This window comes from Mytilus californianus, unplaced genomic scaffold (genome assembly GCF_021869535.1).
Source record: "Mytilus californianus isolate M0D057914Y unplaced genomic scaffold, xbMytCali1.0.p SCAF_25, whole genome shotgun sequence".
Taxonomy (NCBI): Eukaryota; Metazoa; Mollusca; class Bivalvia; order Mytilida; family Mytilidae; genus Mytilus; species Mytilus californianus.
In genome coordinates, this window is record NW_026262674.1 from 4,603,350 (window position 1) to 4,878,121 (window position 274,772).

Genomic DNA, 274,772 nt, shown 5'->3' on the forward strand with positions numbered 1-274,772 from the left:
ATGTGTTTACGCAGTTTGAAAAGCGCGCTTTATTTATAAACCGGAAGTATACATATACTATAACCAGTATTGAGCTCTTTTAAAATACAAGGTAAGAAAATTAAAGAACTCTCTCAAAAACTGCAAAGGAACTTAAAATTTTTAATCAATATTCGACAGTCAAACTTAGGAATTGAAATCTGAACATTCGAAAATGATATTGTATGTATCGAATACAGTAAATTGTAAGCCTTTCACGGATACTGTGGTTCCACTGTAGTGACATGCGCAAACAGATTTATGGATATCAACAACGATAAAATTATACTGAGGAAGGATAAAATCTAGGACGCCTTACTTTCCATTAACTCACTGAGAAAGACTTTGTCGGACGGGACAGTTGCATCGAAGAAAATAAATTCTTTGATTTTTCACAGTCCCAAATCAGCAAGAATATGTGATTAATAAAAACAACTCCTTATCAGATATCCTATAAATAGTACGGGAAAATCCAAGTCAGTAAACTTATAAATATATTATGAACTTTAATTTTCCTCTCTATTGGCACGAGAACATACAATAGATTAAAAAAAATCACACCAGTGCTGCTCTATCACAAAATAAAGTTTTTACAGCGTAAAACACTAATTCAGTTGGAACAAGTGGCGTATCCAAGGGGTAAGGGGAGGGGTGAACCCCCTTTTTTGACGGTCAATACCTCTGAATGGGTACATAAGGTTGGACACCCCTTTTGAAAATGGTTAGATCCCCCCTCGGCCCTTGGGACAAATTATATCAAAATTACAGAAAAATCTAGCCCAGCTATATCTAAATATATGGACAATTCTATATTAAAAAAAGGGGGTGTCTTTTATGCTAAGTTGTATTAGGTATTTTCAAACTTTTGTTAACTGTTATTTTGAATAAATATGTGCTGTAAACTGTTATTGACTAATTAGCTGTCATCTTGATTTTTTCAATTGACATTCTTGTAAACTGTTATCTTTAAAAACAAATACCCCTGTTCACTGTCTTTTCAGTCATTTTGGATTCATTGTTTTCTGTTTTCTTGTTTAAAGATCGATTAAATTGCTGCTTGTGGTTATCAGTATTTTAAATTTACTGTTACATGTTAATTATGAGAAAAATCTAAAAGTGATAGACAGCTTCAGACATTCTAAACGTTTACATGTAATTTCATTCCACTACGTAATGTTTCATGCATAAGAAATGAATTAAGTGTAGAAAATGACAACTGTTTGTTTGTGGAAGTTTTGTTTACTTACTTAGCTATATGTTATGTTCTGTTTTTGGGGGTATTTTTTTGCTTTAGAATAAGAAATACTATTTTGTTTAGACTTTAGTAACATGATTTTTTTCTCCCCTGTAATTTCCAAGAAAAAGCTATTTTTAGATTTTATTTTTCAAAACACTTTTTTCCAGGACACAAAGATTCAAAACATCAATTAACAATTTTAGTAAGAATTTCAGGTTAAGGAATTTTTGTCAATTCTCGATCTCCGTGTTTTTTTCCCTTCGATACATAGTGAAATGTTTTGCCCCATATCACCCCCTTTTCTTTTCATACAAGACGATTATTCATAAAAGGAGTCTCAATTTCTTTTGAGACCCAAATAATGTCAATGCTAAATATAAGGCAAAATACCGAGTTAGCCTTTTCCCGCCCTTTTTCAATAAAATATTTCGAAAAAGAGTTCAATAACCTATGAACTTTTTTTATCTCCTTTTGTTTCAGAACTAATGCTCTTCTGATGTTTTTAATAACATCAATTTTAATATCCAGTTTAAAAAAAAAATTAATTGACGTCATCTTTAAGCAAGAATAATTTAGGTATAGCACGACCATACAAATCCTTGCATTTAGGTGAAAATCATTAAACAATTACAATACGTTGTATTGAGGTTTCTTTCGTCACATCTGGCACCCTAACCCAGTCTTACATTTCGTCAGCGTTAGCTAATACTCCGTCGATCTATCGTCGAGCAGTGGTTCAGGATCACAGGCTTAACAATCTAGCGAGGTAGCAGGGTAGCGAATTCTGCCGAGGTTTCCCGCTTGTTTGAGGTTTAAATTGTTGCACCTTCTATGCAGGATCGAAAGTCATATTGTTTGCAATTACAATTAATTTTGATCATTGCCAATAACATTTTAATACGACGGCAAAATTTTTGTTTGTGTCGCATAATACTATGATGTCGTCGTCGTCGGCTTAGGCGTCTTCCGAAGACACATTTGGTTTCCGGACAATAACTTAAGTTTAAGTGAATGGATCTCTATGAAGTTTTACCAGAAGGTTCAATACCACAAAAGCAAGGTTAGGATTTTGGGGTTATGGTACCAACAGACTCAGTTTATAAATAAGGGGCCAAAAACAAGCATTTTTCTAGTTTCCGGACAATAACTTGTGTTTAAGTGTATGGATCCCTCTGAAATGGTACCACAAGGTTCCATATCACAAAGGGAAGGCTGGGATTGAGTTTGGAGGTAATTGCCCCAAACGTTCAGGAAAAAGGGGCAAAAAACAAGCACTTTTTTAGTTTCCAGACAATAACTTGTGTTTAAGTGTATGGATCTATCTAAAATTGTACTGCAAGGTACCATACCACAAAGGGATGGCTGGGATTGAGTTTGAGGTTAATTACTCCAAGGGTGTTAAAAAAAATTGCGGAGGAGAGAAGTTTTTTCAAATTTTTTTTTTTTACCTTATTAATAATATTTTCCATTTTTACATTGATTATTTCTGATTTATATATAAAAGAAAAAAATACTGATATGGCAGGGAATACACACCAAACCGGACGTGTAAATTATTATATATAACAGATTAACTTAGTATTGTGCAACAGCACAGTATTGCGCAATTGCAAGAAATCTTCAACTACAAAGAAGATCACTTCTAACCTCTCATCAAATCTGTCAGAATCTGTCAGGAGAACTGTTCTAGGACAGTATGTAGATCTGTCATCCTGACACGTTTTAGACAGTTCTAGCTAGAACCGTTCTAACCTAGAACTGATTTAGACAGTTCTACCGAGAACTGATCCTGACAGTTCTACCCTAGAACAGTTTCAGACAGTTTGTGTGGCTTTATCAACGATAATAATAACACTGAATGGTGACCAGTGAGATGCTCTAACTGCAGTGACGTCATTAATTATAAAAAAGAAGATGTGGTATGATTGCCAATGAGACAACTCTCCACAAGAGACCAAATGACACAGAAATTAACAACTATAGGTCACCGTACGGCCTTCAACAATGAACAAAGCCCATACCACATAGTCAGCGATAAAAGGCCCCGAAATAACAATGTAAAACAATTCAAACGAGAAAACTAACGGCCTAATTTATGTACAAAAAATGAGCGAAAAACAAATATGTAACACATAAACAAACGACAACTACTGAATTACAGGCTCCTGACTTGGGACAGGCACATACATACAGAATGTGGCGGGGTTAAACATGTTAGCGGGATCCTAACCCTCCCCTAACCTGGGACAGTGGTGTAACAGTACAACATAAGAACGAACTATAAAAATCAGTTGAAAGAGGCTTAACTCATCAGATAGATAAAAATATAAATACTACAAATACATTAAGAACTGTTCTACAATCCTGACAGGTTTGGTCTGTTCTACGGCTAGAACTGATTTGGTCAGTTCTGCTGACAATTCTACGACAGTTTTAAACAGTTCTACCCTAGAACTGATCCTGACAGTTCTACCTAGAACTGATTCTGACAGTTCTACTTAGAACTGTTCTAGGACAGTTTAGAACAGTTCTATGACAGATTATTCTGACAGTTCTAATGAGAGGTTAGAAGTGATCTCCACTGTACATATTATTGCACAATTGCAAGAAATCTCCAATTGCACAGTATTAAATCTTCAATTTCACAGTATTGTGAAACAGCACAGTATTGCACAATATCAAGAAATCTTCAATTGTACATGCGCAATAGCACAGTATTGCATAATATCGCAGTATTGCGCAATAGCCAGAAATCTTCAATTGAAAATTAATACATATATTCTAACCCATTTCAAATTTTTATGATCTTTCACTGGCCACATAATTTATTTTGTGTCAGAAACCTATATTATGTCAAAAATGTGATCAAATCCAGACTTGAATATTGTGTCCAAACTTGCACCAAGTGTTCTTAGAGCGGTCGTATCAGGCTGCGCTCGGCAAAGCATTTCATTGTTATTTTATTATTTTAATAAATATTTGAATGATTGAAAATTGTGACTTCAGTTTACAACACTATAACATTTATCATTGCAATTTTCATTGATGCAAATGCATTTCCGGAATTTCCGATACTATGCAATAAATAGAATAATGTCCTTATGTTTTATTTAAACCGGACTTGAACCAAATGCCTTTGATTTGTGTTAACAAAAAAACAGTGACATGCATCCCTACTGTCTCTGTCGAAAAAACAAACCTGAACCAATTGTGTACGTGTGATAAATGTTTTGATAATTTGCAAACACAGATTTTAGTTCTACGGTCTACATCTCGAGTCTTTTAAAGCATAAGTGGGATAGAAATTTTATTTTTTTGGGGGAAAGGGGCTAGAAAATTTATGATTTCACCTGATAAAACCATTTCGTACCTCATGGAAGATATTTATGTCCGTCATCTCCAATCGTATGAAAGATTAATTATATACGTATGCAATGGAAGATTATTTTCAGAAAATTATCAATAAGTTCCCTGTTATTTCGAGTTCTTTGATTGGTTACATCCAGAGTTGCAAGTTTTTATGCAAACATGCGTTCCTTCCTGAGTGAATGTCAAAGTATTGGTGCGGCTTGTGTAGATTTTGAATCGCCTGTGACGAAAGTCGTAGTATCCGAGGCATAGGTACATGTATTACAAGAATAGATTAACAAAGGCCAGATGGGAAAGGCGCAAAATTGTGGCAGGGATAAACATGTTTTGTGTGATCTCAACCCGCCCCCTATACCTCTAACCAATGTAGAATAAACAAACACACAGCGAAACGCACAGTAAAACTCAGTTCAAAAGAAGTCCGATTCCGATGTTAAAATATGTAACAAAAGAATATAAGCAAGATGACAAATGAACAGCGTTATAGGTTGATTGTGAACTGTACAGACAAGTTTTATAGATTTTTTAAAGACATTGTATTTATAATAAATGATATTTTGGATTTTTTTTCTTTTCTTTGGTCAGTAAATTGTTTGAAGAATTTTATGGTTCATTTCTTATTTTTTTAAGCCAAACGTCAACTATATTTCATGTAAAGTGTACCACCTCAAAACAACCTATCCAAATTATACTCATTTTAAAGATTTATTTTGCTTGATTTTAATAAGTAATAATAATGAACGTCTAGATATTCATATTTAAAGATAAATAGTGTCTTTATAGTCGTTAAAGATAAACTATATAAGAATTAACAAATAAAAATGACATAAAATTTTAAAGAACCGATTTCTTTGCAGGTAGAACAAGCTTTATGAGCAATGGACTACTTAGAGAAGTTAAGACTGGCAACTGAGGATAATAATGATATAGAGGTCCAGAAAATAAGAGTGGAAAAAATTAAAGAAATCACAGTTACAGGGTTTTATAAAAATTGCCCTCTTGATCATTATGAAAAAGACAGTTCATCACAAGCATTGCTACCAACCGATCTGGACCCAGCCATAGCTAACTGTTTTGCTATCAAAGCTACTGGTAATGGAATTGTCTATACCCTTATGTTTCTAAAATGAACATGTTGCTGATAGAATATGCCTTCTATTAGCATTAGAGTTATACCAGAAGATAAAACTATATGCCAACCTTACACCGCTTGAAGAAGTAGCAAGGCATCCTGAAACAGTCAATAGGAATCTTGACCATCTGTTTACCGGTTTACCACAAGATAAATTATTGAAAATCTATGACGTGGCTAAAACCATGGAAGATACCATAATGTACGAAGCACTACCAACATGCCATACTGGAAATTTGGCAGGGAAGATAAACATAATGGCCCAGCAAATGTTTTTAACGTCTCAATTCATTCTGTTTTCACAGATGCCTGTAGAAGTACTCGACCACTTCTGCATAGGAAAATAGATCCAATCAACATGACCAACCAAACCTGCATCAGCGAAACTGACTATGTAGAAGTAGATACTCTTGGAACAAGAGATGGAGATTTAGTTGCATGGTGGTAGATAGTTGTTTGTTTACAGTTTAGTGTTTTTATTTATTCATTTTGGTGTATACATCCTATCAAGACATTGTAGGATGTTTAATTGTAATATTCCTGAGTGACAGGTCGAAAGAGTGGAAGCTTAAATTACATACAAACTTTATTGCAAATAGGAACTACTACACACAATTATTGAATTTTGATATTAGTATATATAAATATATGTGACTGAATTCAGTCATAGACTTAAATTTAAAATTTGTTTTGTATATTGTATAGATATTTCTACTGTACAAACCCATGTACCTTTTGAATTATGGTACCGGTGACTGAATTCAGTCAAGATTTTCATTATTAACATTAATATGTGTATTTAAAACCAATTTGGAATAAATTATCTATACTAAAATCTATTTTTGAAAAAAGAATATGATTCTTGATGTTTGTAAATTGACTGAATTCAGTCAACAGTTTTCCAATGTACTACTTTCAAAACTGTACCCCTTAGAGCATTTAATTGTTGTGTGGGGTATTACACACACCCAACTACTACCAATCTCTAATTTTAAACGTATTATCCATTGAATATTGCAAAGGTATTTCATTTAATTAAGATGGAAGTTCCAGTGCATGTTTGATATATAAATAGACAAGATGACTGAATTCAGTCATCACTTCGGTGTCACATATGCAGTTTTTATTCATACAGATGACTTGGACAAAAAGAGTTTCATCAAAAATTAATCATTATTTTGAAAGTTCGAATAAAAAGTTATACTGTTCATATGTATATGCTTATTCTCATTTATTTTGTTTTTGAACATGCTAAATAAATTATTGTTGAAATGTTTTCTCTGGCTTATTTCATATGTTGCTAGTCCTATTTGAATAAAATAGTATATTCAGCATGTGGAAGCAAGTACCCAATGTGATTGTATTTTGCCAAAAAGGGACCGAAATCTTCATGTTTTCCTATAGACTAAAAAAATTGTATATTTACATTTGTCATCTTGCACTTCTTACAAAATAGCTGCATATACCTAAGGATACACTTTGTATCAACAGCTGTCAAATTCTTTTAAGATGTGGAGAAAAATCAGTTGTCTAAATTTTAAGGAGATGTTATTAAGCAGAATCTTGCTAACTCTCCATATTTGACAAATCAGAATATTGACAAGTTGAATCAGAAGGTGTTGTTGGTATATTGCTACTAATGTGGAGGAAATTGATAATTTCAAAATTAAAATCGTCTCGTTTGTCATAGATTCTGGTACTGAGATGATTGTGTATGTCAAATTCGAGGTATAAGTCTAAGAATGAGGCGGAGGAAGCCGTGTCTGTAGTTTCTTTAATTTCTAGTTCTGGGGGATATATTAATGGAACCCAATCAGAAAAGTTCGGATTGTTAATGGAAAGAACATCATCAATATATCTGAAAGTGAAATTAAATAATCTGGCTTCTTTGATCTTCTTGTTTTTGACAAGTGTCTGAAGGAACTCCAATTCATATGAAAATAAGAAGAGGTCGGCAAGGAGAGGCGCACAGTTCGTTCCCATAGGAATGCCGACAATGTGTTGAAAAAGTCTACCTCCAAATTCAACAAATATGTTGTCGATAAGAAACTCCAGCATACTGATCACTTGTTCCTCTGTGTAACATGTTTTACCCTTTTGTTCACTATTAACAAAATATGCCTTATGATATCCCAAAGTAATAAATTTATAGCATATGCTACCATTGTTATGTTGAAAGACATTGTAGATTATTTGTATCAGGCAATTTTTAAATTTCGCATTGGGAATGGTGGTATACAGGGTTGAAAAATCAAAAGTTTTGATAGAAATAATTTCAGAAAAAACCGAGATTTAAAATTATCCAGAAGTTCTTTAGAATTTTTAAGAATCCACATATGGTTAATACCACTACGCGAGTAAACAGTTTCACAGTATTTCTGAAATTTACTCCTAAATCACAATGTTAACAGCAACACAGTTCGCATTCAACACAAATATTCTTATTGCAACGAATCATTCTAAATGCAAGCCTTTAGTTTGTTTGTTTATATATTTATATTAGTATACTAAGGGTAGAAGGATGTGAATTGAAAAGAACGTTAAACATAGAAATAGTCATAAAAAAGTTTCTTGTAGTCGAAGTTTTCGCAGATTTGTTTTGTCATTCATTCATTCCAATTCAATTTTGTTGAAGAACTTATCTTTCTCAAATTGCCCGTTTATAAATTTAGAAATTATAAAGAAACTAAGGTTTCAACTCCCTCAGGCAAAGTTGGCTTTAGATGGATTTGGCTTTTTTTTTCTTTTTTTAGCTCACCTGGCCCAAAGGACCAAGTGGGCTTTTCTCATCACTTGGCTCCGTCGTCCGTTGTCCGTCGTTGTCCGTCGTCGTCTTCGTCTGTTAACTTTTACAAAAATCTTCTCCTCGGAAACTACTGGGCAAAATTTAACTAAACTTGACCACAATCATCATTTAGGTATGTAATTTAAAAAATGTGTCCGATGATCCTGCCCGACAATCAAGATGGCCGCCATGGTTAAAAATAGAACATAGGGGTAAAATGTAGATTTTGGCTTATATCTCTGAAACCAAAGCATTTAGAGCAAATCTGACATGGGGTAAAATTGTTCATCACATCAAGATCTATCTGCCCTGTGATTTTCAAACGACCCTTGTTGGGTTGCTGCCCCTGAATTGGTAATTTTAAGGAAATTTTGCAGTTTTTTGTTATTATCTTGACTATTACAATAGATAGAAATAAACTGTAAACAGCAAAAAATGTTCAGCAAAGTAAGATCTACAAATAAGTCAAGTGACCAAAATTGTCAATTGACCCCTTAAGGAGTTATTGCCCTTTAAAGTCAGTTTTTCACAATTTTTCGTAAAGTTTTGTAATCTTTAACAAAAATCTTCTCCTCTGAAACTGATGGGCCAAGTTTAACCAAACTTGGCTATAATCATTACTAGGGTATTTAGTTTAACAAATGTGTCCGATGACCCGGCCTGCCAACCAGCATGGCCGCCATGGCTATAAAATAGAACATAGGGGTAAAATGCAAGTTTCGTCTACTATTTTGAAAATCGTCATGAATAGAGAAAATCTGACAAGGACAGAAATGTTCAGAATGTTGAGCTCTACCAATTGTCGTTATATTTCAAAACTGTCAGACGATTTCTTATATGAGTTATTGCCCTTTAATGACAAATTTTACCTTTTTTTTCATTTTTGCCTATTATCTGGAAAACTATAATAGATAGAGAGAAACTTTAAATACAAAAATGATCAGCAAGACAATTTCTACAAATAAGTCTGCATTGTCGAAATTGCCAGTTGACGCCTTATTAGAGTTATTGCCCTTTGATGACGATTTTTACCAATTATTTGCGTTTTTGCCTTATATCTTAAAAATTATAATAGATATATAGAAACTTAAATAAGCAAAAATGATCAGCAAATCATGGACTACAATTAAGACAATATACGACTCCTTATTGGAGTTATTGCCCATTAATGACGATTTTCACCATTTTTTTTTTTGCGTTTTTCCTTATATGATAAAGATTATAATAGATAAGTATACACTTTAAATCACAAAAATGAGCAGCAAGTCAAGATCTACTAACAATTAAATTTTGCTGATATAGTTAGTAGACTGTCACTCTTTATAGGAGTGATTGCCCTTAATTTTAAACCCTCTTTTGATTTTTGAGCATAAATTAAAGACGATAGAGAGAAACTAAACAGACTAAATGATCAGCAATACAAAATCAACAAAACAGAGATTTTTGTCATGAATTCTATTCTCGTCTATAATGTTGGAGAGTGTCCTTTGTTGAATATGCACAAAGACCAAGGTGAGTGATACAGGCTCTTTATATCCTCTAGTTTTAGGTCCTTTTTGGTTTTAGCTCTTCAACTTTTTTCGGTCCTTATACATCCTTGGCTTTCAAATATTCGGCTTTGAGCGTTCCTGATGAAGGTAAATCCAGAAAAACGCTTCGAACGAATTGAAATATATAACGTGTTGTTTTCATTTTTTATAGCACTGAGTGGATACCTCTGCTGGTTGACTATCAGCCCCCGAGGTATCATCAGCTCAGTAGTCACAACTTCGGTACTGACATGATTTTTAACAATCTTTCTTAAATTGCCCGTTTATGAATTTAGAAATTATTAAGAAACTAAGGTTTCAACTCCCTCAGGCAAAGTTGGCATTAGATGGATTTTTCTTTTTATTTAGGTCCTTTTTGGTTTTAGCTCTTCAACTTTTTCTGTCCTTATAATCCTTGGCTTTCAAATATTTGACTTTGAGCGTTCCTGATGAAGGTAAATCCAGAAAAGAGCTTCTGACGCATGAAATTTATAATGTGTTGTTTTAATTTTTTACAGAACTGAGTGGATACCTCTGCTGGTGGACTTTCAGTCACCGAGAGCATCAGTAGCTCAGTAGTCAGAACTTTGGTACTGACATGATTTTTAACAATCTTTCTTAAATTGTCCGTTTCTAAATTTATAAATTATAAAGAAACTAAGGTTTTAAATCCCTCAGGCAAAGTTGGCCTAAGATGGATGTTTCTTTTTTTTATGTCCTTTTTGGTTTGACATCTTCAAATTTTTCGGTCCTTCTACATCCATGGCTTTCACATATTCGGCTTTGAGCGTTCCTGATGAAGATAAATCCAGAAAAGAGCTTCTGATGCATGAAATTTATAACGTGTTGTTTTCATTTTTTACAGAACTGAGTGGATACCTCTGCTGGTGGACTATCAGTCACCGAGAGTATCATTAGCTCAGTAGAACTTCGGTACTGACATGATTTTTAACAATCTTTCTAAAATTGCCCGTTTATAAATTTATAAATTATAAAGAAACTAAGGTTTTAAATCCCTCTGGGAAATTTGGCCTCAGATGGATGTTTCTTTTTTTTTTATGTCCTTTTTGGTTTCGCCTCTTCAAATTTTTCGGTCCTTCTTCATCCTTGGCTTTCACATATTCGGCTTTGAGCGTTCCTGATGAAGGTAAATCTGGAAAAGCGCATCGGACGCATGTAATTTTAACGTGTTGTTTTCATTTTTTACAGCACTGAGTGGATACCTCTACTAGTTGACTATCAGTCCCCGAGGTATCATCAGCTCAGTAGTCAGAACGTCGGTACTGACATGTTTTTTAACAATCTTTCTTAAATTGCCCGTTAATAGATTAACAAATTATGCAGAAACCAAGGTTGCAACTCCCTCAGGCAAAGTTGGCCGTAGATGGATTTTTCTTTTTTTTTATGGTCCTTTTTGGTTTTACCTCTTCACCATCTTCGGTCCTTCTACATCCTTGGCTTTCAAATATTCGGCTTTGAGCGTTCCTGATGAAGGTAAATCCAGAAAAGCGCTTCGGACGCATGAAAGATATAACGTGTTGTTTTCATTTTTTTCAGCACTGAGTGGATACCTCTGCTAGTGGACTATCCGTCCGCGAAGGTATCATCAGCTCATTAATCGGAACTTCGGTACTGACATGATTTTTAACAATCTTTCTTAAATTGCCCGTTTATAAATTTAGAAATTATAAAGAAACTAAAGTTGCAACTCCCTCAGGCAAAGTTGGCCTTAGATTGATTTAGCTTTCTTTTTTTGTTTTTTTAGGTCCTTTTTGGTTTTAGCTTTTCAACTTTTTCGGTCCTTATACAGCCTTGGCTTTCAAATATTCGGCTTTGAGCGTTCCTGATGAAGGTAAATTCAGAAAAGCGCTTCGGACGCATGAAATTTATAATGTGTTGTTTTCATTTTTTATCGCTAACTGCAACAGGAAAACTTTAAACATTTAATTCAAAGAAGGTTTAAAGTCTTTCACAAAAATGTTAAAGATTCTTATTAGCCTATGTATACCTCCGTTCAATCGTCACTCCTTTACAATAAATAATTTGAACTATATAAAAACTAGTACTTAGTATCTTCCATATTATGGTGTCTGATATATATATATATACATACGATTGCCAATAGCTGTTGTAAGCACAAGATTCACTACACAATTTAAAATGTTCTACAAAAATAAAACTGTGGATCTGTACCGATTGACATTTTAAAAGGGCATGAGCTGTCAAATTTATGTTCACCGATTTAAACCAAATTCTCAATTTGATTTATAAATTACTAAAACGTATATCCAAATTACAAAAAGTTCAAAAGAAACAATTACAGATGTATGGACTATAATGTATCAGCATTTCGTGGGTATTTTAAACAGGACACCATCTGATTATCCTCTGAAGACTGTCGACGGTCATATAACCCGAATAAAACATAAATGTAAATATAAATAAACAGACAAGCACGTGCAATCGTAAAATGATCATTTTGATTTGTTAAGGTATAATTAGGAAGATGTGGTATGAGTGCTAATGAGACAACTCTCCATCCAAGTCACAATGTGTAAAAAGTAGACAATTAAAGGTTCAAGTACGGTCTTCAACACGGAACCTGGCTCACACCGAACAGCAAGCTATAAAGGGCCCCAACAGGACTAGTGTAAAACAATTCAAACAGGAAAACCAACGGTCTAATCTATATAAAAAACGAGAAACGAGTTAAGGTATGGTTGATTTCATGTTATAGGTTAAAAATATGTTTAAATCATCGTTTTACCTGTATGAAAATGATTTTTTTAAGGAGCAGCACTAGTTAATGAATAAAATATAAAAATAAGAAAATGTGGAATGATTGCCAATGAGACAACTCTCTACAAGAGACCAAATGACACATAAATTAACAACTATAGGCCTTCAAAAATGAGTAAAACCCATACCGCATAGTCAGCTATATTTGCTTTTCGTTATGTTTGTATTTCAAATCAGGCTAAAGTTTTTCACTTTTTAATCGTTTTAATTTGTATATCTGCTATACCTTATGGTGTTTGCTCATTATTAAAGATCATAGGTAACAATAGGAGTTACAAATCCGATATAACACAATTATTTTCCCAGTTTGATTGATTCTGTATCGTTTGTTTCAAATAGGACCACCGTCTGATAAAGAATCCCCAGTTCCGTATCAGGACCACAAGCACAATGCCATGACATACCAGCACAAAATCAGGACATGTTCATCATGAGAAAATGCACAATTTTGATAAATGGCAACGGTTTTTTACGAAATAATTTTGTCGTGATAATTTTGGCATATTAAAAAATGTATCACAAGATAACCGAACTCAAAGGCAAATTCAAAATGATGAAGTCCATAAAAATTGACAAAACGAACAAATGAAAAACATCTGCCATATTCCTAACTTGGTACAGTCATTTTCCGACGAAAGCAGACTCCATGAGCAATTTTATTTATCTATTTTCAGTTCTAGATGTTTTTAAAAAAAAGCCCTTTTGTGTTACGCTTATCGAAACAATTTAGAGGACCAGGTTTTAAATTGCTTGGCTTTCAACCCATAAGAAACAATATTCGAACATCTAAACTATTTTGTTTTATTTCATTTTCGTCTTTGTTTTTTCAATGATTACCGGCACCGGTCATAACCAAATCACCAGCACAGAACATTCTTTGTTGTATTCCATCAACCACTGTCACAATGGCTGAAAAATCTTGTGAAACATGTAGCACACATTTTTACATTGGTTCAGCAAATAAGTGTTTATCCTGGTGGAAGCTGAACTGTGCAGTTGTTTTGTTGAATGGACGCATAAAACTGCTATGACCCCAGCAAATCTTATTTCATTTCGTCCAAAGTATTGTTTATCATATTATTATATACGATACTAAGTGATTTCTGAAGTTAAACGATTCATTTTGGTTGTTTTTAACAGGTGGAGGGACTCATGAAATGGTTTACATTTACGTCATGATTACCTGTATGATTGTAATTGCAATTGGAATATGTGTCCTTTGTCGTAAACGTGCAACTGCTATACTGTACAGGTTAAAAAAGAAAAGAAAAACAACAACTCATAATAATTATCAGCTGCAAGTTGTAGATATAGAAAACGCTCAAAGAGATGAAAGTTCCTATGATGTCATTGATGAACAAAATGATAAAAATGAGTCTAATTTGTACGATTATGAATGGTAGTTTAAAAATCAGCCATACGCATGGTATACTTTTGACCGAGTTGTTTGTACTGTAAGATTGCTCTTTTGTCAAAATGTTTTGGTTCTGAGTTGTCCTTTATTCATATATGTTTACCACTCCAAATGATATGTTCAGTCGTACGAATAAGGATTATTACTGAAATCACCCTGTTTAGGTGTAATACCACCATTGTATTCCCATATTAGTCTTTGTTAAATTTGCACTTTTCCAAAAATTGTGCAGAATTTATCTTCGTTTCAAATAAAGCAATACTTGGTATGAGTAAAGTTTTATCCTATCCAGTACTACAGACAAAATTTCACATAGCATTTCATTGCATATAAGATAATAACCATCACTGGAAGTTAACCAATCCTTATTTCCACCCCTTTCTTTCCTGTTTACAAGCTTTAGTAAACATGTAACCTCAAGTTTTCAAAAATATTTTACAGAAACACCAATCAAAAAAAGAATGGTGCTTTGAAACAAGGAAGGGAATATTTTTTTCGACCCTTTTTCGTATGCAACCTGATGTGACGTACTATGATTTGGTGGTATTACACCTGAACTAGCGTTTCTTTTGTATTTGCTATTTTAAGTATTATTCACTAAGAATCTAAGTACAATGTTGTAATACAGATCTTACTTAATTCTATTCACTCAATTGCTGATAAAATGATACAATATAATAGATATCACTTTTTGGAAATAGATTATTTTTTCGGATGATATGAATATTGCTAATTTCAAATCTGTTCAGAAATATATCAGTGCCACTCATCGTTTTGATTGAAAAATAGTTGTTGACCTAGTTTTTTTTTGCTTTAATTTTCGTTCCTTCTTTTTTCTTAGCATTATTTCATTTAATCTACCAATCAAGCTTAGTGTCTCTTCCAAATCTTATATTTATTGAATAGTTCATATAAAAGGTGTTAACTAATGCATGTCTCAATTTACATGAGTAACTAATGATTAACTGCCGACATACTACACAAATAACATGTAAATATGTAGTTGTTTGTATGTGTTCATAAGTAGTATGCATTTTCCACTGTAGTTATACAATTTGTAATATAGTTGTTAAAATATGATTGATACCTTGTACACGTAATATGGAGAGAGCTTTGATAAGATGTGCCTGTTGCTCAATCCTTTTCATATCTTAATGAATAAACAATGTTTGTAATCAGATGACGACGACATTGCTTTTGGGGTAAAAGTGGAAGGGAGGTTAAGGTGAAAGCTGCTAAGTTTAGAGTAGTTTAGCATTTTAAATTTGTTGACAGAAAACAATGTGATGCAGATGATCATAAAAGATATTTTATTACGGCAGATAATAATTTTACCATGCAACTATTTTCCAAGAAGAGGGTCCCTGTCAGATATAATGTTGCAAATTAAACGATGAATGTATCTTTTTTTCAATTCATGACTTTTGGTGAGGTTGACACGACATTTATCAACCTGAAGGGTGTAATATTTACCGCGTCCAACGGCCAAGGTGAATATTTCATCCCTGAGGTTGAAAAATCCTTTTGTCAACAGAAACTAAAAGTCATGAACTGCTTTATAACTGGCAATATTTTTCTTGTCAATTTTCCAGATATCAATTTATTAATTATAGCAAGAAAAAAGAGTCAACTTTTTAACAACAAAAACAATATCACATTTTCTTTTAAGCAATATCACACGTATTGCTAAACAATATTCAATAATCATTCATTTCATATTGTAGTTAGACCTATAGTTATATTTGAATTGTTATTAAAACTGGAAATTACATTTGTGGCCTCTGAGGAGCAGTGAAGTTCTATGTGCCGTTATATCTACAGTCAATGTGTTTAACAGATTTGTTTTCTGCGTGGAACACTTTCCTTGTTGTCTTTTGGCACATCATAATACAGAATTAATATGAAAACACATATTTCATGACGCTTTTATTAACCAATGACTTCAAAAAACCACAAAAAAAGCTGAATGGGGATAAAGACGATCGAAGGAAGACTAAGGCTTGTGTAAGTTGAGTATACACAAAACTAGATATTAAAACATTGATTTTTACCATGAATATAAATGGGATAAAAGAGGGACGAAAGATACCAGAGGGACAGTCAAAATAAACATTTAGTGACTAATAAAAATTATGAATTAAGTATTTTAAACTTAATTATTCCATATTGGTATTCTTTTAGTACGTTTTCTCTTTATGAATTGGATTTTAAATAAAAAAGCATATTCACCTGGAGAAAAGTGATATTCACCGCGCTGAACGTCACGCACTTTTACATGTAACGTTATGGTAAAATGTTTGATATACAATTGGTTTTTGTAAATATTTGACATCAAATACATTGCTTTATCTCGGAAAATGGAATAAAACAATAAATGTCTTTTGTTTCGGTAAATATGTGGTTTAATTGACTTTTGAAAAACTAATGCTCACTTCGGCAGTCGGCCTCAGTGAATATCAGTTTTTCAAAAGTCAATAAACCGGCATATTTACCTCATCAAAAGAGAGTAATTGTATAATATTTGACGAAAATTAAAATATTGCTGATTAATTTAAAAAAAAAACGTTTAGCTTTATCAAACCAAATTTGAATCAAGGCATAACCATTAACCTGCATTTACACCATTCACTTAAAAAAGTCTTTGAAAATTGAGTGGACGCATACAGAAAAAGGGACTTGATTAAAATTACACCACCACAATGTCAAATATCAAACTTATATGCAAGGAACTTGGAAGAAGTGTGAGGACAGATTCACAGCCTTACATCAGATCAGAAAATGAATTAGAATAATAAGGCCATCAAAGAGATTTGAGCGTCAGTCAAAACTGTCACTTTTTTAATAGTTTTAGATACTTAAGCAAACAATGTACAACTTGTGTTTGATTGACTCGAGAAAGAAATCTTGATCAGAGACCATTATATATCGTTTTAAATAAGTTTTCAAGTCAGTATGCATCGTCCAAAATACATTTGAAATATCTGCAACTGGAAATTACGCCAATAACAATCAATGAATTAAGAAATAAATAAAAAGAGTTCGAGGAATCCGAGTAATAGACAGATTTTACCCAATGATACAATTTGCTTGTAACTCCAGTCAAATACAAATACATCTTAAAATAAACAGCCCGAGTCGAAAGTGGATAGTCACCAAAAAGTAATTACAACCTTTTTCCACTGTTTTGGATACTGATTTCTAGTTCTTGCCACGAGAGAGTCGGTGTTTGTATGCCCCTGCGCGGGAGAAGAGGCATTTAGTTTTACCCTTGTTTCTCCTTACGTCCATACGTCCCAAAATAAGTTTCCATTCTGCATCTCTAGTTTGTCGCAAAATAAAAAAAACTTATACACAATGCTTATTACCAACAAACACAGATCAAGTTTGAATTTGGGTGGCGTTACTTTTACAGTTTTGAGTTATGTCCCTTTATATATGAGTCCATTCCATATTCCATTCACGACGGTACCTGACCTGTTTTTACTTCTGAAGTCTATATCTCCAAAACTTTTGTTAATTCTACGTTTAAAAATATCCTTAACATTTCAATCCTTCGTGTTTGTGTATGACCTGCTGTAGTCTTTGTTTTTTGTTATTTCGTAATCGAGATATCTTTAATAGCAAATTACTCAGAATAAAAAGAAGGGCTTTCATTACTGCTAGAGAAGTTTAATTTAATTCTATGTTATGAACATTTAAATAACATTTAGTTTACTCGTGTGAACAATTCTCATGTACAAGTTATTCAAACCGGTGTATAGATGTGAACACATATAATGTGAAACCAGTAAACTGAATGTAACATGTTTACAATACACGACGTTTGGTGTGAATACAGCCTAATACAGGATCAATATGAACTATTTGGGGTTAATTATAATTTTAATGCAAGGAATGTTGAGTAAAAATTAAGAATGAGCGATGAAGTACCCAATAATGCACCGGTAAATATAACCCTTTGAGCCTCTTGATTTTTAAACCAGTTATCTCTTATCTAAATGACGTCACTAACTTATCTCAACAAAATGGCAACGGCTAGGTTAGAAGTCCTGAAACTGGAGTAAAGAGAAGAAAACAAGTATTTGAAATCCATCTGGTGTCGAGGATAGCTTTAACAAACGGTCCTTTTCAGGGCCACCAATAAAGTCTTCATTTGTTGTACATATGAGCTACATTTAAAGTTACAAAAATAATTCTCTGATGCAAGTGTTTTGACGATTTGTTATTACAGTAAGAGCTTTTTTAATATGTATGTTCAAAGCCTCATCTTCGACTGTACCAAAAGGTTTTTTAACGGCTTCATCTGCGGTGCAGGCCACAGATGCTGCCATCCGCAATTTCTGTGTACTGTTGTCGTCTGCCGGAAGCCGAAGAGCTTTAGCAAAATTAGCTTTGATTGGTTTAAGGTTAAATTTTCATCCAATCAAAACCTAGAATCTAATTAAGGCTTGGTGGGTTTCAATATTTTATATTTGGGTATGAGCTTTACCTTATATGAAATTTGTCTGCCTATCGTGCATAATTGTGCGGTGAATATAATGTTGTCTCAAGGGAAGGGATGTTCACTCTCACCCAACGAAAAGAAAGATATTTTCTTGTCATTTGATAATAGCTATTTAATATTGTGTAGTACTTTTTTTAGCCTTTTGTCAACATAACATCACCGTCTGATCAGTAGTCTTTGGGAATTTTTCGAACGTTTAATAAAACATTAAAAAAATATATTTTAATATTTCATGGAAGGTCAGTCTAGATTTTTTTTAGAGGCTTGATGACTAATTATGAAAAAAAGAAGATGTGGTATGATTGCCAATGAGACATCTCTCCACCAGAGACCAAATGCCATAGAAGTTAAGAACTATAGGCCATCGTACGGCTTCAACAATGAGCAAAACCCATACTGCTAAGTCAGCTATGAAAAAAAAACGATATGACATGTAAAACAATTCAAACGAGAAATCTAACGACCTGATTTATGTACAACAAAATGAACGAAAAACAAATGTATTATACAGCAACAAACTACTGAATTAGCAGTTCAGTGTTTCTGTTGTTCCGTTGTTTTACTCTCATAGTTGATGTGTTCCCTCGGTTTTGTTTTGTGACCCGGATTTGTTTCAATTAAATCGATTTATGACTATTGAACAGGGTATACTACAGTTGCCTTTATTTACAGGCTCCTGACTAGGGATAGGCACATACAGAATAGAGCCAAACCCTCCCCTAACCTGGGACAGTGGTTTAACAATTCAACATGAGAACAAACTATAAAAATCAGTTCAATAGATCTTAACTACTCAGATCGATACAAAGCAGAAAAACATCTAACAAAAACAACAGACCGGACGTAGCAGGGTATTTATACATACCCACAACAAAAAAGACGCTAAGTACTGATCTGAGAGTACGCGCAATTACTGACAGCTAGTTCAAATCCAACAACTAAAAAAATCATAAATCTGAGACTGAAATGTCAATCAGTACACATCCTACATCTAATGGATTTAATATAAAGACGAGAAAAACATGACCTTGGGCAATGTCAAGATACAGGTATCGACAGATTGTAGAACCATGCATGAATGTGCATATATATATATAAATAAAAACAAAATCAACATTTATACCAATAGTAAAGACAATATTCAAAGATCTAATTACAATGTTGAATTGGTAATCTCTTAAAATGTGTTTATTTATAGGATCGATAAGTTAACCCAGGGTCGTATCTAAATTTCCGGTCTCGGTAAACATCTCCGTAAAAATTAGGATATTGTATCCCATTTGAAATAAGTTTTCTACAGGTACAACCATATTTCCAAATCAAATCTTTGTGTATATGGAAGAATTTAGTAAAGGTTTTAAGTAACTTGGGGTAAGATAACGGTCGGTGTCACTGAATTAATCATTTAAATGCAATTCAGACGGATCTTTAATGAGTTTGGTCATAACAGTACAAGAACAAGTCTGCTATTAAAGGGACACAATTGGTGCCCATAAAAAATATCTACAACATTTCGATAAGCTTTATTGCCGTAACATACATAAATGATTTCAAGGAGAAAATTAACAGCTTCAATCATCTTATCACACCTGTAGTAAGTATATCTAGCATATTTGTATTTCCTCATTAGAGAAGAAGGCTTTAAATGAGTTGCAGTAAATTTATCAGCAATCAGATTTATCAAATGACCATTTAATTAAATCGGAAAACTTTTTTTTGATAAAATTGTGTGGAGGTATAGTGTAAAGGGTTGAACATTCAAAACTCTCAACAGAATCAAAAGGACCATCAAAAGTACGTTATTTATCTAAAACATCCAAAGAATTTTTACGCTCCAAAATAGTTAATTCCATTATCTTCATCTGTTATATTACAAATGTTAATGTTCTTTGATTTTAGGAACTAGCCAAAAGCACTGAAATATTAGTTGTAGAACACTTACTAGATGCCGAGTTAAAACGAGATTATTCTGGTTTTTGTGTACTTTAGGTAAACCAATGTTAGGGACTTTAAATGTTCAGAGGAGGCATTAAGCTGCGATGTGGTTTTGACTTACATGAAATGAGTGAACGAAAACAAAAATATAAATTCAAATACGAAATGCACTTTTAGATAACATTTTTTTGAAGCACAAACCTTTTATCTATTTTTTATTCAAACACACCTTCTCTGAATTTATGACTCATTTCAGAGATATTTCAATAGATTCATATATTTCATTTTTTGGTACTGTAATTTCTCAAATTTATAATATCAACACGTGGACTTTTCATATAAAAATAATCGAATCTGAAGCGAGATTTATCTAAAATATTTGTTTTATAAGCTTTCGAGACAAAACAGTCAACAGAAAAGCACCTGAACGTAAAAAGGTGTACTCGACTTTCTCTTTGTCATAAGATAATAAATTGCCAATTTTTAGGATTGTTTCCCAAAATACTGTTGCCGGAGATGTAAATTAACGCTTTTCAAAGATCTACATTTTATTTTTTCGTGGATTTTTTTCGTGAAATTTATGCAAATGTATTAGATTTTAAGGATCAGAAGTATTTGCATCTTTAAGTTTATAAATATCTAGTTGCTTCATACATGTCATACTATAATTCGAGTATAAACACGTATAATAGATGCTAAAAATCTTATATTATATACATGTACTTGCATTTAACTTTAAAAGGCTATATAAACAATCCAAATAAACGAACTGAGTTCATATCTGTCATACTTGTTTTTCGAAAATTGTTTTGTTATAATTTAGGCCAGTAGATTTTTCTTAATTTTATCTTTATTCGTGTTGATTTGTTAATTTCGTTATTTTTCTCACTCGATTCGCTATAAATCGTTCAAACCGTTTTGGTGATACCAACCAGTCCAATACTATATATGCCTCTATCCAACCAGAAATCAACGTGTTTTCATTCATGAGTTTATCTACCTGTTTAAAACAATCAAAATGAATTGTGTAACTTCAAAACTGACTACGTGTCTTATTATAGAAAGAACAAAGGATATGGGGTATCCATCCCTGACACAAAATCAATACACGCACAGCAAAACATACACAAAAAACTAAGGAACAGCACTTGTATTGCTGTTCTTCATCTCAACGTCACAGAGAGGCCTTCAACACGGAAGAAAATAAATCTCTCATCTCACTACAAGTTCAAGATATACCTAGCACCGGTTTGAGCGGAATTCATTGCAAAATGATTCGGATAAACTTTGTAAGATGTATCACCACCAAATCGGGCCCGGTCAAAAAAGAACATACTGGAAAGTAGTAGTTCGAATATATCTTACAGCCAATTTACCAAACATCTGAGAAAAGGGGGAATATTGACGACACATGAGATTGATACCGCGGTGCTTATGTAGATGTTTGATTGCCAAGAATCTTATATTCATTGGAAGTCAAAATAAGAACACAATGAGAATACCAGGAATAAGAGAACTAAGACACTTTCTAGATGACGATGGTCTTGTGAGATGGAATCCAAAATGCACCGATGTCAACGACTACGTAATTTCCGTTTCTTATACCTGCGAATCACCCGCTTACCGAAATGATTGTGATAGATTTATCTAAACACATTCCATGATAGAAAGGTTTAATTTCTTTTACTATCTGTTCTTAGGTGAGATACATAAAATAATGAGAAGGTAAACAATTTTCAAATAGATTATCCCTTTGATTTTTGTTAATTTTACATTTATGGAGGGAATGTTTTTCATCCTCCAGCATGAGGCACAATTTACATATTCTATCCTTTCTAGGAATTTTATATAAGCGACCTTTTTCTAAATCATGGTCACTAATTCTCAAATTAGTGAAGCATGTTCTTATAGCAAAGTCATTGGAAGCTAAATTAAATTCTCTATCCAAGCGAAGTTTTAAATTTTTATAAAGTAACAGTTTCCTATCTATTTTCATCACAGCTATTCATTCTATTTTCAAAAATATTTTTTTATTTTTCTTTTAATTCATTTTTAATCAAGGTCTTTAAAGACTTTACTTTATTCAAGTCCCTACAATTGTTAACTTTATCGAAAAGGTCTGAGTTTTGTGAAATATTCTTGGCATATATATACCAAGAATAAGTACCATGCGAATCCACCAGTTTTGACATAATAAATGCTTCTTTAAATAAATGATCTATATTTTCAAAATTCAGTCTTGCTAATTCCGATAGAAACTGTGAAAAAATTAAATTTTCAGGGGATATTCTTGTTAGTGCTGCTCGGACTGCTATATTTGAAGCTATTGGTCTGATGCCCAGAAAAAAATACAAAATATAATGTGAACCTTTTCACATGGAGTATTATCATTAAACGAAATTTGATCGACGTTTTTTTTTAAATTTCGATCGGCTCTTATCTTAGCTCTGTATCGTGTTAAAAAGCTATCCATAGAGGATATCTCTGAGTTATAAGTTAAAACTGGTTGTTCTTATTTATTAAAAAGATTACTAGAAATTTCTATTGAAGATTTCCCAATGAAGGTACCTTGGCTTTAACCGAAAACATGATTTGTCTTGCTTTTTTCGCTAGTTCTTCCAACCTTTAATAGTAACAACCAATTAACTATCCATAAGCCTGAGTTCAATGACACATTTTTATGAGTTTTCTCATGAAAATAATAAGTGACCTAGCTAACCTTTTTGATCAAAATATATAAAATTACATGCCAGCCACAAAACCAGGTTCAACCCACCATTTGTTACTTAAAATGTCCTATACCAAGTCAGGAAAATGGCCATTGTTATATTATAGTTCGTTTCTGTGTGTGTTACATTTTAATGTTGTGTTTCTGTTGTGTCTTATATATTGATGTGTTTCCCTCAGTTTTAGTTTGTAACCCGGATTTGTTTTTTTTCTCTCACTCGATTTATAAATTTCGACCATCGGTATACTACTGTTGCCTTTATTTAAACCTTTTTATCAAAAGTAAAATAACAAAAATACCGAACTCCATAGAAAATTCCAAATGGCAAAAACAAAAGCCTAAACACATTAAACGAACAGAAAAAAGCTGTCATATTCGTGACTTGATACAGACATTTATTTATATACAAAATGGTTGATTAAACCTCGTTTTATAGCTAGCTAAATCTCTCACTTGTATTACAGTCGCATAGCATTCCATTATATTGACAACAATGTGTGAGCAAAAAAAAACAGCAGTTAACATTGTGTTATAATCTTTAATCACTATGAAAACAAACAACTATATCAACAAGAAAAAAACCAAAGAAAAACAAATGGGCATATAGACACTTCAAAGACACAGCACATAAGCAAATAGGAAAGACAAAAATACAAAAAAAAAATGACAATTGCACAATTACACAATGGCGAGATGTATAAATACCGAGCCACGCCAAAAGGATATTACAAATAAATGGACTATAAGGTAAAGATAAAAAATATACAAAGACAAATAAAAAGAACATTATAACACGTTATTAAGATGATAACCAACTTCAGTACCTAGAATCTATACCATCATGTATTATTTTTGAAGTTGATACGGAATAGTTATCAACAAGGTCTTGGTATCGTCCGATGAACTCTTCTAGAAAAAGGACGAGACGTTCTTTTACATAACCCTGATTCATCAACTTTCTGCTCAGAAATTTCATTTTTGCTCATTCGAATTTATTTTCTAGTATTATAATTATTTCAAAATTGAAACAAATTCTATTAGAACTTAATTATTGAACGTATAACGTGTATATCATGCTGAAACATATAGACAAATCTTCTCTTAGGCTGCACGACAGCTCCGTACAGAACCTTTCTAGTTAGAAAAAGCGATAACAGCTATAATTTTAAGATGGAATACTTGTAGATTCTTACAGATGAAACTTTCATTCGAATGCATGGAAATTGAGAAGATTGTTTGTTGGGTAGACAAATCCTACATCAATTTGTAAGATAATCTTCTTAGCCATCTGGTAATTTCTTTGGTAATATGAAGCAATTATAAATTTCGCTTAAAAAGTGATAAAATTGCTTATTTATCTCTCGTTCAGGAGCTGTGTTTCCGATATTCCTAGATAATTCAACGACCGATATAATGAGCTGTCTTATGTTTTCTACTTCTTCTAAACGAAAAAATGATTCAATGTCATTTGTATCAGCGTTCAACGAAACATGGTTCATATTTTCTTCTTTTTCTGGTATTGTTTTTTGCGGCTGTTTAGGGCTGACAACTGTTTCTTCTCCGTTATTACATACATCGATCATTTTTTTCATGTATGCGTTTTTACCAATACGTTCTACAGCTGAACCATTATTATATACTGTTTGATCTAAAAAATGCATATCAATGACATAAATCACATTTGCAAAAAGAAGTAAAATCAGCATGATTATGTTATCGTTGAATTCTTTAAAAATCTTCTCGCAATTGTATTTAATTTAAGTATTTTGTATGATAATAAAAGGGTTTCCAGTATGTAGATGTTCAATTATGTATGAAGCAATGTACATTCTTACGTCTATTCATGATCATTCGAACCATTCGAACAATAGAACCCTTTTTAATTAGATATTTTTCTAGTTGAACCATTCTTCGACAAATAAACGTTAACATATGATCCAATTAACTAAAAGATTTGATCAATTCAGAACATCTGTATTTTTGTCGAAAAGTATAAACTTCAGTAATGAAAAATTATCCCTCCTTCGCATTAAGGAAACGGAAAATTAAGTAAGACCGGAAACGTCGGTATACCATGAATTGACGGTACACATCGTCAACCTAACTGGTTTCTGAAAATAATTTCACAATGCATATATATGACTCAAATGAATGTGCATATAAATAAGAAGATGTGGTATGAGTACCAATGAGACAACTCTCCATCTAAGTCACAATGTATAAAACGTTCACAATTATAGATCAAAGTACGGCCTTCAACACGGAGCATTGGCTCACACCGAACAACAAGCTATAAAGGACCCAACAATTACTAGTGTAAAACAATTCAAACAGGAAAACCAACGGTCTAATCTATATAAAAACGAGTAACGAGAAACACATAAGAACCACACCAACAAACGACAACCACTGAATAACAGGCTCCTGACTTAGGACAGGTGCATAAAAATGCAGCGGGTTTAAACGTTTTAACAGGCGCCAACCTTCACCCTAAACTGAGACATTAGTGTAACAAAACAACCTAAAAAGACACACTATAAAATATCAATTGAAATGCATATTACTTTCTAAAAGCGTGTCTCTATGCTATAAAAAATGCTGTAATATATTAATAATAACTTACCTGAATATTTCCATTTACATTTTTTAACAGTTCGTCTTCTTCCCACAATATAATACGCAATGGCTATTATACCTAAGATTAAGATGGCACACAAAATATTAGTGCTTTTTTAAAAAGTTAACTTAATAATAGATTATAAAACATAGAGGCAAATAGTGATACGACAAAAAGTGCGACAGAGCAAGGAACATGCTCTTAAAAACGAAAGACGAGGATAATCTATTCTGAGGGTCAGGCATTAGGGACTGTGAAGGGAAAATAAAACATCAATAAAAGCAAAATCATTAACGGTACCAAATTTACTGCAACAATTACACATTACGACAATGAATGTTTCTGCAGTGGTGATAGAGACCAAAATATTTTAAAACCTTATACAAATGTTGACTAGTTAATGAAACAAAAAGGGACAAAAGTAAAGAAAAACAAGGAATCATAGGTTTATATGAAGGAGATACAATAGCAGTAAATGTGTTCGAATATCACAAATCGATGACAAATAAAGATAACAACCAAAAACTGCGAGAATTGCATAAACTCCAAAATGAGCAAAATCAGGTATGTCGACAGGGTAAGCGCTTCATAATTAAAGAGAGACAAAAGATACTAAAGAGAATTCAAATTTAAAGTAAAAAATAAACTGACAATGACGTGGCAAAAAAGGGAAAAGACCAAAAGACAAACATCAGCACATAATACACAACATAGAAAACTAAAGGGTTTGTATGTATGCATCACCCGACTTGCATTTCCATACCAAATAGTTTATATCAAAAAATTATTCCTTAGACCAAGGAAACCTCCTTGATAAGACAGATATGCGATACCATTATTTTTTTAAATATTTTTACTCTTTCTTAGGAATTAAATTGTCTTAGGTAGAAGGTCATTGATATCCTCGATACCGTGTTTCGATGGTGACAAAACATTTCAAAGTTGTATACTTTATAGAAATAAGAAGATGTGGTATGAGTGCCAATGAGACAACTCTCCATCCAAGTCACAATGTGTAAAAAGTAAACAATTATAGGTCAAAGTACAGCCTTCAACACGGAGCTTTGCGAGTATTGTACTTCTTATTGCACGTACTAGACCCTTCCCATCTAAATTGTGTAATACGATTGTTCAACAAATTTCATATAGTAAATATGCATCTCATTGTTTTACATCGGTCATCATTGATTAAAAGCATCAGTGAACAGAGCTATTCGTATCGTATTTCGTATATAATGTTTATCAAACATATGGATAGAGCGAATCCTGTATGATGCAGATTACGCAAAGTACACGCATAATATTACATGTATCAATTTGTACTACCAGCGCTTATCAAAAAGTGTATCCGACGCAATCCTATAGCAACGTATTCAGCGATTGGGTCTCGAATACCCTTTATTTAATTCAATTCGAAGTATTATCTGCAGTATATAATTATAACCACGCTGTCCGGCCTTCCAATCGTATTTCCGTCAGTTTAGAGCTTTCAGAAGTTGTGTTTTAAACTTCATGTGAGCATGATACACCGTTTGATCACGTTCACCTCTAATAAACTTCCTGTGCATCGAATACTTATTGCAGAGGTATCATTTGTGAGCATTAGCTCACAATAACACTTGTTTCGTCTCCTTTCATAATTCTTTAAAACACTCACGCCAAAAGAATTTTATCTCGTTTTAACAAATAGAATCTTCCCCATATCATAGGCAAAGAATCAGAACTAACTTTTGTTAAGTTATAATTACAAGATGGTTTGTATGAATTTAAAGCAATGAAAGATAATACATTACCAATGAACATGATAAGGAACAAAGTGGTATAAACTATGTGCTGTGTGCAGTGAGGATCTGAAAAAAAGAAATATAAAAAAAAGGTTTGAATTTTTCAAACATTTTATTACATGTTCAATATTAATAATAATGAAAATAATAATAATAATAATAATAATAATAGTAATAATAATAATAATAATAATAATAGTGATAATGATGATGTTGATCATGATCATTATAATAATAATAATAATAATAATAATAATAATAATAATAATAATAATCTGTTACTTATAGACACAATCTGCTGGTTATTAAGTTAGCCGTTTGGAGCAACATAAGTTAATGATAAGGTTTTGGTCATATGATCTTCAAAGAACAAGATGATATGTCACAAATTTTAAAGTTGTGCCTAAAGCTCTTACTCCAATTTCAGTTTCAATGAGGAATTAACACGTCAAACATATTTGGTTCGCTAAATAACAACAGTCTGGTCAGTAGTTAACTAGCAAATTATTTGTGTAAAAGACATTTGCCTGTAAATGCACTGCTTAACCGAACATTTATTTATAAGGCATAGAACTGAAGGACAGTAATCGTAAATGGTACCTGCATGAGAGTAAGCATAACTCAACATCTTACTATCTGCTCTATTGTCTGTACTACAGTGTTTAGATTCCTTTATTCTATTCTTTTCTTCGTCTGCACCCCTAAAAGAATTGATATAAACAGAATTTGCAAAAAAACAACCTATTCGTTAAATAAATTTACGTCGAGGACATATATTTACGGTCTTTATTAAATATGTCGACAACTAAAAATGTAGGGTTAACATACATTAGAACCTTGATAACATGTAAAGTGTGGTTTTGAGAACTACATCGGACATTAGAACAAAAGACATGGTTATGCATTTGCAAGTAATAACGAATGTCAACCTGTACATGCATTTTTTTTACTTTCGATCAAGTAATTCTGTAATAGAATGCTAATGAAAATAGCCCAAACCAGCTTAACATAAAACTTGTTTAAATAAACAGCAAACAAAATAGCTAATAGTTCTTGTTACAAGCAAATATCATCAAGTTTCAATTAAAAAACTTTTACCTTTACTGTGGATTCATTATTATTCGTTGGATACCAATTTTCGTGGGTTTCGTGGGTTCAGATGAACCACGAATTCAAATGTTCAACGAATTAAAAATGTTAATTTGGCTTTGTATACAAGATTGGCAAAACCACGAAATCAAATATCCACGTAAATGTAAGTGTTCCTCAATCCACGAAAATTGATACCCACGAAAATAAATGAATCCACAGTATATTTTAACCATCCAATGTAGAGCTTTCTGTCCTGGAGATAAACATGTCCCCCTTTGAGCCTCGTGTATGCAAATGAACATCTGGTCGAATGCAAAACTCAGCATAAGCGTCTAGTTTTATACAAAACATGGAGATTCTTCCTTTCTAAATAATGTATAAAGCTTATACCAAATTTACAACACATTTCACTGTGCCACTTTAAAAACATCAAGTTGGTGTCGTGTCTAAACACAAGATGTTAACACTAGGGATACTTACTAAACATAATACCAAACTCTTTACTGCTTCCAAAATATAAGTTAAAGATTAAAAAAAAGACAAATAAGGAAAATAAGGAAGACAAACAAAATAGACGAAAACAATCAATAAAAGGGAAGCAGTAAATCTCGTAGATTCATGCTGATGTGTACCTACATGACAAACTTGCTTTTTATGTAACTATACCTAAAACTGAAGCTTAAGGCCTTTACTTTGCACTTCGATTGTATTAAAATGCTGACGATCAATTCTAATTCTTCACAACTTAAAAGGGAAGGGTAACGTGTGAACAGATTTTAGATTTAATTTTTTTTTTCTATTTTCATCCGTAGTAAGTTTTTAACTGTAAAACCCATTTGCAGCACATACGCATTCTTTTGAATATTTTGTAAAAAATAATCAATGGCAGATTGTTTACAAGAACTTCTCAAGAAAAATAGGAAAACTATAGGATTATTATTAGTGAATTGCCTCTCTCTGTGTTATATCTTGATTTATGGTCGACTTAGAACTAAACTTTACAAAAAAATAGATTTTTCAATTGTTCGAATTCTTTTGAATTTTCTTCATTTGTATAGCAACATTCCACCAGCAGCTGCATGCAGACTAAACATAACCCTCTGTAAATAAAGAAGTTACAAGTCCTTCTTCAGTTCATACTTTAGATTGTCACCTTTGTGTCTTATTCAATTTATAAACGAAAAAATCGAGTGCTTGCAAATTATGTTACTATATGATACGTTTCCAATGGCAAAAATTTGTGTCGTAATTTATTCTACTATCTTCTTCATAGGGTTAAATCAGCTCAGAAGTACTTTGGTACATACACATTGTTGCTAACATGCCATTCTTAAATTTTCCGCTGATAAAATTACAAATGTTTTGTAACCTAATGTTCCAATTGCCTCAAGCAAAGTGGAACTAATATATATGGAATTTGATATAGCTCATCAATTATTTAAGAATTTAACATCCATTGCTTTCAATATTTTGTTTTAAGCGTTTCATGTGATGGTAAAACCACAAAAACATCGCTACTGTACAGTGTTATTTTCATAACTTGATACACTGTCATTATTAAAAATAATAATGGCACGATACATGCTCCAACTTTTAAGTTAAATGTGAATGTCTTCAAAATTTTATCAAACCTATAAAAAACTATCTCTGAATAATACATTTATCAGTGTCAGCTAGATGTTAATCTGATGTAAGTCGTTAAAAATATTGATGAATTTGAGACCAAGTATGCGTATAAAAGTCGTTCTAATGGAGAACATCGATTCTAATATTATTTTTTCAGATTTTCTGTTTGAAAGTACAGTTCAGAACTATGTTCATGAAAAATATTCTCCTACTTTGACCGTTTAAAAATTATGGTACTTCCGTTTTTTCTCATTTATAAAATTGCATAGCATAAGAATTACCTTTTCAACATTGTTATACAGTTGAAACTTCTATGTAGGTCGTCTTGCCACACGCATTTGTAGTCTGAAATGTAATTTAAAAAAAGAGATAAGCAAGAATTTCCTAAAACTAGTTTCTCACCTTTGCTTGACACATTTAAAAAATAACTGATATTTAGTCAAATTAAATTTATACCGATGCATTTTTAAACTTCAATATTAAATCAATATTGTGTGATATTTGTGAACATCTTCCCTGTATAAAGGTGGTTTTCACTTTGTCATTTGATATAATATTCAATAAATCCTTATCCTAAAAATGAATATGACGGACAGACCAAGCTATCACAAAGTTATATATGAATAAAACGTTTTGGTTTAAGACGTCCTTTAAAGTACAACTTATATTTTTAAAGTATGTTTTTATAAGATATTGTTAAAAAACAAATTGAAGTTTTCTCTCCTCTTATATCTAAAATTAGCTGTATAATGACATAACTCAATAATATATAGTAGAGAACCAGGGTCTTTTGATATGAGGTCCTTGCTCTATGACCTTGGAATTTAGGTCAAGGTCATTATTTAATTTGACGTTATACTTTTTTTCTCTGAACAAATAGTTTTTAATTTCTAATTAGTTCAGTATCTGTCAGTATTATAATTTGGTGAAAATATAATAAACCCACCGAAATGTTTGATTTGTGATGAGTCATTTTCTATATAATCTGGTTTTACCCCCAGTTCGTTAATCAAGGTCTCCAATAATCAATACTTAACCACTGCTTGTCAATATACAGATTTTTTAGTCAATAGAAATAAAATCATTTTGGTTCTGTGTTGAACCAAGTGAAGCATAAAGACAAGTAATGGTGTCATTCTTTTTCGCATTTTGTTAACGTTTTTGTTGTTTGCAATTTACATTTTATTATATATATTTTATCTTAAATAATATACAAAAACACTGGAATTGGTAACACATTCTGATCATGAGGACAATGATCCTGGTACAATGCAAATTGATTGTTTAAGACAAATTAACACTTAAAAGTAAATCTTGCAATGATGAGTTGGTTACGGTTTCCTCTATTTTCCATTATTTTCAAGATAATAGACTAAACCAATAGACAAATGCTGGATATTGTCTTATGCATGCAAGGAAATCAACTCTTATGTTTCAGTAATGTGATTTTTTAAAAATCATGATTGGCAGAATGTTTTGATTAAATTAACACTTTATAAAGTTCGTTCGTCCGAGGCACTTTTCTTGACTTATTTATCATGAGCGCTAAAACGTAAACATCTATACGAACAAAAGGGACCTAAACAGAATAGCCAAATTTATCGTAATTCAATTTGCTTGTGGGAGTTGGAACCTAAGTCTCCTAATAATCTATTATTTATCAATGAGGAAGTTTAGAAAAATATGTTACAAGTTATGTCAGTACCGAAGTACTGAGCTGATGATTGTTTCTGTCTCTGTCTTTTAAAATTTTCTAATCAATGGATAAACAATTTCTAAATTGTCAAATTCGTCATTAAAGGGGCAGTAACTACGAGATATAAAACAAAATAAAATATGATTTTGTTTTGTTCAATCATTAATGAAAGTGAAATAGTGAAATAATAATTCGCTTTTAGCAGCCAGTTTGGTTCAACTTTTTCAAAATAAGCTAAAAAACGTTGCTAATGAATTATTCACTTGCAAGTGAATAATTCTACATCATTGAATCCGTATTCATGTGACCGTCTATTTAACCCCTTAGCTAGAGATGGGTTACACATGAACTAGGCGTGTTCAGCTATCAAAAGGAAAAGAATGTCAACATTGATGGTGAAACAAGGGTAAACTGTTTTGTTTAACTGATTTGATCGACAAAACTCATTCTTATACAGGTAAAAACGATGATTAACATATATCACCTATAGTATGAAATCAAACAGACCTAGAAAATCCAATTGCACGTGTTATCAATTTATTTATATCTATATTTATGTTTATATCGGGTTATATGACAGTCGGCCGTTTTCGGAGGTCAACTCGATGGTTAATTAGATGGCGTCTAGACTAAAATACACACGAAATGCGGATACATATTATCGATTCCATGCATTGTTAATTGTTCATTTTTGACGTTTTGTAAGTTTGATATACGTTTTAGTAGGTTATAAATCAAATATGAGAATTTGAGTCAAATCGGTGAACATGAATTTGACAGCTAATGCCCCTTTAAAAGACATTAACTTCCAAAGAATATTTTAAAAAAAAATTTGTTTCATATGTAGAAAGTTTCATTCTAATCGTTTTTACCTCGGGAATTTTCTTTATCTATTAGCTTATTCAGTATATTTGACATTTACTTGCATTTACCCCTAATGCATTATTGTTAGTAACGACGGTCATGTTGGTTGATCGACAAGAACAAAACATGACAAACTGGGTTAATTGCGACCAAGTTCGGTTTCGATTTGATTGATGGCTTTTGAGGTGAGGTTTTTGCAAAAATTAGTAGACAGACGACGGACACGAAATGATGAGAAAATCTGCATAATACCCAATACTAACTTCTCTACGGAAGAAAGGTAATTCTATACTAAAGTTAAACAGATATGTTGGAGACCAAAACTTAGCAAACCAAAAATATTTAAAACCGCAGAGGTCAAAACGGAGCCTTCCGAGAATGCTAGTCTTCAAAACACCCTGAGATCAGCATTTGTGACCGGGATTTGCAACGTTAGGTTCCGTACAGTTACATGATTTTACAATTAGGTTATTGTACACTTGAAGTGGTTTATCTGTGACATTATTTAGAAAATGGATGATGAGAGGTCAGATGTTTTGTTTTCTATACTCGCTTTTATACTTACCAGGAGATAATTTCTGAAGATAGGGACAATGTTTCAAAAAGCATGAGCAATCCTCATTCGATGGAATGCAGTTACACTTATTTGAAGGTTCAGAAACAAAAGCATATCCCCGTCTGTAATCACATCGGCATCGTCTGTCGGTCCTTGGTGATCCGTCTTCAACTGTTATTTGTCCTTCTTCATTGCAATTGGATTTTTGGAAGATGCAATTACTTCCGTCGAGATTGAAATGACTAATCGGCTGATATCTTTCAGTGTCACAAGTCTGTCCATCAAAGTTCCCACTCCATACAATTTTGTACCCTACAACATGTAGACCATAAAAGCTACTTATTAATCAGAAAAACTACTCCGTTGGAATGCTTAAATAGAATATAAAGAAGGTCTTTTTTTTAAATGAAAACACAAATATTGTCTCTATCGGTACAAAACTGTGTTTGTTTTTTATAATCAAAACAAAGCCAAAAATGTATTGCTATAAACATGATGATATTCGGAACTTTTTTTAAATCATGTTGTTATTTATATGTGGTCATTGCACAAAGTGACGTATATCTATAACTGTTTATACAGTCTATTCACTTAAAAATCCGAGGATGTGTAAAAGAGGACGAAAGATACCAGAGGGACAGTCAAACTCATAGATCGAAAACAAACTGACAACGCCATGGCCAAAAATAAAAAGACAAACAGACAAATAATAGTACAGATGACACAACATAGAAAACTAAAAACTAAGCAACACGAACCCCACTAAAAACTGGGGGTGATCTCAGGTGCTCGGGAAGGGTAAGCAGATCCTGCTCCACATGTGGCAACCGTCGTGTTGCTTATGTTATTACAAATCCGGTAAATAGTCTAATTCGGTAGGTCACATTCGTGAAAAGGGAAGGGTATTGTAGTTACGACATAAGGAACATATCCGATATCATCTGTGAAACTGTTATTCCATAACGGTCAACCAACTCGTGATGGCGTCCGTAAAATTTACGATGGGATGATTTCAAATTCACCATTTGGATCTCTTTGTTTAATAGCTTCCTTGTGAGCAGCAATCCTCTATCAAGGAAATCATGATAGGAAATACAAGCCCGGGAATATCGTATTAATTGGGAGATATATACTCCGTATGCAGGCGCTGCTGGAATGTTACTACATAGAAATGGAAAGTTCACAATTGGGAAGCTGAAATCATCTCTTTTATCGTAAAGTTTTGTTTTCAACCGACCCTCATTGTCAATTTCTAGATGTAAGTCAAGATATGAGGCAGACTTAACTGTATCTGTAGTATCCTTTATCTCTAGTTCGATGGGATAGATTCGTTCAACATAGTCACCAAATTTTGTATTATTTAGTGAGAGAACATCATCTATATAGCGGAACGTAAAGTTAAAGGATATTGCTAACTTTTTATCTTTCTTCCGAAGAAGTTCCTGTATGAAGTCAGCCTCATAATAATAAAAAAAAACAAGTCGGCAAGAAGAGGGGCACAATTGGTTCCCATTGGAATTCCGACAGTCATTTAAAAAACACGTCCTCCAAACGTAACAAATATGTTGTCAATCAAGCATCTTGATAATGTCAGTTTCAGAGAATTTTTTGTTTGAATCAGAGTTATTCAAGATACTTGTAATGTTTGATTATCTAATCTGGGAAACAAGTTTTCCCTATTTATTGAAATTAGTTTTACAACTAGCTTTCATTAACTGTCAGTACTCTAAGATGTCATCAGTCGTTTTGTTCGTTGGTATGTGCTTTTCCCAAGTCAGGAGCGTGTAATTCAGTTCTTGTTGGTTTTTATCTGCCATATTTGTTTTTGTATATTTCTGAGCATAAATCATGTCGTTGTTTTTAGCTTGATTAGCTTTGAATGCCATCTTTGTATCTTTCTTCTTCTTTTTAGGATAACAACAAAATGTGTCTGATAGGTGAAAAACAATGCATTGAGTTCGCTGGCATGATTTCATTCCTTGCAGCGAAGTACGAAGACCTTATTCAGCAGTTAAAATTAAAATAATGACGTCATGAAAGATATATGACTATAAGAAATTCAAAAACAAAGGCATAATTCATACTTTTGGTCAACCTCTTAACCAAGAAAAAGATTTGTTTACGTGTGTTGACTTTGTCTTATAATTTAAACAGAGTTTGAAAGGGATATATTATCAAAGTCAATGAAAAGGTATCCTCACAGCTTGTAAATGAGTATAAGTTCTAAGTCAGGAATCTGATGTACAGTAGTTGTCGTCTGTTTATGTAGTTCATAACTGCTTCTCGTTTCTCGTTTTTATATAGATTAGACCGTTGGTTTTCCCGTTTGAATAGTTTAACACTAGTAATTGTTGGGGCCCTTTATAGCTTGCTGTTCGGTGTGAGCCAATGCTACGTGTTGAAGGCCGTACCTTGACCTATAATGGTTTACTTTTATAAATTGTTACTTGGATGGAGAGTTGTCTCATTGGCACTTATACCAGATCTTCCTATATCTATGAATTAAAAGGGATGAAGGGTAAAGTTTAAAGAATGGAACCCAACGGCATTCAAAACCAAAAGACAACTAGACGTCAATGTACTGAATTGAAAAAAGTGTTTCAGTATTGTCTGTTGTTTATAATTATTTTCACCAAGCACTAGTCTTTATCTTTCAAGTTGCTATGTTGTTCTTCTTTTAGACTTTACAATATCACTTACCAGGCCGTTGAAATTGTATTTTCTTGGAACACAATTCAATATTCTGAACTTTTATTACGTCCCGTAAGCACATGTATTCTTCTCCGGATATGTTGCAAAAGTTATTTGACCTGTGTTGACGCTGCGATGGTACAGAACACTTTAATTCATAACTTTCTCCGGTCAGGAATAGGATACAAAACTACAAAATGTAAAAAGAAATCGGTTTCCTTTCCAGGTTTGATATGAAAGACGAAATTCAAGTGAATGTTTTTCAAATTACGATTTGCAAAACAATAACAATTTGAATTCACTATTTGTTGGACTTTAGGTACATATTCCAAATGTACACAAAAACATGTTTATTTTGTCTCTTTTCTGCTGGTTAAATTTATTACAACTAATAACTATACTATAAATTATGAATTTTGGAACAATCTTTTACCATTTGACGTTTATAAATTTGGAAGTGACTGGAATCAACACAAAATATAGAAGTTTGGATTGTATTGTTCACATAGCTGGCTGTCAGCTTATCTTTTGTATATTTGTTAAGAAATTTTGCTTTATTTATAGTGTTGGTTTCGCTCTTTCTTGTGTGCCTTAATAACACTAAACAGTTGTGAACATTTATGATCTATCATCCTCTCGATGTTTGTATTTTGGCATTGCATAAAGTCATGCTTTTATCAGACTGTTTATACAGTCTTCACACTTAATCCGTTAAATGTGAACCAGGTTGATATTCTTGGTTGGGAAAACTTGATATGTTTATTAGTAGTCATTGCCTTTGAACCAGCTTTTAGCAATTGCAAGTACTCTTATATCGGTACAGTTTCTGTTTTGTCTGTTCTTTAGTTTTTCGTGCGACAAGTTGATCTGATGAGTCGAAGTTTTGCAACTGATTTTTACGGCTTGTTCTTATTTTGTGCTGTAACACCATTGCTCTAGGTTATTGGGAGGGTTGTCAGTTTGTTTTCGATCTATGAGTTTGACTGTCCCTCTGGTATCTTTCGTCCCTCTTTTTTGAGACGTTACGTACGGTATCCTGTTTAGTAATGGTAACATAACGTGACGTCGTTTTTTTTACTTTTGACCGACTGCTGTACCAAACGTCAGATTGTTGAACTTTTTACACAATTAACATTTTGATTACTAACTAGTTTTTTTTTAAAAGAAAATGGCCACTATGGTTGATTATATATTTCTGGCATGAAAAGCATATTTCCTATATAATGTTAACTTATTTAAAATAAATATGTCACATATTTTTCACTGCCCATTATTGCAAAACGAGTATCATCTGGCATGGTCAAGATTCCGTCACCACAAGTATCTAAGTATAGGCATGAACGGAAAATTCCTGTACCAAGTCATTTTTCACTCGTTCAATTGATTGACAGCGTTTGATTTTTTCAGTTTAAATGTACATCCCCTTTTAGAATTTGCCTTTGAGTTCGGTATTTATGTTATACATGTTTTATGGATATCGCGTACGACACCAGGTACCAAAGCTTTTTTTCGCTTCAAGAGTTTAAATGCTATCAACTTGCCTTAATTGTTACGTTGATGTTTACATTGACAAGGCAAGTGCGCCTTTAGTTTCTACCGATAACTTTCTATCTCAAGCGAGTAACAAACTTAAACTAAGTGCGCATGTGCCGCTGTAAATGTAAACATCAAAGACGTCATATGCAAAATAGCGATAAACAGATTATCAATGGTCTTTCAAACTCGAGGAAGTTTTTCTTCCATATCTCATCTCAGGACTGTCGCCCTTCGATGCGATTTTAGTTACACCCTCTCGTTTGAAAACCATCGATAATCTATAAACATCGAACTGATGCTGATAAATTTATGTTTTTAAATTTCAGCTCTACAGAACTTGGAAAATAGCGGCTAGATTTTGAACTGACATGACATGCAACGTGACCGTTTAACAGCATGAATATGATATTATTTACAAGTAGATTGAAATCAATTCAGCCGGGTTTGCGTTTTGTAATTTAGATTTAAATAGTTTGTCCTTTTTGTTACGTCTAACACGGAATCGTCGGATAACTGTATAATAAAACATAACATTAAATTTATTAAAATAAGTTTTTATTTGATTTTAATTGCTGCGATGAATCAAGACAGTTTACCGTTGCTACTGATTTGTTTTTGATGCTTTTTTTTGCACCAAGAAAGGGTAAAATGAAGAACAGACCGATTACCGTGCGTAACGTCTGAGCGCTCATAAACATGTCCACTACATTCTTTTTGTGTCTGTCTCAAGGCAGGGTTTGTAATTCAGTTATTTTCGTTGTCTGGTGAATGTCATTTTTCAATTGTTTTATTTTTTATAGTATTTATCAGGTCAGGTCGTTGGTTTTCTAGTTTGACTTGTGATTCGTAGATTTACACTTGCTTAATTAACGTCATCTCTGGTGGATAGTTATATCAATGGCAATAATACCACACCTCTTTTAATCTTATGGTAGTCATCAGACAGAGAGCTTTTCTATTGCAGAGTTGTACTTACATGCAGAATCAATATATATATATCCTGCGTAAAGGTATTCATCGTAAACAGTTACATTCTGATGGTCTAGAAAAGATAGAAAAAGTGTTTTACAATGCAAGCGACTCTTGTAGATAAAACATCGGTCAAATACAGCAACAAGAAAGTAGACTATCACTGTTATCATATTTTACCAAACAAGAAACAGACATGAAATTTGATAAGACGAAAGAAAGGTTCGAGAATATTTTTCATTGCCATTGTACTTAGGTAAAATATCCGTATCACGTTACGAAACATCTGTTTACGGACGTTTCTTAAACATTTTATATTTTCATTAAAAAAAACATTGCATTGTATTTGCCTATACATTTCATCCATTGTAAAAGAGGGGCGACAGATACCAGAGGGATATTCAAACTCATAAGTCGAAAATAAACTGTCAACGCCATGGCTAAAAATGAAAAAGACAAACAGACAACATCAAGAATTGTCATTGTAACACTAAGAAACTGATACGTTAACGTTAAAAAAATGATTAAAAAGAAAATATGATCTTTTGATTTATAATAAAGTTAGATTCTTTAGCTACCCCGTCGTGAATTAAGGGTCATACTGCCCTGCAAATATAGCATGTAGTTCTCTTTTTTTTACTGGTTTGCTGTCTCATAGTTAAGGTGCCATGTTTGATGTAAATATGAAGGACAATACAAGTATATTTCATATGTCACAGTGAACTGGACATACACCAAATTATCGTTATGGCAATTATCACACAGTGACCTTGGTTCCACTTTTATTAACTGCAAATAAATATTTATTTCAACATATACAAATCTTTCAACAAATTCGGAAAACAATTATATTCGTTCATAACCTAAATATAAAACCACAAACTAAATAGAGACAAGAACTGACGGACTAATGAATTCGACAAAGCACTTAAAAATAACGCCGTGAATAAATACTGCAAATAAGACAATTTATAGCTGTAGTTCAGTAACTTTGAACTTTACTAGAAAACTATGTAAAAAGTACGGAAAAGCAGTATTGTATCTTATTACAGATTTTTACGATAAATCGTTCAGGTGTGTAGTGACATGTATATGAAATTGTGCAGTGACGTGTATTGGAAATGTCGTCAGTCTCAGTCAAACGTCATAATGAGTATGATGAAACAGAAAATGGAATGAATGAAATAAATGAACTGATGAATGACAAATCAACATTTAATTATACACATAAATACGACGGTGACACATATATTAAACGATATGTGTAAATTGCCTGATCTTCATGTGTGCTTTTCAGAGTATTTTTATATTTGTATCACATATTGTAAACATTGTAACATTAAACATATGTGTAAAGTGTGCTTAAATCCTGACAATTGTTTCATTTATAAGTCAATTAAAGGCATGTTGTGCATACCCATGAAATACTACCTGAAATAGGTATATGGCAAATCTATTCATTACGTATAGAAGGAGATACATCGTTCAGACAGCAATCCAACGACAAAAAGAAACCACCCATACAACATATCTAAAGGGCAATTTAAAATAGACAGGTGTCTATACAATATGTCAAGCTCTAAATTGTTTCAAGTTTCAATTGATTAAACAGAGACAATAGAGATATGGTGACAACACCAAAATGTTCATAATAAAATAAAATTGATGTATATTTGCGCGATATCAAGAATGTTCGTCGTTCAAATATGATTGAATATAAATCATTTTTCAACAGAAAAAGTATTAAAAATGATAGCAAGGGACATTTGAATTCAAATAATTACATTACATTACATGCGCACATTTTTAGTATGTAGAACTTCAACGTTTCATACAAAATGTGATTCTGTCAACGTTTTTACATCCGTATGAAATTACAAATAAATAGGGAATGTGTCCATGGGACACATATGATGCCCCCGCTTGCATACAACGTTATATAGGAACATAACTCAAAAACGGTAAAAGTTATGCTACCCAAATTCGTACTTGATGTGAGTTATGTGGTAATAAGCATTGTTTATAAGTTGCATAATATTTGGTTGAGGCAAACTTAAGTTAGAGAACGGAAACAACAAAATTCAGCATTTTTTCCATCTGTAAAGGGGCATCACTATAGAACGGTAAAAGTGACATCACCAAAATTCAAACTTGATCTGTGTTTTGTAATAATAAGCATTGTGTATAAGATTCATAACATTCGGTTGAGGCAAACTTAAGTTAGAGAACGGAAATGAAAAATTTAGCAGTTTTTCCATTTGTAAAGGGGCATAACTCTAGAGAGGTAAAAGTGACGCCACCAAAATTCAAACTTGATCTGTGTTTTGTGTTAATGAGCTTTGTGTATAAGTTTCATAACATTTGGTTAAGGCAAACTAAAGTTACAGAACGGAAACCAATTTCGGGACGTATGGACGTACAGACGGACAAGGGTAAAACTTAATGCCCCCTGCGCTACGGTGGGGGCATAAAAATCATTTAATTCTTAAGTGCCAACGAAGGACAAGACAATAGGAAAAAAGAGGAAGGCTATATTTTCTTACCTACGATAGGGACATAAATATGTGGCAGGGTTAACTTTTAATTTATGCAAAAGAAGAAAATACAAAAACTTCTATTTCCAGCATAGACTAATTAATGAGGAATGAGAATATGTGTAGGAAGATCTTGTTGATATATTTTACTATATTTTACAGTGTATTCAAATTTTTAAAATGACATACTTTTTTATCAAACGGATGTGTTGGAATTGGCTAGATATATAAGATATTAGAAAAACAAATATAAATACATATTTGTTATAGTTACACTATCTGCTGAGTTATTGAACTTTCGATTTTCATTGAAATTATAGCGAAACATAATGATAATTTTTAGCTCACCTGGCCTAAAAAGCCAAGTGAGCTTTACTCATCACTTGGCGTCCGTCGTCCGTCGTCGTCCGTCGTGGTTGATAACTTTTTACATTTTAAACTTTTTATAGAGATCCACTGAATGGAATAAAACCAAACATTGCATGAATATTCCTTATGAGGTGCTGACCAAGTGTTGTTACTTTGTAGCTGATCCATCATCCAAGATGACCGCTAGCGGGGGACTTCCTTTAACATGAGATTCTATGGACAATACATACAAATGTCTTCTTTTAGAGAACCACTGCATGGAATGAAGCCAAACATAGCATGAATGTTCCTTACGAGGTGCTGACCAAATGTTGTTACTTTGTAGCAAAGCCATCAACCAAGATGGCTGCCAACGGGGGACTTTGTTTAACAGAGGACCCGGCCTATGTAAATATATACAAATAGATATAAGAAGATGTGGTATGAGTGCCATCCAAGTCACAATTAGTAAAAGTAAACCATTATAGGTCAAAGCACGGCCTTCAACACGGAGCCTTGGCTCACACCGAACAGCAAGCTATAAAGGGCCCCAAAAATGACTAGTGTAAAACCATTCAAACAGGAAAACCAACGGTCTAATCTATATAAAAAACGAGAAACGAGAAACACTTATAAACCACATCAACAAACGACAACCACTGAACATCAGGTTCCTGACTTAGGACAGGTGCAAACAAATGCAACGGGTTTAAACGCTTTAATAGGCGCCAACCTTCACCCTTACCTGAAACAATAGTGTAACATCACAACATAGAAAATATCAATTGAAATGGCTTAACTCAATCAAAAGACATATTAACAAAAGCAAGTGAACATACACTGAACGAATATATTTGATCTATAACACAATATAAATACAAAATTAATAAAAAAAAAGGGGGAGGGGTGAGATGTCAAACAATATCAGAAAGACAACCATAACCTTGGACAAAATGCCACCAAATAAAATAACGTACACAGGTAAATAAAAATAATTTTGTTGTAAGGTATACATGGAGTACGGAAATATTTTTTACAATGTCTTCTTTTAGAAAATCGCTTAATGGATTGAAACCAAACATGGTATGAATGTTTCTTTTAAGTTGTTGACCAAGTGTTGTTACTTTGTAGCTGATTTGTCACCAACGATGGCTGCCAGCAGGGGGAGTAAGTTTAACATAGGACCATAAGGGAAATACATACACATGTTTTCTTCTAGAGAACCACTGAATAGAATGAAACCAAACATGGCATGAATGTTCCTAATGAGGTGCAAGTGATGTTACTTTGTAGCCGAACCATCATTCAAGATGGCCGCCAGCAGGGGACTAAGTTTAACATAAGACCCTATGGAAAATACATACAAATGCTTCTTCTAGAGGAGCACTGAATGGAATGAATCCAAACATGGCCTCAATCATTATTACGGTATCTGTTATGATTTTAATCATTTTTTACATGATTTCCAAAACCAAAGTAGAATCAGGTGAGCGACATAGGCTCTTGAAAGCCTCTTGTTATGAGTTTTTATCACAATTTGTGTCTAAATTATAAGCAATGTACTTTCTGTTTTAGATATTAACACTGAGCATAAAGATTTTTAAATCAATTGTGACAATCTTGACTTATTGTACGAAATCGAAGTGTTGACGGACAGACAAACAGTGTGATTACTAAAAGGCACCCGCAAAGTATTCAATTGTGCCTTTAAATTCTTTGTTGTATTGAAAGGTCTTAACTTTGCGATTAAGAATGTTTAAACCATTGTCGTGACGTCAGCCTATTTATTTACCGTGGATTCTGTTATATAGATACAATGGATAAGCGTGGATTCTTGAAAAAGAAACCATGAGCCCGGAGGGCGAATGTTTTGTTTTTCATGAATCTACGCTTATCCATTGTATCTATAACTTAAACTATTGTGTTAATTTCTTTTCAAAATTAAAGCCTTTTCCTAATTAGAAGGTATTGTAAGTGAGTTTAAATAACCATGTTATCGTGTCCAACGATGCATTGATAAATCTCAGATCACAATTAATTGGTTAACAAAATACAAGTATAAAACTTCTACCTTTAAAGATCTTTATATTACCAGGCATATGAATATTATCTGTTTATACAAAAAAAGACATATTCGAAATTATTTCTAATTAATTGAAAATGGAAATGGGGACGTGTCAAAGAGACAACAACCCGACCAGAAAGCATATATAAAGTATATATAACAAGTATGTTATCGAAATTTTTCTAGCACTCTAGGCACATCACGATTTTCTCGCATAGGAATTTGCCAACAAACCTTTGTAAAATTATGTAGTAAAACAGATGAAATCATACTATATTTATAAAACAAAAATTGACAAATAGAATGTAATCATTTTTGTTTCAAACATGTGAAATAGCCAATAATAATAAAAAAAAACCGGTAAAACTCGCTATTATTACAAAAATATCCACTATAACATGCAAAATTAGAAAAAAAAACAAAGATCACTTAAGAATTGGAACAACAGAGAGAATACAGGGATTCGAACCTAAACCGACAAATCCCTATCTTTAACTCATTGATTTTAACCATGCTAACCTCGCGGCTACCAACTCATACTATACGACTGCCTATTGTGTCTATATAAAGGTACAAGCCCTGTGTGTCCGATGAACCGATGTATATCAGATGTTCATTTAAATATATAAAATAGACATCTATAGTGTAACCCATTGGTAGCCGAGAGGTTTCGTCGATGTGTTGATGTCAGTCACACATAACAGATTTCAAGGAAGGGTTCGATTCCCAGTTAAAGCATATACAAATTACAAAAAATAAAGGTAAGTTTTTAAATTAATTCCATTAGTGAACAGAAATCAGTTAATTAGCCAATTCAAACTTAATGAAATTAGGCACACAAAGGAAACAATTGAATATAATTTGGTGAGTCAATTTCAGCGGCAGATTTAGGAAGCGTTGATTCTAGAAAAAGAATCCACGGTAAATGAATAGGCTGACGTCACTACAATGGTTTAATTTCCTAGAATCAACGCTTCCTAAATCTGTCGCCGAAATGGACTCACCAAATTATATTCAATTGTTTCCTTTGTGTGCCTAATTAAGTTTGAAATGGCTAACTTACTGATTTCTATTCACTAATGGAACTAGTTTAAAAACTTACCTTTATTTTTGTAATTTCTATATGCCTACGTACGCGTCCTTAAAATCTGTTATTTGTGACTGTCATCAACATATCGACGAAACCTCTCGTCTACCAATGGGTTACAATTTAAATGTCTATTATATTGAACTAAGTGTAAATTGAATAGATCTATTCTTACGAATAACAAAGGATTTTGACCACAGGGTATGACGAGCGGCGGTTTCTGGGAACACCTGCTTCTACATCCCGCAAACAAAGTCCATTGTTATTCGTAACAATAGAAATTGATTATTTTTTAAATAGCATGAACATAAGAAATTACTAATAGTGTTCACTACAAATTGTTTCAAGATATTAAAAAAACACATTTTAGGAAATTCCAATAGCGAAAAAAAATTAAGCATCTATTTTGAATACAAAAATAATCCTTTAAATACTCCTTTGCTTGAAGGTAATTTTTTTTATCCCAGTCATATGTCTCTATTCTAAAGCATTGGTCTTTAGAAAAAATGGGGATTCTAACTCCCGGGACCACCCCCCCCCCCCCCCCCCCCCTCGGTTACCCATTGGCCGATCTGGGGACGGGGGTTCCGCGGTTTGGACCCGACTTTTATTTAAAAGATCAATGCATTTGAATGGATGGACCCCCCCTTTTTTCTCTTGAGTTGGGAACCCCAAGCTGGATCAGCCCCTGTTTGCCCCCAACAAGAGGCTCTCAAGAACCTGAATCGCTCACCTGTATTTCAGAGGAGAAGATTTTTGAATGTTAGCAAACTTGATGAACAAATTGTGTAAAATTGCCTTTAAAGGGCAATAACTCCTTAAGGAGTCAATTGACAATTTTGGTCATATAAAACTTTTTTGTAGATCTTACTTTGCTGAACATTATTGCTGCTTACAGTTTATATATATCTATAATAATATTTAAAATAATAACAAAAAACTGCAAAATTTTGTAAAAACTACCAATTCGGTGGCAGCAACCCAACAATGGGTTGTTCGATTCGTCTGATAATCTCAGGGCCGATAGATCTTGACCAATTAAACAATTTTATCCCATGTCACATTTGCTCTAAAAGATTTAGTTTTTGAGATATAATTCAAAAACTGCATTTGACCCTTATGTTCTATTTTTAGCCATGGCAGCCATGTTTGTTGATGGATACAAACTTTGGATACAATTTATAAACAAGATACCCTAAGGAACATTTAGTTAAACTTTGAAGGTAATTGGCCCAGTAGTTTCAGAGGAGAAGATTTTTAAATGTTAGCAAACTTGATGAACAAATTGTGTAAAATTGTCTTAAAGGACAATAACTCCTTAAGGGGTCAATTGACAATTATAGTCATATTAACTTTTTTGTAGATCTTACTTTGTTGAACATTATTGCTGCTTACAGTTTATATATATCTATAATAATATTTAAAATAATAACAAAAAACTGCAAAATTTTGTAAAAACTACCAATTCGGTGGCAGCAACCCAACAATGGGTTGTTCGATTCGTCTGAAAATTTTAGAGCTGATAGATCTTGACCAATTGAACAATATTACCCCATGTCAGATTTGCTCTAAGAGCTTTAGTTTTTGAGATATAAGCCAAAAACTGCATTTGACCCCTATGTTCTATTTTTAGCCATGGCGGCCGTGTTTGTTGATGGATCAAAACTTTGGATACAATTTATAAACTAGATACCCTAAGGAACATTAAGTTAAAGTTTGAAGGTATTTGGCCCATTAGTTTCAGAGGAGAAGATTTTTGAAATAGTTTACGACGACAGACGACGACAGACGACAACAGACGACGACGACAGACGACGGACGACGACGGACGCCAAGTGATGACATTAGCTCACATGGGGCCCTTCGGGCCCCGGTGAGCTAAAAAGGGAGTTCCTAAATATTAAATCTGTATCTTTGAATGTTGAGCGTGTCTGGTAGTCGGGTCACACCTATCCCTTAGTATGTCCGAATATGAATGTTTGTTTATTCTCGAGAAGAGGGGGGGGATGTAAAACCGTAAGATATAAAATACAGTTATGATTAACTTTATTACACTGATACAGGTAAGTACTTTGGGTTATAATATTGCCTTTATCTTAAGTCTCTTCTACCAAATCCAACGCTCGCCACAAAATGTCGTCCGTCTTATGCCCGTCCATATTGACAACTGCATACAAGGAGCATTATGTATCTTTTGTTTTTAATAAGAATACACGAAACGGTCAACCTTGACCCGCTGATCCATTTGAGCACATGGATTTAACGGGAATATGCAAAACAACTTTGACATTTGTAAAATATAATCACTTGTCAAAGTTTGAACAAAGATACCCTAAGAAAGGTTACTAGTGGGGTTTCATGTAATAAAAAAAAAATCTTATAAATCATGGTTTGATATTGTCAATAAATATGTTATCGGGTTTTTTTTTTTCATTTAATAATCAATGTTCACAAATATAGGGTTTAGAATGGGGTGTAAGTTAGTTATACACCTCGGGATACGGCGTGTCTGGATAAGAAACCCCTCCGGCCTCCGGCCGACGGGGTTACTTATCCAGACACACCTATCCCTCGGTGTATAACTATTACATACACTACAAAAGTCTAAAAGTCTGAAAAGACCAGTTTTTGTCTTAATTTGCATGAACTTTTACTCGACATTCTCCAAAAGTATGACTTGTGTCTTAATTTTTCTTGACAAATTCTCATTTATATTAAATTTGTATGAAATTTACTCGACATATTCTCGACATTCTGAATATGGTCTTAAAATTTCTTGACAAATTCTTGACATTTGAATACTGTCTTGGAATTTCTCGACATATTCTCGACATTCTTATTTTTTCTCAGTATGGCTTGACATATTCTGAACATTTTGAATCGTGTCTTAAATTTACTTGACAGTTCTGAGTTTAACAAATCATGACCAATATTCATGATATAACTTTAATCTTTATTTCTCCGGTCTCTAAAAACACCGCAAAGGACCTCCTTTGTGCACAAAGGAGCACAAAGGACCACAAAGGAGTATGATAAGTGCACAAAGGACCTGAAATTGTTTATTAAATGGGGGGAAAGGCATTTCTCACGAAAAAAAATATTGTTTTTTATTAAAATACGTGAGTTAAATCGGTATAAAGTTGAAGATTTACGAAACCGTGTTCCGTAACCGGTACGGATATGTATAAGAGTACGGCCGTTTTCGATAAGATGTTAGTACACCTATAATTATATATTGAAAAGTATTGAGAAAACATGAACATATAAAAAAGACTGGACATTAAACCGGAGAGAACAAATTAAGCTAACACTGTTTGTAAAGATTTCAATTTCACACAATTAATAAGTTATGTATAACGAGTACTTGATTGCGCTTGGGATGAACAAAGCGTTATATATTCTTACAGTTAATTATCAGTGTTCAAAGACCGTCTTTAAAAACAATAACATTGTTGAAAAAACAATTATATGTATTAATTTATTAAAAAAAACACACAAAAAAGACTTCAGACATATGCAAAATATACAAGTTTTCTAAATATAGATCTTACAAGCGGCGATCAAAGACGTCGTCTATTGAAGTTAAAAAAATGAGAAATATAAACCATTTTACTCAAAATCTTATCAGAAATAAAATAATATAAATAAGAGAGTTCTTCACTGAAACATTCAAAGCTATACAAATTCAACATGAATCACTCTCAATACAACTACGTGTCAAGTCTATCTAGACTTCAACAGGTATACTTTTTCAAGTTTGTTTAAAATTATGTTTAATTTGAAAGCAATTTTTAAATTTTAAATTAAATATTTTATTTTCATCAGCATTGCTTTAAGGAAACTGAACTCCTTCTTTTTTTTATCAATCGTCTCAATATATGATACGGTTCCATGGAGACTTACCACACTTTCTTTTCACACTTCAAAGCTCGGATAGTAACGGAGGTGCAATGTTTCGACGTCAAACTTGGTAGCGACGATGAAGGTGGTTTGACAGTTGCATTAGACAGCGTTTTTTCAAAGCCGGACAGATTACTCTGCACAAAGCACATAAAAGACAATGTGACAGATTACATAAAAAACAAGCTGCCTCTAACATCTAATCAAAGATCGCAGATTATGTCCGACATTTTTAACGACAATGGCATTGCAACAGCTGATGACACCATAGATTTCGACACCAAGTCCAATGAACTTTGTAACAGCTTTCCGTGTTTTGCCAATTATTATGAGATAAGACTTAAAAACCGCTTGTTCAATTATGTTAATCAACCCTATCGCAAATATGACTCTAACAGACTCTGGACAAACAATAACTGTGAGTCCATGAACCACCGGTTTAAGGTAGCACTGAACTGGAAACCACATCAATTACCAGAACTTTAAGACAAAATATACAATGTGATACAACTTCATCACACAGATTTAAGACGCAGTATAGTTGGAAACGGCAATTATGAACTTTTCGGAAATTTCAAAAAACACAGAATACAACATTCCAAATGGCACAGTCTTACCCAAATTGAAAAAGAAGTGCTTTACCGAAAGCTTGCCAGTGACAAAAAGTTTAGTGACAATATGTTAAGAGCAGCAAATGGTTTTGCAATACCAAAAGTTAAACGTCTCGCCAAGAAGCCTGGTCAACGTCACCGGCCAAGGACAGCTGCAGTGAGGACAAAACCGAAATTTTAAATGTTATTGTTAAATCATATGTATTTATTTATCATGTTTATTTAATCTTATTAAATCATAATTGGAAATATAAAGTTTTGACTTTTTTGTTATAATGCAAGTATTCTTACTTCACTTAAAAATATTATCATACGTATAACATGTATAAAGAAAACAAAGTGATGATATATGAGACAAAAAAAAAACAACAACACATTGCTATCCTATATAATTTTCGAAGTTTTGGTAATGCTTTACCCTTGAAAAATTACAACAATAAGATACCAAGAATAATAATTGACGTTTTTATCAGTTATGTTACATTTTAACTATTTAAAAATTCAAATACATGAACTATCACTTAACCCGGATATAAAGTCGGTTCCAAACCGATACCGGTGAAAACTACAAATCGTACATTATTAAAATCGCAATTTTTATTGAAATTGTTTGGTTTTTTTTACATTTTTCTTCATGAATTATAATATTTTTATGTTTTGAAATGAATTTCAGGTCCTTTGTGCTCTTATGAAACTCCTTTGTGGTCCTTTGTGCTCCTTTGTGCACAAAGGAGGTCCTTTGCGGTGTTTTTAGAGACCCTTATTTCTCTTTATATGATATACTGTTGTTTCAAGTTACACTTCTTTACAACAAAAATAAAAGTTGGGCATGTAAAATAATTGAAAATTTGGGTATATAAATATTTTTACAAATGCAAATATGGCTATGAAATCTAAAGTATAAAATAATTCAAATGTGGGTGTGTTGATATAAAACAATTTCAAAATGTGGGTTTTTAAATAATTACAAATTTTGATTCCTAAATCTTATAAATTAAATGATTCAAACCAATCATACTGTAGACATATTTCATTCTACATTCATAATATTCAATGTTGATATGGTAAATAATTATTATACCAAAATGTGGTTTATATAAATAGCAAATTATGATGATATACAAATCATTCATTTAACAGAAGAAAATTTGTGTAATGTCATCTGTTGGATTATATTAAGTATTACACATGGACAGGATGTTCCCCATAAAATTAAGGTATTCCACACCCCAGAGTACACGCAACTGTCAAATAGAAGTTATTGCTTTACCTGTAATCAGCCATACAACTTATCAGTTGACCGACCATGCCACTACAATTTAAAAAGTTTGTTGATAGATGAAAATGAAAATCATCATTTTGATGAAAAAAAATTGAATTGAAATGGATTTTCTTCATCAAAATTATGAAGTTAATTATTTTAACATAAAAACAAATTGAATAATTCCCAAAGATTAAAAAAAAATTATTATCTACTCCAGGAATAATAAAAAAAATGTATTTATAATGGGTCCCATCAATGATTTCTATAGAAATCATCGATCTTATGAAATGGTTCTCAAACAGACATGCATAATATAGATCTAAACATTTTTTTTCTTTTCAGGAAGGAGTTATCACAAATATTTATTTTTAATAAAAAATTATAAAATTCAACACTCAAATTTGAATAAAAAATTTTTCTGGGTTGTTCTAAAAAAATGAATAAGGTTTTTGAATCAAGATGGGAACAAATTCTTTGACCTAAACGAAAGGCCCCCCCCCCCCTCTTTTTTTAGCCACACAAACCCAAAAGATGAATTGTGGGGTCCAAAAGAGATACAAGATACCTATGTTAGTAAAGCAAATTTGACTGGCAGTTTTGCGAACGGCAAAAATCTAAATGCTGTTTGTCAATACCTTCGACTTATATTCCAAGTGAAAACAATTACTTAAATGTTTAATAAAAATAAATCAAAATTAAACTACATGGGGGATTATTCAGGGTATTCCAACTTAGTTGCACCAAAAGGGTATCTTACTATACCAAATTAATCCTTGATTCTTCAAAGTTTAGTTTAGCCATAATAAAAAGGAGTATATAATAGCAATAGGATGTCATAAACAGTGCAGAATAAGTCCGTTCACATTTCAGGCGAAATTTATACTGTTGAGATAGTGTCAAGACATATTTAAGACTGTCAAGAATGTGTCGAGACATATTCAGACATTATTTAGAATGTCAAGAATATGTCAAGACAGATCAAGACAAATTTAAGACAGTCAAGAATTGGTCGAGACTAATCCAGACTCTTATCAGATGATACAGGAAGTGTCGAGAAATTTTAAGACAATGTTCATACTGTCAAGACACTTGTCAAGAAAAATCAAGAACCTTATTAGACAAATTCATACTATGTCAAGAATTTTTAAAAATTATTCAGACAAATTAAGAATGTCGAGTAAAAATTCATGCAAATGCAGACAAAAACTGGTCTTTTCAGACTTTTTGACTTTTGTAGTGATATACATCTGTACACAGGACACACAGGGCTTGTGCCTTTATATATACATAATAGGAAATCGTATTGTATAAGTTGGTAGCCGCGAGGTTAGCATGGTTAAGATCAATGAGTTAAAGATAGGGATTTGTCGGTTTAGGTTCGAATCCCTGTATTTTCTTTGTTGTCTTTATTCTTTAGTTTTTCTGTTGTTTTTTTTTCTTGTTTTGTATGTTATTGTGGATATTTTTGTAACAATAGCGAGTTTTACCGTTTATTTGTGGACTATCATTGGCTGTTTCGCATATTTGAAAAGAAAATGATTACATTCTATTTGTCCATTTTTGTTTTATAAATATAGTATGATTTCATCTGTTTTACTACATAATTATACAAATGTTTGTTAGCAAATTCCTATGCGAGAAAATCGTGATGTGCCTAAAATTAAGGCTTCTTGCTAGAAATTTCGGTAACATACTTATTATGTATACTTTATATATGCTCTTTGGTCGGGTTGTTGTCTCATTGACACATTCCCCATTTCCATCCTCAATTTTATTAGATTTGTCTTATTTTATAAAAACCGATAATATTCAGATGCCTGATAATATAAAGATGTTTAAATGTAGAAGAGTTGTGTTATATTTGTATTTTGTTAACCAATTAATTGTGATCTAAGATATATCATTCAATGCATCGTTGGACATGATAACATGGTTATTTAAACTCACTTACAATACCTTCTAATTAAGAAAAGGCTTTAATTTTGAAAAGAAATTAACACAATAGTTTAAGTTATAGATACAATGGATAAGCGTAGATTCATGAAAAACAAACCATTCGCCTTCCGGGCTCATGGTTTCTTTTTCGAGAATCCACGCTTATCCGTTGTATCTATATAACATAATGTTTGGGGTGGTTTACCCGTGGGTATATGAATTATTTTAAGAAATTTCACGATATGTTACCTGAAGGAGAGGTTTAACCTTTAGTTGCACTGAAAAGGTCTTGCCATGGCAAGCAAGAATATATATGGTTTTTGGGGTGGACATATACAAATCAATAATTACAAAGATTAAAGTCAGAGGTCGTCTTCCATTGTATACGACACATCATATTTAGGTTTTGCACTCATGTGCCAATTATCAAAAGCCTCTGTCAAAGGATTGAAAAGTTATGTTTCAGACAGAAAATATGAAAAAAATCAAGTATTTTTACCTTAAGGTCAAAGGTCAGGGTCAGATGAAGATCACGGCTGTCTTTCAGTAATTTACCTTCACATCAAATATTACAAACCTGTGTCAAAAGATAAAAGAGTGTTCACCCGGACAAGGTTGTATGAGAAGAATCAGAGGAAGAAGAAACACAATTAAAACATATTTTATATCTCTCTCTCTCTTCGTCAAAAGGGAGAAAGAATTACACAAATTTAGATAGTATATATTAATAATATATGATATTTGTGTTAAATAGATAGTGGTTATACTGAGCTATGTCACTATCATTTAATAGTACCTAAAATAGACAAAATTTAACAATCTGTACGATGGACGTGTTACGAACGAATAAGGACTTTTTACGGAGTGAAACCAACTATACGTCCGTAAAACATCCGTTTTATAAGGATGTTTTACAACGTTCATAGCTATTTTGTCTGTGTAAAGTAATTTAAGGACAATATTTCCTATATGGAATCAATTGACGATTTCAATTCTAAAGGACAATAAACTTAACAAATAACTGAATCAAGTAATGCTATAACTTTCTTTTTTTCAAAATTCCTTTAATCGTGTTATTTGTTCTACTTCATGCTATACTAAGTAAAAAGTATGAGTTTGATTAAGAAATTATGTATTAAGGACCTCTACCTTATACAAAGCATTATAGCAGTGAAGTAGTCCATAAAATGACATCATGAATATGATTTCGTCTTACTGTAAAAGAACTTGCACAATTTATTCAAGAGTGATAACATGCTTATGAACACATGCATATCCTTTGTATGTTTTTTTCTGTGTGTTTTGTGTCGATATCATGAGTCAGGCCTTTTTCAACTTTTTTTGATAGTTTGTTGTTATGGTGAGCTGTTACATTACTATCGTGACGTCATTAACGTTCTTTTTTTCATGTTTTACTCCTTAAAAATAGAATTACGAATTTTAAAATAATAAGGAATGACTGTAATATTTTTTCTGTTTATTCGAAATAACCTTTAAACGATCTTGATTTACAGGACAAATTTATTTTCTTAATGTCAAATGATGCAATTCAACCATTTTTAGCAAAAACTTTATATCACATGTTTTATCGAAGGAGGTATTGTGTGTAATAATATTTTAGTACATTAGTTTTAATTGTTTTATAATATGTGTTATATTTTTAAAGTGTCTCAGTCAGTAATTTGGCTGGGTACCAATATTCTAATTGTAATATTTAATTTTTTAATTGCATATTATGTAATTATGTATTCAATGTGTTTTTATATTGGTATGTGACACTATAATAAATTATTCTGATTTTAAAAAATGTGGTGCACCACATTTTTAATGTTATTTCTTCATAGACAGAAAATTAAATAACCTAGTATGTTTAGTGCTAGGGAAGTTTTTGACATTATAAAATTATAATGCAATCAGGCTTATTGCTAATTAAACAGCCAATCATAACAACTCATACAGTTGCCCCAAAATGCTAGCATCTGCGATAAAATAGTTTTAGCTGTTGTATATGGAACGCCTCAGCTGTCTTATGTGGAACTCTGATATTACTTTATGTTGTTTTATTATTACTTGATGATATTTTGTCTTTACTTAATATGGTTTTGACATTACGTAATGATGTTTTGATATAACTCAATATGGAATAGTTATTACTTAATGATATTTCGATATTACACGATATGGTTTCGTATTGACTTGATATAGTTTTGTCATTACTCAATATGGTTTTGTCATTACTCGATGTGGTTTCACCATTATTTAATGTGGTTGTGTCATTAGTCAATGTGGTTTTAACATTACTTGATGTGAATGTGACTTGACTTTATGTAGTTGTTTCATTACATGATGTGGTTTTGTTATTTTGTAATGATGATTTGCCTATTCTTTATATGGTTTTAACATTACGTAATGATGTTTCAAAATTTGACGATTTTACACTACATGATGTGTTTGTTTCATTATTTGATGTGGTCCTGTCATTCTTTGATGTGGTTATCCCATTACTTGATGAGGTAAAATCACGTGACCAATTCGGAAAAAACCTGTTCTATTTTTAGATAGATTTCCATGTTGTATGTGCCTTGGATGAGTGCGGCCATCCATCGAATCAGAGTTCAAATTAAAGTTAGGGTTACTGTTTGAGTAGAACTTTGAGTTAGTCTCCGATTCCGAATTCAAGTCATTATAGAATTAAAATTTTAGTTAGCATTGAGTTTCGAGTTGGACTTCAAGTTTGAGTCACATTTAAAGGTAGAGTTCTAGTTACACCATTAAATTTGAGTCACTTTTTGAGTTTGAGTAAGATTCGAATTTAAGTCTCATTTAGATTAATTAAGATTTTGAGTTGAAATTCGTGCTATCTTATATGAGTTCGTAATTAAATTTTCTATCGCGGAACAAGGACTTTTGCTCGGGATTCCGAAAAGAGGGCTCCGGGGTATGCGTACAAAAGATAAACAATGTTACAGTATACAAAACGCAACATAGAAGTTGAAATAAAGTTAGATGTGGTGTGATTGACAATGAGACAACTATCCACCAGAGTTTAAATGCAGTGGATGTAAGAAATCATATATAGGCAACCGTACAGCCTTCAACACACCATATAGTCAGCTATAAAGGCCACCATGCACCATGTGAAAAAATTCAAACGAAAAAACAAACGATCTTATTTATATTTAAACAATCTACAAAAAAAAAAATGACACACATTTATACAACGACAACAATTGATCTCCGTGCTCCTGACTTGGGGCAGGTACATAAAGAAAGTGCACGTGGCGGAGTTTTACATGTATGTGAGCGCTAAATCCTAACCTTACATCGGACTGTTACACTTGTGTAACAGCACAACACAAGAAAAAAATGTAAACTAGACAAAGTGATGCCCCGCACTCAACTCATTTAACCGCTTATACCCCAAAAATGAAAAAAAAAAAGTTCAATTATCTCCCAAAAGAGCAAAAGATAATAAAAATAAAAACCCTGACCACATGCACACCTTCAATATATGTACAAACAGCCAGCAGAGCGAAAATTTCCTAGCATTCAAACTGTAGGAGGAGTTATCTGGAAACGCTTTTCTTATGCAAGTAAATTTCCCAAAAAATTACAAAGTTCAACTATCTCCCAAAAGAGCAAATATTAATAAACATTAAACCCTGACCACATGCACACCTTCAATATATGTACAAACAGACAGTAAAGAGAAAAATTCCTAGGATTCAAACTGTAGGAGGAGTTATGCGGAATAACTATATACCCATAATGGGACGGACAGACGGACGGACAGGGGTAAAACAATATCCCCCCCAACTTTCAGTTGGGGTGGCATACAAAACAGTTTCAATTGGCTGACTCAATAGATCGGTATGACTGGGTAATATAAATCCATCGGGGTGATCTCGGATGCTCCAGAAAGGCATCCGCCGTGTTATTCGAGAAAGTACAAACCCAGTGATTTGGTTTATTTGGTAGTTCACATTCAAGAAAAAGATGACGGTATTATGGTTACGACCACTGGAACATGTCCGTCGTCACATGTGAAACAGATATTCCAAAAAGTTTATTTTTCAACTAGTGCGAGGTAGATCAGGGAATTCAATTGATTACAAATAAAAGATTGATATTTGTATAAGTTCAAATGATCATTTATGCAAAAAAAAATTCGGAGAATTTTATTTTATAGTATTGATGCTTTGTCGCTAAGTCCAAGCCCCCTCCCCCCGTTTCCCTGTAACTTTAGTGTGAGTTGATTAGAAGCGCTTCATTTGTTAACATTAAAGTTCAAGTCGTTTGATTTGTGTCGAGCCTGCGACATCAATGTAGCGGCAGTGAGACCCAACAAACCTATATTTCGTCGTCGATAGTGGCGTCGGCGTCTCCAACTCAATTCTTTTTTTATTTCTATTGAGTTTAACCTTTCATTATACATGTTACAAAACACGTATGCCATTATAATTTTGTACTTTTAGAATATCATACTGTATTTGTTTACCTCAACTATTGTATCTGTATTTATATTGTATGTTTCTCTGTAAACTTGTAATTAGTTTTTAGAGAATAAAGTATCTATCCATCTATCTATCTATCTATCTATAGATCGTTAGGTTTCTAGTTTTTTACATTTTTCATTTCGGGACCTGTATAGCTTACTATAGGGTATGGGTTTTGTTTATTGTTGAAAACCATACAGTTTTGTTTTAGTTAAATAAAACCGAATTAAACTGTTTTGACATGATAAATTTGTAAACCTCCATGAAGTGTTTTAAAACTTGTACAGGAGTATAGGAGTTATTCTTCAATTGCAAGAAAAAGCATCTACTGAAAAACATTTTTTTTAATTTTGTTTTTACCGATAAATGTATAGAAAAATGTACAGCCTATCAATATGACGCTTTTACACTAACAGCAGCAATATCAGGCGAGACATAGGGTTCCGTGGAATATTTTACAAATTTATTACAAAAATACTGCTTCCGTTTGAGAACTTAGGATAAAAACAACAAGACAAAGTGGTTTGGGGATATCCCAATTATGTAAGAAATACTGTAAACTTTTTAATACTTTTTTTCTTATTATTGTCTGCCGGTTAGGCCAACTAAAATTAATTAGTAGATTTTCATCCAGATTTTTTTTAAAATGGGGCGGGTGGGAGGATTTTATTTTTTATTTTTTATTTCCTTCTATACCCTTTTGTGACGTGTTGTTCATATACAAGGGTAATAATAAGCTTATATCATGTATATATAAGGAATTCTACATTATTTTTCGAATTCTTGAATTAATATTTCTGATTGGCAACCACTGTTTTACATGTACTTGCCGCTTTAGAAACCTATTTTTAGTAATACATTTTGTAGCAAAAACGTGGAGAAATGTTCTCTTTTAGACTATCTAGATCAAATTTATTTTGATTTCTAAGCTATGATTTGTAGTGCCCATAAAATGAAGCATATGCATTTGTATGCAACACAAATATGATGAGTACAGAGTGAAATGAAAACTCAAACTGTGTTGAAAATACTAGGGTTGGTGCTTTTAAGATTCTTATGCAAGGTACAAATTTAATTGCAATGTAAAACATGAATTGAACCAAAAAGAAGTTGTTTAATGACTCTATTGAAGGGCTTTGGACAGAGGGTGTTTGCTGTATGTCTCCAAAAACGACAGCCTTTGGGGTTAAATCTAAGGGCTTGCTATAATACATTTTGTACGTTGGCCGACTCTTTGTACTCAATATACGGTCATAAAGTTCGTGCTTGTGTAAATTATTTTATTCTAGTCATGTTTTTGTACCAATGTGTTCCACGATTCTTGCGCTTTGGATATCATTCACAGTCCAAATTTCCTGACACAAAGTCATTGTATAAATAAAAAATCCATGGTTTTCTAATCACTGAAATTTGTGACATACCGCGATTAGCGTTCTTGGACACCACCTATAACTCGTAACCAGAATAGTTCATGCCCTTCTAGTAATCAATCTATATTCTCAGAAGAAAATGTTGTCATCATTAAGCAGAAGAATATGTCGACTTGTCTTATATTACTCGAAGAAATACGAAACCGAAATTTGACGGAAATGAACAAAATCCAGAAATCGTTAATTTTTAAAAATAAAAAAAATTGGGGCGGGACGATTTCAGAGGGGCGGGCGGGGATGAAAATCTATCAATTAATTTTAATTGGCCTTACCTTTTTCATGCTAAATAACTCTGAACAACCACTCGAGCTTTAATTTGAACTTTAACTCAATGGATAGCGATACCCATCCAAAGCACATTAAACAAATGACATATTGAAATCTGTTTAAAAATAGAACATATTTTTTTCCGAATTGGTCACGTGGTTTTACCTCATCAAGTAATGGGATAACCACATCAAAGAATGACAGGACCACATCAAATAATGAAACAAACACATCATGTAGTGTAAAATCGTCAAATTTTATCGTCATATAAAGAATAGGCAAATCATCATTACGAAATAACAAAACCACATCATGTAATGAAACAACTACATAAAGTCAAGTCACATTCACATCAAGTAATGTTAAAACCACATTGACTAATGACACAACCACATTAAATAATGGTGAAACCACATCGAGTAATGACAAAACCATATTGAGTAATGACAAAACTATATCAAGTCAATACGAAACCATATCGTGTAATATCGAAATATCATTAGGTAATGACTATTCCATATTGAGTTATATCAAAACATGATTACGTAATGTCAAAACCATATTAAGTAAAGTCAAAATATCAAGTAATAATAAAACAACATAAAGTAATATCAGAGTTCCAGATAAGACAGCTGAGGCGTTCCATAGTTGTATGTTTAAAAAAATGGTATGTAGTCAATATCAGGTTGAAGAAACACAAATCTTAAAAATGCAGAAATGTAAAAAGGAAATAGTAAACGCGGGATTCATGCTTTTAGGGAGAATTGTGGGAGCTAGACTTTGATATTTCAATATGCATTAAAATTGCAAGCATGAGAAAAAATCTTCCGTCTTTTCTTGTTATTTTGTTTGTAATTGCATGATTATCATTAAAATGAATAACGAACTTAATATATTTATACACTGAGCTAGCCCCATAAAAATTAGATACATAAATAATTACATAGTTAGTAAATTATTAATGAAAATTTTGATTTAAAATATTTCTCTTATACAAATTAGAAAATTTGCTTTGTTGGTTGCTTCAACTGCTTCGTGCTTTGACAACGGAAGTAAAAACTATTACATGCAAGACACTGAAGATGGTTTTTATGCCTGTCCAAAGTAGGAAACTCCATTAAACTATGTGATAATTGCTTTCTTTAAAAAAAGAAAAGCAAAACGTAAACCTGAGAACGCTGACTGGTCACCAAAAAAATGTTATTGATTTTTTTTTGCTTTTGAAATAATTGACTGTGAATAGAATAAGGTAATTTAAACGATGATGCTACAACACCTTTATAGAAAATATGATGATGATGATAATGATGATGATGATGATGATGATGATGATGATGATGATGATGATGATGATGATGATGATGGAAGGCTGCTTAACGTCTACGCGGCAAATAAATATGCATATTCAGTACGAGAAAATGTTAATGTTATATGAATATTAACCCTGGTTTATACTAGACCGACACGCTGATCCGGATTTTTAACGTGCTAGTTCACAAGGTAACAGTCCGCAGGAAGACATGTCACCTTAGTCTGACTCTGAACCGACCAGTCTATACTCTTACTCATTAAGGTCGCGTGCTTAGCGGAGAAGCAGCAAATACCAATTTTAAAGTTTTTGGTTTGACCTGGGCGGGGTTTGAACCCACAACCTCCCGCCCTCGAGCCGAAAAACGACCACGAGACCACAGTGGCGGTAATACAAATATATGTATATAGAAAATATGTAATTGTGTGTAGATTTTTTGCACAATATAAAAAAGAAGATGTGGTATGGTTGCCAATGAGACAACTCTCCACAAGAGACCAAATGATATAGAACTATAGGTCACTGTATGGCCTTTAAAAATTAACAAAGCATAGTCAGCTATAAAAGGCCCCGAAATGACAAATGTAAAACAATTCAAACTAGAAAGCTAACGGCCTGATTTATGTACAAAACGATGAATGAAAAACAAATATGTAACACAGCAACAAACGACAACCACTGAATTTCAGGCTCCTGACTTGGGACAGGCACATACATACAGAATATGGCGGGGTTAAACATGTTAGCGGGATCCCAAACCTCCCCCTAACCTGGGACTGTGGTGTAACAGTTCAACATAAGAACGAACTATAAAAATCAGTTGAAAAAGGCTTAACTCATCATGCAGATGCATACAAATAGAAATACATCCAACAAAAACACAGAGTGGACGTGGCCGGGTACTTGTACATCCCAACAACGAAAAGATACTAAGTACAGATCTGAGAGTACTCACACTTACTGATAGCCATTTCAAAGCCAATAACAACTAATAAAAAAATCATGCATCTAAGACTTCTGAGCTGATGATACCCTCGAGGACTGATAGTCCACCAGCAGAGGTATCGACCCAGTGCTGTTAAAAATATAAATTTGTTCTATTGGAGGCATGTTCAGGTATTCATTAAATTTCTAAAAACAAGATATTCTTCAAAACTAAGTATTTCCTGTAGAATATTTGGATTGATTTAAGTAACTTCAGGAAATCCTTAAAATTTGAGATGTTTTATGAAACAAAAGTAATTTTCATCATATATAAGAGGTCCTAATGAAGCTGGTGTTTTACTCTGCGAGAACAAAATACGAAATACCAATTTTAAATTCTTTGGTTGGACTCGGGCGGGGTTCGAACCCACAACCTCCCACCATCGAGCTATGATTGATTCGTCTATTCTTTTTATGTATTTTTTTTGTCATAAAGCTCTTCAACTGTTTCGGTACTTATACATCATCGGCTTTTAAATATTAGGCTTTGAGCGTCCGCTTCGGACGCATGAAATTATTTAGTGTGTTGTTTTCATTTTTTACCCATAGCTGTACAACTGAACATATGTGAATGCAACCCGAGTATAAATCTCAATAACCGAAAATTATACCATAGCTATCTATGGTATAATTTTTATAATTTTACCATGGTTTTGATGTATATGGTCTTCGAAAATAAAAAAGAAAGATAGGAAGACCTGGTCGTGGCCTCTTGAATTTTTTGACACAGGAACAACAGTGTCATTGCGGGGCCACAAAGCTAAACTGCCCGCCTTGCACCAGCTGATGAATGCCTAGGGAATCGAACCCACGTACACCAACTCCGTTGTCCTATATTTAAAAAAAAAGTCGCTCTCAGAACAAACAAACAAATAAAGTTTAAAAAATATATAAATGTGTTAAGATTTTTAAATATGAATATATAAATATATTACTGGAAAATATCAGTTGATTTTCAGTTATTGAAATATAAACTTAGATTGTATCCTCATAGGCTCCACTGTACAGCTACATGTATAGGTTTAAATTTGCCGAAGGAGGTTTTTTTAGGGGGAGCAGGGGGTACGCCTATTTGAAGGAGCTGATGGTAAATACATTAGACTTTTTTAAAGTATTGTTCAAAATGTAAGTTTGCTTGATCCCCCCTTTCAAAATCCTGGAACCGCACCAGATTTGTTAAACACTGCTGACACCTAGACTTAACGAGGTTGCTTAAGTAATAACAATAATGTTGAACCGTTAAAATTATATAGCGTCTTGTTACTCTAAATGAAGCTGAACTTTTTGTATAAATTACCCATAGTCAACATGTGATTTTAATTGTGATCATTTTGAAATTCCTTTTAATTAATGTACGACTTTAAAAGCTTCTGGTACAAATCAAAACGTGGAATAATTTATCAATATTCTCAGAAAGATTCTTGTGAAATTAATTTCCTCAGAATTATAAATTAATATTAAAAAAATAAAACATTTCGAACATTTAGATAAAATAAAAAAAAATAACCCTTAATATGGGATTCCAGAAAGCTTCAAAATATCAGAAAATATGTGAATTATCTTGCGTCCTTATCCAGAAAATATAATTCCGTCAACATTTGTTTCGTCTGTCACGTTATCCGTCACCAATGTAAATGTGCATCCATCGCTGCCGAAAAATCAAGTCTAACTGACAGCTGTTTCAGAAGCCCGTGCTTATTTAAGAAAGTAGGCAGAGCTTTGTATGTAAGGCCCGAAAAGGGTTATGTAACTGATTCTTATCAAAATTATTTTTAAAGTAAACAAACAAAAATATATGAAATATACAATTTTAAACAGCAAAAGATGCGATAGGTTAAAACAGATATTTCATATTTTTTGGATAATATTCCGGTGTATCGTATATTATACCATAGGTTTTTGTTGAAACCCCTTGGTAACTTCACTCGACTTCGTCTCGTGAGGTTATTGCCAAAGGTTTCAACAAAAGCTATGGTATAATTTACGAAACACCACAAAACTATCCAAAAGATATGAAATATCTATAACTTATATAAAAAGATATATAGATATAATATAATAGATACAATGCAGGATCACAATGTTGTACTCCAGACGCGCGTTTCTACAAAAGACTCATCAGTGACGCTCGAATCAAAAAGTTAAAAAGACCAAATAAAGTACGAAGTTGAAGCGCATTGAGGAACCAAAATTTCGAAACAAAGGTTTATTTGCCAAATACATCTATGGTAATCTATTTCTGGGGTAGAAAATCCTTATTAAAAATTCAAAGTTTATACATGTATTACATGTAGGACCGTCGCTAAACAAAAAAAAAAAAACGAAAAGAGAAATAGTCTTTTTGTCTCTTTTTTGAATACCTTAAGTCATGAAAGAAATGCGAAAATTAACATTCCGCCATTGAAATTAATATGTATGCATGCATCCGGTTTTTTGTACAAGAAATAGAAAATGGAAAGCATACGAACTGATAATCTGGATTAGAATACGCATTTTCATCATTACGTAAATTTATTCGAATGCAAAATCTAATTAATGTTAGTTGAATTCGGGTGTCAAACTACCTACTTCAAGTGTTTTGACTCCGGATTCATTGCCAATTAAACAGGAATTTATGTGAACGTGTAGGATAACTGGTCAACATAATGAATACAATTTTAAAAATCGCACGATATATTGCATGGTGTTTCGGACCTTAGTTAAATATTTCATAACAGAAATTTCCGTTTTGTTAATTTTCTTCTTGCATTCTGACCTTTTCCCAGGCTATGACTGAAATACAAAAATCATTTAGAAATAATCAATTTATTCGGGGACATAGTATGTTAGTTTACTTTCCAATGTTAATAGTCACAATGCACAATGTACAATATAGCACGTTGTATAAAATACAACTTACACAAAGCGTAAAGGGACCGTCTCAAAACATGAATTATATAACCGTGTTATCATTATACTTGATATTCCATAAACATTCGCATTTTAAAATACACAGATATTTTGTCAAAGGCAAATATGTTCCAAATATAAATGACTTTTTTACTGCAATCTCATCTTTACTAATACTAGCTTATCTTTTTTTATGTTTTGGCATTTACACTTTCTCTCTTTCTATAATAAAAACTATAAAAAATAACTATTTCTGGACAGTAACCCAACAATAAGTTGTCCTATTGGTCTGAAGATTACTTGACAGGTAGATCTAAATGTGTTTAACACTTTCACCTATGTCAGTTTTGCTCTTACTGCTATAGTTTTTGAGATGAAAGCTAAAAACTTCATTTGACCCCTATGTTCTATTTTTAGGAACTGTCGCCATGTTTTTAAATGGATCAAATCCCCGAATACAATCTATAAACTAGATACCCTAAGGAACATTCTATAACAGGTCTTAAGTTTTTGGCCAAGTAGTTTCAGAGAAGAAGATTTTTGAAAAAGTAATTAGACTTTCACATAAATGTAAAAAAAAATAAAAAAAAAAAACGCTTTAAGGGCAATAACTCCTTAAGGGGTCAATTGACTGTTTTTATCATGTTGACTTATTTGTAGATCTTACTTAGCTGGACATTTATTGCCATTTACATTTTCTCTCTATCTATTATTATATTAAAGATAATAACCAAAAACAGTAAAATTTCATAAAAATAACCTATTTCGGACAGTAACCCTACAATGGTTGATCCAATTGGTCTGAAAATTTCATAGCAGATATATTTTGATTTATTTATCACTTTAACTCCATGTCAATTTTGCTCTAACTGCTATAGTTTTTGAGATAAAAGCATAAAACTGTATTTGACACCTATGTTCTATTTTTAGCCATGGCGGCCATGTTTGTTAATGGATCAAAACAATTTATAAACCAGTTACCCTAAGGAACATTCAATTAAAGTTTAGAAGTTTTAATTAGGCCAAGTAGTTTCAGAGGAGAAGATTTTTAAATGTTAGCAAACATGATAAACAAATTGTGTAAAATTGTCTTTAAAGGGCAATAACTCCTTAAGGTGTCAATTGACAATTTTGATCATACTAATTTTTTTGTAGATCTTACTTTGCTGAACATTTTTGCTGTTTACAGTTTATCTTTATCTTCAATAATATTCAAGATAATAACCAAAAACTGCAAAATTTCCTTAAAATTCCCAATTTAGTGGCAGCAACCCAACAATGGGTTATTCGGTTTGTCTTAAATTTCAGGGCTAACAGATCTTGACCTATTGAACATTTTTACCCCGTCAGATTTGCTCTAATTGCTTTATTTTTTGAGCTATTAGCCAAAAATCGCATTTGACCTATATGTTCTATTTTTAGCAATGGCGGCCATGTTTGTTGATGGATCAAAACTTCGGATATAATTTATAAAATGCATACCCTCAGGAACATTCAGTTAAAGTTTGAAGGTATTTTGCCCGGTAGTTTCAGAGGAGAAGATTCTTGAAATAGTTTACGACGACGTCAGACAACGACGACGGACAACGACGAGTCGACAGACGACGGACGACGACGGACTTCAAGTGATGGCATAAGCTCACCTGGCCCTCAAAGGGCCAGGTGAGATAAAAATAACAAGCATTCAGCAAAACAACAAAATGTGTTATAAAATGTCTCTGAGTTACTGAATGCAAGCTCAACCAATTTATAAGCATACTAGCTGTTCTTATTAACTCTATAGACTAATAAAATATGTTAAATTAAAAATGTTGATGTAGACTTAATTAAGATTATATTTGAATTTATAATTATAATTATAAATTATAATTATAATTATTATTATTATTATTATTATTATTATTATTATTATTATTATTATTATTATTATGTATTCTTTTATTTTTCTACATTTATAGTTTGTTTGATTATGCATACTGACACTTACCTTCATATTGAATCAAATAATAGTACGGATTGACTTAATATCAACACACTGATCTATTAATACACAGTAAAAACCGCGTACTATATATATATTCAGGTGTTTAATTAACATTCAACACTCTCTATACATGCTCTATGATAAGAAGAGCGAAACATATGTGCTCCTTTTCATCACATCTTAGAGCGCAAGCCGTGAAATCAACAAGAAGTATGTATATCTGTACACTTATTAATGAACCTTTAAAATTCAGTATACGCAAAAATTAATCTGTCATCTGAAATGCTGTTACATTAAAATAGTTGTTTAGTATTTCATCAATGTTCAAAAAATATAAAAATATATTTTCCCCCTTCAGTTCTTTAATTTGAATTATTGTATAGTCTGCAATTTTTGTATTTTTATATTCCTATATCTATATAATACTAGAAAAAAACCGCGCGAGCGCGGCTTGAAGACTACTTGAAATGTTTATGGTTATACACAGCTAGCTTGGGTTCGTATTTTTCAAACTGTTTTTTTGCACTGATGCGTTATGTTGATAGTTTAAACTTTTGATTAGATATAAGAAGATGTGGTATGAGTGCCATGAGACAACTCTCCATCCAAGTCAAAATTTATAAAAGTAAACCATTATAGGTCAAAGTACTGTCTTCAACACGGAGCCTTGGTTCACACCGAATAGCAAGCTATAAAGGGCCCCAAAAATTACTAGTGTAAAACCATTCAAACGGGAAAACCAACGGTCTAATCTATATAAAAAACGAGAAACGAGAAACACTTATGAACCAATTCAACAAACGACAACTACTGAACATCAGATTCCTGACAGGTGCAAACAATTGCAGCGGGTTTAAACGTTTTAATGGTACCAAACCTTCACCCTTATCTGTCAGTTCTTCTTCCATAAGAGTTTGAATGTCCAATAAGTAGCTTCAGTCTCGGTGTTACACAGGTGCTCCTAGAACGGAGGAAATAACTCAGAGAAGAAGAAGACAACCTAGAACACTGATGATTAAAACATTTCTCAGTGGTGCTAGTTTGTAGTATTTCTTTTTTTTTTTTCGAAAGGTGAGGGTCAGGTTCTGTCTCTGTGTGATACGGGCGCTCCAAGAACGGAGGAAATAACTAAGAGAAGACAATCTAGAACTCTCTGATGATTAAAAACATTTCCTGTCTCTGTGTGACACGGGTGCTCCGAGAAAGGAGGTGCGAGTTTGATAAAGTGATGCAAGTTGTAGTAGTTAGTGAGAGTGTTTGAATGGTGCGAGTTGGCAGTGGGCCGAGTTGTCATAAATTCAAGACAAATTGAATACAAAACCATTTCCGCCTGCTTACAAAACGTAGACGGTAAGGAACCAGCTACGGAACTTTATTTGGGGTTTAATTAATTTAGCTACGCTTATTAAAGCAATTACTATATGAAGTTATAAAGTACATTACATACACTAACTATTTATTATTACATAATACTTCAGACGATCGTCGACTCGGAGACAAACCGGCTAAAAAATTTTGGTCCACAAATTTAATAGTATAGATAAGAAATATGATGATGTAAAGAGACTTCTTATAGAGAAGAAAAGAATGCATAGGTTTGAAGGCTTATATTATATCAAAATTTTACTCTAAATTGACATGTCTGGTGCCAGAATACATTATATAAATAACACATAGCCGAGAGGGTGATGGTCTTGATATAAAAAATTGCAGGCTACACTATAATTATGGGTTTTAAGACATACATAGAATTTAGTTGCACTTGTTGCGTTGACTCTTTGGCTTGATCAGCTATCAAAATAATGACATTAAAATTAGGCTAATTCGGTTGTCTCGATAATTTGTCATAAATATATAGACTCTTACACCTGATTTCATGATGTCCTCTAGTTTGTCTTTTTGTTTATTTTTGTCGTTTGGATGTTGTCTCATTGATTTGTATATGTCACACCTCCTTTACTTCCTAGTATAAAACATATTAAATCATATTAAAACACGCGCATCATATACTCGTATACGTTAAAAGGAAAATGACATAGTGTATTGAAAGGATATTTTTTTATTCCAATTAAAGGGCCTATAAAGAGCAAAGTAATTTATTACAATGATTTTAATAAATGACACAAATAATTTTAGTTGGAAAAAAACTACGCCCGCCAAAAAAAAAAAACTACAACAGAAAAACAGCAGTGCATTTATTGTTGTTATTCATCTCAAAAATACAATTGAGCCATTGTAAACATGTTCTGAATCCAAAAGTTGAAAAAATACAATTTGAGAATAAATGAATGAAATTAACCAGAGATAATAAGTATTTATAATAAAACAATGATAGTGCATGTGGTAACAATAGAAATAATGTTCTGATAACACCGAGGGGTGCAGCATTTGATTGTATTGAACTTTGCAATGACACAAACTTATTTAATTATCATTAAATCTGTTGTTCCAAACATACGAGATAACTAAAAATTTCCGGAGCCTCCCGTTTTTAAATCTGAATGACAGTACAATTAATCATCTTTGGGGTTTTTTATGTCGTTTGGTTGTTTTGGTCTGAAATCTTTATTTATTTGTCCATATTTTAGTGGCTATAGTTAGAGTATTTCAAACACTCTTTTCAAAGGACACAAACAAATGTTCGATATACTCTGAGCATGGAACATTTGCTTTATATCATGGTTTATAAATACATATAGACAAGATTCGTAAATTAAGCTATATTCGGATACAATTAGAGTATACCATAGTTTTGTTATATCTGGACTTCGATAAAAAACAAATAAAGAAGAAAGCAATGCCAGGGGACTTCATTTTTAGACATAGGAACAATGAGGTGACGCGCGGCCAGTAAGCTATTCTGCCTGTTTTGTTCGATGAGTTTCTTAACTCCTTTCCAACAAAAATGCATTAAGATTTAGCTCATTTTATGAGAAGATCGGACATTAAATTAGGAAGTAAGCATTGTGTAAAGTTGAAGTACAAACTTCTGATTGCAATAAACGTTTATTATACCTGTCCATACGGAAGCAGGCAAGACACTCAAGCTGCATTTAAAAAACTCCATCTTAATATAATTTGTATAACCACTATTCTACTTGATATGATTAAAACTACAGTTGCTAACTCAAACTTAGCGGAAGCAAAACTACCAAAAACACGAAACATTCATTCGATAATAACGTTAAGCAAGAAATAATCAGTCCATCAATCAATCGATCATAAAAAAACGACTTTTATATCGATTTAAAAAGGAAATAACTTTGTTCAAAACAGGATATGCAGAAAAACTAAATGTGAATAACGTATAATATGAAAAATGAATAAGAAAATAATATAATATAACTAAAGATGTCTAAATTATAACCGACTAAAACATATAGAAATTTGAGTTGTGGTGAACTAAACTTAAAATTTTATGCCAAAGCCTGGATAAACGAATTATTCTTGTAGGTTTCACGTAATTCTTAACGAAAGGCATAAGACCAAGATTCTTTTTCGTAACTTTGTTGTTGTTGTTGCATGTGGTTTAGGTGATTATCTTCTTATCAAAATTTGATGGCTTATAAAGGAGTATTAATTCTTTTTTGGCTCTAAACGAACATGTTTTTCATTACTGGAAAAATATCGTTTTTCTGCTAGTGTAAAGGCAAATTAAGGTTCCTTAAAGTAACGCTAAAGACTTTCAGGTGAAAATTTGTTATCGAATTGTTGCACGAGTTATTCTGAGTTTATTGCATGAGTTATACATGTATCTGATCGTTTACGATGATTTTTCTCCAGTTCATGCAGCCATGATAGATTTAACAATAAAATGCGTCGACTGGACAGGTGTGAATTTTTGTCAGTTGCGAAATAAAATAGAACTCAAAAGATAAATATCCATACGCAACATGAAGAAATGAATTCACACTTGGTCATCAAAACAGAATACGTGTATTTGAAAAACAAAATAACCTCGTTAAAAAGTTCAAGTTTTAAATTGTATTTTTGTTTTTTTACCCATTCACATCAAAGAAAATCAAGCTATATACAAATTAGGAGATGTGGTATGATTGCCAAACTATCCACCCAAGTTCAAATGAAGTGGGTGTAAGCAATTATAGGCAACCGTACAGCCTTCAACAATCAGAAAAACCCATACGGCATTGTCGGCTATAAAAGGCCCAAAAATATGAAACTAACGGCCTAATTTATAACAAAACAATTTACGAAAAACAAATATGACAGATATGAACCAACGACAACCACTGAACTACAGGCTGATGACTTTGGACAGACACGTATAGATTACTAGTCTTCAAAACAGAATAAGTGTCTTTTAGATAGTGCAAGTCTTATTTGTATTTTTTTTTATACAATATCAATAAGCTATGTTGATAATCTGTTTCATGAAAATTTACTATAAAATTGTCGGGCATACTGTTCATTGTCATCCCTTTAAATTTCTGACAAACACTCTAACGATATACTGTTTTTTTTGGATCTTGCAATGCAAAGTTCGAAAAATTTCGAATGTGTTGGTGTTATCTGTGACTTTTAGTCTTCGGTTTCCAAGTCCTTTCCGGTATTCTGATAGTTTGCTTAGAGTTATATTGATTTTTTGAAGGTTTGCCAAGACAACCAATAAGACAAGTAGTATAAAGACGATATAAAAATTAATTAAAAGTGACAATTAGGTATACAAACATTAGTTCTTTAAGCGACAAACCCCCTTTATGGTCGCAATGATGGACTTTAATAAAATTAACAGTTGTTTAGGGCTTTTACAACTGCGTGTTATCTCTAACGTCTAATACTATATATATTTATGCTTAGGTTATCAAATTGAACGCTTGAAACAATTTCGAATTTATCACCTGTACATATATATAAATGTGTAACAATTCTTAGAGGGATAAAATCCTAAAACCAACTTTAAAGACACTTTTTCAGGTAATAATTCATATTTTTTGTTAATGGGAAATAATATGGTTAATAGGGATAAAATTCTAGCGAAATAGAACCAATTTTGCCGGTGATTGCAGTTTACGGATTAAATACTAAAGCACCCTGTAGAATACCATACTTTTTATGATATTTGCTATGTCTATGTCGTGGTTTTCGTTATTTATGTATGAACCTATGAACCATTCTTATTATAAAATAATACAGTCATTGGATGTGGAATGAACAATATCAGTGAGAAAATAGTTAACTGTGATTGGCTATTATTTTTTATCCTGAGCATGTACACTCAATGATAGTTTTAACATTGCAATAACATCGCTGTACAAGGTTGTATGCTACTTACATTATTGGAGGTTAGACACTGAAAAACTTCAGCCCGTTTGATAATAGTTGACTGAGTCAGTTAATCTAGCTGTAAAAATTTCAGTGATCTAAATCGCACAATTTGTACAAATATCTCCCCAAAAAGCAGATCAAAATCTTTTCTTTACGTTAATATTCTAAGACAACATTCTAAATCATCAATATTTGATTCTTTGTAACATGATCAAATCTGCAAACAGCACATAGTCGGAAATCTAGGGGAATACGTACAGTTAATTGCTTATGTTAGAATATTCAATCTGTGAACAAATTATCTACATGACAAAGTTTCGCTGTTGAGTATATTTTGAAAAGAGTCGTGTCCCTTAGATAAAGTTGCGTTATGCAAAAATGAGGTATCTAAAGAGAGAAAAACACTCTTCAAATACATTTAAATTTGGTTAATTCAGTTATTCATAATACATAATGTTTTTAGTTATAAGTTAGTAATATTTGGAAAATATTGGCTTTCCTTTTATACGTAGATATATCTTCATAAAAATGAATTAAAGTTTTAAAACGTAGAGATCGCAGTTTCCATGATTTCCATAAGGAATAACGTAAAGATTAGATTGTTGTAACGATATTAAATGACACATTAAGTTATTTTTGATGCAATGTACAAGAAAATTTACAGCCATAAAATAAGGAAAAAGTTAAATGAAAACAAAAACAGCATATTACTTTATTTTTTCTTAACTATTATCCTTAAAGCGCCTCTCACTGTTAACTTCTGATGTTCTATTTTTATCGCGGGGAAGTCTATTTAGTATTTTTAGATATGGAAAAGCGTAAAGCTGTATAAAATAAATGCAGCCACGTATTAATAATGATTGTTGAATATATCCTCAGAATATATCAAACCTTAATTCCGAAATGAAACTAAAGTTCTCTATATATTTTATTGAAGCAGAGTAGTAAACATTAGTATAACAGAGTAATGGTGCGCATGTGCGAGAACTGAACGGACGTTTTCAAACAGAGCTAAAGAAAAATTTCACAGAGAAGACGATATCCTTTGAATTTAATCCTTGATTTACTTGATTCAAACCCTAAAATTGTTTACCTACATACGTATTTCACAATTACCGTGAAATATTTCCAGAAAACAGTAAAAATCATCTTGTTTCAATCCGCTATATGGCGGGAAGAAATGTTTACATTGACAACAAAGAAATTTGACATTTCCGGTTTGGAAATAGAATTTGTTTATTATTGCATATTTTCCTAAACCCTTATTTTCAGATGAGCAACAAATTAAAGAAATATATTGCTGAGCAACCCCAAATTCCAAGCGGATTCAGATATAAAACACCGATATTAGTATCTGACAGAAAGGGCTTTACCGTACGGAACGCCTGCCAAGACAGCGAATTCCCACTAGAATCGTGGTGCATCTCCGGAGCAAAAACATCAGAACTGGTTGACTTGATTGAGCACAGAATTCAAAAAGCAATCAAGAGACATTATCACATCATTATTTACTTTTGGTCAGGAACCTGTGATTTTACCATCAAAGAGGGGAAATTTATTAGACTTAGACACCAAAGTTCTAAAACTGTAAATACCATATTAAGAGAATACGAAAGAGCAATACACATTGTTGAGCAACACCCAGGTGCCGAGATAAAGTTTGTGGATTGTCCCATACTGTCGATCAGCAAGTACAATAAGTTCAAAGGACATAAACAACCTGCATCATTTAAAGTTGAAGACTTCCAAGTAACAAAACAGATACAGAAACTTAACTCTGAAATTATAAACCTAAACCAGAAATTAAACAAGAACACCATAAAAGTTAGCAAATTCTTCATCAGGGGCAGAAAAATAAAAAGAGGCGGCTATAGAAAGTCAATCAACATCTCAGTCAACAAAAAAGACGGTCTACACCCAGGAAATTTACTTAGCCTTGCCATCACCAAACAACTATTGCTTGACACCTACAGCGAATGCTACAACGCAATACAAGAATCAGAATTTGTCCAACTACAAGTCGAAGAAGCAGATCTATTGACATTATTCTAGCACCAAGACGAAAATACTGTAGTAAAGGGTTTAGGTGAGTTTATCTTATCAGTCTTTACTACACCGTATCAATACAGAGTCAAACTAGAATATATTCAGTAAATAACACCTGCATTAAATATCAACTTCAACTTTCAAAATGAGGTTTATCACAATTTTTATCATCATTGCCAGCACCATCATGAACATGAAAAATGCAGCTATGGCAAACATTGAAGATACAGAGGTTCAAATAAAACAGGACACAACAGTATATAGCTTGTTAACAACAGTAAATAGACTAAAATCACCAAGAGCTTATCCTTATAAATGTAAATCAGTATCATCATATTTACTGCTCATACTATTAGCAAATGCAAATGATGTAAATCCAAACCCAGGACCAACACATAACGACAGCACTATATACCCATGTGGAACTTGTGACCAGCCTGTGACATGGGACGACAGAGCCATAAGATGCGATACCTGTGACCAATGGTTTCATATCAACTGCCAAGATATTCACAGTAAACCTATAGCTACCTTGTGGATGATAAAAACATCTCTGTGCGATGGGATTGTATCATTTGTGATAATCCAAACTACAATTCCTTATGCTATGGTTCAACAGCTATCTCAACAAACAATAGCTTTAACTTATTACTAGATGGTACATTTGATATGAGTACAGCATCCCAACAAGAATGTGTAAAACCAAAACACACATCAACTCCAAAGAGAGAAAAACAAGAAACTAGGAATAAACCATTTATACCATTAAGGATCCTAAATGTGAATTGTCAGTCCATCAGAAACAAACAACACCAAGTCCAAAATCTTATAGATAGTACAAAGCCAGACGTAATGATAATGACAGAAACTTGGTTGGATTCATCAATCACCAACAGCCAAATATTCCCTCCAGAATATAACATCTATCGCAAGGACAGAAAGGAAAATAAAACTGGGGGTGGAGTCCTTATCGCCATACACAACAAGTTTCTAAGCACTGAAATACCAGAACTAGACACTAACTGTGAAATAATATGGGCACGAATACAACAAAAAGGCACAAAAGACCTCTACATATGCTCATATTATAATCCAAAAACATCTAACAAAGAGAGCCTCTCAGAATTTGAAACAGCTGTAACTAGAGCCTCACAAAACAATGCATGCTTAATGATTGGGGGTGACTTCAACCTACCAGGATGGAACTGGACAAACAAAACAGTCCGCCAAGGAACTCAACATGCAGAACAACATTACCAGCTTACAGATATTCTTGATGACAATGGATTAACCCAATTAGTACAAGAGCCAACTAGAAATAAAAACACTTTGGACCTTCTTATAACCAACTGTCCTAGTAAAATGATGAGACTTGATGTCATTCCAGGAATTTCAGACCATGATATTGTGTATGCAGAAATGAACACCAATCCAATGACAAACAAACAAAAGCCAAGAAAAATCCAACTGTATAGAAGAGCTAAATGGGACAGCATAAAAGAGGATATGAATTTGCTTTATATCAAAATTCAAAAAGAAAGCCTGAACAAGAAGACAAACATCAATATACTCTGGAACATGTTCAAAGAAGACCTAGAAAGCAGTACTAACCAGCATATACCTTCCAAAGTATGCAAGACTAAGGACAAAAACCCATGGATAACCCAGGAAATCAAAAAACTTATGAGACGAAGAGACCGAGCTTATAAAAAGAAAAAGAAATCAAACCATGCTACTGATGTTAAAAGATTTAAACAACTGAAACAAACCATCCAAAGAAAATCAAGACAAGCCTATTGGAAGTATATAGAAGACATAATAACTCCAGAAGATAACGAGGACATCCGTTCACCAACAAAAAGATTCTGGACCTATATCAAACACAAGAAAAGTGATAAAAATGGAGTAGCACCACTTAGAAGAAATGGGAAATTAGAAACTGACCCAATAAATAAAGCAAATATTCTAAATGATCAATTTCAATCAGTCTTCTCTGCTGCATGTCCAATCAGTAAACGAGATTTTGAAAAGAAAAAACTCATGTCAGATCTACCAGAGAATTATCCAGACAACGAACAAATAATCATCACAATTAATGGAGTGGAAAAACAGCTGAAAAATCTAAAACCACACAAGGCTGCTGGACCAGACAACATCAAGCCAATGATTCTGAAAGAACTAGCCGGTGAAATTGCTCCAATCTTAACCATCATATACAATTTTTCAATGGAGGAAGGAAAGATACCCGATGACTGGCGAACTGCAAATGTCACTCCGGCATATAAGAAAGGCCAGAAATACATAGCAGCTAACTATAGGCCAATATCCCTAACATGTATTTGCTGCAAAATAATAGAACACATAGTCACCAGTAACATCATGAAACATGCAGAGGTAAATAACATACTATACCCATTACAACACGGCTTCAGAAGTAAAAGATCATGCGAAACACAACTCCTTGAATGTATCGATGACATCACAAAAAACCTGGAAAACGGAAAACAATCAGATCTGCTAATACTTGACTTTTCAAAAGCTTTTGATAAGGTGTCCCACAGCTTACTCCTCCATAAATTACACCATTATGGCATCCGAAGTAAAACAAACAAATGGATAAAGGAATTTCTCACCAATAGAACCCAGGTAGTAGTTGTTGAAGGCGAAACATCTGACAAAGTAAAAGTAGAATCCGGAGTACCGCAAGGATCAGTATTAGGACCCAGTCTTTTTCTGTTCTACATCAACGACCTACCAGAAGGCTTACACTCCACAGTGAGACTGTTTGCGGACGATACTGTGGTCTATTTGACAATTTCATCAGACAGCGACTGCCATAAATACCAAGAAGACCTGGACAAACTGGCAAAATGGGAAGAACTCTGGAAAATGGAGTTCCATCCTGAAAAATGTAGTGTCCTCACTGTTACAAAAAAGAAAAAGCCAACCAAGTGGGACTATAAACTCCACGGCCATACTCTGGTGCATGAAACATCAACAAAATACCTAGGCTGCACCATCGCAAATGATCTAGATTGGGGAGAACATATAAACAACATCACAGGAAAAGCCAGCCGAAGCCTTGGTTTCCTACATCGAAACCTCCACATTAGCTCAAAATCCATCAAAGAGCATGCCTATAAAATATTAGTAAGACCGCAAATGGAATACGCCACGACAGTATGGGACCCGTACCAGCAAAACCACATAGATAAAATTGAAAAGGTACAAAGAAGAGCTGCACGATATGTAACCAGCAGACATAGAAATAGATCAAGTGTCAGCAACATGATAAATGAATTAGGATGGAAAAGCTTACAAACAAGACGAAAAGAAGCACCACTCATCATGTGTTACAAAATAACAAACGACCTTGTAGCCATAGACAAGAATAAATATCTACAAAAACCAACAAGAAGCTCAAACCGGACAGGACAACATACTTACCTATTACAGCCAGCCACCAAAGACTGTAGGAAATGGTCCTTCTTCATAAACACCGCAAAGGATTGGAACAAACTGCCACCAGATACCGCCACAGCAAAGTCTCTTGAGATATTCAAGTCTCAAGTCACCAAAACCACAAACTAAATCAACAGAACAATTTGTTTTTATCCTGTTTTTAACCTGTTTTTAATCATGCGCAACTTGCCAGAATATTCATCATGTTGAATGTGGGCAGTATATGGAAGAAGAAGAAGAAGAAGAAGAAGAAGAAGAAGAAGAAGAAGAAGAGTAACGACACGAAAAAAGCTGTTTATTGAGGTTAAAATATCACGCGTGCGACAACAATTAACACCAATTACCTGCAATGAAAGACAAGCATTACATATGAAAACTACCACTTGAGAGGTACCTGACCAATTTCTTAAGTATATATATACCACCCCCTTAAAACCTCCATTGACGACAAGTGAAATAACTATAATGGTATTCGAAAATTACAAAAATATGTTTATCCATATGAGATAAGATTTCATTTAAAACAAACATTTACATTAGTTCAGTGATTAGGTCAAACATTTAAATATCAACTAGTGGGTGATGTCACATGATTTAATAACTAGAAAGAAGCCTTCATATTTTACCTGCAATGAAAGACAAGCATTACATATGAAAACTACCACTTGAGAGGTACCTGACCAATTTCTTAAGTATATATAAATGAAATCTTATCTCGTATGGATAAACATATTTTTGTAATTTCCGGAAATACCATTATAGTTATTTCACTTGTCGTCAATGGAGGTTTTAAGGGGGTGAAATCTGATGTTCAGTAGTTGTCGTTTGTTGATGTGGTTCATAAGTGTTTCTCGTTTCTCGTTTTTTATATAGATTAGACCGTTGGTTTTCTCGTTTGAATGGTTTTACACTAGTATTTTTTTGGGGCCCTTTATAGCTTACTGTTCGGTGTGAGCCAAGGCTCCGTGTTGAAGACCGTACTGTGACCTATAATGGTTTACATTTATAAATTTTGACTTGGATGGAGAGTTGTCTCATTGGCACTCATACCACATCTTCTTATATCTATTCATATATATATATATATAAGTCTAAATTGAAAAAATATATATAAACAAGTCTAAATTGAAAATAACGTTCAAACCTATGATTGCGTTGGATAAAAACCGCAATTTTTATACGTGTGCATGCAAAACAAATTTCTTGTTAGAGGGGTCTAAATACAGCACAAACAACATTTTCCAAAAGACAAAAAAAGGGAAAAAAGTATATTTTACCAAAACCCAATCGACTAGCAGGTCGAACAACGGATGTTCATATATATATATGCACATGTCCTATGTCAGGAACCTGATGTTCAGTGGTTGTCGTTTGTTGATGTGGTTCATAAGTGTTTCTCGTTTCTCGTTTTGATATAGATTAGGCCGTTTGTTTTCCTGTTTGAATGGTTTTACACTAGTCATTTTTGGGGTCCTTTATAGCTTGCTGTTCGGAGTGAGCCAAAGTGCCGTGTTGAAGACCGGACTTTGACCTGTAATGGTTTACTTTTCAAATTGTGATTTAAAAAAATTGGATGGAGAGTTGTATCATTGGCACTCATACCACATCTTCTTATATCTATATAAATAAAAATTTAGAATTACATCATGTTGATGTGAACACGGTGTAATTATGTCGAAAATGTTTGTTCTCAATAGACCCTCATTGTCAATTTCTAGTTGTAAGTCAAGATATAAGGCAGCCATAACTGTATCTGTGGTAACCTTTATTTCACGGTCGATTGCATAGCCACCAACTTTGAAACTTTTGTAGATAACAACATCTCTATAGCGGTACGTGCAGTTAAATGAAAATGCTAGCCTCTTCGGCACAATCCTGGTTTAGTCCCAAGTGGGACGGTATTAATGTATGACCTATAATGTACCAGTTGTGCGCCACCATCCGTACCAGGATTTATGAAGGATTTGGGGGGGGGGGGGGGGGGGGGGGGACAAAACCGGTATTATATATATATATATATATATATATATATAAGTGCCTATAAATAGCAGCACATGACATACAAATCTATGGGAGTGTGGATTAATCAGTACAGAGATTAATTCAATTACACAAATAAAATTATAGATTGCCTAACAATGTAATTTTAACACACTATTTAGTATGTAAATATAAGAATGTTTAAAATATTTACAAAATGATGAAAATAAACGCAATATTTCGCTAGACTAACTAGCTTTATCAAGCGTGCATCTATCCAGGTGAAATCGGATGTAGATGATAAGAAACTTTTGCAGCTCAATGTATATTTTGCACTTGAATTTAGCTGGCTTGAAAATAATAAATAATTTGAATGAAGTTCAAGATTTTTACAAAATTGGTAGTTGAAGTTAGAAACGTCCATTGGCCAATATTACAGGATAAAAAGGACGATGCTGTGTACTAAATTATTCTTTATCTTTCCTGTATCTTTTCTCATCTTTTTCGTTAAGACCATCAGGTTCTAAAGTGTGGAGTTGGTGGATCCAAAAATTTTCTCTTCTCCTTCTCGCCGTGGTGTCCCACTCGGTGTTGACTTCTATGATTTGGAAGGTAACATTATCAAAAGAATGTTTCGTTGAAGGAAGATGTCTTGTGAGAGGACAGTTCTTGTTGGTTTTGTACCATGAACGATGGTTATTGAGCCGAATATTAAATTTGTCCATTGTTTCTCCCACATACTGAATGCCACATGTGTCACATGTTAATATATAAATTGAGTTCTCCGTTTTACAGTTGGAATTTGAGTAGATGGTATAATTTTGTTTAGTAACGGAGCTGATGAAAGAACTGCTTGTATTGGCAGCTTTACAACACAAGCAGTTCCTTCGACCACATTGTTTGTAGCAACCGGGAGATGGAGTAGGCTGCTTTGCTAATACAGATGTCACTAATTTGTCATGGATGTTTTTAGGTCTTCTGAAGGCCATGACTGGTGGTGAGGAAAATACTTTTTTAAGATTTGAATCATTTTCTATAATTTTCCAATGCTTCTGAACAATGGAAGACACATTTTTAAAATCAGGATGGTAAGTGAGTACAAGGGGTGTTCTGTTAGCTGCTTTATTCTTATCTTTGTACTCTAGAAGTTCTTGGCGACTAGTTTTGTTTGCTCTTTCGAAAGCGCTATCAATGATGTTGTTATTGTATCCTCGAACAACTAGATGTTTACGTAGTTGTCCAAGTCTAGCATTTTGCGTATTTTCAGTAGAGCATATTCTCTTGATTCGCAATGCCTGGCTGAATGGGATGCCACGGGAGCAGTGTTTAGGATGGCAACTTTTAGGAGAAAGGAATTGATGTTTGTCCGTTTGTTTGGTGTGAAGGTCCGTTATAATGGTTCCGTTCTTGATGTAACTCGTAGTGTCGAGGAAGTTTATTTTCTCCATAGATGATTCATATGTAAATTTTATTGAATGGTGGAAAGAGTTACAGTGTCCTAGAAATTCATTAAGATGTTCTTGTGAATCTGTCCATTTGAAATCAATATCGTCAATGAATCGGAACCATGATAAGGGCTGGTATGGAGCACTAGCCAAGAGGCGTTTTTCAAGTTGGCCCATAAATATGTTGGCATATGACGGGGCCATTTTTGTGCCCATACTAGTACCGTCTATCTGGAGATAATGAAAGAGAAGTTGTTGTTCTCTAGCACTAGTTTCAGAAGTGTAACAAGGCACTCAGTTGGAGGATTTTTTTCACTACGAGTGTTCCATACCTCTTGTCTTGTGGAATGTTGGTATATAAAGAAGACACGTCCATGGATGCAAGAATAGTATTGCTTGGTAGAGGATTGAGGCTTTCCATTTTCTTCAGATAATCAGTCGTATCTTGGATGTAAGAGGGTAGTTCTTTCACATGAGGTCTTAGATGATGGTCTAAAAATTCTGATATCTTTTCAGTTGGATGACTATTTGCTGAAACAATTGGTCGACCTGGATTGCCCGTTTTATGTATTTTAGGCAACATATAGAATCTTCCGGCCTTTGCTTCGTTCTCAAGAGATCGGAGATAATCAAAGGTGTCATTGTCTATATGCTTTTTGTCGAACATCTCTTTAAGGATGGTGTTGATCCTTCGAATATTATTTAGTGTTGGATCTGTGGTTAATTGTTTATAAAAAATGGAGTTTGAAAGTTGGCGATTTCCCTCTGCTATGTAATCTGTTTTATTCATGACAACCACAGCGCCCCCTTTGTCGGCAGGTTTAATTACGATATCCTCTTGATCTTTTAACGCTTTCAAAGCAATGCTTTCTGACTTGGATAAATTATAATTTCTTGTATTTGTTATACAGGACTTTATATCAGACATCACGTAGTTAATGAATAACTCCAAGTTATTATTTTTACTCTTAGGTGGTTTCCATGAACTTTTTTTCTTAAATTTTGGGATGGGCGTGACTTCTTCATTGGTGTCAGTATCTGAATCTGTTAATCCAGCTTCTTCAAGGTTTTTCTTGCCCCTATTGTAGAAAAAATCTTTCAAGCGTAAACGTCTAGCGAATTGGTCTAAGTCCTCGTCTAGCTGAAAGTTATTTACATTTGATGGGATAGGACAGAAGTTTAAACCTTTACTTAAAAGAGATTCTTCAGCACTTGTAAGTTCTTTAGATGACAAATTTACAACAATGCTTTCAGTTTTTTGTTTCCGTCTTTTGAATTTTCTTTTTCTAGGGACCTTATGGTTTGTTGTATTGATATCATTCATATCCTGATTTAAATAGACAGTGTGAATTTTATCTCTTTGAAATTTATTCCTTTGTTTTTCTTTATGTTTGGATAGTTCAATTTTTTCAATATCTGCGAGGCGACGTTTAATTATTGGTAAATCGTCACGTGAAATGTTACTATTGTTGATGATATCTGATATTTCATTTACAATTTGTTTGTAATTTGTGGTTGTAAAAGAAAGTAACAGTAACAGTAACAGTAAATAGTGTGTTAAAATTACATTGTTAGGCAATCTATAATTTTATTTGTGTAATTGAATTAATCTCTGTACTGATTAATCCACACTCCCATAGATTTGTATGTCATGTGCTGCTATTTATAGGCACTTATATTATTATCTTCAGTAGCACGCATTTCACAAATGTTTGTGTAATCCATTTAAATCTATCGCTATCTTTACAACATGGATAGCGCACTGCATTTCAAGAAATTAAGATCTTTAACTAAAAAGAAACTACAAACTGAACATCATTTATCAAACGTAAAAAAATATATTCAAAGTAAAACTGTACCAAAAGGTTTAAACATCAAAGTGAGTCCCCAGGCACCGGGACATAAATCCAAAAGATTCATGAGCCGTTGGAATGAAATTCTGTTAAACTGTTCAATCCAGCTACTTCCACTGTTACTTTCTTTTACAACCACAAATTACAAACAAATTGTAAATGAAATATCAGATATCATCAACAATAGTAACATTTCACGTGACGATTTACCAATAATTAAACGTCGCCTCGCAGATATTGAAAAAATTGAACTATCCAAACCTAAAGAAAAACAAAGGAATAAATTTCAAAGAGATAAAATTCACACTGTCTATTTAAATCAGGATATGAATGATATCAATACAACAAACCATAAGGTCCCTAGAAAAAGAAAATTCAAAAGACGGAAACAAAAAACTGAAAGCATTGTTGTAAATTTGTCATCTAAAGAACTTACAAGTGCTGAAGAATCTCTTTTAAGTAAAGGTTTAAACTTCTGTCCTATCCCATCAAATGTAAATAACTTTCAGCTAGACGAGGACTTAGACCAATTCGCTAGACGTTTACGCTTGAAAGATTTTTTCTACAATAGGGGCAAGAAAAACCTTGAAGAAGCTGGATTAACAGATTCAGATACTGACACCAATGAAGAAGTCACGCCCATCCCAAAATTTAAGAAAAAAAGTTCATGGAAACCACCTAAGAGTAAAAATAATAACTTGGAGTCATTCATTAACTACGTGAGGTCTGATATAAAGTCCTGTATAACAAATACAAGAAATTATAATTTATCCAAGTCAGAAAGCATTGCTTTGAAAGCGTTAAAAGATCAAGAGGATATCGTAATTAAACCTGCCGACAAAGGGGGCGCTGTGGTTGTCATGAATAAAACAGATTACATAGCAGAGGGAAATCGCCAACTTTCAAACTCCATTTTTTATAAACAATTAACCACAGATCCAACACTAAATAATATTCGAAGGATCAACACCATCCTTAAAGAGATGTTCGACAAAAAGCATATAGACAATGACACCTTTGATTATCTCCGATCTCTTGAGAACGAAGCAAAGGCCGGAAGATTCTATATGTTGCCTAAAATACATAAAACGGGCAATCCAGGTCGACCAATTGTTTCAGCAAATAGTCATCCAACTGAAAAGATATCAGAATTTTTAGACCATCATCTAAGACCTCATGTGAAAGAACTACCCTCTTACATCCAAGATACAACTGATTATCTGAAGAAAATGGAAAGCCTCAATCCTCTACCAAGCAATACTATTCTTGCATCCATGGACGTGTCTTCTTTATATACCAACATTCCACAAGACGAAGGAATAGCAGCGTGTGAAGAGGTATGGAACACTCGTAGTGAAAAAAATCCTCCAACTGAGTGCCTTGTTACACTTCTGAAACTAGTGCTAGAGAACAACAACTTCTCTTTCAATGAAAAACATTATCTCCAGATAGACGGTACTAGTATGGGCACAAAAATGGCCCCGTCATATGCCAACATATTTATGGGCCAACTTGAAAAACGCCTCTTGGCTAGTGCTCCATACCAGCCCTTATCATGGTTCCGATTCATTGACGATATTGATTTCAAATGGACAGATTCACAAGAACATCTTAATGAATTTCTAGGACACTGTAACTCTTTCCACCATTCAATAAAATTTACATATGAATCATCTATGGAGAAAATAAACTTCCTCGACACTACGAGTTACATCAAGAACGGAACCATTATAACGGACCTTCACACCAAACAAACGGACAAACATCAATTCCTTTCTCCTAAAAGTTGCCATCCTAAACACTGCTTCCGTGGCATCCCATTCAGCCAGGCATTGCGAATCAAGAGAATATGCTCTACTGAAAATACGCAAAATGCTAGACTTGGACAACTACGTAAACATCTAGTTGTTCGAGTATACAATAACAACATCATTGATAGCGCTTTCGAAAGAGCAAACAAAACTAGTCGCCAAGAACTTCTAGAGTACAAAGATAAGAATAAAGCAGCTAACAGAACACCCCTTGTACTCACTTACCATCCTGATTTTAAAAATGTGTCTTCCATTGTTCAGAAGCATTGGAAAATTATAGAAAATGATTCAAATCTTAAAAAATTATTTTCCTCACCACCAGTCATGGCCTTCAGAAGACCTAAAAACATCCGTGACAAATTAGTGACATCTGTATTAGCAAAGCAGCCTACTCCATCTCCCGGTTGCTACAAACAATGTGGTCGAAGGAACTGCTTGTGTTGTAAAGCTGCCAATTCAAGCAGTTCTGTCATCAGCTCCGTTACTAAACAAAATTATACCATCTACTCAAATTCCAACTGTAAAACGGAGAACTCAATTTATATATTAACATGTGACACATGTGGCATTCAGTATGTGGGAGAAACAATGGACAAATTTAATATTCGGCTCAATAACCATCGTTCATGGTACAAAACCAACAAGAACTGTCCTCTCACAAGACATCTTCGTTCAACGAAACATTCTTTTGATAATGTTACCTTCCAAATCATAGAAGTCAACACCGAGTGGGACACCACGGCGAGAAGGAGAAGAGAAAATTTTTGGATCCACCAACTCCACACTTTAGAACCTGATGGTCTTAACGAAAAAGATGAGAAAAGATACAGGAAAGATAAAGAATAATTTAGTACACAGCATCGTCCTTTTTATCCTGTAATATTGGCCAATGGACGTTGCTAACTTCAACTACCAATTTTGTAAAAATCTTGAACTTCATTCAAATTATTTATTATTTTCAAGGCAGCTAAATTCAAGTGCAACATATACATTGAGCTGCAAAAGTTTCTTATCATCTACATCCGATTTCACCTGGATAGATGCACGCTTGATAAAGCTAGTTAGTCTAGCGAAATATTGCGTTTATTTTCATCATTTTGTAAATATTTTAAACATTCTTATATTTACATACTAAATAGTGTGTTAAAATTACATTGTTAGGCAATTTATATATATATATATATATATAAGTGTCTTATGTATATAAGCCCGGTTTCGTCCCACCTCCATGGAAATTTATCACATTTGACATAGAGGTGGGACTAAACTAGAATTATATATAAGACACTTATCTATATATATACGTGTAATCACGGTTTCGTCCCTGACCCCTACGAAAAACCTTACCGATTTAACATTTAACATAGAGGTGGGACGAAACCGGGATTACATAGATAAGTGTCTTATAAACAATGTATAAGCCCTGTTTTGTCCCATCCCTACGGAGAACCATACTGATTAACATAGAGGTGGAACAAAACCTGGATTACATAGATAAGTGTCTCATATATAATGTAATAGCCCGGTTTTGTTCCATTCCTACGGAAATCCATACTGATTAACATAGAGGTGGAACAAAACCGGGATTATATATAGATAAACGTCTTATATATAATCCCGGTTTCGTCCCACTCCTATATATGAAAGAATAATATATTTGCATGAGGGGGGACGAAACCGGAATTATATATAGGCGCTTATAAAAGTTAAAATGCAAGATATAACTATTTAAACTATATTGAAAGTCTTACCGTAAAGGAAGTCTGTTTTATGATACGATATACGGGTAATCTGGTCTTGGAGGCATTGCTTTTCATAAAAGTAAATTTCGCGTGTTCAGCAATATCACATATTTCATATATTTCACCTAAACCATGTAAGTAAAGCCCATTCATTGTAACCTTCACGCTCAATCATACGACGTAATAACATGTACATTTACGTGACCACTTAATATCATATATGTCTTACTTATGCCAAAAATATGTAAATACGAATTGTAATTTGTTCTTAAAATGGAAATCTTCCAAATTCCTCATAGTATATCATAAAGTTTGATGTGAACGATAAAAACCTCAATATATGTTTACAGAACTGAAAATATTATTTTTCGGTACTATTTCTATTTTCAAAGCCCCATAATTATAATGAGTACGACACATATATCAAAAAAAATTAACTAGGGAATTTCCACATGTACAGTATTGCCATCTAGTAAAGAATTTTCTGTGAATTTAATATGAAAGAAAATCAACATCAAAAAGCGTTCCTCTCAATCAATCTCAAGTGCGCGCAGATATTTTGTGATATACCTGTATACCGGATATCCCTTTTTTCCCTATGCCTCACCATAGAAATAGTATGATCACTATAATAGAGATTCGTATTAGGTATTTGTCAACACTTATTTGTTTGTAAAGTATAAATTAATTCTGGAAAAATGAAATATCTTCCGTGAGACACATTCATTTTCAAGGTCTATGAGACTAACCGACGAAAATCTACCTACCATGATTACGACGACGGGTGTCGGGAGCAGGATCTGCTTACGATTCCGGAGCACCTTGGATCACTCCCAGTTTTAAGTTGGTTTCATTCAACTCAATTTTAAGTTTTTTTATGTATTTGTTTGTGAATTTCTTTGTTTTTTCGTCGTCTTTCGTTTAATTTGCCATGGCGTTTTCAGTTTCTATCAAGTTATGAGTACATTCTGCCTCTTTTTCCATTTCGATAACTTGTAAAATTGTCGCGTTAAATTCCGACCGGTGGACTCATATATGATAGCATAATCCTTGATTACAAATATATGAACGAACAAACCAGGTTAGGGGGAGGGTTTGGTGCCAGCAAACTAGTTTAACCCCGCTACATTCTGTATGTGCCTGTCCCAAGTCAGGGGCCTGTAGTTCAGTTGTTGTAGAAGGTTCATGTCTGTCATACTTGTTTTTTGCAAATTGTTTTGTTATGAATTAGGCCTTTAGTTTTCTCAATTGAATTGTTTCAAATGTTTCATATCGGGCCCTTTTATAGCCAATTATACGGTATTGGTTTTTCTCATTAATTGTTGAAGGCCGTACAGTGGTCTATAATTGCTTACATCCACTTCATTTGAATTTTGGTGGATAAATTTTCTCATTAGCAACCATACCACATCTCCTTATTTTTATTAAGAAAGTTGCCTTATTCATTTAGCCGAAATATTCATAAAAAGATCCTATAATGTGTTTATAATAAGTTGGTATTTAAATGGCGCCATAGTTTCGTTTGGTCATAAAAAACATATATCTATTTGCTAAAAGTCGTTTATATACAATTGGAAGAACAATGGTATTACACACATCTTATTTGCGGTTAATTATACAGTGTGAAATAAAGCTCAAAAAATAATAAAACAATATCCAAAACAACAAACGGTTATGACTAGGAAACTATTGATGTACTAGAAAGACATTTTTGCAGATGAATGTTGTTTCAATCAACTAGATAAATGATTATCTAATGATCGGGGAAAGTGTTCATCGAGTCCAAATTGTTTTGACAAATCAACTGAATCTAAAAGATTCATCATTAACATAGCAGTTTCTGTTTCTGGATCCGAAACACAGTTTATAGATGAAGCATTTTCTGTACAATAGGGAAAACAGTTTTCCGCAGATGTCGAAATAAGATAGGATGATGCTAAAATGTCATTCTGATTTACTTGTGCATCAATGTCACTCTCTTCATTACATTTATCTGTACTGTTTTCTGATTTCAACCTTTTTCTTTCTTTATTTAAATGCTGCAAACGAAAACATGAAAGTCAACTTGGTGATATGTAAATTGGTGGTATGTTTTATGGTTTGTATTTTACGGATGTTTTCTACTACATTTATGAAGTTAACATTTTGTTTATTTAGGTAAAAAAATATGCAATATTAAAAATGAATGAAATTTTGGTATATCATGAGTTGACGGAAAATGTCAGAAGAGTTCAGAGAGTAATTTTTATGTATGAATTAATTTCTGTAATGTGAATATTCTTCTTTCAGTGTAAAATTTAAACTTCCACATTTAAAATAATCGTAAGGAGTTTTTTTTTTAAACATCGAAATTTCAATTGAATTTTTGGTGTACTTAGTCCAGAGAGGAAGATTAAGTAATTAATATATATACCTTGTAGGGTTTTCGTTTGGTAAATTTCTTGACTGTATGTTTTTGTTTCTGGAAAAAATATGAAGCTGGTGATATAAAATTAATAAACATAAATAAAACAAGATGTCGAAAGAGAAATATAAAAACACTTTCATAAGGAATAATAAACGCATTTAAAAAGTTGAATCTTCAATATTGGAAATCAAAAGTTGTGGACCATAGTCAACATAGAAATTCCGAATGTATGTCGTTTAAGGGTTGGGATCTAAACTGATTTCAAGTTATTTATACTTTTAAGAAGAGACCGGAATCGGGGATGACCCATGATGACTCCTCTTTTATTTCATAAAATTTTCCATATCATGTTGGTTTTTGCTTCATTTAAATAATAGTGTTCAAAATAAAAGCTCATAAGTTAAAATTGAAATTTGACCCTTAACTTTCTCAAATGGCAGGGGCGGGAGTGATCCCCGGGGATTGACCCTATATATCATTCAAATCTTCTTGACATGACGAATAGGAATATATATGGTTTAGGGGTGGGGATTTCGACCATTTACAAGATATTAGATCATAGGGGTGGGGGACCCCTGGGGACTGACCCTATATATCATTCGAAACTTTGTGACATGACGAACAAGAATATATATGGTTTAGGGGAGGGGATCTCAACCATTTACATGATATTAGAACTTTCTCAAATGGCAGGGGTTGGGGGTGACCCCTGGGGACTAATACTTTACTTCATTTATTGTGCAGTATCATGACTAACCGGAATAAATTTTGTTAATGGATGGGGATCTCGACCATTTACAAGATATTAGAACTTTCTCAAATGGCAGGGGGTTGGGGTGACCCCTGGGGACTTACCCTTTATTTCATTTGATGTGCTTTATCATGACAAACCAGAATATATATGGTTTAGGGGTGGGGATCTTGACCACTTACAAGATATTAGAACTTTGTCACATGGCAGGGGGTGGGGGTGACCCCTGGGGACGAACCCTTTTATTTCATTTGATTGATTGTATCATGACAAAAAAGAATAAATATGGTTTAGGGGTGGGGATCTCGACAACTTACAAGATATTAGAACTTTCTCAAATGGCATGGGGTGGGGGTGACCCCTAGGGACTTACCCCTTATTTCATTTGATGTGCTTTATCATGACAAACCAGAATATATATGGTTTAGGGGTGGGGATCTTGATCACTCACAAGATATTAGAACTTTGTCAAATGGCAGGGAGTAGGGTTGACCCCTGGGGACTAATACTTTACTTCATTTAATGTGCTGTATCATGACTGACCAGAATATATAATATGGTTTAGGGGTGGGGATCTTGACCATTTACGAGATATTAGAACTTTCTCAAATGACAGGGGGTGGGGGTGACCCCTCGGGATAAATACTTTACTTCATTTCATGTGCTGTATCATGACTAACCAGAATATATATGGTTTAGGGGTGGGGATCTCAACCATTTGCAAGATATTATAACTTTATCAAATGGCAGGGGGTGGGGGTGATCCCTAGGGACCGACCCTATATATCATTCAAATCTTCTTGACATGACGAATAGGAATATATTTGGTGTAGGGGTGGGGATTTCGACCATTTACAAGATATTAGATCATAGGGGGTTGGAGGACCCCTGGGGACTGACCCTATATATCATTCAAATCTTTGTGACATGACGAACAGGAATATATATGGTTTAGGGAGGGGATCTCAACCATTTACAAGATATTAGAACTTTCTCAAATGGCAGGGGTTGGGGGTGACCCCTGGGGACTAATACTTTACTTGATTTATTGTGCAGTATCATGACTAACCGGAATATATATGGTTTAGGGGTGGGGATCTCGACCATTTACAAGATGTTCGAACTTTCTCAAATGGCAGGGGGTTGGGGTGACCCCTGGGGACTTACCCTTTGTTTCATTTGATGTGCTTTATCATGACAAACCAGAATATATATGGTTTAGGGGTGGGGATCTCGACAACTTACAAGATATTAGAACTTTATCAAATGGCAGGGGGTGGGGATGACCCCTAGGGACTTACCCATTATTTCAGTTGATGTGCTTTATCATGACAAACCAAAATATATATGGTTTAGGGATGGGGATCTTGACCGTTTACAAGATATTAGAACTTTGTCAAATGGCAGGGGGTGGGGTGACCACTGGGGACGAACCCTTTATTTCATTTGATGTGCTTTATCATGTAGAACATTTTCAATTATAAAGATTGTGTCTATCACTAACGGTTTTCAAGTTATAATCATTTGAAGAAAAAAAAATTAATAAAATCCCATAGGGTTCTATAGTAAACCCCTCCCTTCTATTGGTCCCTCAAAGAACCCCTTTTTAGACCCAAGTGCACAAACATATTGTGAAACCTTAAGTAAATCTGACCATGCTGACTAGCGGTTTTTGAGAAATGGTGCGGACAAATTTATTAAAAAAAGTGGCGGAAGAGCAAGAATAATAATAATAATAAGAACTGAGCAAAAACAATAAGTCTTCAAACTTCAAACTTCGTTGGTTTGGGAGACTTAAAAAAGTTAAAAGTTCTCCAACAATAAAATGTAAATACATTTGGGTAGCTAGTTTAGAAAGCAATTCTGGGAAGTGTACCGATTTACAGTCTGGCAATAAATTAAGAACTTACAAAAAATTTAAAAATATTTTTATGTTTGAACCATATTTAACAATAAATTCAAAAAAAGACATGAAAATAATTACAGGATTTAGAACTAGCTGTCATGACCTTGAAATTGAAAGAGGGAGGTATATTGGTATAAAAGCTGAAGACAGAAAGTGTAAGCTATGTAAGAACGCAGTTGAAGATGAACTACAGTACATTTTCTTCTAAAATGTCCTGTTCTAAAAGATACAAGATCTCAACATCTATCTAATTTAAATTCTTAATTCAAAAATTTTTCAAATTTATCTGATGAAATGAAATTTGTTTGGACTCTTTATCTGAAGATTTGTTTGTTACTTCAAACTTATCTAATTTATTGCACTCCCTGTTTGAAGAAAAAAAGAAACTCTTAGAAAATATAAATGCAGTTTGGAAAAATAGAAGAAAAAAAAATACAATAAAACCGAATAGGAGTTGTCTCCCATAGGCCTAGGACAATAAACTGATTGAGAAATGTAATTTCTCCACGTCACAGTGGCTTCCAAAATAACTTAATGTTTTGTCAATAACATGGTTTATAATTATGTTACTTTGTTTAAATGTGTATTCATGTTCTTAAAACATTCTAATCATTTAGTGTAGTTTATTTTGTAATTCATTTGATTGTATAGCTCAAATTTTGGGCACCATGATTGGTTAATAAAATTATCTTATCTGTCTCACAGAACTGCTGCAGATAGTAATAAATGAAATAAATATAAATATGTAGCATTTACAAAAAAATGTTTAAAAATGAATATATTCTGAATAGTTCTTTTCTTAAATTTATGCTAAACAACATGCCTCCCCTCAATTTAGCATAACATTTATCATATTTCGAAGAAATGCTACTTACCTCTATTTCATTCATTAATGATTCACATGACGAGAAGTAATTAGGTTCAATCTTCAAAGACACTATAATATCAGAACACTGCAGTTGAACAATTTTACATGTTTCTTCCATCAAGTTGTCATTATCTAATTGTTCAAATATTTTTTTAAGTTTTTCTTCAGAGGTACACAAAACAACATTTGCAATAAGTCTTTCGTCGTCATTTTGACATAAAGCATTCGTTATTTTCTCGTATGGTGTTGGTATATTTATAGCTTTACTTACACAGCAATGTAGTAGAGTTTTTGCAAGCCTTTCATTGTCCCATTTATCACATTTATAATGCCTATTGTAAGGATTTACATATAATAGTTCATCCGGCCAGTCAGTTGGTGGAGTTTTCCAGATGGAATCAGCTTTCTCCTGAGGACGTTTTCCATGATAAAGTTTGCATAACAGACAGGCGACTTTACGCATAGCTTCTGATCGATGGATTATTTTTGTAGTATTTACGTCCTTTAGATTTTGTAGGGTAAATACAAGTTGAAACCTTTTGGTGCAAACTGTTATGGCTTTTTCTGTGGAATAATTACCTAACATGTTCAATTCTGATCCTACTTGTTTTACATATTGCCTAATCGTAAACAGATTTATGAGGCTTTTCTTGTCGTGACTTTTCCATGCTTCGATTTCTTCATTAATGTTGAAATCAATTTGTATCCCTTTAATCTCAACGCATGCAAGCATACTTGTCAGTAATCTTTGTATATCTTTTTTCCCTCTATTTTTTGTATTGTGCGGGTCGAAAAACGAGACATCCTCTGGCCAGTGCTCAGGTTTCTGCTTCCAAATGTCTTTGACTTTAGTGTTTGTGGGATAACCATGGTATAGCTTTAACAAGGTAGATGATATATTACTTAGCCAATTTCTATATTTTTCTGCATCTTTGAAATTCATTGATATTATTAATAATTTTCTATTTCAACACAATTCCATCTTTTCAATTGCATAACCCGCGGGCATTACAGTTTCAAATTGATTGACAATCTTGACCTATAAATAAGGAAAAAGACATTGAAGAAAGACGACATGCATGTTTCGAAATGAAATGTAGAAACACTGCTTGAATGACGTTCGGAAATCCAAGATCACTTTTACTTTACTTAAGTATCTGACCTCTCCCGCGCACATATAATATATAATTCATTTGTTATGTTTGGTAAAAGGGAGATAAACCAAGGGAAGAAAATCAAACAAATAAAACGTTAAAAAACGCGGCGAATTTTCTTATGTTGCATCATTTTTACGATGAAGTTGAAGATAGAAATATAGAATTTCTTATCTTCACACTTCACCTTCAAAACAAACTGGAGAGAATTTAGAGGGAAAATGTACCCTAGTCTTAGGATTGTATAGAAGAGCTAATTACACACGTTACGTACATGAAAAGAAGTACTTAATAACGTTATAATATTTATAATTTAAAGAAAAAAAGGATAATTAAAATCAAATACAATTGGCAAAACGTGTAAGTCGGAACGATGTGATATAGCAATAAAATGGAGATGAATCTTTTAATAAATAAATTGATGTTATTTTCTTAACATACCTGAAATACTTGTAAATTTTTGCTTATTTCTATCCGCTTAAATAACTGCATTAATATCATATTCAATCTGTCTATAGGGCATATAAAACACAAGTATTACCTGAAGTTGAAGTGTTGCAAGAAATAAAGTAAAGAAGTTTGAAGCTCTAAATGTTGCAGGTTCCACTTTTGGTTTCGTTTCTAATAATAACAATTATAAAAACAAATCAAAAATTTAAAATTGTTTATTGGCACAAAGTCGTTAATGTTTTAGAACTATACACACACACACACACACACACACATATATATATATATATAATATATTTAATATTAACAGAAATAATAGAATGAAAAGTTGCACACGTATATATGTAAAACCATTCCCGATATTGAAACTTCTGCGGGTATAAAAGAGGAATAATGCTGAGCTATTGTCTACAAAAGGCGATATTTTCGACAGTAATCTATGTTACGCTGTATTTTAAACAAAGGATTCATTCTTGTTTTGATGTTAACTTACCTTAACCTTTCTGAATGGATGCTTACTTTATATCTAGGCCAACTGTGTATGTGACACTTAACATTAAAAACAAACTTCTATAAATAACTGCGATTGATTTTATTAATGGCGTAAGAGTGCTGTTAAGGATATTTTCATACATTTATTTTATCATGGTTTTTTTAATTGTTCATGTTAGCATACTAATTATTTTCATTTGATGAAGAAACGTATTTATATCCAAATTAGAACATCTTATTTCAGTATGGTATGTAATGAATTTTTGCACATATACTAGTCAACAAAAGAAACGATACATGGCAATGTATTTTCCTTAAATAATGAAATTGGATACACTGTACCAAGGTAAATAATTGTCCAATTGGTCTTATATTTACAGAGTGTTATTTTCTTATCAAAACCATTGATTTTTAAAGGCAAATATGTGAATTTTTTTTTTGCAGTTTTTGTTATTTCAAAAATCGTTTTTTCACCAAAAAATTCAAAAATCATTATTAGAACTTAAAACTTCAAACTTAAACATGGTCTGCTTAAAATTTTGAATGCCTTTGCAGATATTTGAATACTTAATTCTCATCTTCGAAATTAAGTGCCGACTTTTGTCATCAATTTCCGCAACATAAATTTGACCCCTATATATGTGCAATAACACGGTATTTTCTCACTTTCCAATTTGGTCAGATTCTTTTAATCATATGCATTTGCTTTGCAAATGAATGTTTTTCGTTGGATAATTTAACAGTTTCTCCTATTTATTATATTTTATGATAAATTGGACTTCAAACTTGTGTATCGTTACTTTTGTTGACTAGTATATATGTTATGTTAGTCAAAGGAAAAAAAATAGATCTGACGCTATTTTTAGACTTTGCAGCGCCATCTACTGGTAAAGGCTTATTTCCCCCCCCCCCCCCTCCCAAAAAAAAAAATCCACAAAAATGTCACATTTTTGTTGCTCTGAATATGCTAGATATGGTTATGTTCAGCTGGTATTTGAATTGTTTTTTCTAACAAGCATCATTCGTCCGTTGAAACTTGACAAAATGTTATAGTTTGAGTATCGCTATATTATGGGACTTACAGGTCTAAAAGAGCATTTTGCGCAATTTTTTGATACTTGCAAGAAAGATCAACAAAAAGACATGAAATCTTTTGAAATACTTTGATTATCTTAATGTGTTAATTATTTCTATAAAGATTTACATATATGCTACAAGTTTTATGATTTTTGCTGGGGTCTCTAACACCGTTCCCATGGCATCATAATCATAATAAAATATGTAATTTTCACATATTTTTTCTCAATAATCTGTGTATTTAAACATATACACTTTTTTTTATCATTTGACACTGACTCATGATACTTGGTATGAAGTGTACCACTTTGACTGTCAAATGACCTTGAACTTTGACTTCACGGTCATACTACTTGATTTTTTTACATTTTCATGTCCGGAATACATGTTTTTCTCCTTTGACATATGCTTTTAATATTTGAAACACTAGATGTGTAGCGCTTACATATGATGTGTCACATACCATAGACAACTTTGACATTTGACCTTCAAGATCAAATAAAAAGTCATGGTCAAATATTTAATTTTCATATGTCACCCTTAAAACACATATATTCTTCCTTTCCATGTCAATATAAAAATGAGGAGATGTGGAATGATTGCCTATGAGACAACTATCCACCAGAGTTAAAATGAAGTGAAAGTAAGCAATTAAAGGCCACAGAACAGGCAAGACCTTCTTAGTGCAAAGGGTTTGGCCTTGGGGGTCATGCCTCGCCCTTCATATAATAATGTTGTTATTTATCTAAAATATAGTTCAAAACCCCGTCCCTAACGCTTATCTAATCTCAATTGCCTTTCTAAAACCTTTCTAGTTCATCACGGGGACATGCCACGCTCCCTAGGTAATGGTAATGGTAAAGTAGCTTCAAATCTGTTCATATCCCCACATTCATGAATTGTTAAATTTCCTGAAAAACAGTGCATATTACCAAGCACTAACCATATAACGACATATTCTTACTTACAATGCAATACCTTTTCAGTACTAGAATGCTTTTGTTTTATCTCCTTTTTACTTATGACTTCTACAGATGATGGAAAACAATAGTTTTAATCCACTAAACAGGTTCTACCTAGTTGTAACTAAATTCATAGAAAATTAGGTCGAATTCTGACTTTATGCTGAAAAATATAAAAATGCTGTGAATTCAGAACTTAATGTGTGTAATAATATTATTGCGTATTTACAATAACTGCATTAAGTAAACTGATTAAACCAATTAAAAAAAAAATGGCTACTATCCAGAGCAGTGGAACAAATCATATTTAATCTTATTACATAAGTCTGGTAACAAACTTGACCCGTCAAATTACAGAGGTATTCATTAATAAATTGTACGGCGAAGATTGTCAGGGCCATCTTAAACAACAGGTTGAACTTGTTGATGAGAGATAAGTTCTCTAATTCATAATTTGGATTCCGTGAAAACCACAGAACATCTGATAGTTTATTTATATCAAAAACATTCATAAATAAATATCTTCATAAAAATACAAGGAATTTATATGGAGGCTTTGTTGATTTCCAAAAAGCTTCCGACTCAGTGTGGAGAGATGGTTTGCTTTACAAGTTAACTCATACCGGTATAGGGAAATATTTATATAATGCTATTAAAAATATGCTTTCTAAAACAGAAATAGCTCTAAAGATTGACCATAAACACTCAGAATATTATTAAATACTAAGAGTGGTAAAACAAGGGGTTTCCATAAGCCCAACCCTATTTAATATCTTTATTAATGACCTAAGTTCAAGCTTTAACAACGAGGAGTGCAGACCCGCAAAATTATTAAACTGCAGATGACCTTCTAATTATGTCTGAAAGTAAGGAAGGCTTACAAAATAGTCTTGATAAACTTAACAATTTTTGTGATGATTGGCAACTCACCTTAAATATTAAAAAGACAAAAACTAAGGTTATCCAGCAACTCAAAAGTATAGCTCCCTTTTATAGATTTTAAAGGTAACATGATACAGAATGTAACGAATATAAATTTTTAGGATGCCTATTAAAGTGTGGCGGTAACCTCAAACATAGTCTCGAAGATCTGGCTAAAAGGCCAGGAAAGTATTATTTCCTTTAGAGCAAAAAACAGCCTCTATGGGCATTTGACCTATTTCGATTTCAAAAAATCTCTTTGATAAATTGGTCAAACCCATTTTGACGTACAACTTTGAAATTTCCTTTATGGATTATTTTCTTTTGTACCATAGGACAAAGCATAGAGCTGCCCAAAGAAATTGTGACATTGACCATCTCAACTTTATTGATAAAACACCTTTTGAAAAAATCCATCTCACATTTTGTAAATGCCTTCTTGGAACCAAGACGACCTCATCAAATATAGGTGTGAGATTAGAACTAGGTAGACTTCCAGTTGAAAATATTATTACAACCCAATCTATTTTATATCTTAGTAGACTAAACATTGATCCTTTAAACCCATTATTGAAAGAGGCCTTCGAACTTTCAAAACGCCTTGATTTACAAGGTGTATATTCTTGGTATACATATTCCATACCATAACCTTAAAGACAAAGTGGCCAACTGTAAGAATATTACAGATGTAAAACATTTAAAACCAGAAATTAAAAATGAAATAAATGACTATAATAAAGATTTATATAAAAGTAAAATAGAACAAATCGACGAAAGTAGCAAACTGTTTCTGCATGTATAAATAACTAAAACCTTCACTTGAAGCAAATTTTTACTTATTGTTTAATAATTTTTCTATCAGGAACATTTTTACTAAACTTCGTATAAGTTACCATAGTCTTGAAATAGAAAATGGTGGTTAAACTAAAATTCCTCGAGAACAAAGACTGTGCAAAACCTGCAAAGTCATCGTAGATCAGTTTCATTTTATTCTGAATTGCAAGGCAAACCAGAATTATTATATCCGACAAAATATATTTAATGGTATACAATTAGATGATGAACATTTCATTCATTTCCCTGATGAACATAAAAATATTTTATATATTAAACCCCGCTTCCTTTAGAAAAGTTAGAATTATTGGCTTCTTTTTTAAAAGGTCATTAACACTGAGGGCAGAGGTCTCATTGTAACATGGCTATTGAATATTTTAATATTGTAAATTAATCACTTATGGTTTTATTGTATACTGTTTTGTTTTTATTTTGTTGTTATAGTTTGTTTAAATGTGTATTTCCACAAACATACTGTAAATGTTTAATGACAATAATAAAATTGAAAAACAAATTGATATTGATGGTGATCGTCTAAAATGTGAGATTAACTAAAGCAAATTTAAATTATACTGTAATAGAATATTGTACAAAAAATGAAAATGCAGCTAAGGTCATGTCACAGTCTGGGCCATATAGGGCCAACTACTTGGTGAGGGGTTTCCCAGTTTGTTGCAGACCATGTGGCGACCTCTAGGTGTATATTTTGGTTAATTAAGTTCTGAGATGAAATGTTGTCTCCTTGACATTTACTCCATATATGTTATTTTTGTTCCCCTCAGCACCACATTGCGGCCGGGAATATATAAATTCTGTTCGTCTGTCTGTCCGTCAGAGCATCGCTTCGGATTGTAAACGCTCTAACATACTTAATCGTTATCCTATTTGGATCGAATTTATGCAGTAGCTTTCTACAGACAACCGATCAAGGTTGAAATTGAGCCCTGTTCAAAAATATTTGTGAATGTATTATGACATGTATCTGTTGCATCACAATTAAGTAGTAAAATGATTTTCTTCGGTGTTTGATCCTTGGATCCAGCATTCAACTGTACATGCAAGTCTGACATTTGAATTCTAAGTTTGACTACATTTTGACAGCTCTAAGAATCATTTATATATTTTTTTTGTAAACACCAGCTTTGTATCCAATGGAATGGACCAACTATAAAAATGCAGTCTTTGAAATCATTTGCAAAATACACGGAAGGAACAAAGTTTTGCTAGTTTGAGCTTTTCCAATCAATTGGCGTCAGTCGTCTGTTGTCGTCGTCCATTAACTTCCTCTGAAACTATTGGGCCAAATTCGTCATTTTGGGTATTTTTTGGCCAACACGACTAAAAATAGAACTTAGGGGGTAAAATGCAAGTTTTGTCTATTATCTTGAAAACTGCTAAAGACAGAAAAAATCTGACAAGGGCAGAAATTTTCAGAATGTTGAGAAAAAAAAATGAAAACAACACGTTATAAATTTCCTGCGTCCGAAGCGCTTATCTGGAATTAACTTCATTATAGGAACGATTAAAGCCGAATATTTGAAAGCCGAGAATGTATAAGAATCGAAACAGATGAAGAGATATAATACCAAAAAATGGACCTAGAAAAATAGTTAAATCCATATAAGGTCAACTTTGCCTGAAGGAGGTCAAACGTAAGTTTCTAATAATTTCAAAATTTATCAACGGACAACTTTAGAAATGTTTGTTATAAATCATATCACTACCGTAGTACTGACTACAGGGCTGATGATATCCCCGATAGTCCACCAGCAGAGGTATTGAGATCTCCCTACTGTCTATTTAGTTCAAATATGTCAGACGAAGTCGTATTGGAGTTATTGCCTTAAACGACGAAACTTCCCGGCCGGTTTTTGTCATCATATTTGCTTATTATCTTCAAAACTACAATAGATAGATAGACATTTCATATTAAAAAAAATGACCAGCATGACAAGATCTACAAACAAGTCACTACGGCCAAACTCGTCAGTTTACTTCTTATTGGAGTTATGGCCCTTTAATGACGATTTTAAACATCAATTTGCGTTTTTGCCTATTATCTTGAAAACTATAATATATATATAGAAACTTTAGGAGCAAACATGATCAGCAAGAAAAGTCTAAAAATAAGTCAGCACGGCCGAAATCGGCATTCTTCTTAATTAAGTTGTTTCCTTTAAATGATGATTTTCAACATTCCAAAAAACCAGTTTGTACATCTTGGCATGCTGATCATTTTTGCGCCTGTCCCAAGTCAGGAGCCTCTGGCCTTTGTTAGTCTTGTATCATTTTTAATTTTAGTTTCTTGTGTATAATTTGGAGTTTAGTATGACGTCCATTTCCACTGAACTAGTATACATATTTGTTTAGGGGCCAGCCGGGTGCGGGAGTTTCTCGCTGCATTGAAGACCCATTGGTGGCCTTCGGCTGTTGTCTGCTCTATGGTCGGGTCTATGGTCGGGTTGTTGTCTCTTTGACACATTCCCCATTTCCATTCTCAATTTTATTTTGCACTTTTGCCTATTATCTTGAAAACTACAATAGATAGATAGAAACTGAAAAAGCAGGACAAGAACTGGGAATAGGTCAGAATAGGTGATCCGGGTAAACTTATCGATCCTTTAAATAAACTTATTCTAAAAGGTTACCAATTCAACACAGTAATTAGATCTTTGAATACTGTTTTTATTGGTATTAATATTGATTTTGTTATCAGTAAAAAACTAAATATTTTTATTTTATACATAATGCACATTCATGGCTCTACAATCTGTTGAAACCTGTATCTTGGCATTGCACAAGGTCATGTTTTTCTCTGTGTTTATGACGTCTTTACACTAAATCCATTGGAAGTTGGATGTGAACTGATTGATAATTTAGTGTTAGATGCATGATGTTTTTTTATTAGTTGTTATTGGCTTTGAACTAGCTGTCAGTAACTGCGAGTACTCTCAGATCTGTACTTGTTGTTGGGATGTATAAGTACCCGTCCACGTCCGCTCTGTGTTTTTATACGAGCGCAAAAAATATTTGCTGTCGTATATTGGTATGACGTTGGCGTCGTCGTCGTCGTCGTCGTCGTCGTCGCCCGAAGACATTGGTTTTTCGCACTCTAACTTTAGTTTAAGTGAATGGATCTCTATGAAATTTAACCATAAGGTTCAATACCACAAAAGGAAGGTGGGGATTGATTTTGGGGGTTATGGTACCAACAGTTAAGGAATTAGGGGCCAAAAAGGGGCCAAAAATCAGCATTTTTGTATCACAGACATAACTTGTGTGTTAGTGTATGGATCTCTCTGAAATTATACTACAAGGTTCCATATCACAAAGGAAAAGCTGGAATTGAGTTTGGGGGTAGTTGCCCAAAACGTTTAGGAATAAGGGGCCAAAAAGGGGCCAAAATAAGCATTTTTCTAGTTTCCAGACAATAACTTGTGTTCAAGTGTATGAATCTCTCTGAAATTGTACTGCAAGATACCATACCACAAAGGGAAGGCTGGGATTGATTTTGGGGGTAATTGCCTCAAAAGTTTAGGAATTAGGGGCCAAAAAGGGACAAAAAACAAGCATTTTTCTAGTTTCAGGACAATAACTTGAGTGTAAGTGTATGGATCTTTATGAAATTGTACTACAAGGTTCCATATCACAAAGGGAAAGCTGGGTTTGAGTTTGGGGGGTAATTACCCTAAACGTTTAGGAATTTGATGCCAAAAAGGGGCCAAAAAACAAGCATTTTTCTAGTTTCCAGACAATAACTTGGGTTCAAGTGTATGGATCTCTCTGAAATGGTACAGCAAGATACCATATCACAAAGGAGAGGCTGGGATTGAGTTTGGGGTGATGAATCATAAGGGGGTTCAAAAAATTGGGGGGGGGGGGGGGGGGTTCCTTTTTTCCTTTTTTTTTTCTTTAAAATTTTCCATTTTAAATTGGTTATTTCTGATTTATATATAAAAGCAAATAATAATGATATGGTTTGAATAGGTAAATTAAAAATGTTTGAGTTCTAAGTACACATTCATTCTGTGTCAGAAACCTATGTTGTGTTAAATATTTAATCACAATCTAAATTCAGTGCTGTATCAAGCTTGAATGTTTTGTCCATACTTGCCCCAACTGTTCAGGGTTCGACCTCTGCGGTCGTATCAAGCTGCGCCCAGCGGAGCATTTTATTGTTAGATGTATTTCTATGTGTATCCATCTGATGAGTTAAGCGTTTTTCAACTGATTTTTATAGTTTGTTCTTATGTTGTTCTGTAGCACCACTGTCCCATGTTAGGGAGAGGGTTGGCGACTTCAGACTACTAGTTTAACACCGCCATATTCTGTATGTGCCTGTCCCAAGTCAGGAGCCTGAAATTCAGTGGTTGTCGTTTGTTGCTGTTTTACATATTTGTTTTTCGTTCATTATTTTGTATATAAATTAGGCCGCTAGTTTTCTCGTTTGAATTGTTTTGCATTTGTCATTTCGGGGCCTTTTATAGCTGACTATGCGGTATGGGCTTTGCTCATTGTTGAAGGCCGTACGGTGACCTATAGTTGTTAATTTCCGTGTCATTTGGTCTCTTGTAGAGAGTTGTGTCATTGACAATCATACCACATTTTCTTTTTTATAAATAATTAACTATTCCAATTTAAAAAAAACAAAACAAAGGGAGTTGTCTTTAATTTTTTGATTGACCAGAGGCTTCATAGTTTTAAAAATTTGCACTTTTTATTATTTTTTTCTGACGATTATTTTATTGGATTATCTCCCTTGTCAGAATCGGATATGGATACTTAAAAAATCATAATATCTTTTAGAGTACATACAATCTTAGACTCTTTCAACTTGCAATAGTATTAAAACATTTGACTTTTCTACACTTTACACAAGTATTCCCCCATTCCAAACTAAAAAACAAATTGAAAGAGTTGGTCCTGCTTTGTTTCAAAAAAAAATAATGGCCAACGTAGATACAAGTATCTTGTCTAAGGGAGGGATAAATCCTACTTTGTAAAAAATCACACTGATTCAAACAAAAAATTGTCTGAAACTTACATTATCAAGACGCTGAATTTCTTGATTGACAACATATTTGTTGCGTTTGGAGGATGTGTTTTTCAACAAACAATCGGCATTCCACTGGGAACCAACTGTGCCCCTCTTCTTGTCGACTTGTTTCTTTATCCACGTGAGGCTGACTTCATAAGGAACTTCTGAGGAAGAAAAAAAGATGTTAGCAGTATTCTTTAACTTCACTTTCCGCTATATTGATGATGCTCTCTGACTAGATGATTCAAAATTTGGTGACTTTGTTGAACAGATCTATCCTATCAAACTTGAGATAAAGGATACAACAGATACAGATACAGTTAAGTCTGCCTCATATCTTGAAAAAAAATTTGAAAAATTGAAAATGAGGATCATGACAGCTTCCATAACCTTCTGCACTTGTGCTGGGGGTCTACCATAAGACCTGATCTCAGTTATATCATTTTTGTTCAATGAATCAAATGAAGAAAATGAGAGTCGGTTGAAAAAGAAATTTTACGACAAAAGAGATGATATCAGCTTCTCAATTGTGATCTTTCCATTTCTATGTAGCAACATTCTAGCAGCATCTGCATACGGAGTATATATCTCCCAGTTGATACGATATTACAGGGCTTGTATTTCTTACCATAGACAAATAGAGATTTGCTGCTCACAAGGAAGCTATTAAACCAAGAGTTCCAAGCGTTGAAGTTGAAATCATCCCTTCGTAAATTTTACGGACGCCATCACGAGTTGGTTGACCGCTATGGAATATTTGTTTCACAGATGACAACGGATATGTTCCAATTGTCCTCTTCCTCTTTTCTCCGAAAATAACCTAGCGAATTAGACTTATCACCAGGTTTGTACTAACATGAGCAGCACGGCGGGTGCCACATGCGGAGCAGGATCTGCTCACCCTTCTGAAACATGAGATCATTCCTAGTGTTTTGTGGAGTTCGTGTTGCTCAGTCCTTATATATTCTTTGCAGTGTTTTATGTGTTGTTGTTTGTGTGGTTTTTTTTATTCTTTTTTGCCATGGCGTTGTCAGTTTATTTTCGACATGAGTTTGCATGTCTCTTTTATATCTTTCGCCTCTATTTTGTAAATTTGTGTACTGATGAGTTACTAAAGCTTCAAAACATGATTATTCAATAAATCATCATTCTTGATCACATTGTTTTCCTCATCCATAAGTTTTAGAGTAAAGAAATTGGTCATTTTCATAGAAAAATACTGCTTTCAACATTTTGGATACTGGTTCCCGATACATCTCCTTACTTAAAGGGATGGGAACCAGATGACATTTTTTTATGATGAACTTCTTTCAAGCTCAATCAAATCTGATGGCACCCACGTGGACGGTTTTGCATGATTTTATGGCAGACTAGGTGTTTAAAACAACATACTTGCGTTATATCAAAAATCAGAACCATTTAGTCAACCCTGCAGTGTTCACACAGGCACTTGTCTGTAGGGATAAGGAAATCAATGTGATCAAGAATGATGACTTATTGAATAATCATGTTTTGAAGCTTTAGTAACTCAGATTGGAAGTTTAAATCTGCAAATTCCGCAGATAACATCACATTTTCCGTTCTAATGTACACAATTTGTTTTTTGTATTTGTATTTTCAGAACCGTGACTTTTGTTTTGCTCAATATGTACATGGAAATAATTATTAATTGCCGTATTGTCTGTTGAAATTGTGTAGTTGCACTTTTTAGTTGTAAGCGGAAACATTCATGTATATCGCATTTTTGATTAATATATGGAAACATATGACATGATAGATAGCCGAAACTCATGACGTAATCCTAATTGATAGATGAAAACATCTGACGTAATTGTAAAAAAAGACATTATAAAATGATAATTGCTAAACTTGGCTTCAGACGATTGTTAAGTAATCTTAGAAAGGAAAAGCATACCCTACGTATTTGAAATCTTATGCTCGTTCTCATTAGACCCGTTATTCTTAATCATGGTTTATATGTAATTAGTATTGCAAATTTGGTATTTGGAATAGTTCGATTTTAAATCTGTTGACAAACTATGCATTTGCATATTTACACCTTTAAGTATATTAAGAAGTTTTATTTATTCACTTCTCAGTAAATACATAGCACAAGTTTTGTCTCAGTTTGGTTTGATCACCCATTTTTGTCAATATAACGGAACTACAAACAACAGTCATACAAGTGGGACGTTTAGCTAGCTAGCTTTTAAACCAGGTTTAACCTACCATTTTCTTCTGAAAATGCCTGTACCAAGTCAGGAAGATAACAGTTGTTTTTCACTTGTTCAGTTGATATATAAGTTTTGATATCGTCAGTTTTTATGCACTTTCCTTTTTTAATTTACTTAGGAGTTCGGTATATTTGTTACACTTTTTTTGAAGGTGATCCGCACAGCAAGGAAATATTTTGTAAAATTTATTGATAAAATAGGAAATGACCTATTTTGGAAACAATTACACACTTAACATAAATAGAATTGTAAGTTGATATTTCAAATATGAAAAAATGAATAATATGGGGATTGCCGATGAGACATCTATTCAGGTCTTTGATGTTTAGATGTTATACACAGACAAACTGGATACACACTTGACTCTGCAAATGCACTGTTTCTTTATATTCTATCTTTACATTCACATTATATTTGTTGAATGTGTGGAAAATACTGGTGTATGTCAAAGGTAGGTCACCTTTCACAAAAAAATATAAATTCTTCCATCGAGTTTTCGTTTGTTTCAACCAAAATGTTTAAAGACCAGCAGCAACCCTACAGATGATTTTCTTTTTGTAAAAATAAGGATGTGTTTTATTAACAGTACATTTACTAAAAAGGAACGTTTCAATGATATTCCATATTAACATAAAAGTGCTGACTACTGGGCTGGTGATACCCTCAGTACAAAAAATTGTCCAGAGGTTGTAAAACTACATATTCAAACAGCCTTTTTGTTATTGAGTTTGTGCTTTTTATAAGATCCTATTTTTAGTCTAACATATTGAAATTCATTTAAATTTTCAATTCCATTTTCTCCGTTTAAGGTAATGTTCTTCTACCATTTTTCATACAATTTTTAAGTCATTGATTCCTTTTTTCCTAAGGCTTGTTTATCATTAAATGTAGGAGGAATCAAACTGGTGGTGTTGAAGATGGCTGCTGTGATAACTTTGAACCTAAACATGAAGATCAGGGTAAATGTCAAGGTAAACAATGTTTGGCTTTTGTAATTTTTTTCATTATTGATTTATCTATGCGTTTCTAGTGCAGTTAATTTTATTAGTAAAATAATAAATAAATATTTTCTATTGTCGATTTATCAACTTTTTTTGTTTTTTTTTAGAAAACGATCAGTATTATGGCTACTTCATTTTTATATTCAAAGAGGATAATGCTGAAGGACTTTTAATCAATATAGTTCATGAATAAAAGTTTGATTTAATAGGTTAAAAAAGAATTATTCACTTACTGTATATGTTTCAGAATGCCCACCTGGATCAACATCAATGAGAGGCCTTCCATGCAGTGTTTGTCCAGATAATTATTATGGTGCAAAGTGTTCTAATCATTGCGTATGTTTGAGTAGTGATATGTAAGCATAGCGAAGAATGTATGAAATACTTATGTATATTTATATAATTGTAAGTTCGTCTCTCCAAAGATGACTTTAAATTCAAATATGTGTTTACAGACGATTTTAATTTGATAGTGGCAATTACTATGACATGGTTTGATCACAATTTAATTATCCTTGCATCTTTCTTACATCACTTAAGATCCGATTTGTTAGTTGCGGGAACTAGTTATACATTATCATAGGCAAATAATTTAATAGAATTTTAAACAGTGCTGATATCTATATAATTTAATTGTGGATGTAACACGTCTTCTGATTGGCTGAAAGTTTTTTTACTATCAGCTCATAGACATAATTTTGTCATGTGACCGTGACGTCATCAACGTTTTTTTTCATGATTAACTCCTTAAAAATGGCGCAGCGGGTGCACCACATTTTTGATGTTATTTCTTCAAAGACAGAAAACATATTTTAGTCATTTCATAAATAGGAATTCTATTTAGATCCATATGCCTGCAGCGGATTGAAATAATAATGATTAAAGCTTCAAGCACTGTGTATGTAAAGACAAATACTAATTACAAATATTCGTGACAAGCATGGATAACACTGCCCCAGTGAAACTTTCTCTTTGATAATTTGATCTAATGTAGTGGTTCGAATTTCTGTTTTACGCTAGGTGCGTGGTTATCGAACGATGTATAACATGGTTGTAAGTTTGTTTCTCGAGAGGTGACTAAACAGTCAAATCTATGTGTACATATTTCATACAATTAGTCATGCTCTTAATCATACAAAATTGTGAATATATTAAACAGAAGCTATAACGAATATGCCATTAACATCAAATACTAAAAATAACGAAAAACATATAATATGACAAACGAAGAATATTTACGATGATAATGACTTGGGGTAGGCACATGTAAATGTGATGGGGAAACTAGTTGTTTACGTTGACGACCTTCCCTTTTTTCTCTCGTTAATTTGATAAACAAAGCGTATAGAAAATAGCGAAAAATGAATATCCATGCAGGAAAAACCCTTTAACCTAAAGGAACTGTTTGAAAGCTGTGAAATACTGTGTAAACAAATGACTTAGATGTTTTCTTCGCTGGAATGAGAACATAGAATGATATCAGATAAAGCAGACGTCAATATAACAAGTTTGTTTCTGTTAGAAGTATAAAACCACTCATTGGGGCCCGGTCATGAAAGTGGAAAAACAATTTAAACAAAATAGTTCCTATGCAGACCTCAATAAATAAAACAGTTTGGCACTTTTTGTATCGAAGAATCTTAAGGACTTTGGATTACTGATGAATCCGTGTTGAAAGTTTCTTTTATAATGAAACAAATAACTGAAGTTAAGATAGGAAGGAATATTTGCCCTGTTGCTCAGATAAGAATTACCTGTTTTGTTCAACTAAATTTTTGGTAACCAGTGCTCTCTAATAAACAATTTGAAATATGCTGAATTCTTCAGAAAGAGTCAGATTAAGGTATAGTTTGGGTATGGAATTCATTTTTACTTTATTTTTAGTCAACACAAAATAGCTATGAATGTTTAAACTTGAAGAATTAATAAGAGAAAGCTATGGGGCTATGAATTAGGTTTTTTTTTATGCTATTGAAATTAACATATATCCTATCTGTTAGAAATTGAACTGCTAATTTAAATGCTAATTAAAAACACTCATGCTACCATTTTTTCAATACTGAAATGGTATTGCAAATGGAATGCAAACGGTGCCAAAATTGAAAGCAGTTACCTGCGTTTGGTAGCACTTGGTTGACCTTTTCCTGATATCAACGAATTAAAAACAATATTACTACTTTTTTACAAAAAAAAAACCGTGTTAGGCATGTTAAAAAAGTTTAATCTCATTTAATATTTCGAATGAAGAGGATCAATGTTCGAATGAATTCTTTTTTCACCAAGAGTTTTTAAAACACAAATGTTGATCATGGGATATGTAGGAATAGTATTGGTAGTAGTTTTATTAAACATTTAAAGTGTACAATATTAATCACCCTTATCCAAGCTTCTCCAACTCTGATTTGAAATTATACCGTCGGCACGCTATTCATTGAAAAAGTAAAATAACAAAAATACCGAACTCCGAGAAAAGTTCTAAACGAAGAGTCCCTAAGCAAATGGCAAAATCAAAAGCTCAAAGGCACTTATTACAGTGATGCCATCATCTCAGCCATAGCAAATCAAAAAAGAAAACTATTATGTAAAGCATCAAAAAGAATAATGAGCTATGGTTTTGTCATAGAACGTTTTTCAAAACGTAAGTTCATCGGAAAGTACTAAGAATTAATAGATATATATTCACTAAGAATTAAAAGGGAAATATTCAGTGTCTCCTACACAAATAATACACGATGGTGTTGAGTTATAGATTAAAGGTGCTAAAATTGTGTATCTTTTAAAATTCTTTACTTTCCCCGTTATTTGTCTTCGAGCTATTATGTTTCGTTTAATGTATGTCTTTTGATGACTGATTATTTATACATCCAGCCATCAGGCTTTTGACTGTTTGACTTTAGGCATTCCTGGTGCAGATAGGTGCAATTCGGACACAAATCTGTTTTACAGTGTTAACTTGTTTCTATTTTGTTTATTCTATAATATATATTTACTTATTTTTATCTTATCGAGAAAATGTTTACTATAGACGATATGTACCATCAACCACAAAAACCTTTTTGTTGACGTCAATGTCAAATTTACTACCTGGTCCTTTTTTGTAGGCGTCATTATCTGATTAATTTGTTTGAAGAATGTATACACAGTTTTGGCTGCAGGATCCAAATTATGGTCACATTAACCTACTATGTCTGTTTTTGTTGCTAACCTTATTTTGTCAATATGACTGGACTTTTTTTGAAACATATTTTATTAAAGAAATCGTTATTTATAGCTATAAGAGCTAATACAAAACATACAAGTAATTCAATAATTGGGATTAGGAAACAAGAGTAGAGCTCTTATATAACATGTATAAATCCGTTTCCCTTAATTCAAAAATGAAATTACGAAACTATGTTTGCTACGGGACATTAAACGACTGTCATACAAGTGGAAGGGTTAGCTATCTATAAAACTAGGTTTAACTTAGAACTCTTGGTCTAAAGCTACCTTGTGAGCAGCAAACCTCTATCAAGGACATCATAATAGGAAACACAAGCCCTGAAATATCGTATCAACTGCAATGTTCATCATGGGACTAAAACAGATTTTATCGGGTAAATCAACGCTGATCCCCACATAATTGTTTTTTTTTAATTTACAACCTAATTTTTTGACTCGCAATTTGTGAGAGTCAATTTTGGTATAAATATATTAATAATTACATGGATCCGTGACATGTATACATTCTAATTTACATTTAGATGTGACAAGGTAAAAGGTTGTGTGCTAAAGACAAAAATAAATATTGGTAGGTATAAATATACTAGTATCAGTTTTGCCATTATCAAAATAGTTTAAAGTATTTTATCTGCATGTCTGCATGCTAAACAAACTTCAAACATTATTACACTGTGGTCATTATTACTGCTGTTTGACTGTAAGTCCATGAGAGTATCATCAGCTTATTAGTCAGTGCGTCGATACAAACATAATAATAATTAGAATTACCCGTTGAAAAATGAACGAAAATATTACAAAAATAAGGTTCAAACTCCCCACGACAAAAACTGACCTTAGGTTAATTAAGGCTTTCTCATAATGAACTTTTTGGTAATATAGATCTAAACGTTTGTACATATTCATCCCTGGCTTTCAAGTGCTTGTGGTAGAGCACTTTTGAAAAAGGTTAAATCCTTAAAAGCGCTTAGGATGTCAGAAATTATACAGTGTTAATATCAGTTTATATTAATTTCTCTGAATATGTATAACTTATTTTGTGTGGTTATACAAATTTTTGTGAAAACTATAACGCAAAAGTACCAGATGGTATAATTTGTCATATATAAAAAATATCTGGTTTAAACAAAACAACTCATCAGTGTCGCTCAATTAAAGAGAGTTTAAGGGTAAAAATAAGAGATTGAGGAGTACTGAAAAACCTAAAATTCCAAAAAAGCGTAACAATTATGGCTAGTGCCATGTATGCTTTTGGAATAGTTCAACTTTGTACTAACGGCAACTTTACAAAAATTACTATAACAGTGCTATTTAAGAGTGCGAAATACATTAAAGCAATTCAAATACTAATGTGTTGATAAACTTTTTTGATATTATAGTTGGAACATCATCAGCGATGTTGGAAACGAACACTAGAAATAGGGGTTTGAATCATCAAACGACCACTGGAAGTCCACTTACTGATGAAAACAAAGGTATATAAACGTGCTTAGATTTTTGAAAACGATTTCCTGAAGTTTTCAACTTTGCCGATTTTTGTTTGATTTGTTCTGTCCATGAATATATGGTTGGAAATCAACACAGGTTTAAATAATCCACAATGTCTTTCATCATAAAAATGGTAGCATACGCTATAAATTTATTACTTTGGGATATCATAAGGCACATTTTGTTAATAGTGAACAAAAGGGTAAAACATGCTACACAGAAGAACAAGTGATCAGTATGCTGGAGTTTCTTATCGACAACATATTTGTTGAATTTGGAGGTAGACTTTTTCAACAAATTGTCGGCATTCCTATGGGAACGAACTGTGCGCCTCTCCTTGCCGACCTCTTCTTATTTTCATATGAATCGGAGTTCCTTCAGACACTTGTCAAAAACAAGAAGATCAAAGAAGCCAGATTATTTAATTTCACTTTTATATATATTGATGATGTTCTTTCCATTAACAATCCGAACTTTTCTGATTGGGTTCCATTAATATATCCCCCAGAACTAGAAATTAAAGAAACAACAGACACGGCTTCCTCCGCCTCATTTTTAGACTTATATCTCGAATTTGACCTACACAGTCATCTCAGTACCAGAATCTATGACAAACGAGACGATTTTAATTTTAAAATTATAAATTTCCCCCACCTTAGTAGCAATATACCAACTTCACCTGCATATGGGATATACATTTCCCAACTTATTCGATATTCAAGAGCTTGCAGCTCTTACTCAGACTTTGTAAAACGTCACCAGTGTCTGAGCAGAAAGTTGATGAGCCAGGGGTATGTCAAAGAACGTCTCGTCCTTTTTCTAAAAAAGTTCATCGGAAGGTACCAAGACCTTGTTGATAAATATTCCGTGTCAACTTCACAAATAATACATGATGGTCTTGAAATATAGATTCTGCATTCTGACGTTGTTTATCATCTTAACAACGTGTAATATTGTTCTTTCATTTGTCTTTGTTCTATTATTAATATTACTTTTACTGTTTGGTTTGTTTTCTGTGATATCCATCTGACGTGGCTAGGTACTTATACATCCCGTCAATGTGTTTCTATTATCTTTCATTTTTGCTGGTGTGTTTTGTATATGCGACTTTTTGTGTTTCTGTGGTTCTTATAACGTGACTCTGTACTTTAAAAGATCCCGGCATTATGTTATTGTTCTATTATATGTCATTATGTTATTGATCTATTATAAATTTGAAAATACTTTGAACGACAAACGACAAATTTATTTTACTCGCGTAGTGGTATTAACCATATGTGGATTCTTAAAAATTCTAAAAAACTTCTGGACAATTTTAAATCTCGGTCTATTTCTGAAATTAATTCTAACATAACTTTTGATTTTTTAACCCTGTATACCAACTTTCCCCATGTGAAATTATAAAATTGTTTTGAATAAACATTGAATGACAAACTTTTTTCTTATGTGACGTTTACATTTTCTGACGTCAGACACGCGAAGCAATGAATGTGGTTTTTAATTTGATAGATGCTTTTGTGCTTTTTTGTAAATAACTGTTTGTTTTGATATTGTAACACAGTGATGACTGCTGTACCCATATTTTGACTATTATATATAATGTCTGTTTTGTTCACGCATCGATGTAAATATAACGGAATTTGATAAGACTGTCGTACAAGTGAGAGGTTTAGCGCTATAAAACCAGGTTCAATCCACCATTTTCTACATTTGAAAATGCCTGTACCAAGTCAGGAATATGACAGTTGTTGTCCATTCGTTTGATGTGTTTTGTCATTTGATTTTGCCATGTGATTAGGGACTTTCCGATTGAATTTTCCTCGGAGTTCAGTATTTTTGTGATTTTACTTTTTAATGTAATTCATCATATGTAGCTAGTAAATGAGTTATAAATAAACAATTAAACGATTGTTTCGACATTTTGTATACCGTATTTTCATTTGTCAACAATGTTTATGTAATTTATTTATGGACATTTAGTCCAAGGCCTTTATTGTTTTAATGTCCTTTGGACACAGTATGTTAGAAACTAAAGTTCCACATAAATGTTTTCGATTCGGAAGCGCTTGAAGCAAATGAAACCAATAATTCCTTATTAGAAAAAATAGTCAGAAATGATTTGTTGTGACACATGTATTCCTTCCATATTTTGCTGAAGTTAAAACCCGGTTGATATTATTTTCAAACCCCAAAATATACACGTTATTTATGAATTTTAAATGAAGGCTGAATGCAATGTAATATTGGAGGTTTTCTTTTAAATAGTATATAAGTTAGCTGCAGTTGGTGACATACATGATACGAAAATTCATCGTCTTTTTGCAATTGTCTAAAAAAGATTTAATTTAAAAGTTGTAGTATATTCAATTCTTATACAATTTTCTATTTGTCGAAGCCATAACCCCACCCTCTTTTCAACCACTGTGACATTACCAAAATATCTAAATAGATATAAGAAGATGTTGTATGAGTGCCAATGAGACAACTCTCCATCCAAGTCACAATTTGTAAAAGTAAACCATTATAGGTCAAAGTACGGTCTTCAACACGGAGCCTTGGCTCACACTGAACAGCAAGCTATAAAGAGCCCCAAAAATGACTAGTGTAAAACCATTCAAACGGGAAAACCAACGGTCTAATCTATATAAAAAACGAAAAACGAGAAACACTTATGAACCACATCAACAAACGACAACCACTGAACATCAGGTTTCTGACTAAGGACAGGTGCAAACGAATGCAGCGGGCTTATACGTTTTAATAGGTACCAACCTTCACCCTTACCTGAAACAATAGTGTAACATCACAACATAGAAAGACACACTATAAAATATCAATTGAAATGGCTCAACTCAATCAAAAGACATATTAACACAAACAAGTGACTATACACTGAACTAATAAAAATGATTTATGACACACTGTAAATACAAAATCAATAAAATAAGGGGTGAGATGTTAAACAATTTCAGAAAGACAACCTTAACCATGAACAAAATGCCGCCAAATAGAATAATGTACACAGGTAAATGAAAATAATTTTGTTGTAAGGTATACATAATTGAGAACGGAAATGTTTTTTACAAAATAAATAATTGTGTTGTTCATAGTACGAGAACAGAAGTGAAAATTTATAGTCATACCAAGCACTTATCAAAGCTGGTATATATTAAAAAAAGAGAGACGAGATATAACACTAAATAAATAAACATTAAATAACAAAAAAGCACTACAAATTGTATCAACAGGTCAAATTAACACGAAAGTATACCTATTTTTCGATATTTCAACTTTTAGAAAAGAAACTGCTTCCCCATAACTACATCTGAGTTCACACTAGGCTTTATTTTAGTTTAAAGTTCCTCAATCTCTCATTTTATGCGTAAGTTTTTTTTTAATTATCGTACGTTTTTCATCATTATATTCTTTTGGTCATGACATTAAATATTTTCATTTGAAAATTATTATGATTTGACTTTACGCCCTTGCTTTCTTCTTTCCCTTTTTTCTAGAATATATTATTCTATCATACTTCACAACTTCATTGCTTTAATATCGGTATTATCATAATTATTCTTATAAAATATAATGTCATTTCTGCCTGAAAAGTAATACTTTAATTCTAATTGTTTAGCAGGACTGATGACAAAAAAGACGTTATTGATTTATATCATGAGTACTGGCTTGTGTGTAGTTTCCATTGGGTTATTTGTATTTTGCCGAAAACGTGGAACTCAAATATGCTACAGGTTGAAATGGAAACAAAAAACGTCAGATAATAGTAAGTGTCGATTCCAAGCTGTGAATGAAGATAGTCTTTCAAGGAGTGACATCATTTACGACCTCATCGATGATCAACACATGCTTGATGATCCAGAACGTAACGGTTAAAACTAATTTCCTTTGATTTAAGATCATCGATCTTGCATTTAGACACAAATACAGATGTTCCAATGACCTATGTGACAAGAGTTTAATCATCCTGCTTTTATATGATTGAACATTCGTACTTTTTTTAATTTTTTTAATGTCAATTTAAGAGCAATGCATTTTACAATTAGGGCAAATTTCAATAAATATGCACTTGCATTCGAAAAAAATTTAAAAAAAAGGTATCTCGCCTTTTACTTTTATCTTATTATAGATACCAGCAATGCAAGTATATCGCGTTTCATGTATATTTTTTAGTTATTTGTTATAAATGTTTTTTGTTTGTGCATATTACATAATAAAGATTGGTTTACATGGTTTTATCAATTATTAATCAAAACGTAATGGAATATACGCCAATAATTAGGTCAAAAGCATAAAAAACTAATGGACTTCTAGATAAAAATATAAAATAAGCTTGCGCAGGTGTCTGCAATTGTCCCGAATATCATAGATAAACTATCAACAACTAGCACTAACGATACCAAATGTATTTTACCATATATGCATTTTGACAATATTTGTCTCTGAATTGATACCCAATATAAATATAAAACTCCAAGGTAAATTTTAAAAGAGGAAGTCCATAAGAGGTGACAAAATTAATTTCTTAACAAACAGAAGGAGTAAAAACCAACTGCTATATTTTCTACTTAAAACCTGAATTTTCCGAAGACAATGGTTGAATGACAAAATCCAGATCATATTAAAGGGGCATTAGCTACGAGATATATAAATAGATAGTATATGATTTATTTTTTTTCAAATAACAATGAAAATGAAATAGTGCAAATAATGATTCACACTTTAGTCAGCCAGTTTAGTTTAATTTTGTCAAAATAAGATAAGAAACATCACTGATTAATTATTCTGGTTGCATACGAAAAAGGGTTGAAAAAAAATTATTCCCTTGAATTTGACAGTTGTAGGAAATTAATCCTAAACTTCATTGCATTAAAAATTTCTGAGTCATAAACATATGTCTTGGGTGTTTCAAAGCACCATTCTTTTTTTTTTATTTGGTGTTTCTATAGAATGTTTTGGAAACTTGAGGTTCATGGTTACTAAAGCTTGTATACAGGAAAAAAAGGGGCGAAAATTTCATTGGTTAACTTCCAGTGATGGTTATTATCTTATATGCAATGAAATGTTATGTAAAATTTTGTCTGTAGTACTGGACAGGATAAAACTTTACTCATGCCAAGTATTTCTTTATTTGAAACAAAAATAAATTCTGCACAATTTTTTGAAAAGTGCAAATTCAACAAAGACTTATAAGGGAAAACAAAGATTGTATTACACCTCTGCTAGAATAAAGCTTTGAAAAAGGAAAACCAAATAACCAGTATGAGGTCAAATAAACAGGAAATATTTTAGGAAATTAACTTTTTAGTTTCCTGAATCTATGTTTTTTTTAGATATGGAATATGATTATAAATTACATCGCATTTTTAGGGCTTGTATTTCCTATCATGATTTCCTTGATAGAGGATTGCTGCTCACAAGGAAGCTATTAAACCAAGAGTTCCAAATGGTGAAGTTGAAATCATTCCTTCGTAAATTTTACGGACGCCATCACGAGTTGGTTGACCGTTATGGAATAACCGTTTCACAGATGATATCAGATATGTTCCTTATGTCGTAACTACAATACCCTTCCCTTTTCACGAATGTGACCTACCGAATAAGACTATTTACCGGATTTGTAATAAAATAAACAACACGACGGGTGCCACATGTGGAACAGGATCTGCTTACCCTTCCGGAGCACCTGAGATCACCCCAAGTTTTTGGTGGGGTTCGTGTTGCTTAGACTTTAGTTTTCTATGTTGTGTCATCTGTACTATTATTTGTCTGTTTGTCTTTTTATTTTTGGCCTTGTCGTTGTCAGTTTGTTTTCAATCTATGAGTTTGAATGTCCCTCTGGTATCTTTCGTCCCTCTTTTAATCCATTTCAAAGGACGTTTTCAGTTATCTTCTATGGAATAAATAACCCCTTTGACTTAATTCGGCGAAGGTTGTATTTTCTGTTTGGTTTAAATTGTTTTGGCCTGGTTTGAGAAAAAAGATCCAATGAGTGTTGTAAGCTACATGCAATTTTAACATATACTATAGTGACCAATTTCAAAACGTTAGAAGTTAGAACCAATTATTGAAACTGTGAGTACTTCATGCATACACATTTCAACCTAATTTTAGCATTCGAATGGATGTTTTACGTTTCAGTTCGTTTCTTAGCATTGAAGAATGATAGCATGTTAATTATGAAGCATTATATTTTTCAATCTGTTTTGAAATGAAATTAGAAAAATAACTTAACCCTACAGTGGTAACATTATCGATGTTTTCTCATTTTTCCTTGCTCTCAGAGAACCCCGTCATATCATCTTTTCTTTATAATTTACTATTGAATTAATTTTGTCATTGAATATTATTACTATTCCCGTCTCAAAATGAATTAAAGAGTGAACATGATAAACTGTTTGTTGCAAGGCGACTAGGTACAGGTACACCATAGTCATTTAAAAAAAAATCAGTTATTATTTTTTTTTATTTCAGTATTTAGACTTGTTCCGCACTCCAATTTATTCTGAAAGTTTATCATAAATTTACAGTTTCTTATTCTGTTTATGAAACTTAAAAATTCAAGATTCTGAGTATTCTTCATTGAGACAATCTATGAAGACAACATCTAAAAAATACTCAGACGTCACTATTAACTAATAAACGACATATCATCCAAGATAGTGTGCACATCAGTAAAACAAGCTTAGTGAAACATTTTTTTTATATGAAAAATTAATTAGAGGCAACTGTTATTTTATTAGCACATTTATAAGGGTAAGTGAACAATCATATATTTAGTTATCTATCTTTGTATTTAGTCATACCATAAGAACTTAATAGCAATTTGACTGCATCAGACGTGCATAACAACAATTGCTGTCTTTTGTTTTCTATGTTATGTTTTCCATGCTGTTGTTTGTCATTTTGGTCGTTTTTCGTTTTTTGACATGGCATTATCAGTTCGTTTTGGACTGTGAGTTTAAATGTCACTTTGGTATCTTTTGCCTCTCGTTATGTCTCGTCAGTGATGTTCGAGGCCAAAATCTAAAATGTAAAACAGATTTTGATTGGCTGGTATATCCGAAAGTTCAGGCAAACCCAGTCGAGGAATCTGCTTTACACGGGAGAGATAGATATCTAATTTAAATTGAAATGATTTTTCATGATTTATGAGATAAAAATTTAAAAAAAGCATTCGTATTTTCCTGCAAGTACAAATGAATTCAGCGATTTGGTGATGATAAATCAGAGATTTATATCACCAGCAGAGGTATCGACCCAGTGGTAATGACAACATTTACAATACAAATTTAACTGCAGCATATGCGCAATTAGACAATTAATGTCTCTTTAGGGAAGCTGTAGGTCAAAAATAAGAAAATCTCATAAATAAAACAAATTGTCCGGGCTGATAATTCCAAAAAAGATCAAAACGTATAGCAAAAAAGCAACCAGATCTTAAAGATAAATCACCAATTAAAAGAATAATATTTGTACTGCCATGCCAGTTCAGAGTTAATGAGCTGCTGGGCTGACAAAACTGTTTTGTCTAACAACCAAACAGCAGATATTTAGACATAGGGGTAGTTATATAATATTTTCTGTTCAATTTTTATTGCACCAGCTGCACAATTATACATTGAACGTTTCCTCAGTGACGCTCGAAACCAACATATTCGAAAATCCAAAACCTATAACAGTCAATCCTTAAATTGCGGTCGCCTCATTTTAGTGAAACCGCACCTTGCCAGGTCGACCTCTTCTTGTCTAGTAGTAGTAATAACTATGCAGGTTGAACCTGAATTCAAAAGTTACATCTCTTAAAAGCACAGTTTATCTTTTTGAAAGAGAGGGTATCAGGTTTGAGTGTACAAACTTTGAATATCTAAACCGTCCTTTGCGTCTTTTTTTCTCACCTCTTAAGTTGCTCTTATAATCTATATGGTTTTTAATATCATGGTGTTTATGACTCTTTTTATTGGACACATAAATATTATTGAGTATCATGCTTTTGTTTTCTTGATTTGGTCTTTTCTTATTATAATATGTTAGATAACCGTGATTTATTAACAGTGTATTCAATCATAGAAACACATTTAGACTTTTTTCATTTCTTGTATATGCGAAATATATATATATATTTCATTTTGAAATGTAAATGAGACAAGTATGGTGAATGATATTCAAACCATTAGGTTATTGATATTGCATAGCGTTCCTCGAGCTATTTTTTCTTCTATTTATCTGTCATAGATAATTCCTCACGTTTATACACTGTCTATCAAAAGACTTCAAATTTGCGGTCTACCAAACCTTAGAAATATGTCATTTTATCAAACAATTTGGCAAAACTTATCATGGCTCGACAAAAAAGTGTTTTCAAAACATCATTATTTATTTTGTTGTAAAATTTGAGGCTCAGTGTAACTTTCTTGTGGTCGGGTAGTGTAGATTGGGCTGATATCATGATTACACAACTGATATGATAAATATTATTAGTTACATAGTGTGCTAGTGACCTAATACGGTATATATGGGGTCAGTAAATTCCATATGGGGTGCTAGCGAAGCTCGAATCCCCATATGGAATTTACTAACCCCATATATACCGTATTACGTCACTAGCACACTATGTAACGAATTTATCTTACCGACTATCTTAACGTGTGAAATTTAGACTAGTGACCTATCAAAATGAGCAAGTCTTCAATACCGTTAGCATTAAGAAACTACTTCCATTGATCCTACAAAAACAGATGCCAACAATAACAACTTCTTAGGTTTAAATGTGTTTTATGAATTTATTTCAATCTTCATCATCAATTTCTTCGTCTGTTGAAACCTTTAAGATTTTTTCTCAGTACCGTTTTGTTTTTATAAAGGGACGTAACACCACTAACCGTGTATGAAATAAGCCCCGCCTCCCTACTAACCTAATATGGAATATACACGGTCTCCACGCGGACGCTTTTAACCAATCATATTCCTAGAAATGTATAGGAGGTAAGATAAAACGCTATATGCTGACATTATCATATTATTAGAAGAACGAATTTTATCCTAATCATATGTTTTTCTTTATGTGTTCTCGTTCGAACCAAATTATAAAATATTATGTCCTGTCAAAATATTCAAATGAACAGGGTATTTATCGTCAACTATATTTAAATTATCAATTATTCTATCAAATACATCGACACGATATTTTGCAAAACATAAAATTGTACAAGCAAAATGATGTTCGATAGAAATGACAACAGCAATAAGAAAACTTATAACTTCATGAAATTAGTATCAAAAGCTTTCTCCGCGCCTAAGTCTGTTTTTCACTCTAAGACGTTCCTTTAAAGTATCAGTGTCTTCAATAAACCTTCCAAGTTTCTTCGTTTTCTGCTCAATGTTATGCTCATTCTACAAAATGTTAAGAATAGTAAATGAATGTTTACTGTTTCGACATACGTGAAAAAATTGAAATACTAGATCTACAGACCTCTTCTTTCTCCTGGTATAGAACCACTAATTCAGGCCCGGTCGGAAAGAACATACAAGAAAGTAGTACATATTTTAAACAAAATAGTTCCTACGCATAGCTGTATCTTTGTCAATAGTGGGAATATTTGGGTAGTTTTAGTATCAAATGAGAGCTTGGGGACTTGGGGTCACTGTAGAACCCTTGTTGAAAGTTTTATTTGAATAATAAAGAAGTATAGGAAATTTTAATAGGAGGGCTCATTTGGCCTGTTGTTCAGATCAGAAGTTCCTGTTTTTGTACTATCAAACTTCCGGGAACCAGTACGCTCTAATATGCAATTAAAGGTATGTTGATTTTTTCAGCACAAGTCAGCATAAGGTACAGTTTTGACATGAAATAACTGCCACTTTATTTGAACTTAAGATAAAGTAGCCATTTATGCTTGAAATTGCAGAATTTAACATAGAAAGCAATGGGGCTATAAATAAGTGGTTTTATACCTCCTCAGAGGTATAATTCTGCTTTTTGAGATATGATTCTGCTTTCTATTCAGAGATATAATTTCTGTACTACTATACTTTTTATCTCGACTTAAAAGAAGATTTATGTTGTTAAAGGTATGATATATTTAGATTTATCCTCCGATTTAGTGTAAAAGATGCCTGTTTAGTGTTTTTGTTTGATATGGCTAAAGAGCAATTAATTCCGTAATTTGTACTGACACTTTATTGGATGTATATTTTCTTCTTGCACAAGAAGATTACCCTTTACCAAATTTATATCGTTGCAAGAATAAATTTTATACTTTAAGTGGAAAGCATTGTCTGAATGACAAATATCACTATGATTAACAACATTTACTACCCTGTTTCTTTTTTTGGTAATGATATTAGAACACACCTTTTGTTTCTCCAGAATAATTCTACACGGAAGAGACCACCCTCGTTTCTTTCTTTTCTTGACAGGTTTGGTGGCAGAGAAACCCGTCATAATTACATTTCCTGATCTTTTCTTTTTGATGAAATCATGGACAGGCACATTGTTGTTATTCCCCTGCAAAATGAATTGAATGTTTATAGAAAGTTTAATTTTCAACTCTTCGTCATATTTTTGACGCCTAGTTTGTGAAAGGCAGTTTTTGTTATAAGCTGCTGTTTTAATCTAAAATGCTAAAATCTTAATTAAAATGACAGGAAATAAGAAATATAGTGATGCATGAATATTCAAAATTAGCTTTCAGGTCTCGATTGCCCATATTCCGAGATTCGCATCACCAAGCCAGTTAAATCAATCATTAACATATCAGCAATCTTACTTCTTACCTCGAACTTATATAACGGTTGTAATAAACTGTTAACACAGAGATATGTCTCGACTATTTGTTATTTTGATAATGCAAATGTTGAAATTAAAATATCAATACTTTAACTTGCAAGTTATGAAAATATTCATAGTCAATGAACCATAACTGAAGGTACAGGGCTAATCAATCTCCATGGAAATGAGATGTGCCAATGCTAATACAACTGCAAACCGAATACCATCGACATTTCATACGTCGTTCCCTTTAAACAAACCTAAACACAAACAGTAACTTGTAAACTATGTAAAAGTTTTAAAGTCAATGAACAATAATTAGGGGGTGAGGTTATATTATCTCCATGGAAATGAAACTTGCAAATGCCAGTACATTTGCATACTGAATATCATTGACTTAACATTAGTGGTTCATCTTAAACTGACCTAATCACAAACTAATACATGTAAACTCAGCAAAAGTTTCAAAGTCAATAAACCATGACTGAGGAGTAAGGAACAAATATTCTCCATGGAAATGAGTAGTGCTAATGCTTATACAACTGCATACCAGTTATCATTGACCTACCACTAACAGTTCCCCTCAAACAGACCTAATCACAAACTAATACATGAAAACCAAGCAAACTTTTCAAAGTCAATAGACCATGAATAGGGAGCGGGGCCAAATAATCTCCGTGGAAATGAGATATGCCAATGCTTATGCAACTGCATACCAAATATCATTGACCTACCACTAGTGGTTCTCCATAAACTGACCTAATCACAAACTAATACATATAAACTAAGCAAAGTTTTAAAGTCAATAGACCTTGTCTGAGGGGGCGGGGCCAAATTATCTCCATGGTAATAAGATGTGCCAATGCTAATACAACTGCATACCAAATATCATTGACCTACCACTAGTGGTTCCCCATAAACTGACCTAGTCACAAACCAATACATGTCAACTAAACAAAGTTTCAAAGTCAATAGACGTTGACTGAGGGGTGGGGCCAAATAATCCCCATGGAAATGAGATGTGCCAATGTTAATACAACTGCATACCAAATATCATTGACCTACCACTAGTGGTTCACCATGAACTAGACCTAATCACAAATTAATACATTGTTGACGCCGCCGCCGCCGACGCCGACGCCGGAAACAGCATACCTATGTCTCGCTTTTTGACTCCGTCAAGGCAAGACAAAAATATAAATAGACTATCATAATTTAATGACGGGAACACAATTGAATAGCACAAGATATAATTTTAATATTTATTTTCGTAATAGCATTATTATCTTCAAGACATTCACATTACGATTACCTCAACTATAATATGCTTAGTTAAAATATTCCGTCTCCGCAAACAAATTCCGACAGTGAATATAGCCAGTACAACAATAGGGACAGATAACCCTAAAATAATCATTATTGGGTTGCTGGCATGTGGTGTATCTGCTGCTAAGATATTTCTTGCTCTGAAAATGCAATCACTTGTCATTTCATAATATTGTATAACAGTATCTCAATAGTACGAATTAATGATAATACAATCAAATGTAATCTAGGCATTCTAGTTTTTCCAAAGTTGAAAAAGAAGTAGGAAAATGGTGTTGATGAGTTATTATCTGATGGTTAGAAAAAAACATCAAAGAACACCATTACAAACTTAATCCAAATTTTATATTCTATTTTTAGAAATTTACCTGTGACGTCACTTTTGTGGCGTTGATACATTCGTGTGACGCACAGTTCATAATTCTATTGTGCTGTACTTGTGTACTGTCGTAAATTGATTTTAGGTGTTGGTTGTTATTCTGTGGTTTACATGTTGAAATGTACTATTATATTATTTATTTATGTATTGCTCTGTCCTAAGTGTTCTTGCATTTATTTGTACTGTATTCCTGTCACGTAATGTTGTCATTTTAGAGGTATTTTTAACATTTTCATATAAGCGGGAGGTCTGGCTAGCCATAAAAGCAGGTTCAACCTACCAATTTTTCATAAAATGTCCTGTTCCAAGTCAGGAATATGTTATTTGTTATCTAATAGTCCATTTCTATAAATGTTGGCGTTTGTTTTTGTAGCAGTTCAGTGTTTCTGTTGTTCAATAGGTTTCCTCTTATAGTTGATGTGTTTCCCTCAGTTTTGGTTTATGACCCGGATTTGTTTCATTTAATCGATTTATGACTTTTGAACAGCGGTATACTACTATTGCCTTTATCTAGACTGACTACCTCATTTGTTCTTACATGAGCAACACGAGTAGGATCTGCTTACCCTTCCGTAGTACCTGTGAACAACCCCAGTTGTTGATTGGATTTTTTACTGTTGTTTGTCTTTTTGTTCTTTTCTTTGTTTGCCATGGCGTTGTCAAGTTTATTTTCGACTTATGAGTTTGAATATCCCTTTGATATATTTCGCCTCTCTTTGATCCGAATCAACAACACACAATGTCTATTCAAACTTTCTTTTTTCTCTAAGAAGAATCGGCATATCATTAATGCATCCGGGTTTTCATTTTTTGTTTTCACTTGGGTACCTGTAACAAAGAGCACAACAACAATAGAAGTAAAAATCATGAAGGTTTTCCTTCTTCTTGTCTCAGATATGCTGACTTGTCCGACCAACATAAATTTTAACAAAAAAAGGAAAATTACACAATTCTTAAGTTTTTGTCAGAAGTATGTCACAAAGTGATTCTAAAGGATGCTTCTGTTTTTGAGCGACGAAGGAAACATCAGAAAATTTACAACAGACAAACGAACATCCGTTAGAAGCAAGGTAAGTATGCGTAATCTATAAAGTCATATATATCAAAAATGCAGTAAACACGTACACTACTTTGTGATGAGTTTAACATTATGTTAGAAAAGTAAAACCCGTTTTTGTGAAAGAAACATTATAGCTCAAAAATTTAAACAATTTCTTTTAAATATATAAACGATAGACATGTATATAAACATACGTTGTACTTGGAATAATAAACGAACAAAAAACTCCATGTTTGGCTCTTCTTGATGTTTTGCAATTTTGACAAACATCTTTGATAAGATCGCATGGACTCTTGATTTCTTGACTTGCTGGAAAATAAATCAAGTAAATGTCATTAAAGAATGTGTATCTGATTAAACAAACATAATAGGAATCGTCTACATTATATATCACTAAGTAGTGCGCTTGTCACATCCTAGTACCAGAAACTCAATAAAAGCGTAATAACAACATTATTTTACGGTACCAAGTTTTTATGCACCAGATGCGCATTCCGGAAATTAATGTCTCTTCAGTGATGCTCGGGTCAAAATTTGTGAAAATGCAAAACCTAATAACATGTTGGAAGACGTGATCGGATATGACGACAGCTTTTCTGGTATACGTTTCAAAGTTACACAACATTATAGTTCATTAATTAAAACTTAAAGGGAAATAGAAAAAGAGAAAAAAGTAATGTAATAGAATGTGTTATCTATTACTATTATAATATTCTTCATTGACTATCTCAATAATAGAGAGCTATATAAACCCATTTTATTCTTTGGTGGTTAATGTCTTTTGTAGTTAAATGTCTTCCGTTGTCGAGTGAGTGGGGTAGTTCAACATGTACATTGCTAATATTACAAAGACTGCCTTTCGTATTTGATTTGACCTTTGACTATTTTGATTCCAGCGCCATTGATGAGTATTATGTAGATGAAACGGGTTTCTCTTGTACAAAATTATAAACCTGGTATTTTTGATGATATTTTTGACCATTTACAACTAACAGTGTTTTATATCATAGATGCAGTTCTTTTTATAGATTTACTGTTAATAAAATGCAATAATCATTCCAAATACTAATGATTTTCTTCCACAAGGCATAGCTGGCATTACGTTTTGTCTCTACAAATAAACCGGACTGCTAAAAATATGTACCAACAGTAGCAAGAAATTAAATCAAACAAACAGACAATTTCGATACTCAAAAGTGATTTGAATACATTCTTCCTAAACTAACTGAAACTCAGAAAAATCTTTAACATAATGTATATTGTCTTACCAAAGTTTGAACTTTTCCTGAACTTTCTTAAGGATGCTTTGGCTAATGTTAGATTATGATGCCACTCGTGGTTTGTGTTCAACAGTTCGTACAATGTAGTTTGGTTAACATACTGTATCAATTTGAATGTATTGTTTGACTTCAATATGTCCAGCAGATCTATCTTGTTATAAATTACTTTTATTTGTAAAGGAACTATTCCTCGTAGGATTCTGAAAGTAAGTAATAACCGCTAAAATAAGTCATGTTTTATTTTATATGATAATAAAAGGTTAATTTGCAATAAGGTGCAAGTTTATTGATAATTAAAAAGATATATTTTCAGCCACACATATAAAAACCAAACTCTGGTTCATCGGTCAGTAATGCTGATTTTTTTTCATGTATATCAATTTTCTTTAAAAGGAGAAAGCATTTTGAAATATGTTTTGCCTTAAAGGGAACACTTACTTACCTCCATCTGGTGACAACAAGATCTCGGAAAGCATTGGTTTTGTTGAAGAATGGGATCAGCTTGAAATGAGAAAAAGTAAAATAGTTTCATCTATTATAATCATTTATTAATTTTGAATTAGTTTCAAAAGCAAAATAAAGTAGAAAGAAAGTAAAATGAAAATTGACAGCTAGAGAAATAAAGGTATAGAAACATATATTTTATTTCTGCCACAGTAAATATGGTGATGGCAGATACATATTTTCATTCAATTGAAAAATTTAATTTGCCAGTTAAAGAGTTTGTTATTAGTCCGGAATGTGAAAGTCCAGTCGACATTTCCCTGTGTTGTCCGAAACCAAATCATTCAAAACACTTAGGTTTTTATCCTTCTTGATATAGATAGCCTTAGATAGATTGACACAAAGAATAGAGATATTTGGTTTTCAAAGCTCTTCAACTTCATTTATAATTTATTGATTTTGCATTCCAATGTTTTATTCTTTTGCCCTACTGTCGAGTCTTGTGTAGATAAAAAGCGCGTTTGGCATGCTAGATAAAAGCATATTATTTTTAGAAGATAAGTTATAGCTCTAGATCCGAGAGATAAGTACGTTCTGTTCACCGACCCACGTAAAGCTAGCATAAGTTACCTCTGTGCGTAGGTCTTTCACTAATGATTTAGTATCTAAATCAATTTCCGTCGTATAATTAAACATGAACATAAGCATGAGATATACAGGATGGGATGCGTTCACATCTAAAATAACAAAATATTATTATGGAAATAGTTCACGTCAAAAATAAAAGTACAGATCAAGGGACGTATATTAATCTTTGTGTGTTTTGTCTTTTTCGTTTTTTATCAAAATAAAAATAGGAGATGTGGTATTATAGGTAATGAGACAACTATCCACCAAATCTCAAATGAAGTGGATGTAAGCAATTAAAGGCAAGCATACGGCCTTCAATAATGAGAAAAAAACATACAGTATAGTCGGCTATAAAAGGCCCCGACGTTTTCAGTTGGTTTTTTTTCGACTCATGAGTTCAAAGTCCTTTTAGTATCTTTTGCCTCTCTGTTGCATACTTTTTTTGTATTTAAGTTCAATTTAAAAACAAATAATCCTTTATGATTAAGTATTGTGAATGAATTTATCATCAACAATTACACTACATCTCCTTATTTCATATACGATATGATTTTCGCTTTGAGATAATAGTTTGAATACATTATTTTTTTCAGACTTATAGTAAATTTCAGTTTAGTTACTTTATGATACTTTTCTATGCAACATGTGAAGATGTGGAAGAGTGATTGTGTTCCATAGAACCTGTGTCATTCACTACAATAATGCATTTGCCAATTCAGAAATATGACAGTATTTTTTGTCTTTGTACAATAAAGTATCTTTTTGCCAGGATGTACTCTCTTTGTTTGATTTATTTTAATTGTATCAATCTAAACTGATTAAAGATTAAACAGATTATGATGCAAGGGTCGACTGAATTAGCATTTGTACACATAGTATTTACTTGCACAATAGACGACATCGTATTTTACTCACAAATGCGGGGTTCAGAAAACTGTACACCAATTCCTGTAAAACATTTAGTGTATATATCAAAATGGTATATCATATAAATACCAAATTAACAAATACAACATGTTCTTGTTGTTAATCAGGTTTTTGTTGGATTATGACAACAGTAGTAAACCGTTCAATTCAATGTTACAAAACAACTAAGGGAATCCAGTGAACTCCAAAATGACCAAGACCGGATGTGTCGATAGGATACGAGTCTCTTGCAAACCACAACATGCACAATGCAAATACTTACTCAGTCAAAATAGTTTCAGAAGTTATACTACATGTATATGTCATATAACCAAACTCATTCGAAAAGTCAAAATCGTTTCCGTAGTTATATACTTGACAATTTTCTTTTGACTGGTTTGATTTGTCTTTTATGCTGAGTATTGTTTCGGTGTAAATTATATAGTACGTCCGATTGCCATTACTGACGCATGTTACCATTGTCTTCTTTTCTCTCTTTCCAATATCTGTTTACAATTCGTTTGTCATTTTTTTACCGAAAAACAGCGACAAATAAGCTCACTTTTAATGATGATTGAGAATTGTTAAGATATATATTTCATTTTGAATCTTAAGCGTATGTATTTGCTTGCACATTTTTTGTTTTTGTTTTGTGTAAGTAGTTCGGTCTACTCGACTACAAAAGGTTGTTGTCCCGCCTGTTTCATTTATCGAGATTCATTTACACTTGATAACCAGTTCGACGGGTATATTATCGAAACAATTTGCATGTATTAACATGATACATTTTTTTTTAACATTTTTTTTTTTATTTTGTAGATGCATGTTACTGTTCATTTAGGAAGTCAACCGTTTTGGATATAAAAAAGAAGATGTGGTATGATTGCCAATGAGACAACTCTCCACAAGAGACCAAATGACACAGAAATTAACAACTATAGGTCACCGTACGGCCTTCAACAATGAGCAAAGCCCACACCGCACAGTCAGCTATAAAAGGCCCCGAAATGACAATGTAAAACAATTCAAACGAGAAAACTAACGGCCTAATTGATGTACAAAAAAATGAACGAAAAACAAATATGTAACACATAAACAAACGACAACCACTGAATTACAGGCTCCTGACTTGGGACAGGCACATACATACAGAATGTGGCGGGGTTAAACATGTTAGCGGGATCCCAACCCTCCCCCTAACCTGGGACAGTGGTGTAACAATACAACATAAGAACGAACTATAAAAATCAGTTGAAAGAGGCTTAACTCATCAGATGGATAAATATACAAATACTACAAATACAAGTGGACGTGGCCGGGTACTTGTACATCCAAACAACAAAAAGACACTATGTACAGATCTGAGAGTACTCGTAGTTACTGACAGCTAGTTCAAAGCCACTAACAACTAATAAAAAATCATGCATCTAAGACTAAATTATCAATCCGTACACATCCAACATCCAATGGATTTAGTGTAAAGACGTCATAAACAGTCAGAGAAAAACATGACCTTGTGCAATGCCAAGATACAGGTATCGACAGATTGTAGATCCATGAATGTGTATATGTATATAACAATAATATTTAATATGCTTTTAATTTACTGATAACAAAATCAATATAAGTACCAATAAAAACAATATTTAATGATCCAATTACAGTGTTGAATTGGTAACCTTTTAGAATAAGTTTATTTAAAGGATCGATAAGTTTACCAGGATCGTTTCTAAATTTCCGGGCACGGTAAACAATATTGGACTCTTTATTAAAATTCAATGTTAAATATTATATAATTAAATCTGGTTGGTGTGCCATCTCAATCCTTTAGATTTGTTTTTTATTTATTATAGAGAAATTAGAAATGTTGTATATTCGTATGAACGAAGTGAAGTAGAATATAAGCATATTTTAGTTAATTTATATATCTTACCTGTGCTGCTAACTTCTGTAATGCTATTTGCTCGATTTATTGTTGGTGAAATTTCTTTCCCAGGAGTCACAGAATACCTGTTATCTATTATGCTTGTTTCGCTACCTAATGTGCTAGATTCAATTGTTTTATCAAACATGACAGTTGATGAGGATGTGAATCCATGATGTGTTTCATGCGATGTTGTCATATAATGTTCACTTAAATCAGGATTTTGTTCGGATGATGTACTTATTCCAGTTGATAATGTTACAGTATTTGTTGATGACATGTTGAACAATGTGCTGTTTTCGTCTACTGCTGGTGTTAAATCTACATTTTGTGATGAGGTTACCATATTTTGTGTCGACGTTATTCTATTTTGTGATGACGTGATCATACGTTGTGATGATGCGGTGATGATTGACATAAAAGTAGAGGATAATGATTTCGTTGTTGGAAATGTTAATTCCTCTACTGTTGATTCTACTTGATATCCAGAAGTGGTCGATAAAGACGAAGGAATGGTAGACATTGCTGTTCTTTTGTGGTGATAAGGAAAGACAGCTGTTGTTAGTTTTACTGTAAAACAGAAAATAATATAACAACTTTTGAAAAATAAGAAAAACAAACTGTTACTCCTTCTTGAATATGCATGTTTAAATTTTGGTTAGTCATGGGTTGCCATGTGGTGTATTGAGTTTTGTTTGTAATCCCACCTTTTGGTCTCTTCTCGGGACCTTAGAAGTAAAATAGGAACAGATTACACTTCCGAAACACTCGGAGTTCAACGTTTACACTTCCGAAACACTCTGAGTTCAACGCTAATACTTCCGAAACACTCTGAGTTCAACCCGTTGTTGGTGTGGTTTGTACTGCTTATTCTTTAATATTCTGTGTTTCGTTTTGTGGACTGTTGTTTTTTCTATCGTTCTTGTTTTTTGTCCTGTTGTAAAAATCTTTCTTTGTTAATTTGGTTGCCCTTGGTATATTTTACCTTTTCTTATTACATTATAAAATGCATGACATATGTGATGGTAAATATTTGAAATGAACATCTACATAGGTTTCTTGTCTGTTTTGGTTTCTTTATCTCGATTGGGTTTCGTTGATTTATACCATACATAGCTCAACATGTAGACATCTGATACGTTCGGGTATTTCACATCCAATCTTTTATGGTAATATTCTTTACAAAGCACAAAAATGTCAATATTCACCTCAAAAGCTAACAAAACCTTTAAACAGACTTATTAAGAAGGGATATAGTTACGATACTGTTGTCATGTCATTAAAGATTGCATATTTTGGCTTCAATATTGATTCACGTATAGGGTCTTTGCATCGGAATTAACACAATTATTCTTAAACCAGTCGTTGGCATGACACGGGTTATGTTCTTCTCATATATAATTACTAAACTCCAAATTATACACAAGAAACTAAATTTAAAAATGACACAAGACTAACAAAAGCCAGAGGCTCCTGACTTGGGACAGGCGCAAAAATGTATGACGTCCATTATCACTGAACTAATGTACTTATTTGTTTAGGGGCCAGCTGAAGAACGCCTCCGGGTGCGGGAGTTTCTCGCTGCAGGTGTTGGCCTTTGGCTGTTGTCTGCTCTATGGTCGGGTTGTTGTCTCTTTGACACATTCCCCATTTCCATTCTCAATTTTATCTAGTTTTGTATATTCCAATGTAAAGAACGGTAAGAAAGAATGAAGTCAAAACAGTTTTGACACCTTATTTAAAATTGCTATTTTGGACAATGCCATTGAAATTGTTTTTAACTGATAATTGTCATTGTCGATTTTAGGTCAGTGTACACTTTGAGGAAAGTATGCCTGACAGAAAAACTTTTGTGAACACTTTTTTCCCTCGAAAAGGTTGCGGTAATGTTAACAACAAAAACAAACAGGAAGATGTTCATAGTGTTCGCAGGTGTCTGCATTGACTGTACATAAACTCCTAGAACGAACGAGTCTTTCACCGTAACTATATAGGATTAAGAAGTTTGTTTATTGCATTCAAATGCAAGATGAATAATAATGCAGAGGGGTAAATAACCGCTCCATTTACAACCAGTTTTACACATTCTGTACGAGCTTGTTCTAAGACATTAGCGTGCAATCTAGTGGTTGTCGTTGTTTTATGTCTGTCGTATATGTTTTCGTTTATTTCTATGTCATAAATCAGGTCGTTGGTTGTTTTTCGTTTTAATTGCTTCTTATTTTCTCTTGTCGGAGCCTTTTATAGCTGCTCATGGTTGAATGCTTATTGTTTCCTACAGTCGCTTAAATCCACGTCATATGGACTCTTGCAGATAGTTGTTTCATTGGCAACTATACCAATGATCCTTATTTCATATCACCCAAAATTAAACCAGAAAAAATCAGATCAAAAGTCGCTCAAAGCAGTGAATGATAAGAGACATATATTGACTGATTAATTATAGTTCGATCTAAAAGGTATTTCACGCGGAATATAGTTAATACGGGAAAGAATAAATAGACAACAGACAGAATTATGACAGCACTATGCTTATTTTCATTGCCTGCTTTGTTGAGTATGGATATATTGACATACCCGTGTGCTTGCTACCGATGGCTTGAAGTAGAAATCCACGACCTTGAATCGTACTGTCCGAGACAAATGTAACTTCTGCAATCGATTTACTGAAGATCATGGTGGATGAAGACCGAGATGTACCACAGATCCTTTCTATTTTTGTCTCTGTAAATTTAAGGAAATCGCTGTTACATGCTGTGGTGTTCTGTATGTCAATCCAGATACGACGTATCCGTAGCGGAGTTTGGTCCGCAGTTTGTACTGTCCATTGACATATTACGCCGGGAGGATATTTCCTGGAATATCCAGGTGACGTAATATTAATGATTTGTCGTGGATTAACTTTGATCGATTTTGAACATGCTGAAAGAAGATGTAAAGATTATTGTTGATAATGTTTCAGAAGCAAAACATTACTGATGATCAAAACTTTACTTTTATATCAGACTTGCATACATAATATTTAAACCAACGTTTACCAATGTTACAAGCACTGAAATCAACGAATAACAATTGTTATCGCACCGCGGGTAAATTATCATGTTGTGATTGGTTTAACGCCGTCACGTGGTGACCCCCTATTGATCCGTATTACGGTAAGGGGTTAGTAAATTTCATAGGGGGTTCATGACGTCACGTCTACAGTTAATTGTGACGTCATCCATTAATGTTGTTGTATTTCATTAATTATTTTTCTACAAAACGCAGCAGGAAAAGTCCCGCTTGCGATAAATTCGTTATACGGTTCACTACTGACCTCCTACGGACCATAGACGGTGAAAAAAATCCACCATGGATCCGTAGGGGGTCAGTAGCGAACCATATAACTTATAGTGTTTAGGTCAAAACTCTTTATCTTTTCTTTTCTCTCTCTTAATTAAAATAACAACTGTTTATGAAGAAAAAGTAATCTGATATTTATGTAACTTATAAATCAATACTCACAGGCTCTTAAATATTTGTTCGTGGAAAACTCGCTTTCTACGTCACCAATTCGTGCGGTCATAGCTACTAGGAAAAGCTGACCATTATGACCTTGTGTATTTATTATGAAACGGTTGCCACGATTAGCTAAAACGATGATGCAAATCTTCGAATAATGTGGTAATGGTTTATAGCAGAGCTTGTAAGAAGTAATTGGTAGGTGATTCCCCGGCGGCGTTGACCACGTGACTAGTATAACATTTCCAAGATGACTTAATGTTATGTTAGCTGGTGGTTTTGAATTCTTAACTGAAAAGGAATAAATAGTATGTTTCTGATTTTCCAAACATTTGGTTTCAGACAATCTTGCAGTTTAAGTGACGATTATAATTTTCAGTGCTATTCATACATGTCATCTAATTGTTTTTACATATATTCTAAGTATCCTTCACTTTTTCGACTTAAGATTAGAAGTCAATTTTGGAATTTCCATTGTCCTGAATATATATGAAATATGTGTCACTGAAAGCTTAACAAACCACAATCAACTTTTTTTTATTTTTCTTAATACGTGAAATAATATTATAGTACATTTTGATGATCCAATTGCGCTTTTCGATGAATGAAAAAAAAATATTCGATTATTCTTTAGTCAATAATATTGGGTATCAAAAACTTAATAAAACATGATCTAAATGGTTAGAATTTAATAAATACAAAATGAAAATGCCTCAACACTCACTATAGTCTAGCATTCAATAGTACAATAGTAAAAAAAATATGAAGTTGTTCCGGTTTTATGGCCGCTCTGTGACTGTCGTTTTAAATTTATTCTAATTTTTGGGATTCTGTCAGGTTCAGAGCTTGACACATTATATAGGAACCTGCGTATTGTTCATGTTGTTAAAGACCGTATGTTAATCTCTATTTATCTATTGGGTTTTTGTTGTGAAGTAGTTGTCTCATTGGCGTATTCCTTTTTTATTCATTTTCAATCACTTAGTTGAATACGAATTTGACTACGGAACAGCACGAAAATATAGTCAAATGATACAGAAGCAAAGCTTTGAAGTTTCAATAGTCTAAGTGCAGAGTCCATATGTAATGTAATAAAACAAATAAAAATGACCGCAAGTTCCTTCTATTTTTCTCAGAGTTTTAAACTTGTTGAAATGGGCCTAAGATTATTTTAAAATCTTGTATTTATTTTATGACGATATTTCAAAGATAAAACGAACATTTAAAAAAATACTGTTAGCTAGTTTTAACAATTCAAATTCAATATTTTCGGTTTTTTTATTATATCAAAATCAATGTATACCAACTATGCCATAGAATATCTTACCAACAGTTTTAATTAACAGACTAAATCCTTTTCCGATGGTTCCTATTTTGCTTTGGAACACTATCCTGACGTCACTATAGTCCAGTCTTACGTCAGATGTATTCGTGCAGATTTTCTTTTTAATTTTGTCGGATTCGATAAGCAGAAAATGTTTTGCGCACCCAAAATTATTAGTTCCAAAATCAATATCTGTTATATGAATACTTATCGTATGTGTCTTGTTAGTGAAAATGTTCCAGACACATAAAACTCCTTGATGGAATTCATGTGGGTACAAAGGTGATTCCACTCCCTGTGTTCCGTTTACGCCGATATACAGCTGGTTTCCACAACCTTAAAAACAGTTTGTAAGTATAACAACAATAGTGTAAAAACAGCCTGCAATTTGGTCCGGGTACACAGTTATCGTCCTTTGATTACGAATATAGTCCCTAGTGTGGACAGTGTGTTACTTGTCGATTTTTTTTATACCCCTTCCAAATTTATTTCTCCATGTTTTATGACTCAAATAGTAAGTAGGGGGGTGAAATGACACTGTAAAAAATTTTGGGTCATGAATTTTAAAGTAAAGTAGTGATTTGGTCCAGCTGAAAAATGTTAAAAATTAGCACTTCGGAAGCTGTCAAAAGATTTGAAGACCCCCTTAACATGAAATTGTCCATATTTTGAGTTAGAGCCGATGAAGTTTTCTATAATTTTGATATAATTTGTCCCAAAAGTAGTACAACACACTGTAAAAATATTATTGAGAAAGCGCAGGTGGGATTTTTTTAATTTTCTTTATTGTCTAAAAGAAATGCACTACGAAATAACTGTGTACTCGGACCATTTGATATGCGATTAAAGATCACAAAAAGTAGGTTTACCCTCAATCACTCGTTTTCCAGGTTACTTGTGCCCGTAACTGTTTAAGGATGTTCGCTACTCTGTTTCAAGATAACAAGATTTTTAAAAGATTGTTATAAATTGATAGTATATAAGGAACTAAATAAGCAGAAAAAAATGAAGTGTCCGTGTGCTTGTTTTCGAGATATAAGCCATTGAAAATTTGGCGTGAAATGATTCTCTCTAGATTTTTTATACATTTAATATTGGCACCTTTTTTCTTTCAAAAACTATGAAAAAAATAACAAGAATTTTATAAGATTTTCAAATATGGCTTATGAAACTATATTTAATACAATTATGAAAAGAAAAGTAGGGGTTAGCGGGCAAAATTTTTGGATGTCACTACATGGATAAAACCGAAGGATTCCGAATATCTGGCAAAAATTCAAAAACAGGAGGAGCGAACATCCTTAACATGTTTTCATGCGTAATGAAGCCCCAGAAAATAACTCTTTAACAAATAAGCCAAAAAAACAGGTTGTAATGGAGAGCATTGCAATCTATATTAAGATAAAAGTCGTGGTTTTTAAAGTCTAGCACTAGATATGTAAAGTCTAGCGGTGAAGATCTAAAGTTCTGCGATGAAGATGTATAAGTACAGCGCTTAGGATGTAAAAACCATTTATGTAGATATAAAGTCGTCTACTGTAGATATGAGATCAAGCGCTAGAGATGTAAAGTCTACCGCTGGTGATGCAGAGTCCAGCCCTGGAGATGTAAAGCCCAGCACTGTAGATGTAAAGTCTAGCCCTGTGGAATAAAGTTCAGCGCTGGAGATGTAAAGCCCAGTACTGTAGATATAAAGTCTAGCCCTGTGGAATAAAGTTCAGCGCTGGAGATGCAGTCCATTGCTGAAGACATAAAGTATGAGTCTAACGCTGTTGATCTAAAGTGTATATGCTTATGTCACAAATGTTGAATGCAAAAAATAAAATAAAGTTCCCCTGAAACTAGGATTTACATAATACCCCCAACACACATACCACCAACCCCATCCCATCAGTTTTAGTTTGGTTAGAGTTCGAGTTAATCAGTTTTTGGTTACTTGTGTTGAGTTCTGTCTTTTCGTAGGTTTACGTTTTATGCCATGGCCTTGTCATTTTGTTTTCTTTGGTATCAATTGTTACATTGTAGTTGCGGTTTTTATAAACAATTTCTTTGAAAATCGAAGTTCACAGATTTCTTGTTAATTATGGTGATTGTAGATTGTCAGGGGTGGATTTAGTCGGTTTTAGCTTGAAACTTTAATTTCTCGCTAATTTTACCACAAAATATTTCTCACCACGCTTCGCTTGGCTAGATATCTACATTGCACCCACTCTAAAAGAATATTTCGATAATTTACCTCAAATTTTTTCGCCTCGCTCCGATCGGCAAAATTTACGTTTGCACCCCCTAACCTAAAATCCTGGACCCCCACCCCCCTGATAACGAAACTATGACCCCTTTCATTATGTTTTTTTTTGTTATAACCTCATTTTGTTTCTTGGATCGTAGGTTGCGGCATAGTTTTTCTGAAAGCTTGTAGGTCCAAAAAATACATACACTCATCGTATAGAACTGTGCTGACTTTGGCGCCTACAATGTACTCTGAAACGGAAATTTGTTTTACCTTACATCCAGGCTTTAGAAATAGATCAATTTAAGAACTAAAGTATGGCCTTTTTGATTTTTTACGTTTGAACAAAATCAAAGGTTATATTTGGCCGAAAGTGTACATTGTCCTTTAATAGAGATTGTCAGCATCAACTTTCCCTACTGATTGATGATTGATTGATTGTTGGTGTTTAACGTCACTGTCAGCACTATTGGTTATATCGTGGCTGTAGTTTTTACATAAAAGACCTTAAAATCATTGATTAACATACGGGACTTACCTGCTCGTATATATCTTGGAATTGATTGCTTACTAAGTCCATAGTCATTTTCTGCTTGGAGTGAGATGAGAAATAATTGTCCAATATGATCTCCAAACGCTAAAAAAGAAACCCAACATATAAGTAAATAAAGAAGTTTGCTTTCTCTGTTCCATTAACAAATTATTTTTACAGTTCGTTTTTATATTGTGCTGTTACACCAATGTCCAAGGTAAGGTAAGGGTTAAGCGCTCACAAACATGATGACGGAAAAGTTATAAATGAGTATTAGCTCAGACTTATATATTATTCTCTACCATGTGAACTCTGTTCTGAGAAATTAAGACTTGACTTTATATATAAATGCCACTTTTGTATTCGTCTGAATAAAAACGATACCTTTTCCGCCATATTATCAAATCAGTTTAAAAGTTATTTTAACTGGGTTAAGTGACAAACTATTTATGAAAAGTTATTATGTTGAAAAGTAAATTTGTTATAAATCATTTTCATATTACCGACTTTTGACTCCAGACTATATAATTTGTCGACTGGTTACCTTGGACACCATGGTACCAAGTCCGGTAAGAGCAAGCTAAAGAAGTAAAACCAAGCTTTCAATCGGTACAATTTTGGGGGAAAATTACCTGGTTAATATTTTTTTTTTCACTACAAAATCATCGGAAAACAGTAAACTTTCCCCTCAAATTACACCGATTATATGTTTGATTTTACTTATTTTGGTTGCTCTTACTTGACCGAGTACCATGATGTCCAAGGTAAACAGTCGACAAATTATATAATCCGGAGTCAAAAGTCGGTAATATGAAGATAGCAGTCAAAGTAATTATCCTTAATATTTATTTATTTATTTTTATAGAGTTAATTTTTCCTATCATTTAAAACTATGTTTTTTTTGGGTTGGTTTTTTTTTTTGTAATGTTGAGCAGCATACGTACGTATCAATGCAAATGATTGGTTTCCTTTCACAACGATGGTGTACACCTTGAAACTCGGTAAAATATTGTAATTTATCAAGTAACTTAAAATCTCTCCATTCATCAACCCCGGTGGCTGCCATCTTACTAAAAATTCTCTTCCGGTTGACTCAATTCGGATATTCCCGGGTGGAGACGGTGGCAAAGATGCTGGAACTAAATAAAAAAATACATTGATATAAAATTTACCCCGCCAAACGAATAATACTTAACGCAGGCAGATATCAGGTTAGGATACCAGGATAAAGGTCATCTGATTACGTTCGCATTCTGTTTTTTGTGTTGTTGGGTTGATATCTTTTTGACACATACCCTACACTTCCTTTGTTGTATGATGTTTCTCTAAATGTAATAATAAGATTAGGTCCGAGTTCACAAATTTAAATGTCACGCGTCATTGTTCAGCAATTTTCATATTTAATCTGGACCCTTATTTTATTTTATATTGTTATATCTTCTGTTTTCTGTGCAGTTTTTATTGACTGATTTTTTTCTCAGTTTCTGCTCTTTTTTCTTTTTCATTTTAACCTTATTTATTTCTCTGCTTAATATACAATATAATTAATTAAACAAGAAATCATTTAAATAAACAATCCAAAACTCTATAGCATAAAATATTAATTAATTATGATAGTTTGTATAAAATTATGTATTTTTTTATTCTTAAACTTTTATTTCCAAACACACTGTCATATTTCTATGAAAAATGTAATGATGATATGAGCCTTTGATGCCGGACAAGATTTTTCTTTTTTGAGGGGGAGGGGGGGGGGGGGGGGGGGATAAAAAAGGTATAAATAAAACAGCTTTTTCGAATCTCTCTTTAATCGGTACATTGACAAACAATATTGAATAGAAGTATTACTAAGACAATTGAAAAATTAACGGAGAAAAAAGTCTTACCTGTTTTAGGAAAAAAGAATAGAAGGAAAGTTGATTTCATCAGTAGGAGAAATATCTGTTGCATTGTGTCTCATATTGAACAAAATCACGTTTATTTCAAACTAACATGATTAATGAATAATGAAATTTTCCATCAATTTTGTACATTCCAATAAGAATTGAAAAATGTTAAATGGATATCAAAAGTCCCGGATGTTTATCAAGATTAATTGTAACATTTCACCTGTTTAAGTTCGAGCAGGTCAACATACTTGTAACACGATAAGATGAAACAAAGAGATCATGATGGACATACTTCAGAGTTATCGTTCTTGTAACACGATAAGATGAATCCCCAAAGAGATTATGATGGACATACTTCAGAGTTATCGTTCTTATCAGTAGCCAGTAGATACAACCTGTCAGGTTTAAGTTTGAAATTTAAAATTAAATTGTTAATGTAAAATGAATGATCAAAGTATTTCAGTGTCAGCACGATTCCTGTTCTAACATATTATTTGTGGATCTCTACAGGGGCGGATCCAGCCATTTATAAAGGGGGGGAAGGGGGTGTACTAACCCAGGATAAAAAGGGGGGTTCCAACTATATGTCCCCATTCAAATGCATTGATCGTCAAAAAAAAGGGGGTGCCAACCCCCAGAACCCCCCTGGATCCGCCACTGCTCTAAGCATTCTTTGATAAAATCAATGTTTCAATTTAAGATATTGGTAAAAGGAAAGGGGACGTACGTAATAGTAGAAGTGGTAAAAATGTCGCCGAGCGTAGCAAGGCAAAATTGTGTTTGGCGATTTTATGCTCAAATTATTTTTGAAAAGAGGGACGTGGACGTATCGGTCCTGTTATGAATAATACTGTGCGATGAGTACAAATAAAAACAAAGTGAATGAAGAAGAGAGATATATAATCTTACAATGTAGTAAGATCAGCCTGAAATGTCAAAGAAAAAGAGCAGAAAACTTCAACATGGGGGTCATGATAGAATTTTCAGAATAGAGAATAGTTTTTAAAATAGCAAATAAACGACTCAGTAAAATAAACAAAAACAAAAAAGAGAAAAAAAAGAGAAAAAATAATATATAAATGACGACCCGCCTCCAACCAAACCCTCTCAAAGAAAGACCAATTAATTTCTTTTGTAGTAAGACCATAAGATGAAAGCCCGAGTCAGTACTTTCGGCATAAACAATCATTTAAATTATCTTAACATGCTGAAATGTCACAGAGGCTTCAATACTTCAATGTGTCTTACGTCAGGAGCATGTAATGCAGTTGTCGCTGGTTCATGTCTGACTCATTTGTTTTTTATTTCTGTTTGCTGTTCTAGTTTTAATCAGGCCGTTGGTTTTCTCTTTAAATCGTTTCAAATCTCCCACCAAAATGTCGTTAAATAAAATTGAATACCATGCATTTATCATGCTTCTCAATAAAATAATAATGGTCATTACTATACAGAATTGTTTTGTTTATTATTAAGGGCCTTACAGTGTCCAGTGGTAGATAGTTGTCTCAAACGTACTCATATCACGTTACCTTATCCTTACATTACACAGTTATCACAGACCCGACGAATAAAGCTGTTAAATACAACTTTCAAAATATGACAGATGGGTGCAGTCCTAACGTTACATAGAGTTAACGAATCATACATACAAAAGCGGTAGATTTATAAATAATGTGTTTAAATTCCTAAAAAGGATCACACATTGCCACTATCTTCAAATAAAAACAAAAAAATACTTTTATCTTTGACAATCATTCGTATTATTCATGTATTTAATTAATTGGCAGTTTTCGATCAATTGTTTTTTTCAATTAATGTACTGTCAATTGCATATATACGAAATGTTTCTATGCTACTTGTAAATTACCAAGGGGGACAACTTTGTCTGATAAATACATGCGTTACAGGTGTCATTATGCTATGACACTGCCGAAGGCTATTTTCTAAGCCGAAATATTTGTCATTACGATTTCATAACGTCACCTTCGTATATTACCATTTTATATTAGTACCGTTGTGCAAATCTTTAAACTTATACATATTTTCGATAATATCGGCGCAATATCGTCTATTCTAAACAATCCGGTGCATAATAAATTTGCTGGTTGGTCCTTTCTATATACTTACAGGTCCTCTGGCCACAAAAAGGCAGATCTTATTCGACTGACCATTACAATCATAGACCACAACACTGCTGAATCTAGGGAGGATAGACTCGCTTGGGAAAGATTTTGGATGAGAAAATTAAAAACTTTGGCAACAAACGGGATCAATGGAATGTTTAGTTCTCATTCGTGCAGTGCTTTTCATTTTGGGTTATATTTCATATTACTACGCAGTTTCTGTTCCTTTACATTTGTCAACTCTAAAATTCTAGAATAATACCAGTTTAAATCGAAGGGCGCTATTTATTTGGGATGTTTAAGTACGCTGCCACGTTCAATTACTTAACCTGATTCAACATTATTTTTTTATTAATCATTACCAAACTGCTGCTATTTTAGAAATATACCTGTTCATATCGCACATTACTATTTTATTAGTAGCATATCGATCTATGCAGTCTCTTTTGTAAATACCTAACCTACGTCATTTTTGAAATTTTTGAATTAAACAGGCGTACGTTGCTATGTTTGGTTTTAATTGTATAAATTTCAAGATGGTTATAGTTAAATCAAAATAGATTGATATGATCTATTTTGCATCATAATCATACCGATGAAGGATCCGAAATATTTATAAATAATTATATTTAATGTTTCCTTTTTTGAATATTCATTGAAATTTGTTTTTGTACACTTTTTTTATATATATGGACTAAATTTTAGACGAATCATAATATATATATATATATATTAAAAATTAATTGTTCAGAGAACAATTAAAGGTCTTTCCACTTCAATTTTCTGAATTACTGATGAGTAGCTACTTTCGGTTTACTCACAGCATGGAAGTAATATTGAAAGGAATAACATCAACGTCAGTTCATAAGTTTCATCTGCGTTACCGCCTATCTTTCGATTACTCGTTAATCAGTTTACGATATGGAATAGTAGTTGATTCTCCGCATGTGATCGATCAAACCACTGATACTTTTCGGTCGTTTTCGTTTTCACGGAAAATTACGAACAGACAAGTTGTTGTCGTATATAGTGCGAAGTAACCCGAATAGTCCACTAGTTATATTCCGCTGATGTACGCTGCCGAATAGAGTAATTCGTTCAATGTTGATTTTAGTTTAATTTTCCTATTTCTGTTTATCTCGATCTTAAAACTGGAGAACATGGGTGGATCGTTTTCAATTTTAATATCTACAGACAGTTAAGATGCCATTTCTTAAAAATTTAAGAATATGCATGATTGTACAAAAAATATGTTTGGACCCCCTTTTATTAAATATGAATAATCCAAGCCATGCGTGTATACCAGCCAATTAAAATATTCACAAACGTTTCTATTCTTTAAACTAATTCGTATAAATGAATATGCGGTTAGGCAGATAGAATCAAGCTTATTTTAAAATTGAGAATGGAAATGGGGAATGTGTCAAAGAGACAACAACCCGACCATAGAGCAGACAACAGCTGAAGGCCACCAATAGGTCTTCAATGTATGTGGATTTTATTAGAAAGGAGCAAAGACTGGCGTCCAGAATATGAACCAGCACACAATAAATTGAATTATGTGAATATGATAAAACTGTTCGGCTAAAGACGACAAACGCTGTCTGTTTGTTTTTATTTTTGCTGTAGCGTGTTATATTAACTGTATTTAAACACTTTTTTAATATAGATATTTACGAACTTATTATCCCGATTTTATTTGTCCAGTTTCAATAATGTAATCAATGATATTTATTACATATACATAAATTTAAAATAATTGAAAGTAAATATAGGCGTTTCTAGGATATTTGAAATAGGGGCGTAGAACCAAATCTTTGGCCGAGCGGGAGCGAGGCGAAAAAAAATTTGGACCTTTTTTTTTGCTATAAAACATAATATAATTGTGAAATGCACTAATGTAACGGTTCCTGACTTGGAGCATGTATATTTTATTTTTTTTTGTTAAAAGGGGGGGGGGGGGGGGTACGCCCATTACGCCCTCACCTGGACCCGCCCCTGGTAAATATCCTTTTTTAAATCTCGATAAACTTTGCACATTTCAACAGTAAAAAAATCTATGTCTTCATTTGTCGTCATTGTTTTGTTAAACATCATGTGAAACCTGATCGCTTCGTCGGTATTACCTGTTTTACTCGGGATCCGCTTTCAATCGGAAAATACTTTTAAAATCAGTTTAAAACGAACGGGAAAAAAAATATGCAAAAATAAATACAATTTTCCATGTTTAACTGCTGTAGTGTAAACAATTATCGTCCGTTTTTCAAGTTTTTTACATCATTCGATTTCATTTTGAAGGTAGAAGTTTTATTTGATACAGCGCCACCTTGTTAATTAATAAACTAGGATTTCACACAGGTGCTTTATAATTACCGTACTCGATAAAATCACGTGTACGTGATTGATAAGAAATTACAGATGCCATTTAACAACCGCGGTATCACAGATAGTAACCAAAGGGGTCTTGCCGCTGAGACTATAATTGGATAAAATCATATGACTTTAGTACAGAGCTCTGCATGCCATTAATACATGCTAATTAGTCGTTGTTATTCCTTTTAAATATTACTTCCATGCTCTAAGTTAATATTGGCGTCCAAGTATAGGTTTCTGCATACTGATTCAATAAATAAATGTTTCTATTTATTTTTGCCTGAAATAAGGGAGATAATCGTCAACTTCCGGTTTAAACAATGTCACTTCCGGTCTCACATGATAGCTTTATTTACGCTGATTCCTAATATATATGGTTTCTATATACTTTTGCCTGTAATAAGGGAGATATTAGGTACTTCCGGTTTAGTGAAATTCACTCCCGGTCTCAAATAATAGGTTTATGTTGCATATTTAAAAAATATATAGTTTCTAGGGACTTTTCCATGAAATAATTGCAAAGAAAAAGCTACTTTTGGTTTACTCAAGATAACTTTCGGTTGATATTTTTCAAGGTCACATGTCAACCAACAGTTGGGGCTTCAACGCAGCGAGAAAATCCCACACCCGGAGGTGGTCCTCAGCTGGCCCCTAAATAAAATTGTGTACTTGTTCAGTGAAAATGGAAGTCAAACTAAACTCCAAAACATATAAGTGAACTAAAATCAAAAATCTTACAAGACTATTTAGTCTTAGATGCATTTTTTTTTATATTAGTTGTTAGTGGCTTTGAACTAGCTGTCAGTAACTGCGAGTACTCTCAGATCTGTACTGAGTGTCTTTTTGTTGTTTGGATGTACAAGTACCCGGTCACGCCCACTTGTAATTGTAGTATTTGTATTTTTATCCATCTGATGAGTTAAGCCTCTTTCAACTGATTTTTATAGTTCGTTCTTATGTTGTACTGCTACACCACTGTCCCAGGTTAGGGGAGAGTTGGGATCCCGCTAACATGTTTAACCCCGCCACATTCTGTATGTATGTGCCTGTCCCAAGTCAGGAGCCTTTAGTTCAATGGTTGTCGTTTGTTTATAAATGTGTTACATATTTGTTTTTCGTTCATTTTTTTGTACATAAATTAGGCCGTTAGTTTTCTCGTTTGAATTGTTTTACATGATTGGTCATGTACATTGTCATTTCGGGGCCTTTTATAGCTGACTGTGCGGTATGAGCTTTGCTCATTGTTGAAGGCCGTACGTTGACCTATATTTGTTAATTTCTATGTCATTTGGTCTCTTGTCTCATTGGCAATCATACCACATCTTCTTTTTTATAATTAGTGCCAATGTAAACTATATTCAAAGATCTAATTACAACATTGGTAAGATAACCTTTACTAATAAGTTTGTTTAAAGGTTCGATGAGTTTACACGGATCACATAGTGATTTCCGCGCTTTAAGTACAATATATCCGTAAAATTTAGGATGTGAAATACCGTTATAAATCAGTTTTCTACAGGTACAGCCAAATTTAAATTGTATCTATGAAAGAATTTAGTAAAAGTTTTACGTAATTTATGGTAACGAAATCCCTGACTTAATAATTACCAGTGATGCATTGATTACGTTCGTTAAAATCTATGACATCACTACACACACGGGCATAACGAACGAGTTGAGATTTTTCAAAAGACCATTTTATTAAATATGAAAACTTGTTCTTGATAAGATTGTGTGGAAGTGTAGTTTAGAGAGAAGAAAAGACTTGTTTATATTTTTCGTTTGGGCTTGTATTATATTTGCCTTTGGGTTTATATGATCCGTTCATCCTATTTCGACTCTTTCAAAATTCAAAAGTCTATCCTAAATTGAGGTAAATTATATGGCCTTCCAAATACTGTCGATTCCTAAATAATATAACTGAAGAGACATTAATTGTCGAAATCCGGATATGGTGTACAAAATTTTGCACCTCGTGTTTGCGGTATACCATCTCTTCCGCAAGTTTATTGTTTTCTGTTTGGTAATAAATTAATCAGTAGATCCATTTTGTTACATCTTGTGATCCGTTTATTTGGCAATCGCCAATGGCAGTCAGCAGGGTTTTAAGAACATCAGTTGTTCGACCTGTTAGTCAAATTGTTTTTGTTAAAATATACTTTTTCACTTTTTTGGTCTTTTGGAAAATGTTGTTTGTGCTGTATTTAGACCCCTCTTTTAAGAAATTTGTTTTGCATGCACACGTATAAAAATTGCGGTTTTTATCCAACGCAATCATAGGTTTGAGCGTTGTTTTCAATTTAGACTTGTATATATATATATACAAATGTAGCACTAAATTTGAGACGGATTATATATATTTATATAATTTAATTTTGGATGTAAAAACGCGTCTTCCGATTGGCTGACGTTGTTTTGTTTATCAGTTCATAGACATAATTTTGTCATGTGACCTTGACGTTATCAACGTTTTTTCATGTTACTCCGGTTTAAAATGGAATTAAGAATTAAATTATAAGAAATGACTGTAAAATTTTTTCTGTCTATTCGAAATAACATAAAAAATGTGGTGCACACTTTAAAATAACCCGCTACGCTGGTTATTCAGTGTGCACCACATGTTTGATGTTATTTCTTCATTTACAGAAAAAATATTACAGTCATTCCTTAAATGATTACTCTAAATATCAGCACAACAATGTTAAATCTGCGGAGGCAAATTTTTGTTCTTCCCACGCCGGATTCGAACTCATTCTACTGAAATATCGAAACAACACCTCCTGCACTGTGTCCAGCGCTCTAAACCACTCGACTACCAAGACTGAACTAAAAATTCGGTGTCCTAGTGTTACCTTTGTAACACAGTACATGATATATATGTCAAACTGGTTGAAATCAGGATAACTGGATTAAATCACGTTTATAATCAAGGAATTCCGACTTTTCTCTATGTTTACTTATAACGTTTTAGTAGCGACCTATTACGTCATATTTCCAGGTTGTGGCCACATCAAACGAAACTTGGTTAAAAGTTTACCACTATTATTTTTTTATTTAGATTGTGCAAGTAGTCTTCCAGTTTAAGTCTATATTTGAAAGAGCAGAAAACAGCATATATAAGGCAACCAATGGATCTTCAACACACAGAGAAATTCCCAGAACTTTTCATAAAGGGGGGGGGGGGGCACTGGCTGACCTAAGGGAGGGCCCGCTCCAGTCATGCTTCAGTGATTCTCTATATAATCAACCAAATTGTTCACACAAAAGGGGGCGCTGCCCTCCCCCCCCCCCCCCCCCCCCCCCCCCCCCGGATCCGCCTATGATTCCTGTACCCGGCGGTGGGCTATAGCTGGCCCCTAAACAAAATGTATACTACACACTTTAGTGTATACGTCACACTAGACTCCGAAACATTTATATGGACCAAATTTAAAAAAAAAGCATAACAAAGGTCAGATGTTCCTTGTTTGGTACAGGCGCAAAACAATAATGTGGCGGGGTTAAACATGTTTTGTGAGATCTCAACCCTCCCCTTTACATCTAGCTAATGCAGAATAAACAAACACGCCTTTTTTTTTCATATTTCATCCAATAACATATATAGCGTAATAACGAAAAAAAAAAACAAAGATCAATCTTATTATTAATGTAAGAATTACGATTCGGTCCCAGTGCTTAAAATCCCTCGATCCTTTATGGGTTGATTTGGCATACATAAATACAAATGTAAAATACAAAAATAAGTAAGCGATAAATGAACGAGGTTGCTAAATGTGATATATGCTTTTTTTTTTTTTTTTTTTTTGTTAAATATTTGTTTGTTTTGTTATGATTAAGATTGTGACACGTTGTTGACTGCTGTACCCCTATTTTGACATTTTACCTTTTATGTCTGTTTGTTTTATTCATGCATCATTGTCAATATAATGGAATTTGATGCGACTGCCATACAAGTGAGAGGTTTAGCGCTATAAACAAGGTTCAATCCACCATTTTCTACATAAGAAAATGTCTGTACCAAGTCAGGAATATGACAGTTGTTGTCCATTCGTTTGATGTGTTTGTGCTTTTGATTTTGCCATTTTATTAGGGACTTTCCGTTTTGAATTGTCAAAGTCCTTGAAGTTCAGTATTTTTGTGATTTAACTTTTTTCTCTCGTTTCTCCTTTATCAAAAAAAGACAATTTATGTATGTTTCTATATCAATTGATTAATAATTACATTTTTTACGCTAAAATGTATTCTTGTCACTAAATTGTACTTCTTGTCGCTAAATTATTTTCTTGTGGCTAATTTTTTTTTTGTCGCTTCTCGGCGTTTCTTGTCGTTTCTTGTCTCTAATTAGTGAGACCCAGAAATTGTTATCGATTGTCGCCCTTTGTTTTGGTTTTATGAAGACGGGGAAGACGGGACAAACAAGAAAATACTGTCATCTGTGTGTGTGAGTTGATATTTATATTTAAAGATAGTAAATCTGTTAATAGCACTAGTAGTCTCAGGACATCCGGAGAAAAACTATCTCTCGCATCTATACGGATTTTGTGTTTAATTGTTATTTGTCAACACCTAAATAAGTTCTATTTTTATAAGTATAATAATTTTATATATATATAAATATATAATTAGGGAGCTACCATTTGATTTTTTTTGGTGGGGGGGGGGGGGGGGGGGGGGGGGCTAGGATGAAATATTTTGTCCTGCCTATTTATTTTCCCCTCTATTAGTATTATGTCCTGCCTTTTTATTTTTCACTCTTTTCAGTTTTTTTAGTTTATCCTGACTTTTTTTTACATAAATTGTCATCCTGCCTTTTTTTAACTCAAAACTCCTGTCCTGCCTATTTTTTTCAAATTTCATCCATCCTACTGTCCTAGCCCCCCCCCCCCCCCCCCCCCCCCCCTAAAAATCAAATGGTAGCTCCCTTATGTGATTATTATGAGAGGAGAAATTGCATTACGACAATCCAAGATGAGGGGTCAGTAAAAACGAATCCGGGTCCATTCGCGCCCAATCAGGTTCACCCCCATGCACGTTCCCCCCTTTCACTTTCGCACCCTACACGTTCGCGCCCAATTTTTATTGATTTTGTGTTTAATAATTTGTAAACGAGTTTTGGTAAGTGTATCGCTATAAATATATTTTTTTCATTGTTTCTAAATAAATGTAAGCTCCCTTTACATTTTCATAAATTTCTAATATGACTGAGAATTAAGTGAACTTTATTTGTTTATAGTCTGACAACAGATTTACTAAGTATTGCACAACAGTTACAGTGTATTGCACAACAGCAAGAAATCTTTAATTGAATATAACTTCAATTCATATAACCAATTTCAAGTTCTTTGACTACATTTATTCAGAAACCTATAATATGTCAAATATCATGAATATTTAATACAATCCAAATTCAGACCTGTATCAAGCTTGAATATTGTGTCCATTTTTGCCCCAACTGTTCAGGGTTGGACCTCTGCAGGCGTATCCAGCTGCGCTCAGCGAAACAGTTATTATTATAACTATAGCTTGTAATAAAATTTTGCATTTTTTTTTTAAAATTTTGTCCCACAGGGTAATTTCCCTCCTGTTACCACTTGGTTTTTAACGGCCCTTTTACGGGACGTATTATGATATACCGTTGTCCGTCTGTCTGTCCATCGTCAACATGACGGACATTAACTCGAAAACACTTTACCCAATTTGCATAAAACTTTGGTGAATTGTATATATTGACGTGAGCTCCCTTTCATTTTTCTTAAATTTTAGATTTTACGTTTCCGAGAAATGGGGTTTTATTCATTAAAAAAAGGGGGGTTTTCAAGTTTTCGCACAATAACTCAAAAATGCTTTCAGCAGTTCTCATGAAACTTTGGTGAATTGTTTATATCTATTGATGTAAGCTCCCTTTTGATTTTTATAAATTTTAGATGTTAAATTTCAGAGTTATGGGGTTTTATTCATTAATAAAAGGGTGATTTTCCAGTTGTCGGACATTATACCTTTACAGTGCTTTGGGCAGTTTTCATTAAACTTTGGTGTCTGGTTTATATCTTTTAAGATAACCTCCCTTTAGTTTTTCATAAATTTCTGATATGACATTGAGAAGTTATTTAACTTTATTCTTAGAAAACATGACAGGAGTATCATGCGCTCAAGGCACAGCTGTTTATTTCGCCTGTGGGATTAAACGATTGAAAGACCAATATTTGATTTCTTATAATGCAATGAGAAGAGCATCATTTCCTGAATGTATGACTACACATCATGCACATGTATATTAGTTTGAATGGCGACCAGTTTGAAAAATCCGAACTCATCCAAGATGAGAATTAATACATGTTTACAATAGAATACTTTTGTTGTTCTGTCAAGTTACAGTCTTTTTGTGTACCTTCTGCATGTTCTGAGAGTATTTGAATGTCAGCACTTTAACATTAAGTGTGTTTTTATATCATCTTATTAAATTAATATGTAGATGGAGTAGACTTCCATCAAACATGTCTAATTCAAATAAAAGGACAAAAAGTACTGCATAATTCCTTTCTGTTCCGTTCTGTCATGTTACCTGATAAAAAGTAACAGTATAGCCATACTCAGTAACAGGAAGGATTATGAAGACACTTTTACTGATAAAAACAAAGTTAACCTTATATATTCCAAGCAGTTTATGTAATATAAGTTTAAATATCAGCATATTTCATTATCCTTATCATAATATACTGTCTATTGAATGACAAGACAGTGTTTTGACTTTTGATAACAGCAGAGATCATTGTGCAATTCTAGTATAGAAGATGGTAACAGAAAGGAATTAAGTTTTTATTTTTTTTTTATTTCAGACAGATTTTTCATCTAGCAAATGAAACTTTCAAAAGAAAATTTACTTTGTTTGCTGTTTTCGTCTAATTTTGACCAATTTGTAAGGGAGCTGCCATATGATTTTTATGGGGGGAGGCTAGGATGAAAAATTTTGTCCTGCAATTTTTTTTAGTTGTAATATCTGTCCTGCATTTTTTTTAATTGTAATCTCTGTCCTGCCTTTTTTTTTCCTCTATTCAATCCTGCCTTCTTTTTTTTTTTTAGTTTATCCTGACTTTTTTTAACAAAAATTGTCATCCAGCCTTCTTTTTTTTTTTAGTTTATCCTGACTTTTTTTAACATAAATTGTCATCCAGCCTTCTTTTTTTTTTCAAAGTGTCTCATCCTGCCTTTTTTTAAATCAAAACTCCTGTCCTGTCTATTTTTTTTCAAATTTCATCCTAGCCCCCATTGACCCCCACCCCATAGAAATCAAATGGTAGCTTCCTAATGATGTATTTTTCTTAAACTATAGCTCTATGGCTATCAAAAGAAAGGAATTGTGAAAAAAAAATCTTTCCTGTTACTGAAGATTCTTTCATGTTACCTACACATTGGACTATAATTTACTATATTTCTTAACCTTATGTATTGTATTGCTATAAATATCAAATGGCATTTGATAAAATATTGCAGGATGTACTAGTAAACCACAAATAGTATCTCTACTTTATTCCTCATTCACATTAGACACTTTTAAAATTTATTCACTTTGGTAACAGGAAAGAACTGGAATGTTTAGTACCATTATTTACATTGTCATAGTTACCACATTTATCCATTCTTTGAATTACAGACAACTGTTCCTGAATCCTCAATAATTTTGTTTGTTCTTTGTTTTGTGCTATTAAAATACAGCTAGGTTCCAAAGGCATCATTTTTTTCCCATTGCCCAAAAATAGACTGTTTCATTCACCAAGGTTCATCATGATGTTTTGGTAATATGGTTGTTTTATTCATCAAGGTTCATCATAATCTTTTGGTTATATGGTTGTGTTTTATTCATCAAGGTCCATCATAATGTTTTGGTAATATAGTTGTGTTTTATTCATCAAGGTCCATAATAATGTTTTGGTAATCATGGTAATATAGTTGCGTTTTATTCATCAAGGTCCATCATAATGTTTTGGTAATATAGTTGTGTTTTATTCATCAAGGTCCATAATAATGTTTTGGTAATCATGGTAATATGGTTGTGTTTTATTCATCAAGGTCCATCATAATGATTAGGTAATCATGGTAATATGATTGTGTTTAATTCATCAAGGTCCATCATAATGTTTTGGTAATCTTGGTAATATGGTTGTGTTTTATTCATCAAGGTACATCATTATATTTTGGTAATATGGTTCTGTTTTATTCATCAAGGTCCATCATAATGTTTTGGTAATAAGGTTGTTTTTAATTCATCAAGGTTCATCATAATGTTTTGGTAATCATAAATATGGTTGTTTTATTTATCAAGGTTCATCATAATGTTTTGGTAATCATGGTAATATGGTTGTGTTTTATTCATCAAGGTCCATCATAATGTTTTGGTAATATGGTTGTGTTTTATTCATCCAGATCCATCATAATGCTTTGGTAATATGGTTGTGTTTTATTCATCAGGGTTCATCATGATGTTTTGGTAATATGGTTGTGTTTTATTCATCAAGGTCCATCATAATGTTTTGGTAATATGGTTGTGTTTTATTCATTAAGGTCCATCATAATGTTTTTGGTAATATGGTTGTGTTTTATTTATCAGGGTTCATCATAATGTTTTGGTAATATGGTTGTGTTTTATTCATGAAGGTCCATCATATTGTTTTGGTAATCATGGTAATATTGTTGTGTTTTGTTCATCAAGATTCATCATGATGTTTTGGTGATATAGTTGTGTTTTATTCATCAAGGTTCATCATAATGTTTTGGTAATATGATTGTGTTTTATTCATCAAGGTCCATCATAATGTTTTGGTAATCATGGTAATCTGGTTGTGTTTATTCATAAAGGTCCATCATTATGTTTTGGTAATCATAATAATATGGTTGTGTATTATTCACCAAGGTCCCTCATCATGTTTTGATAATATGGTTGTGTTTTGTTCATCAAGGTTCATCATGATGTTTTGGTGATATAGTTGTGGTTTATTCATCAAGGTTCATCATAATGTTGTGGTAATATGATTGTGTTTTATTCATCAAGGTCCATCATAATGTTTTGGTAATCATGGTAATATGGTTGTGTTTTATTCATCAAGGTTCATCATGATGTTTTGTAATAGTGTTGTGTTTTATTCATCAAAGTCCTTCATAATGTTTGGGTACTCATGGTAATATGGTTGTGTTTTATTCATCAAGGTTCAACATGATGTTTTTGTAATATGGTTTTGTTTTATTCATCAAGGTCCATCATAATGTTTTGGTAATCATGGTAATATGGTTGTGTTTTATTCATCAAGGTTCATCATAATGTTTTGGTTATATGGTTGTGTTTTATTCATCAAAGTCCATCATAATGTTTTGGTAATCATGGTAATATGGTTGTGTTTTATTCATCAAGGTTCATAATTATGTTTAGGTAATATAGTTGTGTTTTATTCATCAAGGTCCATCATAATGTTTAGGTAATCATGGTAATATGGTTGTGTTTTATTCATCAAGGTCCATCATAATGTTTTGGTTATCATGGTAATATTGTTGTGTTTTATTCATCAAGGTTCAACATGATGTTTTGGTAATATGGTTGTGTTTTATTCATCAAGGTCCATCATGATGTTTTGGTAATCATGGTAATATGGTTATGTTTTATTCATCAAGGTCCATCATAATGTTTTGGTTATCATGGTAATATTGTTGTGTTTTATTCATCAAGGTCCATCATAATGTTTTGGTTATCATGGTAATATGGTTATGTTTTATTCATCAAGGTCCATCATGATGTTTTGGTAATCATGGTAATATGGTTGTGTTTTATTCATCAAGGTCCATCATAATGTTTTGGTTATCATGGTAATATTGTTGTGTTTTATTCATCAAGGTCAATCATAATGTTTTAGTAATCATGGTAATATGGTTGTGTTTTATTCATCAAAGTCCATCATGATGTTTTGGTAATCATGGTAATATGGTTGTGTTTTATTCATCAAGGTCCATCATAATGTTTAGGTAATCATGGTAATATGGTTGTGTTTTATTCATCAAGGTCCATCATAATGTTTAGGTAATCATGGTAATATGGTTGTGTTTTATTCATCAAGGTTCATCATGATGTTTTGGTAATATGGTTGTGTTTTATTCATCAAGGTCCATCATGATGTTTAGGTAATCATGGTAATATCATTATGGTTGTGTTTTATTCATCAAGGTTCATCATGATGTTTTGGTAATATGGTTGTGTTTTATTCATCAAGGTCCATCATGATGTTTAGGTAATCATGGTTATATGGTTGTGTTTTATTCATCAAGGTTCATCATGATGTTTTGGTAATATGGTTGTGTTTTATTCATCAAGGTCCATCATTATGTTTTGGTTATCATGGTAATATTGTTGTGTTTTATTCATCAAGGTTCATCATAATGTTTGGTACTATTGTTGTGTTTTATCCACCAAGGTTCATCATAATGTTTTGGTAATATGGTTGTGTAGTTTTTGTAGATTCTTAGATATCTTTCTAAACATAGTATTTTTGTATTTCAGCATATTTTTATAGAATTGCTTATCAGGATCAGACTAAATCCAAACAATCAAGATTTTTCTTCAGTCCTGGACAAGCAAGTACATCATAATGTTTGGGTACTCATGGTAATATGGTTGTGTTTTATTTATCAAGGTCCATCAAACACATGTAGTGTTAAGGTAATCATAGTAATATGGTTGTGTTTTATTCATCAAGGTTCAACATGATGTTTTTGTAATATGGTTTTGTTTTATTCATCAAGGTCCATCATAATGTTTTGGTAATCATGGTAATATGGTTGTGTTTTATTCATCAAAGTTCATCATAAAGATTTGGTAATATGGTTGTGTTTTATTCATCAAAGTCCATCATAATGTTTTGGTAATCATGGTAATATGGTTATGTTTTATTCATCAAGGTCCATCATAATGTTTAGGTAATCATGGTAATATGGTTGTGTTTTATTCATCAAGGTCCATCATAATGTTTTGGTTATCATTGTAATATTGTTGTGTTTTATTCATCAAGGTCAATCATAATGTTTTGGTAATCATGGTAATATGGTTGTGTTTTATTCATCAAAGTCCATCATGATGTTTTGGTAATCATGGTAATATGGTTGTGTTTTATTCATCAAGGTCCATCATAATGTTTAGGTAATCATGGTAATATGGTTGTGTTTTATTTATCAAGGTTCATCATGATGTTTTGGTAATATGGTTGTGTTTTATTCATCAAGGTCCATCATGATGTTTAGGTAATCATGGTAATATGGTTGTGTTTTATTCATCAAGGTTCATCATGATGTTTTGGTAATATGGTTGTGTTTTATTCATCAAGGTCCATCATGATGTTTAGGTAATCATGGTTATATGGTTGTGTTTTATTCATCAAGGTTCATCATGATGTTTTGGTAATCATGGTTGTGTTTTATTCATCAAGGTCCATCATGATGTTTAGGTAATCATGGTAATATGGTTGTGTTTTATTCATCAAGGTCCATCATAATGTTTAGGTAATAATGGTAATATGGTTGTGTTTTATTCATCAAGGTCCATCATAATGTTTAGGTAATCATGGTAATATGGTTGTGTTTTATTCATCAAGGTTCATCATGATGTTTTGGTAATATGGTTGTGTTTTATTCATCAAGGTCCATCATAATGTTTAGGTAATCATGGTAATATGGTTGTGTTTTATTCATCAAGGTTCATCATGATGTTTTGGTAATATGGTTGTGTTTTATTCATCAAGGTCCATCATGATGTTTAGGTAATCATGGTTATATGGTTGTGTTTTATTCATCAAAGTCCATCATGATGTTTTGGTAATCATGGTAATATGGTTGTGTTTTATTCATCAAGGTCCATCATAATGTTTAGGTAATAATTGTAATATGGTTGTGTTTTATTCATCAAGGTCCATCATAATGTTTAGGTAATCATGGTAATATGGTTGTGTTTTATTCATCAAGGTTCATCATGATGTTTTGGTAATATGGTTGTGTTTTATTCATCAAGGTCCATCATGATGTTTAGGTAATCATGGTAATATGGTTGTGTTTTATTCATCAAGGTTCATCATGATGTTTTGGTAATATGGTTGTGTTTTATTCATCAAGGTCCATCATGATGTTTAGGTAATCATGGTTATATGGTTGTGTTTTATTCATCAAGGTTCATCATGATGTTTTGGTAATATGGTTGTGTTTTATTCATCAAGGTCCATCATTATGTTTTGGTTATCATGGTAATATTGTTGTGTTTTATTCATCAAGGTTCATCATAATGTTTGGTACTATTGTTGTGTTTTATCCACCAAGGTTCATCATAATGTTTTGGTAATATGGTTGTGTAGTTTTTGTAGATTCTTAGATATCTTTCTAAACATAGTATTTTTGTATTTCAGCATATTTTTATAGAATTGCTTATCAGGATCAGACTAAATCCAAACCATCAAGATTTTTCTTCAGTCCTGGACAAGCAAGTACATCATAATGTTTGGGTACTCATGGTAATATGGTTGTGTTTTATTTATCAAGGTCCATCAAACACATGTAGTGTTTAGGTAATCATAGTAATATGGTTGTGTTTTATTCATCAAGGTTCAACATGATGTTTTTGTAATATGGTTTTGTTTTATTCATCAAGGTCCATCATAATGTTTTGGTAATCATGGTAATATGGTTGTGTTTTATTCATCAAGGTTCATCATAATGTTTTGGTAATATGGTTGTGTTTTATTCATCAAAGTCCATCATAATGTTTTGGTAATCATGGTAATATGGTTGTGTTTTATTCATCAAGGTTCATAATTATGTTTAGGTAATATGGTTGTGTTTTATTCATCAAAGTCCATCATGATGTTTTGGTAATCATGGTAATATGGTTGTGTTTTATTCATCAAGGTCCATCATAATGTTTAGGTAATCATGGTAATATGGTTGTGTTTTATTCATCAAGGTCCATCATAATGTTTTGGTTATCATGGTAATATTTTTGTGTTTTATTCATCCAGGTCAATCATAATGTTTTGGTAATCATGGTAATATGGTTGTGTTTTATTCATCAAAGTCCATCATGATGTTTTGGTAATCATGGTAATATGGTTGTGTTTTATTCATCAAGGTCCATCATGATGTTTAGGTAATCATGGTAATATGGTTGTGTTTTATTCGTCAAGGTTCATCATAATGTTTGGTACTATTGTTGTGTTTTATCCACCAAGGTTCATCATAATGTTTTGGTAATATGGTTGTGTAGTTTTTGTAGATTCTTAGATATCTTTCTAAACATAGTATTTTTGTATTTCAGCATATTTTTATAGAATTGCTTATCAGGATCAGACTAAATCCAAACCATCAAGATTTTTCTTCAGTCCTGGACAAGCAAGTACAGAAATGGATAAGTTTTCTAATAATGAAGATGAAACTGGATCCAAAAGCATCTCAACTGATGAAATTGTAGATAAGATATTACCATACAAACAAGAAAGGACAGAAACTGATGAAATTTCTGATAATGAAAATAAATTTTACACAATTATCTCCCTTGATGAGGCTTCTGGTCACTCATCACAAATACAGATGAATTGCCAATCTGGAGAAAATATTGCTACTGTTTGTACTGTCTGTGGTATAGAGTGTAGTAGTAATGAAAATCTAGTGGGACACATGAGAACACATAGTGGCATCAAACTTTACAAGTATAATGTTCATGGTAGATCTTATAATCCATTTTTTAAATGTGATGTATGTGATAAAGTGTTTAGTAAAAATTGGATTCTTAAGAGACACATGAGAACACATAGTGGAATTAAACTTTACAAATATAATGTATGTGCTAGATCTTATAAATGTGTAAATGATGAAACTGGATCCAAAAGCATCTCAACTGACGAAATTTTAGATGAGGTATTACCATACAAACAAGAAAGGACAGAAACAGATGAAATTTCTGATAATCAAAATAAATCTTACACAATTATCTCCCTTGATGAGGCTACTGGTCACTCACAAATACAGATGAATTGCCAATCAGTAGAAAATATTGATACTGTTTGTACTGCCTGTGGTATAGAGTGTAGTAGTAATGAAAATCTAGTAGCACACATGAGAACACATAGTGGCATTAAACTTTACAAATATAATGTATGTGCTAAATCTTATAAATGTGATGTATGTGATAAAGTGTTTAGTCAGAATCAGACTCTTAAAATACACATGAGAATACATACTGGAGATTAACCTTTTTGATGTGATTTATGTTCTAAAGGGTTGCGACTGACCCAGGATCTTAAGGTACACATGAGAACACATACTGGAGATAAACCTTTTCGATGTGATGTATGCAGCATAGAATTTAAAAATAGAATAGACTTACAGAACCACAGAAGAACACGTACATACTTGTCATGATTGTGATGAACCTCAACAATCCAAGGCATGTGGTAAAGACATGAAAGACCATAAAAGAGTTTAATACCCCTCATAACTCAGAGAGACACAGAATAAAAAAACTTGCAGTAAAACTTATAGACCTGACAAATTTGATGAGGAAATCTTACAGAATAAGAACTTAGGAACACATACTTTGGAAATGCCATTTGAATGTGCTGTATGCATGAATAGAAGCTTTACTAGTTTTATGTTTAGAGGTACATTTGTTTTAATATACATGTATATCCTTATATATATGGTACATGTGATAAAAGAATTTTTGAGAGTACTGACTTAGAAAGACACACGAGCATACACGCTGTTGACAAACTTTTTAAATGTGATGTATGTTCTAAAATATTTCGTCTGAATCAGTCTCTTAAGCTACACATGAAAAGACATACTGGTGAAAAACCTTTTCAATGTGATGTATGTTCTAAAAGATTTCGTGTGCATCAGGCTCTTAAGGTACACATGAGAATACATACTGGTGATAAACCTTTTGGATGTGATTTACGTTCTAAAAGATTTCGTATGCATCAGGCTCTTAGGATACACATGAGAATACATACTGGTGATAAACCTTTTGGATGTGATTTATGTTCTAAAAGATTTCGTATGCATCAGGCTCTTAGGATACACATGAGAATACATACTGGTGATAAACCTTTTCAATGTGATGTATGTTCTAAAAGGTTTTGTCAGCATCAAGCTCTTAAGGTACACATGAGAATACATACTGGTGATAAACCTTTTCGATGTGATGTATAAATGTTCTAAAAGGTTTTGTCAGCATCAAGCTCTTAGGATACACATGAGAATACATACTGGTGAAAAACCTTTTCAATGTGATGTATGTTCTAAAGTGTTTTCTGTGAATCAGAATCTGATGACACCAAGGTTGGCAAAAAAGCGGTCAATACTAGTATTGACCAGGCCAGCGGTAAATACCGGTAAATAACGGGAAATACTGGCAAATACTGGTCAATACTGGCAAATACTGGTCAATTGAAATTTTGATAGAATATTACTATTAAAGACAGTCCTTACCTGGTCAATTACTGGGTAAGGGGACAGATATATAGTCACAGGACAGAAAGTCACTTATTTACTACATTGTACACGGACAAAAAGTCACAATTAATTAGTTTAAACAAGTGTTTGAATATGTAAGGGAAAATCCTTGAAATAAATTCATTTTAATGTTTATGAGATTATTCATAAACATGGTTAAATGAAGATTTATTAAATATTAATCATACAAAGGATATTTCTTAGCACCATGAAGCCAGTCACTAAAAAGACTGACAGCTTGTTTTCATAACAGTAATTTCATCAAATGTAATAAAAAAACACGTCTTAAAAAATAAGTCTTTTCTTAATCAAAGAAACAGTTCTCTCAAAATTGAATTGTGACGTTCTGTCCTGTGATATTTTGCCCTACATTCAAAAAATGTTAGTTATGAAAGTTTCCAAGTCAATATTAGACTTTTTTAGTGTTATCTTTTCTTATGTAAATTGAAATTCTTCATGAACACATCATGGACAGAATAAAAGGTAATATATATATTACTTATCATTGTTAACAGTATAAGTGAAATGTATAATGAGAGAAACAATTATAATGTCAATATATGAACTGTGTGTGATTGGTGACTTACATTATAATGTTATATACTAGTATAACATGTACAAAAAAATGATGTATAATCAAAATATTTGAAATGATATTTTTTTAGAGGAGGCATGTTGTCAAAAAAAGTATTATAATAAACATGATAAATATTAATAATCTTTATTTTTCATTTCAATGTTTGTATTGTTTTATGTCTTTCGTTTTGTGATTTATAATTATGGTTGTTTGTCAATTTAGTAACATTCTTATTGTTTGGATTTTAAATTGATCTTTGGTCATGTTGGTACCAAGTATCGGGTTAATAATTATATATATATATATATATATATTTCCATATAAATCAATATTTTCAAGGGGCATAATATAAATAAATGGAGAATGTGTCCCATGGACACAGATGATGCCCCCGCTTGTATATCATATAAAGTTATAAAGGGACATAACCAAAGAACGGTAAAAGTGACGCTACCCAAATTTGTACTTGATCTGAGTTTTGTGGTAATAAGTATTGTGTATAAGTTTCATAAAATTTGGTTGAGGCAATATATAATCTATCTTGTTATTAGGGGCACCAAAGTGTACTTGTTATCTTAAGCTTATAAGAGTTATCTTCCCAATTACCAAAAACATTGTTATTGCTGCTCTTCATAAACTATAAGAGTTAGCGACAAATGTTTTTTTATGCCCCTACCGTAGCAGTGGGGGCATTAAGTTTTACCCTTGTCCGTCTGTACGTACGTATGTACGTATGTCCCAAAATTGGTTTCCATTCTCTAACATGAGTTTGCCTCAACCAAATGTTATGAAACTTATACTCAATGCTTATATATTACCACAACACACAGATCAAGTTTGAATTTTGGTGGCGTCACTTTAACCGTTCTAGAGTTATGCCCCTTTATACAGTCAGGGGTACTACTTGTACAAGTAATCTTTATTTACTTGAAGACGTAAATAAAATATACTTATACAAGTTAATTATATTGTTTGAATAATCTCCCCTTAAATTTCTAAAAAAATTTACTTGTATAAGTACAATCCCACAAAAATTCTCAAGTTTTGAGATGTAAAATCATGCCTTTAACAATTTTTCTCAGGTTAGCTCATAATTTTTGATAAGAGTTCAATGTTTCATCTCATTAATTCAACAAAGAAACTGATTGAGCAAAGGTCTTAAGTATTTGCACAAGGCCTTCAAAAATTGCTCCTTGGGGACTTGTAAATGAGCAGTGTTCTTAAGATACATAACAGACAAATGAGATTTTCATTGTCCATGAAATTACACTTAAATGAATAGTAAAGACATCTTCAAAGGACAGACAATTCAAAATTCTGTTAGAGCAAATTTTAAAGAAGTTCTAAGAATTCAAGAAAAGAAGATATGATGACTTTTTTACTTGTATAAGCTGATAAGTAAAAAAGTCTGAATGTCTAAGGGACATAACTAGGCCAAAAAATTATTTACTTATACAAGTAAATAAAATACACTTGTATAAGTATCCTACAAATTTACTTATATAAGTATATTATAACTACTTCTTCAAGTAAATAAAAATTACTTGTACAAGTAGTACCCCTGACTAGTACTGTTATAAATGGAAAAATTGCAAAATTTTTAGTTTCCGTTCTCCAACTTAATTTGCCTCAACCAAATGTTATGAAACTTATACACAATGCTTATTACCACAAAACACAGATCAAGTTTGAATTTTGGTGATGTCACGTTAACCATTCTAGAGTTATGCCCCTTTATAAATGGAAAAATTTGCAAATTTTTTTATTTTCTTCTAAATGTCAAGTAATTTTTATACTACCGCAAAAAAGTTTTGCGGTCGTATATAGGTATGACGATGGCGTCATCGTCGTTGTCCGAAGACACATTGGTTTTCGCACTCTAACTTTAGTTTAAGTGAATGGATCTCTATGAAATTTTACCATAAGGTTCAATATCACAGACATGACAAATGGAAGGTTGGGATTGATTTTGGGGGTTATGGTACCAACAGATTTTAAATTAATAAAATTCTTATTAAGGTCTTTCCTTTCTCAATGGAAAGACCTTACTGTATTTCGTCTGTTTATTATTATTATTCTTTTTCCTCCGCCGAATTTCAAAGTCAAAAGTTAAAAAAAGTATGCGAAATATCAAAATGATCTTTGGTACCAAGTATGGGGTTAATAAAATCTATCTTTTTATTAGGGGCACCAAAGTGTACTGTTTGACTTAAGCTTATAAGAGTAATCTTCCCAATTACCAAAAACATTGTTATTGCTGCTCTTCATAAACTATAAGAGTTAGCGACAAATGTTTTTTTATGCCCCCGCCATAGCGGTGGGGGCATTAAGTTTTACCCTTGTCCGTATGTACGTCCCAAAATTGGTTTCCATTCTCTAACTTGAGTTTGCCTCAACCAAATGTTATGAAACTATACACAATGCTTATTACCACAAAACACAGATCAAGTTTGAATTTTGGTGGTGTCACGTTAACCATTCTAGAGTTATGCCCCTTAATAAATGGAAAAATTTGCAAAATTTTTATTTTCTTCTAAATGTCAAGTAAGTTTTATACTACCCCAAAAAAATTTTGCAGTCATATATTGGTATGACGTTGGCGTCCTCATCGTCCGGCTTCGTCGTCGTTGTCCGAAGACACATTGGTTTTCGCACTCTTACTTTAGTAAAAGTGAATGGATCTCTATGAAATTTTACCATAAGGTTCAATATCACAAATGGAAGGTTGAGATTGATTTTGGGGGTTATGGTACCAACAGTTAAGGAATTAGGGGCCAAAAATAAGCCTTTTTATACGACAGCAAACATTTTTTGCGGTCGTATATTGGTATGACGTTGGCGTCATCGTCGTCGTCCGGCGTTGTCGTCCGAAGACACATTGGTTTTCGCACTATAACTTTAGTTTAAGTGAATGGATCTCTATGAAATTTTACCATAAGGTTAAATACCACAAAAGGAAGGTTGGGATTGATTTTTGGGGTTATGGTACCAACAGTTAAGGAATAAGGGGCCAAAAAGGGGCCAAACATAAGCATTTTCTAGTTTCCAGACAATAACTTGTTGAACGGTGTATGGATCTCTCTGAAATTATACCACAAGTTTCCATACCACAAAGGGACGGTTAGGACTTGCTTTGGGGGGTTATGGCTCAAACCGTTTAGGAATTAAGGGCATAAAAGGGGGAAAACAAGGTTGTCCTGGTTAGTGGACAAATACTTTAGTACAAAACATAATTTAAAGCAGTGAAAGGGAGATAAATCAAATAAATCATTTGAATTACCATCCTTACACTGCTTTTAAATTATGTATAAAGTAATGGTTAATGAACAATTTAAAACAGTGTAAGGGAGGTAATCCAAATACGTTTTGATTACTTCCCTTACACTGATTTTAAATTTTGTTTAAAGAAATGCATATTTATAAAGGAAGACCAATAAAATATTTGCAAATGTTGCATCTTTTTTTTTTTACAAAAAAATCCATATGAAAGATTTGACACCATATTTTAAATTCTATTATAAAATAGATTAAGTTAGCACTATGGTAAATTTAAATGGGTAATTATGGTTGCAAATTTCATTGGAAATTTGAATTGAGATTGTGACCATATCTTGAGGGAAAGAATTTTTGGGGGGAAAAAGGGGGGGGGGGGAAGGGTAAAAAGAAATTGTGGGGGGTCAATTTTTTCTCATTTCAGATTTCAGAAATTAAAAAGAATTATTCTTCAAATATTATTTTTTTTTTCAAATTTCAAATATTGAAAAATTTCAAAAAGTAATCTTTAATTGCATGCACAGTATGGCGCATTAGATTTGTAAAATCTTTGACCACATTTATTTATTTGTTATGCTGAATCTGACCGTGTATTTAGATTTTTAATTTTGGGTCCAGCTTTCAAATTGGTCTACATTAAGGTCCAAAGGGTCCAAAATTAAACTTAGTTTGATTTTAACAAAAATTGAATATATGGGGTTCTTTGATATGCTGAATCTAAAAATGTATTTAGATTTTTAATTTTGGGCCCAGTTTTCAAGTTGGTCCGAATTGGGGTCCAAAATTAAACTTTGTGTGATTTCAACAAAAATTGAATATATGGGGTTCTTTGATATGCTGAATCTAACCATGTATTTAGATTTTTTATTAGTGGGCCCCGCTATCAAATTGGTTCATATTGAGGTCAAAAGGGTCCAAAATTAAAATTTGTTTGATTTCATCAAAAATTGAATTATTGAGGTTCTTTGATATGCCAAATCTAACCGTGTATTTAGATTTTTAATTTTGGGTCCCATTTTTTAAATTGGTCTACATTAAGGTCCAAAGGGTCCAAAATTAAACTTAGTTTGATTTTAACAAAAATTGAATTCTTGGGGTTCTTTGATATACTGAATCTAGATTTTTGATTATGGGCTCAGTTTTCAAGTTGGTCCAAGTTGGGGTCCAAAATTAACCTTTATTTGATTTCAACAAAAATTGAATATATGGGGTTCTTTGATATGCTGAACCTAACCATGTATTTTGATTTTTGGGCCCCGTTATCAAATTGGTCCACATTGAGGTCAAAAGGGTCCAAAATTAAACTTTGTTTGATTTCATCAAAAATTGAATTCTTTGGATTCTTTGATATGCTGAAACTTACCATGTATTTAGATTTTGGATATTGGACCATAATAGGTAAATTAAAAAATTTTAAGTTCTTAGACCACATTCATTCTGTGTCAGAAACCTATGCTGTGTCAAATATTTAATCACAATCCAAATTCAGAGCTGTATCAAGCTTGAATGTTGTGTCCATACTTGCCCCAACTGTTCAGGGTTCGACCTCTGCGGTTGTATCAAGCTGCGCCCAGAAGGGAGCATTTTATTGTAACTTCTAGACATTGAACTTGTGTGTTAGTGTATGGATCTCTCTGACATTGTACCACAAGGTTCCATATCACAAAGGGAATGCTGGGATTGATTTTGGGGGTAATTGCCTCAAAATTTTAGGAATTAGGGGCAAAAAACAAGCATTTTTCTAGTTTCATGACAATAACTTGTGTGTTAGTGTATGGATCTTTATGAAATTGTACTACAAGGTTCCATATCACAAAGGGAAAGCTGGGTTTGAGTTTGGGGGTAATTGCCCAAAACGTTTAGGAATTTGAGGCCAACAAGGGGCCAAAAACAAGCATTTTCTAGTTTCCAGGCAATAACTTGTGTTCAAGTGTCTGGATCTCTCTGAAATTGTACTGCAAGGTACCATACCACAAAGGGAAGGCTGGGATTGAGTTTGGGGGTGATGAATCATAAGGGGGTTCAAAAAAATTTGGGGGGGGATTTTTTTTCTCTTTTTTTCTTTAAAATTTTCCATTTTAAATTCGTTATTTCTAATTTATATATAGAAGCAAATAATAATGATATGGTTTGAATAGGTTAATTAAAAAATTTTAAGTTGTTAGACCACATTCATTCTGTGTCAGAAACCTATGCTGTGTCAAATATTTAATCACAATCCAAATTCAGTGCTGTATCAAGCTTGCATGTTGTGTCCATACTTGCCCCAACTGTTCAGGGTTCGACCTCTGCGGTCGTATCAAGCTGCGCCCAGCGGAGCATTTTATTAAAATTGGAGTTATCTTCCTTTGTCCATGATTATAGTTGAATCAACTACAATCAATGCTTTATACAATTCAATGTTTAATTTTGACTTCCACTGATAAAACACAGATCATGTTGAATTTGGGTAGCGTCATTTCGTGCACTTTAATCATTATTGAGTTATGCCTCTTTATAAATCGAAAGATTGCAAAATTTTTAGTTTCCATTCTGTAACTTAAGTTTGCCCCAACCAAACATTATGAAACCTATACACAATATTCATTACCACAAAACTAAGATCAAGTACATTTTTTTTGTTTCCGTTTTCTAACTTTAGTTTGCCTCTACCAAATGTTATGAAACTTATACACAATGCTTATTACTACATAATACAGATTAAGTACAAAATTTGGTGGCTACACTTCTACCATTTTTGAGTTATGTCCCTTTATAAACATAAAATTGCGAATTTTTCGTTTCCGTTCCCTAACTTTAGTTTGTCTCAACCAAACGTTATAAAACTTATACACAACCGTTCTAGAGTTATGCGTGTTTACAAATAGAAAAATTGATGAATTTTTAGTTTCTGTTCTCTACTTAAGTTAGCCTCAATCAAATGTTATTAGACTTACACACAATGCTTATTACCACAAAACTAATATCAAGTTCAAATTTGGGTAGCGTCACTTTTACCGTTCTTCAGTTTTGTCCCTTTATAACCATATGATATGCAAGCGGGGGCATCATCTGTGTCCACATGTGGACACTATCCACATTTATTTTATTTTAGTCTTCCTTGCCACATGTAGCAACTTTAAATAATTTTAACCGAAGCGATCCAGTGACTTCTTATAGGAGTTATTTTCCCTTGAATATTTTACTTTTCGGTATGCATTATAATCTCAAAAACCGTAAGTTGTAAAGACATAGGGTCTTTTGATTTGAGATCATTGGACCATAACTTGAAAATACAGGTCAAGGTCAAAGGTCGAGGTCATATTTTAGATTTTGACATTTCTTTAATTTCCCTATAATTCTCAAATGGTTTTAGATAAAGGAAATTTAAATAATGAAAAATGTTTGATACTTCAAGGGGCAACTTTGTTGAATCATGATTGTATTCATTTTACCGTTATGTAAGGGACATAACTTCCATTGACGGTTTGCTAAAGGACGTTAGTAGGCAAATCGCTTTAAAAAAAGGTCCAAGACCCATAAGGTCTTTTGCCATTACATTGTGGACCAATGATCTTAACCAAGGTTGCAAGGTCAAGGTCATGTCATAAAAGAAAAATTATGTGTTTTTGACCCTATTTAAAGGGGTTTATTTGTGTTTTAATGTTTTTTTAGGTTGACATTGACCTTTGACCTCAATACTTGTTAAGGGATATTTCAGGAATCCTTATACTTACAGAAATCGCAAATAGTGAAAAATTAAGGCGCAAATTTGTTACATGTGGATAGAAGAAATATAACCTTTCTGTAAGGGAAATAACCTCCTTTAACGGTTTCTGAATAACAAAATTGGATTTCAGTTGCAGGGGTTCAAAAAATGTAAACAACTTGGGGACCCATGGTGTAAGGGAGTGTTACATGATTTTGGCGTTAGTCATAGATATACAACTAAATTCCCCCTATTAATTAGTTTTGTTTATTGGTGCGACAACTGAATGACAGTATATTTATGACAGTATATTAAAAAAAGTATGAAAGGAAAGACCTCTCAATTGTTCAAGAAGAATTGGATTCTTCTTATTATTCTTATTTAGAGACACATCCATGTCAGACTCGTGATTAAAATTATGTGATGTATGCAATATATATTTTAGATTGATTCGTGACCTGCAGAGCGATGTATGCAATAAAGATTTTAGATTGATTTGTGACCTGCAGAGCGATGTATGAAATATAGATTTTAGATTGATTTGTGACCTGCAGAGCGATGTATGCAATATAGATTTTAGATAGATTCGTGACCTGCAGAGCGATGTATGAAATATAGATTATAGATTGATTCGTGACCTGCAGAGCGATGTTTGGAATATAGATTTTAGATTGATTCGTGACCTGCAGAGCGATGTATGAAATATAGATTTAAGATTGATTCGTGACCTACAGAGCGATGTATGAAATATAGATTTTAGATTGATTCGTGACCTACAGAGCGATGTATGGAATATAGATTTTAGATTGATTCGTGACCTACAGAGCGATGTATGCAAGACAGATTTTAGATTGATTCGTGACCTACAGAGCGATGTATGGAATATAGATTTTAGATTGATTCGTGACCTACAGAACGATGTATGGAATATTGATTTTAGATTGATTCGTGACCTGCAGAGCGATGTATGGAATATAGATTTTAGATTGATTCGTGACCTGCAGAGCGATGTATGGAATATAGATTTTATATTGACTCGTGACCTACAGAGCGATGTATGGAATATAGATTTTAGATTGATTCGTGACCTGCAGAGCGATATATGGAATATAGATTTTAGATTGATTCGTGACCTGCTGAGCGATGTATGAAATCTAGATTTTAGATTGATTCGTGACCTACAGAGCGATGTATGCAAGACAGATTTTAGATTGATTCGTGACCTACAGAGCGATCTATGGAATATAGATTTTAGATTGATTCGTGACCTACAGAACGATGTATGGAATATTGATTTTAGATTGATTCGTGACCTGCAGAGCGATGTATGGAATATAGATTTTAGATTGATTCGTGACCTGCAGAGCGATGTATGGAATATAGATTTTATATTGACTCGTGACCTACAGAGCGATGTATGGAATATAGATTTTAGATTGATTCGTGACCTACAGAGCGATGTAGGGGATATAGATTTTAGATTGATTCGTGACCTGCAGAGCGATATATGGAATATAGATTTTAGATTGATTCGTGACCTGCTGAGCGATGTATGAAATCTAGATTTTAGATTGATTCGTGACCTACAGAGCGATGTATGGCATATAGATTTTAGATTGATTCGTGACCTACAGAGCGATATATGCAAGATAGATTTTAAAGTGATTCTTGACCTACAGAGCGATGTTTGGAATATAGATTTTTGATTGATTCGTGACCTGCAGAGCGATGTATGAAATACAGATTTTAGATTGATTCGTGACTTGCAGAGCGATGTATGAAATATAGATTTAAGATTGATTCGTGACCTACAGAGCGATGTATGAAATATAAACACTGGACACTTTTAATTTGCAAAACACTCATTTGCAAATCCGCCGCCGCCTCTCCTTAGACCTACAGTGTCGTGTAAATAACCAAAATGTGCGAAATTACATGGGATTCAATAATTTCATTGCTTTTCTGCTGTTATTATTATATATATTTTGTAATTTGATTTAGAAAAACATGGGATTTTCAATATCCCATGGGATAAGGCAAATCCCATGGGATTGACCATTATCCCATGGGATTTTGGTTAAATCCCATGGGATTTTTTTGGGTCCCATGGGATAATTGTAGTCCCATGGGATATTTGTTGTCCCATGGGACAAAAAAAAATCCCATGGGACTATAATTATCCCATGGGATTTTTAATATCCCATGGGACAAAATAAAATCCTATGGAAATCAAATTATAAATATACAGTAATGTGTATGTTACAATGAATTCTGTTTGGTAGTAAAAAGTTTATAATATATATATGAGTGTATTTTGTTTTTTTTCATTTTGTCACAAACATTTTTTTAATTTGTTTATATGACAATAAAGATTATTATTATTTTGGAAATATAATAATATTTAAAGTCAAAAAATAAAATCCTTTAACTGAAATAAAATGATGACGTCTTAATAAAAGAAAAAAATATTGATTTGAAATCTTTGTCTTCTTTGTTTTATTATGAAAAATAGAACTGAAAAAAATATTTCATATTCTGACTGAATAAATTGACAAAGCACAGTTAATAGTTTTCTCTTTTCATGAGGTAAAGTTTTCTTTGTTATAGTTCCATTGCAATACATGAATATGCAAATGATTTGAATCTTATTCCTTTGTGGTGTTCATAATATTACATTTATATTTGTAAATTTATAAAATAAACACTTTTCCTGTTAAGTTTTAGTTTTCTTGTTTCAGCTTGCTATGAACAATTATTCAGTCCACTATATAAGAGTCAAGTAAATAAATTATTTCATCCACTAGAATATTCCTAAAATTCTAAGACAAAACATTTATGCAATCTGTTCTTCAAAAATCTTCCTCCGTACATCTTTATTGGATGGAGCGATTTAAATGAGTGGACAAAGCAAGTTCATTTGGACAACAAAATACTAATATATTTTTTCATTCCTCCCTTCTTTCAATTGATAATTATGTTGTTGCATTTACATGATTAAGTTCTTGAGCATCTATGATCATGATGATATGACTCCTTTTTGTTTATAGTAATTATGTTGAAATTTCCTCTTTCTTATGTAGGAAAAAAACATATTCCATTTCAAATTAATAAAAAAGTCACACTATGTAGAAAAATATCAACTTTAAAGTTTTCTGTTCAGTATTGACCTGTTGAATGATGATCACGCAAACCAAGATGTCTGACCTATAAATACACAAAACTCAAAAATTATAAATGAAGAGAAATACAGCAATAAAATGGCTATTTTATCATGTTTACGTACATTTTGATAAAAATTTCATTTGAATATCTAAAATTGTAAGAACTCTCATTTCAGTGCTTTGTGTCTATGGTTTTCATATGAGTTGTTTTTGTGCCTTGTTGCAGTCTTTCGAGTTAAGCCAATTGCAACAAATGTTTACAGTTTGTTCAAATGTTGTGCTGTTATTAAAACCACTGTCCCAGGTTAGGGGTGGGTTGGGTGCTCACTAAATGTTTATTTTATTAGTTGATATTTGCTTTGAATTAGCTGTCAGTAACTGTGAGTACTAATAGATCTGTATGTTGAGTCTTTTTTGTTAAAGGGAAAGAATAAATTTCCAGCCACATCCGGTCTGTGTTTTTGGTAGCTGTTTTTCTACTTTGTTGCATTCTAATGAGTTAATAAAATTGAGAATGAAAATGGGAATGTATCAAAATAATTTAATTTTGGATGTAACGCGTCTTCTGATTGGCTGAAGTTGTTTTGTTTATCAGCTCATAGACATAATTTTGTCATGTGACCGTGACGTCATCAATGTTTTTTCATGGTTTACTCCGGTTTAACATGGAATTTAGAATTAAATTATAAGAAATGACTGTAATATTTTTTCTGTCTATTCGAAATAACATAAAAAATGTGGTGCACACTTTAAAATAACCCGCTACGCAGGTTATTCAGTGTGCACCACATTTTTTATGTTATTTCTTCATAGACAGAAAAAATATTATAGTCATTCCTTAAATAACCTGACCCAAGAGCAGAAAAAAAACCTTTTCAACTGATTTTATAGTATTTATATTGAACTGACACTTACACCACTGTCCTTAATTAGAGGAGGATTTGGCGCCAGCAAACATGTTAAACCATGCCACATTTTGTAAGTGTCTGTCCCAAGTCAGGGGTCTATTATTCATTGGTTGTCAATTGTTGCTATATATCGTATTTGTTTTTTGTTCATTGTTTTTTGCAAAAATCAGGCACTTAGCTTTCACTTTTATGGTGTTTCCCCCAAGCATGTTTAGCATGGATAGACGCCATGCCCTTTTTAAATGACGCCATGCCCTTATTGAATTGTTTTACATTTGTTATTTCATGGCCTTTTATGGACTACTATGCAGTATAGGGATTGCTCATTGTCGAAGGCTGTACAGTGAACTAATTTTGTTAAATTTAATGTCATTTGATCTCTATTGGAGAAAAGTCTCATTGGCAATCGTACCGCTTCTTATTTTTATATCAACCCTGCCATATTTTGCCTGTCATTATTTACAGGTCATCATTGGCCTCTAATAAGTAATTGCATTGCTTACATCCACTTAATTGAACTCTGGTGGATAGTTTTCTCATTTATCATACCACATCTTATTTTCATAATAATCATTATTCAAGGGCAATAACTTTTATAGAAGTGGACTTACCATTTAGGCTTTGTTGACGTCTGTAAATCTATTTTTGTTGATAATTTCTTTTGTTTATAGTTTCCCTTTATCTTTAATGTTCTTGCCCTACACATAAAAGGGTAAACATTATCATTTAATGACAATAACTACTATTACATAATGAGTAGGCAACTGACAATTTTGGATCAATTGTATCTTGTCTTGCTCATCATTTTTGCTTGATATTATCAATATTCTATGAAAATGAGGTCACAGTAATATTAAACTTGGCAGACAGACGTCTTCTTATTTTTACATTTGTTATTTCATGGCCTTTTATGGACTACTATGCAGTATAGGACACCTTGTAGTCATTCCATACACCAACAAGTAGACATATGCTTATAATATCTGATAAAATGAATAAAATGTTCCGCTGGGCGCAGCATGATACGACCACAGAGGTCGAACCCTGAACAGTTGGGGCAAGTATGGACACAACACTCAAGCTTGATACAGCACTGAATTTGGATTATGATTAAATATTTGAAACGGCATAGGTTTCTGACACAGAATGAATGTGGTCTAAGAACTTAAAAATTTTTAATTTACCTATTCAAACCATATCATTAGTATTTGCTTTTATATATAAATCAGAAATAACCAATTCAAAATGGAAAATTTTAAAGAAAAAAAAAGGAAAAAAAGGGGAAAAAAAATCCCCCCCCCCAATTTTTTGAACCCCCTTATGATTCATCACCCCAAACTCAATCCCAGCCTTCCCTTTGTGGTATGGTACCTTGCAGTACAATTTCAGAGATCCATACACTTATACACAAGTTATTGTCTGGAAACTAGAAAAATGCTTGTTTTTTTGGCCCCTTTTTGGCCCCAAATTCCTAAACGTTTAAGGCAATTACCCCCAAACTCAAACCAAGCTTTCCCTTTGTGATATGGAACCTTGTAGTACAATTTCATAAAGATCCATACACTTACACACAAGTTATTGTCCTGAAACTAGAAAAATGCTTGTTTTTTGCCCCTTTTTGGCCCCTTATTCCTAAAATTTTGAGGCAATTACCCCCAAAATCAATCCCAGCCTTCCCTTTGTGGTATTGTACCTTGCAGTACAATTTCAGAGAGATCCATACACTTAAACACAAGTTATTGTCTGGAAACTAGAAAAATGCTTATTTTTGGCCCCTTTTTGCTAAACATTTTGAGCAATTACCCCCAAACTCAATTCCAGCTTTCCCTTTGTGATATGGAACCTTGTAGTACAATTTCAGAAAGATCCATACACTTACACACAAGTTATTGTCATGAAACTAGAAAAATTCTTGTTTTTTGCCCCTTTTTTGGCCCCTAATTCCTAAAATTTTTAAGCAATTGCCCCCAAAATCAATCCCAGCCTTCCCTTTGTGGTATGGTACCTTGTAGTACAATTTCAGAGAGATCCTTACTCTTGAACACAAGTTATTGTCTGGAAACTAGAAAAATGCTTATTTTTGGCCCCTTATTGGCCCCTTATTCCTAAACGTTTTGGGCAATTACCCCCAAACTCAATTCCAGCTTTCCCTTTATAATATGAAACCTTGTAGTACAATTTCAGAAAGATCCATACACTTACACACAAGTTATTGTCATGAAACTAGAAAAATTCTTGTTTTTTGCCCCTTTTCCTAATATTTTGAGGCAATTACCCCCAAAATCAATCCCAGCATTCCCTGTGTGATATGGAACCTTGTGGTACAATGTCAGAGAGATCCATACACTAACACACAAGTTATGTCTGGAAGTTACAAAAATGCTTATTTTTTGCCCCTTTTTGGCCCCTAATTCCTTAACTGTTGGTACCATAACCCCCAAAATCAATCCTTATGGTAGAATTTCATAGAGATCCATTCACTTAAACTAAAGTTAGAGTGCGAAAACCAATGTGTCTTTGGACGACGGCAACGCCAACGTCATACCAATATATGACCGTATAAAAAACTAAGAAAACTTAGCATTGACCAAAGAACCATAAAATGCGATCATGGTTATATGAATCTGCCAGACAGACATGCACACCTTACAATCGTTACATCCGCCAAATATAATTTACCTGTTGCTTAAAGCATATGATAAACTGACAAAACAATGCAAACTTTTCATGGACCAATAAACCATGAAAATGAGGTCAAGGTCATATAAAACATGCCAGACAGACTGTGCATCTCACAATCATTCCATTCACCAAATATAGGGGCCTTATTCATGTTATTACCTAGGAATAGTGATGTCATGGACTAGGAAAATTAGTCTGGGGACATAAATTACTGACATCGGACTAAATATACTAGTAAATTCTGTACCCATGGACTTTTTATACTAGTTATATTTGTCTGACCAGACAATTTATCTCTTACACTAGTTCTCAGAGAGACACGTCACCTTACCTTGACACATTATTCTGACTCTGAACAAACCAGTATTTGCTCTTACTCCTTAATAATACTGCGTGCTTAGGGGAGAAGCAGCAAATACCAACTTTAAAGTCTTTGGTTTTACCCGGTTGGGTTCAAAATAAACAACCTTCTGCACGTGAGGTGAACACGCTACCACGAGACCAGGCAGTATAATATAAGGAGTTTACCCAAGATTTAAAGTTTCCAAGTTTTTGCAAAAACTGGATCAAAATCATCATTGAAAAGCAATAACTTTTTAATAAGATTTAAGTTTCTCTTTAATTATTACAGTTTTCGAGATAAAAAGGCAAATTCAAGAAATATGAAGAAAAAAAAAATGGTTAAAATCTGTATTTAAGGCAACAACTCCTATGAGTCAGCTGCTAGTTTTGATGCAAATGGACAGTAGATTTTTTTTTCAACATTCTGAACATTTCTACCCTTGTCAGATATTGTCTATCTATTTTAGCCTTTTGTAGCTTATTACGCAGTTTGGCTTTTTAGCCCATTGTTGAAATCTGTACGGTGACCTATATAGTTGTTAACTTCTACGGTTTAAGTTTCTGTTGAAGAGCCGTCACATTGGCAATGATACCATATTTGTATATGTTTTTGTCATGTAGGTGTAAGGAGACAACCTTTTGATTTTCTGGTGGGATAAAAAGGGGAGACAGATTTTTTATCACCTGGCCTGGTAAGTTTTTCAGGGTTCGTAAGGATAGAAAACCCGGCAAATTGTAACAAACCCCTGTGGTACGACCATATTTGCCAAAAGATTAGTCCAAATAATTATGACGTCTTGCAAGGCTATTTTAACTTTTTTCTGGGCACGTAATAGTCAAAGTTGTGACTGAGTGCGGAAATATGAAGATAGATAGATAGAAAAATTATAAAGGGACATAACTGAAGAACGGTAAAAGTGACGCTACCCAAATTTGAACTTGATCTGAGTTTTGTGGTAATAAGCATTGTGTGCAAGATTCATAACATTTGGTTGAGGCTAACTTAAGTAGAGAACAGAAACTAAAAATTCAGCAATTTTTCTATTTGTAAACACGCATAACTCTAGAACGGTTGTGTATAAGTTTTATAACATTTGGTTGAGACAAACTAAAGTTAGAGAACGGAAACGAAAAATTCAGCAATTTTTATGTTTATAAAGGGACATTACTCAAGAATGGAAATTTGTCGCCACCTAATTTCGTACTTAATCTGTATTATGTAGTAATAAGCATTGTGTTATTTGTGTATAAGTTTCATAACATTTGGTTGAGGCAAACTAAAGTTAGAAAACGGAAACAAAAAATTTGTAATTGATCTTAGTTTTGTGGTAATGAATATTGGGTATAGGTTTCATAATGATTGGTTGAGGCAAACTTAAGTTACAGAATGGAAACTAAAAATTTGCAATCGTTCAATTTATAAAGGGGCATAACTCAATAATGGTTAAAGTGACACTACCCAAATTCAACTTGATCTGTGTTTTATCAGTGGAAGTCAAAATTAAACATTGCATTGTATAAAGCATTGATTGTAGTTGATTCAACTATAATAATGGACAAAGGGAGATAATTCCAATTTTAAAAATTACTTGATATTTAGAAGAAAATAAAAATTTTGCAATTTTTCCATTTATAAAGGGGCATGACTCTAGAACGGGTTAAAGTGACGCCACCAAAATTCAAACTTGATCAGGGTTTGTGGTAATAAGCATTGTGTGTAAGTTTCATAACATTAGGTTGAGGCAAACTTAAGTTAGAGGACGGAAACTAAAAATTTTGCAATTTTTCCATTTATAAAGGGGCATAACTCTAGAACGGTTAAAGTGACGCCACCAAAATTCAAACTTGATCTGTGTTTTGTGGTAATAAGCATTGTGTATAAGTTTTTACTTTAACATTTGGTTGAGGCAAACTCAAGTTAGAGAACGGAAACCAATTTTGGGACGTACGGACGCATGTACGTACAGACGGACAAGGGTAAAACTTTATGCCCCCACCGCTACGGCGGGGGCATAAAAAAAATAAAATAGCCTTGCTAGACGTCATAATTATTTGGACTACCAAAAGATGTAACCTAATTTTTACTTGTTTGGGGAAGAGGGGATTAACCGAACCACTATTCAATCTAAATCAGTGAACTGAATTATTGTCTTCTGCAGTAGTCCGAGTCGACATCTGTAACTAATCATGCAAATTGATAGTCAACAGTCAGTATACCTTTTTCAGAATGTCAGTTCACAAAGAATCACTGGTGATAGGGGAGTGTAACCGATAAATTGATCCTGAATCAGATAAGATTTTCCAAGGAAGTATAACCAGAGACATATATACACATATATATGTCTCTGGTATAACTAACACAATACGTCCTTGGATTTTCCCAGTAACGGAGAACCCCTTTCTTTGAGTGAATATAAATAGTGACGGGGGTCTCACACATAAATTTAAATCTGAATTACAGGTACATCGATTAGCAAAGTAAACTTACATATTAATCTCGAAGTTATTTACGGTAAAGACAGACTGTGCTCCTGAATTAAGGTATTATACATTTGTGTATTGTACTCGGGGGGGGGGGGGGCACTTCCTATATACAAGGTGATATGACGTGCCGCTGGAATAGGTCACTTTTTCCAGCTTGAAAATATGGGAATAGGTGGGGAAAACTATCAGAAATATATGATGAGGTCGATAAAGTTCCAATTACTTGTATATGAAAAGCCCTGTCATTTTTTCACAGCCGAAAGTCTCGCCGTAAGTAAACATTACATACAGAATCTTAGCCTTAAATATTCCACTTTTCCAACACACCCCACGAAAACCAACCAATATGGGAAAAGGTTACAATTTTACCACCGCAATATATGAAAAGGTATAATACATTTTTAAGATCTAAATTATATGAATAGGGTGGGGTAACAGAACCCCAGCGACACCCCCTATCAATTAAGTATTGAAGTGCCTCTCCCCCCCCCCCCTCCCCCCGGAGGTATTTTACTGCTACAAGATATTTAAATTGCTAATCACGCACCCATTGATGAGCAGAGAACCATACTTTCAAGCCAGGGGCAGTCTTTACTAACAGTTAGTATAGAAAGACCCTGTAAAAAGGCAGGCAAATCCTAACAGTACTGTAACTTAATGATACATGTATATCAAGTTACAGCACCTCACCCAGCACAGTTAGCACACTGGTGTGTGTCAGTCTTATAATTTAAAACTGCGTAGGTTCATATCGTTTGATTCAACGTTTTTTCGGATATTTTTTAGGACCGTTGTCAACTTGACATTGTCAAATCCGATCGCGACCTGCCACTTTGCAACCTGACCTGCAAAAACATAATTCGACTAAAAACAATGCCAGTCAAAATTGCTTTTTGAGACTGGGCGACTGAAAAAGTTTTAAAATGTGACCTTGTGACCCTACTTGGAATTCTTCATTCATCGGCGTGTGTCGGTTTGGCTAAAAAGGGGGCATTGTTTTTTTTTTCTTGGGACAAAAAATTGTTTCTATCTTTATTAAAAAAAAAAATTAAGACCAATCATAAACTTTTTTTTCAAAACTCAGTGTCGTATTTTATTGTTTTCCCAACAATTTTTAATAAAAGCTTAAAATGTTTGTTTCACTTCCCTCTGACTTCCCTCCTGATTTTTTTTCTCAAGAAATTATAGAATTAGTAAATGGATATATATATATGTCTGTGGTCACCGTCATGCAGTTAGATAAGAAATTCCAGCATGCATCATCAAATAATTCATGTGTATTTGTGACATCAACATAACTGAAACATTATATTATTTCCCAGTAATTATGTAAATCATTTTGATATACAATTATATATGTCTGGGACTTATGCATGTATATATCTCACAGGCACTTGTCTCAGAAAAAAAGATCATATATACTTTAATAAAAGTATATAGGAAGAAAATTCTGATACAAGTGCCTGTGATATATCTGTCAGTCCCAGAATAATAAATATAATTGTATCTTAATCTTTGGGAAAATCCGATTATTAAATTGTTAAATTCTTTAACGTCATAATTATATCAAAGTTTAATTTTTAAAGTTTTAAATTTTAAAGTTAAAATGAATATTCCGTTTTGATCTGAGGAAAAACTTTTTAAACTGTAATGACATGGTCAGTCAACTGATTTGTTGCATGGCTGATTACAGGTAATTAAAGCATGCAGTAATTTTCCATTACGACAGTGCGTGTACCCTGGGGTGTGTATAACGTATTAGAAATACCATAGTTTTCTAGAGAACATCCTGTCTATGTGTAATACAGATTGATGACATTACACAATTTTTTTTTCGTTAAATGTAGTTAAGTATCTGTGTCCATTCCCTATTGCAACACTACAATTCTTTCGAAGAAAAAAATGTTAAAATTTAAAAAAAAAAATCATTTATATAAAATAAAGAAGAAAAAAGTAGCAAATAAACTTATGTAACTACGCATTGAGTAAACATAATTTCACTTTACATGTACAAACCCTTGAGAAAACGTATATATAGATGTGTTTAAAAAGGCCAATTCCCAGTGGATTTATTTCACACTAGGACCACAGGCACTTGTCTCAGAATTTTGTTTCCTATATACCTTAATACAGGGACTTTCTATACTAACTTAGTATAGAAAGTCCCTGCTTAATATAACATTAAAAGTATATAGGGCATTTTTTTTCTGAGACAAGTGCCTGTGACTAGGAACTAAGATAACTAGAACTAAGTTCATTGGAAAGTCTTTTTGTCTGATACATGTATACCTATAGATAATGTACATAATTAAGAACAGCTTCAAATATATGCCTGTAAATTAACGGTACGTCTAAAAACCGCTCAGGACCTCCTGAGTGCAGACAGGACATAAAAAGTCACTCAGGACATGTATATAAGTTTTAGTGAGCGTTGAGGGTATACATTCGATAGATAATTTAATATTTGATCTTATAATTTTGGTTTTGATAAAATCAAACCAACATTAGAGAAGTTATTTGGGATACGTCATGCATGACCGATGATCATATTCAATACCAATCATCATTTTGATTACAACGTTTGATCTTTAATAATTAGGACTGATTGGTGGTGGTTATAAACACATACAAGTAAACTTTGCAAACAAACAAACAAAAAACGTTTCCTTGGAAAAAATATAAAAATACATGAATATTGTTTTTACAAAAAAAGTTAAATAAATTTTTCGTTTTGTATGTAATAATTGAAGCCATTTAGAAATATAAGAAATCTTCACATAGTCGGGAAATTTTCAATTCAAGTTATTTCATTTGAAAACGTTAACAAATATAGATCTTATTCGATGTAAAATGTGGCGTCCTTGGAGATCAAAACCCCGTTTAAATAGGGTTTGTCTACTTTCGTCTATTGCCGAACATTCTATAATCAAGGATTTTTACAAATCCTTGCTATAATATAATGAATCGCGTCGCCAATATCACCACAATTACATAAAGTACAAATACAATCTTCTCCTAAATATTTGGCATCTAACAATTACAATAGGAAATTTTGAGTCGAAAATGAAGTACCAAATCTACAAAAAGAATCACTATTTTTTGTAGAAGTAGGCTTTGAAAACTAAACTGTTTATAATCTTTTTTTTCTCCTAAATTAATTGAAAGTCCTGAAATAATTTAACATTATCTATAGACATCTTACATATGCAATTTTTTTAGAAGTATGTGAGTGTATAGTAATAATTTGTTCATTAACCCCCCTTTTTCCTTCTATAAAATTACATTGTAATCGATTTTATTTCCAAATTTTTGTTTGCTAGGATTGACACTTAGAACGTACAACAAAAAGTAACAAGTAAAAAGTCACGATTCAGTTTTGGGATATTTTTTTCTTTGAATAAACTTAATTTTAAAAACGTTTCAGTATTTTTCTGAAGCATTTTTAAAAGGAAACGGACTTGCAAACAAAATTTATTTTTGAATATTAATATGAACAATGATTGTTAAGAAAACAATCTGCAAAAGTGGTTTGGTAATTAACTGAAGTCATGCTGTCAAAAATGTCTCCTTTTTATAAGTTATTGATAAAAAAAAATTATTTGAAGGCGAATTAATCATTTCCTCAACTAAATACATTTATCTATAAATAAAGTCAATTCGTCAAGAACTTTCTCTCGTATATTTAAACAATTGTAAAATAATTAATCTAAACCTTTGTCCTGCGACTTTCTGTCCGTTTACCAATACTTATTCCTTGTTAAGTTTTTTCATATCCATTTACGAATACTTATAACGTGATAATTAATTTTTCCGGATGCTTTTTATCCTATTTTCATATCAAACAACCATGTTACCCGTAGAACGGAGTTAAGTACAAATTTAGGAATTTAGTACTTAAAATTTTCAACAACACAATTTTACACTTTCATTTACCTGGATTTTTTTCTACGCTTCGAAGCCGCCACCCTATATCAAACTTATCCAACACCTCGCATGGCGTATTCACGATGTGGAGGGATTGACAATATACAATCAAAGTTAGCAATATACAGCAGGTAAGTAATTGGGTGTTGAATGCCAGTAGATCTGAATTTGTAAATTTTTAAATTGAATTTAACCTGTTTAGAACGTGTATTGTTGAATTGTTCAATAAAATTACACACATAATCTGGGCTGATATGCATAAAACCACTTTAAGTTCAAGGTATCAATAAAACTGGGTCTGCATGAAAAAATGACTTATCACATAATACCAGAACCTATGTTTAGCCGATAAGAAAATATAGCTGTAGGCCTAGTTGAAAATCTTTACAAATTATTTATTCTTTTAATTTCTGTTTGACTGTCTGGGTGCTTCTTATGTGTTTTAAATGCTATGGTCAAGTTTTATATACTGTTGTACGTCATTTGGTCGTTTTTTAAGTTTTTGCCATGGCGTTTGTCAGTATGTCTTCGACTTATAAGTTTTATCAAGGATTTGTGTAGTGAGATTGGTTTTATATAATCTGCATCTCTTGTGCTGTATTTTAAAATGTATTACAATTGCTGCATCTTTACACATTCATCAATACACCAAAAAATATGAATAAAGCTTTCGTATATATATAAATAAGGAGATGTGGTACGATTGGTAATGAAACAACTATCCGCCAGTTCAAGTCAAAAACCTGATATAAGCAAATGTGACTTACTTACTTTAGTCAGAGAGATCTTGAATCTGAATTCAAGGATACGAAGTGGGAAGGGTTTAGAGGTGGATTAAGGTGAGGGCATGGGGGCCGCCTCTTTTTTGGAAAAAAATTGGTCGATTATTTAGAGAATGAATGAAGCGGGCCCCCTCTTTATGCATGACAGTTAGTGCCTCCTTATGACATTTTTTGGATCCGCAACTGGTGAGGACTTCATAAAAAAATATTTAGTAAGTTTTTGTTTTGTGATAAATAATGTATTTAGACAGAAATAGGATAAAATAAACTACCGAAAGCTTAAGTATGGATGGGGGTTAACAGAATAGAGAATAACGGGCAAACAATAAAGATTAAAGAATAATGAAAATTAATGCTAAAATATGAGGAAAGAGATGATCAAAAAGTGTAAGTTTGTAGAAATATAGCAAAAAAAAAAAAAAAAGAACACAGAAAAAGAAGACCCCCCCCCTCCCCCCCCAAGATCCTGACTCAAGATTCAGCCGAAACCACGAAGCGTTTTGCATCCATACGTTTTTTTTCGGGATACTGACTGCATAGTAAACTATCAATGTACTAGTTAATGATCTCGAGGGATGACCCTATTACAGAGACATATATACACATATGTGTAAATATGTCTCTGCCCTATTACGTGTCAGTAACCTCCTCGACACGGCTCATTTTTACGGCGGCTCAGTTTTGTCTTAAGAATAAACATAATTGATAAGTTTCTTTCCCCTGCATTTCTCGATCGCACTTGTAATAGCACATTGGTCTCAAGACAATGGTTACAACACTTGCCGTCCGTACTCAAAATTGGAAAAATATTAAATAAGAAGGTATAGAAAATTAAATTAATGCACACACACTATTATCAACCACAGACATGATGTTTTTCTCAATTTGCCTAAATCAGAGACATATATACACATATGTCTCTGCCTAAATCGTTATTCCGCAATACAACGAGGGTGAAAACCCACCACTTTGAACACAGTCACAGGCACCGGCATGCTGTGAACTTGTAAGTTTCCCAAATGAGTAACTATCCATTACTTTTCTAGTGTAAAGTTTTATTTAATACACATTTGATTTGAAATGGCATATCAGAGAGATATATAAACATATATCATAGGCTGATGGGGGGGGGGGGGGGGGGCTTTCTTGGGAAAAATTTGGTTGATTATATAGGGATCACTGAAGCATGACTGGAGCCGGCCCTCCCTTATGAAAAGTTCTGGATCTGCCACTGCATATTCATGAAATAAACCAACAAATTTTCCAAAAGATGAATAATACTTAAGACTTAAGACTTAAGATTGATTATAAGTATACTTGAGTCGGTTTTACAAAAAAAAAACTTACAATTTATCGTAAGTATACTGTATTGTACATGACTTAATAACTATCAATATTATTTGTAAGTTTTTTTGTGAAACTGACTGCTGAATTGTTTTTCCATGCTTATGGTACATCTAAGTCGTATGCTTTTTTTAAAACCAATCCAGGGTATAATGTCTGCTCGCCCATAGAATCTGTTTGTAGATATAGGAAGATGTGGTATGAGTGCCAATGAGACAACTCTCCATCCAAGTCACACAATTTATAAAAGTAAACCATTAGAGGTCAAGGTATGGTCTTAACACAGAGCCTAGTTTTTATCAAAAATGAAATATATTGATATTAATAGTATACAGGTTAAATAATTTATTCATACATTTTTAATTGACTGACTTGAATTATCATGATTATTGAGGAATTTGAACCATTCCTATTTTTAAAAAGGGACAAAAATAAAATTTATATATAATAACAGGGTGATACAAATGAGAAAAACTCAAGAAATTGTTTTCAATTAAGATAAATACATGGTTTTCAGTTGATTTTTAAAGCAGAGGCAGATTTAGTTTAAAGTTGGAAAAAATAGTTTGTACCAACAAAAATAAATACAGAAAGTTAATCCAGAATTATGTGTTTATCATTTTTTTTTATGTTTAGGTTGCCAGCAAGATGAAAAGAACAATGCAGTTCAAAAGTCAAAATGTGGATAAGCTGCGGTACAAGGTCCTACTTTTGCAGATTTTCATATTTTGCATGAATGAATTTGAAGTTTATATCCTGGAGGGCAGAGAAAGAAAAGAAACACTTCAGTTTTCCTGCTTCTGAAGGATAAATATAAAACATCTTGTTTGGTAAGTTTTATGCTCTGTTATGATAGTGTTTGTGCATCCATCTGTCTTTCTCTAAATTGTATTCACTTTAAGTTTTTGGTTACAGTTCACCATGAACTTCAGTTAGTAACTTGTGGTTTTACATGTATATACTAAAAATTTAGTACTTTAAAATGTTCATGTATTTTTGTCGAGCCTGCAACTTTTGTCGCAGAAAGCTCGACATAGGGATAGTGATCCGGTGGCGGCTACGGCGGTGGCGTTAGCAGTGGGCGTTAGCTAACTTCCTAAAAGCTTTATATTTTAGAAGGTGGAAGACCTGGATGCTTCATACTTTGTATATAGATTCCTCATGATACGAATTCTGTCTGAAACATGTCCATTGTCCTTGACCTCATTTTCATGGTTCAGTGACTACTTGAAAAAAAAGTTCAGATTTTTTGTAATGTTAATTTCTCTCATATTTTGAGTAATAGGATAACTATATTTGGTATGTGCGTACCTTGCAAGGTCCTCATGCTCGTCAGAGAGTTTTCACTTGACCTAGACCTCATTTCATGGATCAGTGAACAAGAACTTAGTCTTAGATGCATGATTTTTTTTATTAGTTGTTAGTGGCTTTGTACTAGCTGTCAGTAACTGCGAGTACTCTCAGATCTGTACTTAGTGTCTTTTTGTTGTTTGGATGTACAAGTACCCGGCCACGTCCACTTGTACTTGTAGTATTTGTATTTTTATCCATCTGATGAGTTAAGCCTCTTTCAACTGATTTTTTTTGCGGTCGTATATTGGTATGATGTTGGCGTCGTCGTCGTCCGAAGACACATTGGTTTTCGCACTCTAACTTTAGTTTAAGTGAATGGATCTCTATGAAATTTTACCATAAGGTTCAATACCACAAAAGAAAGGTTGGGATTGATTTTGGGGGTTATGGTACCAACAGTTAAGGAATTAGGGTCCAAAAAGGGGCCAAAAATAAGCATTTTTGTAACTTCCAGACATAACTTGTGTGTTAGTGTATGGATCTCTGACATTGTACCACAAGGTTCCATATCACAAAGGGAATGCTGGGATTGATTTTGGGGGGTAATTGCCTCAAAATATTAGGAATTAGGGGCCAAAAAAGGGGCAAAAAACAAGCATTTTTCTAGTTTCATGACAATAACTTGTGTGTAAGTGTATGGATCTTTCTGAATTTGTACTTCAAGGTTCCATATCACAAAGAGAAAGCTGGAATTGAGTTTGGGGGTAATTGCCCAAAACGTTTAGGAAAAAGGGGCCAAAAATAAGCATTTTTCTAGTTTCCAGACAATAACTTGTGTTCAAGTGTATGGATCTCTCTGAAATTGTACTGCAAGGTACCATACCACTAAGGGAAGGCTGGGATTGATTTTGGGGGTAATTGCCTCAAAATTTTAGGAATTAGGGGCCAAAAAGGGGCAAAAAACAAGCATTTTTCTAGTTTCAGGACAATAACTTGTGTGTAAGTGTATGGATCTTAATGAAATTGTACCACAAGGTTCCATATCACAAAGTGAAAGCTGGGTTTGAGTTTGGGGGTAATTGCCCTAAACGTTTAGGAATTTGGGGCCAAAAAGGGGCCAAAAAAACAAGCATTTTTCTAGATTCCAGACAATAACTTGTGTTCAAGTGTATGAATCTCTCTGAAATTGTACTGCAAGGTACCATACCTCAAAGGGAAGGCTGTTATTGAGTTTTGGGGTGATGAATCATAAGGGGGTTCAATAAATTTTTTGGGGGGGGGGGGTTTCCTTTTTTTTTTTCTTTAAAATTTTCCATTTTAAATTGGTTATTTCTGATTTATATATAAAAGCAAATAATTATGATATGGTTTGAATAGGTAAATTAAAATTTTTTAAGTTCTTAGACCACATTCATTCTGTGTCAGAAACCTATGCTGTGTCAAATATTTAATCACAATCCAAATTCAGAGCTGTATCAAGCTTGAATGTTGTGTCCATACTTGCCCCAAGTGTTCAGGGTTCGACCTCTGCGGTCGTATCAAGCTGCGCCCCAGCGGAGCATTTTATTCATTTTATCAGATATTATAAGCATATGTCTACTTGTTGGTGTATGGAATGACTACAAGGTGTCATATAAAAATAAGAAGCGAGCATTTTATTATTGTTCGTTCTTATGTTGTACTGTTACACCACTGTCCCAGGTTGGGGGGAGGGTTTGGATCCAGCTAACATGTTTAACCCTGCCACATTCTGTATGTATGTGCCTGTCCCAAGTCAGGAGCCTGTAATTCAGTGGTTGTCGTTTGTTTATGTGTTACATATTTGTTTTTCGTTCATTTTTTGTACATAAATTAGGCCGTTAGTTTTTCGTTTGAATTGTTTTACATTGTCATTTCGGGGCCTTTTATAGCTGACTGTGCCGTATGGGCTTTGCTCATTGTTGAAGGCCGTACGGTGACCTATGGTGGTTAATTTCTGTGTCATTTGGTCTCTTGTGTAGAGTTGTTGTCTCATTGGCAATCATACCACATCTTCTTTTTTATATTTAAGGTTAAGTTTTGGTGGTCAAGTCCATATCTCAGATACTATAAGCAATAGGTCTAGTATATTCGGTGTATGGAAGGACTGTAAGGTGTACATGACCAACTGGCAGGTGTCATCTGACCTTGACCTCATTTTCATGGTTCAGTAGTTATAGTTAAGTTTTTGTGTTTTGGTCTGTTTTTCTTATACTGTATGCAATAGGTCTACTATATTTGGTGTATGGAATGATTGTAAGGTGTACATGTCTAGCTGGCAGGTGTCATCTGACCATGACCTCATTTTCATGGTTCAGTAGTCAAAGTTAAATTTTTGAGTTTTGGTCTTTTTTTCTAACACTAAATGCAATAGGTCAACTATATTTGGTGTATGGAAACATTTTATGATGTACATGTCAGTCCCGCAGGTTTAATTTGACCTTGACCTTATTTTCACGGTTCATTGCTCAGTGTTAAGTTTTTGTGTTTTGGTCTGTTTTTCTTAATCTATAAGCAATAGGTCAACTATATGTGTTGTATGGAAGGATTGTAAGCTGTACATGTCTGCCTGGCATGGTTCATCTGATCTTCACCTCATTTCCATGGTTCATTGGTCAATGTTTAGTTTTCTTGGTTAGGTCTGCTTCTTAGAAACTATAAGCAATACCGGTAGGTCAACTGTATTTAGTAATTTGAATGATTGTAAGGTGTACATATATTTCTTGTCAGGTTTATATGACCTTGAATTCATTTTCTTGGATCATGTTGAGTTTATGTGATAGTTGTAGTAAAGCTTTATATTTAGGACTATCAACATGATATCAATGATTAGTAAAGAAGGCGCAACATTTCAGTGTGTGCACTCTTGTGTATACATTAAACACCACATTTACTGTTTTTACCCTGAATTTATGGATCACTGAACATAGAAATGTCATAATGTGAAATTATAGTACATTCTTAGGTTAAAGTTTTAGGTTAAGGTACATAGCTTACCATGAAGTTGAATTTCATGCACATGTTCATTATGTGGTGAATTTTTAAATTCAGTGCCAAACTAAGATTTTGAGCCTGATTACATGATTGACTAGACATTGACACATGCTAGTGTTTGCCAGGCATTGTGTCCTGTACTAGGAATTTGTCCTGTACTAAGAACTTTAATAGTACTCGCTGAGTATGGAGTTTTTGTGAAAGTTTAATATTAGTGAGATTTTTGCATGACATCCTGTCAACTGCTTGTTGATCATGTTTATACATGTCTTAAAATTAATATCTGACACATTGGTGTTTTGTGAACTTGGAAATAAGTTATTTGATAGAATAATAATGTTTTGAGATTATCAAAATAAAAAATATCCCATTTATACTACATTGTGTATTAATGATTAAGTATATAAAAAAGTGGATTTAGGATATATGTATAACCATATATAAAAATGAGACAGCAACCGAACAACACAAAAATAAGAAAAAAAACCAATATAATTTTTTGTATCAATGTTATAATTTCCAACATGTCCAAAGAGTTCAATGTATTTTCTAATTGAAATAAAACACAAGTGGAACTCTTTCAGAACTTCAGAAGCTTAAAGAAGTGCTGTTTCTATTGTTGTCTTTCTGTATAATATATTGCAAATTCTTGTGAAAAATGGAATTTTATTGTAATTGCCTAAAGTTTTAACATTGATCTATATATATATAACTGGGGAAAATACCCAAATGTTATAAAGAAGAATACATAAATTGATTGTTATATAATATTAGAATAGGAAGATGTGGTATATTGCTAATTTGACAACTCTCCATCAGAGACCAAAGGATGTAGGAGGTTAGCAACTGATGACACTGGACAACCTTCAACAATCAGTAAAATCCATACCGCATAGCTATTTTTATTGAAAATCATATGTTCTTGCTACATGTATGTATACAATTTTTTATTATCCATAACTTCGGATTTTATTGGTTCTTTTTCAGAAGGATTGGAATTCATCACTGAGAATAGAAGGAGAAAACACAGAAACAAGGCCAAAATAAATTCAAAGACAAAAGTCAGATCAGTTATTATTTTCATCACTCAGCCAATGAATTGCAGTTCTATTAAATATCTAAAGATATTAAAACCACAATAATGACAATGTTCTGTGCTGAATGGCAAAAAAGTGGACTATACATTACGATCACACAATGCTGGATGATAAGAAACTATTAATTTTTATTGGGTGGAGGGATATCCTGAAAAAAAAATAGATTTATGTAAAAAGCTACTAGTATGTTAAGCCTATTAATAGAGTTTTCATTGATTTCAAATGGGAAAAAATTGTGTTTCAAAAAAGTGTTCTAGAATTCAGAAATAAACATATATTGATACTTACATTATCTGCTTTGTTGTTTAAAAGTTTAGTTTTGAACAGTTATAGAACAATATAATTGCATTAACATTTCCAAGGAAAAAAAAGATATTCAACTAAAAAGATTCATCTTAAAACAATTTACTACCAAACAGAATTCATTGTTACATACACATTTATTTACTGTATATTTACAATTTGAATCATAGGATTTTATTTTGTCCCATGGGATATTAAAAATCCCATGGGATAATTATAGTCCCATGGGATTTTTTTTGTCCCATGGGACAACAAATATCCCATGGGACTACAATTATCCCATGGGACTCAAAAAAATCCCATGGGATTTAACCAAAATCCCATGGGATAATGGTCAATCCCATGGGATTTGCCTTATCCCATGGGATATTGAAAATCCCATGTTTTTCTAAATCAAATTACAAAATATATATAATAATAACAGCAGAAAAGCAATGAAATTATTGAATCCCATGTAATTTCGCACATTTTGGTTATTTACACGACACTGTAGGTCTAAGGAGAGGCGGCAGCGGATTTGCAAATGAGTGTTTTGCAAATTAAAAGTGTCCAGTGTTTATAGATTTTAGATTGATTCGTGACCTACAGAGCGATGTATGGAATATAGATTTTAGATTGATTCGTGACCTACAGAGCGATGTATGCAAGACAGATTTTAGATTGATTCGTGACCTACAGAGCGATGTATGGAATATAGATTTTAGATTGATTCGTGACCTGCAGAGCGATGTAGGAAATACAGATTTTAGAGCGATGAATGGAATATAGATTTTAGATTGATTCGTGACCTACAGAACGATGTATGGAATATAGATTTTAGATTGATTCGTGACCTGCAGAGCGATGTAGGGGATATAGATTTTAGATTGATTCGTGACCTGCAGAGCGATGTATGCAATAAAGATTTTAGATTGATTTGTGACCTGCAGAGCGATGTATGAAATATAGATTTTAGATTGATTTGTGACCTGCAGAGCGATGTATGCAATATAGATTTTAGATAGATTCGTGACCTGCAGAGCGATGTATGAAATATAGATTATAGATTGATTCGTGACCTGCAGAGCGATGTTTGGAATATAGATTTTAGATTGATTCGTGACCTGCAGAGCGATGTATGAAATATAGATTTAAGATTGATTCGTGACCTACAGAGCGATGTATGAAATATAGATTTTAGATTGATTCGTGACCTACAGAGCGATGTATGGAATATAGATTTTAGATTGATTCGTGACCTACAGAGCGATGTATGCAAGACAGATTTTAGATTGATTCGTGACCTACAGAGCGATGTATGGAATATAGATTTTAGATTGATTCGTGACCTACAGAACGATGTATGGAATATTGATTTTAGATTGATTCGTGACCTGCAGAGCGATGTATGGAATATAGATTTTAGATTGACTCGTGACCTACAGAGCGATGTATGGAATATAGATTTTAGATTGATTCGTGACCTGCAGAGCGATATATGGAATATAGATTTTAGATTGATTCGTGACCTGCTGAGCGATGTATGAAATCTAGATTTTAGATTGATTCGTGACCTACAGAGCGATGTATGCAAGACAGATTTTAGATTGATTCGTGACCTACAGAGCGATGTATGGAATATAGATTTTAGATTGATTCGTGACCTACAGAACGATGTATGGAATATTGATTTTAGATTGATTCGTGACCTGCAGAGCGATGTATGGAATATAGATTTTAGATTGATTCGTGACCTGCAGAGCGATGTATGGAATATAGATTTTATATTGACTCGTGACCTACAGAGCGATGTATGGAATATAGATTTTAGATTGATTCGTGACCTACAGAGCGATGTAGGGGATATAGATTTTAGATTGATTCGTGACCTGCAGAGCGATATATGGAATATAGATTTTAGATTGATTCGTGACCTGCTGAGCGATGTATGAAATCTAGATTTTAGATTGATTCGTGACCTACAGAGCGATGTATGGCATATAGATTTTAGATTGATTCGTGACCTACAGAGCGATATATGCAAGATAGATTTTAAAGTGATTCTTGACCTACAGAGCGATGTTTGGAATATAGATTTTTGATTGATTCGTGACCTGCAGAGCGATGTATGAAATACAGATTTTAGATTGATTCGTGACTTGCAGAGCGATGTATGAAATATAGATTTAAGATTGATTCGTGACCTACAGAGCGATGTATGAAATATAGATTTTAGATTGATTCGTGACCTACAGAGCGATGTATGGAATATAGATTTTAGATTGATTCGTGACCTACAGAGCGATGTATGCAAGACAGATTTTAGATTGATTCGTGACCTACAGAGCGATGTATGGAATATAGATTTTAGATTGATTCGTGACCTGCAGAGCGATGTAGGAAATACAGATTTTAGAGCGATGAATGGAATATAGATTTTAGATTGATTCGTGACCTACAGAACGATGTATGGAATATTGATTTTAGATTGATTCGTGACCTGCAGAGCGATGTATGGAATATAGATTTTAGATTGATTCGTGACCTGCAGAGCGATGTATGGAATATAGATTTTAGATTGACTCGTGACCTACAGAGCGATGTATGGAATATAGATTTTAGATTGATTCGTGACCTACAGAGCGATGTAGGGGATATAGATTTTAGATTGATTCGTGACCTGCAGAGCGATATATGGAATATAGATTTTAGATTGATTCGTGACCTGCATGCTGAGCGATGTATGAAATCTAGATTTTAGATTGATTCGTGACCTACAGAGCGATGTATGGCATATAGATTTTAGATTGATTCGTGACCTACAGAGCGATATATGCAAGATAGATTTTAAAGTGATTCTTGACCTACAGAGCGATGTTTGGAATATAGATTTTTGATTGATTCGTGACCTGCAGAGCGATGTATGAAATACAGATTTTAGATTGATTCGTGACCTGCAGAGCGATGTATAGAATATAGATTTTAGATTGATTCGTGACCTACAGAGCGATGTTTGGAATATAGATTTTAGATTGATTCGTGACCTGCAGAGCTATGTATGAAATACAGATTTTAGATTGATTCGTGACCTACAGAGCGATGTATGCAATATAGATTTTAGATTGATTCGTGACCTACAGAGCGATGTATGAAATACAGATTTTAGATTGATTCGTGACCTACAGAGCGATGTATGGAATATAGATTTTAGATTGATTCGTGACCTGCAGAGCGATGTTTGGAATATATATTTTAGAGTGATTCGTGTCCTACGGAGCCACATAAGAACACATAATTGTCATGATTGTCATGATTGTGATAAACTTTATAAAACTGATAAATAATATCAATGTTTATACAAAAATTGTGCGGTCGTATATTGGTATCACGTCGTCGTCGTCCGCGTCGTCCGAAGACAGTTGGTTTCCGGACAATAACTTTAGTATAAGTAAATAGAAATCTATGAAATTTAAACACAGGGTTTATAACCACAAAAGGAAAGTTGGGATTGATTTTTGGGGTTATGGTCCTAACAATTTAGGAATTAGAGGCCCAAATAAGCATTTTTCTAGTTTCCAGACAATAACTTGTGTTTAAGCATATGGATCTCTCTGAAATTATACCACAAATTTCCATACCACAAAGGGATGGTTAGGATTGGCTTTGGGGTTATGGCCCAAACCGTTTAGGAATTGGGGACAAAAAGGGGGAAAAACAAGGGTTTCCTGGTTAATGGACAATTAAGACAATATTAAAGCGATGTAAGGGAGGTAATCCAATCATATTGAGGTAATCTAAACATAATATGTTTGGATTACCTCTCTTACATTGCTTTTAAATTATGTAAAAAGAAATGTTGTATTGTCTTGAGGTGATTAGCTATCAATTTACTTGAAGAAGTTACTATTAAAATTATGCTGATTAAGGAATATTAATTTTATATTTTAAGACTTTTATGATGTATTTAAATGGGTAATTATGGTTGCAAACTCCAATGGAAATTCAAATTGAGATTAGGACCATATCTTGAGGGAAAGAATCTTTTTTTTTGGAAAAAGGGTGGGGGTGGTGAAAAAAATTGGAGGGGGGGGAGTAAAAAAGAACTTTTCTCACTTCAGATTTCAGAAATTTAAAAGAACATTCTTCATTTTTTTTTTTGCCAAAGAAGGGGTTTGGGGGGGGGGGGTCAATATGCAACAGCATAGTGTATTGCACAAAATCAAAAAAAGGGGGGGGGGGTATTTTTGTATTTAATTTTTGGGAGGGGGCAATTCGCATAGTGTATTGCACAAAAGCAAAAAAAAATGAGTATAAAATTCAAATCATAACCAATTCTAAGTTCTTTGACTACAGTTATTCTGTGTCAGAAACCTATTATGTGTCAAATATTTAATTACAATCCAAATTCAAACCTGTATCAAGCGCGAATATTGTGTCCATTTTTGCCCCAACGGTTCAGGGTTAGACCTCTGCGGTCGTATCCAGCTGCGCTCGGCGAAGCAATTTATTACCCTTCATTTCTAAAAATATTTTAAAGTCTTGTTTGAAAATTGGAGTTATCTTTCTTTAGAAGCATTAAAGCAATGTTTACCATTCAGTGCTTACAAGCACTTTGATTACCGTTCTAGTGTTATGCCCCTTTACAAATGAAAAAAATGCTGAATTTTTCGTTTTTGTTCCATAACTTGAGTTTGTCTCAACTAAATGTAATGAAATGTATATTATAATGCATTTTTGGAAGCGTCACTTTTATAGTTCTTGAGCAATGTCCCTTTACAGCGTTATATACTAGCGGGGGCATCATCTGTGTCCATGTGGACACATTCCCCATTAAAATTTGTATTTACTACCTATAAACAATTGAAAAAGTCCTACAAATTCAAGGGGAAACAATATAAACAGAATATATTTAAAAAACTTAAAAACCTTTCTCCAAAAGAAAGGAAGAGAATTTTGAAATATTATAAAAGGAATAAATTAAATAAAAGAAAAAACAGATTCACCATTTTTGTTTCTTAAATAAAGGCAACCGTAGTAAACCGCTGTTCGAAAGACATAAATCGATTGAGAGAAAACAAATCCGGGTTACAAACTAAAACCGAGGGAAACATCAACTATAAGAGGAAAACAACAGAAACGCTGAATTGCAACAAAAAACCAAACGACAATGCAACACACAGAAACGAACTATAAGATAAGATTAGATAACAACTGCAATTTTCCTGACTTGTGCGACTTTTGTCGCAGAAAGCTTGACAAAGGGATAGTGATCCGGCGGCGGCGGCGTTAATTAGCTCACTTCTTTATCCGTGTGACTTTTTGTGTTTCTTTGATATATATGACGTGGCTCTGTACTTTAAACATCCCACCGTTGTGTTATTGTTCTATTATGATTTTTGCATACTTTGAACGACAAAATTATTTTGTATCTCTACCTGTGTGACGTTTACATTCTGACGTCAAACACGCGATTCTACGCCAGAGTTAATGTGTATATTTCGGAGTTAAGTATGACGTCCATTATCACTGAACTAGTATACATTTTTGTTTAGGGGCCAGCTGAAGCACGCCTCCGGTGCGGGAGTTTCTCGCTGCATTGCAGACTAATTGGTGGCCTTCGGCTGTTGTCTGCTCTTTGGTCGGGTTGTTGTCTCTTTTACACATTCCTCATTTTCATTATCGGCAATTTTATAATCTATAAACCATTCGGTCCCAGCACAAAAAATCTCTCAATCCTTTATGGGTTGATTTAACATAGTACATAAATATAATACAAAATTAGTAAGCAATGAACGAGGTTGTTAAATGTGATATATGCTTTTTTGTGCTTCTTTGTAAAATATTTGTATGTGTTTGTGGTGATTAAGGTGGTACCTAACACTACAGGGAGATAACTCTGTAAAAATCAGCTAAACGTTTTAATTACGTTGTATTGTTAAGGAAATATTAAGCTTCTCAATGATCAAAATTAGTGTTTGTCAAACTGCTATATAACCAATGAAATTTTTCTGATAAAGTGGTTGGTTCAAATTTTTTGAAATTTTTATATTTTTGTCAAAGGGTCAAAGTAAACATTTTGTCAAAATTTTATGAAAATTAAACGAGCCAAATTAATATTAGTCAAGGTGTTGGGTACCACCTTAAGATTGTGACACGGTGTTGACTGTTGTAACCCTATTTTGACATTTTTACCTATTATGTCTGTTTGTTTTGTTCACGCATCGTTGTCAGTATAATGGAATTTGATGCGACTGTCATACAAGTGAGAGGTTATAGCACGCCAGGTTCAATCCACCATTTTCTACATAAGAAAACGCCTGTTCCAAGTCGGGAATGTGCCAGTTGTTGTCCATTCGTTTGATGTATTTGTGCTTTTTATTTTTCTATTTGATTAGGGACTTGCCGTTTTGAATTTTCCTCAAAGTTCAGTATTTTTTTATTTTACTTTTTGTTACCTATTCTGACATCGGACACGCACTTCTTTTAAACTGAGTTTTACTGTGTGTATTGTTGTGTGTTTTTTTTCTACATTGGCTAGAGGTATAGGGGGATGGTTGAGATCTCAAAAACATGTTGAACCCCGCCGCATTTTTGCGCCTGTCCCAAGTCAGGAGCCTCTGGCCTTTGTTAGTCTTGTATGATTTTTAATTTAAGTCTCTTTTATATATTTCGGAGTTTAGTATGACGTCCATTATCACTAAACTAGTATACATTTTTGTTTAGGGGCCAGCTGAAGCACGCCTCCGGGTGCGGGATTTTCTCGCTGCATTGAAGACCCATTGGTGGCCTTCGGCTGTTATCTGCTCTTTGGTCGGGTTGTTGTCACTTTGACACATTCCCCATTTCCATTCTCAATTTTATTTGAGACAACATGTGATTTTTAATTCAGCCATGCTGGATCTATATGCGATCACTCTGTTTTTGGAGATGGTGCAGAATACTAAGTTGAGGACATATTATGAAACTAATTATGTGTTTTTATGACTTGCAGAAACTTTATACACCATTTTAATCATCAACTAGCAATTTTTGACATGTTATTTGCCCCTAAATTAAGAAAATATTGATCGAATAGTGACTTTATTTTAGATATACACTTGCACATAGTTCCTTTCTAAATCAAAATTTATAATAATTAAATATTTATGAATTAATGTGAAAAAATAATATACATCAATTTAATCAATTGATAAGAATTTTGAAAGTATTTTATTAGTATCTTATGCCTGTGTAAGTTATTGGAGAAAATTTGGGTCACTCAAGATGTGTATTGATATATCTATGTTGATTCCCACACTCTTTAGTCCCCTACCGACGAAGTCGAAGGGGACTTTAGGTTTGCACTCCGTCCGTCTGTCTGTCTGTCAGTCTGTCTGTCCTTCTGTCAGTCCGGCAAATCAGTTTTCAACACTTTTTTTCTTCATGCTTAAAGATATTGATTTGATATTTGGAATATTGTTTTATCATGACAAGTTACAGATCAAGTTCGAATTTTGTTCCGGTCTGATAATTTTATGCAGAGTTATGGTCCTTGGACTTGGAAGATTCACTCAAATATTCAGTTTTCCGCACGTTTTTTCGTCATTCTTGAAGATATTGATTTATTAATTGGTACATTGTTTTATCATGACAAGTTACAGATCAAGTTCGAATTTTGTTCCGGTCTGATGATTTTATGCAGAGTTATGGTCCTTGGACTTAGAAAATTCACTCAAATAATCAGTTTTCCGCACTTTTTTTCGTCATGCTTGAAGATATTGATTTGATTATTGGTATATAGTTTTATCATGACAAGTTACAGACCAAGTTTGAATTTTGTTTCGGTGTGATGATTTTTTTGCAGAGTTATGGTCCTTGGACTTAGAAAATTCACTTAAATTATCAGTTTTCTGCACTTTTTTTCGTCATGCTTGAAGATATTGACTTGATATTTGTTATTTAGTTTACACCATGACAAGTTATAGATCAAGTTAGCATTTTGTTCCAGTGCAATTAATTTTTAACCTGTAGGGGACTATGTATTGCCATGCAATACTCTCAGAATGCTTGTTTTGAAATGCTTTTACTCCAATTTTTCCTTATTGATACCAGAGACATATAATACAATTGTATTATATGTCTCTGTTGATACTATACCAGTATGATTATCAACTCATGATTTTCGAACAATTGCACTCAATTAGGTGTAAGTATAAATTGGAATCAACTCCAGTCTTAATTCCCCACAGTTAATATCTCATGACCTGTTACATAATTAAATAGACACAATATATTACACACCTAACTGAATACACAAATTATTGACCTCAATATTAAACCTACAAATATATTATTTATTTTGATGTACACTACATTGAAATATTCTGTCAATTTTGTGTGTAAGCTAGCTGAATGATTAATCAAATGTGGGGTTTTTTTTCAAAGAAAAGACAAAAATGTAAAAAATGTAAAATAAAAGGCAAGCAAATTTCCTTTCGCTTGTAAAATCAGTGTCATTATCATCATAATCAAGTTCTCTTTTTATAATGAATTTCTTTTTATTTGCACATGAACACATTTATCAAGTTCTAATTAATTAGTTACAATATATTATCAGAAATTTGGTTGAAGCAATAAACTAAAATTGCATAACTCTTAACCTGAGCATATTCTGCAATAACATTTATTTGTTTGTTCTCCATTCATTATACTGCTATTTAACAATAAATGGAAATATATGTATCTCAGCATTAGGTATTTGTACATTAAAATTCGCCTCTCGACGTTTCTTGTCGCTTCTTGTCTCTATTTAGTGAGACCAGAAATAGTTCTCGATTGTCGCCCTTTGTTTTGGTCATAGGAAGACTGGACAAACAAAAAGAAATACTGTCAGTGCGAGTTGATATTTATATTTAAAGGTAGTAAATCTGTTTTGCCACACGTGTTATAGTAGTCTCAGCATAAGGGAGCTACCATTTGATTTTTATGGGGGGGGGGGCTAGGATGAAAAATTTTGTCCTGCCTACAGAGCTCCAGATAAGAATTCACAAATTGGGGTTTTACCCACCATTTTTTTATGTAATTGGGTGATAAAGTTTTTAAATTGCATTATCAATTCCAATTCACCCCTCAAGCAAATATCAAATTGGGTTTTTCACCACCAAGCCCCTTAATGTATTGGTTTTTTTCATCAACACAATATTGAATGTTTAGGCATGTTATAATCACATTATATCAACCCCATGCAGATGTTTTTCCATCTTAAATGTGTTTCTTTCTTTGTATATATGCTAGCTGTTTTATTTGGTTTATTCACTGACGAACAATTGACGTTTAATTTGTGTCCGATTTTAAACGTTCTGCCAGTTTTGTATTTTCTCACAACTTATATAAACTGCAGCTGGTGTCACTAGTTGGACAGTTACTAATTACCTTTCTAGATCCCATATGATCACCCCACAGTTTAGTTGGGGTAGGCGTGGCTAAGTGTTTAGATTTTTATGTAATATATGTGAAATTTAGGTGCTGTAAGAAAGTTTTGCCAGTCCTTTCACCTATTTGCCAGATCTACTTTTTAATAAAAATAATAAGTAGTTCCCAGATTTAAGATATACCCCAAAACCTTGACCAGCTTTATAGGTTTAATGACGGAGACCACATTCAACTTAAATTTACAGAGTTAAATTTACAAATAATTCTGCAACATCAAATAAATAAATGACAATGTGAAACTGCACTTGCCAATAAGACAACTATCATAAGCATACAGAACAATAAGACCAAAACAAAGAAAGTGTCAAGATGCATTGACGTAAAAATGGATATGTCATTATGTGTATTCACTCATCAACTAAAATGAAAAAAATAATATATAAACTAAAATTATACTTGAATGTTTTTGTTTAATTTAATTTACATAAATCTGGGTTAAGTTGTCCCAGAACTATTAGATTAGAACTTTTGGTGTCTGATGCTTTCCAACTACATATATCGACATAATATCGTGTCATAATTGATTTGGCCTTTCACTTTTTCCAACTGATTTCGTTCTTGACAAAACCCTGTGTTTATCGTTCTAGCAATGTTCTCGTTAAGGTACGCAAACGGGTCTTGTTATCATCATAATAACTTTCCCTAAAGTATCAAAAAGAAGCTGAAAACATGCTTCCATTCAATATTTTTATCGGATATTTACTTTCGTTTTAATTCATTGTATGTTATGATAAATCCCGAGCAATTCGAAAAAAAAATATGACAAGACAAACGCTAATTGGATAAACGCCGAGAAGATTGAAATGTTTTCATAAACACGTGTATATACCTTTTGAGCAACAGAAAATTCCAATAGGGACCCATTTCGGCTACTTGATGCAGGGCTCTATTTTTAGAACGAAAGGACATTTCCAATTATAAATATTATAAAAATAGATTTACCCGACAACTGTAATCAGATAAGGGTAAATAACGCAAACGATAGCGAATAAAAGCGTTAAGAACTCATGGTTTTGGCATATAATTGGGTTTTCCTTTGAATGAATTGGGTTTTTGAACCCTGCAATGGGCAATTGCATTGGGTTTTTAATTATTTGTTTTGCGTGATCACGCAAATACGCAGCTTATCTGGAGCTCTGTGCCTATTTATTTTTCCCTCTATTCGGTCCTGCCTTTTTATTTTTCACTCTATTCGGTCCTGCCTTTTTTTTTTAGTTTATCCTGACTTTTTTTTTTTTACATAAATTGTCATCCTGCCTTTTTTTTTGGCAAATAATCTCATCCTGCCTTTTTTTTACTCAAAACTCCTGTCCTGCCTATTTTTTCCAAATTTCATCCTAGCCCCCCCCTCCCCCCCCCCCCCCCATAAAAATCAAATGGTAGCTCCCTAAGTAAGTAAGTAAAACTTTTTTATTTTGATTCGGCATACAAACATAATTATATATAAGCTCTAATGAGCTTTTCACCGAATATAAAAACATTAGCCAGGTTGGGAACAAACCCTCTACATGGTGTTTTTACCTGTAAAGAGGGATAATCCTTCTATACAGGGATAAAATTATCTCTCTATAGAGGGGTATTTTTGTTTATACTGGATGTAAAGCGAAATAGGGCAGATTGGCATTTTCTAGTTATATTGGGGGCAATTTTTTTTTTCATTTCAGATTTCAGAAATTAAAAGTAAAATTTCTTCAAATATTTCTTTTTGCCAAAAAAGGGGGGGGGGGGGACCCGCCAAAAAAAATTTTTTTTTGGCGGGTGGGGTGTGGGGGGGGTCAATACGCAATAGCATAGTGTATTTCACAAAAGCAATAAAAAAGGGGGTAAATTTGTTTTGGGGGGGTCGGGGGTTCAATTTCGCAAAAGCATAGTGTATTGCACAAAAGCAAAAAAATTTAATATAAATTCAAATCATATAACCAATTCTAAGTTCTTTGACTACAGTTATTCGGTGTGTGTTAAATATTTATTTACAATCCAATTTTAGACCTGTATCAAGCGCGAATATTGTGTCCATTTTTGCCCCAGCTGTTCATCGTTGGACCTCTGCGGTCGTATCCAGCCAATGCCAGCTACGCTCAGCGAAGCATTTTATTTTCCACTATTTACACGAATCATTATTTAGGACAATTGCTTTAATATATGGCTACAGACCACAATTAAATTCCTCTATTAGTTCTTTATAACGTTTTGTCTCATTAAAAAAATGCACCATGACTTTTTGTCAAATATTTTGTGTGTGTAATGTATAGTACTAGTCCAAAAATATATCCAAAATTCAGAAAGATTGAACCAATCACTCTTACAAATTTAGCCAATACACATCCATACCCCTATGGACGAGTCAAGAGATGTTCCGAAAACTGTAAATATGACCTTTTTGCACCTGGCCTACATGGCCTAATCACTCTTTCCATATCAAAATCAGTTAAAATACAACATCCAATTCACTTCTCTTCTTTCATTTCCAACCAAAAAAAAACTAAGAAATGAAAGAGGAAGGGAAAGAAAAAAAAATAAGAAAAAATACACTCTAATTAAAAGGAACTATATTCGTGGACAACGAAAAGCGGGGTCGTTAATTGTGGTCTTGGGCCTATTAGGTGTCTAAAACTTGACCACTTCTAATAAAACTTGGCATGATTTAAGTTTAAGTGTATTATGAAACAGTTTACAAAGTTTCAAAGCCATATGATACCAATTATAAAAAATGTGGCATATTTTATATCAGAACTTTGGGTGCTGAATTGTGGCGTTGAATTAGAACAATTTCAACTACACAATGTATCAAATTTGGGCTTCTAAAAACCAAAAGATACAAAAACTTGCACTTTTTAATGTCTCTATGTACATGATGTATAAGTTATCGCCTATTAAAAGCAACAGATAGCATACTTCATGTTTCAGACTTATAAAAAATGGCCAGAAGTTAATTTTATATGAGCCTGTGCCAAAAAAAAGAGGTTTTCAAATGAAGTGAGGCCTTATATGGAATGTAATATTTTTCACTTACCACAATTTTCTGAAGTTGTTAAGTTATAAAATCATGATTGTACTTTTAAGGGAAATATAAGTTTCAAATAGCATAACACATGTGGAAAATATGGTCTCCAGCAATGATAAGCTTAAAAAAACAGTTTGTCAATTAAGGCCATTCCCAACATTTGCATATTAAAAAGCATATAAATGATATGGGAGATGGAAAGATGCTTCTTTTTGCTCAAATCTTTGCTTAGATATGATAAAACATGAAGCCTGGATGTAACAAGACCATGAAGACTGTTGCTTTCAACTGTAGACAGTATGGTCTGATGCAATGTTTATTCACTTTACTTTTTAAAACTGGCCTTAAATTTCAGCCTCAAAAGGCCAATATTTTAACCACTATATCAAACAGAAGAAAATAAAGGTAGTCTGTGAAACAGACATGTAAAACAACCAGTAATAAGTGCTTTTGAAACAGACTCAGTGAAATCTTCTAAAAGAAATTCAACCTGAGGCTGTATGTGCATAGAACCTCATTTTCACTTGCTTTATACTGACTGTTAGATTAAGACCATTAAAACAGCACCTTTTGCACTCTTATTCTGATTTTATCTCCTTTTTTTGTGTGTTCAGAGTTCAAAAATGTGTACAACGTCTAAATTAAATACAACAAACACAAATAAAAAATCAGAAAAACCTGTAAGAGAGAAAGTAAGCATGCTACTTTTGTAAAAATATTGAAACAACCGAAAAAAGCTCAATTTTGGGCATTTAAGCTGAAATGTCACTTTTTAACAAAATTTCTATCAAATAAAAGCGTAAATCATTTATTCTCATGTAGTTCGATAAATCAATACAATTAGATCATTTAAGGGAAGTTGTCAAAATGGAAATTCAATATTTCCTGAAATACACCTCTTAGGGGTCTAAAACTTGACCAATTGTAATAAAACTTGGCATGATTTAAGCTTAGTGTATTATGCAACAGTTTACAAAGTTTCAAAGCCATATGATACCAATTATAAAAAATGTGGCATTTTTTATATCTGAACTTTGGGTGCTGAATTGTGGCGTTGAATTTAGAACAATATTAACTATCAAATTTGGGCTTCTAAAAACCTGCACTTTTTAATGTCTCTATGTATAAGTTATTGCCTATTAAAAGCAACAGATAGCATACTTCAAATTGGTCTACATTAAGGTCAAAAGGGTCCAAAATTAAACTTAGTTTGATTTTAACAAAAATTGAATTCTTGGGGTTCTTTGATCATGTTGACATGCTGAATCTAACCGTGTATGTATTTAGATTTTGGATATTGGACCATAATAGGTAAATTAAAAACTTTTAAGTTCTTAGACCACATTCATTCTGTGTCAGAAACCTATGCTGTGTCAAATCTGATTATCAAACAGAAAAAATTGAGTCCAGAAAAAAATTCAGAAAAAACTGGACTATTTTATTTCCCTCCATGTTCATGCCCAGGAAACTGGAGTTGTAATACAAGACTGGTACCTATATATATATTGAGAACATTTATCTATGGAACGCCCAAATAACATTTGTATTAACAGTAAACAATAATTAGAATCTTTTTAACACCAGTTTGCCAGAAAAGCATGCAAAAGGATCCAAATGCAATGTTATCATATTGACCATGTTGACCTGAAATTTTGCATATATATAGATACCTAGTTGAGAGGGTTTGGCCTGCTCTTCCACTCCAGATCTTCTGACAGCAAACTGTCTATACAAAGAACCAATAATTTCAACAAAAGACGGATATATCAGAAACCTTAAGAAATGACAAGAGGTGACGATTTTGACAAGCAATGTATTTTTGTAGGATTTAATAATGTCTCCTATGAAATAATGTCCACTGGACATTATTTCATAGTAAATACTGTCCATGGACAATATTTTCTTATTTAGATGTGTCCCGGACACAATTTCCTAAGAAAATATATCCTCAGGTATGAAAAAGTGTCCATGAACATGGACATTATTTAATACTATAATTCTGTCCAGGTGGACATTTTTTCACAGGACATTAATTATGATTAAACATGTTAAAGTATTAAATGATATCCATTGCCTTGTTATTACTGGACGTATTTTAACCTATAATTGCGAACTTTTAATACATTGTTACTTTGACAGAGAGTTGTCTCATTGGCACTCATATCATCCTTATCTTCTTATTTATATTTTTTAATATTGTACATAAATTCAAACAAGTAACAGATGTTGTTCAGTATTATTTTCCATGGAGGACACAATTTAATAACAATTACCATGATTACTAAGAAAAATTGCCCTGGACCATATTTCATAACTTTTGCTGTAAAATGCTGTCCACTTAGGGGACAATATTTCATGGCAATGGACATTATTTAATAATACCAAAATTCTATATTTTCTTTTGCCTTCTTCTAATAATAAATAAAGTAAAGTTCTTAACATTTGATTTTATACTTTACACACTTCCTTTAGCTTCTTATTGTTCTTCTTTCATTGTCATTAGCATTAATTTAGCTAACGGTATTTCTTAGAACTTAAATGTCTCTATATTCACTTCCATCCATTATTCATGTTATTTGTTTGTTTACATTTAATTTGTATATCAATAATTAATTTCTAGTCAATCTTTAAGATTTGATTAAAATTCAAGTATAATAAAACTTTTTGATGACCTTTGTATCACTTCCCAAGTGGAGGACACAATTTAATCATGTTAATAGCAATTATTAAGTCTCCCAAACGAAGTTTGGGAAGACTTATTGTTTTTGCTCAGTTCTTATTATTATTATTATTCTTCTTCCTCTTCCTCTTCCTCTTCCGCCGCTTTTAAATTTGAACTTGTCCGCACCCGTTCTCCAAAACCGCTTGTCAGATTAACTTAGGGTTTCACAATATGTTAGACTAACATGTCTAGTGGTGCAATCAGGGTTTTGTTTGTGCAATGGGGTTTATAAAGGGGTACTTTGAGGGGCAAAAAGAAAAGAGGGTTTTACTATAGAACCCTATGGGATTTTATTTTTTAAAATTTTCAAATGATTATAAATTGAAAACCGTTTGTGATAGATACAATCTTTTTAATTGAAAATGTTCTAAATGACAAAACCCATTAAATGAAATACAGGGTTAGTCCCCAGGGGTCATCCCCACCCCCTGCCATTTAGGAAAGTTCTAATACCTTGTAAGTGGTCAAGATCCCCACCCCTAAACCATATATATTATGGTTTGTCATGCTAAGATGGTTTGAATGATATACAGGGTTAGTCCCCAGGGGTCATCCTGACCCCCTGCCATTTGAGAAAGTTCTAATATCTTGTAAATGGTCGAGATCCCCACCCCTAAACCATGTATATTCTGGTTTGTCATGCTAAGATGGTTTGAATGATATACAGAGTTAGAACCCAGGGGGTCAACCCAACCCCCTGTTGTTTGAGAAAGTTCTAATATCTTGTAAATGGTTGAGATCCCCACCCCTAAACCATATATATTATGGTTTGTCATGATAAAGCACATGAAATGAAATACAGGGTTAGTCCCCAGGGATCACCCCCACCCCATGCCATTTAAGAAAGTTCTAATATCTTGTAAGTGGTCAAGATCCCCACCCCTAAACCATATATATTCTGGTTTGTCATGCTAAGATGGTTTGAATGATATACAGGGTTAGTCCCCAGGGGTCATCCCGACCCCTGCCATTTGAGAAAGTTCTAATATCTTGTAAATGGTCGAGATCCCCACCCCTAAACCATATATATTCTGGTTTGTCATGATAAAGCACATGAAATGAAATACAGGGTTAGTCCCCAGGGGTCACCCCACCCCATGCCATTAAAGAAAGTTCTAATATCTTGTAAGTGGTCAAGATCCCCATCCCTAAACCATATATATTCTGGTTTGTCATGCTAAGATGGTTTGAATGATATACAGGGTTAGTCCCCAGGGGTCATCCCGACCCCCTGCCATTTGAGAAAGTTCTAATATCTTGTAAATGGTCGAGATCCCCACCCCTAAACCATACATATTCTGGTTTGTCATGCCAAGATGATATGAATGATATACAGGGTTAGTCCTTAGGCATCACTTATGCATATAACTTTACTGGACCAAACCAGTTTTCACTGGACTTTGCCCAATGTCAGGCGACCCTGGGAATTACGAATTATGGGAGCTTCGTTTGGGAGACTTCGTAACAGCATCCTGTTACAATCATTTCTTGTTTAAAATATATCTACAAAATATAAAAAAAAATCCAATTTCAGCAAATGATCATAGAACTCGATGTATTTTTTTTTAGTTTAGAAGGAATTGTGGTTTATAGCAGGTGTTATCTTATATTATTGATAGTCTGATAAATCTTGATACACAACTAAAATATTTAATTAGCACATCTCATACAACTTTCACATTGAACATGTTGAACTCTTCAGTGGTTCCAGAGGAGTTGCTGACCCAAGGTAGTTACGCTACACCATTACTGATATTCTTCTTTCTGGTCCAAAGCTTCCCCATAAACCCTCATTAGATAAAAAAAAAACATATGGTGCACAATTTTACAACCCCCACAAAGACATGATCATTAGTTTGGTTTAAATCCATTCTGTACTTAATGATTGTAAATATATAACAAACAAACAGACAGACAGACAGACAGACAGACAGACAGACAGACAGATCAACTGACATTATGAATATTATATATATATATCCCCAAGCTATCACTAGTATGGAAGTTTCTTTACAAAAGGATCAAATTGATTCAGGACAGCAAATAATTACAGGTCAAGCTAGCCCTTAAATAATTTGTTAAAAGAAGAACGTTTTGCAGTGTGTGACGAATCTGTAACCTCTGGAATTTGACATGTGACATGTGACGTATTTTTAGTTGCCTGTACATCCTATGATTTTTAACGAATTAAATACAATGGATTAAAGTGCATATTTTAAAAAGTTTTTCAAAACAGGTACAGCTAAACTAGTTTTCTTCAGGTTTAATTTGTAGTTCTGTGGTAACATGACTATCAGTATGAGCTTTTTGGGAACCAGTTAAGGGTTAAAGAGTCCTTAATTATTGAAATAGCCCCAATATTTAGCTGAAATAATGTTAGCATTAGTAGAGGCAGAGGGGTCTGGGCCCCCCTTTTCTGTGAAAAATTTGGCTGATTATATAGGGAATCACTGAAGCATGACCGGAGCGGGCCCCTCTTAGGCAGTCAGTGGGCCCCCACTTACAATGTATGAAAATTTCTTGATCCGCCACTGATTAGGGGTTTCAATATATTGATACGACATTCAGACAATTATTTGGGACAAAGAATATAATTATGATTATGATTGTATGTCAGATAGATTAGATAGTTTATTCATTTTCCATGCAAATGTCGTGATTTGTTCAAATTTTCTGACCCTGTAAAGCACAAAAAAGGTAAATTGATTATGTAAGGGGAACTTAATGCATACATGGAGAAAGAGACAAATTTACCATGTTTACAACCAACTTTGATATATATACACATCTAAAGAATCTTGTTATGTTGCCTACATAATCGGAAAATTGTTTTAAACGAATGTGAGGCATGTTGTAAAATGTGGAATAGACTTTAGAATCTTTTTTCATGATTTTTGTCGAGCCTGCGATATTTTTAAAACGATCACAATTTGCAGTTCGTTTGTCATAGTTTCGTCAAATGATCGTATTTTCGTGAACTTTGGTATAAAACTATCAATTTCAATTAAAAAGATAGAACTTTATTCAAAACGTTCAGAAAATTTTTCACGAGTCAAACAAGTGCTTCCTTTACTGTTTACGATATACTGCGCATGCGTGAAAGTATTTCTATGACTTTATAGACTCTAAAATGTAAAATACGAAATAAATTTAGTTTAAAATAAATAGGAGAGACAAATACAGTTCTTACTAAGCAAATCATATTTCAAAAAAATGATAATTTACTGCCTTTTTTTAAAAACGGACCAATCCGTAGATGAATCTGGATTCATTCTGAATTTATTATCTTATTCTACTTAATTCAAATTGTCACTTCCCGTTTACATTTCATTTGTAAATCGAAAGTAAACGTGATCAAATTCAATTCTCGATTAATTAACAATTTACAGTTATTAGAATCGTTCCAAAAAGAATTTTTACAAATCCTTGTTTCCAACTTTATAGAAATGAATTCTAAATATCGATCTAAACGGTTTATAAGGATAATGATTATGCAGTTTAATGGTCTTACAAAGTTCTACAAGTTCATTTATTCTGTGAATCCTGGTTTAAAAAAAAGGGGCCCAACTTTTGTTGATCAGAACTGTCCCCTGAAACTAATTGAAGTGAAATTTTGAACTACATTTTCAGATCTTATATCCTAATCTTCATATTTAAGTGCCACATCAGTCAAATCATGTAATTACTGCCTAGTAAATTTATGTATTAGTCCTTCAAAGTCTGACAAAGATGTATAGCTAGTAATATACATTCATCCTTGGTCCCTTGTTGTTACCCGGAATAATGTTGATTTTCATCTTTATTTAAAGATGTAAATACAATATTATTTTGAAACAATACACTTGCTATCTTGAGTTCTTATTCCATCAACAACTGCCAGTCAATACTTTACCAATGCAATATATGACAATTTATTGCCTTTCTTGTTTTCAGCATACTGTAGGTGCCCTTTTGTTAACTTTCCATTCACTGTAGGTGCCCTTTATATAAATGTTTGCACGCTCTAGATGCCCCTTTTCCATTAAATTACCATGCCTTTTTTGTGTGATAGGGGAAACACTACGTCAAGGTTCATCATAATCTTCATGATATTTTGGTAATATGGGTGTGTTTTTTCCATCAAGGTTCATCATAATATTTTGGTAATGTGGTTGTGTTTTATTCATCAAGGGTCATCATAATGTTTTGGTAATATGGTTGTGTTTTATTCATCAAGGTTCATCATAATGTTTTGGTAATATGGTTGTGTTTTATTCATCAAGGTTCATCATAATGTTTAGGTAATATGGTTGTGTTTTATTCATCAAGGTTCATCATAATGTTTTGGTAATATGGTTGTGTTTTATTCATCAAAATTTAAGGTTCATCATGATAATTTGGTAATATGGTTGTGTTTTACTCATCAAGGTTCATCATGATGTTTTGGAAATATGCTTATGTTTTATTCATCAAGTTTCATGATAATCTTTTGGTAATATGGTTGTGTTTTATTCATCAAGGTTCATCATAATGTTTTGGCAATCATGATAATGTGGCTGTGTTTTATTCATCAAGGTATATCATAATGTTTTGGTAATATTGTTGTGTTTTATTCATCAAGGTTCATCATAATGTTTTGGTAATATGGTTATGTTTTATTCATCAAGGTTCATCATAATGTTTTGGTAATATGGTTGTGTTTTATTCATCAAGGTTCATCATAATGTTTTGGTAATATGGTTGTGTTTAATCATCAAGGTTCATCATAATGTTTTGGTAATATGGTTGTGTTTTATTCATTAAGGTTCATCATAATATTTTGGTAATATGGTTGTGTTTTATTCGTCAAGGTTCATCATGATGTTTTGGTAGTATGGTTGTGTTTTATTCATCAAGGTTCATCATGATGTTTTGGTAATATGGTTGTGTTTTATTCGACAAGGTTCATCATGATGTTTTGGTGATATGGTTATGTTTTATTCATCAAGGTTCATCATGCTGTTTTGGTGATATGGTTGTGTTTTATTCATCAAGGTTCATCATGCTGTTTTGGTGATATGATTGTGTTTTATTCGTCAGGGTTCATCATGATGTTTTGGTGATATGGTTGTGTTTTATTCATCAAGGTACATCATGATGTTTTGGTGATATGGTTGTGTTTTATTCATCAAGGTTCCTCATGATGTTTTGGTAATATGGTTGTGTTTTATTCATCAAGTTTCATCATGATGTTTTGGTAATATGGTTGTGTTTTATTCAACAAGGCTCATCATGATGTTTTGGTGATATGGTTGTGTTTTATTCATCAAAGTTCATCATAATGTTTTGGTAATATGGTTGTGTTTTATTCATCATTGCCCTTCAACTTTGGACTTTGATTGACCTTTTTAACTTTTTAGCTCGCCAGGCCCAAAGAGCCAAGTGAGCTTTTCTCATCACTTGGCGTCCGTCGTCCGTCGACGTCGTCGTCGTTAACTTTTTACATTTTGAACTTCTTCTAGAGAACCACTGAATGGAATGAAACCAAACATGGCATGAATATTCCTTATAAGGTGCTGACCAAGTGTTGTTACTTTGCAGCCGATCCATCATCCAACATGTCCAACATGGCCGCCAGCGGGGGACTTAGTTTAACATAGGACCCTATGGGAAATACATACAAATGTCTTCTTTTAGAGAACCAGTGAATGGAATGAACCAAACATGGCATGAATGTTCCTTATAAGGTGCTTACCAAGTGTTGTTACTTTGCAGTCGGTCCATCATCCAAGATGGCCGCCAGCGGGGGACTTAGTTAAACATAGGACCCTATGGGAAATACATACAAATGTCTTCTTTTAGAGAACCACTGAATGGAATGAAACAAAACATGGCATGAATGTTCCTTATGAGGTGCTGACCAAGTGTTGTTACTTTGCAGTCGGTCCATCATCCAAGATGGCCGACAGCGGGGGACTTAGTTTAACATAGGACCCTATGGGAAATACATACAAATGTCTTCTTTTAGAGAACCAGTGAATGGAATGAAACCAAACATGGCATGAATGTTCCTTATGAGGTGCTGACCAAGTGTTGTTACTTTGCAGCCGAACCATCATCCAACATTTCCTAGATGGCCGCCAGTGGGTGACTTAGTTTAACATAGGACCCTATGGGAAATACATACAAATGTCTTCTTTTAGAGAACCACCAAATGGAATGAAATAAAACATGGCATGAATGTTCCTTATGAGGTGCTGACCAAATGTTGTTACTTTGCAGTCAATCCATCATCCAAGATGGCCGCCAGCGGGGGACTTAGTTTAACATAGGACCCTATGGGAAATACATACAAATGTCCTCTTTGAGAGAACCACTGAATGGAATGGAATCAATCAGGGCATGAATGTTCCTAATGAGGTGTTGACCAAGGGTTGGTTCTTTGCAACCGATCCATCATCCAAGATGGCCGCCAGCGGGGGACTTAGTTTAACATAGGACCTTATGGGAAATACATACAAATGTCTTCTTTTAGAGAACCACTGAACGGAATGAAACCAAACATGGCATGAATGTTCCTAATGAGGTGCTGACCAAGTGTTTTTACTTTGCAGTCAGTCCATCATCCAAGATGGCCGCCAGGGGGGACTTAGTTTAACATAGGACCCTATGGGAAATACATACAAATGTCTTCTTTTAGAGAACCACTGAATGGAATGAAACAAAACATGGCATGAATGTTCCTTATGAGGTGCTGACCAAGTGTTGTTACTTTGCAGTCGGTCCATCATCCAAGATGGCCGACAGCGGGGGACTAATTTTAACATAGGACCCTATGGGAAATACATACAAATGTCTTCTTTTAGAGAACCAGTGAATGGAATGAAACCGAACATGGCATGAATGTTCCTTATGAGGTGCTGACCAAGTGTTGGTACTTTGCAGCCGATCCATCATCCAACATGTCCAAGATGGCCGCCAGTGGGTGACTTAGTTTAACATAGAACCCTATGGGAAATACATACAAATGTCTTCTTTTAGAGAACCACTAAATGGAATGAAATAAAACATGGCATGAATGTTCCTTATGAGGTGCTGACCAATTGTTGTTACTTTGCAGTTGATCCATCATCCAAGATGGCCGCCAGCGGGGGACTTAGTTTAACAAAGGACCCTATGGGAAATACATACAAATGTCTTCATTTAGACAATCACTGAATGGATTGGAACCAAACATGGCATGAATGTTTCTTATGAGGTGTTGACCAAGTGTTGTTACTTTGCAGTCAATCCATCATCCTAGATGGCCGCCCGCGGGGGACTTAGTTTAACATCTAGGACCCTATGGGAAATATATACAAATGTCTTCTTTTAGAGAACCACTGAATGGAATGGAATCAATAAGGGCATGAATGTTCCTTATGAGGTGTTGACCAAGTGTTGGTTCTTTGCAACCGATCCATCATCCAAGATGGCCGCCAGCGGGGGACTTAGTTTAACATAGGACCTTATGGGAAATACATACAAATGTCTTCTTTTAGAGAACACCTGAACGGAATGAAACCAAACATGGCATGAATGTTCCTAATGAGGTGCTGACCAAGTGTTTTTACTTTGCAGTCAGTCCATCATCCAAGATGGCCGCCAGGGGGGACTTAGTTTATCATAGGACCCTATGGGAAATGCATACAAATGTCTTCTTTTAGAGTACCACTGAATGGAATGAAACCAAACATGGCATGAATGTTCCTTATGAGGTGCTGACCAAGTGTTGCTACTTAGTTGCCGATTTACTGTTCAAGATGGCCACCAGGATATTTTATTAAATAACGGGACCAATATTACCAAATTTGGCCTCAATCATTATTTGGGTATCTGTTATGATTTTTATCTATCTTTACATGATTTCTAAAACCAAAGTAGAGTCAGATGAGCGACACAGGCTCTTGGGAGCCTCTAGTTTGATTTAAGCTTCACTGATGATCCTTTTGTAGACCAAATATGTGTCTGGCTTATAATTTTTTTTATCTTTGATGATTTTAATTGCAATAGTTAAAATTTAGTGCAATTCTGTGCATATGAAAGATTAAAGGAATGGTTTGACTTATGACATAGATTTTCTGCACTATTTTTTTGTAGATTTTTAGTTATCTTTGTTAAATATGATATTTTTGTATTTCAGCATAATTTTTTTAGAATTGCTTATACTGATCAGACTCAATACCAACCATCAAGATTTTACTTCAGTACTGGACAAGCAAGCACAGAAATGGATAAAATGTCTTATAATGAAGATGAAACTGGATCCAAGAGCATCTCAACTGATGAAATTTTAGATATTAAGGTATTGCCATACAAACAAGAAAGGACAGAAACAGATGAAATTTCTGATAATGAAAATAAATCTTACACGATTATCTCTTTTGATGAGGCTAGTGGTCACACGTCACAAGTAAAGACGAACTGCCAATCTGGAGAAAATATTGATACTGTTTGTACTGTCTGTGGTATAGAGTGTAGTAGTACTGCAAATCTAATAGCGCACATGAAAACTCATAGTGGCATTAAACTTTACAAATATAATGTACAAGCTAAATCTTATAAATGTGATGTATGTGATAAAGTGTTTCGTCAGAATCATGCTCTTAAGGTACACATGAGAATACATACTGGAGATCAACCTTTTCGATGTGATGTATGTTCTAAAGGGTTTCGACTAAATCACGATCTTAAGGTACACATGAGAATACATACTGGTGATAAACCTTTTCGATGTGATGTATGCAACATAGAATTTGAAAATAGTAAAGACTTACAGAACCACAGAAGAACACATACTTGTCGTGATTTTGATGAACCTCAACAATCCAAGACATGTGGTAAAGAGTTTAAAACCCCTCATAACTCAGAGAGACACAGAAAAAATACTTGCAGTAAACCTTATAAACATGACAAATTTGACGAGGAAATCTTACAGAATAAGAACTCAGGAACACATACTTTGGAAAAGCCAGGAACACATACTTTGGAAAAGCAATTTGAATGTGTCGTGTGTATGAATAGAAGCTTTACTAGTTCAAAATGTTTAGAGGTACATTTGTTGACACATATATATCCTTATATATGTGGTATATGTGATACAAGATTTTTTGAGAGTACTGACTTAGAAAGACACATGAGCATACACGCTGGTGACAAACCTTTTAAACGTGATGTATGTTCTGAAGGGTTTTGTCAGAATCAGGCTCTTAATGTACACATGAGAAAACATACTGCTGAAAAACCTTTTGGATGTGATGTATGTTCTAAAAGATTTCGCCTCAATCAGCATCTTCAGGTACACATGAGAATACATACTGGTGATAAATCTTTTCAATGTGATATATGTTCTAAAAGATTTCGTCTGAATCAGCATCTTAAGGTACACATGAATACACATATTGGTGATAAACCTTTTCGATGTAAAGTATGCTCTAACAGATTTCGTGTGAATCAGGCTCTTAAGGTACACACGAGTACACATACTGGTGATAAATGTTTTCGATGTGATGAATGTTCTAAAAGGTTTTGTACGAGTCAGGCTCTTCAGAGTCACATGAGAATACATACTGGTGAAAAACCTTTTCGATGTGATGTATGTTCTAAAAGGTTTAATGAGAATCAGTCTCTTAAGCTACACATGAGAACACATACCGGTGATAAACCTTTTCGATGTGATGTATGTTCTAAAAGTTTTCGACTGAATCAAGCTCTTAAGGTTCACATGAGAATACATACTGGTGATAAACCTTTTCGATGTGATGTATGTTCTAAAGGGTTTCGACTGAATTACGATCTTAATATTCACATGAGAATACATACTGGTGATAAACCTTTTGGATGTGATGTATGTTCTAAAAGATTTCGTGTGCATCAGGCTCTTAAGGTACACATGAGAATACATACTGGTGATAAACCTTTTGGATGTGATTTATGTTCTAAAAGATTTCGTATGCATCAGGCTCTTAGGATACACATGAGAATACATACTGGTGATAAACCTTTTCAATGTGATGTATGTTCTAAAAGGTTTTGTCAGCATGAAGCTCTTAAGGTACACATGAGAATACATACTGGTGATAAACCTTTTCGATGTGATGTATGTTCTAAAGGGTTTCGACTGAATTACGATCTTAATATTCACATGAGAATACATACTGGTGATAAACCTTTTGGATGTGATGTATGTTCTAAAAGATTTCGTGTGCATCAGGCTCTTAAGGTACACATGAGAATACATACTGGTGATAAACCTTTTGGATGTGATGTATGTTCTAAAAGATTTCGTGTGCATCATGCTCTTAAGGCACACATGAGAACACATACTGGTGATTAACCTTTTCGATGTGATGTATGTTCTAAAAGGTTTGGTCAGAATCACGCTCTTCAGAGTCACATGAGAATACATCCTGATGAAATCCGATGATAAACCTTTTCGGTGTGATGTATGATCTAAAGGGTTTCGAGTGAATCGCAATCTTAAGAGACACATGAGAATACATACTGGTGATAAACCTTTTCAATGTGATGAATGTTCTAAAAGGTTTTATGAGAATCAGGCTCTTATGGTACACATGAGAACACATACTGGCGATAAACCTTTTCATTGTGATGAATGTTCTAAAAGGTTTTTATGAGAATCAGGCTCTTATGGTACACATGAGAACACATACTGTTGATTAACCTTTTCGATGTGATGTATGTTATAACATATTTTGTCAGAATCAGGCTCTTTAGGTACACCTGAGAACACATACTTGTGATAAACGTTTTCGGTGTGATGTAAGTTCTAAAGGGGTTTGTCAGAATTAGGTTCTTAAGGTACACATGAGAAATCATACTGAAGATCAACCTTTCCGATGTGTGTCTGTGATGTATGTTCTAATAGCATTGGTCTGAATTATACTCTGAAGAGAATTATTGAATTTAGATAAAAATGTCACAAAAAATTATGCCAAAATAAGAATAAGTAATAGTATGCTGTTTTGAACGCGGTTGATACAATACATCAGCCGTAGATAATAGAGTGTGTCCTTTCTGCCATAAAGAGGTGGAAAATGGATTCCATGTTTATCATAACATGTACAGAACTTAATAAAACTAGGATCAAAATGTTTAATGAAATTTCTAATATGGTCCTCTGTTGTAACATGTTTAATTCAGTGAAATATGTCATAGTTCAAGATCCATCACCTTTCTCAGGCCACTGTCAATAGGTAACTAATATAACATGTAATATCACATGGATCATACGATCAATTGGTAAAAAATGTAACATGTAATATCACATGGATCACATGATCAATTGGTAACTAATGTAACATGTAATATCATATGGACCACATGATCATTGGTAACAGATCGCATGATAAATTAATCACCATGGACATACACTGAATATCTGGAATTAATACAAAGTGTCTGACTGTCCAGAATATAAGCAAAAAACAAAAAAAATATCTCTCTTTGACCAAACATTAAAATTATGTTTTACTATAAACAATTGAAAAAGGCCTACAAATTCAAGTGGAAACAATATAAACAGAATATATTTTAAAAAAACTTTAAAACTTTCTCCAAAAGAAAGGAACAGAATTTTGGAATATTATAAAAAGAAAAAATTACATAAAAGAAAAACAGATCCACTTATTTTGTATCTTAAATAAAGGCAAAGGTAGTAAACCGCTGTTCGAAAGACATAAATCGATTGAGAGAAAACAAATCCTGGTTACAAACTAAAACCGAGGGAAACACATCAACTATAAGAGGAAAACAACGAAACAACAGAAACACTGAAGTGCAACAAAAAACCAGACGACAGTGCAACACATAGAAACGAACTATAAGATAACAACTGACTTGGTACAGGACTTTTTAAGAAAAAAATGGTGGGTTGAAACTAGATTTGTGGCTAGCCAAACCTCGCGCTTTTATGGCAATGTTAAATATATCAGTTACACTAAACACATGCTAAAAAGACAACATTACATGACAGAACTACAGTGCAAATAAATGCAAGAACATGCAGGACATGCTTAATGTGCTAGCTCTAAACACTTTAAAACATATTCATATTCATATGGAAATACCGCGATGTTGAGTATTATTGTCTTTGTCCATTGAATAATGAAACTGTTTTATGAGTCTTGGTTATTTGTTATATGAGCGAATGCATTGCTTGGCGCAATCGTCACCTCTTTTCATTTCTAGGTTTCTGATACCTGTCGTTTCTTGTATTTGTTGGTTCTTGTTATTGTCAGTATGCTGTCCGAAGACCTGGAGCGAAAGCACAGGCCTTAACCCTCTCTACCAGTAAGGTAAACGATTGAGCAAATGGGGTGCTATTTCATGAGACAAAATATGAACGGAACATCCATTTACATAGAAAACTCCGTTTAGGGAGCTACCATTTGATTTTTTTGGGGGGTGCTGGATAAAAAATGTTGTCCTGCCTTTTTTAATTAGTTTATCCTGACTTTTAATGCCCCCGCCGTAGCGGAGGGGGCATTAAGTTTTACCCTTGTCCGTCTGTACGTCAACCCAACACTGTTTTTAAACAGTCTACACTGTAAATGCTTGAGCTTTTAATATAGAAAGCTTGCTGGTCTTGCACAGACCTCACCACTTACTGAAAGATGACATTGTTTTATATAGAACAAAATGTCCACTATCTTCAGTCTTGCTGGTCTTGCACAGACCTCACCATATTTTGTCACTTTTATGTGAATTTTAACTTATTTACATTTGAATACTTTTATCTTTACAAAATTGTTGATATTTGCTAAATTGTAATTTATTAATAAACTATGAAAACTTGCTAGTGTTAAGTTCTACAAAGCCAAATATGAAGGATCAGAGACTCAGGATTCCGATACCTACTCTTCATACATACAGGGGTAAAAAGTTGACTCAGAAAATACACAACATAAAAAACGGTACCTCGAATGACCAAATAACACCGTTATTATCCAAATAACACTTGTAATGACCGAATAACACTTGAAATTATAATATTAGCACATATTGGTGACATTTAAACATAGATTATTAAATAAAATTATATTATAAGTGTATTTTATCACTTAAAAATGATTTACAGAAAGCAGGTAAGTTCATAAAGATCATTATAAATATTAGTGTGTACATCCAACATGGCGACCAAGGAAAACACAATGGGAAGAATAAAAGAATGATTGCATATGCATTCAAAGGGAAATGTTATGAAAATAAAGTATTAAATAATGTACTGTATATACAAAGTTTTGTCTAATAATTGTTTTTCAGTAAGGTTTTGAAAAGTTAACAAGTACACCAAAGCCATGCAATTACTCCAATCATCTATTAGTTTTCTTAACGATTTACTCAATATTGAATGAAACGTAATTAAGAATTTTCACATATTTAACTTAAATATAATAAAAAAATTGATTATACTTGATTCTTTTATAATAAAAACAAAGCAGCTGAATGGATGATTCGTATGTGTGTTGTAATAACATTTTCTCAAAAAGAAATTAAAGATTTTCATTGGCAAATATAAATGTTTTTACAAGTAACTAAAATTTGGTATAAAAACCTGTGAAGACATATGTGCTGTCTTCCATTTTTGAAATGGCTTTATATCCTTGAAAAATGTGATAAAGAATGTGTTGATTGCACAATTCAGTGCAGTAGTTGTGATCGTTGGGTTCACAGTGCTTGTGTCCCAATGAATGATTCAATGTTATCGGCCTGGTCAGATGTGTCTCTAAAGTTCCTATGTAAGGACTGCTGTTTTACAGACAACAAGTACGACATGGCCAAGGCCATAGAAAGGTAAGTAATTTTATAAAGTATATTTTTAACATAATTTTTATTAGAAGGTATATTTAATTTTAATAAAGATATTAATTTCACTAATTCGATTATATTTAACTTATTTCTTATTTCATTTTCCTTTCTATTTAAAATTAACATTAAAAAAAAAACTTAACTCATCAACAAAGCAATCTCTTTTGTAGATTGAGTGGTGTAATCGGGAGTAGGCCCAGAGAAGTGAAACCTATTACAAAATCAGACAGTCTACTTCTATAAACATACGGTCAGGTCATGCCCGATCCTATTAATCCAGGCTCAGTCCCAAGCGTAAGAGATGAAGTAACAACTGGCATTCTCCGTAGGTACCATCCAGTTGTTTTAGAAGAGCTGTATCCCGCTAAGACACCCGGTGATGGTATTTGTTTTTATAGGGCAGTTTCGCGCGCGTTAACCGGCACAGAGATTTACCATTTACTACTTAGAGTGTATACCCTATCGGATATACTTAGCTTCCCTATGTTCTATGATTGTGATCATACAAGGTTTGTTGACCTAGTCCAAGATAACAGAATAGTAGTTGCTGCATATTTACAACTAGCTCATGATGTTGGATGTGTTGGTACATACGCTGACATGATTCATATGTATGTAATATTAAACAGAAAATGATAGACGATGGAATCGACAAAAAAGATAGAGAGTCCGTACTAGACAGCATCTTCGGTGATCAAGGACTAGTACATTCCGATGACGACATTTGTTTTGATGTGAAGTGTGAACAGATCGAGGACCGGACAAATTAAGGAACTGTCAGCTTCATTCCACCGATATTTCGCTACTCGTGTAGCACGTACAATTCGTGATTTATGGGAGGGAACGACACCACCAGGTTACTTTGACAACGGCTGGACCAACAACAACAGCGAATCACTGAACCATGTACTGAAATCAGCCATAAACTGGCAATCAAAACCGTTACTGGACTTGATGGTGATTATTGAGGAAACCGTGGAAACACAATTCAAGGACTTGTAGCGTGCTTTGGTATCCAGGGGCCAGTACTGTGTGGCTGATTTGCATAAACATTTCGAATTAACAGCAACTTCATGGGTAAATAAAACCGTACAAGAAAGAGAAAGATTGACCAAGAGATTCAAGAGCTACATTCCTCCAGATAAGCGCGTTATTACATCCACAGATGGCAGAATGAATGTCATAAAGCCGAGAGCATTGGGCAAGAAAATCGGACAACGCAAAAGAAAGATAAACGAGAGAACAGCAACCTTCAAAAAGAAGAAGGACTAAACTGATTGTGTATTTAATACTATAAATGCATTACATTATTATTACAGCAGTGGGTAAATTATGACTTGTTTTAAAAAAGTTAATTGTGTTATTTAATTGTATATTAATTTTACTGCACTTACTTTGTTTGCTTAATTCTTCTGTGTTATTGGTAAGTATATTGTATTGTTGATACTGTTTATTTGAATTGTGTTGAACTTTTTAACCATTGTATGTTTATAACTTACTTTTAACTGCTTTCTTCTTCTGTTTCATTGGTAAGTCTTTTGTATAATGATTATGTATTGTTCATGCTGTTAATTTGTATTGTGTATACTTTTTCAAATTGTTCATGCTTCTTAATTGTTTGTATTGTGTATACTTTTCTATATTGTTCATGCTGTTTATTTTTATTGTGTATATATTTTTTTTTAACTGGTAAGTACATGTATACGTTCCAACCAATGTATGTTTATAATCTATTTTAATTGCTTTCTCCTAATGTTTAAGTAAGTATATTGTATTGTTTATGCAGTTTATTTGTATTGTGTTTAATGCATTTTTCTTTTACTGTTTCCCATTGCTGTTTTATAGACTGGATAAATAATGCATGTATAGTATTGTTGAGCATGTTTTCAGGTACAACTGGAAGAAATATTTTTTAACAATAAGTTCTAAATAAATTGTTTTCGCGGACTATGACAGATAAGCCCGTGCCTTGTGCAGGATATCTTAGTAGTTTTATTTTTTTACAATAAATTCTAAATAAATTGTTTTCGCGGACTATGACAGATAATCCCGAGCCTTGTGCAGGATATCTTAGTAGTTTTAATTTTTTACAATAATTTCTAAATAAATTGTTTTCGCGGACTATGACAGATAAGCCCGTGTCTTGTGCAGGATATATTAGTAGTTTTAAAAGGGCTTGGTTACTCTCCATTTTTAAATTAAAAAAAAATATATATGATCTTTATGAACTTACCTGCTTTCTGTAAATCATTTTTAGGTTATAAAATACACTTATAATATATTATTATTTAATAATCAATGTTTAAATGTCACCAATATGTGCTAATATTATAATTTCAAAGTTCTAACCCATACGGTCAAAAGGAAAGCCAACACAACCAAAACACGTGTTGTCAACAAAAAATTAGAGAGGAACTAGTGGATCAAAGGATCAGAATGCTCGAAACACAAATGGTTCAAAATATGTGTATTAATACAGCTCTAACAACACAGCTTGCAATGCAAGCAAGACCAACCTACCCAATGTCGGCACATCCATCAAATTTGCATTGGGGTCCACCACCGCAAACCATTTTCAACATCCAGTATCACCATTTAGCAATTTTCCAGCTAGCCACATACCTATGCACCCTATCCCATCTTTTCCCACCTTTAATCAGCATCAATTCGTTCCTCATCAGTTTCAACCGCCAGCCTATAACTATACAAATGGACTATATCCAAACAACTAACCATACGCACATCAGTGGTTTGCACGATCGGGTACAACACCCACAGCCACACATCTATCCACAACATGGACTACTTCTTAGGCAATTTCCGTTCTCACATTCTGAAAGTCCAACAAGACAACCTAGATCTCATGTGAATAATTCTCAACAACAATCTCATTCACAATTTTCACAAAATAAGCCTTGCGGTGTGCCAACTAATTCTCACATCATGGATTTTTCTTCTCAACACAAACTTTCAGATCATCAAACTAACCAAGTTCGGCATAAGATTCATCAAAAGTCTGAAAAACTATCTGCAACTGAACAATTTCCTACAAATGAAAGGTTAGGGAAGTCAGGTCAGCCAACAGTGGGATTATCCACGACGTGTCGTCCTGCACTCCCCCCTACACCAACTATAGGAAACAAAACGTCTTTACAATCGTCCTCAAATACCAAAAACTTAGACACAACCATAATACATGATGAAGCAGTCTCTCACTCCTCTACAAATGTTATTTCTCAGGATTCGTCACTCACACCAAGTTTAGATGATACGAAATCAAATGAACTCTCTCTTGACTCAAATGTACAAGCAACATCAAAGAAAAATAATTAAAGGAACTCTGGTCATCCTTTTCGTCAAACCAGCTTCCTCAAACATTCCCCAGATCAAATGGTAATACTGAGGTCTACCAGACTATAAATATTCTTTCTTGCAATATTGAAGGTATCAAGTCAAATCATCAATACCTACACACTCTGGATCTTCAATATACAATTATGTGCCTCCAAGAACACTTTCTTTGGGAATTTCAAAAACAAACTATGTCAAATATAATCCCATCTTTGGAAAATTTTACTAGATGCCATGATGTCAATGAACCTATCTCAAATTTTAAAGCACCAAGAGGACAAGCTGGTGTCTCAATCTTGTGGCCCAGACAATGGTCGAGCAAAATTTAGAAACTGGAGGTAGGAAATGAACGAATCATTGCTATAACTATAGCAACCGATCCTATGCTCTGTATCATCAATGCATATATGCCTACAATAAATACTAACTCTGAGACACAATACTCTGAATGCCTGGATATAATCTTCGACATCATTGAAAAATATCAATCCAAATATGTTATAGTTCTGGCTGGCGATCTTAATGGGACCCTTCTTCAGACTAGAACAAACAAACATGATAGGTTGTTGAGGGAGTTTGTTCAGGAAGTTTCTCTTTTTCGACCCGATATAGGCAACCAACCTACCTTCTTCCATCATGCTCACCATGGATCCACACAGATTGATTATATTCTTTCCAACAGGAATAATTTATCTAAAAAGTACTGTATTCTAGACAATTCCTATGCCAACACTTCAGCACATTGTGCAGTTATTCTACAAACAAATATCAGCATTCCTCTTCTTGTCCACAATACAAGTCAAAAGAAAATCACAAAAATGAAAGTCTTATGGGGAAAAAGGGATGAAGAGAAATATAGGGAAACAATCCTAAATGAGTTGCTTCATAAGGATCTTCCAACACTGGAAATTGATCAGCAAATAGATATTATCTCAAATTCACTTATAAATGCTCAAAAACAGTCTATTCCGTCCAAAATTACACAGTTTAAAGGCCCAAAACGGAAGGCTTCCCCTGAAGTTACAGTCTTACTTAAGATGTGTAAAGTTCTCTACAACAAATGGGCAGAGCTGGGCAAACCAACTGGACATCCGTTATCTCTTGAATCAAGGACCCATAAAAAAAAGCTTCGGCAACGCCAACGAATGGAACAAGCTATCGACAGAAATACCATTCATAGCCAAATTATGAACACCTCTAGCTCACAAATGTTCCACAGAATCATCAGAAGAAATATGGGTGACAACTCTCAATCAGCAATAAATTGTATAAAAACTGATGAGAATGAATATCTGTTTCTGGCTAAAGACCAAAAGAAAGCTTTTGCAAGCTATTATGAAGACTTAAGTGCTCCAAAACCTGAACAACACGATGGTCTATATGTAAATTTATGCAAATTCCGTAAAAACAAAATGACGAAAACTTTTGAAGACCAGGAAATACCTTCCAACTATTTTACAGCTGTTGATATGATTAAAGCTATCGAAGAATTAAATATGAATAAAAGTATTGACGAATTTGGACTATGTGCTGAACATCTCAAATTTTGCAAAAATGAAATAGTACCTTATCTAACTAAACTTTTCAACAATATAATAGTAACTCTAAGGACTCCAGGTACCTTTAAAACTGGCATTCTCTTCCCCGTCTTAAAAAAGGACAAGGATCCTTCTGATGTAAACAGTTACCGGGGTATCACAGTAACCCCAGTTCTAGGAAAAGTCTTCGAATACTGCATTTTACCAAAACTCAATCTTCAAAACATTACGGATTTACAGTTTGGCTTCACTAAAGGCCTAAATCCTCTTATCTCTAGTTTTATTATATCTGAATCAAAATATGATCAAACAAGGAAAAACAGTGAATTGTATATGGGTTTCTTGGATGTCAAATCAGCCTTTGGCGTGGTACAGCATGACATTATTCTAGATAAATTATTAGACTCAAATATTCCCTCCTTTCTATGGCTGGTGATTAAAGATCTATATTCTAATTTGACAACAAAAGTACAATGACAAGGCGATCTTAGCGAAAAATTTTCTGTCCACCAAGGCGTACGACAAGGTGGAATGTTATCAACTCATCTTTACAAAATCTTTGTACAAGATCTACTCTTAGAACTAGAAAGAAACTCTTAAGGCTTAAACACTCGAAATATTTTTGTCAGTTCTCCTACCTGCGCTGATGACATGGCTTTTATTGAAACAAATAAAGACAATCTTCAAATTATGCTCAATGTTTCAGAAAGATATTCTAATCAACATCACTACAAAATTCATCCTACAAAAACAAAAATTGTCACATGTGGAAAGGTCACAAACCCTGATTGGACTCTATCCAAGGGAATTTCTCGCTGCATTGAAGACCTGTTGGTGGCCTTCTGCTGTTGTCTGTTCTGTGGTCGGGTTGTTGTCTCTTTGACACATTCCCCATTTCCATTCTCAATTTCATTTAGGTATAACTAGAAGCTGGAAAAAGGAAGAAGAAATAAATGTAGCAAATAGAATACAGCTTGCAAGACGAACATTGTATGCACTAATGAGCTCTGGGGTGCATGGGACAAATGGTTTGGAACCAGTACGTAACGTCTTATAAAATCTACAACACATATGTTCTGCCAAGACTCCTTTATGGTTTGGAAGCCATTCCTTTAAATAAGACCAATATAACACAGCTGGAATCTTTTCATAGAAAGAATTTAAGACATCTCCAATCTCTTCCTCAACGTACGGCAATAGCTGCAATATACTTTTTGATCGGCGGACTCCCAATCGAAGCTGAACTTCACAAAAAGCAATTGTATTTTCTTCACAATTTACTTTCTTCGAACGTTCGAATTCAAAGAGTTAAAGATATCATCATTAGACAAATGTCGGTTAACTACGATAACCCGAACAGCTTTTTCTCTACAATTTGAGAAATCTTATTGAAGTATGGACTGCCTCCGATTCATCTTCTTCAAGAATCTCGAGCTCTCCGGCCCTTCAAAAATGAAATGGAAATCGTTGGTAACGAAGCAATTGAACACCTACTGGCTAAATACTTTAAAGGACGATGCTGAATCTAAATCAACTCTAAGATATATGAAAACTAAACATCTACTTTTTTGGCAAAAATCATCCAGTTTGGAATATCTTTGACAAAACAAAAGCTGAAGTTCGAAAAGCCATTATTAAAACTAGAATAGTTTCAGGAATATTTATACTAAATTCAGATAGAGCAAAATTTAATTAATCACCTTCTCCAAAAATTTGTCAATTATGTAACCTTTTTTAGGAAAACATTTCTCATTTTCTCCTGGATTGTCCTCTGTTATCTAGAAACTAGAAATACGTATTTTGAACCGATCAAGGACTGTGTTACTCAACATACAACAGAAGAAGTCTGGCACAGTGGCTTTCAATACAAACCAAACATTATCAGGCTAATTATAGACTGCAGTCATTTTTCACAAATATTAACAAATAAAAATATAATGAACACGATAGAAGCCAAAACTAGGGAGATGTGCTATAAACTATATATAAAACGCTTAAAGTTGCTTGAGGCAATGGATGGTTGACGGTCTGAAATAAACAGTTTTTAGTCCGTATAATTTGTGTTTTATTATTCATAAATGACAGTTGGATTTTATGTGTAAATAGAAGAGTTTTACTGTGTATATTACCCTTGGACATTAACTTTTAAAGTATATATTATATTTTACCGTGTAAATACTACTTTTACTTGGATTTTATCCTTGGTGTTCCTTAATTATAAAGGAAGCTAATACATTTTTTTGTACATAGAGAAGAAGAAAGCACATATGAGTAAAGGATATGTTTTGCAGATAAAGGTACATGAAGAATAAACAAATTTGAACATTTATTTTTATTTAGAACTGGGACTATTATACTATTAAACATATTATGTCCCAGTTTAGAACGAGTGAATCTGCATCATGACGGATTTGCGCTCCTTAAGTAGAAATAGTTGTCGATTGTCGCCCTTTGATTTGGTTTAATGAAGACGGGACAACAAATTTTACAAACAAAGAACTGTGTGAGGTGATATTTATATTTAATTACAACTAATGATAGCTTTTACGATTCGAATTATACTGGACATTCTTCTTCTTCTTATTCTTTCGTTAATCAGCAAAGGAAAATTCTATCACACTGGATTTATTCTTTATTTTTCTCGCTCGAGACTTGGAGGGAAGACTTCAAAAAAATATTTAAATGATCAAAGATAGTAAATCTGTTAATAGCAGTCTCAGGACAGCGGGAGAAGACTTATTCTCGCATCTATACGGATGTTGTGTTTATTGTTATTTGTAATGGGTTTGATACTAGAACATTTAGTTACGCCCACATTTACCATTGTTTACAGAAAACAGTGTAGAGGACATTTATCTATGGAACGCCCAAATAACATTTGTAGTAGTACATTTGTATACAAGTATTATAATAGTTAAAAAACAGTAGGTAAATTTCTTCTCTTCCGACTTCGGTCTGAACAAAACAAAATGCTGTGACAAAAAAAATAGTGGTATATATCCCCTATATTATATAATTATATATACCACTTGGACTTTTTTTTTTAATATTTGGATCACAAAAAATTCAAGCGACTGTAGGTTAAGGTTTAGGTTTAAGGCTAGGATGAAAATTTTTGTCCTGCATTTTTTTTTAGTTGTAATCTCTGTCCTGCATTTTTATTTTTCTCTCTATTCGGTCCTGTCTTTTTTTTTATTTATAGTTTATCCTGACTTTTTTTACATAAATTGTCATCCTGCCTTTTTTTTTTGCCAGGTTGCTCATCGGACATCCTGCCTTTTTTTTCACTCAAAACTCCTGTCCTGCCTTTTTTTTTAAATTTCATCCTAGCCTCCCCCCCATAAAAATCAAATAGTAGCTCCCTTAGATCAAACATTTTTCACCCGTTCGCTCAACATGTTTTGGAAGTGAACAGTAAATTTGGTCCAGTAGTAAAATTTGTCCGCCAGACTTATTTTCCTAGTTAATCAAGTCCATGACCATTATTTTACTAGGAATGTATGTCCCAGGACAAATTTTCCTAGGAAAATAAGTCCATAGCTAGTAAAACATGTCTGGCACTTATTTTCCTAGGAAAAATTGTCCTACGACTTGTTTTTCTAGTAATTTTTATTATATTATAGAAATTAATGAAAAAAAAAAAAAAAAAATATTTTCTTAGTTAAGATGGGAAAGTTTTATTTTGTTCCCTACATGGACGTTTTTACCTAGGAATATTAATGACATGGACATGATTTCCTAGGAAAATTAGTCTGGGGACATGAATTTTATTAAGATATTTATGCACAACTCTTTAACAATATTAAAACATAAAAATTGAATTTCCATTGTTTACATATAAATAATTTGTTTCATTAGAATTTTCCTTTGAAATAAAAGACATAAATGTTTTTAACTCGGCATATTCATGACTTGGACAAGATTTCCTAGGAAAATTAGTCTGGGGACATAAATTCTATTAAAAAAATTGATACACAAATCTTAAACAATATTAAAACATAACATTTATATTTACCTTTTAAAATAAAGGGCATGGACGTTTTTCCTAGGAATATTTATGACATGGACATGATTTCCTAGGAAAATTAGTCTGGGGACATACATTTTATCAAAACTATAAATACACAACTCTTAAACAATTAAACACAACATTTAAATTTCCATTGTTTAAATGTAAATGAATTGATTCATTAATATTTTTTCCTATAAAAAAAAGGACATGGACGGTTTTACCTAGGAATATTAATGACATGGACTTGAATTCCTAGGAAAATTTGTCTGGGGACATAAATTACTAACATCGGACTAAAATTACTAGTAAATTTTGTAACCATGGACTTTTTATACTAGTAATATATGCCCGCCCGGACATATTTTACCAGGACAAATTTATTTCTTACAAAGATGCTTATATTTTAGTCACGTGATAATGGAAGTCACATGACAAAATCAATTAACTACCGTCTCCCGGAACTGGCCTATTGCTTTTCAACTTTGTACTTAAATTTGCCTTTTTATCATTTTTGGTTCAGGCTTCACTGTTGAGTCTTTTGTAGACGAAAATCTGGCTTGTAAAATTTTAATCTTGTTATCTATGATGAGTTTAGTTACACTGTTGCACATGTAAATGTAACAGCCACTATCATAGGCAGATCCAGGGGGCCCCTGGGGGGCCTGGGCCCCCCTTTTGTGGGAAAAATTTGGTTGATATACATGTATAGGGAATCACTGAAGCATGACTGGAGTGGGCCCCCTCCTTAGGTCAGTCAGCGGGCCCCCTTATGAAAAGTTCTGGATCCGCCACTGACTATGTTCCGTCAGTTACTTTGTTCCGGCGAAACTTTTCAACTAGTTATTTTGTTCCAATGGAACTTTCCAACTAGTTGTTTTATTCCGAGTGCAGTCGAAAAGTTGCGGGAAAAAGTAGCTAGTTGAAGAGTCCCTGAACAATGTAGCTAGTTGAATAGTTCTGGCAGAACAGAACAACTAGTTACATCGTTCCGAATATACCATAGTTCGTCCTTTTTGTAGAAAGAGGGGGAAGAATGAGTATCAGTATATATAAGAGCAAATCATTAATTTACAAGAATACCCAACGCACTGAAAGGGGTTTCTTTGGGGACAAATATGCAAAATTTAAGTTGTATTTCATAGCTCACATAAAACAGAATAAGTTGCATTATCATACAAATTTAGTATTCATAGTACCCTCAAGAGAGGGAAGAATACCCCCCTCTTCATGTGGTTCTTTGCATCAATTCTCCAAATGGAACTTTGTGACTGGTTGATAAGTTCCGTTGGAACTTTTGGGCTAGTTTGTTAGTTCCGGTTTTGACTTATTTGCCAAAGAGGAACTTTGTGGCTAGTTGATAAGTTCCTTTTGACTTTTGTAATCAGTATCTTGGTTTCCCTTTGAAAGGTTCAAATATAATATGTTGCGCTTTTACTTTGCATCAATTCTCCAAATGGAACTTTCTGCCTGGTTGATAAGTTCCGTTGGAACTTTTGGGCTAGTTTGTTAGTTCCGGTTTTGACTAATTTGGCAAAAAGGAACTTTCTAACTAGTTGATATGTTCCGTTGGAACTTTTCAATTAGTCACTTTGTTCCGGTGGAACTTTTAAACCAGAGGAAGAACAAAGTAACTATTTAATAAGTTCCTCCGGAACTTTTCGGCTAGTTAGTTCTTTCCGCCCGGAATTTTCCAATATCAGAACAAAAGAGCATTTACATAAAAATACTCCAATTCTGTGCATATGAAAAGTTTAAAGAAATGGTTGGACTTGTGACTTAAGATTTTGAGCACTGTTTTTAAATTTTAGACCATCTTGTTGATTCTTCAGGTTGGCTATCTTTCTTAACATAGTATTTTTGTATTTCAGCATATTTTTATAGAATTGCTTATCAGGATCAGACTCAATACCAACCATCAAGATTTTTATTCAGTACTGGACAAGCAAGTACCGAAATGGATAAAATATCTGATAATGAAGATGAAACTGGATCCAAGAGCATCTCAACTGATGAAATTGTAGATAAGATATTACCATACAAACAAGAAAGGACAGAAACAGATGAAATTTCTGATAATGAAAATAAATTTTACACAATTATCACCCTTGATGAGGCTAGTGGTCACACGTCACAAATACAGATGAATTGCCAATCTGGAGAAAATATTGATACTATTTGTTCTGTCTGTGGTATGGAGTGTAATAGTAATCAAAATCTAGTGGCACACATGAGAACACATAGTGGAATTAAACTTTACAAATATAATGTACATGGTAGATCTTATAAATGTGATGTATGTGATAAAGTGTTTCGTCAGAATCATGCTTTTACGGTACACATGAGAACACATACTGGTGATAAACCTTTTCAATGTGATGTATGTTCTAAAAGGTTTTCTGTGAAACATAATCTTAAGACACACATGAGAATACATTCTGGTGATAAACATTTTCAATGTGATGTATGTTCTAAAAGGTTTTGTCAGAATCAGACTCTTAAGGTACACATGAGAACACATAGTAAAGACTAACCTTTTCGATGTTATGTATGTTCTAAAAGGTTTGGTAAGAATCAGGCTCTTAAGCAACACACGACTCGAGAACACATACTGGTGATTAACCTTTTCAATGTGATGTATATTCAAAAAGGTTTGGTCAGAATCACGCTCTTCTGAGTCACGATCTTCAGAGTCACATGAGAATACATGCTGGTGATTTTTATGTGATGTACAATGTATAAAATAAAGATATTAAATTGAGTCGTGACCTACAGAGCAACAGAAGAAACCAAACTTGTCATGAATGTGATAAACTTTATAAATCTATAAATTAGTAACTCTTGTACAATGTTTTTATATGACAACTTTGACAATTAGTTAAAAAAAGAAAAAGAAATTGGGAAAACAGACTTTAAAGATATGTATTAATAGAAACTTCACTACAACAATTTATTTTAGAACCTTGAGTCGGGAATTAGTACATCTATCAGATAAATGTATGATAAAAAGCCAAAGAAAAAACACCATGGATAGACAATGAATATCTTGATAAAACTTTCCAGACTTAAGTTATCTCCCTTTGACCAAACATTGAATTTTTTTTTTTTACTATTTGAAAAAGGCCAACAAGTTTAAGAGGAAACAATATAAACAAAATATATTAAAAAAACTTAAAAACTTTCTCCAGAAGAAAGTACAGAATTTTGGAATATTATAAAAGGCTGGGAAATCAATGTAATTCATTGTAACCAAGGTCACAATAAAGTAGTTTCATTGTTGTGTAGTAAGGGAGATAACCTGTAAATTTTTTGTAATAACTAAGATATATATACATGTATGATAACATATGGGACTTAACCATGTTAACTCAGCCATGGCATTAGTGATGATAATTGTTCACTGTATTGTTGTTTACATAATTTCGTTCTATTTGTAAACCGATATATGTATAAGTTCATTTGTAATTGTCATGTGATGAAAGTCTAGTGTCAATAAAAATTACTTACAATGTAATACTTACTTATTTACTGCACAACCAAACTATTGGATGAACTTGGTATGACTGGTATACCTCTGTGAAAAATATAATTCATGAAAATAATATAGAATGATCAAAGATAGACTATCAAACCTGGAAAGGGTTAGGGTACTTTCACTTATTGCTGTGTGTTTGTTTTTACTTCATTGGCTGGCGTCGTTGTCGTACAAAAACACATTGGTTCGCACAATAATTTTAGTTTAAGTGAATGGATCTCTATGAAATTTTACCATAAGGGTTGATATCCCACAAAACATGTTTAACCCAGCCGCATTTTCATGAGCCTCTGGCCTTTGTTAGTCTTGTCTTGTATGATTTTGAATTTTAGTTCATTTATATGTTTTTGAAGTTTAGTATGGCCTCCATTATCACTGAAATAGAACATATTTTCGTTTAGGGGCCTGTTGAAGCCTCCCTTTTCGGTGCAGGATTTCGTCGCTATGTTGAAGACCCATTGGTGGCCTTCAGCTGTTTTTTATACGACCGCGGTCATATATTGGTATGACGTTGGCGTCGTTGTCGTACAAAAACACATTGGTTCGCACAATAACTTTAGTTTAAGTGAATGGATCTCTATGAAATTTTACCATAAGGTTCAATACCACAAAAGGAAGGTTGGGATTGATTTTGGGGGTTATGGTACCAACAGTTAAGGAATTAGGGGCCAAAAATAAGCATTTTTGTAACTTCCATTTTAGGAATTAGGGGGCAATAAACAAGCATTTTTCTAGTTTCATGACAATAACTTGTGTGTAAGTGTATGGATCTTTCTGAAATTGTACTACAAGGTTCCATATCACAAAGGGAAAGCTGGAATTGAGTTTGGGGGTAATTGCCCAAAACGTTTAGGAATAAGGGGCCAAAAATAAGCATTTTTCTAGTTTCCAGACAATAACTTGTGTTCAAGTGACTGTATGGATCTCTCTGAAATTGTACTGCAAGGTACCATACCACAAAGGGAAGGCTGGGATTGATTTTGGGGGTAATTGCCTCAAAACTTTAGGAATTATGGACCAAAAAGGGGCAAAAAACAAGCATTTTTCTAGTTTCCGGACAATAACTTGTGTGTAAGTGTATGGATCTTTATGAAATTGTACTACAAGGTTCCATATCACAAAGGGAAAGCTGGGTTTGAGTCTGGGGGTAATTGCCCGAAACGTTTAGGAATTTGGGGCCAAAAAACAAGCATTTTTCTAGTTTCCAGACAATAACTTGTGTTCAAGTGTATGGATCTCTCTGAAATTGTACTGCAAGGTACCATACCACAAAGGGAAGGCTGGGATTGATTTTGGGGGTAATTGCCTCAAAACTATAGGAATTATGGACCAAAAAGGGGCAAAAAACAAGCATTTTTCTAGTTTCTGGACAATAACTTGTGTGTAAGAGTATGGATCTTTATGAAATTGTACTACAAGGTTCCATATCACAAAGGGAAAGCTGGGTTTGAGTCTGGGGGTAATTGCCCGAAACGTTTAGGAATTTGGGGCCAAAAAACAAGCATTTTTCTAGTTTCCAGACAATAACTTGTGTTCAAGTGTATGGATCTCTCTGAAATTGTACTGTAAGGTACCATACCACAAAGGGAAGGCTGGGATTGAGTTTGGGGTGATGATTCATAAGGGGGTTCAAAAATTAGGGGGAGGGATTTATTTTCCATTTTAAGTTGGTTATTTCTGATTTATATATAAAAGCAAATAATAATGATATGGTTTGAATAGGTATATTAAAAAAAATTAATTCTTAGACCACATTCATTCTGTGTCAGAAACCTATGCTGTGTCAAATATTTAATCACAATCAAAATTCAGAGCTGTATCAAGCTTGAATGTTGTGTCCATACTTGCCCCAACTGTTCAGGGTTCGACCTCAGCGGTCGTATCAAGCTGCGCCCAGCGGAGCATTTTATTACTCTTTAGTTTGGTTGTTGTCTCTGACACATTCCCTAATTCCATTCTCATTTTTACTACAAAAAATGTAAATTAAGGGTATATAAGTGACCATATTTTGAAAATTAAAAGGGGGGAGGTATAGAAACATCAGAATAGAAGGAGGGGCTTCAGAGTTGCCGAATGGTCTAAGTTGTCCAACTACTGTATCACTAGACAGTCAACACTGAGAGTGTGAGTTGGAATCCCGCACGGGACAGGTGCACTCGACTCCAATCTTAATTGAGAATGACTAGGAATGTCACGGTTTTCCTACCGAAGGTCAGTGGTTCTCTCCAGGCACTCCGGCTTCCTCCACCAATAAAAACTGACCGCCACGAAATTGCACAATAATGTTGAAAGTGGCGTTAAACACCAATCAATCAATCAATCAATAAAAAGAGAAGATTATTTATGTCAACGGTGTTCTTTAAATAAAACAGATGATGAAGATTATTTCTTATTTAAATGTACATAAGATCATCATCATGAAAACTTGAGACTTGAATGCTTAAAAAAAAATCTATGCAAATTATATAGATGCTATGGATAACTTCGATAAATTGGTTTTATGTCTTTCATGTCCGTCAGTTTAGATAAATAAACAGATGATGAAGATCATTTCTTATTTAAATGTACATAAAATGATATGGATAATTTGGATAAATTGGTTTTATGTCTTTCATGTCCGTCAGTTTAGATAAAACAGATGATGAAGATCATTTCTTATTTAAATGTACATACAATGATATGGATAACTTGGATAAATTTGTTTTATGTCTTTCATGTCCGTCAGTTTTGCAGTATGCTGCTCCATTAATTAAAAAGTCATGGTCACTGAGGACAGTGGATTTATAATATAGACTGTCCCAGTAAAGAATGTCCCTGGTGGATTCAACAACTGCATGATATGTACATATATAAGTTCGTGTCTTGTATTTTATTATTTTTGTGATGTATTATGACTGTAATGTGTTATTTTGTTAATTTTCATGTATACCATCAACCCCATTGGGGTATAACTGTGCATTATGTAAATAAACTATACAAATTCGAACACGTTAAAGCGACATTTTGAGAACACAAACATGAACTAGAGGGAATACTCGCTTACACATATGATAAATGTGCTAAAAGATGTGCAACACCCGGTCGCGAACCGTCCGTTATATTTCGATTTTGTGGTTGTCTATCCCATCCCGTAAATCTACATTCATTTGAATTATCTATAAAATGGTGTATAACACGCCTATTTCTATTATCGGAATCGTTCGTAATAGGCCTTCCAAGTATGTCAACCATTATTATTGAGTCTTCTCACAGCCCTTTGGAAATATTAATCTCGCAGTGAATGATTAATAATAAAACGTATTTCCCAAAAACCTGTTAGTTTTTTTTCTGAATAGAACTTATCATACAGCTAGTAAACTTGTAAAAGATTCCGTGAACAAAAAAAAAGTGTTATTTCAGGTATGTCTAATGAGTTACGAGTTTCTATTTTAGACTCAAATTTTCCCATTCCATCAATATCATTCAGACTCTCTCTGGACTTTACATATAAAATTGAGATAACTCCAAAAATCATTTAACTTGAGCAATAAGATTTGACCAATAGGAAACCGAGATATGTATGTCGTGTACAAGTTGAATTTTGTACATGTTATAACATGTACTGAAATATTGTAATGTTATAACTTGCACAATGCAAATATACAAGTTATAACATGTACAAAAGTACCTCGTACATGTTATAACATGTACAAAAATATTGCTTAAAAATGGTTTTAACTTGTACAAAATTTGAAAATAAAGATTTGTTTCTATTATTACAATACATGTCATTGTATTTTCATTATTTTGTTTATTGTAAGTGTGTTTTGTCCCTTTTAATGCAGTTAATGACCAGATGAATATGTTTTATAATTACTTAAGTTATATATATACATGTAGCACGCCTTTTACGAATTAACGTAATATTTAATTCACGAAAAGCGTAGCTTTGAGGATTAAATATGTAAATGAGTAATGCGTGGCTATATATGATTTGTAACATTAATGGGCGATGACCCATGGCAAAGGTAAAACTTAAAGTGTACTTTTCATGAATTAAATATATCAATCAAAATAGTGACGCTTTCTATGACAAAACGTCTCTTATTTTCAGAAAATGAACACGTGAATCGAATTTTTTAGTAGGATTTGATTTACCCGTAATGATAGATGTACATGTAAATGAATTGTTACCGTGATACTTTCACCAAGGCTTAAAGACCAGAGAGCGATTTATGTGTCATTGGAGTGACCCCCCCCCCCCCCCCAAACCTCCCCTTCCCAGGGGCTAAAATTCTTAAGGGGATAGATGTATACCATGCTGCCTGCTTTCAAAACAAATAGGATGTTTAGTTTTAGAAGAGGTAAAAGAAGGAAACGTTTTTTGAGCTTATTGTGAAGGTATTCCGTCTTTCCCAACACCATGACAATGATCTATTAATAGATGGGCTGTTGATTGCGTAAGGTCAAGACATAAATATTTTAAGCATGCTCAATTCACGGAGATATATCTTTTAAAAGTGGAGGAAAAGAAACGACAATAAATCCAGCGACAATTTTTTTTTGAATATTTATTTTGACACGATAAAAACAAGTAGCCATCAATTTATCAATATCGCCTCTTTGTTTATAGACCACGTTATTCCTTTTTGCAGCTCTCCTCGGGCATTCATTTGTTTCAAGTATAGGAAACCATTTTTAATTTAGGATTAGGTTTACAAGTTTGGCTAGTGTTAGGGTAAGCCCCCCTTTTTTATATATTATTGTTGTATATGCATTTTTTTAAAATTTGTTAGGACATTTAATGGTCATTTATTTCATAGTTTACTTGGCCAAGAAGGCGGAGCAAGACAGTGAAATAACAACTTCTGAAATGGAAGTTAGAGCACTGGTCTGAGCTCCTCCCATTCTTTGTTTTTCTTATGACAAGCGACACACGACGGGACATTATTCAGTATTCTCATCTGATGAATTATAAAATCGTCTGATTTTATTTTAAGAAGACAAGTTGACTTTATTGATTATCAATCATTCCCAGACAGTGGCTATAAGTTGGTGTTACATTACCAAAACCACTTTACCAAATTCAGTATTTGAGCTTACCAATTCATTATGGTCTGATCTTAAAATTATCATGGTAGATCACGTCACGAAATGGCGAATACTGATGTAAAAGAAATGCTTGCAACATGACTCAGTGAAAATAATTCTACACAATGGTCTGAACGATTAAGATTTATCCAATTTCGGAAAAGGTGTACATTCTGCTTTATTTAAATTTATTTTCAAATGTTGTACAAGTTAAAACCATTTTTAAGCAATATTTTGTACATGTTATAACGTGTACGAGGTACTTTTGTACATGTTATAACGTGTACGAGGTACTTTTGTACGTGTTATAACGTGTACGAGGTACTTTTGTACATGTTATAACGTGTACGAGGTACTTTTGTACGTGTTATAACTTGTATTTTTGCATTGTGCAAGTTATAACATGTACAATATTTATGTATAACATGTACACAATCGCAACTTGTACACGACATGTTTAAGAGAGGGGAAAGATACCAAAGGGACAATTATTATTAACCAGTTAAGTGCGAGATTATTTTTACAAAGGGCTACGAGAAGACGAAATAATTACGGTTGACATACTTGGGAGGCCTGCTACGAATGATTCCAACAACAAAGAAAGGCGTATCATACACCATTGTGTACTAGATAATTCAATGTCTACGAATGATTCCGACAACAAAGAAAGGCGTATCATACACCATTGTGTACAAGATAATTCAATGTCTACGAATGATTCCGACAACAAAGAAAGGCGTATCATACACCATTGTGTACTACATAATTCAATGTCTACGAATGATTCCGACAACAAAGAAAAGCGTATCAAACACCATTGTGTACAAGATAATTCAATGTCTACGAATGATTCCGACAACAAAGAAAGGCGTATCATACACCATTGTGTACAAGATAATTCAATGTCTACGAATGATTCCGACAACAAAGAAAGGCGTATCATACACCATTGTGTACAAGATAATTCAATGTAGATTTTACAGCATAACAAGTTTTAGTGGGATAGACAACCGATGAATCGAAATATACCGAAAGTTCGCGACCGATTGTCATTTTTCAAAAATGCGAGTTAATTAGTACATTGTGTTATATTAAGATCTATTAAGGTATATAGGGGGGAATTCAGAGACAAACGCGTGTGCGTAGACGCACTAGACTTGTCATGATGTATATGATCTCACCTCATCTAGTCGGCCTCGTAATTCCATCAGATACCTTTCTTTTATCTGCAGACCCAAGAACCAGAAAATTTCCGTCAACTCACATTTGGATACATACATACATCCAAAAAAACATACAGGCATTCGTTCTTTCCGTTTACAATACCTCAATCGAATGCATTAGCCATTTCAATAGTTCAGTCTCCGTCATTAGACATCTTTAGAGAACAGCTCACTTCTGCTGTTCTCTATGCTCGCATTTAAATATTTAATTTTTTGTACATACATTTAAACCACTTCATTCGTTCATCTAAACTACCAACTAATTTATACAAAATAGCCCTGAATTTTTTTTGTTTCACTTTGATGTAAAAAAGTTTGTAAATAGACCACGCATGCAGTAAATAATTGTCAGCCTGTTAAATAGTATTTTGTATACCAAAAGATGAAGAGAGTGATATAAGTGGGGAAGCGTTTTTTAAAGAAAGTTTCTGCAGACATTTCAAGGTTTGCTTGAGACATGTACTTTTCAGATAGTTTCTAATTTGGAAGCTTTTTTCAGAGAAATCTTTTTGGTGTCTAAGGATTTGGCCACGAAACGACAGCAACAGAAGCAGAAGACACATCTCAGCCTGGCGAATGAACCCATTTAATATCGTCATGATGATAAAAGGCCTAGTCATTCGTCCTAAGACGTGTAAAGATCAGTATATAAAAAGAAAGGCGGAACATACCGGGATACCAAACGGCTATCAAATTAGTCACAATGACATTGCTACGACAACAACGAATAAAACAAAAACCGGGCTACAAAGCACAATGAAGGTCCCAACATCCAGACCCTCTCCATGTTTGGCCTTGCTTTATATTTTCATTCTTGTCCAAACACATACGAGATCAAAGGTCACAAGCTGTTAAAAACAATTATCTTTCATGTTTTCTGGTCTTTTCTATTTAAAATCTTCATTGTTTTTACTCCCTTTTCTTTCACTTTACACCAAAGCAAGTTATAACAGCAATCATGATTTTCAAACACATTACAATAATACCTAATTAGCTTTGTAAATACCAATTAATAGTAATCATAAATAATTAACATTTAATAATTAAACATGTAATCACCTTAAAAAATATTTCATTTAAAAAAATCACGAACTTTTCATGACAATATAGATATATTGATATATACATCTGAAAATACATCTAATTCAACCTGTATTTGAATAAAAAAAATAGGGTGCGAACGAATCCAGGGGGACGAACGTGTAGGGTGCGAATGTGTTTGGGAGCGAACAGACCCGATACCGGATTAACCATACATGTAGCATCTTAAGGGGGGTGCCGCTCCCCTTAATCCGCCTCTGATTATAAGTACGACACTTAATCGCCCACACATGGAGAGGCTTTTGAAGTGGGCGCTGATCCCTTGTTTTTTGTGTCAAACTCTTAACTCTAGCCACATAAATTGATATAAGCAACTTAGCAAGCCTTTTAAGTAAACAATAAACCTGTTACCCGTTTATTTTTGGTATTGAAGATAAAAGTAGAGTACATGTATTTTGCTCTATTTGTTCGAAGATAGATTTGTACTAGTCCAAATAATTATGACGCCTTAAAAGGCTATTTTATTTTTTTGCCTTGACGCCTTCCCGCCTGCAGGAAGGCGTCAAAGCAAAAAAATAAAACAGCCTTTCAAGACGTCATTATTTGGACTAGATTTGTACAAGTTGTTTTATTTGTGCTTTTATTATGTGAAACTCTAGAGGAAAAGTAACTCCTTTATCAGGGGGACTCAAAAGGTTGTACAAATAGCATTAAAATAGCATTTTAGAGGCAATGAACCTCAAAACATCTCCAGGTACTTAGTGTCCTTTTTGTTGTTGGGATAAACAAGTACCCGGCCACGTCTACTCTGTGTTTTTGTTGGATGTAGTTCTATTTGTATCCATATGATGAGTTAAGCCTTTTTCAACTGATTTTTATAGTTTGTTCTTATGTTGTACTGTTACACCACTGTCCCAGGTTAGGGGAGGGGGGGGGGGGGGGGGGCGCCCGTTAAACATGTTTAACCCCGCCACATTCTGTATGTATGACTTTAGTATGTGCCTGTCCCAAGTCAGGATCCTGTAATTCAGTGGTTGTCGTTTGTTGCTGTGTTACATATTTGTTTTTCGTTCATTATTTTGTATAGAAATTAGGCTGTTAGTTTTCTCGTTTGAATTGTTTTACATTTGTCATTTATAGCTGACTATGTGGTATGGGTTTTATTCATTGTTGAAGGCCGTACGGTGACCTATAATTGTTAATTTCTATGTCATTTGGTCTGTTGTGGAGAGTTGTCTCATTTAAGCAATCATACCACATCTTCTTATTTTTATATAGATTTCTAAAACAGCATTGTTTGTTGTGAAGTGTTCTTTCTCCAAAAAAGGGGATTTTTATCTAAGTTGCTTGTCAAAAAGACAATCAAACAAAGAGTTAGTTCTTACCGTACTCTTCATGGTCGTAAATTCGATTCCTATATACTAATCCATAAATCAGTAAATATGTAGGAAAATTCAGGTCAACATCTCTCAAGGGAAAACCCCCTAAGAATCGTAAAGTTTGAGGTCTGAAAATTGTTACTGTAAATGTTATTATTTAACTTCCTTAGATCTAAAATTTGTTTGGATTAAAGAACTATTATTTAACCTCACTTTTTAGCTCACCTGACCCAAAGGGTCAAGTGAGCTTTTCTCCTCGCTTGGTGTCCGTCGTCGTTCGTTAACTTTTACAAAAATCTTCTCCTCTGAAACTAATGGGCCAAATTGAACCAAACTTGGCCTAAATCATCCTTAGGATATTTTGTTTTAAAAAATGTATCCGAAGACCCCGCCTACCAACCAAGATGACCGCCATGGCTAAAAATAGAACATAGGGGTAGAATGTAGATTTTGGCTTATATCTCTGAATCCAAAGCATTTAGAGCAAATCTGAAGGGTAAAATTGTTCATCAGGTCAAGATCTATCTGCCCTAAAATTTTCAGACAAATCAGACAACCCGTTGTTGGGTTGCTGCCCCTGAATTAAAGTAAAATCTACAAAAAAGTCAATATGACCAAAATTGTCAGATGGCCCCTTCCAGGAGTTATTGCCCTTTAAAGTCAATTTTTCACTATTTTTCGTAAATTTTTGTAATCTTTTACAAAAATCTTCTTCTCTTAATCTACTTGGCCAAATGGAATTAAACATAGCCATAGTTATTATTAGAGTATCTTGGTTGAAAAATATATCTGATGACCCTGCCCTACAACCAACATTGTCACCATGGTTAAAAATAGAATATAGGTGTTTACTATAGAAGTCTTTGGGAAAAATGCAAAAAAACAATTTCAAATAGTCACAACCTGAAAACTAATTTAAATAATGATAAGTGGTCTTCAATATAACTACTGTAAGACTACAATGGGATGACTTGATTTTTTTAAGGGGGTGGAGGGTTGCTAATAATTCCTCCTTGATATGTTCCATTCTCAGAATTATTCAGTGTTACTTTTTCTAAAAACCATTATTATATATTTTCTTTCAGCATACTTATATCGGGTGAATGCCCCCAGACCAGACAGGTTAGTCGGGGTCAAGACCCTTGCCCAAATTGTTTTTGATGGGTGTTAAAAAACATTTAAAGGCATTTCCAGCATTATACAGGCCTGGGTGAAATAAATTTTGGAGCGGAGGAAAGGAAATTTTGCATTTTTTGTTTATTATCTTGAATATCATTATAGATTGAGACATACTGTAAACAGCAAAAATATCAAGCAAAGAAAGATATACAAATAAGTCAACATGACCAAAATTGGCAATTGACATCTTATTGGAGTTATTGTCATTTTTAAGTACGTCTAAACAAGTGACAACTCTAGGACAGATCCATCCAATTTTTGTTCTTCCCTCGCCGGGATTCGAATTCATGCTAATCGGATGTCGTGACAACACTGCCTGCACTCTGTCCAGCGCTCTAGATCACTCGGCCACCTAGTTTTAAGTGTCTATTGTTTGTCCTTGTGTAATATAAAAGTAAGGGTATGTGGTTTGCTTGCCAATGAGACAACTACCACCAAAGTTCAAATGAAGTGGATGTAAGCAATTATGGGCAACCGTACAGCCTTCAACAATGAGGAAACCCCATACCGTATAAAGCTATAAATGGTCCAGACATGAAAAATATGAAACAATTCAATTAAGATATTGTCAATAATAGTAGTATCTGTTTTCTTCAATATTCGCATTTTGAAATTGACCTTCAGCATCACGCGCATTTTTAAGAGACATTGACGCCAGTTTACTCTAAAATTACCATGCAAAAAATCTATTCTTTTAGTGTTATGCACAGTCAGATGGCCTCAACAATTTTTTTGACTTAACCAATGAATGGTAGACAAACCAAGCGTTAAGTCCAGTAGAAGGGAAATCATTTGCCAAAGACTAACGTTGGACAAGACAGACACACAGTGTCTTAGATACATGATTTTTTTATTAGGTGTTTTTAGCTTTGAACTAGTTTCAGTAACTGCAAGTATTCTCAGATCTGTACTTGGTGTTTTTGTTGTAATGAGGGATGTATAAAAATACCCTGCCACGTTGTTTTATTATAAATTAGGCCGTTATTTTTCTCAATTGAATTGTTTCATATTTTTCATGTGTGGACCATTTATAGCATTATACGGTATGGGGTTTTCTCATTATTGAAGGCCGTACGGTTGCCTATAATTGCTTATATCCACTTCATTTGAACTTTGGTGGTAGTTGTCCCATTGGCAAGCAAACCACATATCCTTACTTTTATATTACACAAGAACAAACAATAGACACTTAAAACTATTTAAACCAACGTATATATATTGACCTCCATTGGATTTTGTGTTTTAATGATTGTTTTTCACCAAAATATAAAAATGAAAAAGAATCCATTGTGATACATACAGCCATGCATTAAGAATATTGACCTAAGTGGTGGTGGAGGCTCCGTTGACACATTTTCAATAAAAGAATATACGCTGGGGTTACGACAAATTACCCTGTCTCTATTTTCTTGTCTTTCGTGAAAAAAATTAACATTTTGCTACGGATCCCAGGACAATTTCTGCATACAACTATATTAATGTTGTTGGACATCTTTGGATACAACTGTTTGGGGGCATGCTTGGTTCCTTGCATGACAGCCAATTAAATTCAATAAAAAAGAAGTCCCAGTTAGCAATGGTCCAAGTTTGTTATGGTCCGAGATGTCCCTATAGCTCGAAATAACCCGCACATAGAATAAATGGGAATACCAAGGCATCGACATTCAACTATTGTAAGAGGGGGGATGCATAGTTTTTTTTTCTAGAGTCTATTTTTTTCCAAAAAAAATACAAGGCAAAAAAAAGATTTTAAATAGTTAGCAGCAGAAGCAAATTATTTCAAGAAAGTAATATTTGTTTAGAAACAATATTTATTCAACAGGTACACAGCGTTCAAATCAAACACTTTTTTGGGGATTTATTTATGAATAAGATATTTTTTTTTCAAATCAAACAATTAAGAAAAAAAAATCTCCCTCCCTCACAAAAGATAAATGGTCGGTGACTTAAAGATTTACGAATTTCGGACGATTATAATGATTTAAGCTGATTGGATGATCTCGGTTAAGATGCTGTACAACGTACCATTGACTGCTTTTTTTTTTTTTTAGAAATCACATGTTGTCCACCAAAGAAGATTTCTAAGATTTCCATCAATTGGTCATTACCATAAAATTTGCATAATCAGGGGATCACTGCATACAATCTATTTTAGGAAAAGTAAAGGGGCTCTGGTCTGGATCTTTATAATAGATCTACAGCCCTGAAATTTCCAGAGGAAGTAGAAACTACATTCGAGTCATGAATATTGTTTGAAACGTTCACACAGATGGTGAAGGGCCTATAAAAAACTATACAGAACATATCAAACTCTTATGTTTTACTTGTGTTTGTATTGTTATTTTCCATGCACATATTTCGCTTATATATCTTGTTATTTTACACTCACTTCATCAGGACCCTCGCCCTCAAGGGACTATTTGCTATCCCTGTTGTACATGCAATTGTTCGCGTGTACTTTTTTGTCCTTCGATAACTCCCCAGCTCCCCCACCCCACCTGTATAACTAAAGTGGCATGTTTTTTTCTAGATTTTACGATAAGCTCGGGATATACCCCTAAATATATATTAAGTGTCATCTCTATGTCTGAACGACCGTTATGTATGGAAGTGCCGCGTACTGTCTATGTATTTCGTGGATTCATGTTCCCGAACATGACATTCATCAAACGCACGGTGGGTGTCTTGGTAGGAGCACTAGTTGCTCATCTTTTTGGAGAACCTTGTTCGTCCTATTTGTCATCTATTTTTTCCTGGGCCCTGGGTTTTTATTTGACTCGTGATTTTCCTTATTTTAAACTGACGCTTCATTTGTCGCCATTTTCCGCGACAAAATTAAATAACACTTAGTTGAGAGATACACGGAGTTGCAAGTGTTACGACCGAAGAGGACGGGTAGGGTTATCCAACTCTAATATATTTATTTATGTAGTTAATAGTGGTGAAATTTCACTCCCTTGATACGTAAGGGGGAAAACCGAGAGTCAAGAGACAAAAACAAAACCGGGGACTAGAACAGCACAGAATGACAATGGACACACAAACGCCGAAATATAAAGACAAATAAAATACCCGAACCCGTAAAACGAAAAGGGGGAACGAGGATAAGGACTCATCAGTTGCAATAAGCATGATTATCAACTCTAAGGCACTGAGACAAATATCCTGCATGAGAAGAATAATTGGAATCTGAATGGACAATCACAAATATTATCGAGAACGGATTTGGTCTTTTTTTCTCGTACTAGGAACAACAAAATTATTTATTTTGTAAAAATTTATTTCCGTACTCCATGTATACCGTACAACAAAATTATTTTTATTTACCTGTGTACGTTATTTTATTTGGCGGCATTTTGTCCAAGGTTATGGTTATCTTTCTGATATTGTTTTAAATCTAACCCCCTTGTTTTATTAACTTTGTATTTACATTGTGTCATAGATCAAATTTATTCGCTCAGTGTATGCTCACTTGTTTTTGATTCAGCCATGCTGGATCTATACGATCACTCTGGTTTTGGAGATAGTGCAGAATACTAAGTTAAAGACATATCATGAAACTAATTATGTGTTTTTATGACTTGCAGAAACTTTCTACACCATTTTAATCATCAACTGCAAACTTTTGACATGTTATTTGCCCTTAAATTAAGAAAAGATTGGTCGAATAGTGACTTTATTTTAGATATACACTTGCATATAGTTCCTTTCTAAATCAAAATTTATGATGATTTACTATTTATGAATTAATTTGAAAAAGTATTTGTACATCAATTGAATCAGTTGATAAGAATTTTGAAAGTATTATATTAGTATCTTGTGCTTGTGTAAATTAGTGTTCATTGAAATGTAGGTCAACATGTGTATTAATATATCTAAGTTGATTCCCACACTTTTATGAAATGGTATTACTCCATTTTTTTCCATAGGCAGGTAAGAGTCAGAATGATTATTAACTGTCATTATTTTCAAATAAGCATTAATTAGAAACAACCCCAGGCTTAATTCAAAACAGTTAATATCTCATGACCTGTTACATAATTAAATAGACACAATTTATTACACACCTCACTGAAAACACACATTCTTGACCTCAATAGTAAACCTACAAATGTATTATTTATTCTGATCTACACTAAATTAAAATATTCTGTAATTTTGCTACCTAGCTGAATGATTAATCTGATGTGGTTTTTAAAAAAAAAAAATAATTAAAATGAAAAAAATATGTATAAAAAATGCAAGCAAACTTTATTTTACCTGTAAAATCTGTGCCATTATCATCTGACATAAGTCAGTTCAGTTCATTTTCTTGTATATTCCTCCATTAATTGTGGAGCACTACCCATAGGGTATAATTGTAGCAACTATATACACCTTAGAACATAAGAAAACATTTAATTATGTACAGATGACTGAATTTAGGCAATAACAATTACTAAATAATTAATACTATAATTAATTCATAGGACTGTCATCATAAAATTTTAAAAATAATATTCATAATGTGCTGAGGTGTAAGAACAAGTTAAGTAAGAACTGTATATATTTACAAATAAGAACTTAAAATTTAAGTGGTCTTAAATTACACTTTCTTATAATTGTTAGTTAAAGGTGCTATACGTACATCAGAATTTATAATGAGAAGGTTATTTTATAAGACTTATGTAAAAGGGTTGGGGTTTAGAACAATTCATCATATATACATAAGTTTTCCTTCACAGTTTAAAATTACCTTATTTCGGATCTTATCATTATTCTTTAAAGGTAACTGGATATCTTAAAACTTTGCAATGTTGCAACATGGTTTTAAATGCAGGAGCTCAGGGGGACCATATATTCCTTTATCCTTACTAACCAGTCAATAATCAAGTTCTAATTAATTAGTTACATGTACAATTATCAGAAATTTGGTTGAAATATTAAACAAAATTGCATAACTCTTACATGAGCATTTTCTGCAATAAAATTTATTTGTTTGTTTTACATTTATATCCCATTACATTGCTGTTTAACAGTAATTGGAAATATCTCAGCATTTGGTATTTGTACATTCAGATTTGAATACAGGAAATGTATTTTTTCTTAATGAAGAATGAACACCAATTTAGATAAAAAATAGTTATTATTTGTTTTAATTTTTGTTGTTGAGAAAGTGCATTTATAAGGCCTCTTTCTGGAAATTATTAAACCTGTCATTATTAATGCAAATAAAAATAGATTTCTTGTTTGACGATTTTCCTTTCCATTCTTGTCAAAAATAAAATCTGACAGAGTCTAAAATTGAAAGACCAGTATATATATCTATATTTGCATCAATATTGCGAAATTCCCTACCTTTGGACAATACCATAGAAATTTTACAGTAAGATTGGAAATGAAAAGAGAAAACAAATTAGAAAAAAGTATGGTCAGAAAGAATATCAGACTAGCTATGAATATGGCTGGATCACAACATCAACGATGCTTTGATTGTTAATATGTCTTTTGTTTGAGTTAAGCCATTTCAATTGATATTTTATAGTGTGTCTTTCTATGTTGTAATGTTACACTTTTGTTTCAGGTAGGGTGAAGGTTGGCGCCTATTAAAACGTTTAAACCCGCTGCATTTGTTTGCACCTGTCCTAAATAAGGAACCTGATGTTCAGTGGTTGTCTTTTGTTGATGTGGTTCATAAGTGTTTCTCGTTTCTCGTTTTTTATATAGATTAGACCGTTGGTTTTCCTGTTTGAATGGTTTAACACTAGTCATTTTAGAGGCCCTTTATAGCTTGCTGTTCGATATGAACCAAGGCTGCCTGTTGAAGGCCGTACTTTGACCTATAATGGTTTACTTTTACAAATTGTGACTTGGATGGAGAGTTGTCTCATTGGCACTCATACCACATCTTCTTATATATATTTGGAGAAAATTTACCCATTCACTTACGACAGATGCAGTGTCGGAATAATAAGGTATCGGAATAATGGGATGTCGGAATAATGGGATGTCGGAGTAATGGGCTGTCGGAATAATGGGATGTCGGAATAATGGATGTCACCGTACTGAAGCCTGAGTTACTGGAAACAAGTGATGGTAGTTACTCATTCTTTGTTTTTTCATAAATGCCCTCTGGGGAAACTGTCCTAAACTTCCTTATCCAAAAGGCAGTGTCTGCGCGTACCCGCATGTGGGTACGAATAGCCAAATTGCCGTTCGTAGGCTACGCGTACCCGCATCTGGTTTTATAATAAAATGGCATCGGATCGGGAATGAAACGTGAAATATATACGGAAATTATCGCAATTAGTGAATAAATTGATTAAAACTACTTAGAAGTTTCATAAATATTTATATATAGATAAGTGAACAGTTTTTCTCAGTTAATAAATATTCTAAAAACGGAAGAGAGTGATATACATGCGGGGAAGACATTTCAAAGTTATCACGAATAGGAACAATTTGTTCAAAACTATCAGTTGATTAATTTTATAAAATTGTATAAAAGAAACTCGGAGTCAATTGCAGCCGCAGAGAAAAGAAGAACTGGAAACACAAAAATAAAAGAGGAATTAAAGTTTAACAGAATAAATTTTTCCTATATTCACGGAGGCAACTTGAAAAATTCTAAACAAGTTCGACAGGAAAAAGGCCGAATACATTATTTCTGATAAAACAAAGGCCGATGCCAATAATCTTCTAGAAGCTTCGTTAATAAATAACAAAATATTTGACGAAAATGTAAACCTTCTGCGCATCAAAAAATATTTTACCTCTGAAGCGTGGAAGCAACTTAAAATTCGGATCAACTAAAGAAGAGAATCATGCGAATGGACATGTATCAAATGTCAAAAACCTACACGATCAGGAATCTTTGGCCTGTGATTGTTATTTTGGACTATCAACATTTGAAATATGTGCCAAAACAATCCTACTGGATATTTAAAATTTGTTCCAAATCTTAATTTACTTACATGAATCTTTTAAAATTGGTTTAATTTGACGCCTTTATAACTTGCTTCTTTTATTTTTATATAGACACACAAGCTTTAATTTTAGTCGTTTAAGATATTTTAAAATTTCAGTTCTGTTTTACATTTTACTCAAAGATTAATTTTAAATCTCATATAGGTATTTTTCAAATTCAGTAAAATTTAAGTCTTTAAATTTGAATTTACATTTAATAATAGTATTAATTTTTTTTTCATGTTTACAGGTATATAATATATGCCTTTGCATTATATATTCACTATTTAAAGTTTTCATGCTGATATTTTCATTATATTTTAATGCGGGTGGCACATTGATAATAATAATAAAAAAGCAAAAATAGCAAAATAAGTAAAAAGAAAACAGAAATAGAAAATTGAACTCGGGGGCATTATTTTCATTTTCAATCAGTGTGCATTTAATTTGCAATGTTTATTATGTATTATTAACTAATAAATACAATTTGAAAATATTATTTTTCATACTCTTCGCTCGTTCTACACGAAATCCCCATATTATCGATAATTTCTGTATATATTTCACGTTTCATTCCCGATTCGATGGCATTTTATTATAAAACCGGATGAGGGTACGCGTAGCCTACGAATGGCAATTTGACTATTCGTACCCGCACCCGCATGCGGGTACGCGCAGAAACTGCCTATCCAAAAACTTTCCCGAGCAAGTCTGTCGGCCCTTGACCCTCGTTGTGGTCTATGATAGTGATGGTAAGGTTTTTCAGACATTTTATATATATATATTTTGAAAATTTAACATTGTTGTGCGGAGTCATTATGAATATAATATGTTTTCAGCCGTGAATCACCTTCACTGCTGATCATCCAATGGATGGATCTGTCGTAGAGTTGTCACTTATTTAGACGTACTTATCAAATAATTATTTCTGTGACTGCATCTTACGATCCTATACAACAGATAATTTAGCTAATCTGCAATAAATTCCATCTTCATGCCTAATATATCATGTACTGTGTTACAACTCTAGATTATACTGACGAGGAAAGGCAACACTAGGCGGGGTCGCCCCGACATTACGACACCCCATTAGTCCGACACCCCACTGGTCCGACACCCCATTATTCTGACGACCCAATAGTCCGACAAAAGTTAACTACCGTAATAGAAAATATATTTCATGAGGGTGTAGATGGGGTTTTACAGAATAAAGAATAACGGACAAAAAGTATAAAGAATAGAGAAAAATGGACAAAAAAATTAAGAATAGAGAATAATGAGGTGCTGAAATATAAAAATTAGAGAATAATGGGAAAAAAGTATAAGGAATAGAGAAAATGGCCTGAAAAATTAAAGAATACGGAAATGAAGGACCCCCATCCAAACCCTCCTTCATAGAATCGTTGTTGACGTTGTATTCGAACTACTCTTTCTTATAAGTATATCACAGAAACAGATAATACCATACCACCTATCTGGTATTAAAAGAATACCAAGACCATATGCTTATAAAGCAATCTAGAACCTTGCAAGTTTTGGTTAACTAATACAAGGTGTGTTCTATATGGGAACACATTCTACTAAAAAGGAAATGTAAAGATCAGTCATCAGCAGTGAAGTCTCTCATCGTAAAGAATAATGTTCACGTGATTAGGTCTCGGAAACTGTCCAAACTGATAAAAGTGTTATTTTACCACAAAGAAGGACTACTATTTTAAAGCATTATTATTTCCATTCATCTACACTGTACACGAACATAAAGATCGAAAACTTTCAAAACTGAGAGCTGTCGAATTGTTAATTGATAATATACTCGAAAATTGGCAAGTTTAAAAGTTTGTTTACAACATCGATAGTAAAATTGTTCAATCGATGATAATTGTTTCTATACAAAATAGACTTTATTGAGGTTGAAACTTCGATAAAAACGGATGAAATGTGCTGTCAGAATGAACTTGTATTGAATAGTCATGAAACATTTGCCACTTGACATTAGACAAACAATTAAATATCAATCATGTACAAATAGCCATATACATGTACTGTAATTGCATATTCATAAAACAACAAACCTTTTTTCTGTACATAGTTATTTTCATTCGTGTTCTTTGTTATCTCTTAAAACCACCACTTATCGATTGTCTTTTGAACAGCACAAGCAAACATGCGACATGAAAATAACTCTAGCAACCCACACCACTGTCGGAATAATGGGATGTCGGAATAATGGATGTCACCGTACTGAAGCCTGAATTACTGGAAACAAGTGATGGTAGTTACTCATTCTATGTTTTTTCATAAATGCCCTCTGGGGAAACTGTCCTAAACTTCCTTATCCAAAAGGCAGTGTCTGCGCGTACCCGCATGTGGGTACGAATAGCCAAATTGCCGTTCGTAGGCTACGCGTACCCGCATCTGGTTTTATAATAAAATGGCATCGGATCGGGAATGAAACGTGAAATTATCGCAATTAGTGAATACATTGATTAAAACTACTTAGAAGTTTCATAAATATTTATATATAGATAAGTGAACAGTTTTTCTCAGTTAATAAATATTCTTAAAACGGAAGAGAGTGATATACATGTGGGGAAGACATTTCAAAGTTATCACGAATAGGAACAATTTGTTCAAAACTATCAGTCGATTAATTTTATACAATTGTATAAAAGAAACTCGGAGTCAATTGCAGCCGCAGAGAAAAGAAGAACTGGAAACACAAAAATAAAAGAGGAATTAAAGTTTAACAGAATAAATTTTTCCTATATTCACGGAGGCAACTTGAAAAATTCTAAACAAGTTCGACAGGAAAAAGGCCGAATACATTATTTCTGATAAAACAAAGGCCGATGCCAATAATCTTCTAGAAGCTTCGTTAATAAATAACAAAATATTTGACGAAAATGTAAACCTTCTGCGCATCAAAAAATATTTTACCTCTGAAGCGTGGAAGCAACTTAAAATTCGGATCAACTAAAGAAGAGAATCATGCGAATGGACATGTATCAAATGTCAAAAAAACCTACACGATCAGGAATCTTTGGCCTGTGATTGTTGTTTGGACTGTCAACATTTGAAATATGTGCCAAAACAATCCTATTGGATATTTAAAATTTGTTCCAAATCTTAATTTACTTACATGAATCTTTTAAAATTGGTTTAATTTGACGCCTTTATAACTTGCTTCTTTTATTTTTATATAGACACACAAGCTTTAATTTTAGTCGTTTAAGATATTTTAAAATTTCAGTTCTGTTTTACATTTTACTCAAAGATTAATTTTAAATCTCATATAGGTATTTTTCAAATTCAGTAAAATTTAAGTCTTTAAATTTGAATTTACATTTAATAATAGTATTAATTTTTTTTTCATGTTTACAGGTATATAATATATGCCTTTGCATTATATATTCACTATTTAAAGTTTTCATGCTGATATTTTCATTTTTTTTTAATGCGGGTGGCACATTGATAATAATAATAAAAAAGCAAAAATAGCAAAATAAGTAAAAAGAAAACAGAAATAGAAAATTGAACTCGGAGGCATTATTTTCATTTTCAATCAGTGTGCATTTAATTTGCAATGTTTATTATGTATTATTAACTAATAAATACAATTTGAAAATATTATTTTTCATACTCTTCGCTCGTTCTACACGAAATCCCCATATTATCGATAATTTCTGTATATATTTCACGTTTCATTCCCGATTCGATGGCATTTTATTATAAAACCGGATGAGGGTACGCGTAGCCTACGAATGGCAATTTGACTATTCGTACCCGCACCCGCATGCGGGTACGCGCAGAAACTGCCTATCCAAAAACTTTCCCGAGCAAGTCTGTCGGCCCTTGACCCTCGTTGTGGTCTATGATAGTGATGGTAAGGTTTTTCAGACATTTTATATATATATATTTTGAAAATTTAACATTGTTGTGCGGAGTCATTATGAATATAATATGTTTTCAGCCGTGTATCACCTTCACTGCTGATCATCCAATGGATGGATCTGTCGTAGAGTTGTCACTTATTTAGACGTACTTATCAAATAATTATTTCTGTGACTGCATCTTACGATCCTATACAACAGATAATTTAGCTAATCTGCAATAAATTCCATCTTCATGCCTAATATATCATGTACTGTGTTACAACTCTAGATTATACTGACGAGGAAAGGCAACACTAGGCGGGGTCGCCCCGACATTACGACACCCCATTAGTCCGACACCCCACTGGTCCGACACCCCATTATTCTGACGACCCAATAGTCCGACAAAAGTTAACTACCGTAATAGAAAATATATTTCATGAGGGTGTAGATGGGGTTTTACAGAATAAAGAATAATGGACAAAAAGTATAAAGAATAGAGAAAAATGGACAAAAAAATTAAGAATAGAGAATAATGAGGTGCTGAAATATAAAGATTAGAGAATAATGGGAAAAAAGTATAAGGAATAGAGAAAATGGCCTGAAAAATTAAAGAATACGGAAATGAAGGACCCCCCATCCAAACCCTCCTTCATAGAATCGTTGTTGACGTGGTATTCGAACTACTCTTTCTTATAAGTATATCACAGAAACAGATAATACCATACCACCTATCTGGTATTAAAAGAATACCAAGACCATATGCTTATAAAGCAATCTAGAACCTTGCAAGTTTTGGTTAACTAATACAAGGTGTGTTCTATATGGGAACACATTCTACTAAAAAGGAAATGTAAAGATCAGTCATCAGCAGTGAAGTCTCTCATCGTAAAGAATAATGTTCACGTGATTAGGTCTCGGAAACTGTCCAAACTGATAAAAGTGTTATTTTACCACAAAGAAGGACTACTATTTTAAAGCATTATTATTTCCATTCATCTACACTGTACACGAACTTAAAGATCGAAAACTTTCAAAACTGAGAGCTGTCGAATTGTTAATTGATAATATACTAGATAATTGGCAAGTTTAAAAATTTGTTTATAACATCGATAGTAAAATTGTTCAATCGGTGATAACTATTTCAATACAAAATAGACTTTATTGAGGTTGAAACTTCGATAAAAACGGACGAAATGTGCTGTCAGAATGAACTTGTATTGAATAGTCATGAAACATTTGCCACTTGACATTAGACAAACAATTAAATACCAATCATGTACAAATAGCCATATACATGTACTGTTTACATAAGCAATAACATTTGTAATTGCATATTCATAAAACAACAAACCTTTTTTCTGTACATAGTTATATGTTCATTCGTGTTCTTTGTTATCTCTTTAAAACCACCACTTATCGGTTGTCTTTTGAACAGCACAAGCAAACATGCGACATGAAAATAACTCTAGCAACCCACACCACTTCTCTTGACATTGACACAGAAATGTACATGTTTTCATTATTGCTATTTATCAGCACATTTTTTGTTGTTGTGAACTCATATACTCAAAACAGATTCCGTACGGAGAACGCGCCAAACTTTACAAATTCAAGGAATTAACTTTATATAAATCACTCTTTAATTAAGTACACACATTGTTGCATACAGACAAACTAAACTGACGTTCTTCTCAAAATAATTCTGTGCACTGAACCAAGCATGATACATACAATCGTGTAAGCAGTAAAGCCTAGTTGGAGCCTTGACTTTCTTAATTCTCTGCTTTGGAAGAGATACACAGCTTCGTATCATCATGTTAGTAGTTAAACAAATTTTCACAAAGTATATTTAGTTTGAAAAAATGTTCCCTCTCTGCACGTTAAGAACTATTGCAACAACTCTTTGAGGAGCAGTCGATGGCCTGTCTGAGCCTGTTGCAAGGAAAAAATTATGTCCGTATCCAATATACTCTCATTGTCCAGTGGCAGTCCAAATTTCCTTGACCTTTTTTCGTGGCCTCTTTTACAGAAATTACCTATTGTATTTATTGTTAAATTGTTCTCGTCCTGAACATGCATGTAATATTTGCCACTGGACGTTAAGCAAACATATATGCTTTTTCATTAACATCTATATAAGTGTAAATTGTGTATATATCATTATAATATTGTATGCACTATATAAATATGTAATTATTATTTTGAGGACTCTCAGGAAGATTAGTTTTAACTAATGGGATTATCCTCTTGAAATACAATCTCCCATACAGACAGAGTTGTCGTCCTTTCCTACTCAATCGAGGAAAGGACGACGACTCTGTCTGTATGGGAGATTGCTTGAAATAAAGATTATTTATCTATTTATCTAAACATCAATCAATCAATTATTACTATTAAATGGACACATCACCAGGCCTAAATTTAAAAAAATATATAAAATATTATTCAATAATTCAGTGTCGGACTATTGGGGTGTCGGAATATTGGGGCGTTAGACCAATGGGGTGTCGGACTAATGGGGCGTCGGAATAACGGGGCTACAATGACTCTAAATATCAGCACAACAATGATAAATCTGCAAATTTGGGGAAGCAAACTTTTGTTCTTCCCTCGCCGTGATTCGAACTCGTGCTATTGGGATATGTGTTCTAGTATATATATATATATATATATATATATATATATATTTATATTTTTTCGTTTGGGCTTGTATTATATTTGCCTTCGGGTTTATATGATCCGTTCATCTTATTTTGACACTTCAAAATTCAAGAGTCAATCCCAAATTGAGGTAAATTATATGGCCTTCCAAATACCGTTTCGATTCCTTACATCTCTGAAGAGACATTAATTGTCGAAATCCGGATATAGTGTACAAATTTTTGCACCTCATGTTTGCGGTTTACCATCTTTTCCGCAAGTTTATTGTTTTCTGTTTGGTATTAAATTAAAAATTAAGATCCATTTTTACATCTGGTGATCCGTTTATTTGGCAATCGCCATGGCAGTCAGCAGGGTTTAAGAACATCCGTTGTTCGACCTGCTAGTCAAATGCGTTTTGTTAAAATATACTTTTTCACTTTTTTTGGTCTTTGGGAAATGTTGTTTGTGCTGTATTTAGACCACTCTACCAAGAAATTTGTTTTGCATGCACACGTATAAAAGTTGCGGTTTTTATCCAACGCAATCATAGGTTTGAACGTTGTTTTCAATTTAGACTTGTATATATATATATATATAGAGAGAGAGAGAGAGAGAGAGAGAGAGAGAGTAACAATTCATAATTGATTTTCATATTTATAAACATAAATATGTAATCATGCTTTGAAAAATGTAGGAATAAAAAGAGATGTGGGTATTTGTCAATGAGACAGCAACCCAATGACAAAATCCAACAGAGGGCGTGATAGTCTCAGATTACTTAAAACATGGACAGGTGTTTATACAATATGGCAAGCTGTATAAAAGTTGTAAAACAATGGACAGGTGTATATACAATACGGCAAGCTGTATAAAAGTTGTAAAACAATGGACAGGTGTATATACAATACGGCAAGCTGTAAACAAGTTCTGAACTAATGGACAGGTTTTTATACAATACGGCAAGCTGTATAAAAGTTGTAAAACAATGAACAGGTGTTTATACAATATGGCAAGCTGTATAAAAGTTGTAAAACAATGGACAGGTGTTTATACAATACGGCAAGCTGTAAAAAAGTTGTAAAACAATGGACAGGTGTTTATACAATACGGCAAGCTGTATAAAAGTTGTAAAACAATGGACAGGTGTATATACAATATGGCAAGCTGTATAAAAGTTGTAAAACAATGGACAATTGTATATACAATACGGCAAGCTGTAAAAAAGTTGTAAAACAATGGACAGGTGTTTATACAATACGGCAAGCTGTATAAAAGTTGTAAAACAATGGACAGGTGTTTTAAAATATAGCAAGCTGTATAAAAGTTGTAAAACAATGGACAGGTGTTTATACAATACGGCAAGCTGTATAAAAGTTGTAAAACAATGGACAGGTGTATATACAATACGGCAAGCTGTATAAAAGTTGTAAAACAATGGACAGGTGTATATACAATACGGCAAGCTGTATAAAAGTTGTAAAACAATGGACAGGTGTATATACAATACGGCAAGCTGTATAAAAGTTGTAAAACAATGGACAGGTGTATATACAATACGGCAAGCTGTAAACAAGTTCTGAACTAATGGACAGGTGTTTATACAATACGGCAAGCTGTATAAAAGTTGTAAAACAATGAACAGGTGTTTATACAATATGGCAAGCTGTATAAAAGTTGTAAAACAATGGACAGGTGTTTATACAATACGGCAAGCTGTAAAAAAGTTGTAAAACAATGGACAGGTGTTTATACAATACGGCAAGCTGTATAAAAGTTGTAAAACAATGGACAGGTGTATATACAATATGGCAAGCTGTATAAAAGTTGTAAAACAATGGACAATTGTATATACAATACGGCAAGCTGTAAAAAAGTTGTAAAACAATGGACAGGTGTTTATACAATACGGCAAGCTGTATAAAAGTTGTAAAACAATGGACAGGTGTATATACAATATGGCAAGCTGTAAAAAAGTTGTAAAACAATGTACAGGTGTTTATACAATACGGCAAGCTGTATAAAAGTTGTAAATAAAATTACTTGAGTCCACTATAAAATAAATTGTTAGTGTGATCCTTATAATTAAAAGCACCTTCAATTTTAATATGATTTGTAAGAATGAATACTTTTTAATATTTTGGAATACAGTTTTATATTGAGTTATCATATTATACATTTACCTCTGCAAAATGTACAATTATAATGTTCTCTAAGCATGCTATGTTGGAAAAACTTGCATATATTCACAAGTCAGCATTAAGAGAATTTTTTTTTTGAGATTGCTAAATCAAAAATATTAGAAAATACTATTAAATATGAAAACGAGAGATGTATAAAAACTGAAATTTGAATTTTCTACAATGCCACATGAATGTATGTATTATTTTATAAAAACAACATCATTTACTTTTATAATTATATATGTGCTGTTTCTTTCAGGAAAATGTATAGTGAATCAATGGTTTAAAACTACCAGAATGTAATTAGAGATGTCAAGTAATGAACAAAAGAAGTAACATGAAGTTAGACAATATTACTTAAGGTGATAGATTTTGTGCTATTGTTATTTGCAGATGTATTGATGAATTTTGTCAAAATGTGAACTGTCATGACAGTAAACACACAGGGATCGAATGTGTTATTTTGTAGAAAAGATCAAGTTTCCCAAAAAGTGTGAATTTAAGAAATAAATTTTCATATCTATTTACTGACTTTATTGATGCCCCAAAAAAGGGTTTTGTGCTTTATTGCAACATATTTTGTCATAAATTGATTTTATATCTTTTTATGACAGTTAATATTGATTATTAGGGCCCAGTTGTTGACATGTGCCCGATACAATAGTCTCTCTGTTCATCTGTCTGTCAACACTTCTATGTCGTACGATAAGTCAAGATTGCCTCAATAGATTCAAAAAATCAAATATGGAAAGTGGAAATTTAAAAGGAAGGTCCCTTGTGTACTGCAAAAGTTGGGGGAAAATTTGTTAAAAAACTAATTTTGAGAAAACCTTTCTTGGGCTAAAATTTCCTCAAAATTTGATATCTTAGATATGTTTTGCTTTTCAAAATTGATTCTCAATGTTAAATATTGATTTGTGTTATAATTTAGGGACTTAGTTTTTTGTCTTTCATGCAATTGCGATTCAAAGCCTAGGGATTACAACCCACTGACAGCGTAAACTATTTCATACAGCTTTATATTTCCGCGAGTAGAAGACTATGATGCTTCTTACAGTATACAAATACTTTAAGTTTCCCTCTGTCATATGTCTATTGTCTTTGACGGTTCAGAGACTATTTGGAAATTTATTATAGTTTTTATACGACTGCAAAATTTTTGTGGTCGTATAATGGTATGACATTGTCCTCGTCGTCAGAAGCTAAACATTTGGTTTCCAGACAACAACTTCAGTATAAGTGTATGTATCTCTATGAAATTTAACCACAAGGTTTCTTACCATAAAAGGACGATTGGAATTGATTTTTGGGGTTATTGCCCTAACGGTTTAGGAATTATGGGCCAAAGACAAACATTTTTCTTCTTTAAGGACGATAACGTGTGTATAAGTGTGTGGATCTCTATGAAATTGTACCACAAGGTTCCATACCATACAAGGAAGATTGGGATTGATTTTGGGGGATGTGGCCCAAACCGTTTAGGAATTAGGTGCCGAAAAACAAGGATTTTCTGGTTTCGGAATAACATGAGTATAAGTCTATGGATCTCAATGAAAATGTACGACAAGGTTCCATGCCAAAAAAGGAAGGTTGGGATTAATTTTGGACGTTATAACCCTTGCTGTTTAGGAAAACGGGGGCTGAGACAATACATTTCTAATACTTTGTATAAATTGCTTATTTCTTGACCAATTATACTAGTGTTTAATACAAAGTTTTGAATTCTTGGAGTTCTCTAATATGCTGAATCTAACAGTATATTTAGATTTTGGGTTTTTGGCCCCATTTTAAATTGGTCCACATTGAACTCTGTTTTATTTCATCAAAAATTTAATTCTTGGGGTTCTTTGATATGCCTCATCTTACAGTGTATATAGATTTTGTTTTAATTTTTGGGCCCCGTTTTCAAATTGGTCTACATTAAGGTCCATATGGTCCAACATTAAACTTATTTTGAGTTTAACCAAAATTGAATACTTTGGGTTCTTTGATATGCTAAATGTATTTAGATACAATACACTATCATTAGATTAGAATGTGTGCATTCAATGACTAAACATTTCCCTATAAAGATATAAAGATAAAAAAAAAAAAAACTAAACATTTCCCTATCAAGTTATAAAGATGATCTGCTACACAACTGTTATACATATATTGATATTATAAAAAAACTAACTAGTTTAACCCCACCACATTCTCTATGTGCTTGCCCCAAGTCAGGAGCATGTAATAAAGTGTTTGTCATTTGTTTCTGTATATCATACTTGTTTTTCGTTCATTATTTTGAACATGAATCAGGCCGTTAATTTTCTCGTTTGAATTGTGTTACATTTGTCATTTCGCGGACTGTTATAGCTGACTATGAGGTATGGGTTTTGCTCATTGTTGAAGACCGTACGGTGACCTATAGTTGTTAATATCTATGTCATGTGGTCTCTTGTGGAGAGTTGATTCATTGGTAATCATACCACACCTTCTTAGAACTACAACTATGCAATACTCCGTGTTTAAACAGTTTAAATGTATACTCGTTCGTTATGTCCGTGTCTGTTGTGACGTTTTGGATTTTAATGAACGTAATCTATGTATTGGTAAATTATTAAGTCAGGGATTTCGTTACCACAAGTTACTTAAAAAAACCTTTACTAAATTTTTCCATAGATATAAAGATTTGGTTTTGAAGTTTGGTTGTAGAAAACTTTTTTCAAACGGGATAGCATATCCTCTTTTTTACGGAAATGTTGTCTACCGAGCCCGGAAATTTATAAACGATCCGGGTAAACTTATCGATCCTTTAAATAAACTTATTCTAAAAGGTTACCAATTAAAAACTGTAATTAGATCTTTGAATATTGTTTTTATTGGTATTAATATTCAATTTGATTTTGTTATCAGTAAATTAAAAGCAAACTAAATATTATTGTTATATACATACATGTATGCACATTCATTGCCGTTCTACAATCTGTCGATACCTGTATCTTGGCATTGCACAAGGTCATTTTTTTTTCTCTGACTGTTTATGGCGTCTTTATACTAAATCCATTGGATGTTGGATGTGTAATGATTGATAATTTAGTCTTAGATGCATGATTTTTTTATTAGTTGTTATTGACTTTGAACTAGTTGTTAGTAACTGCGATTACTCTCAGATCTGTACTCAGCGTCTTTTTGTTGTTGGGATGTAGAAGTACCTGTCCACGTCTACTCTGTGTTTTTGTTAGATGTATTTCTATTTGTATCCACCTGATGAGTTAAGCCTTTTTCAACTGATTTTTATAGTTTGTTCTTATGTTGTACTGTTGCACCACTGTCCAAGGTTATGGGTTGGGGGGTTGTGCGCCCGCTAACATGTTTAACTCCGCCACATTCTGTATGTGCCTGTCCCAAGTCAGGAGCCTGTAATTCAGTGGTTGTTGTTTGTTGCAGTGTTACATATTTGTTTTTCGTTCATTATTTTGTACATAAATTAGGCCGTTAGTTTGAATTGTTTTATATTTGTCATTTCGGGGCCTTTTATAGCTGACTATGCGGTATGGGCTTTGTTCGTTGTAGAAGGCTGTACGGTGACGTATAGTTGTTAATTTCTGTGTCATTTGGTCTCTTGTGGAGAGTTGTCTCATTGGCAATCATACCACATCTTCTTTTTTATACTCAATCAAACTACAAATTTTATAAGAAGCGGAGAAAACAGTCATGTAAGAAAACCCCTTGTTAAATGCGCATTAAAATACACAGCTACGAATAAAAGATAAGTTTAATAAGGATGATATGTTTAGTATTACTAGTGCCTATAATTGCTTGCATCCACTTCGTTTTAACTTTGGTGGTTAGTTGTCTCATTGGCAATCATACCACATCTCCTTATTTTTATAGTAAAATGATATGGACAATATACACCACGCCCTCTCAACCGGCGTCGTAATTTGTTTTTCAACTTGTCACGTGATTTCTTCTTATGTTCTACGAATAACAATGTTTGTTATGGTTCATAGTTCTGTTATTTATTTTCACAATCCGTAGTAATTATTTAAAATGTTGACTTAGCATGCCATCCTTGATAGAAATGCAGACGTTAAAAAAAGCACTTCACTAAAGCCGGTACATTCCACGGAGGTTACACTTCGACGATTTCGTCATTTACAAAACAAAAAAACAAAATACGTGTGTCTGAAGGAAAATTTGTGTTAAACTTTAATGTTGACACCGATATCGATCAGCTGGATGAAGAAAACCTACGGCTCTCATTTAAAACTGCCCTATTTTTGTTTGTATAGCAAAGACCGGGCTTATTATGACAAACCAAGTAACGCTGAAATGGACTCTAAAATAATTTGCAAATTCACAATAATTTTTATTTCCACCAATTTGCCTTGTTTTTCTAATAAAAACCGTTGTAAGAACTAGTGGGTAGGGCCTCAACAAATTGAGATGTACGGACAGTAATGTAACTTTATAGAAAATATAATTGTCATATGAAAGTAGTTCCTATCAAACTAACTAAACCAGAAAACTTAACATTGAAAATTGCTAATTAATTCAAATATACTGGACTATGACCTAGAAGGCAGGGCCTCAAAATATTCGTCAAACTGATATGTACTGATAGTAATGCAACTTCATACAAAATATCATTGATCTATCACAAGTAGTTCATATCAAACTAACTAAAGCAGAAAACTTAACATTGAAAATTTCTAATTAATTCCAAGTCACCGGACACAGACCTAGGGGGCAGGGCCTCAAAATAGTAATCAAACTGATATACGTACTGATAGTAAAGCAACTTCATACAAAATATAATTGATCTATCACACGTAGTTCCTATCAAACTAACTTAAGCAGAAAACTGAACAATCGTTGACGCCGTCGTCATCGTCGCCGTCGCCAGAAAAGCAATTCCTGTGTCTCGCTATCCGCGACTTTCGTCGCAGGCGAGACAAAAAACAAAATGTATTTTCAAAAAATCATATATATGTTCATACAATCTAATTAAAATATAGATCTCGGATTTCGTTATACTACGTTATACTACATACGAAGATCTAATAAGTACCCTACAAGGTTTCACTTTTGTGACCTTATATAACGTAATATTTGACCCCAGAAAGTATTTATATCGACCAATCAGAATGCTCCTTATAAACGCGACCTAGGACCATGTTGAAGATGGCGACGTAGAAATGGAAAAACAACATAGAAAATGCATTAACTGAAATTTTGCCTTAGTACAAAGTGAAAGAATTGAAATTTGAGAAGAGAAAAATTTTGGAAATCAAAGATTGCATGGTCAGGCTACCAACATGCTTCAAACGGGCTATGGAAAGAGTTTACATACCAGATATCTGCTACCCGATATGGCGATAATCAAGTCTGCATTCAAAGGTAAATTCTCGAAAATAGAGTATTATTAAAGGTTGACATTTTTCTATCATTGGGCAACTTCTCGAGTGTTTATTAAAAAAAAATATTTGTGGAGGATTCACAGTGTACTTTAAAAAAACATGACAATATCCCAGAAAATACATTGCAAGTCTTCATTCTCCTAATTCTCCTACCAAAAAATTATAATTTACAAAGTCAATGAAGATATGGGATCAGATAAATCTAAATTCATTGGAAATAGTATATAAATCATAATGTCATCTTATTAATGATATTCTACTGTGTACTTGCAAAGATATACATGTACCGGTATACTTATGCCAGCACATGCAGAAAAAGTTTTAATATCAGCATACTTTTTTTACTTCTGTCACACACTGCTACATGTTGATATCATGTGGTGCTCCAGATAATTGTTAGGGGAAATTTTCTGCCAAGAAAGAAATTAATTGTTCACTACTCTTGGACTCGGCTACAGTGGGTCAGAATGATAATTAGTGTTTCAGTGTTCATTAAATATTAGTTTAATGCTTTGTGAGAAAAATAACTTCATCCTGTTTATGTACATATAAACAAGAAGATGTGGTATGATTGCCAATGAGACAACTCTCCACAAGAGACCAAATGACACAGAAATTAACAACTATAGGTCACCGTACAGCCTTCAGCAATGAGCAAAGCCCATATCGCACAGTCAGAAAAACGTAGTATAACGAAATCCGAGATCTATATTTTAATTAGATTGATGTTCATAAAATACAATATATGTTAGTGCCATAAAAAATATATGTTCAATAATTTGCATTATGGCGGATACCTTGTATGTATGTACTGGTAGATTCCGCAGTTATTCGGAGCACCCCTCAAGAGCTGCGAGGCACGTTACTGTAACAGTGGAATCCGTGTACACTCGATCCCTATCAGTGTAGTGGTTAATATAAAAATAAGGAGATGAGGTATGATTTCCAATGAGACGACTATCAAACAAAGTGCAAATAAAGTGGATGTAAGCAATTATAGCCACCCGTACGGCCTTCAACAATGAGAAAAACCCATACCGTATAGTCGGCTATAAAAGGCCCCGACATGAAAAATATGAAACAATTCAATTAAGAAAACTAACGACCTAATTTATAACAAAACAATTAACGAAAAACAAATATGACAGACATGAACGAAAGACAACCACTGAACTACAGGCTCCTGACTTGGGACAGGCACAAAAAGAATGTGTCGGGGTTTAAACATGTTTGTGAGACATGGGACAGTGGTGTAACAGCACAACATAAGAACACACTGTAAGATCGATGGCTGCAGTCTTGGAAATTTCAGTACATTAGACGGGTGATTTTCACTCTCCCACATACATCTCTAGTACTTAGACCGGAGTTTAAACAAAAATGGGACTTCGGGGCCTTTGTTTTGAATAGTATACGTTCAGTGATCAGGACTAGCATATTTTTTGCATCATGTACTTCTCATTGCAAATGTGAGACTAAAATGCAATTATTTCAATAACGTATTTGAGCATCATTATTTGGGCATCAATTATACATAATTTTGTTCAAGCAGTGGTTTTGAGAAGGGAAAATCACACACCGGACGTCCCGCCGATAGTAACGTTTTCAGGAATTTAAACGCATAAATAACATCGTGTTTAGAGTTACATCTTCGCCAGCCAAGGGTTACGATCCAGTCCCCTCTTCTCCACCCTTGGCTTATTAAGATAGAATTTCGAGGTAAGGATTTCCTTTGGTCACAGATATAACTGGCTGCACCCAATCTAAAAGCACCTTTAAGATGATCACGTGTAAATGTAGAAAATGTGAATAAACAATTGCCACGTGCTGATTGTGCAATGACAAAGTCCAGTTTGGTTCAATTTTGTAAAAATAAGCTAAGAAACATCGCTGATGAATTATTCACTTGCAGGTGAATAATTCGACCTCATTGAATCCATATTCATGTGACCTTCAATTTAACCCCTTAGCTAGAGATGGGTTACGCATGAATTAGGCGTGTTCAGTTATTAAAAGGAAAAGAATGTCAACATTGAAAGTGAAACAAGGATAAACACTTTGATTGACTGATTCGATCCAAAAAAACTCATTCTTATACAGGTAAAAACGATGATTAACGTATATTTTTAACCTATCCAGGTTTAATACAATAAGATAGAAAATAATAATGAAAAAAATAACAATGGGCAAACGATGGACATTGAAGAAATGGCAAAAGCTTACAATAGCCCTTTGTCTTTTGTGATTTACAATAGCAATGAAGAGAACAAACAACGACTGAGTAATCATTAGGCATGGTGTTTGACTGTGGTACAGAAAACTGCTGTAAATAAAAAAATATGTCAAACAAGTGACACTGTATCTCCAGAGCTAGTTCTAGGATCGTTCGGATTATTTTGATTATTTATCCTCAATCAGCAAACGATTCGTTGTCTCAAGCTCTAGTGTTCGTATAAAAATTCAAAAGAGAACCAAGTGTTTATTTTTCATTAGTTTAACAATTTTAATTTACACCAGCGGGCAAAATGGCTTGAGTCATTTGAAAAATATGCAAACATCTGCTCTCCTATTCGTTCCCTAGCTCGACAGACTACTTCGTCCGGACCATAAGTTTGAAACTCACCACTCGAGTAATCAAACACTGAAACTGATCCATTAAATGGAATTTTCAAAATATCACTTTGTATTTTGTTCTGTGTGAACGGTCCCTTTAATGCATAGTGGGCAATCTCGCACTTAATATATTTTTCTTTACGTTTCATAACATTAAGAACCACTGAACAGTGTTGAAGTTGCCAATATCTTCTCAAAATTATGTCTCCTTTTTGTATGTCGTCCTTTTGTAGAACTTTCTTTCTTGTTACACCAAGCATCTTCTCATTTCTCTCAAAGCACATTTTACAAAGCATACCATGTTCATATTCGACCTGGTTTCTTAACAGTTCGTCACTTAGACCACGGAATCCTTTGTGTAACTGAACCAATATTTTACGAACAACTATTACTTTTCTTATTTGAATACTGAGTCTTCTTCCAGTTACGCACCAAGAAGCAAAATGTTCGCAATTATTATCAAAAACGTTATACCGAAATTCCTCCTTGGCACCACGTAAAGCCCCAATTGCTCGTTTAACTACTTGTCTTGGAGATCTCGTTTTGATACTTCCCCAATATTTACAAATCATTACTATGTCCGTTTTTAAATTGACAGTTTCAGTTGTATCTTTTAATTTTGCTAGTGTTCCTGTATGAAGTATACGATCCCTTATTGTCTGATGAATCAATTCCAAACTAATCTGCTGACTGTTATCATCCTCTGGTGGAATTACTCTAATTACAATTGCATGATGGTCATAAAACCTCCTTGAAAGGATAATATGGTCGCCTTGGTTGATTTCCTTCCAGGTTTTAACTTGCACTGGTTTAATACAATCCATACAACTTCCAGCAGCCTCACTCCCATCCTTTTTTAGCGATTGTAAAGATGTCTGTAAATCTTTCGAATCCGTATCATCATCGGGAACGCCACAAGACAATCGGTCTCTTTTTGATTCTATCTCATCATCGTTCATTTTTCCAAATAAATAATCGGTTTTGTCCATCTTGTGTATTGATTCCGAATTGGATTCAATATTTATGTAAAATGTTGAGTTTCCTATCCTAATGCCGTTTTCAGCAATATCATCAACGTCCAAATTACTCACCAGTGTTGTCTGTGAATTATGTCTAGATAATGTATCTACCTCTTCATTTATCGAGTCCAAATCCAATGGTTTCACTTCTAATGAATGTGTGTTTGTGTTTGTCCATTTAGCAATAGTAATGTGTGACGGGGCTCTTTGCATTATTGGAGAATCTTCTAACATTGAAACTTCTATTGTTGGGTATATAAAATTCAATTCGTCTGACGATTTGTCAGTTTTAATATTATGATCCATTTGATTTTCTTTGTATGTTTCGGTTACTTGACAAACTTCGTTGTCATTTGACTGAATTCCTCTACTTCCGGCATAACATGATTCTTGTGTTCTTTCTTGTTGATTTTCAATGTCCATAACCATGTCAGGTTCAGACTCATCATTTATATTTAAATATACTTTGACATGTGACTGGTTTACAGAATCGTCGACCTGTGTTTCGCCATTCCAACATTTAACCAAATGAATATGTTCATCTTCGGAGTCTATCGGGTTAGTAGTAGTCTGTTGCGAGATGTTTGTTGCCAAGTCGCTAGTTTGATCTTCAGTAGCATCTCCCGATTGGTTTTCTCTTTCACTTGAGTCATCTCCTGGATAAATTTCCACAGAAGTTTCTGATTTATTCCTATCCCCCATGTTGTCTCCTCGTTGATGTTCTGATCGTATTAATACCTTTTAGACGATTGAACTATCTTATAACGACTCTGGCTTATTGTACGTTGTATATTTATGTGAACAACTGATCGCTGATTTATTTCGAAATCCTGTCTCTCAGACAACAAAGCAGTGTCAACATACAAAGTATTTTTTGTCATTCTATGTCACTTGTCATCTGTAAGTTTCCTAGTTATTAAAGTTTAAAGGATATTCACAGTATTCCTTACTTATCTGGACTTTTCATTCGAGCCCGCCAGTAAAATACTTGGTATTTTTGCAGTTCAAGTGTATATCTTTTCACTGAAATGATAAAAAAAATCACGCGTTTCATATACATGTTGCCTTGTGTTGGGTGGGTTTCCACTCCATGTTGAAAACCATAGGGCACTAAATTAGATGTGATTAAACAAGAAGTGTGTGGTACTGCTCTTTTAAATAATGCATACCCCGCTCCTGTTCTTTTATATAATGTATACCCCGCTCCTGATTTTGAAACATGCTGAACAAAAAATACATATACAACAGAAGGGACATGGTACGAAATATGAAGAAGCTATGATTTGTAGTTGATGCGGAAAATGTGACAAAATGTCTTGGACTCGCATTATTTCAAAGAAAATAATATATACTCTGCTAACAGAAGAGTCGGATCTAAAAAGAGGTCGAAACAAGATATAGTTATGGGACTTGTTTCTCAAAGCTGTCCTATAATCTGTCCTAAGTCATATCTTTTATAAAATTGGGTTTTAAAATTTGGATTATGATGGAACAGACTTATCACATGTCTGAGCATGCACATTAAAGCTATTTGAGGACTATCATAGTTAGGATGTCCTACTAGTAAAAGAAAGTAGGAAATTAAAAATGAAAATGTATAAAAAATCATTATAACCTATTAAATTATTTTGCTCTAATTCTTACCTGTTTTATCCTTTTCCGGACCTGTTGATTATTTTTATCTCATCAACAGGTGGTTCGTTTGATCTCAGTTTTTCATTGGTCAAAATTCTATTATGTTGTCAAATTTTCTTACGTTACTCAAAAATTCCTATTGTGACGTCATGAAAAAAGGTGACCATGCCTGATGACGTCACATAGAAAGAACACATCTTTTTGCAGACCATTCGAAAAGAAGGATTATATTTGTCTGAATATCGTCTAAAAATCATTAGAGAAACAGATTCCACCACCAATTATCGTGCAAAACGATATTTAGGTTTCACCTCTGTAAATATAGACAATGCAATTTCCCATAGGAGCTCTCTTTACGGCTAAAACTGTGCCACTTTTACAATGAAGTTTCGTAAAAAATTATATCCTAGAATGGAAAGTTGATAGGTACCAGTCTTGTATTACAACTCCAGTTTCCGGTGCATGTCAAAACATGGAGGTAAATAAAATAGTCCATTTTTTTCTGAATTTTTTTCTGGACTCAATTTTTTCTGTTTGATTAAAAGTTTATGCTGAATTGAAACATATATATAGATTTTTAAAAAAATCTTGCATCTTTTTGGGGATATCAATCCAAGAAAGTGGAAGGATATCATGTTTACTGGAAGTGGTGCGGCCTAGTAAAAACAGCAAACAGAAAGTAGGAAAAAAATGTTTTGACTTCAGGGTTACGTAACTTTTTATTCTTCGTGGCATGACCCACTTTTTTTTCGATTAAATCACAATTTCACATTAGTACATACATGATATGAACATGAAAAGTTTTTTCTATGTAGCATTTTTTATTTTTTTATTTTCAAAGATCAGCTGTTTTGCATGTAAGCCTATGGAGCAGTCAATTACAAGACTGCAACCTGCATAGGGTAATTTTTTCCTATCTTCACTGCAAGGAAGTAGCTCATGTGGACTTTTGTGTGCCCAGAATGACAAAACATCATGATTAAAGGACGTTTTAAGAAAAAAAATCATGGGGTATCAAGTTACAATGAAAAACTTGAAATTATGTAATAATTTTGATTTTTGATACAAGACACCATTCAAAAGTATAAATAGATATAAAGCACATCAGTTTGAGGTAAATTGAGATTCTGGTAGTATTAAATACATGATGTTTAATTAAAAAGAACATAGAAAGATTTCTTCCTCTATAAAATCTTCTTCTTGTGATGAAAATTCTAGTTGCGCAGTTTCATTGAAAATCAGTGTAAAGTTGAAGGGACAGCTACTTACAAAAGTAATTTTTTTCTTTATGGTTATTATTTTTATGGCTCAATTGTTGGCATATAGATAGAATATGTATAAAATGAACTTTTGGTGAAAAGATTTTTACAAAATGTTCACTTTACAAGAGTCTATGACCTCTTTTCCTGTTTGCGGCACTGTATGGTTAATTGAAAATTCCATATTTGGGTAAAAATTTGTTCAAAAAGTAGAATTTTTCTAAAACTATCCATCATAACAAGGATGTTTGTGATTAGGTGTGACAAGTAATCAATATTCTTACCAAAAACACCAACTTGAGTATTCATTTTGTTTTTTCTTGAATTTTATTGCAAATTTTATATGCATTGGGGTGTCAAGTACAGTCTAAAAACCATCATATAGTAGGCATGTATAAAGACATGTATAGTAAAAAAAGAGAAAGGTTTGGTCATTCTTGTCTTTAGATAGTTGAATTGCAACAAATTCTTCAATATGAAAAAGTTTTGGGTAGTTTTTCAATTTTGACTTAAACAAGAGGCCCACTTGGGTAGATTTCATGGAAAAAAGGGGGAGGGGTAAACTATTGAATGTGGTTCAATCAAATAGAAGGAAAAAAATAAAAATAAGAGATAAGAATTCTCTTCTAGCTTCACAGTATCCAAATAATAAGAAAACATTCATAAAGATAGATTAGAATGAGATTTACAGATCATTTGATAGGCATGACTTATTTCAAAATTTTGCCTTTTTTCAGAAAGAGGTACTCCTTTAATATTGGGATTATATTTATAAATACAACTCAACAATTCTTTTAATGGCTTTTTTATGTTCAAATATGGCTACTTAATGAAAATAAGTAAATGATTTATTTTTTTTAAGACATGTCATTATAGTTATAGGGTAATTTTTTCCTATCTTCACTGCAAGGAAGTAGCTCATGTGGACTTTTGTGTGCCCAGAATGACAAAACATCATGATTAAAGGACGTTTTAAGAAAAAAAATCATGGGGTATCAAGTTACAATGAAAAACTTGAAATTATGTAATAATTTTGATTTTTGATACAAGACACCATTCAAAAGTATAAATAGATATAAAGCACATCAGTTTGAGGTAAATTGAGATTCTGGTAGTATTAAATACATGATGTTTAATTAAAAAGAACATAGAAAGATTTCTTCCTCTATAAAATCTTCTTCTTGTGATGAAAATTCTAGTTGCGCAGTTTCATTGAAAATCAGTGTAAAGTTGAAGGGACAGCTACATACAAAAGTAATTTTTTTCTTTATGGTTATTATTTTTATGGCTCAATTGTTGGCATATAGATAGAATATGTATAAAATGAACTTTTGGTGAAAAGATTTTTACAAAATGTTCACTTTACAAGAGTCTATGACCTCTTTTCCTGTCTGCGGCACTGTATGGTTAATTGAAAATTCCATATTTTGGTAAAAATTTGTTCAAAAAGTAGAATTTTTCTAAAACTATCCATCATGACAAGGATTTTTGTGATTAGGTGTGACGAGTAATCAATATTCTTACCAAAAACACCAACTTGAGTATTCATTTTGTTTTTTCTTGAATTTTATTGCAAATTTTATATGCATTGGGGTGTCAAGTACAGTCTAAAAACCATCATATAGTAGGCATGTATAAAGACATGTATAGTAAAAAAAGAGAAAGGTTTGGTCATTCTTGTCTTTAGATAGTTGAATTGCAACAAATTCTTCAATATGAAAAAGTTTTGGGTAGTTTTTCAATTTTGACTTAAACAAGAGGCCCACTTGGGTAGATTTCATGGAAAAAAGGGGGAGGGGTAAACTATTGAATGTGGTTCAATCAAATAGAAGGAAAAAAATAAAAATAAGAGATAAGAATTCTCTTCTAGCTTCACAGTATCCAAATAATAAGAAAACATTCATAAAGATAGACTAGAATGAGATTTACAGATCATTTGATAGGCATGACTTATTTCCAAATTTTGCCTTTTTTCAGAAAGAGGTACTCCTTTAATATTGGGATTATATTTATAAATACAACTAAACAATTCTTTTAATGGCTTTTTTATGTTCAAATATGGCTACTTAATGAAAATAAGTAAATGATTTATTTTTTTAAGACATGTCATTATAGTTATAGGTACCAGTCTTGTATTTCAACTCCAGTTTCCGGTGCATGTCAAAACATGGAGGTAAATAAAATAGTCCATTTTTTTCTGAATTTTTTTCTGGACTCAATTTTTTCTGTTTGATTAAAAGTTTATGCTGAATTGAAACATATATATAGATTTAAAAAAAAATCTTGCATCTTTTTGGGGATATCAATCCAAGAAAGTGGAAGGATATCATGTTTACTGGAAGTGGTGCGGCCTAGTAAAAACAGCAAACAGAAAGTAGAAAAAAAATGTTTTGACTTCAGGGTTACGTAACTTTTTATTCTTCGTGGCATGACCCACTTTTTTTTCGATTAAATCACAATTTCACATTAGTACATACATGATATGAACATGAAAAGTTTTTTCTATGTAGCATTTTTTATTTTTTTATTTTCTAAGATCAGCTGTTTTGCATGTAAGCCTATGGAGCAGTCAATTACAAGACTGCAACCTGATATGCACTACTTTTTATTCAAGGGTCAAAATATAGGGCTGTGCGGCATATTTTTAACATTTATATTATATATCTCCCCAAAAGAGGCGTGGTTTGTGAAACAGCTGTGCAACCATTATCCACTTTCGACAGTTAAATTTTAAATTTTTGAAACACTCGGCGAGCCTCGCGTATTAAAATTGAAAATTTAACTGTCATGAGTGGATAAATGTTGTATCACACTCAATGCAGTGGAAGAATCTACATTTATAACATTAATCAGTTAAATATTTATATAATTTTGGATGAGTTGAATTTGAAGTGTCACGGTTTCATACTTTACAGATTACAAGAAACTGGTACGAATATTTCTTGTACACGAAAAAACATGCATGCGGATTTAATTACCTTGTGGTGCCACTTCCTATGACCGGCCCAGTGGCCGGTACTTTGGTACTGACATGAAAATACGGATATCGTGTTATTAAAAATTTATGCAAAGTTTTGGAAATTATTTTAGATAAAGGAATAATATCCCGCGTGCATGCAAAGCTCTGATTCCTTGTCGTCTTCGGCTATACTTTTTGTCCTTTTTTGTTTATAAGCTCTAAATTGTTTCAATACGTTTTTGGATTTACAATGTTTTGGCCTCGAGCAACACTGAAGAGACATTTATTGTCGAAATTCGCATCTAGTGCACAAACATTGTGCCGTTTATTTTATTCCTCATAGAGAGACCAGATTGTCATACCATATTTCCTCTTTTTTAAAACTTATGGGGACTATGTACTTAGATCTTCATGTTTATGAAATATCTGTATTCGTATGCATAAAGCAAACAGGAAGCAGTGACAATTTAGAACAATATGAATGATGGACAGACGTAAGCACGAACGAACGAACAGACATTATATTCCCTCCTTTGAAGATGTGGTGTAAGCATATTGTCTTATTGCTCGATATCGCTCATTAACTTAATAAATGCAGTACAAATTTCAGATGTAGTTAAATGTTTTATTTTCCACAAATGAGATTTACAACGACTTGGGTAAAACTTTTCACTAATGCATAGATTTCCTATCCCAATATACATACTAAAACCTCAAGACTTGACACCATGTTGATAGAGTCGTAAAGACTCATCGCCTATTAACTAGTTTTTTTTTAGTTAACGGTGTTTTGAGATTTTTTAGCAAATTTCTATGACATACTAAGCAAGAGACCCTTCACAAAAGTCTCCCTATCTAAAAGCCTTGTTTTTATAGGTGTTCTTTTAAATTTTTAGTGCGTTTATACGCTATAATAGGCATCTTTTAGAATTGTTACAATATTCATCTCTTTGCAAAATCTGCCAAAATTCACATGGATAATTGTATGACAGACGTAGTTCATCTATATATCTAATAGATAGATCGTTCGAGAGTTTGCCATGCAAAATTTCAACAGAGTACACGAAATATATTCATTAATTAAACGATATAATTTCTGCAATTTCCCGGAAGCATGTATCAGTTGAACGCAACCAGTTGAAACATGACATAGAGACTGGTTTTCTTCTACATCTCACTAAAAGATGATGACAGTCCATGACTGTGTTGAAAATAGTTCGTACTACCTACCTAATGTTCAAGTCGTTCGTACTACCTACCTAATGTTCAAGTCGAGCTATATGGTTATACATCTGTACATGTTTCCCATGTCAAGGTTTATACATGAAATAATCGGTAAGATCTACACACATTTAAAAATAACTCCTTTAGTAGAAACATCCGGTAAAAGGCGACACTTACCTCATATACATATAGAAGGCACACATTTATCTCACATGTATATAGTATGGACTTTTCATATCTAAAATTCATTCCTGATAAACTGGAGATGGAAAACATAGCTGATTTATAAACCACCCCTCTTTTGGGGAAAATACTCAATATAGTATTGACTTGTCATGTTTGTATCTCATTTATCTCACACATATATAGTATTAACTTGTCATGTTTGTATCTCATTCATCTCACATGTATATAGTATTGACTTGTCATGCTTTTATCTCACAGTATATAGTATTGACTTGTCATGTTCATATCTCATTTATCTCACATGTATTTATCTCATGTTGTCATGTTCGTATCTCATCTATCTCACATGTATTTATATCATGTTGTCATGTTCGTATCTCATTTATCTCACAGTATATAGTATTAACTTGTCATGTTTGTATCTCATTTATCTCACATGTATACAGTATGGATTTGTCATGTTTGTAATTCATATTCATTCCTGATAAACGGGAGATTTAAAAATAGCTGACTTCCAAACCACCCCTCTTTTGGGGAAATCCTTAATATTCATAGTTAGTTTGTTTTATAAAGAGAAGATGTGGTATGATTTATTAACCTGCTGGTCCCAGATATGATCTCCATGTATAATCTCATAGAGACTCAAATTAGAAATTTCACAAGTATAATGTACTAGTAAGCGGAGAGCGTGATTTGACTTCCAAAATAAATTACTGTACCAGCCAAAGTTCGAACCAAGACCCTTCGCACAGTCAGTATTTTACTAGAGCTGATAATGGAGGGCGGCAATATAACTACTAGGTATTGAAACGCACCGCTAAACCTCCCAACATCAAATAGTAATTATACTTAAACGACGATATCTTCATCACTTCTCCTGGCTACTGTTTAGTCCATTTTTTATAATATCCTTTTGACGTTGCTCGGTATTTTTACATCCCGCCATGATTGTATTATTGTGCTATAATCATTTTTTGTATTCTTGTCTTTCATTTTTGCTTATGTGCTTTGACTATAGAGTGTGTCTATATGCCAATTTTATTGTCTTTGTTGACATAGTTGTTTGTTTTATAGTTATTACGATTATAACACAAAGTTGACTGCTGTACCTCAATTTTTTACATTTTTACCTATTATCTCTGGTTTTTTTTGCTCTCACATTGTTGTCAGTATAAAAGAATTTTATCCGACTGTCATAACAGTCATACAATTGAGAGGTTTAGCTAGCTACAAAACCAGGTTTAATCCACCATTTTCTACATAAGGAAATGCCTGTACCAAGTCAGGAATATGACAGTTGTTTTCCATTCGTTTGATGTGTTTGAGCGTTTGATTTTGCCATTTGATAAGGGAGTTTTCGTATTGAATTTTTCTTGGAGTTTGGTATTTTTGTTATTTTACTTTTTCCTTTTAGTTATTAGTTTGGCGTCAATTTTGTAACCGGAGACGTAATAAGCCGCCCAAAATTAATAACTACACCTGCCGGGAGTCGATCCTGGGACCCCTCGCACAGTAAGCCATCGCTCTATCAAATGAGCTAAAGGAATATTTCAATAGCGGAGCTTATGGAGGGTGATTATATATCTACTAGGTAAAGAGATAAGTACAGTTGGATATCAGTCAAACTGAATTCTAAGAAAGACTCAAAGTACAGGGAGTGCAAAATGTTAGTTGAAGCCTGAACTCTAAAAAATGAAAACAACACGTTAAATAATTTCATGCGTCCGAAGCGCTTCTCTGGATTTACCTTCATCAGGAACGCTCAACGCCGAATATTAGAATGCCGAGGATGTACAAGAACCGAAACAGTTGAAGAGCTATATGGCCAAAAAATACCTAAAAATAGCAAAATCCATCTAAGGTCAACTTTGCCTGAGAGAGTTGAAAGCATAGTTTCTTTATAATTTCAAAATTTATGAACGGTAAATTTGAAAAAGGTTTGTAATAAATCATGTCAGTACCGGAGTACTGACTACTGAGCTAATGATACCCTCTGGGACTGATAGTCCATCAGCAGAGGTATCGACCCAGTGCTGTAAAAAATGAAAACAACACGTTAAATAATTTCATGCGTCCGAAGCGCTTTTTCTGGATTTACCTTCATCAGGAACGCTCAAAGCCGAATATTTGAAAGCCGAGGATGTATAAGAACCGAAACAGTTGAAAAGCTATATAACCAAAAAATACCTAAAAAATAGCCAAATCCATCTAAGGTCGACTTTGCCTGAGGGAGTTGAAACCTTAGTTTCTTTATAATTTCAAAATTTATGAACGGTCAATTTGGGGGGAGCAGGAGGATTTTGAAAATAAATGACTCAGCCTTGATAATAAAAAAATTGAATGGTTTGTTCTGTGGTAGTTTGAAAATAAATAACCTGACCTACAATGTATTGAAAATAAATAACTAGGCAGGTCTTTTAAACCATATTACAATGTATTATACATGCATGGTTTAAAGAATGATATGGCACCAGATTCTACCAAAATTCGTCTTTTTTCATACTTTTTTCAGGAAAAACTTCCCAAATCTTTTAATAATATATATACTACACCATATATAAATATTAATGTTTTTTGAAATGTCTGAAAATGGGTTACATTTCACTTGAGGTATATTGTCTCATGAACATTTACCTCTACCTTTTCCCATTTTAACCTATATTGTTTTTGTCCGTATGCAATATATGGGTTTTGAATTCAGAAGATTCACTTCCAGAGGATGATGATAAATTTGGATCAAATGGTACATAATGTATTTCATCTCATCGAATTATATTAAAATCAGTCGGGTCCAGGACCAATCCAGTATACCTTATTATAATCCTTTGTAATGAATCCATTTTCTATGTACATGTATCTAAAGTTATGTAGAATTAGTTTACTCAATGTATGATGGTAATTTTTTGTTATGGAATACTTTTTTAGGCATCTATTTTTGTACTTTTAAAGGAACTCACACGTGCTTGTAATTTAAATAGTGTGTGTATTCTTAAAAAAGAATCACAGAGCAGAGTCTGTGTTCCTTATTATATAAAAGGTGTGTCGGTTAAGGTTGTATGGACCTAGGCTTATACTCATCATGTATCCCTAGCGATAGGTTTTCCTTCTTGAAATATCAACAATTGATCGAATTTGATTTTTATGTATGGGGATACTAAAGATCATAATGTGAACATTTCAAATATCAAATTCCTGTCTCCAAAAATGAGTTGGATGGGGTTATTATCCAGGTTCTAGACATAACTGCCTTCATAGGTGAAAGATTTGAAAAAAAATCTAATTTTAGACATTAAACTATATAGAAAACCGACTGATAATTTTCAATATCTTGAACGAACATCAGTCCATCCTACGTCAGTATTCAAAGGCTTCATAACTGCAGAAATAATTCCCTTTATTAGGTCTTGCAACAACTCAAAGACCTCTATGGAGAAGTTCAACTTCTTAAGTCTAAACTTCTTTAAAGAGGACATTGCGAAAATGAGATCGACAATATTAATAACAAAAACAAGAAAAAAAGAAAAAAAAGAATCTTCAAAATATAGTTATAAAAATAAGAAAGCGGCTCCACCACTCGTTTTTGCAACAAGATTTAATCCGGTATTTAAAAGAATCGGCAGAGCTATAAGAAAACATTGGCACCTTGTCGAACAAAACAGAAAAGCAAAAATATTATTTCCAAAACCTCCGATTATTGCATACAGAAGACATAAAAATGTAAAAGAGTATCTAACACATTCAAAAATTAAAAAGGATATATTAAGATAAAATCAAACAAAAGATGAAATATCATGCATAACAAATTAACGGAAAAAAGATTAAAGCAAAGGAATATAAAGAAAGAAAGAATTATTATCATACATTGAGTAAAACAATTTTTGATAACTCTAGATACATGTACATAGAAAATGGAATTTATTACAAAGGATCATAATAAGATATACTGGATCGGTCCTGGACCCGACTGATTTTAATAAATAAT

The 274,772-nt window shown here is 33.2% G+C and overlaps 8 protein-coding genes and 2 long non-coding RNA genes across 21 annotated transcripts; 3 read left to right on the plus strand and 7 right to left on the minus strand.

Annotated features, from left to right (window-relative positions):
* Positions 1-23,968: 23,968 nt before the first annotated feature.
* LOC127732577 (uncharacterized) lies at positions 23,969-85,769 on the minus strand. 2 transcript variants are annotated; one of them, XM_052241646.1, is made up of 9 exons: positions 85,619-85,769; positions 38,889-38,954; positions 36,386-36,566; positions 33,695-33,997; positions 30,851-30,914; positions 28,452-28,552; positions 27,861-27,917; positions 26,074-26,145; positions 23,969-25,098 (listed from the first exon to the last, which is right to left on the minus strand). In XM_052241646.1, the coding sequence occupies exons 2-9, from the start codon at positions 38,928-38,930 to the stop codon at positions 24,731-24,733; spliced, it is 1,188 nt and encodes a 395-aa protein (XP_052097606.1). In that variant the 5' UTR covers positions 38,931-38,954; positions 85,619-85,769; the 3' UTR covers positions 23,969-24,730. The 2 variants fall into 2 exon arrangements, with proteins under 2 accessions (XP_052097606.1, XP_052097607.1); XM_052241647.1 differs by lacking the exon at positions 85,619-85,769 and adding an exon at positions 65,988-66,032.
* Positions 85,770-87,151: 1,382 nt separating this feature from the next.
* On the minus strand, positions 87,152-93,700 carry LOC127732576 (uncharacterized). The gene is made up of 4 exons (XM_052241645.1): positions 93,639-93,700; positions 91,549-92,580; positions 88,023-88,070; positions 87,152-87,648 (listed from the first exon to the last, which is right to left on the minus strand). Exons 2-4 carry the CDS (start codon positions 92,482-92,484, stop codon positions 87,343-87,345), a joined length of 1,290 nt encoding a protein of 429 aa, XP_052097605.1. The 5' UTR covers positions 92,485-92,580; positions 93,639-93,700; the 3' UTR covers positions 87,152-87,342.
* Positions 93,701-104,971: 11,271 nt separating this feature from the next.
* Positions 104,972-114,659, plus strand: LOC127732582 (uncharacterized). 2 transcript variants are annotated; one of them, XM_052241655.1, is made up of 6 exons: positions 104,972-105,154; positions 105,595-105,674; positions 105,952-106,060; positions 109,448-109,494; positions 110,303-110,398; positions 114,046-114,659. In XM_052241655.1, the coding sequence occupies exons 1-6, from the start codon at positions 105,033-105,035 to the stop codon at positions 114,300-114,302; spliced, it is 711 nt and encodes a 236-aa protein (XP_052097615.1). In that variant the 5' UTR covers positions 104,972-105,032; the 3' UTR covers positions 114,303-114,659. The 2 variants fall into 2 exon arrangements, with proteins under 2 accessions (XP_052097615.1, XP_052097616.1); XM_052241656.1 differs by having other exon boundaries at positions 114,049-114,659.
* Positions 114,660-119,012: 4,353 nt separating this feature from the next.
* LOC127732595 (uncharacterized) lies at positions 119,013-122,657 on the minus strand. Its single transcript, XR_007996333.1, has 3 exons — positions 122,510-122,657; positions 120,781-120,933; positions 119,013-119,819 (listed from the first exon to the last, which is right to left on the minus strand). It is a non-coding gene; the product is annotated as an uncharacterized LOC127732595 (long non-coding RNA).
* A 1,048-nt stretch (positions 122,658-123,705) lies between these two features.
* On the minus strand, positions 123,706-129,492 carry LOC127732483 (uncharacterized). The gene is made up of 6 exons (XM_052241521.1): positions 129,156-129,492; positions 126,317-126,423; positions 125,685-125,743; positions 125,231-125,442; positions 124,157-124,271; positions 123,706-123,730 (listed from the first exon to the last, which is right to left on the minus strand). The coding sequence occupies exons 1-6, from the start codon at positions 129,490-129,492 to the stop codon at positions 123,706-123,708; spliced, it is 855 nt and encodes a 284-aa protein (XP_052097481.1).
* A 128-nt stretch (positions 129,493-129,620) lies between these two features.
* On the minus strand, positions 129,621-137,780 carry LOC127732484 (uncharacterized). The gene is made up of 5 exons (XM_052241522.1): positions 137,678-137,780; positions 136,740-136,838; positions 132,732-132,938; positions 131,986-132,068; positions 129,621-129,701 (listed from the first exon to the last, which is right to left on the minus strand). Exons 1-5 carry the CDS (start codon positions 137,778-137,780, stop codon positions 129,621-129,623), a joined length of 573 nt encoding a protein of 190 aa, XP_052097482.1.
* A 9,746-nt stretch (positions 137,781-147,526) lies between these two features.
* On the plus strand, positions 147,527-157,409 carry LOC127732579 (zinc finger protein 808-like). The gene is made up of 2 exons (XM_052241649.1): positions 147,527-147,559; positions 156,452-157,409. The coding sequence occupies exon 2, from the start codon at positions 156,538-156,540 to the stop codon at positions 157,381-157,383; it is 846 nt and encodes a 281-aa protein (XP_052097609.1). The 5' UTR covers positions 147,527-147,559; positions 156,452-156,537; the 3' UTR covers positions 157,384-157,409.
* On the plus strand, positions 157,400-228,934 carry LOC127732568 (zinc finger protein OZF-like). Of its 7 annotated transcripts, XR_007996313.1 has the most exons (3): positions 223,851-223,914; positions 227,292-227,814; positions 227,899-228,125. XR_007996313.1 is itself a non-coding variant. In XM_052241627.1 (2 exons), exons 1-2 carry the CDS (start codon positions 211,394-211,396, stop codon positions 228,160-228,162), a joined length of 1,419 nt encoding a protein of 472 aa, XP_052097587.1. In that variant the 3' UTR covers positions 228,163-228,934. The 7 variants fall into 7 exon arrangements, 4 of the variants coding, with proteins under 4 accessions (XP_052097587.1, XP_052097585.1, XP_052097588.1 ...); XR_007996314.1 differs by lacking the exons at positions 223,851-223,914; positions 227,292-227,814 and adding an exon at positions 157,400-157,412; XM_052241627.1 differs by lacking the exons at positions 223,851-223,914; positions 227,292-227,814 and adding an exon at positions 211,394-212,721 and having other exon boundaries at positions 228,072-228,934.
* LOC127732592 (uncharacterized) lies at positions 157,829-227,998 on the minus strand. Of its 3 annotated transcripts, none has more exons than XR_007996330.1 (5): positions 227,871-227,998; positions 212,862-212,945; positions 212,442-212,609; positions 158,159-158,326; positions 157,829-158,074 (listed from the first exon to the last, which is right to left on the minus strand). It is a non-coding gene; the product is annotated as an uncharacterized LOC127732592 (long non-coding RNA). The 3 variants fall into 3 exon arrangements; XR_007996331.1 differs by lacking the exon at positions 227,871-227,998 and adding an exon at positions 213,030-213,061; XR_007996329.1 differs by lacking the exons at positions 212,862-212,945; positions 227,871-227,998 and adding an exon at positions 213,030-213,061.
* Positions 228,935-262,177: 33,243 nt separating the features above from the next.
* On the minus strand, positions 262,178-270,746 carry LOC127732564 (uncharacterized). 2 transcript variants are annotated; one of them, XM_052241616.1, is made up of 2 exons: positions 270,640-270,746; positions 262,178-264,550 (listed from the first exon to the last, which is right to left on the minus strand). In XM_052241616.1, the coding sequence occupies exon 2, from the start codon at positions 264,227-264,229 to the stop codon at positions 262,385-262,387; it is 1,845 nt and encodes a 614-aa protein (XP_052097576.1). In that variant the 5' UTR covers positions 264,230-264,550; positions 270,640-270,746; the 3' UTR covers positions 262,178-262,384. The 2 variants fall into 2 exon arrangements, with proteins under 2 accessions (XP_052097576.1, XP_052097577.1); XM_052241617.1 differs by having other exon boundaries at positions 270,611-270,651.
* Between the last annotated feature and the right edge of the window lie 4,026 nt (positions 270,747-274,772).

Coding starts and splice junctions, on each gene's coding strand:
- LOC127732577 (XM_052241646.1), bottom strand. CDS start 38,930: ATGAATACCTTTACGCAGGATATATATATATTGATTCTGCAT. Junction 36,567..38,888: donor TATATATATTGATTCTGCAT/GTAAGTACAACT, acceptor TACATTTTGTAG/TTTTGTATCCTATTCCTGAC. Junction 25,099..26,073: donor ATGTAAATGGAAATATTCAG/GTAAGTTATTAT, acceptor TGCATTTTTTAG/ATCAAACAGTATATAATAAT.
- LOC127732576 (XM_052241645.1), bottom strand. CDS start 92,484: ATGAATTTCAAAGATGCAGAAAAATATAGAAATTGGCTAAGTAATATA. Junction 88,071..91,548: donor CATTAATGAATGAAATAGAG/GTAAGTAGCATT, acceptor TATTTTTTCCAG/AAACAAAAACATACAGTCAA. Junction 87,649..88,022: donor CCAAACGAAAACCCTACAAG/GTATATATATTA, acceptor TTTCGTTTGCAG/CATTTAAATAAAGAAAGAAA.
- LOC127732582 (XM_052241655.1), top strand. CDS start 105,033: ATGTTATACACAGACAAACTGGATACACACTTGACTCTGCAAATGCAC. Junction 105,155..105,594: donor AATACTGGTGTATGTCAAAG/GTAGGTCACCTT, acceptor CATTAAATGTAG/GAGGAATCAAACTGGTGGTG. Junction 105,675..105,951: donor AGATCAGGGTAAATGTCAAG/GTAAACAATGTT, acceptor TATATGTTTCAG/AATGCCCACCTGGATCAACA.
- LOC127732483 (XM_052241521.1), bottom strand. CDS start 129,492: ATGGTAACCTCATCACAAAATGTAGATTTAACACCAGCAGTAGACGAA. Junction 125,744..126,316: donor TGAAAGACCTACGCACAGAG/GTAACTTATGCT, acceptor TCTCATTTCAAG/CTGATCCCATTCTTCAACAA. Junction 124,272..125,230: donor CAGGAAAAGTTCAAACTTTG/GTAAGACAATAT, acceptor TTTATTTTCCAG/CAAGTCAAGAAATCAAGAGT.
- LOC127732484 (XM_052241522.1), bottom strand. CDS start 137,780: ATGAATGGAGAGATTTTAAGTTACTTGATAAATTACAATATTTTACCG. Junction 136,839..137,677: donor CCAATCATTTGCATTGATAC/GTACGTATGCTG, acceptor TTTCTTTTTTAG/CGTTTGGAGATCATATTGGA. Junction 132,939..136,739: donor TCCAAGATATATACGAGCAG/GTAAGTCCCGTA, acceptor ATTCCTTTTCAG/TTAAGAATTCAAAACCACCA.
- LOC127732579 (XM_052241649.1), top strand. CDS start 156,538: ATGGATAAGTTTTCTAATAATGAAGATGAAACTGGATCCAAAAGCATC.
- LOC127732568 (XM_052241625.1), top strand. CDS start 211,394: ATGAGAATACATACTGGTGATAAACCTTTTCGATGTGATGTATGCAAC. Junction 212,806..227,982: donor TGTGATGTATGTTCTAAAGG/GTTTCGACTGAA, acceptor ATGTTCTAAAAG/GTTTGGTAAGAATCAGGCTC.
- LOC127732564 (XM_052241616.1), bottom strand. CDS start 264,229: ATGGGGGATAGGAATAAATCAGAAACTTCTGTGGAAATTTATCCAGGA.